Source organism: Hippocampus zosterae, chromosome 7 (genome assembly GCF_025434085.1).
Source record: "Hippocampus zosterae strain Florida chromosome 7, ASM2543408v3, whole genome shotgun sequence".
NCBI classification, from domain to species: Eukaryota; Metazoa; Chordata; class Actinopteri; order Syngnathiformes; family Syngnathidae; genus Hippocampus; species Hippocampus zosterae.
The window spans coordinates 20,227,166-20,452,836 of NC_067457.1; the positions used below are offsets into that span (position 1 = coordinate 20,227,166).

The following is a 225,671-nucleotide window of genomic DNA, read 5'->3' on the forward strand; positions in this document are numbered from 1 at the left end:
TAAATCAGGCTCTATTGTATTGTATTGCTTTTTTTGCCCAGATTACAAATCTGCCCTTGTTTTTTTCTGTACCAGATCAGGTTTTGATAATCACAGTAATACTATAATTATTAAGAATAATATGAAATTAGGGTTAGGTTCAGCAACAGGTGGATTTTTCCCAGAAACGTCACAATTATAAATTACAACAGATGGTTTAAAAAAAAGCCGTATCGTGGAAGCTTTTATAGTTCAAATTTAAAAATAAAAATGAAAATCTCAAAAACGTGATCACCCCTTCACGAGTGGCCCCGTTCCACACACGCCTCTCTTCCTAATTTAAAGCCACTAAGATTATAGTCACCGCCCTCCCATCGCTCTCACACCAACTTGACTAGCACCACTCCAGCCGGGAGGCGAGTCAGCTCACGGGCGTCATGGGAAATGTAGTCCCGCTCGCCCAATGGCATTGGAGGAGGTAAGGCTTGAGCAAAATACAACTCCCATCTGAACCCTCGCACGCCAAACCCCGTCAACCAATCTGAATAAGTGGGAGGAGCGCGTCCGCCCACAAAGCCACAGCTATCTGAGCGTATCTCCCCCTTTCCAGCCCCAAAAATGAAAGTGTGAACGAATAAAAGCGGAATACGAGTGTAATACAAATATTGGCTGCTTATCGGTGGGCTCGCGGACGGAGAGGACGTGCCAGATGCAGCGGCGGCAAGCGGGCACGGCACAACAGGGGTGTTGTCCTGATGCTTAAATGGAAGTGGGTGGGCCTCTTCGCTGACACACTGCGAACGCCGTTGTGGAGACTATCGTGATAAGCGCTAATTTGCGCGTTTACGGACGCTCTATCCGCCTCAAGAGACGTGCGACGCGTGTGCGAAGGGCGCAGCTGACTTGCGGGGGACGGCTGGAGATTTCTCCGTTATTTTTGTGAACCGGGAAGGGGTGGGGGCCGTTCGGCTGTGTCTACGATTGGCACCGCCCTTCCTGGACGGTGGGTGGTTTCGTGAAAACGGGCAGATCCGCCACGGCCCAGAGCCCAACATATAGGCCGTCCTCCGCCTCCGCTCCCGGCCGGCCGGCCTTCTATCGTGAACTACACCCTCTTCCTCTTGGCATATTCATGCGTTATGAGTGGTAGGTATTCTCCTCCTCCTCCTTGCCGTCTCCTCCCTCCCCAACCCCCGGTTCACCCTCCCTTGTCTGACAGATAGGAAGCCTATGATGTTACTGATGTGGTTACTGGGAATGATCAATAGCACCGTTGTTGCGCTGATTCGCTATGTGCTGCTATTTCACTAAGGCCACATGAATTTGTATAGGCACACATGATGATGATATTGTGACTTTTGCTATTCTAACTTTTGAATCGTGTCCTCTCCCCAGACTCCAAGAAGGAATCATCTGGAACTGACGGCGGGAAAGCATCAAAAAAGGGGAAACATTCTGGATCACAGGTAGTCAAAAGGAACTTGATTATTTTTGCTTTGCCCTTAGGCCAAGAAAATGCGCGCACTCCCTCTCTCGCTCCAGCCCGCCAGTAAGCCAGACACCTCTGGGGGCGTTCCCCTCGTCAATTCCACTTCCTGCTTGTGTGCAGCCCAGCTGAGAGCCAGCCCCAAAAGCCTCATGAGTAGCTTTGCATGGCTGTCACACTTCGGCCATTGTACTTATAGAAGTGTCACTTTGAATTAGCCTCAGAATGCTTTAATTCTGCTTATGGATTCCAATGGCTGTGGTATGAGATTTCGATTTCTTTGTATGAGATTTCGATTTCTGGGAGGAATTTTCAAATGCACTTATTGTTCGTGTATGTATTGCTGCAGTGTCAAAATCAACCTGCTATGTTGCGCCTGCGACCTACTTCCTGTGAGGAGAGCGAGAGAAGGCGGCATTTTCTTGCAGTGTTCTCAGAAAAAGAGAAAATGTGGTTCTCACACGCCCACTCACTCGCTTCCTGTAATACTGCCCACTTCTACTGACGGCTCGTTTTCTGTCAGCTTTGTGTTTCTCTTTTCAACACCATCTTTTCCCTACCCATGGCTTGCCTTTTCTTTTTCCTTCTTGTGTCAAGCTGTGTATTTGCCTGCAGAATAAGTCAAGCCCATCCCTCCCCGTTGGCTTTTTTGACTTGGAGGTGGTGCTTGTTTGTCTATGCATACGAGTTCCGAGTAGTCCTTTCTTTTTACTCACCCACTTTTGTCCGTCATAGGATTCCTCTCAGCCCTCTCCGTTGGCTCTGCTGGCGGCCACCTGCAGTAAAATCGGGGGGCAGGGAGGAGCGGAGGGGACCCAGGTCCAGAGAGGACCCCAGCAGATCCAGCTCCAGGCTGGTCAGATTCAACTGCAAGCAGGTCAGCTTCAGGGTCAAATTGTAGTGGACACATCTGGGGGCCAGGCCCTAGTTCCCCAGCAGCTGGAACTGGTCCCAGCTCAGTTCACGGGGAACGGGTGGCAGATCATTACAGCCCCAGTTACCATGGCCAAGGAGAACACCAACCAGGCGGTAGCTGCAACAGTGGCCACTACCGTTCCCAACGACAGCTCACCTGGACGCAAGGTCAGAGATGAATTTGTGTTAATATGGTGAACCCCTGCATATTCTTGGCTCAGCATTTGCAAATTCCCTTGCTAGTGGATTCTTTAAAAGAGGTTTGCAACCTATTCTCGGTTATTAGTGCCAATATATGTGGATTCTGAATAGCGGGGGCTCACTTAATTGATAATGCCACCCATGCATTTTTTTTTCATCGTCCTCACTGCATCTTTCCCATTGTGAAGGTGAAAGCCATAGCTGGGACCAATAGTGTGACCACCAATCAGCAGCAGCAGTTCCAGATAATCCAGGTTCAGAACCTGCCCAATGCTGGAGGTGGGGTGCAGTACCAGGTCATCCCTCACCTGCAGACTACAGATGGACAGCAGATCCATATCAGCCCAACTCAGCAGGCTTCCATCGGGGCTCTGCCAGAGCAAGTTCAGCTCATCCAGAGTCCGAGTCCAAGCCAGGCTCAGGCCATTCTCCAGACAGCCAACCAGCAGGCTATCCTGTCAAGTACAGCCAATCAGACGGTCCCCCTGCAAATCCGTCCCGCTCAGTCTTTTCCCCTGCAGCTGCAGACCCTTCAGGGATCTCAGACTCCTGTCATGACCACAGTACCCATCAACCTTGGTGGCATGACTTTGGCTTTGCCCGTGATCAATAATGTTGGAGGAGGCGGGGCCGTGCAGCTTATCCAATCGGCAGATGGCACTTTTTCTGTTGCCAGTGGCAACCAGCTGATGGCAACCGCAGCGGTCGCCGGGGCAGCACCAACATCGGTTAACGAAGGTGATGGCGTGTCGGATGGAACACAAGTGGTCTCTGCTGGCATTGAGGCTGCAGCGACTGAAAACCAAGCACAAAGCACTGAGGTCGACTCTCAAAGTCAGAATCAGGCCAATGGGGTCCAAAGCCAAACGGACACATCGGGAACCATTCAGCAGGTGATCGTGGGTCAAGTGGGACATCAGTTGGTCCAGCAGATCCAGCTGCAGCCCCAAGCACCAAGTCAAAATCAAGGCCAGCAGCAACAGCACATTCAGACTCTGCAACTGGCCCCCGGTCAAACCCTGCAGCCCATTCAGGCCTTCCAGAATCCAGCCCAAGTTCTTATTCGTACACCTACGCTGTCCCCTTCTGGGCAGATCTCTTGGCAGACACTACAGCTCCCTGGTGGCGTCTCCCTGCAAGGCAGCCTGGGAGCTGCAATGCCACAGCAGCTTACGCTTGCCCCGGTGGCTGGTGGGACAACAGTGGGGAGTGGAGGGTTGGTCTCCCTGGGCGGAACTCCCCTGACACTGAGTGCAGCTCAGATCAACCCCGGATCTGGCGTACAGACGGTCAGCATTGCTGGGCTCACCGGTGCCGGGCTCCAGGTGCAGGGTGTGCCCCTCACTATTACAGGTTTACAGGGTAAGAATTAAAAATTCATCCAATCTTGGATGCCTGTCCTGAACTTTACTTTCTATCTCCAACTAAGAATGGAACAAACACGTTTTGAATGCTTTTGTGTGCCATTTCTCACCATAAGGTCAACCACAAGGACAGGATGGAGTCAAAGTTCAGTCGTCCCCTGTGACGGTCACGGTAGGGAATGTGGCATCCAGCTCGTCAATGAGTCCAGATCAGTTAGGATCTGTGCAGAGTTCCTCAGACCAGGAGGGACCGCCCAGCAAGAGGCTCCGTCGAGTCGCCTGCTCCTGCCCAAACTGCAGAGACGGAGAAGCAAGGTAGGAAAAACTGCTGTTGGATGGATCATCTGGTGTGCTTTAACTAACACATTTGAATCTGATATTACAATTTAAAAGTTCACATTTAGCACTCGTAGTGCGGTGTTTCCCAACCCTAATTTACTCGAGACAAATCTCACGGTAGAGTGTGAATTTATTTTGCCCTCAAATAACTCTACAGTCAATGTAGAATGAACCGCTTGGCAATAAAAGTGAGTACCCCCTAAAGTGAAAATATCCCAATTGTGACAATTGGAGCAAAGTGTAATTGAATGAAAACTCAGATGGTAATTCGCATCCAACGGTCAAAGTAACACTTGATCCAGCTGAAGTTATGCAATCTTAACTTCAAAGTGCTGCAGTATAAAGACTCCTGCCCTCTGGCGCAGAAACAGCGGTGACCCCACAAAGAAGAAGCAGCACATCTGCCACATGGAAGGCTGCGGAAAGGTGTACGGCAAGACTTCCCACCTGAGGGCCCACCTGCGGTGGCACACGGGGGAGAGGCCGTTTGTCTGCAATTGGATCTTCTGCGGCAAGAGGTTCACCAGGAGTGACGAGCTGCAGAGACATCGGCGAACGCACACAGGTGCTACAGTCACACACACGCATATTTGATCATAAAGCCGGTGCTGAAAATGAACCATGATGTTTCAAGAGCAAAATTTGGACATGCAAACATTTCACATACTTGGAACGTATCAGAGCTAGCCCATATTTGTTCATAATCTGCAAGCCGTAGTTTGGAGGTCTGCAACATAACTGGCAAAAAAATATTGTGCTTGTATAGAAACAGTGCATCAACAATACTAACAGGCAAATATTTTTAGCCCCTGCAAATAATTATGATTGCTCTAGGAGGAGCTGACACTCCAATACAGTCAATCCGCATGGACACCAGATTCAACTTGAACATTATAGTCTTCTAACGTTTTTTTGTTCTTTTAAAGGATTAATTAATTATTGAAACCAGGCAATTTCTTTTCTGAAAAATAGACAATTTTTTAATTCATACGGCATTTATGGTGGTTATGTTTAATGGGCATTCCAAAAAAGCTTGAGAACGCCTGGTCAATGCTTTTGCTGTAGTTGGGATTCACAGTCACGGTTGTTTCAAAATCAATTTAACAAATACAAGTAAAAAGGACCTTGAAAAAAAATCTATTACACTGCAATTGCAATATTGAAAACAAAAAATTTTCAGAATACTTCAGCTCAACATCCGGGATAGAATGTGCATCGTGCCAGTACGAAACCCAGCAACCGGACTCCGAAAAGCTATTTAACCTTTTTAAAGAATGACTTTTAAGATAGTCGTGTTTTTGACCTCCAACAGGAGAGAAGCGCTTTGAGTGTCCCGAATGCTCCAAGCGCTTTATGCGGAGCGACCACCTCTCCAAGCACATCAAAACCCACCAGAACAAAAAGGGCGGGGCCGCCGTGGCCATCATCACCACCGACAACATGGAGGACGCACCCCCCGAGGGCCTCCAGGCTTCCCCTCAAATCGTCAGCGTGGCGACCCTCTCCCGTGACTCCGAGCCTGAAACGCCCACCACCTCCAATCACCTGGAGGAGGAGGAAGAGGAAGAAGAGGAGGAGTTTGAATAGGCGGTTGCTGTTAATCACAGGGATTGCTGGTGTGGCTGCTTTTCTTTTACAGATGCTTCTTGAAAAAAAAAAAAAATCGAGATCAGCATCATTTGACACAGTCAAAAGCCAACAAAACAATTATAAAATACAGTGATGAAAGATAAACTATCATGGGGTGCGAGGGGAAGCGTTGTGTTGAGATTAAGAAACACATTCAATAATGATTTTTTTTTTCCTAAATCATGCGAACATCCATCTCTATGCACAAAGTTGTGTACCTGTTTCTTACCTGTCAGACAGGGCTTGAGGGTCAATCAAGGTATGGGGACTGTCGCAGAACCGAAGCAGTCTTGTGACAGACCGTGTGCGTGTGTGCAAGTCAACCTATGATTATGGTTTGTGTGTCTGTGTGTGTGTGTGTGTCATGTTAGAGGATCTACCTACTGTAATTTGAGTTTTGTCCTCCCATCTGATTCAGGTGTGGATTCCTTTATGAACTGTTAGAAAACAAAAAGGAGATTTCCTTCACCAAGAAAGGAACAGAAAAAAAGCACATATGGAAAGATATATATATATATAATGCATTCCTATTGCAGCAGTGGCCATGGCAAAAAACAAAAAAGGTTTCTATAAAAGAAAACAATCTAGCTTTCTACAACTATGTTTGTGAGATGAAAGCAATACTTAAATGACAATCTAGGGGAACATGTTTACATTGTCAGGGAGGAGGGTTTGGCGGAAACAAGAGCACACACACGAGAGAGGTTGTTTGGCTCATTCCTGACGTTTTATCACTATTGTGCATTTGAGTTCCAGCAGCTGAGAGGGACAACGAGGATGCTTTTGGGTTTCTGTGCTATTCTGATTGCCACCCTGCCCCCTGCTCTGTGACCTGCTCCCTCCTTAACACAAGCTGAGGGAAGGTCAGGGCGAGCAAAGTGGTCAGGTGGTGACGAGATGAGCACGAAGTAGGAAGTGGAGGGGGGGGGGCGGTTGTTCGGGCTGTTTATGTGGTGATGAGATGTTTCTGGTGGTGTTGCTCAGTGTTAGTCCAGTGCGTACAGTCTTACATAAAAAAGGTATATTTTATAGAGTTTGCTTTGAAATACAGCCCCTCCCATGAAACACACAGCAGCCCACTGTGTAAAGCTAATTTATTATCCTTGATTTGTAATATTTGCCTTCCTGCTGGACTTATATTTGTTTGTGAGTGTTGATTCTAACATTGTGTACGGCACGGTTGAGGGTTTTTTTTTGTATTTTTTTTGCTCTAGTATGACTTCTGTTTCTTCCTTGCACCGTGTGTTTTTCTTCTTTTTGGGGAGGAAATGAAAAAGCAAAAAAAAAAAAAAGTTTCAAACAAAAAAAGTTGATGCCAAACCATTTTCAATCTTTTTTTGGGAGGGGGGGGGGGGTAATATTTTGTGTGACAACCAACTTTTTTTGTCACTTTTTTTTGGGGTGGGGGATATTTTCTAGCAACATCTCATTTGTAAATCTTTTTCTAAACTGTGTTCTTCGGCGTGTCATTTGATATTGATTTTTTTTGCCAGGTTAGCCTCTAAGGCTCCGGTTTGTGGAGATTTCTAAAACTGGTTTGTACAAATGTGTTATGTCAGTTAAAAAGAGTGGAGGAAAATAACCACAAATCTAACGTCATGCAGAAAATATGATTTGCCTGCATAACACGTGATAATAAAGTGATTTTAAACAGCCTTACCTTTCTGAGTGCCAACCAATCGGTTTTTGCTTTGCTTGAACTTTCCTGGTGTGTCGCAATCTTCGATCTAAAGCACCCAATTCACATTAGAAATATCTCACGACACACCAACAAACAAAAGCATCGCCAAAAGGATGAATACGGGAATTATGATCTCTTTGCAATTTACCACAGAACCATGGTTCAGCATCAGTCTACTGCATTACAAGTACACACAAAAATGCAAACAAAAGACAGTCTTTATTAGAACCAGATATCGTAAACCGACAAGAATCCTAAAGTGGTGTTACCTTGACATACAAGTGACCCGACTCACCGGTTTTTCGAGATACAAGCCTTAGGTGGGATGACTTTATGATTGGACTTGTGAGCACAAACTTGAAGAAGGACTGCGAACAACCACATGACAACTTTGCCTTAGGAAGACTGGCTATTGAAATCATTGGTGTTGCACTGTTACAACACTCAAGCAACAGATGTCTGAACATAGTGCAGCAAAACATGTACACTGACAATAATACTTTCAACTTTTATTCCTTATCTAGTCTGAAAACCAACTAGTACGAGCAGCTAACCGAGTACTTTTGATTGTTTCTTGTCTAATTTTATGTCAGTGTTAAGTCATCGTACTGTCCAGAATACACAGACCAGAAGCCAGATTCTGATTTAATCAGGATGCAAACTTTTTTCTTTACAGTATTTTGAATTATTATTGATGTTATAAAGTAGTTGTAAAGTGCTATTTTTTTCTGTTTTTTAGGTGTTTTATGGGAAATTATGATTTGAGTACCGGTAGTTTGGTCACACAAGAAATTAAAGTTGAGGCACAATTGCACACAGTGGTTATAAAAAAAAAAAGTTTTAAAAGTTGTATGTTTTGTAAAAACACAAAGGAAAACAAACAAAAATGCAAGGTAAAAAAACTAAATAAAAAAGTACAGTACAAATGCTATAGGGTTTGTTGCACAGTAGGATAACAACGCAACTCTACAGTAGGTTGATAAAAGCGCCTGCCTAAAAACAGAAACATTTATCAAAGAGTTCTACAGTACTGTGCAGTGTGTCATCTGTATGAGGAGGAGCCTCCGTGGACTTTACTGGAGCTCTTTCTGAATTCTGCCAAGGAGACAAAACAAGGCAAAACTTCAAACTTACTTGGCAAGCGAACTTATGCAACACATATTCCATCAGCAAATGCCACGCTGAGTGCACGGCCGCAAATGTGCCAATATCAACACGATGCTGATTGCGTACCTCTCCAGATACTCGTGGACGTTGTCGTGGCCATTGTAGCGGGCCAGCCCAACCAAAATGCCAGTAGCGCAGCGCCCCTCTTTCCTCCGACACAGGCTGCAGTTACACATTCCTCTGCAGATGGGACAGGACCATGTCTGCAGAAAAGACAAGAACTCATTTAGGACGTCATTGACTGGCTTCTATTTGAATAGAAGCCTTGATAATATGATGCAAAGTTGCAATGTCTCCTTTCAGTTCGGTTACTGCACCTGAAATTAGCTCCCCATTCATTTGCCTTCTCTGAACATTACATTTAAAATTTAACATGACATTTTTTGACATCTGAGAAAGGTGTCTCTGGTTAATTCCTCTCTGTTTTAAATACTAAATTAGTAAACAAAGCATTCTAAAATGGTTAAATGATTCGCGTGCAGTTCATTTTTTTTTGTCGTGTCAAGAGGCAAAAACAGATGTTATTTTATACATTCAATATTTTTTTTTTGGATGAAATACATGATTTGTCGACAATAAAGAATGAAATTGGATCATTTCTCTCATTTTGTGAGGCAAATAGTTGCTTCTGACCGGGTCGAGCAAGACGGTGCGCACATCCTCGCCATAGCGGTTCTTGAGGCACGGCCCACAAAACTGGCCTTTGCCCGCAGAACAGAACCCGCTGCGGCACACGGTCTTTGTGTCGAGGGTTTTCTGTCGGCACTGGTGGCATGAGCTTCCCTGGGGGGGGGGACAACACACACATTACACAAACAGAAACATACAGTACACAAAAGAGGTGGTGGAAAAAAAACGTCTCATGAAAGTGTTTCTACTAGGTTACTTCACCCCGCTGAACAAACGACACCAGCTGAGCAGCACCTGCAGAAAAGCCATCAAAGTGTTGATAACTCACATTGTCCTTGTCCCAGATCTTGTCTTTGCTGCGGGACGCAATGTTCTCCAAGTCATCTTCGGTGATGTCATCCACCGACTTGAACTCGTACTGACTGCGTCGATGGCTCCTCCGCTTCTTCGCTGGCCTATTGCCAGCACTTTCCCCATCCACCTGTCAATCATGAGACCAGGTCAAACTTTGAGAGGCTTTACACAAGGTTAAAACTGCTGATTGCTGTTTGTATGTGGGGGCTTTGAGCAGAAGTTGTTGGAAAGTGTAATTGCTGTTACATATATGCCAAGTTACGTTAGTCTGTCCTGTTCACATGAAGAGGGCAGATTCATGAAATTGTAATGTTTGACCATGGACGTACGCAATGTTTCATTTTTTTGTTTTACACAACAGGTTGATGGTACAGTTCAACTGGGGTGAAAAAACAGCTTGAAGCAAGCACACATGACCTCTTTTTACACCTGTGCAATTGAGACTTTCTTTTCATTTCCTCAAAGTGATTGCGTACGACAGCCTCTACTTGACAGTGAAAGTGACAACAGGCTCTAAGGAATACTTTAAAAATTATGATTAATATGTTTAAATATTTAAACCATGTAGGACGGATAAGAAACAAAAAAATACTGGTCTCTACAATTAAGATTTTTACCTATTGTGGCTGGGTCCAGAATGAGTGGGGCTCTGTGTATTAGCGGAGAATATTTATTCATCAGTTTAACCAAAATAAAACAACGTCATTTGAATGATATAATGTTGTTGAAATTTAAAGACTGACGCAGGATGGAACAAGAAGGTGGGCACTGGTTTTCACATTGGACCCCCCGCTTTGTGGAGTAGATGCGATGTTAGGCATTTGTACCTCTACGAGTCTCCTGAGGTCTATCGCCTTTGGGCCACTGCGGGGCAACGGCTCACACACTTGGTCCACGGCAAAGTTCTCAGGAGGGCGAGCTTTACGAGATGGGTTCCTCCTTTCAGACCCGCTGCATTGCTCCAATTTCCGTTTGCGCGGGGTTGCTTTCATCGGAGAGCGTTTCTTTTTCTGCGATGGTGTGAACAAAACGAGGGCTCGTATAAGAAAGCAGAGATGTGGCGCGGTTTGTTGAAGCATCGCAAATGGAAACGGAGTGTTTGGCTGAGAGCCAGTGCTCACTTGAGGGCTGTCGGGCAAAGTTAGGTCTGCCATAGTGGTGAGATCAGCAAACAGCTTGGCCAGCTGGAAGACAACAGTCAAGAAGAATAATGAAGAACGGTCAACGTTTATATTATGATGGTCCATATTGTTTGACATTGTGTTAACGCTCCCTATTATTATAACCACCATGGCTTTGTTCTCCTGAATGTTTTTGTCCCGCTTGCTGAGGCTTCGGCACACAGCCTCATCTTCTCCCGTCGCTTTCTCTGTCTTCGCTTGTCTTAGTTTATCCTCCTGCTTCTTCATCCTCTGCCTCACCCTCTGTGCCACGGTTTCTTTAACCGGCTTTACGATGCTTTTTGCGTGTGGCTCCTTTTTGGGGTTGGGTGACTGTTTGACTGGAAATCTGAAGAGAAATTGATATGAGACCAACATGAATGTCAAAGAAGATTATGAGGCTCAAATCCTTGACAGAGTTTTTAAGAAAGAGCGAAGAAGTGCATTACATATGCTGTATGCATACCGCATTTGCGTTGAGATCAGATATGTCAACTACAGTACATGCTCAACACTGCGATTACTATAAGTACACATACCGGAGAGCTACTAGGAGACTTCCTCTCCTAGGCGCTGGCGTCTCCTCACCGTCAGAGTAGAAGCCTGTGTCCGTATCACTGCCATCCTCTGGCTCCGAAATCTGCCAAGAGTTCAAATGTGGACAAACCAAAAACATGAAACTCCTGATTTTGTACAATTTGGATTGGACCAAAAATAATCAGGAAAAAATTGTCTATCAAAAAAAGCGATGTACAGAAAACTCAAACAAGTTATGACGCTTTTTTCCCAACAGATATCATCCTGTGAAAGATATTCTTACCTTACGGAAGTTTGATTTCATTTGGCAAGCGAAGGAGAATTACCCTGAAGACTCAACTCTAACCAGTAAACTTCAACCATTACATTATTTGCAGTGTACCTTCATAGAACTGAGTTCAGCCAACATCAAAAACTTAACTTGCTGGTGTTTTGGTTTGACTTTGTGCATCAAGAATTTAAACATTAGCGCCCGCCATAATTGAGTTTTGGCCGATTCTTGGACGTTACGAGTCATACCTTCGTCTTGAATTGCATTTTAAAAGGTCTTCTGTCCACTCTTGCATCGTCCTCATCGAAGCCTTCAAAGTCCTCCTCGCTGTCCGACTGACTGAACAGACGAGCCAGCTCGGCAGTAATAAACTTGGATTTGAAACGCAGCGCCTTCGGGATGAAATGCAGTGTGCCGTGATCAATGAAAGCGAAGGCAAAGTAAGCTTCTCACCCATTTCTCAGTTAACACAAAGCTGGAGCTTTACTTGAATGGTTTTAGTGAGTACTGTCCACATGTTTTTTGCAACATAATATGAAGAAGATGTAACATGAGGTTTTTGTCACGAATCTTTTGACGATGTATTAATTTGTGTTGGGCATAGGACACCACAACAACAATTGCTATTCAATTGTGTTCTTTAATAGTCTCGTCAAGCAACTGCTCAACGGTTAACAACAGACAATAATTTGTTGGTTTTTTGTAACCGAAGAATAGACAAGACGTAGTTAATTCGACTCACAAAGACTTGTTTCTGACGGGAAAGAGTGAGCAACACCAACAAAAATTCTTAAAATGAATTTACCTTTGATTTGAGGGCCATTTCGTCGTCGTTTAACTGAAAATCTCCAATAAAACTAAACAAAATACAATTTCTTCGGAGGAGAGCGGGTAGGCGAAATGGATTTAAACATTAACATAGGTTAATACATTGACTGTAAAACAAAGGTCGTTATCGCCAGTTGCAACTTTAGATTTTATGCATCAGTAATCCTTCATTTGTCGCTATCCACATGTAATAATTGCTTCGAAACATTATATTTATAATTACATGGATTATTTGAATTCCCTGGGAATATTTTACTGGATTAAAAGAAACCTTCCGTCTTCAGCACCCCTTTTTTCCGCATCAAATGGTGCAGTCTGATGTTTCGCGCGAAAGTTGGGTGAGGGCGTGGCTTACTGCCGGAAGAACTGAGGCGCTTTATATATATATTTTACTTGCATACAACAAATTTGGAGCTCTGAAATTTCTTACGATTTGGTCCCCATTACACTGTCAAAAGTCCCCAAATCAATATTGTACTGGCATAAATTTCCCCAGTGTGGGACAAATAAAGAATATCTTGATATTTCTTCATTTCACGCCGCAGAATACTGTATTAGAGCAAAGTCATGAGCAATCAGTGGCGGTGCTTGCTTGAATAGCACTGTGTGCAAAACACCCCTTGCAACTGTTGCTCACGATATTATTTAGGATCACTTCTTAGGTGATTATATCGGCTATTGTACATGTATTATTCAATATTTTTCACATATTAGCATACGAGTAATGTATGTTCATTATATCTATATACTCAGTCCTTTTAAACAGGTTTCAAAATGAAAAGTTCTACATGGATTGCTTTGACGTGGCATCCATAAACTTGACTGAATAAAAGTGGTGTTGTCCCCTCAGTCCTCAGTATCTAGTGAAACACTTTTTTTTAAAAAATACGAGTTTAACTTGTTTCATCACTTCTCACTCGAGACAAAATAATACGTGGGAGAACTACACGGGTAGTAATTCCATTTGCCCCCAACCATGGCAAGTGACAACTTAATGCTCGCCACCTTTAGCATTGTCTGGCTGGCCGTTATTCAACAAAGCGTATCCTCTTTGTGGACATCGCTGATTCCGCTCCATGTGTATTTCTGAGCAATGTCGAAATTCGGCATGAGGACTTTGACATCGCTATCTTCCTCCACACTGTGGATGTACCCCACTTGGGTGGGCCTTTGTCTAACATACCGGTGAGCTCTGCGTCCGCCCAGGTCATGAATGTGGTTATGTACTTGGAGCAGTGGCCATTGAAGCTCAACCAGAAGAGAGGACAGGCTCCACGTTGCAGCTTCACCCTGGGCTACTTGAAGGAAGCGTGGCACCATGTGCCCAACATAAAGAGGAAGAGGAGCATGCAGTACGCCCTCATGGCAGGAGAAGGGTTTCAATTTGATCACGGACAGGTAAAAACCGTTGTAAGGGAAAAGAGAAGTTGTAATTTCACCTGCACTTTGTTGGCATGCTGTCATTAGTCAAAGGCTCCACCCACAAATTCACACGAGACCTGCTGATTTCACATAAAACCTATAATTTATTCATTTCAGTTCAAATGTCCACATAGTAAAACATCTCTATAGAAAAGACATGTGGCTTCAGAACATCGAGTGGACATGAATGTATTGCTTTGTGGTTCACTTTTTTTTCTTTGCCCTACCATTTGAAAACAAATAAATAAGAACAGTAAGTACATTGGCGTCAATTTACACATATTACAAAGCCTTCGACATGCGCCTCCCTTGCATTGCGGGTTTTTTTTCTTGTATCATGCAAATAGGTGTCAAAAAATGGTGCTTTAAGGAAAACATTCCAGTCATGATTGTAACAACCAAATAAACGGTCACGTAGAGGAAGCTTCCAGGAGTGGACCATCATCTCTACAATAGCTCCACTGGCGCCCTCAAGTGGCGACAATACGGTTACAGCATTGTCACTCTCATGCCTCAGAATAAAATGGGGATAAATCTATTTATTGCTTTCCATAGCCTTAATATTCATCTTGGGTCCGTGTACTAGTGCACTCTTTGCCCCCTATAGGAGAGCAACTGTGACATATTTGTAGGACATGTTAAAAATGAGGCAAAACCTCTCCTACTTTAAAGAGTAGCGTGCAAATGTCAACAATTGCACAGATTTGGTCAGTGGTAACGTGCCACTAGGATGCCAAATTTGTCACATTAGGAGGTGAAGAGTGCCCTAGTACGTGGCCCTTCTGAACTGAACCTTCGAGCATTAAATTTGGCCACATTAGCAATTCATAAATAAACTGCATATTATAAGAAATAACTAAAAGCACACATCAAATGGAGTCTGTTTGTCTTTGTAAAAACATAGAGCCATGACTACCTCGCAAACTTATTTCGAGCTTTACGGGCTTGAAAAATTTAACATGGGTTTGGTTAATTCTCAAGAGAGCCACATCACTCCTTATAAGAGGGTGTGCACACTTCTGCAACCGCCATTACCTCAGTCGTCAATGATAAAGAACGCTTAGCATTTAATGAGGGGTGTGTTGGCTTTAAGTCATTTGTAATAGCAGTCTCAAAAATTCAGTCTTTACAAAGATTAACTTGTTCAAGTTTGATCGACAGTCAGATAAGTTTTAATTCAAGCACGGGCGTAGAACTGCAGTCATGTTTCAAATTGTAGTTTGGTCCCGCAAAAATGAACACCTATGTATTAAATGTGCAACCAACGTCTTTTGACACCATTAGTTAGTGCCAATCATTATCGTCGGTAGAAGCAGTAAATTTTGGGATACAGTTCTTATACTGGATCGCCTTTGATTGTCAATGTGTCAGGCGTCCACTTTTTAATGTTACACTGATGTTGAAGAACAAAACAGTCCCCTGTGACATAACAGTGTAAAAAAAAAAATCCTGTCGCACAATCTGAACTGAGCACACCAATTTGACACATGGTAATCTGTGCCTCGGAGATAATACAGAAACTTTATTTGGTCAGGTTGTTTCCATAGTGACCCCCCGTCCCCCTCCACCGACAGAGTGGGAGGCCTTTAAATTAGTTTTTGGAACGGTGAGACAAATCAAACTTACTTCAGAAGTGTTCAGATCAAGGGAATACAATGATTGAATTCAGAGTAAAATTGTGAGAGAAGTGAGAGAAGAACACATGCGTGGGGGGGGGGGGGGCAGGGACAAGTAAAAGCTAGAATCTCCCAATCAATCGCACACTCAGGGGAGAACTTGTGACTTAAAAGAGTCAGTCAGTGTGCTTCAACGTCTTTCTGTACACTGTCAAAGTGGCACGCGCTGTGTTAATAGATTAACATGTTTCAGTGGCGTTAGTGTTCATACATGGAGCATGTTCGCTAAATGCTTCAACACTGACTTGTCTGTTGAGGTACATAGTCAACCGCACGAGGAACGACAAAAATAAACATCGACGTGATACATCTAGCAGCTTTGACAAAAATCCTGAACATCTCTTTCATCTTGTGTTAAGATATCGTTAAATATGAGGGCGACATCTTGATGTAGTAAATTAAGGTTGCAAACACGTGAAACTCTTGAATAGGCTTTTTTTTTTTTTTTGGGCTACTGAAATGACGAGGCCATCAAGTCGCCGTTGACCAACAGTACACTGAGGCAACAGCACAAAACAAACGTAACATTCCACCTGCAGGACAGGCTCATAAATAACCAAAAGCGCATCACAAAAAATATATAATAATAATAATAAAGTCCAATATATACTGTACAACATAAATTACATCCTTCTCTACTCAAATCAGAGTTGAGCTCTAAGTCTTTATGATGGTTTAGTCCAAACAATTGGCACCTCGTGGTCAACTGGTTTTTCATTGCGGCGTGCGTGGGAGTGTGTGTGACCTGTGTCGTACAGCGTCCTTTCAGTGCTTGGGTTACCGCATCGGTGCCGTGCTACTTCTCAGTGTCCGCCAAGAGGACGTGCGTGCGCACTAAGCCCGCGGCTCGAGTTTGTGGGACAGCTCGAAGAGCGTCTGTTGATTGTCAATGATGTGTAGGTAGTGAACGCTTGCCCGCAACTCTGCGCTGTCGACGCCGATCACCTCATTGCCTGCCACGCAAATAAGAAGACAACCATTAAAGATGCTTTGGCACCAATTTGGAGCCACCGTGGGGGGTTTTAAGCTGGTAAAACACAATTAGAGTACACGAGTCGTGAAAACAAGCAAATTTCGCTGGCTTTACAAAGGCCCAGTTAGCTTAATGCTAAAACGAATGTAAAATGCAGTCGGCATGCTGACGGTTAGCGGCAATAGATGCCTCAACGACACAGACAGATAATATAGCGTAGCAATACCCACAGGCATATATTCTTTATCCTCCAGGGAACACGACTAACATGACAGCAAATTGCCGGGTAGTAGTACATTAGAAGAAAAAAATGTCGTCTTCATTCATGTCTGCATGACTACGTTGTACAAGACTGCCTCCCAGTGGTCAAGGCAGACACATCAGAAGGAGCAGCACACTGAATCGGATGCAGCATTACAATTTGAAGCACAAAGTGTTAAATGCTTTCCTCTATAATGATGTTATCACTCTATTTTTATTGAGTACAACCCGACAGGCTGGAATAAAATGTTTTGAAACGCTGATGTCAGTTTTGGGGCTGTGCCGCATGCGCAAAGCAAGACTGAAAAAAAACATGCCTAGATGAATTTGGTCTGAAATAACATGCGAGTCACTTTAATAATTAACCAAAAAAAAACATTGATAGAAACATTTTAAAATCTTGTGAAAAGTGCAAAAGCAAAGGACCAACGCCATATTTCGTCTCCTCACCTGTTTGGTCACTTTGGCAGTGTCGAATCATTCGAACCGTGTCTGCGATCATATGCTGGTGGTGTTAGACAAGGAAAAAAGAGGAAGTTCAACAATCGTGTATCCTGAAACTTAGTATATTTCATTAGGACAAAAGAGGAGCGCTCAACATTGGTTAAAGCGTCATCTACTGTTCTCAAAACTATTACCTGCTAGGTACACATTACAACATCTGAAATGAAAATAGTAGATTTTTTTTTTCACTAGTAGCACCACCAGGGGTTTATCAATGTATCTTGTGAAGATGGGAGAGAACGTGGTCAATTTATGATCATGTAAGTACAAAATGCAAAGGCAACTTGAAGATTACAGGCAGACTTCCACTCACCAGCTTCTCAAAATTCACGAGGTTGTCATGAAACGTCTTGTTGCCCTCATGGATAAAGGTGATATCTGCAGGAGGAGATGAAAAGGGAATTTAGGTTTTATTTCGGATATGCACGCAACTAATAAGTGTGCGTGATTGCCTTTCAAGAGAAGGGGCATGAAGGGGATCTTTGGAGGTTTCATTCTTTTAAAAGCTTCTCGGTAGGCTTTGTGGTTAAGAGACGGATCCTGCAAGAGGAAGGAGAGTGTGAAGACGACGTTAAAAAGCAAAATGGAAGGAAAAGTCTGATCCAAAATGAAGAGCAGCATGTGCCTTTTGTCCTCACCGTGATCAGCTCCAACTCTGCGAAAAGCTTCTTGAATTTTCCAGGACATTTCTTAAAAAAAAAAAAAAAAAAAAACCCACACAAATAAAGAGTGTAATCGCACGAAAGTTACCAGTACCCAAATAAACGCTCACCTCCCAGGTTTGGTTCAGTCGACTCACGGCCGCTGTGTTGAGGCCCATGATGATGGCAAAGGCGGAGTTTAAATTCCTTTGAGCTTTGCAGCTGGCACAAGGCACAAAAACAAAAGAAATCAATACAAAAACATGTCATCACATTTCAAAACCAATTGTCGTTCATCAGCGTGCGTGTCCCTACTGAGCGGCGATCTTGATGAACTTCTTGAGCAGCTGCACTCTCTTGTTGAGCGACGTGCACATGAGAACTTCGGACATAACCCACTGCTGGACCTCGTTGCAGCGCTGCAGCAGGACGGAGAGCGCCGCCGTGTGGCTCCCGCCGGGAATGCGCCTGAGGGTGTAGTAGACCAGCTCTTGCTGTGCGAGCAGACGTCAGCTTAGTTAGCAAAAATGCAGTGGTTGAAAATTACAGCACGGAAGTAACATTTTCACCGATGTATATACGAGTGTGGTTGACTGACAGTCGTTGCATGACTTAAGAGTTTCCGACAAGCCACCTGCGGTTTCGTACCTCATGGATGGATTTGAAGAGGCTCCAGTCCAGGTGTGTGAGCGCCGCGGCGACGTCCCACGTGTTGATCCCCAAAAGGCGAACCGGCCTCCTGCTGAGCTCGGCGCCGTCCGTCAAAGGAGGCTGCAGACAGCAAAGGAATATTCCTCACCAATAATTTTCACTCTCGGCTAATCTCCCCTTTGCTGCGTCTGCATCAAATTACGGAACGCGAACAATTCATCGACGTACCATGATCTCAGCCAGATCTCTGCGGCAGACGACAAGCCTGCCCTGCGGTGTCAGGGACTCGGAATACACACAGTCGCTGGGCTGCAACATCCTGCGCTCTGCAGACGGAAACACAATCGAAAGTGAAAGGCCAGGATAAAAACAAGCGCATCAGAGGTGAAACAAACGCGTGTATTTTGTATACGGTTGCGTGCGAGTGTTTGTTTACCTCCAGTGTGGGAGACCACAGCAAGCACCATGTCGTCTTCTGACCTGTCCATCTTCAGTCTCACGATTCTTAGCAGCTCGTGGGCCTCCAGCGAGCGATGCGTGTGGACGCTCAGGTAGGAGTCGGCGCTTACGTAAACGCAGCAAATAACTGGGAGATGAGCGGAGCACGACAAAGAGGCGTGAGCTTACATCTGCTGCAAGTCCCAAATTGAACCGCCGAAATCCAGACAGCGGTGCATTTCGAAATGTCACTCTGCAAAACTGAAAAGTCCGCAAGAGCGAGTGACTCTTACCTTCTCTCGTCTCACATTGCGGAGCGTGAAGTTGTAAACAGTTTTCCTTCAAACTCAACTGCTGGTGCGTTGGTTTGCTCTGGCAGAGAACACAGCAATCATGTTCTGTAGCTCGGACTCAAAGTTGCGACGGCGGAGCAGGAAATTAAAAAAAAAAAGGATTGACCTTATTGAATGGCGGCACGGTATTCCTGTTACCTTTTGCGTTGGCGGATGGTCATCCACTGTGCTGCAATGAAAACCCCGCGAGCAGTGAGGAAAGCGCGACGACGCACAACAAAAACACGCTCGTCACAAACATCCTTCAGTCCAAGCGAGCGCATACGATCGCACTTACTGTCTGCGACGCAGAAGTTTCTGGAACTCTTTGAGGTCTTTCTCGAGCGTCGGGAACTCGTAGAGATCTTCCAGGACACACCTGTACAGAGTCTAACAGAGCAACGACTGTTAAATAACTGCCGGATTTAGATTTAGAAGAAGAATGACAACAAAGCATACCATACAACTAAATAACATTGTCACTGGAAGTCTCGTATGCCCAAATATGGTCATTTTGTTTTTTGGTCTGTCCCCCATGTTGTCTGTATTTTAATGCATTATTAAAAAATTTAAGGTGATTTAAAAAAAAATTTTTTAAAGCTTGAGGAGAAAACCACTTAACTCACTCACTCCCAAAGACGGTTTTAAACGTCTTTTCAGACTTGGTACTGAATGAGTTTTAACCGTCTTGAAATTTCAACTGTTTCATAAGTCCTGTAAAACTCCGCCTCTTTCCTCGCTCTGTGGGAGCCGCGTGGCATTATGTTGCCTCGAGATTGCAAGTTTTCAAGGTTTCCAGTCAAGATTGCTGGTGCAGAAGGGAAGTGGTTCGCTGGGAAGCTAAAAAGCTTGCGGATTCATTCAATGATTATTTTTTTTAAACACATGGGTGAACATTAAATATCAGTCGTGTTTAAGTGTACATGGAGCAGCATCGTTAGGGAGTACAAACTCTCACTAGATGCGACTCGGGCATGCAAACGCCTGCATGTCATTGTCATTAAGCCACCAACTCTTCTCCTAGTTGAAGTCTTATTGCTCTGTTGCTAGGCAACAATCGTCCTGGTTGCACACTGTACGAGATTATACCCATGCCAACCCTCATGGCTTTGGTTTCCGTAGCAACCCAGTGCCGAAGCTGTCAGGTTACACAGGGACAAAAAAAAAAAACTATTTTGGCTAGAGTATGCCCTCGCTTTAACAGAGCGTGTGGCTATTCGCAGACGGGATGATCGTCCATACGCGGGCGTCTTTCAGATTCTCTGGCATGCGCTGCGTGTGCACATTTCTGCGCAGCCGAATGAAATACGAAACCCGCATCATTTTTTACAGAAGCTTTGGCGTTTAATCCTCCTGCCTGCGCCACTTTGTTGCCCTGCGTCGCATGCGGATGACAACCTAATTTCAGAAGAACAATGTAGGTGAAGATAAATGAAACTGACGTTCAATGTGATATTGAAGAAAAAAAAAAAGAAGAGCACTGGGGGGGCTGGAGTGGCGGGCACAGAGTGATACGCAAGAGCACGTACCTTCATGAAACCCCGAACATGCTCCTCCTCCTTGAGGAAGTCCTTGTAGAGTCGGCTCCAGTGGGAGACCAATTGCAGTACCTTGCGCTTCCTGAAGAGGGTATCCTTGCCCTCCTCCTGGCCCCTGCCGCGCACGCTGCTATAGGTGAGAGCGGTCAAGGAATACGGCAAACGACGCGTGACGAGACTTTTCGGAACCTGGAAGGATGCGTCCGATTTTGTGCGCCTTTGTCATGAAGGATATTGTCCCAGCAGAGCTTGACATAGGTCAGAGGTGGACATGAACACCAGGTAGGTTAACAGGAAGTCGTCCAACAGCATTTCTGTAGCAGGGCAAACGTCTCATCAGCCGCGTGCACATGAATACACTCTTTGAAGGCTTCTCTTTTAGAATGGCACAAACAGAGTAAAAAAAAAAGAGCAATCTTTCGTGACTTACACTCTTTACTATCAGAAATGTATCACGTTATTATCCTCGGTTCTGATCGACTCATTCGTCGATCGTTTTATTTTACTCGACTCACCACCCGAAGGGAAATTATCCCACACGCGCTTGCTAATTTATGGTGACAGACAGACACGCAGATCCGATTCACCAACACGTACAAACAAAAGTCTTACGCGGATGCAGCCAAGGGAAATATGTCAGCGTGAGGACATGATCACATGTCATCCCATTTTAAGAGCTAATTACTTTGGGCTTTCTGGTCTGTGCTGGAAGACTCCAGGTAGAGTTATGCAAGAAAGGCTTGGCGCGAATGCACGCATATGAACCTGGGGGGTGGGGGGGGGTTAAAGATTGCCATGAGGGTATTTTGTGTGAAATCCTTCAAGTGATGGTTGGCTTGAGCAAGCAACACCTTTTGCAGAATAAACGGGACTTGTGTGGCTCCACGTTAACGTTGCCTCTCAAAAAGTAAAGGAATTTTAGGTTCTGTGACATAATGGCATCATAGGTTGGCGAGTGACTCAAAGCGGAATATAAAGAACCCTTGAGAGAGAGAGAAATGTAATGAGGACTTCCTGGCAGCAGTGTACAAAAGCCTGCGTGCGTCAGAATATTCGCCCCGGAAAACGTACGACCTAAATATTGTTCTGTCGGGCTCGGAGTGAAGAAATCCATTATAGACAACAGAGCAAAGGGTCTTTCCATCAATAAGTGATGAGAGATGACTTAGGATTCAAACGCCGAAGTACGATGACGCAGCCACACAAAGTACACGACGAAATGGGCGGTGCGGAAGAGGCGACTGCGTCACAACTCGACGCTGAAGGATTGGAATATCTGGATTTATTTTTGAGGTTTAGAGCTTACCATGGGACTTTGCAGTAAACTTTGGGTCATTGTCCATCTGCACTGTGAAGCACCATCCAATGACTTCTCAAGCAATTTGGCCAAATATGTGCTGATAATATTGCCCCTCCTGAATTCATCCTGCTACTTTTGACAGCAGGCACATCAGCACCGATACAAGGGAGCCAGCTCCAATGTGCGTCATGTGCCAACATTTATGGACCTGACGGAATGGACAAATAAATCAGATATGCAAGTGAAGTTTTCTGGATGAATAAAGATTTTGGTTCAGCAACAGGTGGCGAAATCTGGACTGCACAAGTGAGTCAAGAGGTCAAACTGAAAACAAAAAGAAATAAATCCCTCCCACAAAATTAATGTGCCAGAAAAAAAAAGCAAAGAGATTTTTGAAATGAGTGTACAAATACATTTAGGGACACATAAGGTCATCTCTGACTAAACTTTGCTGTTGATCATTTTTGATGTTACTTCTCGAGCTAGCGAGCTAGCTAAACAAAGTGATTTCTCATCGTCTTCTCCTCGGGCAATTATATTCTCCTTCGACGATCCTCCTGGGACGCTTGCTCACTGTACACTCTCCGGGAAGATAAATATCCATTTCTTTCAACAACATATGTCCTCTACATTTGCCTGCTGGCACACAAAGTCAAAAACATTCACTCATTGACAACAATATTTCTCTCACACACGCGAACTTATCCAGCTGCGACCTTGGGGGACTTTATCTCTCGTGAGAGGCATAGGAAAGAGTGTCTGCGTGCTGAACTAATCACACTAATCCGCGAGTGCACTTTGTTGGTGGAGTGTGTGTGTGTCATTATGTGCATACATGGGGATGGGTTGCTCCCTCCTAAAGCGTGTTTGAGCCTGTTCAAAATTCTGAAGAACAAGGTCGGCTACAAAAGAACAGCGATGCTCAGAACCACTCCAGAGGATCTCCACACAGTTGTTTAAAACAATTCTATACAGCATAGCTAGATTAAAAAAAAAGGGGGGGGTGGCGGGTGGAGAATGGTAAAATTAAGTACAATTGAGAGTAGTTTTCTTCATCATTTTGTAGCTAGTGGACCTTTTAATCGGTACACGCCTCATGCCCATCAATATACTTTGAGAACATCTGCGTCATTTTTTTTTTCAAATATGTTCTACATATTTTTGCACCTCAATCATGCGGAGATGTTATTATTATCAAGGTTGATGGGGAATGAGAACAAACGCCCTCGTCGCTTGGTGTGGGCGACGCTGGAATTGATGAGCCTGTTGAATAATGACGAGGATCGTTGCAGTAGCGATTTAAGCGTGGCGTCGATTTGTCGAGGATAGTGAAGAGCGTGTTCGAAGGTCCCGTGTTGTCATCCAACAGTATTTCCGGCCGGCATTGTGAATATCATAAAAGAGTAGCTCGGGGGTTGTTGCTAAGCGACAGAAATTGAAAAAAAAAGTGTGATCATTGGAGGGTCACAGTACAAGTCCCGCTGCGGGCAAATTGAAATTGGAGAGACACTAGTCCACAATCCTGATGATATGTCATCATGCCCTTGAGCAAGGCACCAACCACGAAACGGCATGTAGATGATTTGACTGATGCGGAAATATCACGGAAGAGAAAGATCAAAGATGATCACTGGGATGACTTTCATACTTCTCCTTGGATGACTACAACATACGCAGTAAAAATGTAACATCCAAATTAGTCGGTTTTGCCACTTTCGACGTGCAGAATCAATTTAAATAAATTGCCAACGGCAGTCACTGAAAACCGCGGGTGACGTCGTCTTTGCACCGCCAGCCCGGTCGCCAAACTTGAAGATGGAACCTTATGAGAACACAAGACTGTGTCGCAATGAACAAATTTGGAGTAAGCTTCTCAGTGATGGCGGCGATGATCAGTGATGTCATTGAAGATGGCATCGCCGCTGCCTTTGTAACAATGCGCTGCGACGACAACGTGCATCGCCCATCAAAACGACCGTCACGCCGAGCGCTCGCCGCATCGACGCGAGTGCAGGAAAGTCAAACGCTGCGACGCTGCGAGCGGCACATCGGCACATCCCCCCCAGGCCCCTCCTCCCCAAAAAAGCGTAGGCCCATCAAGTGAGCGGCATGTCAAAAGATGATAAAAAAGAAATTAATTTCGTCCATCGGGACAAATTTCTGGCGGAAATGTTCCTGAAAGCCGAGAGGTCGGTCAAACCGCACACGACGTTTCAAGTAAACCCGTTAAAGAAAACCCACATCCTTCCGGACACACCCACCACCATGGACCCGTCGATAGTGATGGCAGAAATTAAACAGCCTGCTTTCGCGGATACGAAAGTAGTCAAGTTAAACATGGGCCCGCACGGCACGAAGGAGGATTTGTGGGACCCCGAGGCCGAAGAGGCTCGGCAAAGATTGCTCAACAACAAGCGCATGAGAGAAGGCCTCGATGAACAAATGAAGGAGCGGCAAAAGATAAAAGAGGAAGAGCGACGCATCAAGACGGAAGAGCAAGAGATGATCAAGTGCCTCGGCGAATTATACGAGCAGGAGCTCGAGGAGTCGGCGCAGAGCATGGTAGAGGCCAAGAAGAGATTATATCAAGAGATACAGGAAGATATCGCCGATAGCCGGCTGTTCAGGGAAAAAGAGGCGCACAGAGAAATGATGGAAAGCAAAAGAACCGCGGAAATACAACTCAACTTACTCGAAACGTACTGGAAAAGAAAAATGACCAAGAAAGTTTTTCCCAAGAGCGGCCGAAGTAAGAACCTGTAACCGAAGACAACGCGTCTCCTCGTCTCGTCATCGTATCTGCGCAACGGCAGAGGCGGCGAAGAAGCAGACTGCCCGCTTTGTCTGAAGAAGAACCGGACGGGCCTTCAATCGTGGGCTCCGACTGGCCCGTCGCTGCCAATGGGCGCCTGGAAGCGCAGCATGACTTTTCAACCTGACGTGGCTAACGGGTAGAAGACAATAAAATGGCACACTCGCGTAACGATGGGAAACGAATACCGCTTTGGTGGTTACCGGCATTTCCATACAGTTCTCGCATTGGTGGTGGAGACGCAAGTCCAGAATTTAGTCGTGTGCCATTTATGAATCTTCTCCAAAGCTGTTTTTGTTCACTGCCCGAATAAACGTCTCTCTAAAAGCCCCATTATTATTATTATTATTATTGGCGGCCCGGTAGTCCAGTGGTTAGCACGTCGGCTTCACAGTGCAGAGGTACCGGGTTCGATTCCAGCTCCGGCCTCCCTGTGTGGAGTTTGCATGTTCTCCCCAGGCCTGCGTGGGTTTTCTCCGGGTGCTCCGTTTCCTCCCACATTTCAAAAACATGCGTGGCAGGCGGATTGAACGCTCTAAATTGTCCCTAGTTGTGAGTGTGAGCGTGGATGGTTGTTTGTCTCGGTGTGCCCTGCGATTGGCTGGCAACCGATTCAGGGTGTCCCCCGCCTACTGCCCGAAGACAGCTGAGATAGGCTCCAGCACCCCACGCGACCCTAGTGAGGATCAAGCGGCTCGGAAGATGAATGAATAAATTATTATTATTATTATTTTGCTAGCTTATTTGGCTCCAATTAGCTCAATAAATTCGTCTCGTTCATTTTTTTTCCTGAAAAAGTGAAAAGGATTGCCGGAAAACTTTGGAATCGTCCGATTGGAACTTTGCGTGGTAAGAGCCAGCTCTTATTTTTTTTGCAGCGGCAATGTCTGCAACCCCCCCCCCCCCCCACCCCACACTCCTCCTGAGGGAGTCTTCTCACAACAGCCATCGGAGCATGTCACCTCTTGAATAGTTCTCGCATCTGCAGGCGGTGACATGGCTGAATTACTGCACACAAGCACCTGGATGCGATGTAAATGCTGAATAATATCCACGCGCGCACGCACACACGCGAGGTTTTGTTCTAACATGCTTGACGTCCAAGATTTCAACGCCGTGAATGGCACGCTTGGTATGTACAGCAATGTGTTTTTTAAAAATCGACTAGACAGTCAGCGGCCCTTTCATGTGGGCAACGAGAGCCGCGCCCGCGTTCGGTGACACGCTGCAGACTTGTTTTGAAACGTCCTCTCGGGACTAAAACGGCTCATTTTCTTCGAAAAGCAAACACGCGTGCGTTTCAAACTTACCGCTCTCCGTACTCTCAGGCGCCCCTCTTTGCTCATCGAGACGCAAGTCACTTAGCAGATGCTCCAAGATCTTCAATGGCGTCCCGGACACCACCACATACCTGTAAGACCAAAACGGATAAGAACCCTCCTCGCTCGAGCGCCGGCCGCTTCCGTCGCTCCGTCCCCCGTCCGCGTCGTCGTCAATGTAACGAAAATGGGGCACGTCGAATGCACGGGCGACGGCCTCATGATTGACGGCTTCTTTTTCGTCGTCGTCGCTGTCATCTTCGTCCAAGTCTTCCTCTGCTTTGGCAAGAGTAGCTGGCTTGGTGGTCATCCTCGTGAACGGACACCGAAGGAGTTTGTGTGGTCATCTAAGTAAGAGCTCCAAAACCTCCTTGTGGCTCTTGTCATCTAAAGATTGAGCGCGTACTTTCAAAGCAATTGGGAGGGAACTGTTGCTAAAAACACACACACCCACTTACGAACCTGCGTCTGTTAATAACATGCGCTGGGTTGTGCATTTAGGCGGAGCATAGACAAAAAAAAAAGGGAGTTTAAAAAGACACGGTCATTATATACTTTCTGGAAGAAAGCACGCCTACAAAACTTATATGTCAATGTAAGAGGATACGGGGAGGCGAGGTACACACACACACACACACACACACACACACACACACACACGCACACACACACACGATATGCGGGAGGTGGGACCGACCTTTTGTCTTCCTCTCTGGACCCGCCCCCCGACGACGTGGGCGAGGGCCGTTCGGATGGCGATGTCAGCGACGATGTCACCCTCTGCAACACTAACACGTCGCGTCCTCGCTCCTTCAGACAAACTCGCCCGACCGCCTCCTGACGAAGACGGCGGACGGAACGGAATTTTCAACGAGCCCATAAAAATTAATCAAAAGAGGCCGGGTGAGATTTTGACTGTCGCGATATTAATGAATTCCCTACAGTGGGTAGGGCCTGTGTATGTCCAAGGATATTCCTTAAGTCATCCAAAATAATTGGGGGGGGGAGGGGGGGGGACAATCAAGTTGTGGCGTATACGCTGCGACGCCCACATGAAAGGTTTCTCCGATTCATGATTCGGCGTTCTCGGGACAAACGTCTCTTTGAAACATGAATCTCAACCTGATGTGGGACTGGCAGCCGATGACACCGTTAAGGACGATTAAAAGGGAGTACAATAGTGTGCGGAAAAAGGAGGCATCGTAAACAGGTGGAGCAAGGAGGATCAAAAGAAGACGTCGGGAGCGGGAGATCAAGAAGCATCGTCTTTCCTCCAGCTGCGCGCGGCGCACTGTCAGCCCGAGGGACCGAGAGACAATCGCAACTGCTCCAAAGAACCACACAGACGAGTCAATCTGCTCCTCCACAGCACAGATGCAGCCGGGGTATCGGGTGGTATTGCACGCGCAGTTTACTTGCGTGAACAAAAGCTCGGGTTCTAATTTTTCAGCTGATCGGACTTCCTGGGGGCATGTTTGCAAAATACAGAGCGATTGCTATGGAGTGGTTGTCAAGTCAAGAAAACGTTATTGTCAAATATGCTCCATGTGCAACAAACAGCACGGATGAAATTTCTTTCCACTCAACCAGAGTGCAAACGCACGAGAGAGAAAGAGGAGCCACCGCGGGTGCCCGCGCCGCTATCAACAGAACAGTTAACGTAAAACGACAAAATAATACAATAAGACACAGACAGTCGTGTAATCGTAACCATTTTTCCTGCATAAATTTTGACAGAGTAGTCAAAGCTGAAAACGTGCACAAGTCTGCTACAGGCTATGTTTGAAAGCAAACAAGAAGCTGTAGCGTCCATTGAGGAAAAAAAGATTGTCTCCCATCTCCTGTGCCAATGTAAATCCGCTTCAATTCCAAGCCGCGACTCCCAGTTCCACACACACACACACACACATTGTGCATTGAAAACATAATACACTGTAAAAATTGAATTAAACCCGCGGCACAGCATGCACTTAAAGGAGACACTTGGGCATGACTTTGGTAGTTCAATGGAAGCACCCCTGCATCTCTTCCGGAACATTCCTAACTGTCTGATTTTACAGGCCTAACGTCCATTTTTTCCCCCGGTCAAATGTCATCTATAAAGACACACATACAAACAAACAAAACTTACATCTTCAATTAAACTGACTATGTTTTTATAATGGGGGGGGGGGGAACAGGATTATGTAAGTGGTGAGATTAGAAATACATTAGCAAGAGCTGTGGGAATGTGCTGCTACAATGTAGATAAAGTAGCGAATTGTTGATCTATTCGATTAGACGTACGATTTAGATAGCCAAGAACAACAGGAGCAAGCCCAGAATGGAGAAGTGAACACGCACATAAATACATACGATCAAAAGGAAGTGTGGCAAAGCTTAAACCGGTCATGCGATATGGACTAGAAAACAAGAAAACACACCCAAAATAATTAGAGGGGTGCCAGATAAGAGCACAAAGTCAGGAAATTGTGTAAGGCACAGAAAGTACAAAAAAAAATATATCGAGATCCAAAGTAGGAAGTTGAAAGTCCGCGCGTGTGTGTGTGTGGGGTGATGGCGTGTTATGTAACACAGATTCAAGGAAAGAGAATGGAAAGTGGGAAAGCAAACAAAACAAAAACTTGTCAGGTGGAGAAGACAGCGCTGAAATCCAGATCAAATATTTTAGGAATACATACAAACAAAACAAAAAAACAGGATAAGCACTGATGCGGAAAGAGGCGCATCGGTTCTTACATGTTGGATGCCCAAGTATGTCATTTTTCTCCAATAATAAAACCTGGACAACTAACATGGGGGGGGGGGGGGAACACTAACAATCCAGAGTTCTCAATATTAACACGCAGTTATCTTCAAACATCCACAAAATATTTACAATCAAATAAGCTCTGAATTGACTCAACAGGGTTTTTTTTAACTCATTCACTCCCAAAGACGTTTTTACACGTCTTTTCAGACTTGGTCCAGAATTGGCTGGAGCTGAATGAGTTAATATCTCCTCGAAATTCAAAATGGTTGTGCTTTAGGAACAGGAAATCTGACTTTTTTTTCTCCGACATATTTGTCCTTGGCTAACAGGTGCGTCAGCCTTTTTCCCTTCCATTCCCGCCAGTCCCTTCCTTCAATTCAACCATCTGAACATCCTTCACCCCCCCCCCCCAACCTTCCTCACTCTCTCTCCTTTTGTCATTCCCCGAAACTCATTTTGGCTTTCCTCTCTCTCTTTAGTGGGTTCAAGCCAGGTCTGCCTCCGCATCTGCCTTTTCGAGCGGCCAGTCTCAACCCCCAGAGATTTGGATTTGGGAACAGCGGGCCGGAGACGAAACAGCATGCACCTGCTATGTCGCACGCAGGGTCACGCACGCAGAAAATGACGGGGAAAGGCGGGCTCGGCCCCTCACGGAAAGCCAAAGAGGAAACAGTCTCTGTTCCCGGCCAATTCATGCCAGTATGTGTGCGTGCGTGTCCGCATAGTCATAATCTGTGTTGCGATAGCTAGAAGGCCTACTTCCTGGAAATGATGGATAGGGAAAAATGAAAGCGTTGACTGACGCATCCCCTCCATTAAGTGAAGGACTGGCAACGCACTGTAAGGACCTGCCAATGCATTCTACGCGCATGTTACCTTCCGGGGCGAAATGACGTCCGACTGAATTGGTGTTCGCTGAATAGATGCATGCGATCCACAACACGGACGCATGAATCATATCGCTATGGCAACAGACCGTACTGGTTCGTCGGGGCTTAGCCGTCATGGGGAAACGAAAGTAAAATCAAGTCACTATGACAACCTAGTCAAAGGAAAGTGGTCTTTATCGCCAGCCGAGGTTGGTCTGGCGCGCTGCACCGTCTAAGAACTCTCTCATCGCCGAGATTCTTTTTCATATCCAAGTACGGCCCCCTTTGATGTGCCGCCCTCTTATTTCATGAATATTTCAAAGCATCGCATTCCGCCACCCTTGTGAGTGTGCTACCAAAGTAGATTTGCCTCAACTGAGTCGAGTGCCAACCATCGTGCTGGAATCCATTTTTAGCTTAAGTGCCAGGAGACCCCCCCCCCCCCCAATTACAAATCTTAAAAAAATAAAAATAAATAAAGTGAAACATCAAATTGGGACTAAAATCAAAAGAAAATATTTTCTAGTGTCAGTTGTTGCTTTGCCATAAAAGGAAAAGATGCTGACACAACTCAATGCAACAGCTTGTTTACTGTCCCCTCTAATTGATTGCCCTCACGCTGCCATTTTGGGGGTGTCACTTAAAAAAAACAAGATTGTCACGAACTCACACACTTTTTTTTTGGTTTTGTTTTTTTTTGCACCATGTTTGACTGCTGCATTTAACCCATCCAGGAGGCAGCTTTCCAGAGCCCAGCAAATATTGTGCTATTGTGCCCTTGAGCAAGGCACAATAGCCCTGAGTGCCAATGCCAGTTAAGGGAGTCAAACGTTAGGTCAGCGGCAATATGCGCTCTATGCATTATCGGTTGTTGTCAATATTTGCCTTTCTCCATGAGACAGTTTCCGATTTGATGGCCAGGCAGGGCGTGTCTTATGCGACGTGTGGCAGATCCCGGAAATGCACACGCCGTTACAGAGGGTGCAAGACGACTTCCTTTCGCTTCATTATTTAAAAAAACAAAATTCTTTGCCCTCGGGTAAGCAGAACTCGACAGCGCACGGCTTCATTAACTCCCTGCTCATTATGTGAGCCTGCAGTGAGTCGGCACCAGTGGTGCAGGAATATACGCGACACGTGTAAGCTGCATAATACTGTACAGACTGAAGTGCAAAGCATTAAGTCACGCTCATGTTTTTACTAACGTTGACATGAACCGGTCAAGTGGCGGTTATTTAACGGGCCCTAATCGCATGCGTGCGCGGCCACAAATGAGGTGGCGGAAAGTGAATTGAGTGTCGGAAATACAATTAGGTCGGCCCGGTGGGCCATTGGTTAGCGCGTCTACCCCACAGTGCAGAGGTACCGGGTTCGATTCCACCTCCGGCCTCCAATGTTCACCCCGGGCCTGCCTGGGTTTTCTCCGGGTATTTCGTTTTCCTCCCACATTCCAAAAACATGCATGGCTAAGATTCAAAACGTGACGCAGGCCGGACAAAATGGCCCGAAAAGGGGTCCGAATTCAGAGATTTGTTTTGAAATAAAATGCTTGAAAAGAATTGCGTCGATTCCAGTCACAGTGCACTCTACTCATGACATTCAAGTCACCATCTGGAAACGTCGCTGCTTTGAAACTACAACAATCACGTGCGTCAGCTTCATCAAAAAAGTGCCATTGCTAGCATCCTTCCCGACACGATCTCAATCACCGGCATGTGACGCACGCTGGACTCACCGCCTGGCTCCTGTCCGGTAAGCGGTAGTTGTGATTCTGCAGCAGTCGGCAGCCATCCTTGGCCAGACGTTGGACAGCCTCAAAGCCAAGTCGGCTGGTCAGCTCCTCACGGCCACACACGGTCCCGTTGCCGCCGCCGCCGCCGTTGCCGTTGCCTCCACCACTTCGCAGAACGCACGAGCCGCCCAGCTGCAACACGGGGGGCATGAACACATATCTCAACCCACAGTCCCAAGACATGACGGAGAGAGTTTACTCATAGGATGTACACTCAGCGTATCGGTCCGACGTGATAAGTTGTGCCTGATCCCGAAGTATGCGCTAACTTTCACTAAGCTCATTTGAGGAAAAAAGGGAGGCAAAAAAAAAGTCATCCAGGCATTCTTTATCTCTGGTCTCTAAAGTCTCATTATCCCAAATCTGATTCATTCTACATTATACTCTGTAATTCCCTCTATCTGTTGCATTTCTTTCTTAGTCTCCATGTCAGCAGATCTGGCGGAGAAAGAGCGAATGTGAGTGATTATCAGCCTAAGTGGGCGGGAGTGTGTGTGTGTGTGTGCACACCGGCGTGTGTGTGTGTGTGTGTGTGTTGGTTTGTGCGTCCCTCTGCTCTAATAAGGATTTAGAACGTTTTAACCGTGTTAGCCTTGCTGAACGAAGAGCAAAGTGCATCATTGTAAATATGTTGTTTGAGTTTGAGAGTTTGCGGGGGCGGGGGCTCGAGTATGAAAGGAGATCGAGATTAAAAGTATGAGGGGGGGGTCATGCGCAATGTCGGCAAAAGATGGGAAAAAAATGCCTGTGTTGTGTTTCATTATCACTAGTGGCAGGTAGATTTTTTTTGGGGGGGGGGACACAAGGAGGGGATATTTAATTTCCTCAAGAGTTAAGTGACCACTTCCTGTGTGCTTGACTACCCCATAGTGGCGTATAATCGTGGAGGCATCACTCCCACACTTTCTGTTTACTAGAAAAACACCCTCGACCGGCGCTCATCTGGGGAAGGCCTGATAACACACACACACGCACACACACACACACACACACACACACACACACACATCTGCACATCCATACAAAGCTCAGGAAGTGTTTGTTTGCAGTGTGTGTCACACTTGTTTCTCGATCCCCCCTTTGTGTTGATACAATTTTGAAAGAAGTTACGGACATCCGCTATTTTTGTACCATTTTGTACTTGTGCTGGGGTGTATGATGTTTAGCCGAACAAAAATATGCAGACGGGTTATTTGATGGTCAATCTCGCCCGAGACTTTAATGGAGCTAGGGAAAATGGATTACTGTTTTACCGGGCTGCACTCCGCAATCGGTGAGTGGACGTCCTGCTGGCTCGTCTCCGGCATGTCAGAGTCCTGCTCTGATACTGCAAACAATCAGAGACAGTCGGGTAACATCTTTTTGGTTTTTTTTATTTTGCAAAGGCGTGTTGTCCCAATCGACTCTGGCTGCATGTTTACTCACAAGCTTTGCGCGTCTTTCGGGCAAGAGTAGCAGCCAACTCACTTTGTACCTAATGGAAATGGAGTGTAAAGAAAAAAAATTGCACAGTGCATCATTCAGTACAGTGCACTTTTTTTTTTTTTGGCGCACAGATATAGACGTACTGTTGACGTGAGCCTTTCTAGCGCTTTCATTTGGAGGATCTCGCTGCAGACATCCCGGTTTCCCTCAGAGTCCTCCTCTGACCTTGGAGAGACACAAAAACGGCTCCACTTATTTCCTGGTAGTCTGATCCGAAGACTGAGAGAGCACCAACGAAAGAATAGCTCCCTGTTTGGTATATCTCGAGCAACGCAAAACCGCTTGCGTCACTGATGGGACGATGAGCGCGACTGCCTCTGGCAACACCTCCATGTTTATCATCAAAGAGGCCGCGATATAGCGCATGCACAACCTCATTGTAAATAAAAGAGTACTAGCATAAAAGTCAAGTCAGAAAATGAAGCGAGGAAATCACAAAATAAATTGTCTAGTCCCCCTACAGAATTAATTTTGGCATTTCCTCGTTTGTGAATACAGTACACAACAAAGGAATAAACAAACACTTCTAAGACAGTCCGGTCTCCTACATTTTACTGACATCAGATCGTTCTCTTGGAGCTACGCTCAAGGAAATGCCAAAATTAATTCTGTAGTTTTATTGAAGTCGTCGTTAATTTACGTTTTTCGGAGGCGGTCATGAACGCCTCCGAGTCGAACGGAAGGACTGTAGCTCCATCTTGTGGATAAATTGTAAGTCGCGCTTTATAATCCAGTGTGTTCAATATATGAAAGCAATTACAAAAAAAGGCCATTCATTGAAGGCGTGCCTCATAATCCAGTGCACCTTTTAGTGCGGAAAATACGGTAAATAAAAAAATGGATGGATGGAATTGCCACACATCTCATTCGGATCAAAATGCCATTGGGCAAACGTCGGCGACGTCTGCATTTTGCTTTCATACGTCAAAACATGAGTATTGTGCATTTCGACAGCGCAAACACCGGTGCTGACATTTGCGAGGCCTGGATGAGAACATTGAAACTAATTTGCAATCGTCAGCTCTTCTCACAGATCGTGTTTTCCAAAACAACAACTGATGTTGTGCCCCACACCGGTAAATTTTTTAAAGACAGTCAGGCGGAGGACGTGAAGCGGGAGAGAGGGGATGTGTGCGGTGGACAGGCAGCATGTGCCAGCGGAGCCAAAAATTAAAAAAAAATGCAGCAATCATAGAGAAACCGGAGTCAAAAGCGCCAGACCGTATGAGAATGTCGAATACTTAACCACATCTGCACAATTTATTTGGGCCAATAGTTGGGATAAAAGGAGTCGTTCCGTTACGGTGTATGCACACTTTTTCTAATGTTCTTATATTTGTGAGGCCGGTGTATTGGGGTGCAGGGGGGGGGGGGGGGCACGGGGGCCTCAAAAGAAAAAAAAATAGATTTTTTATATTGATTGTCCCCTTTCGACAATTTACTTTGTGTTGAAGAGCACCTCAATGTCTGCAGATAGTCGATGTTTACTGTACGCTTCTCAGGTTGCCTTAACGGCACATTTTCAGACTAGCACAGATGAAAAAATTGATGGGGGGGGGGGGGGTTAAAATGCCACATATGCGACTTTTGTTCATTTATCCGAGTGACAGATTGAGTTCAGCGCTACCCTCGGCAGGAATCCCACACATTGTAAAAAAAAAAGCACAGCAAAGAACTTTAGCCGACATCCGCTGGATGCGGAGGTGTGTGCACAAGCGCGCTGAGGATTTACACCTCCGGAAAGGGATTTGGATCCGTGCTGGAATTAGAGGAAGATATTGAAGAACGTGTGAGGGGGATATACCGGATGTCGCATGAGCAGTCGTGCACGGGACATCCACCAACTCAAGTTCCCCCCCCCTCAAAGGCGTCAAGACATCTACCGCAAACTGCTCAAATGCGACATTCTTGCCGACTCCAAACGTCATTGATCGAACCTATTAGCTTTGAGTTGAGACTTACGGGCTGTCGGTTCTGTCCGCAGAGCGAAACTGAACATACGGTGCAAGTTGTAGGAGGAGCCTAACAGCCTCTGGCCAGTCCCCTTCGTTGGCACGAAACTCACAGGAGGTGGAGTCGCACTCCTCAAAACTGAACTGGTAGTAAGTGTTGGCGTCCGAGAAGACGACTCGCTGGTCCACTGGCGAGACAAGACGGCGTCTCATTGCGGTGACACGGAAACGACGATGACACGGCAAATATTCTTGACGGGCATGGATCACGTGAGCAGATGACAAAAATGGGAGTTTGGGGATTTACCGGACAGCAGGACGCCGAGTTCCAGCAGCACCTGCCAGACGCGCGCGGCGGTGGTCCGGCAACGCACGTACACGCATTGCTCGCACAGCCACTGCACCAGCTCCACGCCCACATAACTGCGCCTGTCAAATGCATGAGATGTTCATTTTGCGTGCGCACAAAAAAAAAAAAAATAAAATAAAATAAAATAAAAAAGCGCCAGTGATGCATACCGTATGCATTGTATCTATTTTTTATTTTTTTTTGCATACACTGGAAAACTCCGTTATCTTACTGCATGCACAGCTTGACTGTCAGGTCAGGACGGGGAACTACTCTGACTGGTTAATCAGCCGTTACGCTTCATCACACACATTGATCGATCCCTAAGGAGACATACAAACAAAACCACAGAGACAGTCAAGTGTACCGTATGATTCTGGCTAGGTGTATCTTGTCTTTAGCCGGGTATGGTCCGTGGGAAAGGAAACCGTTTCTGACAGCCCGGCCAGCGCAGGGGAAACTCTGGGAGCACGACTGAGACGCGTGCAAAAAGAAAACAAAACAAAAAAACAACAACAACACAAGAGGAATAGAAGAGTTTTTACAATGTCATAAGAAAAGATAAATGCACAAATACACTTGGTTCAAGTTTTATTAATGAGCTCCTTATATTTGCGTAACGACCAATGAAAACATGTTTTATATTTTATGTTTATCTTTGTTAGTGCGGTGGAGTTTGAATTTCTTTAGGAATATCTCGGAGATTTTCCGCCACATCCCAAACACTTTTTTCTTTTCTTTTTCTTTGTGATTGCTCAAAAGTAACTCCGCGAAGAAGCAATGGGGAGATGTGGGGCAAATTTGATGAAGAATCTTTCATCTTGGAGACTTTGGAATTAAAGTTGTTATCATATTCGACCCTCTGGGAAAAGAGGATGTTTATTTTAGCGTATTAAGCTTTTTTTTCTGAGCTGTAAAACAGAATCCCTGATAGTGCTTGACGCAGCCAAGTGACGCCTGGATTCAAGTCAAAGTCAAACAAGCAGACGCCACACGTTAAGTCCGGTGAGGTGCTGCAGCAAGCGAGCCGTCTGTAGGACAAATTAGTTGAGTGCATCCAGATTTGACATATGATGACAGTTTAGCGCTTTGCTTTTGTTGAACCACTTTTTCTTTTCTTTTTTTTTTATCCTTTCAGGTTTCCAATTGGCTTGAGACGGAGAAAAAACAACAACAACAAATTGACAGTAAAAGCACCAGCAGCAGCACTGACGTTTCAAAATGTTGCATTATTTGGGGTGGGGGGTGGGAGGGTCATCAATATTGTGCACCTTTCAAGAGTAAAAAGAAGAGAAATGAGAGCGCCTCTCAAAACACTCCACGAGATCATTGTGCGTTTGCTGCATATTGTGAAAGGGGCCAAAAATGACCCCCCCCCCCCCCCCCCCCCCCCACCATCCGAGATGAAAATCCGCACTGAGCTCATTTGTATTGAGGCTAAACAAAGACACCGTCACCTTGTCGCAAAACGAAAGAGATGACATCATCCGTGTGCCCTCACCTTATTTACTGTCGGGCCTGCACTCGGTCCAGGGATTGTGTCAGGTGATTGCTGTTTAAAAAAAAAACAAACACACACACACACATAGCCATGAGATCATCCGCGCACGTGCACGCACAAACATGCGTGCGCGTAAATACACAAAATAAACACAACCCCAGCCGGCGAAAGACCAGTTTGGCAATCCCGAGCACAATTAGCCACCGCACGTACAATTTAATAGCCGCAACAACCGCCTCTCATTCAATCACATGATTCATGGACTTGACCTTAAGAGGGCGCTCTTGTGCGAGCGCCGAGCAGGACGATTTACCTGATTTCAAGTCAGGGGAAATATGACACTCATTTTCTCTCTCACCACTACGAGGGCATTGTGATCACCGTTCTTAATAGCGAGTACCATGACACCAGGTTGTAAAGCCGTTGCCCCCCGGGCACACCCAAGCAACCTCCTACTTCTCCTACCAGGAAATAGGCTCTTAATCTTTATGGATTAGTATGGCGGCAGCGGAGTTTATTGACACACCCCAAGTGAAAAGCTGGTCATAAAACTGATTAAAATGACTTACGACGTGCAAAACGACTGCGGAACTGGCGGTAAATGAAAGAAAAAGGTTCAAAGAGTGAGTTCTGAGATTTCGTGGAGCATACGCAGTGCTCCTGTAAGATAATTCACCAGTTCTCATGGAAAACTGGACGTAATTTACAAAACCTGGATGTAGACTACACGTCTACTTCAAGAACAGATCGAAATCCAGATGATTCTATTGTGTGCAGCCACTGGACACGATAAAATTGTGTAAATTCAACACAGCATTTTTTTTTGGGGGGGGGGGGGGGGGTTAATTTTTATCAAATGGCATATGTAAAGTATCCCTTTGAGTGACTGACTATATTTTCACGGATCGATCACGCAGTACATACGTGTAGGCATAAAAAAGATGAAGAAAGTAACATCCATCTTTTTTTTTCCAAGTTGCTCAAGTGGTATTTGATTGACAGTTGACAGTTGAACAGGGCAAACGCGGCAAGACGACACGAAATGAGTTTGACATTTTATGTATTGGGTTGTTGGTTTTTTTTTTTTAATGATTCAAATTTGGCAGGGTTCTTAACACCCTTTCGTGTGTCAAATACAGAAGCGGGAGGTAGCAGCCCGCTTCCTCCTTCGCCTTCATTATTATTCTAGTGGTTATAGTCTAAATTGTCATACACTGTAGTTTCCCCGCCGCAGCATCATGTTAAAAAAAAAAAAAAAAAAAAATTGACACTGTGGCAATGGAGTGCTTTAAACAAAACATGGGGGGGGGGGGGATACAGTAGCACACGCTCACTAAAGTCAATGAAGCACACAAGACACGGGGGGGTATGAACGTGACAGATGGAGAGGGAGCGAAACGAGCTGCGCCGCGATCATTGTAATTATGTTCATTAAAAAGAGAAACGTGGCCGAACACGATGGAGGTGGACGGGGGAGGGAGACAAATGCACGAAAATCGCAACAGTGACTTCACATCCGCTTGAGAGAAATTACGATAGGCAATGGATGTTTCACGACACTATTCGAGGAATTACCACAACAAACCAATTGTCACAAAACACAGTCGACCACGAATCGTTTTCGGAGGGGGACACATTTGAATTTTTACGAACCTTTTACGACTGATCGTTTCCATAATGGGTTCAAATTAGGAATTTGAAAGGAAAACTGTTTGAAACGTGACGTAACAATACCATCAAACTACAGCGGTGACCCGACATGACTTTTGTCGCGATACGAGCAGATAAGAAATAAAACTTTAAAAGGTGTGAAATGCCACCCCCAGTTTAAGATTCCCGTCAAACAAAACATCAAACAAAGAAAATATTTTGAATAACCAAAGTCCATTTAGCGTATGCTAGCAAACAGTGCGCAACGCCATAGGTGGGGCTAGCAAAGAGTAGGCTTGTGTGGCGGTAAAAACAAACATTCCAAGACATCTGAAGAATATAATAATTCTCACAGACGCGTTTTCTTTATCCTCTGAAAAACGACTAATATTGTTGCAGGTTTCTGAATGGCTTACAGTTGTGAAACTCTCATTTGTGTCTTCATGACTGCGTGACACAAGAGCCCAAATCGCGCACACAAGAAGGACCCGCATTAGATTATTATTATGATTTCTTTTTTTTTACATTTTATTCTTTGATTAAAAACATTCAAGTCGAATATTACAGACCACAATTTTCCTTATTGAAAATTACAAAATCTTGTTTCGGAGTATAGGCTTGAACAGATTAATGGCATTTCCATTGATTTCAATGGAGAAAGATGATTTGAGATACGGGGTGAGATGGAGTCCGGCAGACAGGCAAGTCACCCCCCCCCCCACCCCCTGCATTGTTCCTTCCTCGTCGCTCGATTTTATCTCTCCACCTCTTTGTCTTCTGTCTGGTGAGTACCAATCGTTCCCAAATTGTTCTTTTCCCCTCACTCGTTCGTCTCTTCTCACAAACTCACCACTCGGTGACTCATTCATCCTGTACTGCGCACTCAGGTCTTTGTGGTGCCGTTTTGATTCCTCCTTCTCCCCCAAAACACACACCTCCATCACGGGAGCGCACATTAGTCGTCAGCCGAGAAGAGAGATGTAGGCTATAAAGCGAGAGCACATGCTGACACGCTTATCTGCGCGATGACTTCAAAGTGTGTCTGGGCAAGCGAAAGAAAACGAGCGCGGCAGCAGAGCGTGAGGTCATTCTGTGCGAGGAATGGATTGCGCTCAGATTAGATTGCAAACAACGCCGCGCCGCGCACACCCACGCGGACATTCGCACCGCTGTTGACTCCTTGACAGATCGGTCACACACAAGGAAAAGCTAAATGGAGACATCAAAGCGCGGCGGAACGAGTGCGCGCTGAGTGAGTTCCATGAGAAAATACGAACCAGCTGTTAAGAGTTGGCGGCTCGGGACAATATGGAGACTGGAAACTAGACTCGATTTCCTCAAACAAAGCCATGACTTGAAGTGACTTGGGACCTTCTTGAAACTTGAAGGTTTAGACTCGATGAAACTTCATTGCAACTGGCACTCATTTTGGACTCAGACTTGAGCCGCTGCTTTTCCTCATCGAGAGGAGCCAGCTGAGGCGGTGCGGGCATCTGGTTAGAATCATCCGGCTTGGAACACCAACCTGGTGAGGTGTTCCAGGCGCATCCTCGAATGAGCCCCCCCAAGGAGGAGTCGGGACACGTTGGGCAGGGAAGGGCTCGGGCTTACCCCAGACAAGCTGGATGAAGCGGCTGGGGAGAGGAGCATTTGGGCTTCCGAGCTTAATGTGCTGCCCCCGCAATGTGACATTGCATAAGCGGATGAAAATGGATGGATGGATCCAATTTGCACACACGTGATTTCCTCCCACCTCCGCAAATGAGCAGTTTCACTTGGTGCGCGGTGTGACTTTCCTTTCATCAAACCTTCATCCGGAGAAGCTTCCTTGCGGGTTAACATGAAAGACATTTCCAAGTCTGAACTTTCCCCGCATGCTTGCGAACGCGCACACTTGGCACCGAGCAGGTGGCTCTGAGAAATGCTCGCATCCATGGCTGACATGTTTAACACCCCGGAGATTTAATGCTTCCCTCACGTCAGTGTATTTCAAGAGCTGTAATCACCCCGAAAGACTTTTTGACGACACGGTACATTTATAACACGCGTGCCAATGTTCTCTTGCGAGCCATTTGCCAGAAGCCCCATGATGATTCAGCGCAAAAGTGTGGCGTGAATAAAATTGCGAATATATAAATAAGAATAAAATAACAACACAATAAATATCATCAGACAATATTCTGCTACAAAATAATGTTGATGAATTTTCAGACTTTTTTTTTTTTGCCACCTCAGTCACAAGTCACACACAGCTGCTGTTAGATTTCTGATTTGGCGGAACAGTCTTCAGATAAATGTTTACTAGGTCCGCCCTGAAAATCCGGTCAGCGAAAATTTTACGGCTTTTTCCCTCACCAAAACAGGATGTTGTGATTACGCCCGCAAAAAAAAAAAACAACAACTGGACAACTAACCGTCAGTCTGTGTCATTCACATTATGAAAACAAATGTGACTTTTAACGTGAATGGAATGTATCTGTGAAGTGGCACGTGCACAAAACAAGACAACACGTTGTGCAGTGTTTACAAATTAAATATGGCCTTTGTGTGTGTAAGTCTCTGTAAAAAAAAATCACATACATGACATGTTGGATTAAAAAAAAAAATAACAAAAACAAATTGGAACTGACCTGCAGGATGAACATACTGAGACAAATTTGGCAAAATGATCCAGCTTAGCGTGCGTTTTTTTTTTAAAAGGTTTTAAAAAGGGATTCGTTTGTTTGCGCCTTGGGTTTCCTCACTTTCAAAATGTGTCCTTTCGGGGCAGCCAATAAAGTTCAGAAACAACTGCAAATCCGTTAGTTGTCAATAATGATGACGACCACTTCAGTACTGTAGACCATTTCTGTACATCACCTCTTAGGTCAACAGAGCCAACAGACCCCTTCGAAATACCGGAATAATCCACCGAAAGATATTTCTGATCCTCAGTGATGATTTCTTCATGTCAATTTATCTCTAACGTGTAGGCTGCGAATGATGGATGGGATGTTTTGGGATGTTTTGGGATGTTTTGGGGTCCCCCCCCCCCACCACACTGAGGCGACGATGAATTCATTGACAGTCTAATTGAATCTACGTTACATGTGCTACACACGAATGACCATTAGCACAAACGTGTGTGTGCAGTATAACCCGAGGGTGGTTGCCTTGACTACCGGAGTGTGAAGGTATGGTGTTTTAGCAGCAATTCGGGTAATTAGGGACGAAGGCGCAAGCACCCACAGTGCCCCTGCAACGTTCACGCGCGGGACAAGTCGTGACGTGTGTACAAAAGCAAGCGCCAGTCTTGTTTTTAAAACGCTCCAGTTTGTTTGGTTTGTTTTTGTTTTGTTAATAACGAGCAGCATCAAACGCGGAAGGAGATCGACTACAAGCGAGATTACTCACGCTTTTCTTCCGCAGGTGCAGCCCGTGTTTAAGTAGTCCCGGCAGGTCCCGGATTTTGTGCTTGAGCTGAGCCTGGTCCCGCGGGCTCCGGTTCCACCTCAAGCCCGAGAGCAGGCCGTCGTCTGCGGGCTCCGAGTCGTCCATGACGGCCGCCCGGACACGAGGCTCGTGTCCTCGACTGGCTCCCTCCTCAACAGGCGCACCGTCGCAGGAGCCAGTTCACCAGTTCACCATTTCCCTTCGCCGCGGCGTTCTCCGGTCCCCCCTTTCTCGGTTCTCCTCCGCGCTGCTTTGATGCCTGTCGCGAGGTAGCGCCGCGCACCTGCAACGGAAAAAAAAGGGTCGCGCGCACCGTTGAGCGACTTCACTTGTTCCGCAGCACGGCGCACCTCATCTTAGCAAGCGGCGTGACTAAGGCGTGCGCGTGATTGTGATTGGGGGCGGGCGCGGGGGGTGGGGGTGTGTGTACATTTTTATATCTCCTTGTTAAGGAATTATTGACAGCTCCCATTCCTCAACACTCCTTCATGTGTTTTCTTTGATGTTCTTTTATGTCACCCTTGAAAAAGATCTTTCATGTTTTAAATAAAGGTTTTGAAAGATAGTTTTTCGGTGTGCACGCCAGGACCGTACTGGAGAGGCAGCTCCTCACTTGGATTTCCAGTGCGGCAGTAATATTAGCAGCGAATCAAGAATATATTCCCATGAGGCGTTATTTCCTATTAGGCAGTCCATGCCATGCTGCAAAATGATTGGCTGCTGCCTCCAAGGGCAGGCTTATCAAATTAAATTGATCTATGTAGATATATGGAGATTAATATTGCCCAACACACTTCAGAATTCATCCTGCTGCTTCTATCTGCATTCACATCATCAATAAATACAACGAACCGGTTCTTTTGGCAGCCGATTAATGGTGTCACCTCCAAGAATGATTTGTGGCTAACGTGCTGTTTTGTGCCAACCTAAACACCGCAAGCCTGCGGCATTCAAAAATCATCCAACTCATATGTAAAAAAAAAAAAAAAGAAAAAAAACACAAACAGATAAAGCATTTTTTTCAGTTGTTATCATTAGTTACATTTGCAGTGCGTCAGTGCGTCTTGGCTTATTTTCATTGTGCCAAGCTACCAAAACAGGTATTGTATATAACTGACAGCAAAAAGACATATTTTCTTTTACGTTTAACCCTTTCTTGGACCCTGTAACCTGATAACATGATAAGTTGTTCATTGGAGTAATCGCTGTGCTCGAAACGTTTTAACTTTTACTGCAGAAAATGAGTCAAAACAGTACTTCTACTTTTGCTCAGCTTTGTGTAATTTAAAAAAAAATGGCAAAAAGAGAAATACTGATTTGACTCACTTTTCCAGACATAAACAAAGCTCGTCTTTGGTGTGTGTGCATGATTGGGGGTTCTGCTATGCATTCCAGTTTAACCTGAAGCAGACGGCAGGTGCGTTGAAACACGACACGACTGTTTGGTGTAATTCAGCCGTCGTGGCTCCACATTTTTTTTTAAAGGTGACGTATTGTGCATTTTTGGGGGTTTTGTTTTATCACCATTAAAAAGGTCAGGGAAGTAGCAGTGAATGTGTGTGTGCCTTCCAGTTCTGATGTTCCGCGTAGAGTTTGCATGCTATCCCAGAGTTTGTACCAGAAGCAGGCCGTTAAGATAGAACTGGTTCTGCATCAACTTACCGCCATAGAGGCTGAAGGACGGCAGAAACAAGAGCGGTGGGGGGGAAGCAGGAGAAAACAAAATGTGAGTCGGGGTCAGAGTCGTGAAGGAGAACAAATGGAATCTATGAATCTAAAGACCCGGATTAAAGTATGCTAGCACGGCGGATGTTTACACTTGCGAGCCTCCCCTGCCTTGATGAAGATGACACTTGCTTTGGGGGCCCGTGCTGCAGAACGGGGTGAAGATACCAAACATTGAATTGAAGATTTCAAACGAGCGTGGCTTGAAAGAGATTTCTGAAGGAAGCTGAACTTGCCCCCCTGCGGATGACATGACAAGCTGTGCAGAGTTCATCTCCAGTGCACTTGTATAACTCAGCTGTCGAATCAACTTTTCTGATCGGTTCTCTTAATCTGGGATAATTAGCCCTCTGTAGAGAGTCAGATTGTGCCAACGGGCCCATTACATTGCCATTATTTAGGTTAGGTTTGTATGATTTGGTGGTCCAAAAAAAAAAACTGCCACTGGTACTTGTGCGTAAAGAGCCCCAGATGCGCACGCAGAAAAAAAAAAAAAACGTGAGAATATGGTATGAGCTGGGCTGTCACTTGCATCGTGCTTTTCTGCCTCGGGTGCTCACAGCCCTTCACACTGTTACCTCATTCACCTACTGGTGACGCAGCACCAGGAGTAACTAGGGGGAGGGCTCCGCATCTTGCTCAAGGGCACTTCAATATGGTTGCGATGGCTAGGGATCGAACTAACAACCTCCACCTCCATACACGTTAAATAGATGATCTAGCATAAAACCTGCAGGTTGCACTGAAGAAGAGGGATTAGGAAGTGGTAGGAAGGGGAAGGAGGGGTCGGAGAACACAAAGCATTTGTGAGAAAAGCTGGGAGCGAGAGTGAAGCCATTTCCAGAGGAGTCGGTCAAGTCTTTCATCCCCAAACTGTCACTGCACACACCTACCCCCACAGATACGGTATGTATGCAGTCCCATCATTTTTTTTCTCCTCCAAGCCAGTGTCCTGCATACAAACACAGCATCTGCACATACACACACACACACACATGGTCAGACGTCTTTTTCATCACACGCATACACACACAACTCAGCGAACGCTCTTCAAACAAATGCACTCCTGATTAAATATTGAAGAGTGCCCGCCTGAATTTAACTGAGCCGAGATACAATTTCGATTATGGATTTCAACATCCGCAGAAGAGGAAGGGGAAAGAGGGAGCTAAAAGCAGCAGGCCAGGGGGGAAAAAAATTGCAGCGGTGCCTTGAGATACAAGTCGAATTCGTTCCTTGACCCCACTCTTGAGAAAAAAAAGGCTTTTCACCCTTTCATGCACCCTGTAACCTGATAACATTATCAGATGTCCAATGTAGTAACCGCTTTCCCTGCAAGGTTTTCCTTTTCCTGTTGAAATGAATTGAAATATCAACAATCTGTTCTAGCCTTGCTCACCAAAATACAATTAGTCATTCTATGGAGCAGATACATAATATATAACTGAGCACTGTTTTGTTGTCTGCCTATATGTTGTCACTCTGCTTTTTCTTTTTGGCATGTTGAACATAGGGTTCATGTGCCGCCACCGTAGCTGTTAATTAACATGAGCATGAAGCGCATTAGACTGGAAGGCTAATCTTTGTGATTGTTTTCAAAATTCAAGATGGAATTTTATGTCATGTTAAATTTGACAGAGTTGCATTAAACAACTTGAAAACTCTTTTTAGATGAATTGGCTTGCCTCTTGCAAAGTCACCGAGCAAATAGCTCACCCGCGACCCCCATGAAGTGAAGCAGCACACAAAGTCTGAGAAAGCTGCTCTCTTTTGTACCCTGCTACAACACTGCCATCTAGCGTACTCAATCGTAAACTGCAGACATCAGTCAAGATGGATGCCGTCAAAATGCGGACAAATGCTGATGGATGCCGGTCAGCAGGACGGGGAGTGCGCGGACGGGTGGGCGGCCACAAGAGGGCGACGTGACCACACGGCGACGTCTTTTTACTCTGTTCTCATCTAACAGATGCACACAGGCACACACACACACACACACACACACACACACGCACACACATGACAAATGTAGTGAATTAAATGTGCAGCACAGCCATTTACAGAACTGACGTTGAAGTGTGTGAACGCACCGTGGAAAAAATATAGACCTGAATTTACGCGGACACTCAAATAAAATGTTAGATTCAGTTTCAGGTTAACTGGACTTCAGCTGCAAATTGACTAATTGGTGAAGCAACACATGCAGCGAGATAGTACAACAATATGGCCAGAAATATATTCTTTATCCTCGCTGAGGAACGACGAATATAATTTTTGACTTTTTGTTGTATTGTACTGCCCCCAAGTGGCCATGGTGGGCACGCCCCAAGGGGCGCAGTAGGGCCTTTAAATGAAGTAAAGAAAGGTGGCAAAAGCCCTTTGATGTATTTTTTTTATTTTAATTTTCGATTGAATTTTGTCATGCTAAATGGGATTTCACCTACTGTATATCTCGCTTTTGCACACACAAGGCACTCAAAGCGATTCACGCTTTTATATAAAACTGTTATAATGTCCTGGATTTTTTAAAAACACTCTACTGTAGCTCTTTGCGATTTCCCAGAATTTTAAAGTGCATTATAAATTCAATAAGGGTACGATAATGCATGGATGAATGATTTAGACTGCTATTTTTCATATAAAACTACAAATGTAAAATATTGAAATCACATGCGTAACTGGCAGATCTCATGGAAGGCCAACGATGGTATTTATGAGTGTAAACTTCATCTCATATCTCATACAATTATTTTCCAGAGAGCACAATGACAACATCATATGAAACCAAAAATCATTCAAATTTCCCTTTTGGTTTTTTTTCACTAATCATGAAAGGCCAAAAATGAGGAACAGCCAATTTAAGACTTTCAGACCGGCAAGGCATGACGAGACAATATCGTGACACAAGATTTCACTCGAAGTAGGAGAAGAATTGGAAAGCATAACAATCGGCTCACCAAGTACCAACGATCTGATTATCATTAAAATACAGGAACATAAGAAGCAAAACACGTACTGTACATGACAATATTAATAACAAAAAAAAAGATATAGGTCAAAGGTCAGCACTGTGACCAACTCATAGCGTTTCCCGGAGATAAGTGCGTATCAAACTGGCCTTAAGTATCCAAAAAGCAGCTGACATTGCCAAAAAGGCAAGCCATTAAAGTACAATTGCTTCCCACGTGAGTCATGAGTAAAATTTGGCCATGATTTCTTTTTAATCAGTGACTAATGTCTCAGGGGAAGTTTGCTTCACCGCTACAAAGCATAATATAGGTTGCGTAAGCAATCATCATAATTACAGTCTTTCATTTCGTTATTTTATATTGCTGTGATTTTATTTACGTATTATCGCATCTTTTAATACCAGAGCAGCGGTTCTCAATATTGAGTATCAACAATAAAATACTTGGCTGTCCAAATACCACGACGATGATCAGCGATCCCTTCAAGGGAAGGAACGATCACTAATCAACAGGATGGGATGGCGTCAAGACCAAACTTTGCATGGGTCAGCACAAAGGTAACTGGACATTGACGACATGAGAAAAAATGCCTTCAAGTCATCAAAGCTGATCCATGAACAATGTTATAGTTGTTGATGTGGTGACTGTCATCCAGTATTTTTGCAAGCATCATCTAAACGAAAAAAGAATCTCTAAGTAATATACTATAGATGCTGATAGAGGCCTGCGTACATCAGTGAAACAAATGAGGCCAAAAATATACTGGGTAGACGTACGACTTAGGGAGGGACCACAACAACAAAAAAACAAAAAAAACGCAATATCAGTCACGCAAGTGGGATAATTGTAGCCGGAAGGTATTAGGAAATCCCTGCAGTCAGTCGAATATATAATGGCGGGGAGATGTGAAGAGAAGACAAGTTCCACGAGATCAGGCGGTCAACACAAGAGGAATCTCAACCGGTCCAGTAACGCAACATGACCTCCGAAACGTGTAAGTCAGCGACTTGCAGTGATGAATGTTTCCTGTTTTTTTTAGTTCCTCTTTTGGCATTCATTCATGCTCTTCTTCCACATAGACGTGCAAATCCTCGCTGTGGGGTTGCTGGCCTTTCTGGTACTACGTGCCTCCGGAGCTCCGCTTACTGAGGCACCCGCCGTCTTTCCATCAACTGACACTTCAAGTGAGGAGGAAACCGAGTCCTCCGAGCTGCTGAGCTCCTCTGATGTTTGGGAGTCGGTTCTGGCTACCGCTAAAGACCACCAGAAATCTGTAAGTGGAACTTCAAAAGCCTCGTCATTGGCTCCTTCTGTCTCTAATACTTTATTTCTCTTGTGAAATTTCAGTTTGAAGATGAATTCCAAAACAATGTTGAGTTTCATTTACTGGAGGACTACAAAATCTCCCATCTTCCAGCAAACTGTCCCTCCTCCAACTTCAGCAAGGTAAGAACCCGAAATGGGGAAAACTCTCTTCCCAAGTAGTCCTGATTCAAAAGATTCAAGGTCTCCAGTACTTGAGTCAAAGTAAAAACACCTCACTACAAAAGTAAAAATGACATTTACTGTTGATTACATACCGTATCATTTTGATAACTTGGCAAAGCGAAAGAAAATCACTTTCCATGTCCCCTGGTGTTTAATTGGTAGCTAGCACGGTGTAGACATGACCTTTCTGCTTTCCAAACGATGCATTCTAATTGCTTGAACTGGCTAACAAGAAATAAATAATAATGCATACATATATTCTCAAGCAAGTAAAAAACAGAAAGTGGTGCCTCTGGTCAAATATCCGTTTTTTCTATTGACGAAGCTAGCATAAATTGTTTGTTAGCATTATTGATAAGCGCGCTTGCCGACGGAAAAACTACGATTGGTTTGAACACACAACGTATAATTCTCTTCCTGTTTCGTGTTTATTTTGACAGTAAACTTTTACTAGGGTTGGCGTTAAACATCTTGAGGCCTTTTTTATGATGAATAGTTCAATATTTTCCAAACCGCTGCTTTCTGTGAAGTGATCTATACCGAATGCGCTGCCGCCTTACAGCGCTGGTATTTCTTGGCCTTCGCAAGTCCTTCACCCCGATAAAAAAAAATCATCCGAATGGAAGCTTCTCACTTTAACTTCCCATCACTGTACATGATTAACTCGCTTACCCTGATTGTATATTTTCTCTCCTCCTAGGAGTCTTGCCTCCACAGGCTGGCCAAAGGTCTGTCCTTTTATACGAGTCTTCTAAAGCAAGTGGAGAAAGAATATCCCGGCAGTAGAATTCTGTCCGAGGCCAAACGCAACACCGAACTCCTCCTCTGGAACATCAAACAAAAGGTTGGTAATACACAGACCGGCAATTTAGCGATATGACTTTAACATGGTAAATTCTCTTAAGTGAGGTCGTGAAATTACACTTAACAGACCTTATTGGCACTCGAGAATTGTGACGGTGGCCATTTGACACGGTCTTGCTGGGGCGAGTTTAAAAATACTGTAGTTCAAGCGTAATTCACCATTAACCAATAACAGATGCACGTTTCAGACAACACTTAGCAGACACATTCCAAAATTTCCGCCGCGGAAGTTTTTTTTCTTTTTTTTTGTTACTGTATTATTTTTGACGTGTTTGTTGCCCTGTCCTGTAGATGAAAAAGCCAGAGGAGGTCACAAGCCTAAGCAGCAGCCAGGAGAAAAGCCTGCTGGAGTCATTGGACAAGGCAGATGCTTTTCAGAGAAAGATGACGGCGCACAGCATCCTGCGGCAGCTCTACGTCTTCATGGTTGATGGCAAGAGGGCGCTAAGTCGGAGAGACAGGCGCAGGGGAAGACCTGCCAAGGTTTAACACATCGAAGTAGTCACATCCGCAACAAAGGCCGTGTCAGGAAAGTTGGGCAAAGCCTGAGTCAAATTAAGGGAACTTGTTGTATCTGCAGTGAGGTGTCGTAATCCACTGACGGAATGATGATGTATTTATACGTTTTTGAATGACGCAGAGGCTGGGTTTTTTTTTTGCTATTTATTCCTTGAAGAAAATATTTATTGCCCAGACAAAAAAACCCTTGTGATGGGTCTGCCTTATTTATTACAAACGGTAATTTAATTTATTTAAAGATATTTATTTTATTGAATTGTTTTGAAACTTGAAGTCATGGTAACTATTTATGCATATTTATTTCAACAGTTTTTTTAATTGAATGTATTTTGTAAACATCAATAAAAAATGTATTTGCCTACCAATGAATGAAGCTTGATTTGAAAGAACACTTTGGCAGGGGTCTTGTTCGACTGCAAAGTATCAAATATAACTTTGGTGGGGGTTGATTAATAATTCTCACTCATTCAGGAAGACCGACAATGCGATTGGGGATCTTTCTGAAGTTTCATCACAGATTACATTGATGTCATGTACATACACAGATCTCAATAAATTAGAATATTGTATCAATTTCAAATTCAAAGCGATAGTTCTCAAAATGATAAAAATGGAAGTCCTGAAATATTCCACTCCATGCGTTGGGAATTGAAAGTTTTCCCTGACAAAAAAAAATCTTTATTACTAGGTCCTTTGTCAGACATTTATTGAGAAAAACATGAAAACGGGGCAAACGCAAGTATAGAATGACATCACAACAAATGAATGGGCAACAGGAGGATGCTAGCTAGTCTAACAGCTATGATGGAGAGACCCTACCACGCCCCGCCAGGCTCGTTTTTTATAAATACTTTTGTTGTCTTGTTTTCCCTGGACAAGACACTCGTTCCTGCCGACTGGTGTCAGGCTACTAAATAGACAGAAATGAAAACCTGGATTCAGCCCCACTAGCCCATTTTTAATATGCTTACATTTTATAATTTAAAGCATTTTTGTGTACATTTCTGAGCAGAATGTGGAAAATAAATGTTCAATACAAGGTGGTTGTTGTGGCTTTCAGGAGGGGGGTGTTGGTGTGGACGCTGTCGCTCCTCAACCCCAAAGTAAGCTGAAAACGAGCACAAAAAAAACCCCAGTGATATACTTTTTCATTGTTGGTTTTGACTAAATATGCCATTATTTTTCTTCAAGGTTCTCTTCCTACGTATTGTTAAATAACCACAAGCATTTATATCTATTCCAAATGTTTAAAAAAATAGATCTTTTATACATGAATGCTTTGGTTTTAGAGATTATGCTTTCGGTAAGATCAAGGCAACGGAACCATGAATTAATATGAAATACAGTCTACTTGTCAAATTCTTTTTTTTTTTTAAATCACAAGACACCTTGACTTGTACTCTTCTAAGCATTCACGTCTTCACAAAAAACAAAATGGTTTTAAACAAAAATCGGATGAATAACAACAACGCAAACAAACCTGTGGCTTGATCAATTTCAACTTTTCGGGTCTTATGAAACAATGATATGCAAAAATGTGCACAGTATACACAAATTATTTTTTTTTAAAAGAAGAATATATATACACATACGGTATATTTAAAAACTGTGTTTTACTACATTGTGATATCGATTTCAATGACATGTTCAGTCTTTACTAAAACTATTACTCTTGGTAAGCCACATAAAGAGTGCAGGCGTATGAGCGTGCCCACACACACGCGACAAAACGCTGACACAAAATTAGATGATGCCATTTGGTCCGAGCGCTTGTCAGCAGTTCACTCGAACTGTGCCGACAATTAAGTGGTATTTTTCTACACCCATGCATTGCAACATCAGTCCCTTTGCCCTTGATACCACTTTATCTGACCACAAAAAAATGACAAAATGACTGACAGTTTTGCAAGAGACCGGGGGAGAGCCTCGAAACGAAACGACAACGATTGGTCTCACTCAGCAAAAGTAGGGCTATGACGGCCAGAGATATGTTCCATAAGTTTAGGCTTGATTTTTACATTCGCATTGGTTTTTCATTGTGGTTCTCCTTTGCCACAAGTGTATTATAATATACAGTATTCATGTGTTACCCCAAGACTGATGGCTCTGGCATTCCTGGATCTGCTCCTCGTTTGAACCCTGTCAGGTGACACAAAACATAACGAACAATATTAAATATAAATACACATGAATTCTAAATGGGGGAAAAAAGTAAGAAATTCGTTTTATTCTGGCATCGAGAGCATCAGTCGGATTCTAAAAGAACGAACGATTCAAGCAGAAAATGTATTTCTCCCCCTCCCATTCAGTGGTTTGAATATAAACCAGTTCGAACATACCGCAGTTGAGCAACCATTCAAAAATTTGCATCTCCGAATTGTAGAAATGTGAGGAAATGCTACGTAGATTGGTGTGAACCAAGTGATGACATCGGCGTCGGTGTTTCCGATGTGACAATTGAAAAAATTTCGACCGGATGAGGCAAACGTTTGAACTTCCCGTTCCGTATGCCAAAATACACGTTTTGTACCCTTACGTGACAGTGACTCGTTTTAATTTGTACTAGTTAGGCGACCATTCTGTTGGTCCAGGTCACCTGAACTCAAAATCGGATTTATGTGGCTCAGAACTACGAGTTTTACACGACTGACCAATACCTTCTCAAGTAAAAGTGCTAATCATTGACTATATTACAGTTCAGTACAATCAAAATCACGTGTATTAAAAGGTAACACGCTAATGCTAACTGGCTAACATGAGACCGGCGTCTTTTATAGTGGCCGGGTGCATTCATACTGACCTAAGTACAGCACGGTTGGAATAAAACCCCATCGAATGGCGAACTGTCCGCATTGAAACAGCTGCTGGAGTCGCTGTTTGGTCTCCTTACTTATTTTTGCCATTTTTGCTTGACACTTTTGCAGCGAGAATGCCACTACGTGTTACCAAGGACACGGAAACGGAAATACGCCGTCATAGAAAGAAGAGGACGTTTAGTTTTATGTCGTCATCTTGTGGCTGGAAGATGCAACTGCGAGTATGTCACCCGTTTTAATGTACTTTACTCCAATGCATTTTCGGTGGGGATCTGTACCTAAGAATTTTTTCTGACGACTTTTTACATAGAATTTAAACAACAAAAAAGTCTGACACGTCCCATGCCGAGTTATACACATTTTTCTTAACGTTTTGTTTTATAATTAGTACACAGTGGGAATCATAGTGATATGCAGTCCACACATTGATGCATTATCAGAGCCCAATTTAATAATACTGTACACCCTGGAATGTCAGCAGCCATTCTCAAACACTTTCCAGTCAGCAAAAACTAATTTGAGTTAAAAAAACAACTACCAGACACTTTATTTCCATAAGCATTGAGCTGCACACCCTCGCACATATAAAAAGACCAATAAAAAACATCAACAGAATGATGTACAGCAAAAGCAGAACCAGTCACAATTTGTAAACTGACAGTGAAACACACCTTTTGTCCATCCAAATGATGTGCATCAAACCGTAAATAGCACACAGACGACGGTTTATACTGGCGAAGGAAGTGGCGTTAGTATTCGTAGGATGATGCGATGCGGATGGGTTGACTTGGGACACAGGAAACAAGATTGGTCAAATTACTACAAAATACTTGTCATAGTGGGCGAGATGAGATATTAAAAACAATCAACAATTTTTCTTACAAATACAACATATATTTGGATTGGTAACCGTGAGAAATACTCATTTACAAATATATAATTAGCTTCTCAAGTGCAAAACGTAATCTCCCTAGCCCTCTCACCCAAGTCAACACATTTGTTTATTAATTATTTAGACGTTTACTCTCTTTCATTTTCTAGGGAAGGGAGGGTGCTAACTTTGTTATTGCTCATCAGAACAACAATACTGATTGTATATGTTAAGAATGGGCTCATGTGACGCATCACTTACGAGTGGTTACCCCCAAACTTGTGATGGAAGAATATGGATTTTTCTAAACAAGCACATCATTTACTGGACTGAAGTGGAAACAAACCCTAACTTTTAGGTTTCAATCCATTTGTCCAGAGAGTGAAGGTAAGGTTTGCATTGTTTTGGGGAAGGAACAATCTTTAAAAAGCAATAAAAACATTGTCTTTTTGAATTGGAAAGTATTTACAACTTCATTCGATCAGCAGCTTTTCCACTTTAAAAAAAAAAAAAAAAAAAAAAAAAAAAAAAAAAGATTTTCAAAACTACGGACAGCACACACACACTCGCCCAACCACACGTACAATATTTATACCCCCATAAACTGGTGGGGAAGGTAAAGGTGACTGTATGGAAAATGCATGCGAAGGCAACACGTGCCCAAATAAAAAATCATTTCTCAAAATACTTTTGCACACGGAAAAAACGCCACAGTAGAGCATCGGAGAGACAAAAACAAAATGTTTGTGGTCCCTTGCCTTTGGCATGGCTTACAGTTCCAGGTTACTGGTGAAGAATCACAGGATCTGATCCAGAGGTTCATCATAGAAAAAAAAACAACAATTTCAAAGGTCCGAGCCGAGGTGCACGCTGATGCTCGGCGAACGCTGCGTGTGGTTCAAATAGCCCGTCCCTTCCTCCTGCAGGCTGCATGAATAATGGCCAGCCTCTGGGGCGTTGTGGGTACTGGAGGGCGGGACGATACCGGCGGCGACCTGCTCAAAAGAACGGGAGAACACGGCGCTGGCGGTGCGCGTCAAGCTGGTGAGAGTTCCCGCTTTGGGCACCGACTGGCTCGAAGTGAGCGTGAGGCGCTTGACGGACGCCTCGGCGCTCTCGCTGGCCGCCCGGCCGGCTGGAAGCGGGCTCGTCTCCTTTTCCTTGCTGCCGCGCCCGCCCAGACGACACATCTTCATGGCCTTGGCGCCGAGGTTTAAAGTGGTGACGCTGTTGCTGATGGTAATGGTGGGCGGGGTGGTGTCGGGCGACATCCCACCTGGCCACAGACCTTCATCCGCTTCCGAGATATCCATCAGCTCATCCGGGGAACCCAGATCCACTGCGTCTGTGGGAGCAAAATCAAGAGACGAGATGAGAATTAACCAACAAGCGATCAGCAAAGAATCATTTGTCATTCAGCCCATGACATTCTGTTCACATCGTCCGCAGAAAAAGTCATGATCACACATTTTCGTGCCATGACAATGTGATTTGGAATTTTTGCTTTGGACCCCCCCCCCCAAAAAATAAATTACAGCAAGTCACGGGCTGCATGGCAAAAGTTTTTTTCTTATTTCTGTCTTCCAGCAGGTGGCGCCTAAAGTCCATCACCACAGCCTTAGAGATGACTTCCTGCAACCTGCTGTCAAGACAATTTTTCAGACTCCCAAACCCAACAAAAGGTTAGTTTAGCCAAACAATGTAGTTTTATTGGCAGGGGAGTGGCATGTTAAGTCCCAAAAGAAGACAGGGAAGGACAGTATTGAGGTCAGAAGTCTAGCAAACATCACAAAGGGAAAGTGAAGACGGCAAGACAGCAACTGCATTGGAAAACCCGTTCAATTAGTCTCCAAATAAATATTTGCACACACAAATCCTTTTGTATCTTAAATCAAACCCTCAGGAAGAGTTGCAGAAAGAACAACACAGAAAAAGCTGGTGAACAGAAATGCAGGCTGGCGTTCTTGTATCCAAATGCTCAGATGAAATCGCATTGATCAGTTTCAAACAGTCATGAAAAGGTTTGAGTCGACACTGGTTGGCTTTAAATTAAGACCTGCAGATCTTTGCCCAGCTAATGTCTAATTAGAAAATAAGTGTCTCGGTGCAACCCAGGACTGCTGTCAAGGAGGCATACAATTTAGTGAAAGAAAGCACCCCAGAATGGAAGTGTTTGCTGTCCATCACACACACACACAGCTCTGATGAGGACCGTTTGTTTTGTCATGAAGTCAAGGAACGTTGGCAGGAAAATGTGAGGAAACCCGAGCCCACAGGGGACAGAGTGAGTCAAAAAGCAGTTGGACTGACTGAAGTAGAGTATACAGTAAGTTAGGGCTGAACATTTTGAAAAGTGCTGCGTTAATGACCAAAAGAATGGAAGCAGCCCCCATCCCAAATTATCACCCTTGACAATTTGAAATCCTGAGATATTTTAATTCAATTAATTGTTCAGCCCTAGTGCCAGTAAGGGGGGGGGGGGAAGAAAGGTGTGGTTAAAAAGGTAAAAAGAGGGAAATCTTCATGCGGCTTTTCGGAGATCGGCCCCCACAGACAGTTACCTAGGTTACCCCAGGAATGGGGCAAGGGGGAGGAGGGGCTTAGTGCTGGCTCCTCCCTATGGAGGCTGACCCAGAACTCTCATTTTCCATCATTCGCCTCACAGACTTCTGCCTCCTGACCTCCTGACCCCGCAGGCTGGATTCGTGACTTCGGGGTTCCGGGCTGACCTCGGAGGTACCTCCCAAAGTTTCGCCATCCGGGTGGGTGCGGCCGTCCGAGCGTGGTCTCAGGGAGTCTCCGTTGGGCATTCGCTCACTGCTCACGCCTGTCACACTGATATCGGGGATGACCACACCCCCCAGCGTGGTCTCACTGTCTACACTCACCTCCTGGGACTCTGCCAGTGCGCCATAGGGGGTAGGGAGGGGGGAATTTTGAACAACACACACATGCACGCAAACAACCACATCATGCACACACATGGAAGAAAAAAGGAAATGTGCACAGTCACACACAACCATGAGAAAACAAGATACAAAAAGTAATTAATGCGGCACCAAAACGGTAAAGACGCACAAAAAAAATGTGGTGATCAGAACACAACCGATGATATAAACATGCCTGAGGAGATCGTCGCAGAATCTATTTGAACCAATGAGCCAAGTTTGATCATAGTTTCAGTTAATCCACTTTTGTTCATATAGCTAAACCTAAAATACTACACAAGCTGTTTGCAGTGAGCCCCCGCTATATTGTAGACTTTTAAGTGATGTTTTGTTTTCATTTTACAGTTACAAGTCTAAGTTTAGAGTTCATTTGTATATTGTGTGTGAAGGGTTCAAACTGATGACAAGGTGTTTGTATCCAGCGATGTGGCATTTGGCAAAATCCTGTCAAAAGCCGAGGGCTTCAAAATAAAAGTCTTTGCAACTGTTCTTGTACTGCCATACTTTTAATTTGGAGGTGTGACTCAACAGAAAATGTCAGGGGGGCCAGCGTGAGCCACAGTCACATAATGACGCTGCTAATGTAGAACCCCGATTAAAATCGGACTTCCTGAAATTGGTTAATTCCACTCCCCCCTCAAAAAGGAGGCGGGGGTATTTTGTTTTATGCGTCAGTTTGACAGCAAACTTCAAATGGGAGTGACAAACAGCTTGAAGCAAGCACACTTGGCCTCTTGTTGATAAAACCGTGGACTTGAGAGTAGTTTCATTAAAGTCCGTTTAGGTACGTAGTGAAATTTTTTTTTAATATGCTTTCGCTGTATCGTGGATTTTCACTTTTAGCGCATTAGGGCCTGGAACGCATCCCCAGTATCAAACAGGGGTTCGCTGTATACAAATTTGGCACAAGTGCAAAGAGCCAAGCTTGACAGCATTGGTCGAAAAATGGTCTACGAACCAAAAGGGCGATGAATGACAACACTTGACAGTGAAATGATGGAGCTCTTAAACCGTTCGCTCTCATTTCTGCGGCGCGGGAGCGCTTCTCGTCTCGGTACGTTTGAGTTCTCCCTATTCCAAATTTCACGTCACCGCGAGGAGGCGCGCAAAGCAGCTCACCGTGTCGTTTCCAGCGGTGGCCGCGTATCGAGAGCGAAGTGACGGCATTCCGCGAGATCCTGGAGGCAGTGGGTGTGATCTCCACCTGGATACTCCGCGCTCCCTCCTTGGTGTTGCTTTTCAGAGCCGCGCCCTGCTGCGTCGACTTGATGGCGTTACCCACCTGATGGTTGAGGACAAAGCGCAACGTCGTCAAGTAGGACTGCGGGGGCAAGAGCGGTGCAGGATTTTCAGGGGCGGGGTGGAGAATTTGCAGCTGCGGTACAGCCTGTGGCCATCCACTGTAATGGTGTTCCTCATTCTCTGGATTTTTATCAAACTTGTCTAATTTAACATCGTGTTCTTGATTTAATTTTTACTCACAGAATTCAGTGCGAGTCAACTGTATCCCGATTGTTTACAAAAAAACAAAACAAAGAGGGAGAAATGTGTAGATAGCCACAACGCAGTAAAAACTAGTGTCAAATGTTGGCGTTTCGTTTTCGACAAAATTTAATGTGAGGAAAAATAATGTGCGCAGAGATGAATAACAAAGAAAATGTGTGTCCCTTGCCAACCATAACTGGAACAAAAGCATGATTGATAACACTGATCAGTCTGCTGAGGAAGCCAACAATGTGACTAAACCAAATAAGGTTGGCACCATAATCCCTTTTTTTCCTTTCTTTCTCCCCCTCTCAGAATTATGCACAAGTTTAAAATCTTAGAGGCCACCAAGTTAAGAGCATTTACAAGTCTTTGCACTATGTCGAAATTCTTGAAATTCACATGGAACAGATTGGAAGCATGTCACAATGAGGCTTTTGTTCAAATTGGGATGTAAGGGGGTGGGGTGGGGGGCATGCACGTGCAGGCCACTTGATTTGGTGTCAATGTCAAGCAATGTGGCGCAATAGCTTGTATTAACACCGAATCATGAATTTAACATGGCCATAAATACTTATTATTTTTATTTTTTATCATTGTGGAGTAATGCCCCTTGACTGGTATAGTAATACTGCAGGCTTATGTTCAATCTGCTTCCCCCCACGAGGATTACAGCTAAACGGAGCAGAGTGCAAAGCATGTAAATAATCTAGTGGGATTACGCACGAGTTCGCAGTCCGAAACACACGGAGCAACACAATACAGTCACAGTGCGCCACGGGCGAAGCCAATTTACCGGCGAGCATGTGCGTGCGTGTGTGTGTCGGCTTCACATGCGTCCGCAAAAGCAGGCGCTATTTTATGACCGCGCTCACCAACAAGGCTTCGGGGAACAATTCGAGCTGGGCCCGATAGAGGACATCGTCCAAGGCTTTGGATCCGAGTTCCGCTTCTCCGTTGCACCTATGCACAATTGATGAAGGAAATGAATCACACGACTTGAAATAAACGGAATCCTATGAATATCGGCTGTGTGTGCAGGCATGTTTGAAGACTCACCACGCATAGTGTATCCCCGTGAGAAGCTGCACCAGGAACTCCGACGTGACCGTCATCCGCGTGCTGATACCTTTATAGCGCCGTATCTGTTGCCGCGGGTAACCACATATACACACTCTGGAAGAGAACCGACAACAAAATATGGAGAAGTTGAATCAATGGAACAGGGAAGTTGCACAAGCACTACCGTGACTATTTGGGCAGAGAAGTAAGAACAGCTGTTGGAGAGAAAAAAAAAGGAGTATAAAAGAATAAATGCATTTAAATTGAATATTATGTGAGTTACAATACTGATATACTGTATATATAGATAGATTTTTTTTTTCTAAAACGCAATACAATTTTGAATCAGGAACACTGCGTGTTTGGACCTGGAGCTGATCTGGCAGAGCGACTGGAGGGAAGTGGAGCTCATGTAGCTGAGAGCAGCGTTGTAGCACAGCAACAGGAAGGTCAGCACCTCAAATCTGGAATGAAAAAGAAAAAAAAACACGCACACAAGAAACTTCATTAAAAAAAAATAAAACTACATGTTTTCAGGAAACTCTCCAGACACTGTGTGTTCAATTAAACTCTCCAGACATTGTGTGTTCAATTAAGGCTGTCTACAAAGCAATTTTAAATGACTTCTAGATTCATGATTTTGAATAATATTCACCCCGTCTTTGTGTTAAAAGATAGTAAGGTGAACAGTTTAAGTTTTTTTTTCCTGATTTTGGGGTGGCCCGCGGCGGTCTCTTACAACACGCGGGACATTAAAAAAAATGGATGGCAGGCAGAAAATGGCCCCCATTCCGTAATTTGGACACCACGGGGGTGATGTAGCTGATGCTATCAAGATGACTTTCACGTCACTTCAAATTACAGTTGGCCAGCCAACACAGATCTTGAGGCCGAGCTGACCGGTCAAAGCGTGACCTCCCGAGTTTGTCCGCCTCGGGGTTCCTCAAACTACATGACAGATCGCCTAAACGGCAACTTGAAAATGAATAAGACTGGACAGCTGATGTTCGCCACCACCGAAACCGAATTACCGCTGGATGTACAATATTTAATAGTCTACGGCTCCATCTGAGGTGTTCAGAAAAACGACGTGCACATCTGGAATGAAAATGACCTTTTCCCACATTGACATCAAACACATTTCAGGATTGCGGTCCAAATTTTAAGTCTTTCAGTTTTGATAAATCCTGTTTGAAAGCACGCCAACAACCACTTAACATAACTACAATTTTTCCGTCACCTGTTTTGTGCAGTAAAGTTTTCCCTCTGTAGGAGTGGCCCGCTGTACAGCACCCTGCTCAAGCCATGATTGGCGAGGGCCCCTTCCGTCAGGGCCATGGAGCCGATGGCCGAGGGCTGAAAAATCAACATGGGACATTTTGAGGTTGAATGTTTCGTGGGGGGAAAAAAAGGTGAATTTCTTACCTCGTGATAGACCGAGGGTTTGGAGAGGGAAGGAACGGTGAAAGATAATACTTTACTCTGCCCATCTTTATCAACTATTTCCTGGTGGGGGAGGAAAGAGAGGAAGACAAAGTACATCCGGAGGTGAGGAAGGAGGAGAAAACAAAAAATCTGGTTTTGTTTGTGTATGCACTATGCCGGTAAGAGCTTAGACTCAAGAAAAACTGACATTGAACGTGTGGGTGTTTGTGTGATGGGCTGGCGCTTCTCTTCTCTTCTGTCTGTGCAGTGTTGTGTGTGAACACCCACGGCAACACACCTCAGGGTTTGTGTGACTCCCACCTCCATCCCCCACTGAGTGCTCGTTAATGTCAGATCGATTATAAGGAGGAGAGCAATGGGTGCCGAGTGACGCATGACCTATTCCGTTATGCAGACAGGAAGAGAACGACACCGGCGCGCACGCAGAACATCATCAGCCCAAATGGATTCAATCGGCATACTGGCTTGTACTCTTGTAGAATTTTTTTTGAACGTGTCGTGTTGACAACAATAACGCAAATGAATCAGCTTTTCGTGTTTCATGAAATGGTGAGACGGGTCGGAATTGAATTCATAGTGAAGCCTTATTCGAATAAACACCCACACAGTCCACTCGCCCTCTTCCCTACCAAGTTGTAAATGCCCAGCAGCAGGGCCTCGATGCAACCCGAGGTGTGCGGGTCCCTGGCTGCGCTGACAGACAGAAGGCTCCACAGGAGCTCTGGAAGGAACTGAAGAGTGAATCGCTGCAGCTGCGGCTCACCGCTCCGGTAAAACTCAAATAACTGGTGACACACCGGCTCCAGCAGCTGAGGATGATCCAAAGCACGACATTATGAAAGCCGAGGCGCCAGTTCAAACCCATGTCTCAAATATGACGTAGCCAGCAGCGTTCGTGCGTAGATATGTTTGAAATGCCCGTACCTCACTGTAATTCTCCCGGATGACTTTGTAGAGCGCGGGCACAAGGGCACCTTTGTCTTTAAGCGATGCAGCATAGGCTGACACGGCGCTGTCAGGCAAGGTCTGAAACGCAGGAAGCAAAGGTGATGAACAGATCAACTCGTTACCTGCGGGGAGGGTTTACATGTGTTCAACGCTCGCGCAACCTGTTGCTTCAGCGTTGGACCACACGGTGTCACAACAAGGCGAGCGGCATCGAAGTAGACTGCGCAACCCTCGTGGAGAGGAGCGAGTTTTCTTGTGTGCGAGTGTGTGAAAGCGCCATCGTAACGGCTATGTTTATTTTTAATCAGAGCACCGATGGCGTTTCACGTTCCATGTTAGCACCAAGGTAGCTAGCTAACTTAGAGTCACATCCATGTTAGCACCACGGTCAAGGTAGCTAGCTAACTTACAGTCAATGTTCCATATTAGCGCTAAGGTAGCTAGCGAACTTAGAGTCACATTCTATGCTAGCGCTATGGTAGCTAGCTAACTTAGAGTCACGTCCCAATGTTAGCGCCAAGGTAGCTAGCTAACTTAGAGTTTGCCTCTTATTTGGAGATTCTTTTTTTTGGGGGGGTGGCTTGTTTAAACCAGTTTTACTTTGAATGCATTTAAAATGTGCAGCATATTCTTTTTGAGAGTTTCACTTTAGCATACCTTATATTCTGACAGCCATTCCTCCACCACTCCTTGGTCCATCGCCAACATGTTCCTGCATCTGAAGAGGCGTCGCCTCTACCTACACAAAAGTACAATTTTATAATTAAAAACAAACAAAAAAACAATCTTATGCAGAAGTATGCAGTCTATTTTGATGACATTCTGAATACTTTGTCAGGAACACTTGAGTTTCATAAAAGTTTTTAAAAAAAAATCAAAATCTCCCAAGCCTGGAAGCTATCAAACTGAGGTTACAAATTAAAAGCGCTGTCGTTTGAGAGGGTCTGACAAATGTAGCTCATGGTAGTGAACTGTTCAACTAAACAGCCATGGATAAATGGGCAGGAGGAATGCGGAGTCCATGTTTGGTGTGTCTCTTTTCACGGAGGCTGCTTAAAAGAGCAAGAGCAGAGGAAGTACGGTAAATCGTCCAGATTCAATTTTTTTTTTATTTGGCCCATAAAACTATGTTAACTCCATTACTTCCCTTGTGAAACAATACATCCTAAAATCTAATAAGACTTCAGCCGAGGGAGAGCAACGGGGACAACAAATAACCCCAACTCGAGATATGCTTATTCGAAATGACATCCAACTTTCGCTCTATGCTCTACTTCCTCTGCTGTAATTTCTCTTTGCAGGGCTAAGAGCTTTATTTGGTATTATTTTGGTGCATGGCTCCTAAAAGGCAGCCAGGTGTCCATTTTTGGACTGCGTCAGTGATGAGAATGACAAGTGTAGGGGAGGGGGGTTGGGGGGGGGAGGGGTTGCAGCGACTCATTAAAAGGAGACGGATAATGAGACAGAACAGCCTGCATTTAGTGAAATTAGTGCATTGTGGCAGCGTGTTCCGTCACATGTAATAAGGGTGTTGAAATCTTGGGCCGAGGTCGTATGTGTGCTTTAAAAGCAAGCGGTGACAGTCTGAGCCTTAAAAAAAAAAAAAAAGGGGGACAGTTTCCCTCCTCAGGGTTTATTTTCCACCATATTGGTTTCTTGGGTGCAATTTGCAGTGAAAGTGAAAGGAGAAAAAAAAATTCAGTTACCTTTCCATTTAAAAAAGAACAACCTACAATGGATCTTGAGAAAATGAGTAGTACCCGTCCTGAAAACTAAATCATAAAAATCAGGCATTGCTTTTGAGTTGTGTTCAACCATGCAACTCAAAGCAAAAATCAGTGGCCGCAAATTTAAACGAGGAAGTATCTGCAATATGCCTCCAAATGTGTGAAAACCACAACAAAGATTGATGGCCAACAAATCCGTGTATACATGCAGGAAAAAAAAAAACGCTTGTCCTGTTGATGTACTACTGACAGCCCCCAAGCAAAAAAAAAAGTATCTCAACCGCCCGGAGATTACACAACGCCGAGTAATTATGTCATCGGGAATGCATTTGTCATCCCGTCATCTTCCAGTTTGTTCGCTTTTCGCGACAGGGATCACGACACAAATCAGCGCGAGCTGGAAACAGACGACTTGATGGAAGGAGCAAAGAATCACACAAGAACTAAATCACTTCAAACAAGTCGTAGCGCAACATGAACAGCTGCAAGTAACATGACCCAGAAGGGATGAGAAAACCTAACGCAAGCCATGAGCGTGAGAGGCACAGGCCGAGCATGAACGGAGCGCAAATCAATCGCAAAGGCAATTGAGAGCGAGATAATTGGATGTACGCTGAGAAGACGGATAAAAGGAATGTACACCACACCCGGGGGATTGGTAACGCAATTGAAAGGGAGACGGATGGGTCAATAAAAGAATTTCATTAGGTTCTCCGCTTTCTGTGGCAAGCAGATTAAGACCTGAAAAAAAAAAACGATCCGATTTTTTTTTTGACAGATCTTGTGAATGTTTCAAGACAAATTATCAGCTTTCCAGGAAGTGAGGAAGAATGTGTCAAGTAATCAGTGTGTGTGTGTGTGTGTGTGTGTAAGAATGTTTATCCAGTGCCTGGCTTGAACAAACCTGTTCCTGTGAGCGAGTTTGCAAGCTGCCCACGCCTCCGTCCTTAACGTCGTACATGCACATTAACACATGGCGTGGCCGCAACAGTATAACCTATATATATACTGCTCTTCGAACTAAACTTCTGTTTAACTAACTAACTAACTAAACTTTGAACTAAAGCTCTGTATTGCAGATTTTCTGCTTAAAAGGATTCATCATTGGTTTCAGAGAAAATGGATGTAAGAAAAATAGAAGCGGTATCAGTTACTTGGTATCGGTGCGTACTCAAGAATTGAGACTCACATTGGTATTGGTCTGGGGCACCCAAAAAAAAAATCCCTAATTGTAGATGAGATTTGTAATAGAGAATTCATTTCTCGTGTTTGAAAAAAAAAAAAACATGGGAAGAGGACCTTGGGAAAAAAAATTTGTATCACAATTAGATTAATATTTTCAAAATCCTTCAGTCCTGCTGAATAAAGAAGAAAGAAAAAGGTAATATTTCGAGCAGGGCCTACCTCATGTCTATTCCCGATACACGCGCATTCTGAAATGTGGGTGAGTGTGTGGTCGAAAGCTTAAAATGAGGAACATGAGAAAAAAAAAAAGAAAAGACGGAAACAATGAAGCGGGCGGTAGGAAGAGTAGCAGAGCTGCCCCAGCTGCTTTTTCCTGTGGTGCAGGCCAGGGTGCTCGATGAAACGATAAACACCGGCAAAAAATAAATAAAATAAAATTTAAAAAATGGTTGAAAGTTTTGAAAGAAATTTGTATTGAAGCTTTTCTTTTCCCTTTCAGGTAGCTTCAATCCTGCCCTGAGAAGACGCAGGAAGTTTAAGAAAAATGTGCAAGCTACTGTAGACTCAAACATGGTTCGGCAGTACTTGACGCTATACTGTGGCAGCTTGACACCAGCGGAATAATCATCTCAGTCAGACAGAAAGGTCTACGTTCCTTTTTGGGAGGGGGTCATTGTGTTCAAAGAAATTTTACATAACAAAAGCAATACATATCAGTACTCTGTATCGATGAGTCCTCAAAAGGGGGAGGAGTCGAACTGGTATCGATCATCATGTTGAGGTTTCACGATGGAAGTGTTCAATATTTGGATGACAGACCTGTTAAAAAGGGCGAGGCAGTAAGATCCCAGTGATGCATTTTTAGCGTGTGGTTTTTGCTGTTATAAGAGATTGATGGAGCACTCTAAAAGACAGGAAACCTCTTGTAGCAGCCTACGCGTTAAAACTGATGATGCATCGTCGCCCAACACGGTCGTCTCCACCCCTTTTCCTTCATTAGTCAGAGCATACGGGGTTAACGTGACGATTTTCTGCTACAGTCAGAAATAGCTTGGAATGCCGCTGCAAGTCTTCCCATTTCAATGGCGCTCTTAAGAGAAAACGAATCACCAGCTTCCACGGTGAATTCAAATGCTGCACGTTACACAACTCTGAGAATTCACAGAAGAGTGGGGCTGCGCAGTCATCACACGCTTCGTGACAAGCAGCGCGATGATTTCCTCGAGCTCCAAAGACCAGCTTGGCTGTCAAAAAATATATATATTAGCAGTCCCGAGAAATAATCGCCCACACTTATAATAAGGTGCTCTGCAGGTGTATGCATTTGTGACAAGACGCATAACTGGAAATACTCCATTTTGACTGACAATTGTATGTATGTCATACACCCGGAGTAGGTTTGGGTAATTAATTGATTTAATCAATTAATGTGATTTTATTCCATGGATTTTTTGGGGGCAGCTTCCACAGCTAAGAACACATTCATAAGTGCACTGCTTGCACTAACAACATGATTGCAAACAGAGAGCTAGTTTATAAAAGCACAGTCAGCACTGCCAGGTTGATGACTTTTCCGACGCCTCGAGCATACTGCGAAACAAGAAAGTTGTTCGGAGTCGATTGAACTGAACAATGCTAACAGCACGGTGCCCTCGTTGCAAAAGTAATGACGATGGGCATGTTGGAAAATTGTGAACCAAAGTATGTGCTTCCAAAGATCACATGAGAAAAGATAAACGGACATCTGGAAATGGTGAGCCATGCAATTTTATAATATACAATTGATGGATGTAAAGCCCATAATTTACTCCTCGTGTATATATATATATATTTATTTTCAAGAAAATATGTGGTAAGAGGACCTTGAAAAATACAATAGTTGCAATCACAATATTATTTTTTTTTAAACGAGAATTTAAGAGTGATCAATGAAACTAACACGTGAAATGTGTTGCTGGGAATACTTATTCTTGTTTTAAAGCATGTTTGGCATATGAGAACAAACTTTGAATCAGTATAATAAATACGTCATTGTCATTTGCATCAGCAAAGAGAGGTGGTATCAATCTATCACCTAAGTCAAGTGTCTAATATTTTATCCATTTCATGCAGCTACATAAAATTAGGATCAATACCCGTCTGTGGTTTAAATCAGGACCAAGCTCACCTCTTACCAGACTGCTTTAGGGAAACATACAAAAAAAAAAGACTATTTCTAAGGAACACTCTCACAATAGTGTCCCACTGAAAGCTGCACCACATGATTCGCATGATGCTTGGACAGCTATGACAACGCTTTACCAAGGCACTGAGAAGTGGTTTGTCTGCAAGGGAACACACCCACACAACAGTCTCAAAATAGAGTCCGGTACAAAGTCTTTCTCTGTGGAAAATGACACCACAGGTCTGCTTATGCTGGAAACATCGCTATACTGGATAGTAATTGCATATGGGGGTTCATATTACTCCACTAGACCAAATTCGCACTTGTGTTACAAAATCGGACTGCTAAAATTCAAATGTTACTCGGTGCCCTTGCCAGCATTCGTTTGCTGCGCGTTTGTGTTAAACCAGCCCAGCAAAGTGACAAAAGATTAATCTCAGCCCGCCACACACTCTTAATCTTGCTGAATGACTTCGAACTGTCATGACGATTGCCGACAGGTATAGCTAGTTAGCTAGCTCAGCTAAGGCGCGACAACAACTAAACCGGGACAAGTTATTATTTACTTACTGTCATGCTAGTTGTGAAGCTCTGGCGAGTGTCGTCCTGAAAGTTCCGACAAGTAGTAAACAAGCATCACTTCCCTCCTGCTAGGTCCCTTCAGTAATGCAGCAGACCCTCTCCTTCATCGTGGTTACTTTCCTCAGTCAAACCATCTTTAAGTGGGAGCTCTCGGACTCAACGAAAAGAAAAGGACGAGTGGGCCAATGAGAGGCGAATAGGAAGTTATGTTGCCCCGCCCTTTGAATTTATAAGCCAATGAAATTCTTACGTTGGTTATTTCCACGATCACTGTAGGTTGTCGCTGTCAGCCGCGCTCTCTCCCTTGACGCGTGATCTGTCAAATGTATTTCAAATAAATTACTTTCAAGAATAGTGCACGTAACAAGTGTAATGTTATAATTTTCATACAGCAAATGCTGCACAGTCACTATGAGAAAAGAATCTATTCGAGCTAAACGCCGTTGTCTGATGCATTTCATTTTTACCATGAATTTTGGAACAATGGGGTATAAATAGAGAATGCATGATCAAATGGAACTTGGTGATTTGTGGGTAGGCTTTCACAGAATTGGGAGATTAAACATTTGTAATCATTTGACCCCGTCCTAAATAATCATAAAAGATCTGCTCCCTCAACATCCGGTACGTTCTCTTCATTTCAGGCCAGGAGTATTAGAGCTTGATTATATTTAACCACGGGGGCGACAAAAATAAACATAACACATTTTCTCTTGACCCAGATTGTCTCTGCGTAATAAACTCATTATGGGTGTCGCCTGCCCCCTCGCGTTGATGAGTAAAAGTACAAAAACATTCAATCACAGCTTTTTCAATAAAGGGTAGAATTTGTTCCGTTTATTACAACATCCCCTTCATATGTTGCAGCCTCCCCCAAAACAACAAAAACACACTGTTGTGTGTTTTTAATGAGGGGAAAATATCATGCTTTATAAAAAACAAACAGTTATGACATAATCAAATAAAATAAACATTTTTTTTCTCACACTTTCTTTTTCAGTGCAAATTGTGCTGCTCATTCTAGTGAGGCAGCCTTGCCCAGCTGGACAAATAGACAAAGATAGTGGCCTGGAGACTTACCTCCCTCTCTAGGCTTCTCAGTACGGCGGTAATATGTGTCGTTCTTCACAGGGGCTAAATCATATGTGCCTGTTAGTATTGTTAAACTGTGTGTAAACATGTGTTGCTTCGACGTTAGTGGGCAAATATCCATTGCTTTAAGGCACAGGTGTCAAATTCCTGTCCTCGTGGGCCACTGTCCTGCATGTTTTAGATCCCTCCCTCCCCCAACAGATCTGATTCAAACGATCACACCTGCATTGATACAATATCTGACTTGTATAAAAGGTGACGGTCAGTGAATTCAGTTAAAAAATGTGAAAGAACTACAGAGGAGCACCTGCTACCCGAGCTGCCTCGGTTAGGACCTCTTCAGCGTGTTGTCTGTATTTCACTGACAACTCCTTAGCCCTCCTGACTTCCTTCATGTTCTTTTCCAGATTCTCATGAAGTCTCCCTTGGTCCTGGTAAGTCGCCGTGACCCTCTTCACCTGTAGGGCAATTTGAACCTGGCTTCGAAGTAGCCAGCCAATCAGCTCTTGAAGGATTGCACCTTTTGATATGGCGGCCTTGGTGTTCTCAGAAGTGCACTTCAGCTCTTCTTGAGCGCACCGCAGAGCGGGAGGAAATAAAGTCTCATTATCTGCTCCGTCTGAATCCACGGGAACCACAGAGAGGGAGAAGTCGTAGCCCTTCATCCTGAGTGAGACCTTGCATTTGTCTCCTTGAAGACCAATGATAGGAAGTTGAACAAAATGAAAAAAAAGGGTCTTATTGAATCTCTTTTGTCATTATTTGACCTTTCCTCAAGCCACTTACTGTGTTCTTCTCTGATCTTGGCCACGCATTCGGATATCGTCAGATGATCGTTGTCTGCGCAGCCGCAACTCTTTTGCAGGTTTCCAATGTGTAGAACCATGTTCTCATAACTTTCTTGCAGCTCATTGAAGGTCTCGGCAACGTCGGAAAACCTTAAATCCAGTTCCGGCACGCACACCCGCTTCATCACCAGTCTGCCGGTCTGCTGCACATCTAACACAAAAAAATTAAAATCACCAAACCGCGCAGGTTGTTTACATATTGCCGTGCCCACCGCAACACCCTTTTCTGTGTTCAGGATGACATACCGCTGTGTGCCGGTCGTGTTACCCTGGCGGATTCGGCTCCATTTAATTCAGGTGGACAAGGTTGCAAGAGAGGCTGCCTCTGATGATGCGAGTCAAGTAAAAATAAAAAACGGGATGAATAAGATAACATAACTGTGAATGGCATTCCGTTCGTTAATTCACAACCGAATTAGTGAATCTAAACCCGGATTTCAACCGTAGCCAGTTATTCATGCAGGGAGGGGTCAGTGCCTTGCTCAAAGGCACGTGGTCAGGAAACACGAAGCCATTTCATCAACAAACGTGCGACATAGGTTACAAAGCCCAAGTCCTTTTCGATACGACTGACTTGTCCAACAAGAGAGAACACAACACTAGTTCCGAAGCAGCCAAATGTGAAACGCTTGTCTGAAAGCTCAAGCGCGCACACTAATATTCTTTTGACAATAATACACTGCTGGTGCATGGAATGGAACACATACCTCGTTGTCGGAGTTTTCATTTGGGAAACAGCAAGCGCAGAGGCGGCGGAGCATTTTCTGTAACTGTCTCCCAAAGAGTTTTCGTGTCAATGATTCCAGACAATAGTCCACATTCCGCATGACGTCAGCGTCATACGACTCCTGAAAATCTTCCTTATCATCTTTTTTTTATTATAGTCCGGTGTGCACACACACGGAAGCACACACTGCAATCAAGTTTAAAAATGCAACTCTGTGCACAAATACACGATACTTGGAGGGTTTGTGCTCAAAAACAAATGACGTGCTCTCAGAGGTTACACAATCTTGCTCCAGACATGTACTTATTTTAACATGATTTGTGTTTTCCGGTGGCTTAGCCAGAAATTTTTCAGTGTGGTGACACCTCGCATTGAAGCTGTGGCCGCACATTTGCATGGGTCGTAAACGCACTGTAACTAAAGTCATCGTTTATCATATTATCCACAGTCGGGGTTGGATGACTTGATGTGCTATTTTAGTCGCTATAGCTTTGCTTTTTTTTTTTTGGATATTTTAATTTCTAGCTCATGCACTGATTTGCTAGCTAACGGCCAAGCAAAGCGATCGATTCTCAACAGACGGCTGACAGCATGATTGTGGATGTTATGACAAACACTGACTTCTCAACTATTTTTTTTTTACACAAAAAGAGAAATTCCTTTAAACTTAGCATTCAGAAAAAACATGTATATTTGTTCTTTAAATATACAGGCTATATGAACCAATCGTGGAAGAATATCAAAAGATACAAAAACACCGTATCCATGTGAAAATGGAAAGTCACTGGCATTAAAAAAAAAAAAAAACTTAATTCCTCTGACCATGGCAACGAGGCAAATCTGCCACTGTCGGTTTTTCTCTCTGTCGTGTTCAGATAACGGCACAAAAGTGCCGTTCACTGTCCAAAAGAGGTACTGTATCTCATCTAATGCAGTTTCAACTTTTGGTTGAGCTCGCCGTTTTGAGATGATGACTTTTCATTATTCTGGTTGATGTTTGATGTTCATCGTGGACTTGACAAAGAATGAGTCAATATATACCATATTAGCTTCCATGATTTTTTAATTGCTTGTCTGCTGTTATGTTGAAATGTTAAAAATGTATAAATGACATTGGCTTATTGTGTATATATACATATTGCAGATTAAAATGACGTGTTTTTTTTAAATGCGCAAGCATTAAAGTCATGAATTACAATACATAGTGCACTTCATAAAATGTATCAGTAAAATATATTTAAAATTTGACAGCAGATATTTGATAATACTCTTCGCCATTGTGCAGCTGAAAGAGATTGCGACGAATGCGATCAAAAGGCACAAGCTGAAACGGAGGATGAATGAATACGAAATGACGACGGAGTTGCTTCTGAGCATTTCTGAAATTTGATGGCACGCGCTCCCGTCCATTTGGTCCCATGCAAGTCTGAATATCATTCTCGTCTTACTCACTGATTTCTAAAACAGCAAAGCGGTTGCTGATCCCGTCCACCTCTCCTCGCCTTCCCCGTCCCCTTCCTCTGCGTTCTCCCGCCGCTCCTCTTCCTCTTCTTCCCCGCGCAGCGCCTCGCCCGGCGCCGCCTCTCACAGAAGAAGGCTGCGGCTTGGAGCCGCAGTTCTTCACGGCGTGCAGCAGGACGCTGTAAACGTCGTAGGAAAACTTGGGCAGCACACAATCTACCGTTTCACCTTTTTTTAGGAGGTTGAGAACGCCGTGCACCATGGTACCGCTGAACAAACTAATAGAAAAGGCACAGAAGAGAGTCAACAAATCACTGAACGGGAAAAAAAAGGGGGTGGGGTAGTTATGTTGATTACTACAGCGGTCCGATGATATAAATGGAGCCTTAATTATCGCTAGACTTGTCAATCACTTTGTGTTCAGGTTGGATTATTGGCTTTTGGGTCAAATGCAAACTCATTATGAACATCGCATGAGCTTTCAAAAGTTTAGAGACGATTCTCCTGTAAAGGTTATGTAGATCGATGGTTCATCCTGAAATGTCACCCCAAAAAGAACCCAAGTTTTTGCTAAAAGTCGGGAAATGCAAACACCCTATGACTTCAATTTTTGTCTTACTGTGAGAAGCGGACTTCATTCATCGGCATCAACAATAACTCATTCAGACACTGCGCACTCCAGAGGCAGGCCTGCCATTGGGCGAAACTGTGAGCCGCTGCGACGTCCATGCCGTTTCTCGCAGACAATCGATTTTGATCCAGCCGATGAATCAAACCACGCTCGGTCCAATTATCCTTTGGGACTGGAATTGCGGACCACAAAAGCGATGAACAGAGAGCGCTAGTTTTTTGCTATTCTAAACGTAGTGATTAAATATACATACATTGGTAAAAAAAAAAAAAAAGATTTGTCATGCAGTGTAACTAACCGGGAATTTGGTGGTACACAACTCCGGTCTGCTGCATCAAAACCAGCTCTCCGTAAACCATTCCCACGATTAAGGCCTGGAGCTGAAGCTGCGAAGGCTTTGGCGCGGCCTCCCGCAGCCAGAAACTTGTCACCGCCACGGGCAAACACATGTTGGTGGGAACATGTGCCAAGGCAGACGGATTGACCCGCAAGACTTCAAAAAGGACATTGCGACGACGCGTTCCGGGCACCTGCATAGTTGAAAGAAGAAGTAACAAGACCTGTCATCGATCTCTATTCCTTCTGAAATTTAATTTGTTAAAGACGTAGTTCACAGTGTTTTTTTTTTAATATAATGATTAAATAAATATGCCAAATTACAGTGAAGGTTAGGAATGGCTACTGTCACTTCACATTGAGTTGTTCTGGTGCCACAATATGATGCCAGTGTGGTATTAGTTTGAATTACTTTGAAATTCCCCGATAAGTTTACTCAGACGGGGAATCAAAGTGTTTCATAGTTACCGCGCTGAGGGTTTCCACATGGAAATGGGATTTTAGCCGCAGTGCCTCCACTTGGTTTCTCTTCAGATTGAGGTGAAGCCGATCCCATTCCTCCACACGTACGGGGGCGGAGGAGACTTGCCGGGTGTCTACGACGGCGGCTGGACCGTGCGCTTGGCCCCATTGCCAACTCCCACCACTCTGGGTAAAACTCTCGGGTAATTTCAAGAGCTGGGAGCTATCAGGAGGCGTCGGCCTCCCTTCCAGCAGTAATATCCCATATATGGCCTGGCGTATAGTTGTGGCGCAACAGTAGCTGCTTGGTTGCCTGCTGTTCTCCACCTGTGGATTGAGGAGCACCCTGCGCAGAACCAAAGCATCAATCACCAGGGGAGCCAGATGTCCTTCTGTTGCAGCCCCCGACAAGCCCTTCGGTAACGTTTGATTATGCCCATCTGGAACCTTGCTTTCAGTGAACCAACAAGTCAGGGGGCTTTGAGGGGTCACATGATACTCCTTCATAAGCTCCTTCAGCTGTGAACTGAGCCCGCCGCCGCCGTTTGCTCCCATGAGCCTCTTCACTTCCGCCAGTGCCTGCACTGAACTTGGGAAAGAGGACAGCCAACGAAGCAGGACGTCAATTCGGGAAAATGGCGATTTAGCGTTCCCCTGGCCGCCGGTTCTTCTGTCGACCAAATGCAGGAGTCTTTCAGCCTCTTTTGGAGTGCCGTAGTCATTACCAGCCAGAACAGCACAGAGAGGCAGTAACTCCGGATTCATTCCTCCATAAAAACGGCAGAGACCCTGAGTGGTGTAGCACCGAACTGGGATGTAGCAGTGAGACGCTTTACCATTAAGGTTGGTCCAGTTGAAAAACTGCAGGGGCAGGTATCCACCTATGAGGAGACGAAATACACAAAAATACTTCAGCAACACAAAATATATTCTGCTGCATGAAAATGTTTTGCACAGCACTGCATCTCTTTAGCTGCTAGTCCTATACCTGGAAGGTCAAAAATAAAAAAATCACTGTCGTTGCTCAGAACTGGGCACCTCCATTGGTGAGCCAGACAGGCAATGTCCCAGTCAGCCTCAGCAAGACTCTGGACCAGGGAGACCTTCCTCTGATTTAGGACCTCAACGAAGACCTGCCGTGTAAGGATGGGGAGAACTGAGCCATTGCGTCCTTGAGACATATTCTCTGCTTCCCTAACTCTGGACTGCAGACGCTGCTGCAGCGTGCCAAACTTCTTATTGCTGGGGTCAATCCCTGAAAAGAGTGAAAAGAAACGATAAGAACTAAATTATAACGGGAATAGCAATAAAGATTTAAGTCAGATTTTAAAATGATAAAAAATTACCTCCATCCAGAACCACATACGGTTCAATATTACAGGCCTGCAGGGCAGAGAGGAACTCAAGGACCAGGGATGCAAAGGCATCATAATCGCCTCCATGCTGTCGGTCCAAGCCGTGTTTCAAGTAGAGATGGAAATACAAACTGCTGCCGTCGATAATCAGTCGGCTGTCTTTGAATTTCACATCAAAAAGGAAATGTCGGTTTCCTTCCACAAAGGTAGTAAGACCATGAACACCCATGGGATCTCAGGCTCTGGAAAGACACGGATTGAAAGTATACAGTGGTTGAAAGTATACAGTAGTCTGGAAGTGCCGTTTTTTTTTTATCAGATTATAACAACAACAATATTTGTGCATTCTGTCTGGCCTTGCTTCCTAAGAGTGTCATAGATTTGACGAATTGAGTTGGGTACCCTGCCCTGGTCACCTGATCATCATTCACTCAAATTAATGCTAATGAAAAATTTTGTTTTCAGTCAATCTGTGAGTTGGAGTTTCAACCAGGGCTCTGGCTTTCTCATTTTTCATTGCAACCGGACTCAGCATTTCTGACAGACTGTCAATTTGGGGGAAACCAAGCTGTCATGTGCAACCTGCGATAAAATGGATAGATTGCAAAAGCAATATGAATGGACAAATCTGTGGCGATTTGGGAAAAGAATGAGGAACGCATTTTGGGCTCATTTAACCATTAGTTTGCACAAGGCATATTAACGAGTACTCTATTTCTTCGTAGACACCGTGTATTTGCAAATATATGAACCAAGTTAGTTCTTTTACAGTTTTTCCGTCCCAACACGGTTTGCAATCGTTGCTCATCTTTAAAGAATGGAGGATTTTGAGCCAATAGACAAACTTTTTTTCCTTTTCTTCCCTAGTAATATTCCGTACCTTTGCCTCCGTGGGTTGAATCTGCCCCAAATTCACGCCTATTTCGAGCAGAATATAAACTCCAGAGCTGCTCATCTAGTCTCCTTTAAAACTTGATTTGTTTTCCGTGCGTTGTATTTTCCTGGCTTGCTTTTGACACCTCTCCCTTTTCTTCGATTTCTTCTTCCTGGTTACGATTTGTGATGCTCGCTGTTGCCCTCTATCGAACAAACAGCAGGATTTTTCTTACGTTGACGTGAGAGGATCTGTCATCTCGCGACAGAACGCGAGATCGCCGAAGCTAGCATGCGCTAGCCAGTTTTGTTCTGTCGTTTCATAATAATCACTGCTTATTATCACTATGTCCGGAGCAACGAATGTTGAATTTCCAGGGACAGGTCAGACCAGCCCCGGGTTCGCCGCCCATCGGAAAAAAGACAGCATTCCGTCCGCTTGGTTCTGGGAGAGTCCTGACATATTAGCTCAGCTGGAGCTAGTGCGCCAGTGGATCGGGAAGTACTACAAAAAGGTAGCTAGCTCGAAGCTAAAATGCTCGTCGCCGCCTTCCTGCGGATTGTAAACAGACATCCCTCAGGGTTTAACGTGTGAATCGGGATTTTCTTACACTAAACAACATTGCTGGTGCAGATCAGCACCGAAATCCAATTTTGCACTTCACCAATTGTTAATCGTACAAATTTTAACAACTGGGAATGAAAAATGTTGGAGAAAATGCCCCGTGATTGTCAGTCACCAAGCACTCCTCATATTCATCAAATCTCTTTTGTGTAGTTTGTGTTGGTGGACGCTCCATCATGTCAGGCACTGGCTGCTGTGACGCTGCAGCTCCTCCAGTTTCAAGAGGATGCGTTCGGCAGACGAGTTGCAAATCCTGCCCGCAACAAACTCCCCGTAAGGCTTTTTTTCCCCACACTTTTGCCAAACAACTTAACCTGATCACTACCAATCCTTAAATCCACATTCGAAATGATAGCACCAAAGATGGCAAGAAAATGATTTAACTGAAACACATTCCATGATTATAATCTCTCACAACCATCTGACATTTTCACTTTCCAGACACAGTGTTTCATGGACTTGCGGCCGGGAGGTGGACTGTGTCACATCCTCGGTTCAGCGTACAAGTTTAAATCTGAGCAAGGCTGGTGAGTCTCAAGTGAGCCCACAAAGCGCCTTTGCTTCCAGTGTGATCATGAATAACCGGACCTCCGTTCTCGGTTTTCACAGGCGAAGGTTTGACTTGCAAAATCCATCAAGGAGTGAAAGGAACGTCGAAATGTTTGATATGATTGAAAGAACACTATTACAGGTAATGACACACTGCAAAATAAATATCCTAAAAGGCAACAATTGTGAATGTCTTTTTTTTGTTTGTTTGGTGCCTGTGTGTCAACAGCAACACTGTTTGTCACATCCGGTCGTTTATCTGGACCCATCGCTGGATCAGGACCTGGCCAGCAGAATTAGTGTTGTCGTTACAAAGCACCAGGTAAAGTTATTGGGCGCAAAGGTGCTATTCGTTCGAACAGTGACACCTCCTTTCTTATGCCAGCACAATGGATTGGATTTATGACCGGTACTTTTGTGGAAGTACTGTACTCTGCTGTGCCAAATGTCTTAGCAAATGAATGCTCAATTTTTATAAACCTTCTCAAAGATGAACGTCTACATTTTGATGACACAATGCTTGCTCTGGACATAATTTTACAATTTCGGCATTTGTCATCATTTGCACTGGCTTTGCTTCTATCCGGATATGCAGGGCACAGTTAGTGTGGACAGAAGCCTGGCCAGTCACCACATATATCCATCGCTCTCATCCACAGACGAAGGTGGGCATAAACATGTGCATGTCATGACTAAATGCTTCACAGTCAGGCCGGAATTTTATTTGAACTATTTGCATTCCAGAGGAATGGATTCGGCCTGTCATGCGAAAACAAAACTATATCCTGGTGCATTGGGGCATGCACCCTGACAGGTATTAGAAAAGTACACGTGTGACCATACGTCAGATTCTCAAACAAAAACATTCCCCATTTTTTTTCTCCCTTCCATCTTTCTAGTTACGACAGTTGGGTGCCCTCGAGTGATGTCAATGGAGATGTTGAGGAGCCTCCTCAGCCAGAGAAACCGTGGAGGGTGAGCACACGTTAGATTTTCCAAGTGTGGGCCCTTATTTATATAGCGAGCAGATTGTCCAAGTTCACATTTACTATCGACGGTGTTATGTTTGATGTGTCCGTGTGATCCAGGTGCATGCTGGTTATGTTCTGGACACGGACGTTTTCAATGAGTGGATGAACGAAGAAGACTATTGCGTGAATGAAGGGAACGTGCCTGTTATTTTTCGACAGCGCATACACATACGAGAAGACCAGGTCTGTTATTAATATTATAAGAATATTTCTTGAGGGAAAAATAATAAGGTGTCTTGACAATTCACCTCATCTGTGTCAGGATGTGAAGTCCACCCCCTTCAAAAAGAGACGACGCTCTCCTTCTCCCTTGTCCTCTGAAGCTAGGAAGAAAGGAAAGAAGGGGTATGCAATATTCAAATTGAATTCAGTGTGGTGCGGTCGTTCTGGACTTGCAATGATTAACGTGTGGATATTTACATGAAGGCGGCGACGTGGACAGCAGGAGGAGGAGCCAGAGGAGGACTTGACCAAAGAAATGGAGGACCCCACTCCTGTTCCAAACATGGAGGAGATCACGTTACCCAAGATTGGTAAACTACATCCGGTATTGCGTCTGTAGGAGGAAGGGGGGGGGGGGGGTTCGACAACTGGACTGTGTTTGCGCTGCACTTACATACCAACTAAGGAGAAAATGCTGATCACTATTTGCTGTTTAATGACTTTCTTGAAATAAATACATTATGGTATTTTGAATGCATTTTTTGGGTGGGGGGGTGTCATATTTCTGTGTATTTGATTTTGTTGTTACTCTGTCCTTTGCAGTCAACTTTAAAAAGGACAGTGAGAATACGCCTGTCAAAGGAGGGATCATGGCCGATCTGGGTAAATGTCCATCCATCCATCCATCCATCCATCCATCCATCCACATGAGCATGCTTTTTGAAACGGCTCTCATTATTTTTGTCAGTTTAATTCTGTCGACATTTTTATGTGATTGCACCACACATTCTCAGCATCTGCTCTATTTCACTCTCAGATGACCAAGAAGACGATTTTCCGGGAAGGGTAATTACCATTGCCATTCATATACATATACAAATATTGGAATTGGATGTTTTCTGAATGTGAACCAGCCGATGTTGTGTTTGCTCGCGTGGATTGTAAACCAGGACGATGAGGAGGGAAGAATGGAGATTCCTCGCCTATTAGAGGGCGAGGAGAACGTCACTGAACAAACCCATCACATCATAATACCGAGTTACACATCTTGGTTCAATAACAACAGGTGACAAAACGTGTCGAAATGCATTCATGCATCCGAACTTGATTTTTTTTTTTTATGGCTGGGGGCGGGGGGTGATTTGGTCACTCGACCGTACTTACGCGTTATTTCTTTTTGTCAGCATCCACTCAATCGAGAAGCGCGCCCTCCCTGAATTCTTCAACGGAAAGAACAAGTCCAAATCACCGGAAGTGTGAGTGGCCCACACGGACTGAACCGTCGAGTCCTGTAAAATAAAATAAAATCAATTTGAACAATCAGTGAGTCAAAGTTGTTCAGAGTATATTCTGTTTTTGTACGTGACAGCTACCTGGCCTACCGTAATTTCATGGTCGACACGTACCGGCTGAACCCCCAGGAATACCTCAGCTCGACATCCTGCCGGCGGAATCTCACCGGGGATGTTTGTTCCATTTTGAGGTATCCACGTGTGCAAACCGTGTTCATTCCAGTTCTACGCGCGAGCTGCCGAAAGGGACGTGGAACTGATGATGGCGGCCATTGTGTACAGGGTGCATGCCTTTTTAGAGCAGTGGGGTTTGATTAACTACCAGGTGGACGCAGAGAGCAGACCACTCCCCATGGGACCCCCGCCCACTCCTCATTTTAATGTCCTGGCAGACACACCCACTGGGCTGGCCCCTTTACAACACAAACCACTGCAGGTGAGCAAAAGTACACGCACGCGCAGTGTATCCGGAAAGTATTCACAACACTTTCTAATATTGCAACCTTCATTTTAAATACATTTTATAAGATTGCGCAACTGAAAGTGGATTTCACGCATGTAATATTACGTTCCTTAGATTAGTTGTGATGGTCTTAAGTTTGCCGTTGCAGGTGACGTCATCCCAGCACATGTTGTGCTTCCCAGAGAAGAGCAGAGAGAAGCCTTTGGATTGCCAGAATTTCGGATTGCGCATGGATGTTTACGCCAAGAAACACCCAAAGGTCTCCGCGCCGGCAGAAAACGCGTCAAAGTGTTGAAATAACTTCCGCGGCTTTTCAATGTATTACCCGTGTTGTGCAATTGCAGTTTTCAACATCTGCCGTCATTCTTTTGCATTTGTCTTAGACAAAGGGCGCTTGTGCGGGACGGGAGTGGACAGAGCAAGAGACGCTTTTGTTGTTAGAGGCAAGTCTTTTTTTTTTTTTTTTTTTTTTTAAATTAATCCGAATATAACGGTACCGTATTTGCGGTTAAACCTGTTTTGGGGGATTTGTCAGGCATTGGAAGTCTACAGGGACGACTGGAATAAAGTGTCCGAGCACGTGGGCTCCAGAACACAGGACGACTGCATCCTCCATTTCCTCCGTCTACCCATAGAGGACCCGTATCTCGAGGATTCGTCCGCCTCCCTCGGCCCGCTGGCGTACCAGCCCGTTCCCTTCAGCCAATCCGAGAACCCCGTGATGAGCACGGTGGCCTTCCTGGCCTCGGTAGTGGATCCGCGGGTGGCGTCAGCCGCCGCTAGGGCTGCGCTAGGTGAGGGGACGCGAGAGAATTCTGTACGTGTAGTTTGAAATTGAAACGCTGTCTAAAGATTTGAGTTTGTGTCCAGAGGAATTTTCACAAGTCCAGGAAGAGTCTTTGAATGGAATGACGTGCAACCAACTCAAAACAACCGGTGAGGCTTTGAAGTACAGTTTAAACACAATCGATATCTCGCGATGTTACATTCTGTATTCTCACCGCTCAGACTCAACGGATGCTTCACAAGTGCAGATGAACAGCAGCTCCCATCAGGTAGATGGCCGGCATAGGCGCGCCGTCCATTCTTCCTGATGTTGAACGTATGCTTGTTTGGTCCTCGCGCAGGTTGCCGTGAATGCCGACGGGCTCCTGATGGAATCCAAAGTTGAAGGAGTCAAAAGAGAGAACACAGAGGAAAGCGACAGAATTCACATCGGTACGATATCAAATCAGGTTTTATAAAAGATGTTGATAAGAGGAACCGTTATCGACGGTACTTGAGAAATTCTCAACACGTTTCCCAGGCGATGAGAACGACGGCACGCAGCATCAGGAGGGAGAAGGGGATGAGGGGAGAGCGGCGATGGAGCTGGATCTTGTCGAGAGCACCGTTACCACGGCAGCAGCGGCCGCTTTGTCCTCTGCTGCGACAAAAGCAAAGGTAAAGCGCATCCTCTCATTTTGAAAGCAATTCACAATATTGACCGTTCAGTCCTCTTAGCAACTAAGACGCCGTTTCAAATATAGTCACCGAAAATGTGTGTCGACTTTTGCATTTTCGTTCCACTTAAGTTGAATTACACTGGCGGAATGAATATTTTGGTGTCAAACTTTGTGCTTCACGCAGCACTTGGCAGCAGTTGAGGAGAGAAAGATCAAGTCTCTGGTGGCTTTGCTGGTGGAGACCCAAATGAAGAAGCTTGAGATCAAACTGAGGCACTTTGAAGAATTGGAGACCATCATGGACCGCGAGAAAGAGGCTGTGAGTGAATGAGGTCTTTTTCTGTTGTTGCGGTGATGCATTTTCTTCACTGGCTTTGTGTCCGTAAGATGTTTGTTTGCTTGTTTTGCAGTTGGAGCAGCAGCGCCAACAGCTTCTTACAGAGAGACAGTCCTTCCATACCGAGCAGCTCAAACAGGCGGAGATGAAGCTTCTCCAGCAGAGGGAGCAACAGGGACAGCCAGGATTCACCATGCAGCAGCATTCTGGTTAGGACTGTGGTCGATTTGGTTCCTAAGTCAGGATGAAAAATCAAACGACTGCTATAAGATAAGTCAACACAGACTCCATTTTGGCCCCTCCCTTCAGGTCAGTCCATGGCCAACCGGATCACCCCTAGTGGAGGACAAATGCAGGCGATGGGACCTCGCCACCCCGGAGCATCCAATGGCATGTGTGAGCATTCGTTACTCGGGGGGCCGCGGTTTGTAACTGCCTTCACCTCCGGCGGTCTTCAACCGCTTCTTTCCTTGCGACAGATCCGTCCTCACAGGCTGATGGCATGACAGCAGCTCAGCCCGGCCTTCTGGCATCGAGTCACAGTTGAGCGGACCGACGCGTGGAGCGTCCGTTAAACGCGACACAAGTCGTGTGTGCTTGGTTCAACAGCATCGATGGTCAAAACCTGTCCGGTAGTCCCATTTGTAGACGGCATGCTGTGTGTGTGAGACAGTGCGTGGATCATCCAGTTGAGCTCAAAGCATTAAAAAGTCTGTGAAATATTTGTGTTTACGAGTTGAGGCATCTTCAGATTTGTCTTGACTCATTAAAGTTGTTTTTTTTTTATATAAGTTACCGGCTTGTCTTCCTGTCTAATTTATAAAAAACAAAAAAAAATGCTGAGAGATCTCCCACTGCATTATCTTGAGGGGACTTGACTCAAACATCAACATTTTGCCATTTCAAACACAGTCTAAGTCTAAAAAGAGCAGTTGCGGTGTCAGTCAAGTCTTATGTTTACGGCATGATTTAAAAGATAGCTTTTGAAGTGGATCTCAAAAATAGACTTGAAAGTTTGTTTTTTTACCTGCAAGATATTGTGGTTGTCTTGGTTTCTGCGTCTTTTCCGACATTACCTGAAAACAAGCAAAACAAAACAAAAGTGAACCAAAATTGTCAGTCAAGGAACAGTTTATTATGGAATGATGTTAAATTACATACTTTTCTAGACGTATGCTGAAGCAGCTACGGCGACAGATGAGGTCGATATCACCAAACGGTCAATGACTAGCTTCTTGCCAATGTTCCTGAAAAAAAAACACACACAATCAATTAGTGGCAGTTGAAAATGAAATGACCTAGAACGTTTATTTACACGCATTCTGTTGTGCTAAGACGATGCCACACCCCAGTGTATGAGGAAGATAAATGAGCAGGTACGTCATAATAATTATGGGAATTGAGTACATATGTGAAAAACAGCCTATGTTTCCTCCGATGGTCCAACATGAACACACACGGGGGAAATTTTGGACATCCCGTCCACCCCTTACTGTTCATCACGGGAACAGGATGAAATAACCAACATAGCCTGGCATCAAATGAGATGCGCGAGAGTTCCTTTCTAGTTCTCAGTTGGATCCATCTGTTCAACCTGCATGATGAAACACACAAAATAACATTCGAGAAAAAAAACAACACTTGGGTTGAAAATGTTGCTAATATAAGATGTGCTTGCGTGTATTTACCACGCATATACACTGCGGTATTTGATTAGCTTTTTTTTCTGGCTGCAAATGTTGTGCGTGCATGTATGTATGGCGGAAGCAATTTCGTTCTGCTCTGTTTGGCAGAGCATCACTGAACATTTTTTCTCTTTCGCATTCGCCACCGCTTTGCAGCTTTGCTTGCACATATCTGCATCCCATCTCCCATATGGCCAGGTTCTTGTCATGGAACAACTCCCCACTCCATTGTTGAGAGTCAAAATTTGAAGTTTCGCCTTGAGTGTGTTTGATAGCAATTGATGGCGAAAAGTGGGTCACTCCACTCAGAAGGTTTTGGATCAATTGCCTCCTAATTAGGGAATTGGATTGCAATTTGTTCATTCGGAAGAGACGGGAAACTTATTTGATTCATAGCCACAGTATCCGTGATAAGTCTGCAAGCTGTTTTCAACACTGTTTATGAGTTAAGAAATTATTCTTGTAGAGTAAAAATTAAATGCAACTATCACTGAGTGGTTGCGATATGTGCGCATGTGCAAAATTGGTGGCTCACCATCACTTCCGTACAACAGAAAACTCAATTGGCTGCTCTGTGGCCTTGAGCTTAACACGTCACTAGTTGTACATTGGCTCCCTCTTGTGGTAGACGTTAAATTTCTGAATTCAATGTTAAACTTTCTTTCAAATCCAGGAGAGACAAATTAGGTAAAGTTCAGTTGTATTTTCAAGTACTATACATTTACTCAAAAAGCTGAGCTTCATTATAGAATTTGAAAATTTTCTTTGTACTTGTACGGCATTGGCAAGAATATAAAATTGTTACCATGAACATTGCCTCCACTTTAATGTTCATTTAAAATGTGAATGTTTATTTTAAAAATATATTTATTCTTGTAAGTGTCGCAATACTGATTGATACCCCCGCCCCCACAAAAATGTCTATTGTTTTTCGATGCAATGATAATGGGGCATCAGTTCTTCTCTAATTCCACTACAACATAAGAAAACCTTTATTTGTCCCACAATGGAGAAATTTGCATTACTATGATGGCATTTCCATTTATTTTAATGCGGAAAGATGATTTGATATTTTCAGATGTGCTGTAAATGCACGACCGTGTTTTCAGAACCAATTAAAATCGTATCTCAAGGCATCACCGTTTAAAAATAAATAAATAAAAATAGCAGCACCCCCTGCTGGGAATCGTTGGGCACTGCATTCCCATTCATTCAGAGTCCCTTCCTTGGTGATTCAAGAGCAGATGCTATTGTCTGGTGCCTTTCGCACAATATAACACTAAGAGGATTAACACGCACAAGCTTTTGCATCTCGCAGACCGCGCTGACTTAGCGAGGCTGACGGACCAACTGTGCGCCGCGCACGCGCTGCCACTTAGACACGCACGGAGGCGGAAGACTCCTCTCATCTCCCGCCGGCTCATTAAACACGCTTTTTTGCAGAGACTCCATCCATCAACGAGCGGCGCGCATTTACAACTACGGCCGGCGTTCACGATTAAGCCGCGTTGCTGGGGCGCCAAAGGTGCGTATGGAATAGTGGACAGGCCACCCCGGCACGCGATGGACCCGCACCAAATCAGTTGAATGACGCCAGTGTATTGCGGTCCACTGTCTGAAGAGGATCAGAGCAGTTGAGCAGCTGAGCGCCCAGAGGAAGAAACCTGCGTGTCTGTCGTCTCACGGCCGGCCGGCATGGCGCGCAGCTACGGTGACAGCCGCTTGTGGACCTGGCAGGTCCTTCTCACCATCTCCGTGGTTCTAATCCCCCTGTCCGTTCACGGTAAGGACCACCGCATGCATACACAAAACCGTGTCGCACCCAGGCAGTTCGTATCTGTGTCTGCATGCGTGCGTGCGTGGATGTTTGGGGCATGCAACTACTCTTGCGTAAATTACATTGCACCTGCAGCATGTCTTGCATAGTGTGAAAAGGGCAAGTTTGGATGGAAAGAAAAAAAAATGATGATGAAAAAGGCGGTAGTTTAGCACAAGTGACAATTCTGCTGGGCTGTCTTAAGTACAATTTGCTCTCAAATGAAATCATGGACACGTTGTTATGCTGTGAGCTGATCTGAGAAAGAAAATGATGGCACGTTAATTTCCTGCGTGAAATGATGTCATCCACATGCAGTCGGGACTCCATCGTGTGCGTCTCAGACAAAAGGTGCACATGCGGCGGCCATTGGGCCAATGACTGCTGCAATTTGCATGCCTGACAGGTCGACACGGAGGCAACCGACCAGTCTCATTTGCATCTCTTGAGACTCAGAGGGGATGCGAGCCAACCATGCGTTCGCTAGTCGTAGTAGGAATCAAGGTGTTAATCGGGGAAGAGAAAGGGGTGTGGGGGGAAAGAAAATTAGCTTGCAGCCGCTGCCCAGCAACAGGCGGCTCGTGCACGTTGAGGGTCGCAAGGGTTCACGAGCACGAGCACCCACCGTTGCATCCCTACCCCCACCCGTTTTTTTTCCTCACTGCACCCTGCAGCAGCATTATGACTTAAAAAAAACACACACATACACACCTCATGTTTGCCGTGTCATATGTTAATACTACAAGTGTCCTTCGGGGAAGTTGACGAGATGTGGCGGCTGAAAATGTAAAACGCTCTTAATTTTCTTTTGATGCAAATCAGGAGCTGCTTATTTTAGAGCTGATGGAAAGGGTGACCATTTTGGTGACCTTAGGTCACACGAGTGTCACGCTCGTTCCAAGGCCGACAGTCTGCTTCACGATTTTTTTTTTTTACACGCGAGCAGACAAAAGCAAGTCATCTTTAATGGTGACGTTTATGACGAGCGGCGTGTGTATCAGGTTGATGACATCACTGATTTCCATCCAACGAGTGTGTCGCATCTTAGCAGGTGTGCTGCAGGAAATAGTCCCATTCCACTTTCCAAAAAGAGTCTCCTGCATTCCTCGCCCTCCCCGCTTGCTTGCACTTGCACCTTTTGCCGCCGCAAAAACTCTCAGCCTCCTGACACACTCACTATGCCCCTTGCTGGCTACGCAATGGCCTCTGGGAGAGTCTAAGAAGACAGCCACCTCCAGTCAGACTCGTTACCTTGGTGACAAGAAAAGGTAAAGACCAAGTGGCGGGTAAAGGCAGAAATTCAGGAAGTGTGTGTGTGTGTGTGTTGGCGTCACTTGCACATTGCATTTTCTCCTCTTGCTCTTGCAAACTGCCCATGTTCCAATATCGCTCTTGTCAATGGCTAAGAATGCCAACCGCTAACAGAATGCGACATTTGAGCCTCAACGTAGGCCACCTCCTAAAAAGAAATAGTTTGAGTCAATTGTAATTGGTTTCGGTGGAACACTCAAGTCTCTCAAAGACTTTCACCCCCCCTCCCCCCACAGGGGTGAAGTTGGCAGCCATCAATTAGAGTGAGGCTGGCTGATTGATTAAAAAAACCAGAACAGCGGCAGCAAACACTGGATGCTCTGTTTCCTACGACTGCACCCTTGCTTCTCTCCTCTTTTCAACCTGCCTCCTTTTTTTTGCATCTCGCCATGGCAACCGCGACGTGCTCGCGCGCGCGTATGCGTCTCTCATGCTTTCTCGGCCACCGCTAAAGGTTTCGTGCCTTCGGGCACGTTCGGATGGTTTTAACGTCAGCGCTTGAATGGTGTGTGTGTGTGTGCCTGACAATGAGCTCCGTTCTCAATGGACGGAGACGGAAAGACCGACAGACAGACAGACGGATGTCCAGCAAAGTGCCCAATTGAGATTGGCTGTTAATGTGCCGGAGATTGTGTAGAAGGGCCAGTTGAAATGTAATCAACTGGGAACATGTTCACCAATTGAACACAAGTTCTCCCCAATTCATTCACCGCCACGGAGGTTTATTTTGCAATAATTTGTAAGAGGGACATTTTTTTATAAACCTGTGGGGGGGGAGGGGGGGGCAAGCGGCCTCTAACCTATGGTTCTAAATCCTAGTCAACGTAATCCTCACCCAGTCTTGGTCACCAGAGTCAGTCATTCGGCGCGTCTAATCCTGCAGCGTCACACTTTGATTACATTGCAGTCTTGAACCCGTGTTTGGCGGCCGCGCGCAGTAAACTCGCTTGACCTTTGACCCATTAAAACGACACGGATTTGTTCACCCGCTTCAACTTCTGCTTTCTTATCATTTTGACCGAGTTTGTCTTCATGAGTTATTTTGATTCATATCCAATTTGTACGCAGGATCCTGACAAGACACTTGGCCTTGAAGCTAATCTCTTGAATATTCATCAGTAGTTGAACACATATTTTTCAGGATAAACTGATACATGGGGGAAAAAAAAAGCCGACTTCAGGCCAAAGGCGGACGGCACCGTCGACTGGTTGCCAGTCACTCACAGAGTCAAGTCAAATCAACAGTATCGATAGAGCACTTTCAAACAGCCATCGCTGCATACAAAGTGCTGTACATGGAGCAATTTAACATGCACAATAAACAGTAAGACAAATCGGTAATAAAGGCGGTAGAAAGCACCAAGCAGTAAAATCAAGAACAAATCCAAGTCATGCTGAGTCGAACGCCAAAGAATACAAGTGAGTTTTGAGGAGGGCTTTAAAGATGGGCAGCGAGGAGGCTTGCCCCAAGAGGGACAGAAAAACCGTGACCTGTATCTAATAGAATCATCCCAATCATCTGTTCATTTTAGGACCCCCGTAACAACATTTTACGAGTCACTGACAGAGTCCGCAATGGTCAGGCTTGGTTTTGCAACCCGTATGAGCAGATGGACAGCCTTTCACTTGTCATTTGCTTTGAATCGACAGGGAGGCATTCGTTGGCCAGGCGTCATCATCACCGTAACCAGTCATCTGTCAACCAGGAAGCCTGGAATATCAGGATGGTGCTAAGTGACGACTCGGCAGAGCGAGACCACCTGATAGAAGCGGGGAAACCCGCGTTTCCGAAACACCACCGCTCCCACAAACGCGTTCATCTCGAGCCGGATCCCGCGCAGGAGGAGCTCACCGCCGGAGGCGCGGGACCGGATCAGCCTGGGAACCCCTTGTCCGATGACATCATCGCGGTGGAGTTCCACAGTCCGGCGCCGGAGACGATCCCGTCTGATATTGATCAGAACGGGGCCAAGCTTCCCAAACCCCAGAAGCAAAAAGGAGACAATCCGACCGCTTGGACGCTCTCTGACTTTTACGACTACCTGTCCCCCGATGACGATCTCTCGGCATCGGCCCCCACCCAAGAGCCCGAGGCCTCGCCTTCGCCCCCGGCCGACATGGAGGATGAGAATCCCCTCTTGGCAGGAGCTCCCGCTCGTCCGGTCACTGTGGAGGCCAAGCCCGCCTCATCTGCTCAGCCCGAGCCAGAGCCCGCCGGCAATAACGGGGACCTGAGTTTAGGTGGCGCCGTGGGGAGCGACGGGTGCCGACTGGGCTTCGTGCGCTCGGGACCCGGGATTTGTGTATCTCAGTGCGACATTGAACCCGATTTCTGCTACAATGAAGGAGTGTGCACAGTGGTGGCAGGAGTAGGCGCTTTCTGCAGGTAATAAACCCAAGCAGACATTTGACATATTCTCAATATCAGGGGGAACGTTCGCTTCTCTATTTTTACATCTTATGAATTCACCTACATGCAAATTTACTTTCCTGGCTGACTTGTTCCTTCTGCACCAAAGCATTATGCCAAAAAAAAAAAGTTAAAAAAAATCTGAAAGTGACATCATGCTACGTGGCTCCCACAGAGTAAGGAAGACTTACAACACTTAACCAGATACTTGAGCGTTTCGAGAGAAATGGTCTGAAGCTATTTTCAAGACTTGAAATTTGTAGCAAAAGCTACATTAATTGTAGTTGGACGTCATGCATCTACGCAGTATCGACACGGACACGCAATGTGTCCGTGAAAATACGGTGGGAACAAGGAACAAAACCACACACGGTCATTCAACTGCCGTCTCGATGGCAAGAGGCGAATTATTGCTCATCTTGTTGTGTCTACTGAGTAATCACACACGTAGCCTGCTTCACCGGGGCTATAGTACAGTCGTCCGACAAGTGTTTTTTTTTTTTTTTAATTCAGTAATTTTTAAAGGAATTTACAAGGCAGGTTTTAATTCTTTTTTATTTTCAAAAAATTATTTGGTTTAGTTTATCATTTATGGGGGGGGGTGGTCTGAATAATAATTGAACTGAATAATATTTTGGATTCCAGAAATGCAGGCTCAGACAAAATGCGATCACAAAAAAAAGTTTATTTGTAGAAAAACGCAAACCTACAAAAGGTACATACAGAAATCGCGTGTCAAAAAGAGCGAGTATAAAGAAGGCACAAATAAAAAGCGCGTGCAAAAGGCAAACTACGAATAACTGCCGAGAATACATAAGAAGACATGACGAGACTCCTAAATACCGGAAATACTTACAAATGAGGAACTCTAAAAACGAGAGCCACAATGAACAGAGAAGTTTAAAAACAAAAAGAAAACCACGATGCCATTGCAAGCAGGGTCAATCATCCGACGAAGAGCATTAGAAGTCGGAGTCTTTAAATACAAGGCAAGATGATACTCTGGAACGGGTGCGCCGGCTGGAGGGCAACGCCCTTCTCACTCCATTTGGAGCTGAAAACAAAACAAACAGACAGATGTCACAATTTTCACTTGTAAACTACAATTCCCAAACAACTGTTTAACTTTGTCGTACGGCCGCACAGTAATACCAGACCACCTGTGCAGTTTTAATTTTATTTCTTTATTTTTTTTTTAAATGCATGTCGCCTTTAATATGCCGCCGAGTGCGTTTGCAACTGCACAATGAGTCTTTTGCACGCACATTCTCATATGCATACGCACATTCACTGATCCTTTGAGCTTATTAAGTGTTTGGCCGCAGGGAGAATCCCCGCTTTGGCAGGCAGACCTCAGGACAGCATCAAACGCTCTCATGCTAAAAATATGGCGGATGTCGCCGCTGCACACTTAAACCAAACGGTGGAACACGGCGGTCCAAGCTACTGCTGCCCAAATCACGATCTGAACATGGCCGGTGTCTTTCCTCACTGCGTTTCGTCTCCGTGCGTCCAGGTGCAATGTGCAGGACTACATCTGGAACAAAGGCACGCGATGCGACTGGGCTATCACAGAGTTCCAGGTCATGAGTGCCGTGGTGGGCGTGGCCTCTGTGGCACTTCTCCTTCTCTTCATGATCGTTGTGTTTTTCGCCAAGAGGCTGCACCGCCTCAAGAGCGAAAACAAGCGGCTGCGCAAACGCAGGTGTGTGTTTGTTAGCCCGAGTCATTCCCACCGCCTCCTTGGGCAATTATGCTGCTAGGCTAACGATAACTATGTACCACTGGACTAGCCACAACATTAGGTACTCGTCCACAGTCACAAATATCGTCTTGACAGAAGTAATTACGGAATGATATCAATATTAACTCATTCACCCCCAAAGACGTTTTTAAACGTCTTTTCAGACTCGGTCTAGAATTGGCTGGTACTGAATGAGTTAACTACTGAAGATGAAGACGGTGATAGTTTCGTCACTTTTGCCTCACGCCGCAGAGGTTCTCGGTTCGAATCCATGCGGATGTTTTTTCCAAATGCTCAATTCCAATTGGATCACATCTCCTGGTTTTTCCCCCTTCAGTAAGTACCGTCCACAGAGCACGGAGCCACAAACCGACGGCCTCTCCATTTCCACCACCGCCGACGGCTCGCAGCCAAACGTAAGGAAACTGTGCGACTCCCCGCCGCCCGCGCCCCAAGCTCACACTCACAACCTGGCGTACTATGACAACATTATCTGTCAGGTATGCGCCACCTTTCCTCGTGTTTACTCTCCACCGCTTTTCTCCTTCCATTTGTCACTATTTGCCACTTTTCTCTCGGTCCTATGCTCTCAGCTACCCCCACCCCCTTATACTTTATCCCATTTGCTTGGCTGGTGTATGTTTTATCTATGCGTGTGCGTGTATGTACACAATCTGGTGTATGAGTTAATGTGTGGAAGTATCTTGATGGCTTTTTACATTCAACGATTCCCTCAGAGGCCATCATCAACCACCTTTACCTGGGAATTTAAACCCAGAAACTCTTATAACCACTGCCAGGTAAGCGCAGCGAAACGTCCACGTTGGTTTGCTATACAGTGTTTCGCTCCCCCCGCCACCCAGCTTCGCTTTGACCTCTCCGGCTATGAACTGCCACATTTTGACACTGTGCAAATCTCCCCGGCCCGCAACAATATCTTGCATCGATCTTGTTGTCGTTGTTGCCAGGGCAACAAGCAACTTTAATATTCTCCTGAATCCTGGTATGATTAATCACTTGCCGCTAGGCTCTCTGCAAACAATTGTTCAGCGCAACTATACCGCAAGGTCCCTTGCCTGGTTTCCCCGAACGCCTTTGCAGCTTCCAAGCTATTTTGCTTTTTGGAAATTCCCCGCTGTGGCTTGTGCATGTGTTGTTCCCTGATTTTTATTTTTATTTTTGCATATTTATCACATACAAAGGTTTGAATTCATCAATTTAACATCACGGGGATCATCAGACGTCAACGTGCATGAATCTTTTGGATGTGATTAACGCGTGAAGGGAGGGGACATTTCGAAAGTAGCATCCGGTGGTGGCCTGCGCGACCAATCGATGGTGGCCCACTTTGCGCCTGCTGTTGACTGTGACCTTCAGCTGCCAATGACATGGCGATCAATGAACGAGCTGACACAGGCAGATGCGCGCGGCCTCTAATTTCCACTCACTGTCGTCACACGAGCACAGCTTAAGAGGTAATAAACGACCTTGGCTGTTAGATTTAAAGAGAAGAACCTTTCTTAAGGCTTATAGAGTGAATGGTAATTGTATGAAGCATATTTGGTCGTGCTGACTGGCGTGAACAAATTCTGGCTTGCTGGCATTTCGGAGCACCGAAGTGAGAAGTTCACGGTTGCTCTAAATGTCAGGTTGAGAGGGTAAAAATCTCGCGGCGGCAAGCTGCACTCGTTTAAATGCCACAGGTCTGATTTGATGCTTTTGTTTTAATGTTAAACTGTGGGGATGAGTAGACAGCTGTTGCGCTCTTTTCAAGATGACGATGACTACCATACTATATTTATGGCAGTATTGTACCAAACGTCCAAAAAAAAACAAAAAAAACATTGCAGTGACAACACAATCACGATGCTCAGTTTTAGAGAGGTACAGTTGCTCCTCTTGTAACTTAAAACCAAATATTTTTAAATTTCCCAATGAACATGAAATAATTTTTTTTTATTAAAACAACCGCCATATAAACCGCTGCAACTATAAAACCGACTGTACCATTGCAAACGAATTGACAAAATGATTTCATAATACACGACTGTATGCGTCAAGGCAGATTTATTTTCTTGGATCTCATTAGATTGTGCAGATGCTACCTAATGCACATTTTAATCGAAACATACAAAGTCTACACACCCCTGTTCAAGTGCCGAATTTTAGTGAGATAAAAGGATGAATTCTTTGGGGCAAAAAAAAAAATCTGTATTGTGACCTCTTGTACAAAAAAAAAAAACTTAAAAATGAAGATCCGACATTAGCATTCATGTCACCGAAATGCATTTACATAAAACCACGAGTCGCTGAAGTACATCACATCAGCGCAACAAGTCCTTCGTCGATCCCTTTTACTGAGAGTTTTGCTAAAAACAAAGTGAAATCCCAACAGGATGACCCCAAGAAGCAGGAGGACCCAAGCAAGTCCCCTCCAGCCAAGGAAGAGGGCGCCATGAACATCCTCAACTCACACTCCCCCAAACATGAGAACAACCGGCCAAACTCTGTGGTCCACGACCACAGCCGCAGCCCCAACAACACCGACGACAACGCCGAGGTAAACGTCCTCCACAACAACTTGGTATAATCGCGAGCCGTATCGATCCGGAGCATTCAAGAGCACACACGGCAGCGACTTTAACATTGTTTACACCCTTTTAAAGAGCACACTGTGTATCCTCGACAGTTTTATCAAGGCCCCGCTGTCAATAAAAGCACATACTGAATTTGAAGGGTACATGTTTACAAGGCTCCAATGTCAACACTGATTACCTAGTGGCCCCGTGTCTCATTTTTTTTTCTCTCCCCTATCCACTTTTAACTAATGACTGACCTTTTCCTCGCTTCCAATGCCCTTTGCCTTGGTCTTTGGCCAATGAATTCGCCCACCGTCTCCCATTCCGCCCTCTCCGCCTCATCGACTGCCTCACCTAAATGTCCCTCTCCGCTCGCATGCATTGGTGTTAATCCAAGTGAAGTGTCTGAAAATAATTGCCAGAGTGACAAAAAAAAGTGGAAATTAAGTGGATCTGTGCTTGCAGCTTTTTCATGTTCGGCATTGCTAATAGTGTAAACGTTACATGACGTTAAGAGTATTTGCTTGAGTCGATACTGGAATCTCGATATATTAAACACACGGTGTCTTGGTTTTCAATGTGATTTCTAATACTTTTATGTACTTGAGGTTCTTTTGTACTTTTTTGGCTATACATGGAGGACGATAGTTATGAATTGTGGGAAATAAATCTTTTTCATTTTATCCAACTTGTCCTTGTGTTTTGCTCTACTTTCCCTGTAGTGTCTCTCTCTTTGTCTGCATGTCTGCTCACCAAGCTAACGGCCGCCCAGCTGCTCCCTCGCTAATAATAACCCAACGCTCCACTGACCCCGCTTTTGTGCTACTGTAGGCTGCTGACACGCGCATACACACAAAGTGACAATTCAGCACCACGGACAGCCCCCTATTTCCTAGAATTCCATAGAAATACATTAGGGACGCTTGCACATTCCAATGGGACCCAATGCAAAAAAAAAAAAAAGGAAATCTGCTTTAATCACGAAATACGATGTTAATCACTTAAACGTGTACAGAAACAAACAGTCGCCATCTTAAATGGAATTTTGGTGAAGCAAAAATCTTTTTTTTTCAACCAACTAATCGATTAATAAAAAAAAATAAACAACAGATCGATTGCTAACTAAGTTTTCCATCACGATAATTGACCCAAATTCTCAAACAAATAAATAACCCGGGATGACTGGGTCCGTTTTGGACACAGTGTTCGCCCAATTTGGCTTCCTTTTAAAACAGCAGTTTTAAGTTTGTATAGCCCTAAATTGTTGAGCATCCCTCCCAATGAATATCCTTGCATTTCTGCATCCCTATTCTACTTGCCATATTTCTACACCAGGATGGAGTCACTATTGGTCTGGAGGTGCTCCTCCCCAAAGATGCCAAGCTACGCCCAGAGAACAGCTCCCCCCTCCAGTACGACGTCTTCCTCTACAAGGTAGCAAACAACGCAGATCCGGTTGCCACCAACTCTCATTGCTCCACCTCCCATCACGCAACCAAATCCCCCAAAATCCCATTGAGCGCATCCAAGGTGCCCAAATCCCCCAAACACTCAAAGGATCATCGTCACAGTCCCCGCAAGCCCCTCTCCGGGCGCCACTCCTCACCGTTCCTGCACCTGTCACCCGGGAGGCAGCCATCACCTTGTCGTCACTCCGCGCCCGGGGGCTACACAGCCCCCGCCCGCCGCCAATCTGCCCATCACTCGCCTGGAGGTCGGCCTTCCAGTTTTTATTACTCCAGTTTGGAAAGAGAGGACGGAGACATTCGTCCATCTCCTTCCTCTCCTCATCTCACTCAGCCTGCCTCTTCACCATCCAGGGCCAAATGCAGCCCGGTCAGCACTCGATCTTTACCGCCAATCTCGTGACTTGCTACGCCTCTTACTCATACACTAAAATGCACGAATAGAAAGCCGTTTGAGCATTTATTCGATACAGTTTATTTCTCTAACAATCGACATGAACATAGTTTTAAAAATATGAGCATACCCGAGATGACTGAGGTCACTTGATAGAGTAGAAATAAAAAGGCAAGAAATACACAGTTCAAACGTTTTTGTTTTGTTTTTTTAAATAAAATGTGTGTGTGTTGAACACCGTCAAGATAGAGCATCGTGTTTGCAACCGCAATATATGACAGTAGCTAATTAGTGTCAAACCAAATTTGTCAAATATTGTCAAAAATAATTGTTAAAAGCACTCTACCTGATCATGTTTGTGACACAAGTACACAATAATTTTTTTTTTCTTCGCGAAACTTACCTAAATCGAACAGAGTTGGCAGCCCAAAAATGGCGGCGTAGCACAAGTTGATCTTAGCAGTCCAAAACAGGATACGATGTCCCCTTCGACCGGAATCCAGAGAAATTCATGCTTCCAAAATTTTCCAAGGTTTGTGTTGGTAATGTATCATTCAGCAGTGGAGGAACACAGTCCCAAATGTTGGCTGTATTTAGAGTGAAAGGGGTTCGATACGAATTTGCGATAATCTGCGTCAAAGGGTTAAATGGAAGCTGCCGTGAGAAAGAAGTGATTTTTTTACATTTATCATTACAAAACTGATGATGCACTGAAAACCCACAAAAGACAGAATATATTACAAAACAAAGGTAATTAAATTTCACAAGAATTCATACAAAGTAACGCAGAGAACTCGATGACTTTGCAAATTATCCATGTGCAGCATGACAGACTTTCGTCAATGGGTGGGGATAAGGATTTTTTTTCCCCCTTACCTTTGAAATTTTCTGTCTTCTGTCAACTGCCACTCTGTCAGCGCATTACAAACGAAGCGGTCCATTAGACTGAAACAAAAAAATGAGCAAAAAAAAATCGCTGTATTGTACAATTTGCAGACAAGCAGCAAATTGTAACTCTGTGTTAAGAGAGCAAACATTTTTCCCTCTAATGAATATTCAAGGGCCTTGTACAAAATAAGGAGAGATTTCCCAGGCCGTAAATTCAGAGAGGAAGGGAGCATACTTGGCGCTCAAAAAAGTTTGTGGGGGGCCGAACGAATCTACGCAAACGTCGTTCCGGTATATTTTAAGTGAAAACGAGCACACACGTATATTGAACTGGCTTTACACTAGCAAGTTGACAAGCAGACTAAGTCAAGACAAACATGACCACAGGAACACGTTTCATTTGGTATATTCGGTAAACGGTCGGGGAGGGGAGGCAGAAAAGCTGTATGCTAACGACGAAATGGCGACTCACAGAATTCGAAACGTGGAAGAAACTCGAAAAAACAACGACACTACTTGAATAGGAAACGCGGGACAGACAATGTGATTCATAGGTAGTGTGAACAAAATCATTCATTTACCTCGTCGATTGGATAATTTCGACGGCAAACTTTATGCCCGACAGCGAAGTGTACGTGATTTTCTCAAGTGGATGGAAGCGAGACTGTCGATTTGAAGGTTGGATTACGTCACGACGCGACGCACAGAAATAACACAAATGCGACATTAAAAAAAAAACAACCCGTAATGGATAAAACATTTCATAAAGCTTCGGGTAGGTAGATAAAATAACGAATTGTTTTGGACTGGGGGATTTTGACCTTGCTCGAAAATGAGCAGCACAGTAGTTCTTGGCTCAAAAAAATGCGACAAGTAGGGCATTTGTGCTTAATTTTTTTTGGTCTCAGTCGTGCTACTAGTGCACCGGGGTCGCTTTATTTGTGTGCTGAATCGTCTTATACTATTGAGGACCAAGAGCATAATAGTACATGAACCTTTAACTGGATATCAACGCTATGGAATGAATGCTCATACGGTTTTCCAGACTAACATGTGTCATGACTCCAATGTAAACAATCATTATCCATTAGGACTCTAACCTTCATTAGACTCATTTGGGGCAAGAAGTGGAACTCGGACAACGATGCATGCACCATCCACCTTGACTCCAGACACACAACACAATTTAGAAGGATTCAGTGCATCCCAAACCCTCCAAGTTGGTTGAAACTCAGGTCAAAACTCACAAAATAACCCGTCCACTCATTTGTGAACAGTCAGTCCTTACCTGGTGCCAATGTCAGCACATTTTTATGAAAGTAGTTTTATCTGTACATCTTTTTTATTACTAGCATTTCATGTTTTGGTACATTACACACGTTTCTGATTTCCCAATAAATGGATGATAATACCACAAGTCGGGGCGGCCCGGTAGTCCAGTGGTTAGCACGTTGGCTTCACAGTGCAGAGGTACCGGGTTCGATTCCAGCTCCGGCCTCCCTGTGTGGAGTTTGCATGTTCTCCCCGGGCCTGCGTGGGTTTTCTCCGGGTGCTCCGGTTTCCTCCCACATTCCAAAAATATGCATGGCAGGCTGATTGAACACTCTAAATTGTCCCTAGGTGTGAGTGTGAGTGCGAATGGTTGTTCGTCTCTGTGTGCCCTGCGATTGGCTGGCAACTGATCCAGGGTGTCCCCCGCCTACTGCCCGAAGACGGCTGGGATAGGCTCCTGCACCCCCCGCGACCCTAGTGAGGATTAAGCGGTTCAGAAAATGGATGGATGGATGGATACCACAAGTCTAGCATTTTATTTAATTGGAATATACCGTATAAAAGAAATCATCTGTAGTACAACAAAAGGATGAGCTCTGCTGCTACCATGTGGACAATTTATGCACTGCAAAAAGATATGGGGTTTTTTTTCTTCCTGCAGAAAAGCACACATTTTTTCATTTCCAATACAACTTGCATTATATCTACACTATATGCACTGCACCTGAATCAATAAATACAATTTAATAACAGAGCGCCATCGAGATATTATTTCAAATTTCCCCAGTGTGAGACAAATAAAGGTTATCTTATTAATATTCATAAAGCTCATTGTTTCTCAGTGTTCACTTGTGGTACGCAGGCGCCCTCTAGCGGTATGTGATTAAATCACTGCCCAAGTACAGCTTTGCTAGATTTAACTTGAAAAAAAAAATTCACTACGTTTGGATTTAATCTTGAATAGCTGTTTGATTTTACACTATTGTTGCAATTTTTTATGTACGTTATATTTGCAGTTTTTAAAAATGAAATTATCAATTAAGTGGCGTTTATATGTACTGTATTATGTTGCTATATTTTTATATCATAGAAATTCAAGAACCACCGATGTATCTTAAATTTTTTCATCCCGGTTGACAAAACAACATCAGGTAAATTCCAATGAGACAACAGAAATGCTCAAACTCCGACACAGCCTTGCCGGCCTCTAGTGTCTGATAAATTATTCATAATATCAGGCTTGAGATTAATTCATTTTTCGTGCTCAAGATGTGAATCTGCCATCTCCAGTCGCAGACACGTCAGTTTCATTGTTCGCTTTGAATTAAACATCTCACAGCTTGGCCATATTGGCGCACGGCTGTGGGGCCTTATTGGCTGATTTACTTGTCGTCGGAGAGCAACCAGCACTCCCAAACGGATCGAGTGAAGGTGAAGTTGTCCTTCCCGCCACTCTCTGTCTTTATAAATAGGTTGGCATCAGTTGAAGTGGACTTTGCGTCGCTCTACGTGATACTCAACTCTTCCTGAAAGCACTCTGACCTGCCCTCTTCTACCTGCTCACTTCGACCTCACGTCTCAACCAGAAATGTAAGAAGGGGGGGGAGCAGAAAAAACATGTATGCATAGAATATTTTTCAAAGCAACTTGATGTAGATCAGCATACTAATAAAATGGATAAAACTTCTGAGACTTGCTCTGTGTGTTTTTGAGACAAGAATGGATGAAATATTTAGAACACGTCGGAACTCATTTCCAAAAATACACAAAAGGGAAAACATTACGTTGCTCTAAAAAAAATAAAGGAATAAAGCCTTGAGGTCACCACTAGCTTTGTTACAATCTATCCTTATGTTTTCTGTGACGCTTGCCATCATTTCGGTTGCAGCTGGCTGGGGAAGTAGGTGGTGTATTGTCGAACGCATACATTATAAACAATCATTTCCATCTTTGGAGAATATACTCTTCACGGAACCGAACAGGCATTTTTATGGAATAAGGGAGCAGGAAAACCAGCCTAAAGTTAAAAACCGGGACACTGACTCTCAGGCAGACATGCTAATTAGGGTGAAATAATTTTGAAAGGTTATCAAATTATAATGTTTTTCTCCTCAGTGTTGCAATCACAATTTTATCTGTTATGTTTTGGGGGGGGGGGCATTTTCACAATATGAAAGTTGACAGTGTACACTGCTGGACATTTACATCGAGCATGATACACTTTGATTGTAGCATTCTAATAATTTTAGGGGGACTGCCCGCAGACTATACTTTTCCCACCCCCGTTATGAAAACTCTGTTTCCCTCAGATAAGGAGGACACCCAACCTAAAAAAATCCTTCCATGCAATCACTGGTTTGCTTTTTTCTTTTGGGCTCATCACCCGAGACGTTCACCCTTGCACGAATCCTCCTCTCTCATCCTTCCCTGAAAACGAATGTGCCGTGACAACCTGTAGGTTGCAGTGTTGCACTACAAGAGGCCCTCAAAAAGTGTCGCTGGCTTGAGACTTGACAGCCTCTGGGCACTTTGAAACTCAACCTCTCATCTGCATTTTCATTGAAATTCACCCTTTTGTGGGCAACGAGATCTTATACCGATTCGGTCAGAGTTATAATTTCGACAGTGCGGGTGCTTTGTATTGTAAGGGGGAAATATGCAATGTATAATTTAATAAAAAGGGCTGTAGATAGCCACCCTCAGATGAATGTATTGGGTGGGGGGGAGTGTAGGGGGGGGTCTCTCTTTCGTCCCTCCCCCCTTTGCATGCCACTGCATCGATTTCTAAATTGGTGTAAATATATGACATCATTCAAATCAGCCACATTCAAAACAAATTTTCCACACTGATTGCAGTTTTCTTAGTATGCTTTCATGCGTGGCAATATTATGAAACATCAAGTCAATCCCTTCTCTCCCTTAGTGCGCTTTCTTTTGTGCGTGTTTTTTCATCTGCGAGCCTGGCCCATCGCCTTTCGTTTGAGATAGGGAAAATGTCACCGTGTGCGCGCGCCCCGGGAGTGTACAAAAGGAACTGTGTTGTGCTGTACAGACACCCCCCCCCCCCTACCTTTAAAGGGTCGCTTCACCCAAATTGCCGACGATCGACATGCTGTCAGATTTCATCACTGTGCGGACCGCAGGCCTTGAAAACTTGTTTCTCTGTTGACGAGATGTGTTCAAAAAAAAAAATAATAATCAATGAGGCTTTCAGCAACACAATATTATCATTGGCGCTGTATTCCTTGGAAATTATAGGTGTGCAATGCATGTCTTCAAAAGTCAATAAATAAAGACCCCCATAATTTATAACACTGGCTGCTGAAGAGGAAACGTCTCCTCGAACAGCTGAACTTTATTTTGGGGTAATCAGAGGCACGTTGAATGCTGGCAGACGTGTGGCAAATCCTATTTAGCATGCGCTTGAATGTGATTGGTTAATCCTGAACGCAGCCACATCCACAGTTATGATAAAATAATCTTGGTTATTTATTTTTACTTTCGTAAAGAAAATCAGGTTCGGTCACATCAATGGTGAAATTTTTTTTTTTAACTGGTTTCTGTGTTTTTTTATCACCCAAACCTGGCATGAAACAGGGGTGTGTAGACTTTTTATAGTCACTTTACATTTCTGTTGCAATAGTGACTCGTACAAACAAAAATCTTGCAATGCTTCAATTGGGGCGGCATACACATGGATAGAAAACGCAAATTATACTACAAAAATATTTGGACATGTACCCTAAAAGCATTATATGTTAATTTAAGACTTTCAATAAGGCTTTCTTATCCACTCATCCAGAAGAACGTTAAGATAGAGACTTCCAAACTCTCCTTATAGTTCATCCTGAAAGTATTTGATGGGTTTGCGGTCCCGAGTGCTTCCACCCCAAATCAATGTCGCGTTCAAACCGCCCCTGTTCTAGCTGCAAGGCCGACCCATTAAATCACCGATGAAGTGACGTGTCCTAATTCTTTTGTCCCGCGCTCAACAGCGAAGCCGCTCGCTGAGTGTGTAAAACGTCGCGCGGGGCAAACGCAGGGTTGACTCGGTGTCCGCCCATCCTTCTGATGCCTTCATTGTTCCCTTTCCTTCTCCTCTCCTTCTTCAGCCTCCTCGCTTGCTTTCAGTATCGATTCACTCGGTACCCCGCGGTTGCATTCTTGCGGTGAAGATTTCCGGCTGAAAGAAACCACTGACATTTCCCTTCCTAATCACAACATGGCTCATTTTAAAACCACCCCCTATAAATTACCGAAAGATTATCTACGCTAGTTGCCTTAATGGATGTTATTCGATATCCGACAACTGGGAGGTGCTTTTCCGGTACGGAGCATCCAAAAACTGAGAAATGAGACACCTTGACTGTAAGTCAAGTGAGGAACGCATGCGTGACCTTGCTTGAACAATCCCCTCAATTAGCCTTCCCACAAAGCGCAAAAGGAGGTGAGGTGAAGGAGTCGAGAGTCAGGAAGAGCATCTCGCTGCATTGCCATGGCGATACCTCATAAGTCCTACCTCTAATTGTGAGGGGGCAAGTGGGATAAGACAAAGTGGGCCATAGTGCTTTCCGTAAGGTCACAAGTGCACACACACAAACACGCACGGATACACAGACTCGAGGAGGGCAGATGTAGGAAAACCCGCTGAGTCTCACCCGCCGGTGCTGCAGGGAAGGAGCCCAAATTTACAAAGGCAGAAGAAGGGGGACGTCACTCGGAGAGGGGCGCGCGCACCCGAGGGACGCAGATGTGCACGCACGGGTGGGGCAGTGCGCAGTAAGACCACCGGGACGAAAGCTTCGAGGCATGCGGTGATATTCTGACACACACATGTCACACTCAAGGCCCCCGGGGGCCAAATTCCTGCCTTTCCCCTCCACACCCATCATCAACTGCTCTGGATGCGAATTGGGAAAAAAGTTATGAGCTCAGCTCCAAGGTATTGTGCATGAAATGTTGCTTGTGCATAGGAACAGGGAGGGAAAAACAAATTCTAAATCGTTCACCCCAATTTGCATGCCCCTGTGGCTCAGGCTATTAAATGAAACTCCTCACCTCACTTCAACATGGCTCCTCGGCACAACAATTTCACCAGATGGCACCAAAGCAATGTTATCGTGTTGACCTGAGCAGCAAAACAAGAAAAAGACGACTTGTTGAGCGGATAACGGACGGCAGGTTCCAAAATAAAAATGGAATCAAGAAGAAAAAAAAAATCCACCCCTCCCAAGAGCTCACGCTAAATCCTAGCTGACTGTTTTACAAGTCAGTGTGAAATTGCATGAGCAATTCTTTCATTTGAATATTCTCTTGCAGCTCAACTGCCACTGCCTTGCGACCGCATGTCTGATTGAGCGAGTTAATGTGCTCGAGAGCCAGCTGTCCCTCAAATAACACACTCAATAATTCATGTTACTTACACAGGGACTAAACCTTGAGAGAGAGTGTGTGTGTGTGTGTGTGAGGCCAATAAGTAGCCGCACAAGTGCAGAGTGGTTTGATTCAGGGACTCTTTGCTTGCTTAGACAATAATTGCGTGCACGCGCGCGTGTGTGTGTCTTTGTGTGAGCTCATTAGTAATGGAAATCAGATCGCTCGTTTGTTGAGCCAGCAGAGGCCGAGGGCCAGCTCCATCACGTTGGGCTCAAAATCTACGTCCAAGCAATTCCACCCCCCAAAGTGTTTGCACTAAGCCAAAAAGTACTTAACAAATTACAAAGCATTCGGGGGGAAGCGACATGTCGACAGACAGGATAACCACTGGGAGGGGATTCGTGGAAAGTTTCATACAAGCGGAGTGAGAGAAATCCAATATTTGAGACAGACGATTTGATTATTATTATCATCATTGTCATTATTTCTGTGAGAATGCTTCCACGTATGTTCTGTTGCACCCTCATTTTTTTTCTTCTTCACTCCCCTTTTTTGGGCCTTGTGAAACTTGCCAAAACCAAAAGAGTACAACTTCATTCAAAACAAATATCAGAAAAGTATTTTTAATTCCCCGTATTCCATATTACCCAGGCCAATATTTCTCTAACGGAATGAAACCAAGCCGTTTTTAAGTTTTCATGTACAGTGCTGCCTTGAGATACAAGTTTGATTGGTTCCATCGTCACATTGAAACACAAAGCACCATTGAAATGAATGGCAATGCCAAGAATATGTTCTGCCCCTCCTCCAAACAACACAAATTTTGCTCATGTGTATTGTTAAAATTTGAAAATAGGACTCCAGTAATATTGGTCTGGGAAAAAAATAACATAATTAAAGAGAATGCTCAGAATTAAACAGCGTGTGCACCTTTTTTCAATGAGTTGCAGTTCCTTCTGATGTGCGCATCTTGGCCATCCTCCAGTATAAGACAGTCATGCAGATACAAACAAAGAAGATTTTCACGAGGGCATCAAGCGACTCAGTCAGCTACAGCGATATCGGTCATCATTCTCAGAAGAGATAATCAAGGGCAAAGAAATCCAGACGAATCAAAATGACGGATTTTACTTCCCTGTCCGAGCAAACTGTTCCGTCAGCTGTCTGTTGTGAATGAACTCAATCCAATTTAAAGCTTGGAAAAACGACCTAATAAATCAAGAACTTCGACTGTCCATTAAGTTGGCAAAAGAAGTGCTGGCCATACCGCTTAGTCAATGAATTAATCAATAACAGGTTGGAATGGCGGACTTTGTCTTGCCTTTATTCTTTCTTCTCCACATTGTGGATGAATGTATGGCTGACAATTTGAACGAGTGCATTTTTTCTGTTCCCGGTGCAGACTAAGGTTGGGATAAAAGAACTTGAGACCTCACCTCTGTTAAACATGGCTCGGATGAAGTCGGATTTTGATGACACCTGCTCTGAAGTGTTGTTCTGGATGAAAGGACAAAAAAAAGACAACAACAATAAAAAAAATTAAAAAAACAGGCAACCACGGTGCAGCCGAACTACACACTGATTATATGCTGTACCTAACAGGATGTTCAAATAACATCATTAGCATTTCAAAGCGGCACTGCTACCTTCTGGAGCCATCAGCTGGGGGACGTTATAAGCTACACCCACCTTACTCTGCATCCAATATATATTTTTAATCTGTTTTTGTATTTTCTATGACGGTGGGTTCTCATTACTGTTACACTAAACACAAATCAAATCAGGATTACACATGTAATGTAAAAATTAAAAACAATGCGCCGCGCCATAGATGGGCTAACGGTTGGCACCGGCGTCACGGTGTTAAAAACCCGACAAGCAATCGTGGAATAACTCATCTTGACGGATATAACAATACTTGGTCTTATATTCTTTATCCTCAGCAAAGAACGACGAATGGTGTGGCAAACTGTCTGGCCAGTCGCGTCGCTGTTATCTGACTCTTACATTGCCCCCTTGTGGCCAAGTCGCGAATTTCTGAGTGAGCAGCACAATGTCCGTTAAATTGGAACTAAATATGTGGCAAAACTGTTTAATTTTTTTTAAAAGGTATAAAACTATTTTCACTATCAAAAAAAAAAAACATCACACCTTTATTTCAAGGCAATGGGTAAAGACCGACTACAAATCAGTACACATTCTTACCTTGTTTTGCGGGGCATACTTTCGTGATTAATACGATCAAATACTGGCCACGAATAGAAAGCAAGTGTCTGGGGTCGTGTTTAAGCATCATTTGGAGAGCACTCTTCTCATTTGAAGGGTCCCCACAGTGCAAGGGAGGAAGTAACAGGGTCGCAGCAGGACGTTTCCTCATTTGAATACTGCGGAACACAAACACACGGGCGCACTTAAGCACCGGCCGCCTCCCGCTGCAACATAAATGTCCTCGTTTATCCTCTTAAGCACAAATGTCAAACCTTTGTCAGCCTCCACCCTTCCCCCGTGGCTCACCTTTGCCCTTTCCGTTTATAACTCCTTTGTGCCACCGACTTCCATGGCTTCGACGCGGGCATATCATTTTCCTGCCGTCTGCGGTTGCTTCACTCGGCTCTGTGAAAGAGAGCAAAACGACCCCCCCCCCCCGAAACCTCCCTCCAACCCCCACCCCGTTAATCTTTGCTGATATTATACTCCTCTCTTTTCTTTCATTCTCTCTGTTTAGGGATTCTCCAGTGACAACACTTGGAGTTGCCATGGTTTTGGAGGAAGGAAACTCAAGAGGTTTAATCGAGTTACACTTTATTGGAGCGTGACAATAACGAGGGGCGTGCGCCTGTGCGTGCGTGTAGTCAGGTGAGCGACAAGGATGCCTCCGTGTGAATGAACATGTCCTCGTCGTAGAGGTCTTCAGCAATGTCGCCTTCTTCCTCCATGAAGAAGGTGGGGAAAGGAGGGCTGTGCAAGGTGGGCAACCGCTTTGGCAGCTTGCTATCCCTCACCTGGAACATATCCCAAAAAACACACACACAGGTTGTTATCATCTTTTTGGGGCAAACTGTGCAGAGTAAATTAAAGGCATATGTGCATCAAAATCACTAAAAAGGCCCAACAAAAATGGACATTTGACTGCATAGAACATGAATTTCCCTCTGCTACGTGCGTGTTCCCACACACAAAATAACTGCAGGAAGCTCTTGCGCAAAGATCCTTTCACTCACCGATGCAAGCAGGCGTGTAACATCATTAAGCCGGGTGGAAGCATCTTGTACGCAATTTGCCTTATCTGTGTGTGTACCCGTTTTAATTTGTCATCTTGAAATGGTATGAAGGGTGTTAATCTGTTTTTTATTTTTTTTAATTTAATGCTTCAAAGGAGGCTAGGTGGGTTAATTGTTTTTTTTTTTTAATAAAGCGAGCTTGATTTTGTATACATATAATTATGGATGTTAAATTTTGGTCACGATAGACAAAATAATTAAGTTACCTAAAATTTAAAAAATGTCACCAATTTTAGCCCCCAGCTCAAAAAACATTTCATGACAAAACTAGCAATTTAACAAAATGACATGATTACATAGAATTCAAAAATAATGAAATTGTTTTGATCCATTTACTTTAAATCAATTGAATAGCCACCGTGCTGCTGCCTGCCTTTGCCACCTGGGGTCAGTCTAAGACAGACAGACATACAGTACGTGGACATCTGTACAGCGGAGATGTCTTACCTCCTCTCAGTTCCTCACGGAGGATAAATAATATATGCGGTTTATTCCTGTCTGAAAAGGTTACATGTGTGTTTCCCCCTTATGTGCGAGCATTGGCATTAAGCCTGCGGACTAAAGGCTATAAGTATGTGGTTGTTTTAGAAACCCATAATTCTTCTCATTTTCCGAATTGCTCGACAATAAACCTCAACACGACGTGGCTCAATTTGTCCAAAACGGTTTTGCTTGAAAGCCAAAGAGAAAAAAAATGATATCATTTCAATTTTAAAACGACATGCCTCAGACACGAGGACCCCAATAGAACAACCAAAGCGTCGATCACAAATGCTATTAAACTGCACATGTACCCTTCGGGATAATATAATCTGAAGGGAGTCCGGGGTGGAGGTGGGCGGGTGCGCGCTTACTTTAGAAGGCTGAACGAGGCGAAAAGCTAAGCGCATTTGTATTCATTATTGCTCGTCTGCAAAACAAATAATAGGCTGCGCACGCACAAGCGTGATGAGCACAGCCGGCCGAGTATAGAGATGGATGGCGTGGATATCACTACAATCATTAAAGCGCATAAATGCTGATGTAGCAACAGTGTCAATGAGGATGGATCACAGTTGCCACACAGGTGAGATGCTCCTTTTAGAGGTGCAAGGTCACCCATCGCTGTCTCCCGCGGTTTGCAAAGTTCACTTTTAAAGACGTGCGTGCGCGCGTCTGTGATTGTTTTTTTTTTTTTTTTTACCTTCAGTAAGCAGTTCCTGTGGCCAGGGACGGAGCCGTTAACGTACAGCACGTTGTGCTTGGTATTGACTCTCCATATCTGGAAGGGAGGTCGGACAAATGAGAAAATGATTGCGCTGACATTGCCATTGCAGACGCTCAAGGTCAAAGCCGCCCTTATTATTATTTTCTTTTTTTTTAAATTTGCGTGTGTTTGTGATCACCTTGAGTCCGTAAGCTGTGACGTAGACGTTGCCCATTCTTCCTGGCATCTTCTTTCCTTTAAAAACTTTGCCTGGATCCTGAGAGCAGATTCATGCCACACATGCTCAAATGAATGGAATGTAAGAGCCCGACTGCTCACTTGAAGGATTCCTCCTTACTCCTCCGGGTCCAGAAGCTCCTGGTCTCCGATGTGTTTTGGTTTGTCCGTGGCTGGCCGGCTGACCTTTGAACCCCCAACGCTTCATCACGCCCTGAAAGCCTTTCCCAATACTACCCACACGCACACACATCCAGGACACACACTGCTGCATTACACTTAATCGTGAAGTCGGACGTTTTCAACAAAAAGTGTCTTGGAAATGTCACTTAACAATGCCCAATCAATTATTTGTTGATTTTGAAAAAAAATGTTGAAGGAAGCGAAAGGTGAATGCTAATTTTAATGAGGAAAAGTAGCCCTGCATCATACTGTACTTTATATATACAGTTATGACACAAAACATTGTGCTTTCTGGTGTGCCCAACTTGGCCACCGGAGGGCAGTATAAGAGAAACAGCCAGATATACTGTTCACTGACACGGCTCAGCTTATCAGTACGGCACTAATGTGCGCTGGTCTTCGCAGAGGACAAAGAATACATGACTGTGGGTCCTGTTATTTTTTTCTCTACACATGTTACCGGACCATTTATGTTCAGTCCATAGCGCACATCGACACTATTTAGTGTTAACATCGAGGCCAAGCCTCGTTGCTAACGTTTGATACTAAACAATATCGATTTGAAAATTGTGCAGAGCGATGTAGTCAGCTCTACTTGTAAGCCGTGTGCGTTATACAGTGTCTGACTTAAAAGCAGTCATGAATGCAAAATAGAACGTATGAAAGAAAAGTGTGCCAGAAGCCAAGGAGGGAAGAGCAGAACTTACGATTTGGCTGTGATGTCCACATATTGGCCTGGCCGGAAATGTGCAGCATACAGCGGAGTGCCTGGCCACACACGCGTGCACACAGAAGCGGAATTACTCGGCTGCCTTTGGGAAAATCATCTTATCATTAAGCTAGTCAGAAATGGGATGTGTGCATACCAGGTTTTATGATAGCATTGTCCGAGACTTTGAAGGTGGTGATTTTCTGTTTCAGAGGCACTCCCGCATTCATGTACATCTCCATTCGCTTTTCAGATCTCTGTCAGTCAAGTAGAGAGAAAGGCACACAAAAAGGGAATGTTAAGATGTGTGAAGAGCGGGGTGGAATAAAGCAATGAAGAAGAACCAGCAGTGAGCCGCAGTCAGATGCTGGCATTTTAAATCTGACAGCGGGCCTGTTAAGACCGTGCGGGAGCCAAGTGTGCGCATGCACGCACACACACACACACGCGCGCGCACACACACTTGGCAACGTGTCTGACATTTGCTCGCGCTCGACTCAGCCCCTCCAGTCACTCCAAACCGCTCTCTACCCTTCTGTTGCCTGGGAATCAGCCTGCCAACTATGTTTCACTCCGACAAACTTGGCCTCCAACTCGGTGTGAACAGAATTCCAAACCAGTTGCTAAGACGACGTCAAACGATAAAGCATCCACAAAGACGCGGCATAGGAGAGACGACACTCGGAAACACGTTGTTTCCTTGGAGGGGCACGGAAGCGGCGAGGTCAATAAACTGCTGTCACTGGAGCACTCGGTGTTGCTCTGATAAGTGGGCCTGAGTCACCTTCGAGTTTATTAACATCGTCAAAGTCAGCATCCAGATGAACGGCGGGTGTCAGCGTTGGTGGGACAAAGCAGCTGTAAAATCTAGTGAGCTTCAATTACTTTTAGACAGCTGGGATGAAACAGATGCACATGTGGGCAGATTGAAATATACACACACACACACACACAGACAGACGGACATGTGGAAGGACACCTACAGACACACACACACACACGCGCGCTGAATGACTATGACATGCTCGCTCTAGAGTTAGCCGGCGTCGAGTCGAAAGCTCCCTCGTGCAAGTAGTAAAGTGCTATCAGGATTTAACAGACACATCCATCCACTCATCCGCACGCACACCAAGGGGGTGACTTTAATTTCCCGACTGTGGAAGCACGGTCATAAAAAAAATAATAAAATACAGGGCAAGTCCCAATAGGAGCTCAATGCTATCATCGAGTTATATTTCCATAATGCACTTTCCTCATGCTCCTCAAAAGTGGCTAGAACTATAATAAGGAACAATGTGCTGCCTAAGTGCATTACGGCCAAGCGATGCTATTATTAAGCCGTCAATCAAGGTTGAGAAGACAGTCATGCGGTGTAGATCACAGGATGAAATGAGCTAGCATCGATTCCTAATGAGCCGTTACTTCTCTGATGGATTTGCTATGGCGACGTGAAATAATCTTTTATTGTGGCGTCGGTTTTAAATCACCGTAATTCAATTTGTAATGGTAAAAAAAAAAAAAAAAGTAGAAAGGAATACATAACACATCAAATGCACAATGTAAAGTTATGAATCAGGGCTAGCTTATGTTGCGTCTACCTCCTGTGGTTTTATTTCGGAAAATGAGCAAGATGGATCATGTCCAGGATGAAAACCTTCGGAATGCATTTTTACGACAACAAGCACGAGTTTCTTACATGGAACGGCGAGACATTTTTTCCTCCTACAATGAGAGCGGCGGTGCGTCCATCATTATCTTCTTTAGACAAGTGCTGTATGACATGGCAGTCCTGGACCTGAATAAGGGGGGGGGGGGGGGGGGGGGAATGATTATTCATTTACAACTAGCGCAATCAGCACACACCAGAGGGGTCGATCCCCCCTGGAAGACTGAGTCTGTAACATTCAGTCAACATCTTATATATTTTGTCTGACTCACACACTCTCAGAATCGTCATCTTTCTGTCTGTCTTAGCCTCTCTCTGAAAACCTCTCTCAAGTCCTCTGGCTCTCTGTGTCGTGCTCTCAATTTGCTTTTCTCTTCAACTCCTTCGACACCATCATCAAACTGTCTCAGCGACTGTCTCCCTTTTATTCATCTTTGTGGTGCCACAATAGGAAGTCATGCCCCTTTTTTTGGCTTTATTTTCTCCAGACACAATGCAATGGAGAGGAATACCCAACATTTAAGCAACCCAGGATATTAAAAACAATCTCATTTCAGCAGGGCAAAAAAAGAGGTTGTAAAGTGTGTGATTCTCGATGCAAATAAAGTATTTTGACAAAAGTATATTGAGACATCTGGAAAATGCATTAAATTGTGGGGGGAAAAATGTGATGCAACTACAAAATATGATTCCGCTTATACCTGCAGCAAAGTGACGACATGTCTTTCTCCAGTTTTTGTCCACAGAGGAGCCATACCCAGCTTCACAGCGACCAGTCCAACTCTTCGACTACCTAATCCGAACCCAGATTAAAAAACTGTGAGAACCAAACACATGACTGGAAACAAAATGTTGTTGTTTTTTTTTTTTTTGAGGACGGCTACCTTCTGTCCATTCATGTCGCTGCCACGGTTCGTCTTTTAACGGGTTGAGCTTGTCTGCAGTCTGTTTTCTGTATTCCTCGGCTATTTCCCTCCTTAAGAACCGTTGGTTCTCTTCTGTGAGGTGCTCATCAACCCATGTTGACGTCTTTAACGTCCTGAGACAAGTTACTGAAGGAACGGAGCTGCAAGAGTAGCCATAGGCAAGTCAGTTGCAGATGGTTGAAAATATGACCTCACTTACTGTTAATGAATACATGCTAGCTTAATTAGCTATTTAATGGGGTCAATATGTTAGAATAAACTCTCTGAAGAAGTTGTGCAGTTATACACTGCTGCAAATCGCAACCATAATAAAACACTGGGCTGATTTCCAGCCAGTTGCAGTCAATCAAAACAAAATGTAAAGGAATATATGGACGTTGCCAAAATGGAATGAGGTGAGTAGGAAGTTGATTTCAACATATAACCGTGCAGTGCCAAGTAAATCACAAACCAATATTTTATTTCTAAATGCCATACATTTTGAACAATACGATACTTCCTCAAGCATTTTTACAATCATGATTATGTATACAATATGCACTCAATATTTTAGTAATTTAAGTAATAACGTCACAAGTGTAACAATCATATTGTTCATGATTTACAAAAAAAAACATGTCATCACTATTTTCCATGCATTTTGAGAAAAAGTAAATGAAAGTGTCTTAGACAAAATACCGCATGATAGTAACGGTGGTCAACAAATAGAAGGTAAAGCAGTTAGCATTAGCCACCTTTCAGTTGCTGCTCGGAGACAAATCAGACGAGTTCCCCGCTGGAGAAGTCGGCAACCCCACGTCGCCATTTCGTTATGTTCCTTGCTCTATATGTAGGGGAAGAAAGAGCGGAAAAAAGAATGTTCTAGGATTTAATAATCAGTAAGCTCGTGCGTTCGGATCGACAGTGTTGCCCAGTTCCAAATGTGACCCCATTTATTTCCGGTGTTTGAGGAAAAAATTCCCCTGAGCACGGGTTCCCACACAAAGGTTCCGCTCAAGGACTGGAAAAAAAGTTATAAAAATGGAATTAAAACAAGAAAAGTATCCTTTTTGCCTTTTAATATAAAAGACAAAAACGATTACTTTCTTTCTTAATAGCTTTTTGTATATTTTATACCCCCCCCCAGTCGTTAATTGTTCCGGTGGAGCTTCCATATATCAGAATTAAGTCAAACTAATTATTATTATTATTATTATTATTATTATTAGTAGTAGTAGTAGTAGTAGTAGTAGTAGTAGTAGTAGTAGTAGTAGTAGTAGTATATTCGATTATGTGTCACTGTACCACTTTTTACAAACAAGAATTTGTGTTTCAGCAGCCAGGTGATCCAGTGGTGAGCATGTTCTCCCCGGGCCTGCGTAGGTTTTCTCCAGGTACTCTGGTTTCCTCCCACATTCCAAAAACATGAGTGGCAAGCTGATTGAACACTCTAAATTGTCCCTAGTGTGAGTGTGAGCGCAGATGGTTGTTCATCTCTGTGTGCCCTGTGATTTACTGGCAACCGATTCAGGGTGCCTCCCGCCCAAAGACAGCTGGGATCGGTTCCGGCATGTCCCGCAACCCTTGTGAGAATATAGCAGTTCAGAAAAATGATGAATGGATGAATTGGTGTTTCATGCTTCAGTTTTGCTTCTCTCCCAAAGTCAACTTGAGAGGCAGGGAATGAATGGATGGATGTAACACATTCACATTAATATTGTGAAAATGATCCGTTCTTGTTTAATTCAAATATGCGCTATTTAGGGGACTAGACTCTGTAGCCTGTGGTTTTGTAAGACAGCGTCACCAATCATATGAGGTTAATTGCATTCCGTGTCATTATTGTCTGAACAGTGAACACACATACAGTATCATAAAAAATGATACGCACGCATAAAAAATGATCATATAACCTCATACAGTAACACCTCAAGGTCATGTATCGCGTGTCTTGGATCTTGAGGTTGTCATTTAAGAAAAATGTTCAGTTTGCTGAACGTATTGACTGACCCAATTGTGGTTGAGACCTTTTTCTTGCTCTGTTTCAAAGAATAAAGACTGTGAAAAAACAGATTATTCCATCCATTTTTCATTCCACATTACAGTACTTTATATAATTTGCTGATGCACTGTAAATGGGCCATTCCACCAAATTGTTGCCATTTGCGTAATAAAATGTGTAAATACATCATCAAATTAACTGTAAGATACATTCTAAACGAGGCGTTCAATCAATAAACTAAAGACAGTAAATAAATAACGTTTCCTGAGATGAGCTATCATGCATTTTGGGATTTCAGTAAATGAATTATCCCCCCATTTTGCGAACCACTCATTCCCCACAAGGGTAAGGGACTCGCGGGGGTGCTGGAGCCTACAATAGCTGTCTTTGTGAAGTATATCATCAGATTTAGAGTTGGGGGTGGGGGAATAAGTTGAGGTTTTAAGAGTTCCAGCAAGCCCAAATGTCTGTGGACCATTGCTGTTTGTGTATCCAAACAAAGACTGTGCAGCTGCACAGTACTGGCAACTTGGGGCTGTCTGTGAGCGACAAAGAGATATGAGTTCTATCCTCAGTGGCTCACTGGAGGTTTGGACATTGTGCGAACAGTCATTACATTCGCCATATTCAATGTGCTAAGAGACACAGTGCCGAAGGAGTTGGGACAATCAAAACCAAAGAAACTGCATTACCCTTCCTGACCTTCATTCACAGTAAACATATTTGGGCACCTCTTTATCGTCGCAGGAAGTGAACCACTAAGAAAATAGATTCTTATTACATTATTTACATTATTTTAAGAAAATAATGTAGCTTCTGTTTGCTAATAGAACGGTTTCCATTTTCCTGGGAATATTTTTGACAAGAAGTCAGCGTGCCCGTGGAATGTGTCACAGTGGCCACAACCCCATCTTAAAAAAAAAAAGAAGTGGGCTTTGGTTCAACTTTGTGATTATGATGGCAATTCTAAATCAATATATTTTAAATGTAAACTTTTGAAATTAGAGGAATGAAATGGTTAACGTCGGTAATGTCTGCAAGTCCCATTGCATTGCTTCCCTCTCTGCAGAGTTCATTAAATTCTCCAGTATGAGACATCTGCGCCCCCAGCTCCTCCTTGCGTGATCAGCTTCATTTTTTTTCCAATTGCCCTCACAGAGGGGATCGATTTTACACTTTAAACACACACACACACGCGCGCTTACCGCTACATGCGCACACAGCAAACTGCACCAAATGAGAAAAAAACAAGGTGCCTTTATTATAATCAACATGCAGTTTACAAGGGAAAAAGAGTTCACAGATCAGTGTCTACAACCCACACCAAGCTACCCCTGCAAAACTCTTTAAAATTTAGGAAGGTTATTAAGAAATTATTACAATTATGCTCCCCACCCCAAAAAAAGAATTCTGTAGAAAAAAAAAACAGCCCATAATATCTCTGAAATGACAGAGATACTTTATTTCATAACCAGCAAGCCTTCTACGAGGGAGTAGCTAGCAGAATTATGTGTGCATTTCTGCAAAACACGACCAGGGAAACTAATATCCAGGGAAATAGTTTGAATACAAAGTGCAATGCTAGTTCTCAGAATACATTCATCACATTTGCGCTATCGACGCGTTTGCTCGTTATCCAAATAGGGTATGTTGTCATTTCTTTGGGTTGGCTGAGATCCGCATGCTGGTTCGGTAAACTCGTATCTAGAAACATCTGGAAGATATACAAGGATGGATTTCCCGGCTAAGGCCATCAAAGCCAAAAACATGCAGTAGTCTATTTCTTTCTCTGAGCTAGACAAAGGTCTATGTATTTACATGAATGTGTGTGGGGGGGGGGGTCTTAAAGGGGGGCGCAGGGGGGGTAAGCAAATGCACACTTGTATTGTAAACATGTATATAGCTCATCCGTCGTCAGGGACTGAAGGTCCTTGTTGACTCATAGTCTGACATACATTTGGGTTTGATGCCTTTAGCGTTGTAGTAATCCACCACCTGGTTCGGGACTTCTGCCAGAACACTTTTTGCCAGGGCAGCTGGGGACGCCTGCCAATAGGTAGACAGACAGACAAGAGAGAGAGAGAGAGAGGAGAAAACGGAATACATTAAAAAGACTTTCGCATCGCTAGCCACGCGTGACTCTCGCAAGCTGGAATTCACTGTTGAGCCTGATGCTGTCATAGGCTGAGAGCAGGGAGACTGACGAGATCAGACAAGCTTGTATGGGGAAGTGGAGAGGGGTGGGAGGTGGGGGCAGGAGGGGAGGGACGAAAAATTCCTACATGTGGTCCTCTGGGTTTTGGTTGGCATCTGAAAGGGTAGCCATTTACAATAAGTGAGCTGAACTTAAGAGTTCTCGGGCATCTGTTTGGACTTCTCCTCCCTCCATTTGAACACTTCAAAAAAAAAAAGAGAAGGACCACCCACGAGAGGTTTCAAGAGAATGTGTGCAGACTGGTGGATTAGACACCGACTCACATTTCAAGCACTTGAACTAACTTGCTGTGCTAATCACTTATTCCACCATGTTGCCTCTTCATGGGGAATCCATTTTCGGCAGTGAGGTGACCAGGAAGCGATCCCGGCGGATTGCCATAGGGCACACATAGACGGACTACACTGTCACTGAATCGGAAAATGAGCATCTCAACATAATTCCCTGAGACAATGCGCCATTAAAAGTCCGCTCATCGCCCTCCACCCCCTTCGCTTCCTCTAATTTCTCCCCCGCCCCCCAAAAAACAGCCACTGGCGCTTTCCGCTCCTTCTTACCTGACACATCCAACTCTGCCTGTCACACACTTGCCCGCTCCTCTTAATCCCCTCTGAAAAGAAACGACAGAGCAGAAAATCACCTCGCCACCTCTGTCACACACTCCCTTGCTCCCTTTTGTCATTAGCTCGCCTCTCCCATTGACCCCCGCCCACCCCGTCACCAAACACGGCAACGACGCCTTCACCCCCACGCTGACTGTTGACTTCCACTACCTGCGCATCCTTTTATCAAGATCTTTGGGTCCCTACCACCTCCCCCCCAGACTTTGATTTGAGTCGCCATCCACCCACGGGCAAGCGCTCAATCCCGGCAGACGGACACTTTCTGTATGGTTGCAACGTAATCGGTTGATTTCTCAACCTGCCAAAGAGCAAACTTAGCGTAACAAATCCAGCCAAACAGGGCCTGTCAAAGCCTGCCTAAATCAATGCCATCTGATTACGCCCGCTCACCACATTCGTCCGTCTCGATCTGCTTGTCGAGAGTAAAGAGGAGGTTGGAGAAACCGAAAGGGGGAGGGTGCTTTCTTCCGCGCCGTCTACTGTACGACTAGATGACGCTCTACCGACTAAATGAAGGTGACATTTGGTATACGATCTGTGAGACGGCTCGCTCGCAATGTAAAAGCCGACGCGCTGCGCTGCCAGACTTGCACCGTGTCACATGTCATCCATCTCGAAGTGCCATAGCCACCCACGTGCTTGAAATCCTTAAAGGGCACGAACTGGACGATGTCCCGGAGGACGGGCTCGCCCTTGGGCGAACGCAGGATGCCGTCGTCGCCGTCCAAAATCTGCATGTCGGTGAAGTCGGCGTTGCCCACGCCGACGATGATGACGGACATGGGGAGGTGGGAGGCGTGCACGATGGCCTCCCGCGTGTCGGCCATGTCGGTGATGACGCCGTCGGTCAGAATGAGGAGGATGAAATATTCCTACGGCGGGACACGGGGAGGGGAGAGATTTTTTGGGGAGGATGTGGAGAGGCGTGTTTGATTTAAAAAAAAAAAGAGAAGAGGAAGGAGTTAGAGCAGGAACGTGCGACCTCCCTTTGCTTTATGAAGGGTAATAAAATACAAATGAAACAACAATTAGTTTTTTTCTGAATTCAGCAATGATTTTACACTCAAAAGAGCGAAATTTGAGTTCTTCAAATAAACGAGACAATAAAGGATAAAAGGTCTGAAGTATGCAGCACATGAAAATGAAAATAAATCATATTAAAAATGATTCCCCCAGCCCCCACCCCCTTCCACTCTCACCATGGCCTCTTTGGTGTGCATCTCCTCTGAGGCGGATGAGGCTACTTTCTGGATGATGGGGGCGATATTGGTGGGCCCGTAGAGTTGAATCTTGGGAAGGCAATTTTGGTAGGCCTCAACCACACCTTGGATTCCTGCAACGTGCACACGTGGAAACACATTACACTGACATCAACAAGACCGCGGTCCTTGGAAAACCATTTGCTGAAACAATCACGTTCTTCTCGGGTTGTTTTGCGACACAACAAGGTGCAGGGATGCTGTTTTTTTTTTTTATTGTGACATAATAACCACAAACCCAAGATGGCACGTCCAAGCTCACAGCAAGAAAGCCGCAATGTGCAGGGAAGAGTACAGAAGCCCATTTCACACATCTAGATGAGTGTTATTATTCTCTTTGTATTGTAGCCTGAAATAATCGCGCCGCCCAGTGACAAATCTCCCGATTGGATGTGCGTGCGTGCGCGAGACAGGAGGAGAAAAATTTGGCACCGGAGAACTATTTCCATCCTGTGATGCGGGGATGTGAATGAGTCAAGAAACAAACAAACCAAAAAAAAAAAAAAAAAAGACATTCAGCGATGTGTGTTTGAACAGCTCACCGGCGCATTCGGGATTATCTTCGTCAAAGTTGACGGCAAAATCATGCGACACCTTCACGTGGGGGCAGAGAAAACAGGGCCTTAGTGCGACGCCGGATGCATTTTGCCTTTCATCTGCAACAAAACCTCGCGACGCACACATTCACAGACACACACGCACTCCACCTACCTTGAAGTCAGGCGGTATTAAAGCTCCAAAACCAAAGGCCGGGAACATTTTATCGCTGGAGAGAGCCACGATTCATCGAAGAGACCAAGAAAGAGAAAATAAGATGAAAGGAGTAGGAATTAATGACTTTACGTGTATGCGTGTGTGTGTGTGTGTGTGTGTGTGTGCTCCAAATGAGGTGAACGCTGATGGTTGGAGTGTTCGCTGTACCTGTCATAGTCTTGGCAGATCTCCCCCACGGCCACTAAAGCTTTGAGATACTCGTTGGGTTGGTAGGGGTGGATGTAATGGAGGGAGCAGCTGTTTCGAGGATCCCCATTGGATGCTGTGAAGTCTATTGCCACCTGGGACACGCGCGCGCACACACACACACACACACACACACACACACACACACACACACACACACACACACACACACATGCCCACGCCACATATGAAGCACTCCCACCAACACGACCACTTTCCACTTGGTGAAGGCAACTCACTGTGAACTGGATTTGACAGCCACCCATGATGTAATCCAAGAAGGAATACATTTTGATGATCTGTCATGGGGAAAGATGTTTTAGTGGGGGAAAAAAAGTCATAATCAATCAACCCTGGAATCGTTGAATTCAATTCACAATGGCGGACAACATTTGAGCACTTGAATATTTGCAAAGGCGCCAGTGGGGGAGGTTGACTTTACCTTGCAGTGGTTAAGAAAGACAACCCCAGAGTTTCTGTAATTCTTCTTTTTCATCTGATATTTAGGGTTGATGCACTCCCACTGAATCGGGAGAAAACACTCAGATAAGAAAGTGCAAATCACGTGGTAATGGCACGTCAAGGAGAGCGTTTGAAAGTTGGGTTTTTTTTTTCATCCATCCATTTTCCAATCCACTTATCCGGTCGCTGGAGCCTATCCCAGCCGTCTTCGGGCAGTAGGCGGGGGACACCCTGAACCGGTTGCGAGCCAATGGCAGGGCACACAGAGACAAACAACCATTCACGCTCATCCTCACACCTCGGGACAATTTTGAGCGTTCAATCAGCCTGCCATACATGTTTTTGGAACGTGAGAGGAAACCGGAGTACCCGGAGAAAACCCACACAGGCCCGGCGGGGAGGACATGCAAACTCCACACAAGATCCAACCCACGACCTCTGCACTGTGAGGTCCACGCGCTAACCACTGGACCACCCAAAAATAAATCGCACAAGCTCCGCTTTTTTTTTCTCCCGGAGAGCCTGTGATAGCGTTTTGAATGCGGTCTGTGTTGCATCGTTGTGAACTCAACAACGATGTATGAAACTCTGAACTGCCATGGCCATCGTTAGAGAAGACCTTTGACAGTTTGGAATTCCTCGTTCTAATTTTATGGCGTTCTGCTTCTTTGCCTCGAATGATATTTTGGAGCTTTAGAAGAATTTGGTCTTTATCTATTCCACAGTACGTTTGTATAACATGATAAATATTTGGTCCAAAATCAATTCGGCGCAATCATCTTTGGTCAGATGAATGGAGAGATATCGCAAATGATGGACAAAAAAAAAAGAAGAAAAAGCACAAGGTTGAAGTACAACTGCATGAAAGGAGATCATTATCGCGACGGTGGTTCCTTCCAGAAACACGTCCGTCACCACCCTTGATCCCCGCGCTGATAAATTAAGACTCAAACAAAGAGAAAATCCTTGAACAACTTCTGCGTCCCCGAATTGATTTGAGACCGGTTTCAAAGGCTTTTATTTCTTTCGTTCTTCATTAAACTCGTGAACATTGTGTCCTTGGCTCTACGAGGGAACGAGCGGCACGCGGGGTTGCTGCCAGAGCAAAGTTCATCCACCTGAACTGGTGATGATATGCGGTTGTGTCAGTGCCCATGGCATTGTGGGTAACTTTTTTTTTTTAATTGCAGTGCTCCTCTCTGCAATACAGAGTACATGTATTATTTTGGGCACAACGCGGTGGCACGCTCAACTCATATTGGCGAACGTGATTCACGTCGCCGCCCCGCTTTGATTACATCTCACCTCACGACTATTTGAACAATCAGCATAATTTGATGGAAAAATGGCAGCGGGGGGCGATTGTGCGCGTCTTTTATCCCGCAAATGATTGCAGAGTGTGAAGCCGCTTCTCGACACTGGCTTTGACGAAGGCGTTTATTTTCTCACCTGCTTGCCCTCCTGTTCTGCCCTCATCTCCTTAAACGTGGTCTGAAACTCCCCAATGAAATCATGCTTTCCATTCGAGTCCCAGTCCCAAACGGTGCACTGAAAAAGACAGAGCCCCCCAGTTAGAGCGCAGCTGCAGCATCACCTGAGCAAATACACACGCGCACACACACACGGGAAATGCCATGTTGAATGATTGATAACGAGGTGTTAGTAGGGGGGCAATGGCGCGGTGAAATATTAATCTGAGGATGCTGAGAGGGATGTGGCCTAAGAGACGCTGTGTTTTGCCCGCGTGCGCCTTAATGCAAGCTCCCAGAGGAGCCGCCGGCGAACAAGACAAATGGCCGCAATCCTCGAGAAAAGGCGAGAGTCAGCAGGCCGCGGCGCGCGGAACGAAAATACGCCGTCCTTTCATTTTAACGCGGCTGACGGCTTACTCGTTTTGCTAGCTCCCGGGTTTCATTTTAGCGGTAACATTATCACGTGACTGAGAAGCGCTACTTGACGTGCATCAAGAGTGACATATTGTTGGCGGATGTAACAGAGGATCCGGTAGTTTTTCAAAATAAAACATCAGGCCCAGCACCAAATGAACCACGTGGGGGGCACTGATGTAGAATTCTAGAAAAACCAAAATAACGGTGATGGATTCATGTATTGGTCAGTATGGAGCGTTGTTTGACAAGAGTCGGCGGGAAGAGAGAAAATTTGCACCCTGCCATGTCTCAGTATAGCGCTGACGCTTCAAACGGGTAGCCGGGGAAACCAGCGCCGAGGGCTCGTACGTGTGCGCGTTAGCCCTTTTCCTCCTGCTGTCAGGATCCACGCAGAGTTAAGACGCCGCTGAATATTTGATGATCAAGCCGATGTTTATTCATGGCCAGGATCGCGTTCCGAGTCGATGCGCGGGGCTCCGCTCTCCCGCTCATTTACACAAATCTGTTCTGGCAAGCAAAGGTGAAAGTTTACCAATTTGAGCTCTTTCGCATCTTCTCCCGTTCTTGAAATAACACCGCGGCACCATGAAAATTGGGAACATGACCTGAAGTCAAACCACGGTTTGGCGGTGACCTATTTACATAAAACATGGCATTTAACGATATATAAAAAATAGATGGGATTTTCAGGGGGGGGGGGGGGGGGATCAATGGCGTGCTATTACACGGCCGAGGCGCACCTGACAAATTCAATGACAGAAAGTAATCTCGATTTTCGACTCATTGAAACCAGGTCTAAGTTGTGGCGCAGGTGGCAAATTGAGAATGTGATGGATTTGTTGATCCTTCACTGCCTATTCTTAATTACGCTTAGTCAACGTAATTCATTTTTACTATTACTTGCGTCATAATATCCGAAAGCACTCTTGAAGGCCTTGTGGAAGCAGATTAAAGTTGTGAAAATTGCGGAGAGCAGTATTTGTCCGTTTGTTTCCAAGTTAGCAGGCTATTTTATGATTTCATCAAGGATGCTGTAAGATACGCAGATGGAACTCATTTGCATTCGGTGCCCAGAAGGAAATGATTCCATCTTGACAGGAAATAGCCCTTCTAATTAAAATGCTTTATTTTGTGCAAAAATTGTGAAAACAGAAGAAATAAAATGATGTCTATATTTTTTTTAAGACCCGCTATAAATAATAACGATCGCGGACTCACCTTTAGCTCCCTTTCCTGGTCTCCGCTGCAGAGTGTGTTCAAGGAAACTTTGAAGGATTTCCAAACGGGGCTCAAGTTGTTCATGACCGTCTGAACAAATACCAGAGAGGGGATGGAGGGTTGGGGGCGTGGGGGGGGGGGCACAAACAAACAAGACTCTTAACGCTCACCAGAGATGAAGTCATTAACTCCCTCCCTCTGCGCGCATGTAATTACCTCTGTCCTGTGTACGAGGGACTCGCTCCCATCATCATTGATTCGAAAAATCTCCAGGAATGGATCTGACTTGCTGAAGAAATCCTTCAGAGGGAAAACAAATCCATAAGGCGGCAGCATAAATCATTCACCCTCTAAAAAGAATCATTATTTCTCCCTTCTTTCTTCACAATCTCTCTCTCTCGCTCTCTCTCTCGCTAAATTGTCCACCTCTCCCATGGTTACTTCCACAGTTCCCCCTGAGGCACAACCTGTTTGGATTAGTCATTCATGACTGTGCCCCGCGTGCATGCACGGCAAGCCTGAAAATGAACACAGTTATCACCGTGCCTGAGATAGGAGGGGGTTACTTAAGGTGACCGAATATCTCAGCACAGCCTCCTTTTGGTTGCACAAACCTTGTCGTCCAGCTTACGAGCACTGAAGGAGAGCTCGACGTAGTCGTCGTTGCCAGACAGCTCCTCCGCCGTCACCTTTGGAAGTCGAGTTGTCGAGAGGGCAGGAAGAGAGCGGGGCGAGAACGAGAAAAAAGGCGATGGAAATGAGACATCGGTCACGCTGAATGTGCAACGCCATCGCATGAATTGTCCGGTTTCCCGGAAGCGAGGTGTGATTGTGAGTAAGTGTGTTCGGCTGATTTGGAACGCTGTCACACCATGATAGAAGACTTTCCGGCAGTATTTCCCTGTTTGAGGAGCGCTTTGGTGAGTTTCCTTTGAGAGACAATCTGAAAACGAGACGTGCAAAAAGAGAATATTATTAAGAGCGGACGAGAGCCCCCCTCCCAAAAAAAAAGTGCTTCCCTCCCACTGCCCTTATTGGTCGGCTTGGTTCGGATGCGCATGGTGCAAAACGGCACAATAGAGTACAGTGGTACCTTGAGACGTTACACATTCTTCAACCGAAAATTTTTGCTTCGAGTTGTGAACCTAAATTTGAAATACGAACGCTGCCAGTGCAAATAGCAACGCGTGATGGAGCCTCCGGCTTGAGAGTCGCAAATTTCAAGTAGCGCCAAAAGGGCATTTTGTCCGAAGGCCGGCACATGGCAATAACAACGTCGTCATTGCGTCTCTTGCTTCCACAGCTAATCTGAAAGTCCTGCAGAATAGTAGTCGTAGTTGGGAGACAACAGCTTTTCCAAGCAGATCAGTACTTCTGGTGCATTTAGGCTGCGGCAACATAAAACAACGTGCGAGTCTCATGAAACAAAGCTCTTGACAAGACTTGTGTTGCAAACGCCGTTGGCTTAATTCAATTTCAGGAAACCTCTGCCTAACGCTTTAAAGAATCCTTTTTTCATGTGTCAGTAAAAAAAAAAAAAAAACAGCTTTCTGCTGACCAGGTCAACAGCAAACACACATTTTATAGTTTTGTTGTCTTTCTTGGTGGCCAAAAATGGAATTAAAAGCTGCTTAGCTGGCATTTCCTGAGGATCCGCTTAGGTCATTAGTCTTTTTAATGAGCGCGAGGCCTATTTTTTTCCCCGCTAACTGCCTGTGTTTAATGAGTGCACCTCCACAATAAAGCATATATTTAAATATTGATTGCATGGTCATTAGGGGGGAGGGGACCACCATGATATAAATTGTGGCAGTATGAAAACAGACTAGGTCACCGGAGAAGCGCCAGTTCACTTCCCACCTAAGGCATCCTTGAGCAAAGTCCAAAATCCTTTTATATTCTCTCTTTTTAACCCATTGGATAAGTAACAGGAAGTCAGTTCGCAAATTCGGAAAGCAGCGCATATACCTGAGCAAAATCCATTTTAGGCAGCCCGGTGCTGCAAGTCAGTGCTCATTTACACACACATTCACATTTATCCCATATTGTTAGTAACAGTAGCTGACTTCAGGCAAAAAAAAAAAAAAAAACACATCCCATTGGGATTCCATGCACCGCAGGGCTTTACCTCCCTATCGCCGCAATAACAGGACACAATTGATGATACACGGTTGAAAGCTCAAAGAGCTGAATTCCGAATCAAGTCTTCCCGTTTTTACTTGCGCACGCTGCATTGCTGCAAGTAGGAGCCTGACAGATGCACATGAGGCACATACAGTATGTAATACAGTCGTGATTTTTATATATATATATATATATATATAATCACACCCAGACTAGATTTTTTGGTGTATGAAAGGAAATTTCATTTTTCAAGGTTTTTTTTTTTTTCTGTACCACTGCATGCATAAGGTGTCCTCTAAAAACCGACAGTGGCCCTGGAAGCTTATTTTGGATCACCGGTGAAACTTACAATGTCTAACTATCTTATTTTTTAACGACAGTGGCCCGAACCGAAATCCCACACTCCCCCCTTGCTGAATCAAAGCTGATCTTTGTGGCCAATCCTGAATTCTGCCATCGAGTCTATCTGGAGTCAAATTCATTTCATCAGTCCAAAAAAACTATGAGGAAAAAAATCAGTCTTTGGGTATTTTTGGGCGTCTAGTCTTAACTTGGGCATGTATAGAGTGTGTTGATGTCCGTCGGCCTTCATTACACAAATACACATTAACCAATTACACGCAAATCTAGTAAGCATTCAGCTTAATCCCTCACGTCGTACTCGTAAACATGCCGCACAGAACACGTCGCGGTTACATCCAACCTGTCCCAAGGTGCACTCCATGGCCCCGAGGAAGTCAGCATCACGGAGGCCATTGTTGCCCGAGCTGATGTCGAGAAGTTCGAAACGCAGCCTTTGCACCTCTTCAAAGTAGTAATCCACCAGAAAGATCTTGGAGAAGACTGGGCCGCTACTGCTGCGGATCACTTCCGTCCGGTCCACCTTTCAAAACGTGCGCAAAAACACAAGTTTCAGAAATATTGCGTAAAAGCTTTCGGCATTCCCTGCAATGAATGATGACTGTGATATGCATCTAGTTCCATATAAGTCATCCGATTCACATTATTCCAACTTAAGCATATTCCCCTCCCCCCAAAAAAATTCACACCTTGCGGGCTATTATTTTTCTCATTCCAAAAATTCAGTTTTCCCCAAAGACAAACAACTATTCATCTGCAAAATTCACACGGAAGAGCCATTTAAATCTTCAACGAAGCAAACATGCCTGTTTTCATTCAGGCCCTAGAACTCAGAATTGTGAGGCCTTTTATTTATTGCGACATAATTGTCACCTTGCATCTTATCCTATAGTATTCCAAGTAACACTGGAAAGGTGAGAATGTACTATATATTCATAAATTTATAATTTCACTGATATTCGGCCACTTGGAGGCAGCAAACACAATACTGGCTGATGTGAAAAGTTTTTCCTGTTTGGTTGTTTGTTTTTTTCCGTAGCAGTTTTGTGATTCATTTTCTGTTGCGTCGCTTTGAGAATTGATGAGGGTGAGCCATTCTCCTTTCGTGTCTCTTTTTAGATTTAAGCCTCTTGGTGCAATGCAGATAACAAAAATGACAACTGTCAATCTGAATTCTGTTTCTGAGCCACGATGTCAAGTCTACATGAATGCCTCCCGTAAATCTAAGAATTGGACTCAAAGAATACAAATTGGAGATTGTAATTGTTCCGTTTTTATTGTGGTGGATTTTTATTTTTTTTATTTTTGGTGGGTGGTCTTCATAACTATACAAAAGGCAGGATGTCATTAAGCACAGTGCTGGTGTGCATCGATTATGAATCAGCCGACTTCTCAGCACCGCGGCCGCTACAAATACAATTAAACAGCACTACATTGTGCAGACTTATCAACTAGCTGTTTGACGACGCAGAGAGTATAATTGTTCTTACGTTCTCCTCCCCCCACCAACACCTCAAGGAAGAAAGGAACAGAAACATAAATCAGTCCGGTGGGGGCCGGTGGGCTTTTGTCAATGCGCTCTTCTTAAAACGCACGCACCGACACAATTGGCACAACGTGAAGGTCATCCGAGCAGGCGCCACGCTCGAGTATGAGTGCGCCTCAGCGTCCCCGTTTTTGGGCTGCCAGATTATGTAAATGGACGGCGTACAGAGTGCACTTGCTGTCTTTAGCCCTTTCATGCACCACCCGATAACAAGATAAGCTGTCCTGTCCATTGTAGTAACCGCTGTGCCTGTAAGGGTTAAAGAGAGGGATGTGGGCTAAGAATGTCTTTCCCCGGGATCCGTTTTGCCCTGACAAAACTCCCCTCCTCCACCGCTCCTCTCCAGCTTCACTCCTTGAAAAGTGAACGCAACCCATCTGCTTCACGTGTTCAGTACCCCGTGGAAATTACACACCCAGCCCATCGTTCCCCTCCGTCCGTCAACAGGCTCTACCTCAAACCACTGGCCGTGTGACTGCATCTTCAGAACCACGCAAGGGTCAGGTTTGGAGAGGGCGTCTCGGTCCGAGATTCCCCGACAGGCCACTCTGAGCTCCACTTTGGTGAGGCACGGAGAGCTGATGAAGCCCAGCGTGGCCTCTGCAGACTCGTAGATATTGCTCATCGTGAATTGCACAGTCACCCACTGAGAGGAGAAAGGGAGAAAGAAGAACAGATGCGTCGGTGTAATTTTAGAACGAGACAGACGGACAGACAGACAGACCACACCTGAGACCTTGTTACACAACTTGAGTCCGATGACATTGGGGAGGGGGAAAATCGCTAATTGGGTCAGATTCTGACATTTCACTGAGGGGCGTACTCACAGCACTCCAAAATGACACCTATACATACATTGAATATTGAACAAGGTGGCAAAGCAAAACTCGGTGTCAAAAAAGTTTTCAAAGCACAGCTGTCGGAAAGATGTTGAAATAACATTTTTTCGAGCGTTGCGAGAACACGTCAAAATGACGTGTGAATTAGAGACACTAATGGCTGGATAAATGAGGTGCCTTTCAACGAGAACAGATTATTACTCACCTACGCCTTGTGTTTCAGATGAAACAGCGTTCTGTCATTCTATTCTGGTGCCGCACTGCTTTTAAAAACGTGGTGTGTGCAACGTTAGAGATATGGGAACAAATATCAATGAAAAAGCATTGGTACATGTTAATTACCGGTAACTTTCGAGCACATTTGGATTTAATTTTTAATGCTTAATGATCAAGCGGTGCATAAAATGACATTGCTTTACAATCGTATTCAGTCTACTAAAATCTCTGTCTGGGTTATGACGAACACTTAGGCCCACTACACGACTGCAATTTAATTGTAGTCGTGACGGTGCAACCTGGCAAAATGTGAATTTTTTTTTGTTAGTTCATACTTAGTGTAAAAAGTTTGGAAACCACTTTGGTACAATATTTAGAAGGGTTTCCATCCTTCCGTTGAGATTTGAATGGGGCCCATTATTAAAAAGAAAGAAATAAAACTCCCTCTTAAAAGGCACTTGCGGCATCATCAATAAACGCCCCCTGCCTTACGCTAATGAATGTTAATGTGCTACCATTTGTCAACCCAAATCAATCTGACATCTGTTTAAACTCAATCAGGAATTTATTGCACACTCCATCGCATGAATAAAAGAGACAAAAATGCACAGATGCATTCTGCGAGCCCATCATGTACAAACCTCGGCTAGCCTCCAGCCCGTTAATCTCGGCCCAGAGGATAACCGCAAGTCTGCAGATGTGCTAGATGCTACAAAGTGAATATTTATGTCGTGGTCTAGTAGTATCCTCCCTTAGGGATTGAAGCTCCTGGAATTGGGTCTGACTCTGACCTGGATCTCGCTACCCCCGTCCTCCATTATTCATGTTTCTTGTGCGGGTGTGTGTATTATTTTTAGCGAAGTAGAGCCGAACGGTCTCGCTGACGTGCGGACACGGACAGAAGCACAGGACAGGTGTGTGACATACAACTGCCGTGTGTCCAGGTGGAGCATTCTGTTTGACATTTTCGACACACACACACACACGTTTTACTTTTTGTTTTTTTGCGATGACTAAGGCTACAGAAAATAAAGGCAAAGAGATGATGATAACCATAGAACAAGAACTGTAATTTAATGCATCAAATGAAAAGGTCTGTCTACTTGGGTCACTCTGAGTAATTCAATCAATTAACAATCAATTATATAGATACATTCAGTCAAGCAATACCGAATGACAAAACATCCACAATTATGTTTCTTATGTAACTTGTTGACAGGCACATTATAAAATTCCACAAGGTGGCAGTGTCGCTAACCCTCCTCCTTTCCATCAATCAGCATCTGGCGGGCAATTTTGTGAGTGTATGCCGCTTTACTGCATGTCGGGGTTCCAGGCTTCCCCAAAATGGTGGCATTTTGGCACCTCAAATTTGAAACAGCGCAAGTGAGTTTTTCATCTATTTGTGCCTGTGCGAAGTAAGTTGGGTGACTTTTTTTTGTTTCTTTTTTTTTTTACTTTTTAAATTGTTGTTGTTGACAAACTTCTGCTCCGCACTTCAGCTCATTTATCAGTACGATCATGAAAACGAGTGGACATCGATGTCGAGTGTCCGGCTCTAAATGTTCTACCCGTGCTCTAAAGTGAAGGATGGATTTGATTAGAGGAAAAAAAAACTCGCCTTAAATCGGTTTGAAGTGAGGAAAAAAAACATGCAATTTTCCATCCTGCCAAAAAGAAAAGTACAAACCCATTCAGTGAGGAATCCCGACGCGGACTCACTCAATTTGCCTTTGTCGGCCATATAAAATGGTATCGCAGGTTGGCTTAAAATTGACACTCAAGTTGAAAAAAAAAACCTGCTCTGAAATTGGCGTGCACTTGAAATAGAAATCAGGATTGATGTGTCATGTGTATCTCTTCAAGGCTCCATTAGTTGTTCGATCCATACTGTGACAATCAGTCAGTGCTCTACCTTGACTGTGTCTGGGGGGACGCCCATTCACCTTTGCTGGTGCATGCGCGCCTGTGACAGATGTGACATTAATAATTCAGCCACAAGAAGAATCAAGTCCACTGCTATTGCCCTTATTGATTACCGGACAAGGTGCATCGTGGCATCGCTTTTCCACACGGGCTCTACGAAAGCGGCAGCGTGTCAAGCAACTCTAGGCAGGTTAACAGTCATGACACAAGAAACAGAATCATCTTCAGGTGACTGACAAGACACCCCAAATTGATTTCCAGGATGGGTATCAGGACACAGCGGTTGGAGATCAGAGAAGGATTGAGTGTCTGATTGGATTTCGATCGGCCGCTTTTAATATGCGTGATCAAAGGCCTGCTGAACACGGAGGAATTCTTATCTAACTACACATGAAGGCAAAAATGTACACACGCTGCAAATGTTTTTGCAAAGCATGCGCCACACTTTTCACGTGCGTTGTCAGAGAGGCACAGCAGCAGCTTTCATCCGTAAAACTCACCCCACTGAGACTTGTCGAGAAGGTCCGGGTAAGCCAAAGAACTTCCCCGTTGTTGACGTGACAATCACGGGCACCTACCTCGCCGTCTCCGGACCCATCTCTCTCCTCCACTCGCACTCTTGGAGGATTTCAGTCACCCACAACACCGCAGAGCTGAGGATGGATGGCGCTGACAAACCAAGTATGAGAGCCGCATTCAAATTCCCAACGGGCAAGCGCGGCCAGGACTCCTTTCCCTGGGTTGACTCTGGATAAAAAAAAATGGGAGGAGGGGTAAGGTGGGGGTGGGCGGTGCGCCACTTACCGGAGTTTGTAATCCGCTGACTTCAACGGGGGGCCGCGGGGAGCGCGCAGCATCCAGGGACCACGCTGCACTCGCGGTGCGGTCTACCAGCGTCATCTAGCGGCCGCAAGGGTGGTAGCGTTGCTTTTTTTTCCGGTTCTCCAATTTGATTGGCTCGGATGCGCTTCAGCGGTTTTATAATAAACGATGACCGCACACCTGAGACCAGTTGGTGGTCCATCGAAAAAGACCCCGCAGCAGCAAGATGAGTTTTCTGGGGGATGAAATCAATCAATAAGAACGGCACTCTCCAATAAGGCGGCTAAAGTTTCATGATAACTCAGTTTGCTATTTGTTTTAAATCATTTGGTATTCTGATTTAAGATATGAAAACCTTTATTTGTCTCACAATGGAGAAATTCCCAATTTCTATCATTAAACTGTTTGTTTTATGTTTCAAGACCCCCCCCCCCCCCCCCATACACACACGCACAAATACTAAATCATGATACACACTGTGCCTTTTCTGGTGGAGTAACCACTTTATGGGTTGATTTCACAGAACCTAATTCATCAACAAATGCGATAGAATTATAAACGTTGCTAATTATTCAGCAGTGACGGGAAATTAATGTTTGCTTGCTCTGACTTGCTCTGAGAGGATGGCAGAATGCTTATTATTGAAAAATTGAAACAGTTCAATTTCGAGGATATCACACCTAGTGTGAAGGCCCTCTGCAGATTACGTTGACATGGCAACATGGAGTCTGACATCTGATTGGCACCCCCATAAATAAAAAAAATGACGTGTATATACTTATTGCTGGCAGCAGTGCAACCAAGAACATTGCTTACAACTTCAGAGAATGGACAGTGAATAAATTCATACAATTTCATGGAAACCATCTGTGGCATTTAGGTTGTAAATGCAGGTCAGTGCTTCTGAGTGTCTAGGCCAGCAGAGGACATGTAAGCCCTGTCGGCTCTCCACTCCCCCACTGTTATAATAAATCCGGGTCAACAGATCTAACCATTTGCACTAAATGTAAAGAGGCTTTTGGGACACCCTGTATTAGAAGGTGCATTTTAATACAGGCACTACAAGTTTGCCAAATGTTGTGATGAGTGGGTGGACATTTTATTTGCCTTAATATCATCATGTCGCCTAAACATCATACACGGTTTTGAAGAAGCTTATGACGTGTGTGTGGCTCTGCATCGTCAAACGATTTGGGTTTTAAGCTTTATATGAGGCCACATGGACACCAGCCCACATGACAGATGATCCAAAAAAAAGCATCACGAACAAGCACATACATTTGGAGCACTTCTGTCTCGAATGAGACAGTCACCCCGAGGGTGAGGTCATAGCGTATTTTGGAGTGAGTAAGCCCCCCATCTTTGTGCGGTGCGACCACGCCCCGGCCCCTACCGTGCAGTCAGTGCACCAGGCTAAGGCTAAGCTAACGGTACATCCGGGTACTCTGCTCCATTGACAACCCTGCGAAGATGGCGACTACTGGGAGGAGTGCATCATTATCCTCCACCTTAACTGGATCCAAGACCACGCTGGAGAACCCGGAGGAGGATGACGGGCAGAACTTGTGGTGCGTGTGATCTTTCTTTGCAACGCAGATCATCGATAGCGGCGGTGCCTCCGGGCGCGAAAGCCCAATTGTTCCGGCGAGGAGCCTGGTTTTGACAGTTAACCGCCTGCTAACGAGGCTAGCTAGCATCAGTACCAGAAGGAGGCTGGTGACAGAGCAACGCGTTAACCGTACTTAGCCTGTCGTTCAATGTAATGCATGAATCGTCGTGGCGTAATCGGCTTCTTGTGTCTACAGGTCGACTATCCTGAGCGAAGTGTCAACCCATTCAAGATCTAAATTACCATCTGGGAAAAATGTCCTGGTTATGGGTGGGTACAGTAGATGTGCAGTCGAATATCTGGAACGCACAAAGATACTGATGAATGTTTCATCGAGAATCAGCGTTAGGTTTCATTGAGGTCTGCACACAGAGGCAGGGGCATTTTCCCCGAGAGTGGGCTTGTATTTCGCAGGACACTGCAAGTCATTGTAGCATCCTAAGTGGCTACGAGATGGGATGCTGAGCAGAAGATGCGAATCTTGAAAATGAACACAAACGCAGGGCTAATCCGCTGCCTTGGATAATCAGAGAGTTTATTGACGTGCATCGTGGCAGACAGGGTCGTCAAGTTGAGTCTCAATCAAAACATCAGTGCTGAATGGGGTCCCTCTGTCGGCACGAGTGGACATAGCACAATGGAGGAATTGACGCAGCCGTGTCAACACAACAACAATCAAATTGGCTTTAAAACCAAGACAATAAAGCCGTATGGCTGGGAAGTGTTTGCGCCTACTAAAGAGTGATATTTGATGTCTTTGTAAAAATGTTACGCTATTGTTACAAAACCTAAATGCAAGAAAAAAAATCTAGATGCACTTTCTACTGCCGATTTTACTTTCCACGGACCCTGTATATGCATTATTTGAAAACACAAAATACATAACCGACTGTGTGTGATATGCCGAAACAAACCTGTGCACTTGTGTGTTTAGGGGAAGTTGGCTCGGGGAAAACCACCTTGGTTGCCAAGTTACAAGGGGTTGAAGAGTATATGAAAGGGCGAGGTCTCGAATACCTCTACATCAGTGTCCATGACGACGACATTGATGGTATCTCACCCTTTTTTGCAATTTAATTTTAACATTTCAAGATATATTGTTGTGCTTGGAATCTTTTAACACTCCCGATTTTGGTTCTTTGTGTTTAGACCACACGAGGTGTAACGCGTGGGTCTTAGACGGAGACTTGTACCACAAAGGTCTACAGGGAGTGGCTGTACCGGTAGACGCGATCGGCAACACGTTATTGCTGATAACGGTTGACATGTCGCGGCCGTGGAACGCGCTGGACTCGCTCCAGAAGTGGGCCGCGGGCGCGAGGGAACACGTCGACAAACTACGGGTGCCTCCAGAAACGCTGCGGGAGCTCGAGCAAAGACGTGAGTCAACAGAAAATACGTCTTTTGTCTTACCAGTGCTTGTGTGGGGTTTTTCTTTTCCCTTTCTTTTTTTTTTCAATTGTCCATTGGATGGCAACCAGTCCCGGGTGTACGTTGCTTCTCACCCAAAGCCGGAGGCTCCTGCTCACCTGCGACCCCAATGGGGACAAGCAGTCTAGAAATCAGATAAATGGAAAGTAATTGTTAAGTAATCTGGCAGGCTGTCATCACGCACAATAGGAGCCAGTGTTTTAACGTGTGAGCACGGAAATGCAAAAGACATCATCGATCTTAATCTTCCAACTGTGTGAATGTTTTCCGTGTAGTTGTAAAACAGTTTCAGGAATACACGGAGCCTGGGGGTGGGGAGGATGGGACCTCACAGAGGAGGTCCGATGAGGAGGAGAGCGTCTTGCTGCCCTTAGGAGACAACACCCTCACGCACAACCTGGGCATACCCATGATAGTGGTCTGCACTAAGGTACATACTTCCCACTAAGTGTCTGGAAAAGTAGTTCATTTAGCTAGCTGAGAGTTACACACAGCGTGGACCCGCATACGATGATGCATTGAAAAAGATTCTTGGGTTTCTACCCTGTGTAACGCTGTGCCCGCCTTCTTGACGCCGACCGGTCCGTCCTCGCAGTGTGATGCCATCAGCACTTTGGAGAAGGAGCACGACTACAGAGACGAACACCTGGACTTTATCCAGTCCCACATCAGACAGTTCTGTCTACAGTGTATCCTTCGTGGAATCGATGCCGTGCATTTTTCCGCTCGGCAGTCGGTTGCAGTTTAACGGGGTGGTCGAGTGCACGGTGTGACTGAACGTGAAGTTGATTCAAATATAAAGTAGGATTGCCAGAAAACGGTTGCAAAATTTGCCTGTTTTACAACCGTGTTGAATGTAGAGATAATTAGTAAAATTGCTTGCGCCGTGTCTTTAATTTCAGTACCAGCCAATTCTAGACCAAGTCTGAAAAGACGTCTAAAAACGTCTTTGGGAGTGAATGTGGAATTGTAATATTGCCATCAGCGACCTTGACAGAGGTGACAGATGGAGCTTCTCTTATCTACACATCCGTGAAGGAGATGAAGAACCTCGACGTGCTGTATAAATATCTGGTCCACAGACTTTACGGCTTTCCATTCCACTGCCCCGCACAAGTGGTGGAAAGAGATGCGGTCTTCATGTAAGTGTGTGTGCCGTTATGCAATCCATACACACGCTCGTCAATTTGCTCGTGGTCATACCGCTTTCATGCTTGACGTACTGTACGTGCGATGGGTTTCATTATATTCAAGCAATCGCTTCATTTTATTTTTTATTTTTTAAACCTCCCTCTCTCATGTCAGTCCCTCAGGTTGGGACAATGAAAAGAAGATTGCAATACTTCACGAGAACTTCCAGACCATAAAGACAGATGACAGGTTTGAGGATGTGATCGTTAAACCACCAGTCAGAAAGGTAGTGACATCAATTAAATAAAATTCCATCAGCAAAAATAAAAGATTAAAAGAAAATAAATCATTGGGTGCCAAATCCCACAGGTGCTTGAAATGCTTGAAAATGTTCTTCTATTTTCATTGAAAGAACCACTTTGAAACTGTTTTAGATTGTCCATGAAAAGGAGATTCAGGCTGAAGATGACCAAGTGTTTCTGGTAAAATTGCAGGTACGGAAACATTTCAATTGTATATGTGCAATTTGTTTTTTGGTTGTACGCTAACATTAACTATATTTATCTTCTACTCTTTTCCGTAGTCTCTGCTCTCCAAACAGCCTGCTGTTACTGTCGGGCGACCGGTGGTAAGAGTATTTATATTTTATTTTATTTTTTCCTCCCCCACTTTCTGGATCCGACGCAGAAAAAATCCCATGACGTTGAGCAAAACGTCTTACATTCTTAGGACACGACAAACAGAGCACCCACTGGTTCACCGCGGACAAGCAATCGTTCTGCAGCCGCCAACGTGGCCAACGCCATGCCGCAGTCAGGTAGACAAATACGTCACCAGCGTGAGGCAGTTGGTTGAGTTTTTATTTATTTATTTTTACTTGGGCTAATTCCCGTTTACTGCAGGTCAAACCAGTGAGGGGGTCTTAGCCAACTTCTTTAATAGTCTACTGACAAAGAAAGCAGGCACAGGAGGAGCCGGAACGGCAGGAGGTGGCAACAACACTCCAGGGACGGTACGCAAATCAGGTGAGTGCCTGCACACGCCGGCGGTTTGTGGTTTCTGTGACCTTTTGGCTTTTCATAAAAAGTCATCATAGAAAGTGAGCATCCGGTCCTCCCACAATCCTCAGTCATTACTCATCCCTGCCTATTTTTTGGTTTGACTTTTCACTCCTCTCTTCCAACCCCAAAGAGTTAGCAACATCATCACACTTCTGTTCTCCTTGTATCTGTTGCACGGTAGAATCGGAAAAATGTCTTTTTTGTAACCTCATTCCTCATCTTTGCTGTCCAATCTCACTTTGAACAAAACTCACCACGTACGCATGTGTGTGGCCCAGTCATCAGAGGATGTTGGCCCCGATAAGGTGTGTGCGAGCAGGACGTTCTCCAATTATTGTTGCTCGTGCATATACATATATGTTCTATTTTCTCATAATTCCATCTCCTTGCTGAACCTTTTATCAGCATCCAAGCATGAAGGATCCAACCACAGCTACGCCCCTTTTGAGCAGTAACGCCGCCGGTATTTGCATAAACTGAGAATTTAAGCACATTATATAAAAAGAGGCTAGCTCTGAATTGTAAGCAGCCTCTTTTATTGTTTTAAGGCATGTGGCGTTGCATTGGTCGTATAATTTACTCGTGCCACACACATGACACATGATTCCAATTATGGCTGACCAACGGACACTTGACCAATGAGCATAATTTTTTAATGTCTCACAGGATTTGCAGCATATTATAGTTACGTATTGCATCCAGCCCTAATTTCAACATGTGTACATGTCCCCTGCAGCTCTTTGACTTGATATGTTTTGTTAATTGTTCCACTGGCTGATAATGTGATCCCGCATGCTTCTAAGAATGAAAAGAAAAGGTTAGCCTTTTCCACAGCAAACCTAACCCCCAGCGTCTCGCTGATATATGCCTTGCAGGCTCAAAATTGGGCCTGAGTGATGTACAGGCGGAGCTAGACCGCATATCCAACCGAGAGACGGACTTGCCCAATGCCAGCGAGACCCCCGCCCCTGACGCCCAAGAGACATGAAGATCATCACACTTCAGTCAATCTACTTCTCTCAGCCACCCTCCGCCTCTTTTGACCTCCCTGCCTCCCTCCTCCTGCTCTGATCCACGGATATACAGGGGATAATAAGAGGGAAGTAGGGAAAAGGAAAAGGTGGACACCGAGTTTTTTCAACCCATTGTCTTTCACCCCCCATACGAAGACTTGCCTCTCTCCAAATCCTCTTCTAAAAACTACCCCCACCCTTTCAACCCCAAACTACCCTTCTTACCTGGCTGTTACACGGGAGGGAGAATGTGTCACTGTAAATGCAAGAATGGTTACATGAGTAAGCGGACCAACTTGGGGGGATGTAGTGCTGGAATGATTTTTGAAAATATTCATTGCGGGACAGAGAGTGAAGGTGTTGTTCCATCCATTAATTGTGATGGTTCAATTTCTGTGTGTGTGTGTGTTTTTAAATGGTAGAAACTGCTGAAAGACATGTTTAAGAAACTGCACTTAGATAATAGGGTTTTGGGCCAGTTACACAAGTAAAGGATGTGAGAGAACAAAAATTAATGCCTGAAACAAGACTTTTTTTTTTTAAAGAAGGGACAAGTGTGTGTGTGTGTGTGTGAGTGTGTGAGTGAGAGAGAGAGAGAAAATGAAGGACGTAAGTGCAACCTATTCATATGTTGGAGTTCTATTTACAAACCAAAAAGGGAAAAAAAATGACTATGCTCACTACACTCATTGAAATACACTAAACCCCACACTCAACATGGACAAAAAAACTAAACAAAATGATACTTCAGTTTAGCATGGCGCACACTTTGACATCTGACCAACCTCCCTTCGTGATACACAGAAACTGCAAAAGGCGAGTGAGATTTACTTGTACAGAATGACGCACTTGTGATTCCAGAGGCAGGGTGGTGGTTGGCCAGAGGATGTCAAACCATGGTAGGGTCACATCAAGAATGTACAGCCATCGTCTTGCTGATTGGTCCCGTTATTTCAGAGCTCCGTGTTGGCGTTTGTATAATCTGATCTGTTAAGCAGTCAAATAAAGGTATTTATTCGGAGTCATTCAATGGGTGTCTTAAAACAATGCAATACAAAACATCATTATATAACACTTTCATTAAACAGATTAATGCTTTGCAGCTTTTCAGTTGCATCCAAGGAAGAAAATTGAGTGGAATTATTTTCAGTTGCATGCTGCAATTTCTGTTACTGACATAAAGATGTGTCCGAAAAGCATGTTCTGAATATGATTCACTTGCTATTTAAGTTTAAACTAAATTATAACGGTATATGAGGCTGCATCCTTATGGCCCCGAGACAAAATGTTTCATACCAACACATCTGTAATCATTGTTTTGAGGGAGTGACACCTAAATTTAAAAATAAAGGTCAAGTTGCACCACCACAAAAGACACGTTTCTTCGAATCTGAAAACTGGATAATCTTCTTGTCATACAACCGACAACCCAGTTCATACACTGTCCTGTAAATGACATGACCTTCTTAATTAAGTCACCAATGAGTCACATTCCATTCAAATGAGTATACCCCACCCTCTTCAACCGCCCCAGCAAACATGTCTGTCTTTTGTCACAGACTCCGCCTTTGAAATTATAAAAAAAAATAAGAAATAGGGGCGGCCCGGTAGTCCAGTGGTTAGCACGTCGGCTTCACAGTGCAGAGGTACCGGGTTCGATTCCAGCTCCGGCCTCCCTGTGTGGAGTTTGCATATTCTCCCCGGGCCTGCGTGGGTTTTCTCCGGGTGCTCCGGTTTCCTCCCACATTCCAAAAACATGCGTGGCAGGCTGATTGAACACTCTAAATTGTCCCTAGGTGTGAGTGTGAGTGTGAATGGTTGTTCGTCTCTGTGTGCCCTGCAATTGGCTGGCAACCGATTCAGGGTGTCCCCCGCCTACTGCCCGGAGACAGCTGGGATAGGCTCCAGCACCCCCCGCGACCCTAGTGAGGATCAAGCGGTTAGGAAGATGAATGAATGAATGAATAAGAAATAGTGACAGGCATCACCTAATTGGATAAATGTATTTCAGTCAACTTTCAAGGCGCACTATTTCCCCGACTGCGGCAGAATACTTGCATTTTCCTCTCTCGCCATCTTGTTGCTCGACAGTGCAAGCGGAAGCAATATCTTCGGCGGAGGGAGAGCGGGTGTGGTTCGGATTTAGCAGCCCTTAAATTTTTTTCACAGAAGCTAAAAGAGATTTCCCCACCTAACGGGAACAACGGTGGTGCCATTGGATTCTGGTATGGATATCTATCTTCGTATATTTGGCGTCGAAAGTATTTACACCGTGTCACTTTGCCGTTTCTGGGAGAAAATCATCTTTGGCGAGGGAGGGGGCTCCGGTGAGGTTTTCTGATTTTTGGCTGGCAGCACGGCAGGTTTAGTATGGTGGCGCCCGGATCTATATTTCAGACGTCCAGGCTAGCTAAGCTACGAAAACTGGCAACAACCCCTTTTTGAGAATCACGCTTGGAATAGTAGACTCGGGTTACAGTAGGGACACCCCCGATTAGTTTTGAAATAAGCGATCGCTTCTGATATTTGACGCAGACGTTTCCAGTTGTGTTTGTTTACGTTTGCTAGTGATCCGATTAGCAGTTAGCACATTCGAGGTAAGCAGTGGGAGCTAACGAGGATTACCGTAACGCCATTAATGGCAATCCAAAAATGTTCGCACGTTTAGACGCCCGGTGGCTGAACTTCGTTGTTGGGTTTGGTTTCGGTAGTCTGTTATGTGTGGAGTTGACCCCCACCACGAGAGGAGGAGTCATGGAAGCAAAAAGCGGGGCGGAGGAGGGTAGTTTCTCATCGGAAACCCAGGCAGGCTGCGAGATCGGAACTTGGCCGTGGTACGGGGGAGGGGGAGAAATATGCCTTTGAAGTACTTTGCCACTCAATGGTGAATTGCGCTAGTTCGGGCCTGGAAATACCCACCGGTTTTCTCTCTCGGCCGGGGGTGGAGACTCGGCATTCCCCCCCTCTCAGCTACTTTCGCGAGCAAAACAGACGTTTGAAGTGAGGGAAACCTGGCCCAGGTAAATTGGTGCAAAGGGCAGTGGCTTTCCATCCGAGAAACGCCGCCATCGCCTGTAACCGAGTAGGACACCGTGTTTAAGGAATGTTGTTTTTTATTTCCTCCGTCTGACTGGTCTTTTTTCTTTTTTTTCACAGACCTAACTGCTGTGCAGGCCGAGGGCAGGCGAGAACAATGGCTACCCAGTGTAAGTTTTGAAAAACATTCCTTAAGCTTTTTGGGGGTGAACCTATGCCACCCTATTTACTTGCTGATAACAAACGCCCACTTTTCTTGAACATGAAAAAAAACACTTGAATATAATACTACTGGTGGAACAACTCGTCATTGCTGACAGTTTGACATCCAACTCAATATCTTGCCACACAATTGACTTCAATGTAACCTGGAACAAGGCATTTTACATTCACTGTGGAGGTCTGACTCAATTTAGGCCAGCATGTTTTAATGTTTGAGATTGTATGTATATTGTCATCAATGGTGGGAGGCAACAGTGCAAATACTTTCTTACTCTCCCAGATATTTCAGGTGTCAGACTTGGATATTCATTTAATTTCTACAGGAATGAGTTGACATGTCGCGTGCCACAGACGATCTTCCGCCTTGTGCGCGCAGTCTGACAGACCGACAGTGTTGGAGCGTACACTAAAATGTTGGCCGCATCTGCGAGGATATTGGGTGCACTGTTGCGCTTTAAAGATGTCAAACTTGTTTTCATTATGTGAAAGATCTTAGTTACGGTTGCCCTCAGGGACCTTGGGGAAACCACAAAAATGTATTATCGCTTAGGGTGTAACATATGTTAGAAGTCATGGTTCGGGATGTACTTTAAAGTTGGTACAGTCGGGAAGAAAAATGCAGGTACAGTAAAACCTCTGTTTTACTGTTCGACCGTCTCTGTTCTCGACCAAAAATTCTGAATTTTTTATGCCTCGGATGACTACCGAATTTCGGTTCTCGAACAAACTGAGCGCACTTGAATGCATCACTTGACTCCTCTCGCCTTCCTTACACGAACGAGGAAGTGACGCTTCCTCGGGTAGACGATATTTTCCTTTTCAGAAAGTGCAAATTAAATTGTCCTCTTTTTAGGAAACATGCAGACAAGCGCAAGTTGTTGTTCAAGTTGCTGTTGATGACGGCAAACATTTTCCCCTCTTTAGCTGATTTGATGGAGTTGGACATGGCGATGGGAGACAGTAAGGCTGCAGTGAGCCAGTGGCAGCAGCAGTCTTACCTGGACTCAGGCATCCAGTCTGGAGTCACCACCACAGCACCGTCTTTGAGTGGCAAAGGAAACCCTGACGTCGAAGACGATGATCCGACTTTGTACGACTGGGAGTTCAACCAGCCCTTCACTCCTGAGACGACGGGTACCTATGACCACGCAACATTTAACGTCATCCCAGTTGGTAGCCGCCATTAACTTTTATGTTTTTTTTCTCCTTACCGTAGACATTGAAGGCTACGCCATGACCCGTGCCCAGCGGGTGCGTGCGGCCATGTTCCCTGAAACCTTGGAGGAAGGCATCCAGATTCCGCCGACACAGCTTGATGCCACTCATCCCACTGCAGTGCAGCGCCTGGCCGAGCCCTCTCAGATGCTGAAGCATGCGGTGGTCAATCTCATCAACTACCAAGATGATGCGGAGCTGGCCACTCGGGCCATCCCCGAGCTTACCAAGCTGCTGAATGATGAGGACCAAGTAAGTAGAGGCGACTTGGCTATGCAGCAACGACAAGAACCCGCCTGTATCACTTACCCTTGCTTTTCTTCCAGGTTGTGGTGAACAAGGCAGCTGTAATGGTGCATCAGTTGTCAAAGAAGGAGGCCTCTCGCCACGCGCTGATGCGCTCACCGCAGATGGTTTCAGCGGTTGTTCGAGCAATGCAGAATACCGGCGATGTGGAAACTGCTCGCTGCTCTGCCGGGACCTTGCACAACCTTTCCCACCACCGCGAGGGGCTCCTTGCCATCTTCAAGTCTGGAGGGATCCCTGCCCTGGTCAAGATGCTGGGGTCAGTAACAAACGGTGGTGTGACACAGATGCATTTTGCACCAGGAACTTCTTTCCTGAGGATAAAGGATAAAGGGCTTCATGGTACAGACAAACTATTATAATCCACACCACCATGTGTGTATTTCATAAGAGCAATCATTTGTCCTTTTCTTAAGAGGTGACCCTCTGCTACAGTTAATTGGTCATATGCTCAAAACTAGGCACTAGTCATCTAAATGGAAATGCAGGCTCTATGTGAGCCTTTCATTTAAAATCACATAATTCAACAGTTGGCCGCTAAAATTCCTCCCTAGTTCAAAGCAGGTTGTCACAACACTGATCATTTGTCTAAAATTGGACATACGAGTCTTGTGTGCAGCATTTGTAATGGCTTGAATTGTCTTTTAGCTCACCGGTGGACAGTGTGTTGTTCTACGCCATCACCACGCTCCACAACCTCCTGTTGCACCAGGAAGGAGCCAAGATGGCTGTCCGCCTGGCTGGAGGACTACAAAAGATGGTGGCTCTGTTGTCCAACACCAACGTCAAGTTCCTCGCCATCACGACGGATTGCCTTCAGATACTTGCTTATGGCAACCAGGAAAGCAAGGTCAATACAATATTTTTTTTATCCGTATTGATTAGTTTGTGTGTTTAAATGCTGACTTAATATCATGCGCAAAGTACTTTCAAGTTTTGATAAGTTGCAAAAGTAGTACTTCCATGTACATTTGTCTTTGTAGTTGATTATTCTGGCCAGTGGTGGTCCCCAAGCCCTGGTCAACATCATGAGGACCTTCACTTATGAGAAACTCTTGTGGACCACAAGCCGAGTGCTCAAGGTCCTCTCTGTTTGCTCCAGCAACAAACCTGCAATAGTCGAAGCCGGTAAGTTCGTCTCAGGGGTAGAAAAATGCAAAAGGATTCAAATACAGAGGCAAATGTCATCCGGTTTTATCGGCTTTTCTAGTTCTGGCTTGTCTGGTTTGTTGTTATAGCCTAAATGGTAGAATGAATGTGTGACGATTGGTTTGATTTTCTGTGTGTAGGAGGCATGCAGGCTTTGGGACTCCATCTGACTGACCCCAGCCAACGTTTGGTTCAGAACTGCCTCTGGACTCTGAGGAACCTTTCAGATGCTGCCACAAAGCAGGTACAATACACTTCGTCTTCCAAAAGACAGTTTTTCCCCCCCTTCATGCTTCCATGACTGGCAATAGCAAATGAGTAACACGAATGACAAAATGTGACTCAACCTCTTGTAGGAGGGAATGGAGGGTCTGCTGGGGACGCTGGTCCAGCTGCTGGGAAGTGATGACATCAACATCGTGACATGCGCTGCTGGCATCCTCTCCAACTTGACCTGCAACAACTACAGTAACAAACTCATGGTTTGCCAGGTACAATCCACCCCCACCCCCAACTTATAAACGGTGTTTCCCAACCTTTGAGACAAATTCCATATTTTACATTCGCAAAGTGTCCTATGATCTATGCTACCAAATTTTGACCCGTATCAGGTGGGAGGTATTGAGGCCCTTGTGAGGACAGTCCTCAGGGCGGGAGACAGAGAGGACATCACAGAGCCAGCTGTCTGCGCCCTGCGCCACCTCACCTCCCGACACCAGGATGCGGAGATGGCGCAGAACGCCGTTCGCCTTCATTACGGCCTGCCTGTGGTTGTCAAACTACTGCACCCCCCATCTCACTGGCCACTCATTAAGGTCTTCTACCTTTTGACTCCACAGCCGGCTTTCAAGTTCTCCCCCAGTTTTAATTCCGATTAAAGTGTTTTTTTTTTTTCTCTCCCTCTCTCTTCTTCTCCTCCCCCTCCTCAAACCAGGCAACAGTTGGTTTGATCCGCAACCTGGCCCTTTGCCCGGCTAACCACAGCGCTCTTCGAGAGCAGGGAGCCATTCCGCGTCTGGTCCAGTTACTTGTCAGAGCTCACCAGGACACACAGAGGCGCACCAGTATGGGAGGCACCCAGCAGCAGTTTGTGGTGTGGAACCAAGGCCACTGAAACAATTATTTCGTACTTGCTTGGGCTGGGCAATATAACCTTAAAATGCGATACAAAAAGCAAATAACAGATCATGATTGTGTTCTGTATTGCATTGTAACAAGGTTTGACTGTAAATGGGCACAATTTCTTTGGTAGTGGTCAATGAAGTCGCCAGTTTTTGAAGAATGCATCATAAATTAATTGGAAACGTAGCTAAATAAAGCAACCAACTTGTTCAATTGGGAACGCTCACTGCTTGTGCAAACTTGCTGTGCACATCAGCACGGATTGGGGTTTGAACAATTCAAGTGTGACCAAAAAAGGATTGCAACAAAAAAAAACATTTTCTGACCATTTTAAATGGATTAATCGCCACGCCCATATGCACACGTGTTCAGACTCTTTCCAAGGTTTGCTAAGAATTTCGCCCTCATACAGGAAGGTGTGCGAATGGAAGAAATAGTGGAAGGCTGCACAGGAGCGCTGCACATCCTGGCACGAGATGTCCACAACAGAATTGTCATCAGAGGACTCAACACCATTCCACTCTTTGTCCAGGTGAATTCAAAAATCGGAATACAGCAAAAGTGCTTGGCATCGGAATAGCCGGTTGGAATGGGTTGCGCACGAACTAGCGCTGACTGTTGTGCACCTGTCCAGTTGCTGTATTCTCCAGTGGAGAACATCCAGCGCGTGGCTGCCGGCGTGCTGTGCGAGCTGGCTCAGGACAAGGAGGCCGCGGAGGCCATTGAAGCCGAGGGAGCCACCGCGCCGCTCACGGAGCTGCTGCACTCTCGCAACGAAGGCGTCGGTCAGTGGATTTGCTCCCGTGGCGACGAACGACCTTCTCGTGGGTCCAACTGTCACTTAACGCCTCATCATCCTTCTCCCCTATAGCCACCTACGCAGCAGCTGTACTGTTCCGCATGTCCGAAGACAAGCCCCAAGACTACAAGAAACGTCTCTCGGTGGAGCTGACCAGCTCTTTGTTCAGAACTGAGCCCCTGGCCTGGAATGAGGTGCTTACAACAGCTGATCAGAATGGTCGTGTTGTGGTTATATAAATATTGACTCCCAGCAAGGGCAATTATTGTTCTAATGCACAGTTGTTGAAGCAAAGTATGACTCAAGTACGCTGGTTCATTCATGGTTATTTTTTCTTCCACCCAGACTGGAGATCTTGGATTGGATATGGGGGCACAAGGAGATCCTTTGGCTTACAGGCAGGACGGTGAGCACTCTTTCACAGTACTTCTGTATTGAGTCAAAATATTAGTTACGAGAGAGCTTCAGATACGACACTACTCAAGTGAAGTTGGGGGGGGGGGGGGGACCACATTTACAGAAACCAGACTTGATAAAAGTTTCGGAATACATTGCATTTCCAGACTAGAAATGAAACTTCCTCCTGTCTCTCTTTTTGCAGACGGCGCATACCGGACATACCCTGCAGGCTACGGTCAAGACACCCTGCTGGACCCCATGATGGAGGGGGCAGACTACCACGCAGACACTCTGCCCGACCTGGGCCACCACACCGATCCCCTACCAGACCTCGGTCACAGCCAGGACCTGATGGACAGCAACCAGCTGGCCTGGTTTGACACTGACCTGTAGGATTGGTGAGAGCAACTTCTTTCGCCCAACACACAATTGTCCTGTTTAAAGCCAATTTTATCTTAAAATACTATTTTAAGTGGCTAACTTATTGAAACATTGTTCTATGCTTTTTTTTTCAGTTGTGTTCCAGTAGAGCCTGCATTGTGATTGGGCGTAACCTGTCTTGTCTGAAGCAGCGTTTTGAATGGCTGTGTAAAGTTGTGAAGGTATTGGAAGGAACAAGGTTTAGTGGAAAGTGCCTGACACCAGAAAACAAAGATGATGGCTGCCATGGGAATGTTTTAAGCAAGTTGAAAACTGGGTTGGGTGGGGGGAGAGGCTTTAAAGTATCTGGGAGGAATGCGACATCACAAGATGGAGGTCTCGGCACAGGTTACCTGTTTGGTTGAGTGCACATGAATTGAATCTTAAAGTTGGAAACGCATCTTTTAGGCTTGCCTGTATTATCCTTTTTCAGTTCTACTTTTTGTATTCTATTTTTTTATTTCTTTTTGTATTACTCATTCTGTCATGGTACTGACCCAGCTTGCCTTCACACTAGCCATCTTAATTTTCTCTCCAGTGCTAATCACTTTTTTAAACAGACATATATTACATGTAGTGTTAAGTTATAGTGATATACTTTTTTTGGGGGGGTTATGGCCGAATGTGTAGAACACTAATAATCAGTTGTACTCTGACTTAAAAATGTAACATTGTGTAGTTTTTTTTTAAAATAATGAAATGGAAGATGATACATTCTTAATAAATGCTTCTGTAAGCATAAACTGTCAGTATCACATGTTCAAAAGAGGTGAAACGTGGGTCAAACTGCGAGATTTGTTGGGGATCAATCTAGAGAAAAGTGTTTTATATACATTCACTGGTAGGTTACTATTTAGTATGCCATCATTGGGTGTGACTTGGAAAAAGCAGTTGGCGCTATCAAAAGGTAACCAGGTTGACAAACCAGTTAAGAGTCCTGCTGTGTTTCTTTTGGAGACGAGGTTGTGACACAGCTGAACAATAAAGTCAATTTATTTCATTTAGTGTCTGTCCTTTCTTTCATTCTTATTTGAAGTAGGCTACCGATACTTGCGAGTTTGAGCTTTGTAAACTGGACAGTATTGTTACCAACTGCACCTGTGCCATTTTTAAATGGTCTGGAGGAAGAGCGGCAGATAATTTAGATGTACTATACACACACCGTGCAATACACTGAATACGTTAAAGGCTCGGGGATGTTTCTCATTCAGTCAGTAGGTGGGGGTAAGTGGCTGTCAAATTCCGAACATCTAAAATGGGGGGGGGGGGGGGGGGGTGCTCCAATGGAATTATTCATATTTAACATCAGATGCACACACTATTTGTAGACCGAATGGCTCGAGAGGCACCTTTTAAATAGTGGTTTACTGTTACATAACGGCATATGTTATAGTGCTCTGATTTTAGGCAGAGGATACATGAAAAATAAAAATATTTGACAATGAGTGAAATTAGTTGGTTTGAAGTCTACTTGGTCCCGGTGTGCTGCCCCCTGGTGAGCAGGTTGCAAACCTGCACTTCACAACACTAAAATTCATGCCTCAAGTTTTGCTCCTTTGACTGCAACGCCTTCGGCGCTCATGCAAGCTTGGTATCGCGAATTGGATTTGCGTTGAAACGATTTTGCTCGACTCTGCACTTCTATGATGGCATGATGCCAATCACGCCATTATCAACAGCCATGTTTGCGAGTCATGCCCAAGCCTCTCTGCATTGCGCTCATCCGTCTCAGGATGACCTCTTCTGAACCCATCCAGCCTGTAAACCTAGTACAGATGACAGCATGGCAATGACGCCCAGTAGCTGATGTCACCATCTCCATGCTTCCTCCCTTGAATGAAACAATGCCTTCTGGCACCACAATGGCCACTTTCTTTTCATCTTTATGAATAAAGACTCCATGTCTTTAACTGCTTGGAGATTTCGCCACTGGTGTTTTAGATCTCTGCTCCAAAGGTCAGTGATTCCATGAGCGCTTAGCAGAGAGGGCTCACAGGGCTCAAGTACATTTATATAGGGCACAGTTACAGCCCACCACGTGAATTTTTGTGGCCTACTGAAGCCAATAAAGCGTGACTACTTCCTATTTCTTGCTAAACGGCTTTGTCGTTTTCATTTAGGCATAAAATCAGTACGAAAACTTTTTTACAGCTATTACAAAACATTTTCACAATACCTGAACGTAAATTGGCTCAGATTCCTGAAAATACAATTGACCCTCCCCACCTCCAAAACCGTCTGTAGCTAGCGACAAGATGAAAGCAAAACACTAATTTCGTATTTAAAAAAAAAAAAACCCTCCACAACTTACTTCACCATAGTAACTCGGCACCAAGATGCCACGAAAACGCACTGAAAGGAAATGACATGAATGTATTCCAGCACTGCCCCGCCCACAAAATAATGTTTATAAAAAAACAAGACATAGATAGTACAAACAAAACTAAGGAACTATTTCATTTCACCTCCTTTGGGTGTGTGTGACATAGCCACCAGGAGCAGTATAATACACTCATGAGACAAGAGTTTTACAAATCCTGTCAGTGATATCAATCATTTGGAGAGGATAAAGAATATATGCATCAGAGTGTTTTGTCAGCACACGAGTTGATGCACTCACACTGCCAAATAGACACTATTAGAAAGCCTCTCTATTTATTCTGTCTATTCCACTAATAATTATTTTTTAAAAAGACACCAAAGCATCCCATGAGTTCTCATCCTGTAGGAACAAGAAGGAATTCTTTTCTCCCTCCCCAGCGTCAGATATTCAGCTGCCTGCCCGCGTGGGGTGTCTCGGTGGAGATCCACATTCCTGCCGGGATTCTAAGATATCTGCCGTGTGTCTGTCCCACAGCTCTCTTGCATTGGTACCATTGTTTCTCCCCACCCTGACCCCACCGAAGCTCCTCCTCCTCCACCTTTCCGCCCCGAGAACAAATCCGAGTCTCTGTTGTGTGCCCGCGGACACGAGCAGTATGTGGTCAACCCACTCTGGGCATTCCTGCACCCTGCCTCTGTCAGGGCCAGTGGGACAGAGACAAGGACGACTGTGTACTGTGGGATAGGAGTGAACAAACATGGCTGACCCCATTTGCACTGGAACTCTATTTGAAGTGAATCTCTGCGGGGTGCTAACATCTGATGTTTATTTCTGAAAGTGATTTAATTACACCAAGTGCTGCTAAAAGACAGTTTCTTACAGTTCAGGGCGGAATGATTTTTTTCTCCCCTCCTCATCAATAGTTAATATTTGCATTTTTTCCGCCCCCAAGGTCTTTTTGCCATGGATTTTTTTTTTAAACAAGCACAAGCAAATAAACACACAAAGTACTGAACTCATCCCCACGATGTAAATAAAAAATAAAAATATATACCCTGCTTTAGATGCGCAAGTGTAATATTTGCCTGACACGGCATTTGTGCGTCTTAACTCAAAAATATGTTTTCCAACTTAGCAAATGAAGGCATACTCCAAAACAAAAAGTCATCTGTTCTGAAATATTAATATTCCGATGCTGCTTGGGTGTAATTCCGGGCCGACTGACCCCCACAACAGACCGGGCTTTGTCTGCTAGCTGCTGCAGCGCAAAAACTTGCAATCCAATGGCACCAAAACAAACAGCTTGAGATTTAGATAAAAACTACCTAAGCTGCTCTAAAAACTAATATAAACACACACACACGATATGCATGTCATCGATGCGCTTTTTACAACCCCTTGGTTGCCCCCACCTGCATCGCAGTTCTGAGGTTGTACGCCTGTCAAACAAAGTCAGCTGAGGTTGGCTGCAGCTCACCCGTGACCCTACTTGATTCTCTCCTCTTTCATCTCAAACCGCTTCAAACAACAAAGCGTGTGACGGAAAAGTGGTTAGGACTGCACGACTGTCCGTGTTTTATGTTATGTGTTGTGTTTATTATTTTACTTTATGTTAACTGTTTTGTAAAGCGCTTTGTTACAGCTGCCGCTGTTGTGAAAGCGCTATAGAAATCAGCATGTATTGTATTGTATTGTACTTGATACAATAGATATCGAAAATTGATGAATGTCTGTGTTGCGTGAGCCTTTAATTTAATTTAATTAAGACCACTGAGAGCCATTGGATCTGGATTGTTGACCCCGAAGAGAGCCGAAGGCAGATGGCAAAAGGAACAATGGCCCGACCCATTACGAAGGGCGGCAGCGACTGACACAGCCACTGTTGCTCCAAAGAATGCTTGGAAGCGTGCCAGAGATGGACCTCACCCTCCCCAATGTCCACTATCCCATGGTGCAACTGGCCTGCTTGGGCGACACCTTCAAGAGCATCAGAGGGGAAGCAAACAAACAAGCAGTGCCACCATCGTCTTTGGAGCTTAGAAGGCTACCGAGAGGTTGGAAGAGGAAGAACCCCACCCCGGGCGAGCGCAACTTGCATGGCTACGGCGAGCACCTCAGGGCTTGGCAAGAAGAAGAACCCGGGACTCATGGATTCTTTTAGCAAGATCTTTGGAGGGGACAAAAAGAAAAGGAGCAAGGTGGGCAGCAATGCAATTAAAAGGGGTGGTCTTTTTTTCTCCCCCCCAATTACCATTTCAACGATGGTTTGCACGCAGGTCAACTTTACTGCTTTCAAAAAAAAAAGTATATATATACATATTTAACATTTTATACTGACGCATCATTTCAAACTTTAAGAAGTTCTAATTGATTTAAATTACTCACTCAATGCACGCCACGTGTTGCACTTTCAGCAGCCACAATCTACATAATCATAAGAATTGTTCTTGTGGTTGGAATTGCCTCATGCTGGGAGATGTTTCAAATATTTTGTCCTCTGCTGCTTAAAGAAAAAAAATAAAATGATGCAACAGTTTCACAAAGCCACACACACCAAAAAAGGGGCCAAATTCTGATACACTTTGTGCATGAGATCTCATTAAATTAGCTCAATATGCATTTTACTGCATTGCCAAATGTAGTTTTCGCCCATATTGTCATGTTATGTTATGTTATGTTTGGAATGCCATCTGATCTGAATAAACATGATTGCTAATGATCACATTTTAATTGTTGTCCCTCGTAGGGGTCATTCAGAGGTCACCTGGCCGCATCACCCCAACAGGCCTCTGCCCGCCGCAGGACCAATGAAAATGCTGTGGTCCAGTTCTTCCGCAACATTGTATGTTTCATATTTAAGGGCTAAAATACACGCACTCAAAATATATATATAAAACGGAGTGCAATTCTCATGGTGTCAACTGTGTTAGCCTGTGATATTTCTTTTTTAACTTCTAAGAAAAATGACGTGGCTGCTGCAGCCAGTGCAGTTGGTCACAGCCTAAACATAATTTGCCAATAATGCATGTATTTGGTTATTTATGCTATTTCAGAGTCTGAGCTTATACTGTAAAATAACCTTTAACGCGCAAACAAGGCTACCCTGTGGAATACCATATTGAACATTTTAGATGTCTCCATATGAAATCAGGGCAATTCAAAACATCTATGCTGCTCTGACTGAGAATCGTATTGGATTAATGCAAAAGTGTAGTTTAGTCTCCTCCAAATATTTTATTGCTGAAGTGGCAATCAGTTACTCTGTTCTTTCTGGTCTTTTATTCTCCTCAGATTTCCTCGCCTCGTCCGAAATCCAAGGTAAGTGAAGTATTTGTGGTGTTTAATTGATCAACACTGATTTCTAGCATTTTGTTAGCTTTACCTTTCCAGGACACCAAATGGGGACATGCAGTGAAAGGAACTCCATCATGCTTTGTTTTGAAACTAATCCTAGTGAATGGGAGCCTCATTACCGTCATCGCAAAGTGCCATCTCCCCTCATAATACGGTTTTCTTTTTGCAGTGGAGGGAAGTCTTTGGCTTGGTATGTCAACATAAAGTCACTTTTTTGAAATTAACTTTTTTTTGTGTGCATGTGTGTGAGTGCAATGTTGATTTTTTTTTTAATGCATGTTTGGTTTGCACACAACGTTGCTAACATCAAAGCACTTTTGGCCACGCAACTGCTTTCCTCACTCAGCCGACAGATTTTTTTTTAAACTTGATCAGATCTCGGACAGAAGTAAAATTAAAGTATTGCGGTATAAACTTGAACTTAAGCATTGTTTGCTGTGTTTTAGATTCTACACAGACCCGCAAAAAAAACACAAAATGAGCTTAGAATTCTATTGGATGGAATATTGGTCTGGCTGGTTAGTGAGTCTGTTTTCATGATTTTGAGTGTTCCCCATAGTTCAGATTTAAAAAAAAAAAATCTAATTTCCTAGCACACAGTCCATTTTTTTTACTCAGACAAGTGAAAACATACAAAATTTTGTCTTAATCATGGTTCTGTTCCAATTGCAATTTCAGTTTCCCCCGTTTGCTTCCATCACAGAGCGATACTCAGCTTCTTCGTGACTTTGATAAAACGCTCGACTCTTAACGAACCACAACCGGTAAAACATTTTCTTGTAGGGTTGACAAGAATTGTCATCGTTATAATTTCACAACTCTCTCCCTTTCTCACGTCAAGAGGACCCGACATTCCATCTGCATCCTATTTGTATCTTCTCACGTGTCAGATGCCGTCTTGTACTTGTGATGTGACACTGACCGACTCTTCCCCCCCCACCCCCCCCCCCTCGCACCCTTCCTTCGCTTTGGTCCCGTCACACAAAAGACACCCTCCACTTGTCATTCAGTCTCTTTCTCCTTGTAGGTTGCTGTTACTGCAATTCACTGCTCACTTTTAGGAACATTTGAGATCCGGGCACTCAGTGGAATAATTCTTTTTTTTTTTTTGTCATGAAATATTGATCAATCATATCAACGCGTCTATTTTAGTTTGGTGTCACCATCACTCTATCTTGCGGTTTTACTTCCCGACAGCGAATTCCTGAAGGTTCACTTGGGATTCTTCACTCCACCTTAGACAACAGATTCATGTCGACAATTTCAGCATACTGTTGCTGATCGACTTATTCCCCCCCCCCCCCCCCGACCCCCACCCCACTATGGATTTAAACCAAAGTGATTTAAAAAAAAAATATTCGTGTATCGGAAGTAGGTGAAAGATGGTTTTCGGTGACCTTATGCGGAATGTTTTCTAGGCTTCGTCAACACGTGCAGAGAGCACAAAGTCACCAGTCAGACGACGCAGGGAGCAAAGCACACTGTCCAGACTCTTCAACCTGGTGAGCAACATTATATCCCCCCCCCCACTCCTGACAATCCCCCTTCTACACGCAATAGTGATCTCTTTAAAAGTGAACCACCTCATGAAAGCTTTCCAATCTGTGTTGACATCAGTGACGCTCTCAACCGAAACCAGTGAGTAGCAGATCGCTAAATATGAACCCTCATTTAGCCTGGCGAGTCACACTATCATGTCATCATCATCATCATCTTTTTTTTTTACACACTCATCAATTTAACGCATAACGGCACTTTTTTTTTTCTCCATTTGGATGAATCCCACTAAATGTGAACAATTTTGACAATCACATCTAAATTTCATGGGTCTCCGCAACTGTTTGACTGGAATTTTAAAGTCCCTGTCAAGTGAAAGTGACACACCACAGAGAAGCATGTGAACAAGGCCGTCAAATTTGAATGATTATGTCCCTAGTTGTGAGTGTGAGTGCGAATGGTTGTTCGTCTCTGTGTGCCCTGCGATTGGCTGGCAACTGATCCAGGGTGTCCCCCGCCTACTGCCCGGAGACGGCTGGGATAGGCTCCAGCACCCCCCGCGAGCCTAGTGAGGATTAAGCGGTTCAGAAAATGGATGGATGGATGGATAAAATTGTTCAAATTCAGAGGGCATATCCATTAAATGCATCAAACCATGCCCCACTGCAAAAAAAAAAAAGGATCGTATTTTGCAGCATCTTTCTCCTGGCTACTACCAATTCTCTTCACATGAGGATAATCTCTGAATTGACTTTACAGGGTCTTTAAATCACACCTCGTGGGTTCTTAGCAACCAATCGTCGCCGATAGAAAGTTTGTTTTATGCCTTTGTCGTCCCTAGGGAGAGACCAAGTCCCGCCCACCCCCCAAACGCTGGAGCACCATCTTCTGAGCTCTTCTCTATGCCCCAAAGCAGGAAGTCAAAGCAGATGGTGCGGCATGAGGGGGAGCAACATAAATTGCGGCAGACTCACAACCATTGTGTGTTAACACCCTAATACTGGATTTCTGTACCCACTCTCCACAGATGGAGACGGTTTCGTCCAAGTGCTTATTTAGCTTCTCTTTAAAAAGTCTGGTTACGCTTTGAATAGCGTATATATATATACGGTATATATATATTTATATTACTGTAAAAAAATCTCCCTGTTGATTATCATAGTCAGATGGTGCTAATGTTTGTACATGTTTTTCTATATCTGTCTGGTATTGTCCGTTTTGTTTTTGTTTTTTGGGGGGATACGATTGATCCTTTGTGTGTCTCACAGCATTCTATTAAAAAAAAACAAGCACATACACACACACACACGCTCAAAGGGTGAGCTTGTTAAAATATTCTTAAAACATAAGCAAAATTGTAACTGCTACACCCCAATGATTAATCATCTACAGGACAGTCAGAAAACTAATCGATCTGGTGAACATGCCCTTTTTCATTGCACTGTTGCCCACTAATCAAAGCCCCACAAATGAGTTGGTGGTATGCATGCTATTTATTACATTTGAAGACGTAACGTTTTGTGTGGTTTGCGGGGGGGAAAAATAGAAAGGTTTGTTGATCCGATGGTCCGTTTGCAAGTGGCTCAAAGGTTTTAGGGGGTGTAAAAAAATGTTTATGGTTTTAGAAAGGATGTGTCATTTTTAAAATGTAGTCTTCCTTGTGAATATTGTTGTCACTTCGAGATGTGTGCTTATTTTAATGAGTCAATGCCAAAGGGTGTTTTGGTGTTTTTATTAAAAATTAACACTTGTTGATTTTGTCATATTTGTGAACGTTTAAACATGCAGCCTAATAGAAACAAATACTTTAGTTTACTCCTTGCTATGTTCATTAAACTGCACTATTATATTAAAAGTTCTTAAGTCTGACAATTCGTCTGTCATTTTTTTACATTGTTTTTAACATTACATTTAAATGTGATGAAAGTGCTGCAGGCTGGTAATAAACTATGTCAATGTCTGCTAGCTTCATGCTTACACATAATGGGAAACACCATAGACAGGCTAATGAACAGCATCATCATTGCAGCTTTGTAACCCTTTAAACAATAGATATTTAAACACAAATGGTTCAGTAACATGAAAACAAATAACACTCATGAAAGATTCTTTGTCTTCCGCAAAGAATGAATGTTACTGCAGCTTAATGCCCTGGGAACGGATCCAACTACAATATTACAGTACACTGCTCCCAGATGGCTAAAGCACACACCAGAAGAAGCAAAATAATGTCCATTGAGTTTTAAAAAAATTACATTCTGTGCAATTTGTTCAATTCAATCATGACTTGTTTTTATAAAGAATAATAGTGTTACGGTATTTTTTTCATGAAAACATTGAGAGAAAAAAACATCCGTGAAAATGATTTTCATATACGGTACTTATAATTTTAGTATCCCAAGAGAATTTTTATTTCACTCTTTAGTCATTCCGTTAAAACATTGACGACAGGTACTTCAGTTTTGCAATGGTTCAAAAAGTCCAACTTCAATGGCGTGTCATGACTAACCTGCACTGGTCCAAAAGTTTCCATCCAAACTTAACTGCAGGAATGAGTGAGGGTCGCCGGTGGAAGATGACAAAACTGGCCAGAAATAATTCGTGTTACTTTCAAATATTACATAGAGTAATAACAGACCTTTAAACAACAATAGATGTCTAAAATCTGATTTGGTGAAAGTCGAATTTCAAATATCTCACACAGAACCACCCAGCGTTTGCGATATTGAAACAGAGCTTGTTGCTTGTCAGCAAACCATAACAAATTTTATATTTACGATTAGCTGAGCATTGTACATTACTGGATGTAATACATTTATCAATAAAACTCAAAAATGTGTTTGAAGTCTAATGCAGTGTCACACCGTTATCCCCGCTTGATAAACTTTCATATTTACCTCAAATTGCTTTTTACGTTCGACGGCGAGTTAGCCGGCTAGCCATTAGCCGGTGGTCCTTCGGTTCGGTTCGTAAGGTTCGCAGCGCATTCGATATGAGTTATTTTATAACTAACTAGCTTTAATAAAATATCTGGCTAGAACCTCACTGCCGCCGACTCGGTTGAAACAAAGAGAAGCCGTGCGTCCGCACGAATTCGAGTGTGGCAAGTTGTCAATGGTTCGTTAATTTGATGCAGGTGCGATCTTCGCGCGATGTATTCGTTTTTTGAAAATCCATAAATTGAAATTAACACAATCGAAAAGGATTTTTTACGAGACTTTGTGTCCATGTGTAAGGAGTACAAAGCAGAAGTACACAATTTTGCGTAAAAATGTGAGGAATAGAAGTACAAAATAGGCTTTAAAATAACGATCCCACGAAATGATAAATACCTCAAATTTCTGCATAGGTATTTTTACATCGTTACTTCACACCGCTGCGTTAAGCTGACAATTTTAATGCAAAGGCACATTAAAGGATAATAGACACTGAACAGGGGAGGATACTTTCAAGTTAATGAGCCTTCTTTAACACACAATGGCCACAACATTGTTCACAATTTAATGACAGTCCAAAACATAAACTCAAAAACTGTCTGATTGCCTTACTTGGCAATGAAAGGTCAGGTACAAGACAACCAGATTTTTTTCGATAGTGCTCTTTTAGTAGTGTATTTGATACCACTATCCATACTGGAAGATGTACCTCATTAGTATCCAGTGAGTGAACATTAAAAAAGGACTGTTTCAGTCGCATAAATAAAGGTGAGCAATAACCATTTTCATTAAGTAGTATTTTAAAAAAACTATGTTTTTCCTTCACATTGTGCAAAACAGTATATATATCTCCTTTCGCCTCTCAGATTTTCTTTAAACGTTGGAGTACTTGTACACACACACACACACAATTTTTTTTTTTTTTGCTAATTAAAGATTCATGCCCCCGTGACCCTTGTGGGTATAAGTGGATGGATGATATCAAGCCTCATAGCATTGAAGATACATTTTGCATGTAACTCAAGACAAAAAAATATCTATATCTTGATATAGATATTGACCATAGGTCTGGTCAATGATATTGACCATAGGTCTGGTCAATCATAAATTGCAGTACAAGTGCAGTTTCAAAGTTATGGAAGGTCCCTTTCCCTTCCAACCACATCTCAAAATGAAGTGAAAATCTTTGCGTCGAAGGGAAAATCCTTAGTTTAGATTTTACATGGAGTGACACTTCTAGATTCGAGACTCGCGTGGATGGTTTCAAACTACTTTTGTTTCCTCAAAGCTCTCTCCCGCCTCCTCTTTGTATGCATGGCCACCAGTGTCTAATTGTTGAGTTCTTAGTTCTTCCACAATCCCGGACACACTTCCCAGCAAACCGCTCATCCCATCCTCCATGTCCCCGTTGAAATCCACTTCCTCCACTTTCACTTGTCCTCCCATGGAGAGAAAGGCGTCCCCGCCGTCAAACGAGTAACCGTAGCCATCGTCCATGTCGGCCCGAGCCGAGCCCGCGTTGTTATCGGAGGAAGCGATCCTTTCGCATCTGGCTTGGTGCCTCAGGAAGCTGTCTCTCCAGATCACCTTCTTCCCGCACACGCCGCACTCGTAAGGCCGCAGCCCCCCGTGGGTCTTCAGGTGCTTGGTGAGATGATGTTTCATCTTGAAGGACTTGTTGCAAACGGGGCAGCCGAAAGGCCGCAGGTTGAGATGCTGCATCTTCACGTGGCGGTCGCGCATGCTCTTCAGCGTGAAGGCTTTGCCGCAGTGACAGAAATGGACTTTGCCCGAGTAGGGGGCGCTGGCCATGGCCACCGAGGATGACGACGACGACGGCGTTGGGGGTGACGAGGGTGGCGGCGGCAGACTGGCGGAAGAGGGCGGCAAATGGCGACTGGAGGACAGGGTTAAGGAGGAGCCGCTCTGCACCATACTGGTGGAGGGCCAGCTCCCCTCCGAGGCAGCTATGGTGAAATCGGGCGACGCGGGCACCAGGGGTCTCTGGGAAACCTGACCCGTCCCATCTTCAATCTCGTCATATGTCTCAGAGTGAAATTTGCCCTCTGTGAGACATGGCAAGCCCTCCTCGGCTTTAGCGACCACCTCCCCGTCTTGTGGTCTGGACTCTTGTTGAGACCAGGGACCTGCTTGCCACTGCACTCGGGCTAAAACGGCACAGGGTTCTCCCAAAGGGCTTTCGGCTTTATGACAAGGCGGCACGCTGGACAATATCTGCGATTTAGCTCGTACCGCCACCAAACTCAACTTCGTCGGGGCTCGTCTCGACTCTTCGCTCTCGACTAACATAGGCTGCAAGTCTCCTAGAGAAATGAAGAACCACGGGTTAGAAATTCTTTAAATGACCATGCTGTGAATATAGAATTCATTTATATTACGCTAATAGATTTAATATAAAATCTTTTCGCCGAACTTACCTATTTTTAGGATACATGAGGAAACTCGGTGCAAATAATAAAAAAATAAAAAAACAGGCAAACTCCACACAGAGATGTTCCTACAGAGAATCGAATCCAGATATCCTGACTGTGAGACGTGCTAACCACGAACACCACCTCATGCCAACTCTATAAAATGATTTTTAAAAAACTTTATGGACAATAGGAGAAAAAAAATATTGCACTTGGTATTTTCGTGAGCACACATTTGTATATGTGCTTAAAATTAGCGTTCATAGTAGCTTTTTTTTAAAGGAGTCAATTTTGGTGCCAATTTTGTTTTGTTCGTTTTGTTATTACAACAGATAATGACATTCAACCCCCCCCCCCACTCCCCAAAAAATAAAACGATTTTTTCCTCTGTTGTCAAGTTCAATAATATTGGAATGGAGTGACAGTTTGTCTTTTAACACTTTTTCTTTCAGTCTGATTGACAAGTTAAGCTACTGCCTGCGAGACAAAACATGCTTTACGCTAGCATCATAAATTGTCTTTATTTTTTTTTAAGTGTTGCGTGTTTAATCTTACCACAATGACCCGTTGGTGCAAATCCTTCTTTCTTCTCCACTGCCTCTTCTCCAATTCCTTCATCTGCCTCCAGCTCTCGTTTCTCATTCTTCTTCCTCTGCGGTGTGTCGCCGCCCTCACCGCCGGTGTTCCTTTCGCTCTGCCTGTCGACACTCTGCAGAGCTGCTCGAGGCTGACACCTGAGCTTCTGTTTCAATATCTCTGCGCTTGGGCAACCGTGGCCGAAATGGCTACTTTTGCCGTCGCAAGTCTCTTCGCAGCAGGTGTAATCGCTCTCGGCGTATGGGAGGGCATCCAGTTGGGAGTCGGCCAAGTGCTGCCCCGAGGAGGGCCGCGAGCTCCCCCATCTCGAAAATTGCTGCGGGCGCCTCCACGTCGCTAAAGGAGGCAAGGCGTCGGGTTTATGAGCCTCTTTCCTTCTCCCGTCTCTCTCGAGATACAAACAGTCGGTGCTGCTCGGCGACTGCTGTCTGGATGCGCCGCCGGCGTAAACTGCCGAAGCGTCCGGCGGGGTTACTTCTGCCGAGGGCCGGGGTCTTTTTAGGATCTCTGTGCATTTGTCTACGATGTGCCACATCTGGAGGAAACTGGCCACGGTGACGTAGTTGACGATGTCATCGTGAACGATACTCAGCTGGCCTGTGTACGCAGAACTTAGCACGCTCTCAAACGCTACTGGGTCCATGACTGACGGGAGGGAAACTGTTGTCACATTCTTCAGTAACACCTTAGGACAAACAAAAGACAGTATAGGATTCATGACCAACAATAACACAAGAAAGCACAGTTCTAAGTTTTCTCTCTTTCTAAAGCACCCTAAGACGCCACAAGATGACACTAAAGCACCGCCTAATAGAAAAATAGTACTTTGGTGAAGTTTGAACACGTCTCTCCCACTTTGACAAAACCATGACAATTAAAGCTAAAACACCCGTTTGTTGTGAGAGAATATTCTACAATTCAAACACTCTTATTTGAAAATGAAATAAATGAAACTGTATTAACACACAAATGCAGAATGCGAGTCCCACCTGGTCATGGAAGTAAGGCGAGGACGCAGCAAGCACACATCGGTGGGCCTTGAACACTTTTCCTTGCACGTGGATCGACAGGTCACACAGCCGTCCCTCCTCTCGCTGGTGATTCAGGTTGTCCAGGACAGCAGCACGCACAGATGGGAAACATACTTGCACAGTCAAAGCTGCCGGAACAGTCGTGGCGCTGGAGCTCGGATCCATCGTCACTTATGATACTGTTGGGAGAGGCATGAGGTCAGATGTGAATCCGATGTGTTCTAGATACTCAGTGGTGATCAAAGTTTATAATCACTTTAAATGTACGCAACAGGTTCCTGTGTTTAAAATTGCATTTATAGCTGGTTGATACTGTGCACTCGTATTTTGTATTGTTCGTGATTAATCGTTCAAAAAAGTAAAAAATAAAATAAAAAACAAACTCCCTTGTCAGGACCAACTATTGCGTCCAGAACCTTCCAATTGTCACCCATAAATACATTTTGTATTGAAATGAGGGCCAAATTGGAAAAACACACTCTTGTGTGTGTTCAAACGAACAAAACGCAACAAACAAACAATATCCTCGCTGAATGTGTGCACACTTGAATACCAGATGTGAACACTTAACAGCCACTAGCACATTGAGCTAACTGACAGCTTTACATAAAGCACCCGCAGCACAGTCGACACTGTTTGTTATCAATAAACGATATCAATGTCTAAGCACATATCTATTTGCTGTTTAGCAGCGCGACCCATGGCGTGTTGCTTCGTCTAAATTCCCTAATTAGCATCAATGCTAGTGTGTGGCTATGACGCTAGTTAGCTCGCAGTTATTTCCACTTACCTGTTCGAAATCTTTGCGCAACGCTTTTTTTATGACAAAAACGTCGCGTCTTCTGGCATCCTCGGTAGATTTATCATTCCCGAGTATAGTGTGTAAAATGTATTTTTTAAGTTGTTACACAAAAATAGTGTGACGAAGAAAGCGAAGCGGGTCCTTGTTGTTTACGACGCTGATGCACTGATGCTCATTGGCTGGCTAAAGAAGAGCACTACATTCTCCAACGTCATGAAGAAACGATTTCATTCCCTTTTCTTCCATGAGAATCAACCTAAAAGGCGTTTAATATGCTCACACTTTGGTTATTTTAAATGTTGGTGATAAAAGTAACACTTTACATATGTGACATTGGAGATGGAGCCATTGGGTCACACTCGTAAGTTTTTAAAGGGACATTGCATCGCAATTGAAAATTGCAGCTTTGCTTATATTGAAGGCCTGTGTATCGTTTTCGATCACGTGATATTTTTTGGGTCACGAATAAATACTAAATAAGGTGTTTTAAATTCACGTTGGGTCTCTTATGATGCTGAAGGAAATACAATTCATGCAAACATAAAATAGTAGGCATATCAAATTTTTGTTTCGTTTATTTTTTTTCACATGTTGTTGTTGTTAATAATAAATTTTAAAAAAAATCAGGCCAACATATGACATGAGATGGAGCCATTGGGTTACCTGCTCCAGCAAGAGGATTATTAAAGGGCCAGTAGACCTTAAAAGCGCTGCGCTGTTTTACTAACGACCATTATTTCTTGCGTAGTAGGCGTTTGAAATTAAGCGAGGCGATTGAAACGAATGAGTGGAGGGCATACGAGCAACTGCTGTCATTGGCGTGCGTCGGTCTTTTTTTTTTTACCGCAGTACGTCTGCAGCATCATCTGAGAGGCAGAGTCGCTGCTGTGGCGCAGCATAAGGCACCGTCATCGCATCAAGGACGCATCTGTTGGGGCTTTTTTGTTTTCTCTGCTGGATGATGGATTCGGTTGCGCGCCTCCAAGATGATCTACAGCGCGACCGGGAATACTTTCTTAGGTGCAAAGGCTGATTAGATAGCTGAAATTCCACGTTTTCCATCGTCGGAGAGGACGTCACCCCCCACCCCCCTCCCTACTCCCTGGAGGAGACTTTTAAATTGACGTTAGTAGGCGATCGGATTTAAATCAATGTCTTAATATATTTGTTTGTTTCGTACAAAGCAGCCGGCATATGTTGTAAAGTGATAATACTGTATTTCCATATTTCCATTTGCCTGTACGTAATGCATAGACAGTTGGTTGCATGTACACGTTCATACGAATACTTTCATGTTTGTCGTTTGACAACACTCGAGATGATTGCGTCTATTTCCACACCGCTGTAATGATGGTCAGTGGTAACAACCTCAGGGATAAAGGTAATAGAATCTCAAGGTGAAATACCGGACACGGGACACTGTGAGTCATCGCGCGAATTGTAATGATACACGTGCTTCTTTTTGCACATAAAAGCAAACGTGTCAACTTCAGCGCAGCTTATGTTGTCTGCAGCAATAATTTGTCGCATTAAATATTATAATCAGCATGAAAGAGTCGACCTTAGCCAAAGAAGTACAACAGCGTATCATCTGTGTATATTCGCTTTAAAAAACGGCCTGCGGGTGGATATATTTATCACATTACAATGCACGTGTAGCTGCTAGAGTGCACTTTATTGACGTTGCTTTTTTTTTTTTGTTAAAAACGAGCAATATTCTTCAAATAGAAAGCAGTATTAATCTTCTCAATAACTGTTGAACCGAAACCTACAAGTAACTAGATAGATATATCTTGAGATCCGTCTTTCCAATAAAAAGCTACACACAGTCTGTGGCATGACTCCTATACACGTCCTGCTCCTTTTCCTCTCCGGCACATTATTTGGTGAGTTCCTCCCTGGCGTCATTTTTGTTGTTGTCAAGTTTTACAAGATTGCAAAGGAGATGAAATTGCTGTCTATTCTGGTAATATGCAAACAAGTGCACCAGTGCAACGGAGCATGTGCGGAGCCCGACTCGGACACAGAGGCGGTGGTGGGCCGAGGCTTTAAACTGGGCTGCATCTCCTGCAAGAGAAGGAGTGAGGTCAAAGCCAGCGCCACTGTTGAATGGTACTTCAAGGCCAAAGGAGAGGTGGACTTTGTGCAGGTGAGACAACGCCTGTTATTGTTGAAATGTACTGTACAGTATTTATTCAGAGAGCCCTGCAGTATTTGTGTTTTGCGCGTGCATGATAGTACCGTATTTTCCACACTAAAAGGCGCACTGGATTATGAGGCGCATCTTCAATGAATGGCCTATTTTGTCATTTTTCATATGAGCCCACGGTGGTAAAGAAAGTGATTAGAAATGCCATGTTACCGTGTCATCAGATCTACACCTTCGGTGAGATGGGCCCCACGATTGAAAACGAACACTTCATGGACCGTCTGGATTGGAACGGGAGCAAGCGGAGCAACGACATCCAAGATGCGTCCATCTATATTCTCAACGTCACCTTTAATGACTCGGGAACATACCGTTGCTTCTTCAACCGCATCCTGACCTATGAAAACTACGAATTCACCACCGTTGTCAGCAAAGTGGTCTACCTCACAGTGGTGGATAAAGGTAGGCACGCAACCGTCCATTTGTGATCCAAGCATTGGGGGGGAAATAAAAAATAAAAAAAATTGAAGATGCAGGAATGTTGTGCTGTGCACATATCACAATGAAAATTCCTTTTTCTCCCCCCCTCATATGCGTGACGTCATCTGTCTCACCACCCCGTGCGCAGCCACCAGAGGTACAGCCTCCATCGTGTCCGAAGTCATGATGTACGTGTCCATCATCGGCCTGCAGGTGTGGCTCCTCATCGAGATGATCTACTGCTACAGGAAAATAGCGGCGGCCGGGGAGGAAGCGCTAAGAGAAGCCGCGTACGTAGATCAACTTAAGAGCCGTATTCATGTTGCGCAGCAAAAGTTATATTTCCCATTCCCTTCCAGGAATGCTGAATATTTAGCGATAGCTTCCGAAAGTAAAGACAACTGTGCAGGGGCGCAGGTTGGAGAATAGCCAAGGTATGTCCAAAAACGCTTAAGAAATCTAACGAGACATTTTCTTTCAACATGCACACCCAAAGTTTCAAACCTTCATGCTTCACCTACATTTTAAGTGAGATAATGTCCTGATTTGTAATTGTATTGAATGTACATTTTCATTTTAATTCCATTGAAATGTTAATTAATTTTGACATGTATTTTCAAATTTAATGGTCTCATGCAAACTCATAATCCACACTTGTTAAAATCAAATTTGAATCATTAAAAAAATGCATTCACATGTACTGGAAAATGCAAAATAAAAATAGGTTTTTTTTTGCAAGATTTGTAAAAAAAATGCTTTGGGGAATTGTGCCTTGTCATCTAATCACATTGCGTTTTCATTTTTAGGCTTCCATTTTGGAGTCCAATACACACCGCCAACTGCATGACAACTTGCGGAAAAAAGACGTCTTCATCTCAAGTCTTCTTTTTGATCTTTTCCTTTCCTTGATCTTGACCTAAAAAATGAAGCACAGAGAGACCTTGGTACCAGCACTGTTGAAATACTGTAGTTTGCGACGCACACAAGCAAAGCAGCACTTGGATGAGAAACCCATTATGCATGAATGAGCCATTGTTTCGAGTCATACAAAAAGTACTATGGAGACCTCATACAGTATGTATTTAGATAAGAGACGCAACACAGCGGAAGCCCGAAGGACTCTGTGGTTGAATAAAAATAATCTTGATTTGAACAGACAAAAGTGTGACAAACTCCAGGCATTTTCGCAAGAAAAGGGGTCTGCATTCTCTGTCGTTGGATGGTCTGACCCCGAAACAGTAACTTAAAAGGTACAAAATGGAGGCCTCGAAACTCTGAGGAAAATGAGGGAAGCACCTTTTGGAGTTGGAAAGATGGCTCCCAAAAAACAACATAAGCACAGGACACTTTCAAATAGTTTAAGACATCTGATCCAACATATCAGCAGCACTGTGGGTTCGGGCTTCACTAAGCAACTCGGCGGACACGTCTTCATTCAAGAACAAACCGGACTATTGCATTCATACAACTATCATCCTATGGTTCACCCTTGATGGCCGTACCACATTTAAGGCTACTCTATACCCCCTCCATTCTCCCCCAAGAGCTTCTTGGCAACGTACTGGGCCTCCTCCACAAGTCTACAACGGAACAAAGTTGCTTGAAGTGCTCTCTGTGAAACCAACCTGTATTTTCACATCATATCGAACTCATTGAGAATCATCACAAAGCAATGTTTGAGCTGGCATAATTCTGTCAACTGCTTAGAGTTAGCATGAGTCAAACCTTTATCAACCAGAGACTAATAAAGATTAGTGACACTCACCAAACGCGAGCAGAATCTTCTCTTGCCCAGGTAAGTTTTTAAAATATATATATGTGTTCCTATATTTAAGAATTATCTAGATATTGAGGTGGTAACATAGTGATTGACAGGAAGCAACGATTGAGGCAACCCCGCCCAAAATGACATTTTTCTTAAAGAGACAGTACTGTACATCAATCTCTGTCGCATCTTCTCTGTAAATTGGGTGTTTCTTTCTTCAACGTTGAATGGACTGTGCGCAAAATAAACGATGACATGTTTTTAATCTATTTAAACAAAATACAATCCATGAGTTGTAGAATACACAGTGGGAAGTGCCTAGGCCGTTTTTACCGCACTGCATCAGCAGCATCCTGTGAACTGAGAGGCTGAAGTGCCGCTGTGGCGCAGCAAAAAAACAGTACACGGAGCACAGGACGCACCTCTCATGATATTCCTCGCAATATACGGATTTGATTGCGCTCTTGCAGGTTAATCTGCGATGCGAGCGCGAACCAAGGGATTCTTTGTTGCGCAAGGAGTCATTCGAAAGCTGAAATTTCCACGTTTTCGAGAAGCCGCCGCCGTCGTAGGGGAGAGGACCGCATTTTCTCTCGAAGGAGGCCTCTAAATTGACGACAGTAGGCGATAAGATTAAAATGAAATATTTTGAGATTATTATTTTGGGGGTCGTGTAGTGCTGATGCCTGTAGTTGAAGCGATTTGATTATTAATTCATATATTCCTATCATACGTGTTTGCATGGACGTTGAATTTACTCAGTTGGCGGCATGTTACAAAAGCCGATTCATATAATGTCTGTTATTCGATACCATTAGGGATAAGTGCATGTATTCCCAGGCAGGTGGAACGATGTATCTGTGGATCCCGTCTTAAAAACCTCAGGGAACACATAATCGAATCTGAATGGGAACACTGCGCGTCCTCACATGAATTATTTTTTCTAAATATATATATTTAAAAATAAAAACAGAAGGAACCCATCGATCGAACCTTTACATTTAAGCACTTTGAAAATCATCTGCTAGCAGCAATAATTTCCGGTGTCGAATGCTATTATCCACTCGAAACTGTTGATTTGAGCCAAAGAAGTCAAACAGTTCTGTTGGGATTTTTCAAGCACATTCTGTGGCCATACAGAGGCTTGTTTTGCACATTACAAAAGCAAATTAGGGTTAGGTTTCAGCGTGTAAAAGCACGTTTCTAACTTTTGAACCCCCCTCCGCCACACACACACACACACACTCCCATTCCAATACAAAGCTCCTGTCTGTGACATGACGGCAATTCACATTTTGCTCCTTTTCCTCTCCTGCACATGGTTTGGTAAGTTACTCTTCTGGCTTTATGTTTTAGTGTCAGGCCTTAAAACAACCACAACGTAGACTTAATGGCTGTGTATCGTATTGATGCAAACAGTGCGACAGTGTGATGGGGCGTGTGCGGAGGTAGACTCGGACACAGAGGCGGTGGTGGGCCGAGGCTTCAAACTGGGCTGCATCTCCTGCAAGATGAGGAGTGAAGTCAAAGCTACTGCCACTGTTGAATGGTACTTCAAGGCCAGAGGAGAAGTTGAATTTGTGCAGGTGATGAGATCTCATCTGAGATTCAGTGACCGTAGTTGATTCCGAGCAGTCCGCATTTTAGAATTTGTCAATTGTGACGTTTTGTATGTTTTCTCCAGACATGTCAAAATGTTGGATTTACATCAAATGTCCTCATATGAGCCCACAGTGGTCAAGAAAGTGATTCAAAATGCCATGTCGCCGTGTCATCAGATTTACACCTATGGTGAGATGGGCCCCATGATCGAAAACGAACACTTCATGGACCGTCTGGATTGGAACGGGAGCAAGCGGAGCAACGACATCCAAGACGCGTCCATCTATATTCTCAACGTCACCTTCAATGACTCGGGCACATACCGTTGCTTCTTCAACCGCGTCCTGACCTACAGCAACTACGAGAACACCACCGTGATCAGCAAAGTGGTGCACCTGAACGTGCTGGCCAAAGGTATGATCCAATCGATTGCGCAAAGATGTGTCCAAAAATATCAAGTGAACAATGAGACAAAATACGAATGGGGAAAAGGGCTCACCGGTTTGCGCGTCAGGCTCACGGTCGCAACGCTTAACAGGATACTTGACTCGTTCAAGAGCCTTGTGAGGTTACTTCTGGCGTTTGCATGACGTCATCTGTCTTGCGTCCCTCCCTGTGCGCGCAGCCACCAGAGGTACGGCCTCCATCGTGTCCGAAGTCATGATGTACGTGTCCATCATCGGCCTGCAGGTGTGGCTCCTCATCGAGATGATCTACTGCTACAGGAAAATAGCGGCGGCCGGGGAGGAAGCGCTAAGAGAAGCCGCGTAAGTTTAGTTGACAAATTGCAACGTACTCAAACGCGGATGGCGGCAAAATACCCTGTAACCGGATTGCATGGAGTATCCGGTGCCCGCGAAAGGGTGAAATTGCTTGTTTGAGGGTTTAGAAAACCAGCGAATGCAACATCGCCTGAAATGGTCAGTTTAGTCATATCCAGCTTAATAACCATGTTCCCTTTGTTTTTTTTTCTCCCAGGAATGCTGAATATTTAGCAATCGCCTCGGAAAGTAAAGACAACTGTGCAGATGTGCAGGTTGGGGAATAGCCAAGGTTTGTTCAGACGAATTCGAAGCCGGGGGGGAATTGTTTCATGGGATCTACTAATCGACTATTTATCGATTTCCAGGCTTCACTTTTGGACCAAACTCATCTTTCCCGAACACCCCGCCACAGTCCACTAACTGCATGAAACCAAACTTGGGGAGGGGAACAGACTGCATCCTCATCTCCATCCCATTATGCATTAATTAGCCACGTCCTTGAAAGCATAACTCACGGTAAAGTATTATGTTGACATTCTGGATATTTGTATGACATGCGCAACACTGCCTGTGGTGAGACTGTTGAGGTCGATTGTACAAGAAGGCTTTTTACTAACTCGTCACCTCTGAATGTCTGATTTAAAAAATAATTATAATAATGTTATGTTATTTAAAGATTTTTTTTGGATAGATTGTCTTTCCAATCGAATTGCTGGTACGTTCAATGATGCCTTCAATGTACGAATAAAAAAATAAATAAAGGACAAAAGTCATGGTTTGGTGGTCTTCTGCAGATGGCGAATAGAAAGTTGCGGCTTTTTTCTGACTGACATCTGGTTCTATAGAAATGAAAACAACGGGGGCGTGTGTTGAGGTTTGCCTCGACGACGTATTATTTTTAAATAGTTGAAGCAACCGCGATGTTGCAAAAGCATGCTTAGGAGCACGCGAATCGTTTCACGGTGGGTGGGGACCAGGAAAAAGGAAAAGAGATGAAAAGGGAAGTGGATGGTGAAAACGCTCTGCAGATTTTTCATCTTATAATTTTAACACACAGTCCGTTTCAGGGTAGCGGGGAAGATTGAGCTGGTATTTCCTCTCCAGGGCGGGCGGCACGAAACGGCCTCCGAGGAAGTGATGGCGTCCCTTGAAAAGGGTAGCCGAGTTTTTGGGAGCCGTCAGGGAGATGAGCGTGTCGGGCTGCAATCCGTCGACACTCCCCTGCTCCACGTCCCAACCTTCAAAGTAACAACAGGGCGACATGATCACAACTGCCGTTGACATTTCGCCAAACACTCCTATGAAGTTTTCGACAAATCAAATCAAAAGAGCCGCATTATATTTCTGTTCAGTCTAGATACCGTCGTCGTAATATTCCGGAGGGAAAGAATACGGACGAACCTGAAGGGATGTCAATGCTGGCAATGGGGACAGTGGTCTTCTTCAGGACGTCGATGATCGAACCAAAAGGCTCTCGCACAGCCCCCTTAAAGCTGAAGCCGAAGATGGCATCGATCACCAGGTTGAAGGCCTCGTCAATCACTGGGGCCTAACAAAACAGCCATCCATCCATTATCTGAACTGTTTTATCCTCACGAGGGTCGCGGGACGAGCTGGAGCTGACCCCAGCTGACCCCCGGGGCAGTGTGCGGTGCATACCCTGAACTGCTTGCCGCCCAATCGCAAGGCACATATAGACAAATAACCATTCACGCCATGCCGTCACCTAACCAAAACTTTTTTTTTAACTCATATCTTAACAGAGTAAAATTCGACTAAAGTTGTGACAAACCTCGGGCATCTCTGTAAGAAAGGGGATCTCCATTTTTTGGCACTGGGTGGTCAGACCGTGAAATAGTGGCTTGTTCGGCTTCTTCGGGTACAAGATGGAGGGCTCGTAACCCTGCGACAGAGAAGTCACAAAGGAAACTTCCTTTTTTGCTCGCGAATATGGCTGACTTAAAAAAAAAACACACACAAAAACATGGGACACTCACAAATAGTTTAAGATGTCTGGCGCAGACCAGGCCGTCTCCTCCGTTGTTACCTGGTCCACATATAACCAGCACTGTGGGTTTGGGCTTGACCAAGCAACTCAGTGGATACGCCTTCATTGGAAAACATGAGACTCTTATATTCACATTATCATCATTGTGGAATGAAAAGGACATCCGGGTTCACCCTTGTAATGGCTGTTGCACAACTGAGGCCTGCGAGCTCCATCAGCTGGTCCACACTGAAACCGTACTCAGTGAAGAGCTCCTCATCAATGCGCTGGGCTTCCTCTTGTCTGCAGTACACATACAGGTCAATTTTTTTTTAAACTGAGAACGTTGCTTGAAATTTTCTCGCTAAAACACACCCAAGGTATTTGATACTGTGGGCCATGGCGGAAGCTGGTCTGCTACTGTAACAGTCGTTCTGATGGTTGTGAGCCGACGGTGACAGTGGGCATTTCCCCGTTTGAGCAAAGACTGCTGCGGCCCGTGAAGTCACCAGGAAGCCGATTCCAAATAGAGCGCGCACACTCAACATTCAGATGGTCCTACAAAAGGAAAAAGCAGATGTGAGCCATCCTCATCATGCAGTTTGTTGCCATGGCTGACTCTCATCTCAAATCACACCGGTCGGCACCAAACTCCTATTTTCCAGAAACAAATTGCAAACATCTTTGAATGCGTTAAAACTAAGTAGCAAACGTCAATGGCAAGTACAGTAATGGAGTATAATACGTTGTCACTGAGACAACACTAGCTTCATACATAACACAACGTGATTTATTTTTCTTCTCAGTAGGGTGCATTTATGAAAATGTACTGTATAATTTACAGTGAACGTGTAATTTTACTCTTCAATTCGTTAGGTGCTTTTTCAGGCAATTGAATCAGTACAATACTTCTACTTTAACCATTAAAAAAATACAAAACAAGTACATCTGCATAATAACAGCATGCGAGTACTATTGCCACCTCGGGCAAATATCGATTAACTGTTGACTTGAGACAGCGTCTGACGATTTTATATATTCAAGACGGTGCGAACTTTCGGGAATTAGGTCTGACTTAACAGGAATTCAACTTTAACGACAACCAGAGATTAATGGATATCAGTGACACTCACCAAATACCGCGGCGATTTTCCGTTTAGCATGCAAGATTTTAGTTAATGAGCATGCAATAACACAACTTACAAAAAAAAAATCAACACGTAGAGAGTCAGCAACCCGAAGAAATGACCTACTTCCGGGTTTGAGGAGCGGAAGTGAAACATGCCCTATATTTCAAAATAAAGGTATAGAACCAGGAAGTTGCTCTGATTTCAATATAAAAGTCAAGTTGTTGAGAGCTGAAAGAAATCTTGATATACTGTACTCCAACCCCCACCCATATTCCAAAACACATGTTACGTCAAGTTAATGCTCAATTGTCCTGAGGCGTGAGTGTGATTGTTTGTCTTTATGTGTCCTGCAAACGGCTGGGGGTATCTCACCTCAGCTGGGTTTGACTCCAGCTTACTTGTGTCACCAATAAGAACAAGCACTAAAGAAGAATAACTTTATTGATACCAAAAAATGTTCACAAAAAGGGGAGCACATTATATTCACTTCAATGCTGTGAAAAAAGATACATGTATACGCATCATCGTGTTATAAAAGTAGTGTGTCATTGTAATTTTAAAAAAAAGTCTTAACAGTGATGTTAAGGTGTCAAAGTTCTATTTGGATTGGAGTGGATACAACTTTATTGTCAAATGTGCTGTATGTGTTCTATCCAAACCTATTCCATAAGCATGCCTATGTACATTTGCGTAAATACTTTTGCAGACTACATGTAGAAAATGATATAAAAGTACCTCAAATATAGAAAATAAATTGGAATGTAAATGAAAACGAAATGAAAAGATCCAGGGGCTCACATTATTGGACAGCTCTCAATTCGGGTTCCACTCTGAGGGTGCGGGGGGAAAAAAGGTTTAGTAGCAGCAGCAGCCATTTTTCCATCATTGTCACTTTTTTTGTGTGCCACTATCGGTTTTGTTGTACTGGTCTCACCTTGCGTGGTGTGGTACTACTGAACACGTAGGAATGGGGCAACAACCCCTCCGAGATGCCGCCGGTGCGGAAGGAGCGGGAAGCCGAAGACACGGGGCTGCAGCCGTTGGATTTGTCCGAGGGGAAGCCGCAGGAGCCGCACAGAACTGTACGACTACGCAGATTGTATTCGCTGTCCCCACAGGTGCTGTGAGCCACCTGCTGCGGAAACAACAGACTCTGTGGACTCTTTTCAAAAATTGACCTATACAATTTATTTATTTTTTTGTTTCCTGAAGAGTGCCCAACTCCAGTTATAAGAGTTTTGATTTATATTTGCTTTATTGACAATGAAGTAAGTGCTCTTGATGTGCACACGAGTGATTTTTTTTAAATACATCATGTAACTTCGGTCATGATTGCCTCACAAAATTGCCATTTCAATTTTTTTGTTGTACAGACATCTCGATGACATTACCATGTCATCATCATCCTCTTCCAAATGTGTGCGAGTCACTTTCCTCATCGCCATTTCCTGTAAGAAAAGGTCAGGTCAACAGATAAATGTTGATGTTTGTCAAAAGCTTTGTCGTTTCAAATATGTCTCACCTCTCCATTAGTGTTGATCAAGGTGGTCTGGAACTGGTCTCCGGTGCCCCAGTTGGACTGTGTCTTCCAGACCAGGTCAGAGGGTGGATTGTGGCTTCCCCCAGCACCAGCCGCCCAGATCTGGTTATCACGTAAAAAGCCATGTAAGCACATCGTCGTGCATTTATTATTATTTGTTTTAGATCTGTGCCGGAAGTGGTCATCGCTTACCGTGACTCTCTGGCCAGCCTTCAAGATGAACTTTGAGGGAAACTTGAATGCAATTGGTGCAGAAGATCCGACCTGTCGCTTCACCTGCCAGTTCCCTAAATTCTGATCCTAAAGTTGAAATGTCGGAGCGAGTCCAGAAACACGATTAGGAAGCGATGGCATGAAATGAAAACGAAGCCTTTCATGCACGCTGTAACCAGAGATAACATGAGTGGTGACCTCATCTGCTTTATTGCTGAGTCGGACATATTTGCCATCCTGGTCCACCTCATCCACGGTGACGCGCCCACTGGCAGAGGCCTGCTGGGTAATGCGGGTACGTGCCACGGCACCTCCGGCGAAGCTCGAAGCCTCGCTGTCCGTGTCGTTGGCACGCCTCCTCTTGGTGGCCGAGTTCTGAGCACCGCAGCTGAAGGAACGGCAATGAGCCGACGCGGTCGAGGAGCGACTCGCTGCCATCCTTGTCGGGGGCGGGCTCGGAGAGAGACGCAGCCTGCGGACAAACGCGAAGGCATCGGCGACAATTAGAGTCAATGTTGGGAGTTACGTTTGTAACCTGAACACGGACCTCTCCTCCTCGCCCTCGAGCAACTTGCGGTAGGCGCTGATCTCCATATCGAGAGCCAGCTTGACATCCATCAGCTCCTGATATTCGTCCAGCTGCTGTTGCATCCGCTGTCTGATCTCAGCCATTTCTCGGTCTTTCTCCCCCAGCAGGCGACGCATGGTGTCCCGCTCTCTCGACAGAGTCTCCTCCAGGTCCTTCACCTTTGCGTCACGAGCTGCAAGCTACATTCAACGCACAGTCGGGTGGACCCTCGTGAACTCATTTACTCCCAAAGACGTTTTTAAACGTCTTTTCAGACTTGGTCCAGAATTGGCTGGTACTGAATGAGTTAAGGATTTTGCAGCAAAGGCAGCTTACAGTCTGCTAATACTGTGACAGAGGAAGTATGTGTAATTCAATTTGAAGCTCATTGGGAAAGACAAACAAACAAACAACAACATCAAGTGAACAATAAAGACAATTTCATGGAAGAAACATCAGCGTTTAGGTTGCAAATGTAGGCCAGTGCTTCTGAGCGTGTCCCCGACGGCCACCGCGAAACTCAAACTCGACTCGGTGTTTGATGATTCACGATGATTGGCCGCCTCGCGTCCCGCGTTTACAATTCGCGTGTTGCAGTCGTTTATTGAAAGTTCACCTGCTTCTGCAGCTGGCTTAACTGAGCCGACACGGACTCCAGACGGACCCGCGTCTGCTGGAGCTCCTCGTGCGCCGCGCCCACCAGATGGCTGCTCCGGTCGGCTGATTGACGTGCGCCTTCCAGCTTAACACACACAAAAAAAAAAACACAGATGAGATGGGAGAAGGTGCACAACATTTTGCGATCGTTTCGAGCAAGCACATTGTTTACCTTGGAGTTGTAGGTCTTCTCCACATCCTCCTTGTAGAGTTTAATTTGAAGTTCCTGCTGGCTTCGCATCTCCATCAAAGCATCAGCCAATTTGCTTTCAAAGTCTTGTTGGTGGCCGTTGTCCAACTCCACCATGCGGGACTCGTGGCGCCGCTTGACCTCGCGCAGCTCCTGCGTGGGAAAGCGGTACATGAAAATGACACTCTCGCGCTTGCAGCTTTTTTTTTTCCCCCATAAAACATGATGATAATAACGGGGCCTGACCTCAGAATGAAGGTTCTTTTGGAACTCCAGCTCTTCCTTGAGGGTCTGAAGGCGATTCTCTCCATCCACCCTCCTAAGCATCTCATCCTGCAGCTGCTTTCTGGCATCCGCCAGGCTGGTGTCAAGCTAATTAGAACACGAGCGCAACACAATCGTTTGCCGGTCAATGTGATGTCATTCACCGGCGTACGAGGGCTGGAAACTGAGCAGGGCGGGGGTTCGATTTACCTTAGCAACCTGCGTCTTCAGGTCCCTGTTTTCTGTCTCGAGCGTGCGCTTTTCTCCTAACGCGGTCGTCAAAGACGCATCCTTGGAGTTCAGCAAGGCCTCCAAGTCTTTGAGCCGCTGCAGCGCTCCTGACAGATCCGATTCTTTTTTCGTGTTCCTGAAACGACAGATCACACGAACTCACCGCGAGGCAGTATGGAAAAATGGAAGAGAGAATAACAGGAAACCCAAGACTTGAAGTCGTAATTTCCTCGACGCAGTCAAATGTGCTATTTTGAGTAAGGATTTTCTCTGAAGGGGGGGGCAGGGGGGGGGGGCGGGGAGATACTTTTATGTTTCCACTCTAGCACACAACTTTTTGAGCGACACTGTTTCCAGTCTTCTCCATCTCGCCACAAACCACAGCTTTTGGTGTTTGGTTGCCACATTGCCACGGCAACAGCCCGTCTCTGCCAAACACACTGGAGTCATCAGGCCAATATTTATGGAAGAGTACGAGTAAAGGAGCCCTCGAACTACTGCCACGTATCGCGAGTGTGTCAGAGGAGGAGGGGGAGGAGGGAAGAACTTAGTCATTGATGTGTGTGACTATGGGATGTCAAAATGGAGGCCCGATGTCGAGCCGTAATTCGTCAAGAAGACACTATGTCGTGGGGTGTGGCTCCAGCAATAAAGCAAGTCTCATGGCAGCAAATTTTTCATACGCCTCAGTTATTAATAGTCCGTGTTGTTGCCATCCCAGTCACATTTATGCATCGACAGAATGAAACGAGAGGGAGCTCGATACGACGGGGCACTCTACCTTGCTTTCAGCTCCTTGTATTCCTCTCGCAGCTTGCCCAGCTCCAGCTGTAGGCGTGCACGCTCCTTGGCCACCGAGTCCAAAGTCTTACGGGCATCCGCCAGTTCCGTCTCGTAGGCGGCCTTCAGACCCGTCAGCTCGCGCGAGACCTCCGTCTCGGACTCGGTGATGCGCAGACGCAGGCCGGCGTTCTCGACTTCCAGGGAACGGACCTTGTCGATGTAAACGGCCAGACGATCGTTGAGGTTGCTGAGATCTTGTTTCTCCTGAAGACGCGTGATGCGGTTGGGGGAGAGCGGGGAGTTTGCGCCCCGAGGGGTGTTTTTTGGTGTGGCCATCTCTTGAGCTTGCTTCTGCGGATTGGGTAAAGACCCAGTACATGCATAAAGGTTCGGGGAAGTACACCATGGACACATCAAAGAAACTTCATATAAGTGGTTCAAAGTCAAACACAGGCTGCTTTATAAATACACACACACACACACAAAATGAGAAAAAAACATACCCTTTGGAATCGTAGAATATTTACTCTGGAGGGTCCCTTTGAGATCACCAGCACGCACCGTTCAGACCGTCGCCAAGTGTATACTGTACAAATTTATCCGAGTGCCCAAAGGAAAGAATGAGATGGGAGGGGTGAAGAGGAGACCGGCCCTAAAAAGTTTGGCAGCCACTCGGGGGTGGTTTGTTCCTCTCCATCTCTCTCTTTCTGGTCTGTGGTCTGAACAAATGAGTCACCCTCTGCAGCTATTTCTTGTGATTGAAGTCAATTCATTTTTTTTTGATAATTGTATGTTAACAAATCCCCCCAACTTCCGTGTATTCTTCCATTTCAGGAACGATGCATTTCAATGAGAATATCTGGCACCAGACGGCTGAGGTTTTTCAGGTTCGAGGCGCAAATCACTCGACGTTCTTTTCAGTTTTCAATCAATCATTCAATGACATTAATGACATGTTTTCGTCATTCATTTCCAAACCAATCTTCCAAAAATGCATTTGCACTGCCACGGAGTGGGGAACGAAAGCCCAGCTACCTGCGAGGAAGTCAGGCAATTGGATCACTGCACTTTCAATGACTCTACTAAGCGCCATTCATAATTTAAGAGTGGATCTTTGGAGGGCTTGGCCACCAAGTGTGAAATTAAACAGCCGAGTAAATCTTTTGTTTTCCCGCCTGGTTCTCTCAAATGTGTCTGTGAGGGAGCGTTTCGGAATTACGTAACAGTTTCTCCGCCCAGGACTAGACAGCAACTTTGGGTGAAGACCTTCCACTTTGAAGCTATGGCTTGACTAAATGGTCTGAAACACCCCGACAAAGGTAAACCACATGTAGAATATGGGACTAGGGTTCACCCACCATGCAAATGTGCATTCACTTTATTTTAAATGGTTGCATTGATGAACAAATCTTGAATAATATTGCCGGAACAATCAAGACTGTAAATTTCCCCAGTGTGGGACGAATAAAGGATATCTTATCTTATCTTAAGATTTGACTTAGGTCAAACATGCTTGGAAAAAAATTCTGTGAGTGGTCTTTAAATCACTGAATGGTTTGGGCCCCGAATACATTCAAGAAAAGCTAATTGAATATAAACCCACTAGGGTTCTAGGAACTAGGGACTCGGGTAAGTTCGTGGGAACCCAGGTTGCAAAGCAAATATGGTGAAGCAGCGTCGAGCTGTTATGGTGCATGCAAGTGGGATAAATTGCCAAAGCAGACCTTTGATGATGGTCTTTTAAGCATTAAAATTGATTTCACTGCGAGTCTTTTTAGAATGCTCATTTGTTTCCCCTCTCTCTACTTTGATTTTTAACATAGCTTCTTTTGATCCTTTTTAGCAAGTTACTTTTGTTTTCAGCTTTGCCTTTGAAGGTCTTTAATCGTTTCAAAATGCATTGGGTTCAAATGTGACGTCATCCAAGTGCTGAGGCTGTCATGTGGTCTGAGGAAAAACCCGTATTGGATCACAGTGATCACATGGACAAACTCTTTTGAAATACTGGTACCCTGATGTAAAAAAATGTGATCTCCCACTTAGAGAGGTTCTGTCAAAAAGTTGACATTGATCAAATGCGGTAGGCATTGTGTGATACAACCTTAAAGCTAAAACCAATCAACATGCGTTACCCTGCAGACAAAAGAAAACATGCAACTGGAAGTTTAGGAATCACATTTTGGACAGGAAAGCGTTTATCATCTCTCATGCACACACACAACAAAAAACATTAAAGCTATATGTTCAAAAGAGTCCACTCCTTATTTTACCGTGCACATAAGGCAACTTTGCAGCACTAATCAGCGGCTCAGCGTCAGGGAAAAAAACGGGAATCGTATTAAAAACACACGCGGGCATACATCGGGTTTTAAAAAAATTGATAACGGTCGAAAAGTGGCCCATCTAAAAGTCCCACCGCGACGAACACGTCGGCTCCGTGTCGACTCCCAAACAAGCGCCCCATTCGGAGGTTCGTGCGCACGCACACACACTGACAAGCAGCAGCCGAGACGAAGGGGAAGCCTCCATTTTAGCTCCCGTGGCCGCTCGACGCCTCACGTGTCCTGGCCTGTCTGCCTCACATGACCCTTGTGTTTGTCCCCGTGATCACAAGCCTCCATCTCGGCGGATCCGCGCTGTTGCCGTCGCTCGTCCCCACCCCGATCGAGCCTTCATGGATATGCTGGAGCAGAGTGTGGACAGCTCGGCGAGGTGAGGCTCGGCCCGGCGGCCGTTTCTGTCGTTCGACTCGCGAGGCTCCATCGGAGCAAGGCCGCCATAGTTTAGACGCTCTTTGCCAACGCTCTTCTTTATATCTTTTAAGCTATTTTGACACGCTTACTTTTCATCGCTTTGCATCGGAATTGTTTGGCGACTATTTGTTGCTTCGGCAATGTTGCATTTATACATCTAAGCGAGCATCTTATTTCTTTTTGATTGTTTCGTGTTTAGCTAATGTGTAACGTCACGGTTACGCTACTGCAAGACTACATAACCAAAGTAACAATTTAAGCATAGTTTTTATGTTTCTATTTTTGGCAGCCCGGTGTTAAAACTTTACAGGGTGCACGTCTTGTGGGATTATAAGTACTTTATTGGGCCAGAATTAGCATAGTTTTGGAGTTATTAAAGTCATTTCAAGAAGACGTACCTACTCGAACTGCAGCCAAAGACTGCAACGTTTGGGTTTAATTACCCACAAACGGTAATACTTTTCTACATTTTAAGTTGCAGCTGTTTGATTTTACTTACTTTTAATGCGTTACTGCAGTACAGTACTGTACTTCATTTTTGCCTTGACATGTAGTTTGCTCATGTGACCACGCGGTAGCGCCGCTCACCCGCAGCCAGCCTTGGGCAACTTTTTTTGTAGCTTGTGATGCTAGTTTCGAGCTGTCTGTTTCTTTCGATAAAATCGTATTTATTTTCTCATTCTTTCTCTCCTGTTTTTCTAGTCACGACAAACAGGAGTCCGACGATATTGAGCACTTGCAGGAAGGTATGAGCTTTATTTCCAGCTACTCATGAGAATATGTTTTGACAATACAGTAGTTGTTATGATTATTTGATCCTAAACCGTTTGAAGACATTTAGTTAGGTGTATCTCATAAGCTCACTCATTAAAATTTTGTATTTGCATATGAACTGTCAGTCTCTCTACGTGATGCACAAATATAAAATTATTCTAGACAATCTAAATTGTGCACACTTAATTGTCCATAAGTTTGAATGTGATTCAATTATGACAAAACATATATTATATATTACGAAACATTGCACACTTGTCCCTTAAATAACATTTTTTGAGGGAACAAGTTTACAAAACTGACTTTTAAAATCCAACTGCATGTTTTTTTAAACCGGTCTGGCAAGACATTTCACTTAAATTGTAGCCTGTAAGACAAAAATTTTAGTTATAGGTGACGCAACGCAGCCTGTACACTAGTGGCATGTAATAGGAGTACATAGAGATAGAAGAGAAAGAAGAACCGAGTATGGAAGTTCGAATACAGATGCCATGTTACTGCTGTGTTTACATTGAAGTATTTCCACATGGGTGACATGGCACCAACTGCACCAATCCAAAGTTATGCAAGGCTGGTAAAGTGTCAGCATCATGTTATCAGATCTTTTTAATACGAGGACATGCGTACAAATACTGGGAACTATCTAAAACGTCATTAAAAAAAAGACCATCCATCTAATTTACAGCCCACATATCAAGGGGTAAAGACTATAGCCATAGCAACATCTGGTACACTCCTCCTCATCTCAACTTTTTGTTGTGACATGGCAAGCATATGTGACATAAATGACATGTGTTACTTTAACTGTCTCATATGTGCCCAATGTTGACTGGCATTTGCAGGAGAAGTAGAGGATCAGTCCACTGGGACTATTTCTGCTGTCCCACAGGCTGCGTTTCCTGACCACAATGTTCAGTACCAGTTCCGCACAGACAACAGTGATGGGCAGGTAAAGACGATAGCGGTTGATAGTTCAGTTGGGTTACGTTTTCTTTCTATTATGGGTTTAACATTGTCTATTTGTTTCTTCTTTCTCTCTCTCTCTCCTCCCCCCCTTTCCACTCTCTCTCTCTCTAGGTAACCTATCGTGTAGTTCAGGTGACAGACGACAATATTGACACATCCTCTGACGCCACCGGGGCCGTTAGCGTCGTCTCGACCGCAGCGTTTGCAGGAGCGCCTCAGGTGTGTGAATGACAACACAAACAAATGTTACTGTGAATTCACTGAATTTTTGTATGTTTTACAATGATACTAACAACTGAGGTCTCTTAAAAGAGAGCCCTATACTTCCCACTAAATTATGACGATTGGTACGTGCCACTAAAGTGGAAAAAAAAACATGAGCCACAGGTGACGTACAGTTGTTTGAAGGAGACTCACACTCAAAACAAGCAAATACAAAACAAGAATGACTGAAAATTTACGAATATGGCTTCAAATTGGGATTCATCCCTTTATTCTTTCCCATCCAGGCCGTAATCCAGAACCCCTTCAGTAACGGAGGAAGTCCCGTCGGGGAGACGGTGGGAGGAGAGACGCGTTTCGCCTACTTCCCCGCTGCCGCTGTCAGTGACGGGACAGGCACGGCCGTGTCGGTGCAAACCACCTCGGAACCCACAATCACACAGGGGGCAGGTGAGTTTGCATTGTTACACTTAACATGGCCTTCCAACTTTGAGTCGAGGAAAATGGACATGGGCAAAGGCAGACAATCATTTGCCGAGTGCTGTCATTTGAAAATCCACACAAATTAACTTTCTTTTTTTTTGCATCTAGGTCAGTTCTACGTAATGATGACCCCTCCTGATGTGCTGCAGTCGGCAACACAACGGACCATCGCACCGCGCACACACACTTACCCAGCGTGAGTACACAATGCCTCCTTACACTTGTTTTGTTTTTGTTTTTTGTTTTTAATCGCCCAACTCCCACGTCTATGCACAGCCGCTCTCAGTCCTACATTTAAAAATGATTTCCATCAAACTCCTCTGGAGTCAAAAAAAATGGGGGGGTTCTTTTTCATTTTTTTCAAAGAGGGGGCTCTTTAAAAAAGAAAAACTAAATTCCCAAAATGGTTTGTTGAAAATCACGCTGAAAAACAGTAACAGGAGAACAATATCCATCCTTCTGATCAAACATCTGAAAACCGCACTGTGTCCTACTTACCTGCCATCCCCAGAGACGTTGGTGAAAGCGAGATGTTGCAGCATGGCAGCACAAACTGGTGAGGAGAACTTTCACATTCGAACCAATGCCGCAACCCCCCCACTGTCACTCCCGTCGTTTACACATCAACGCAAAATGTGCTGTATGGTGTGATGTGTTTCTTTGTCCCTGAAGTGCATAGTGTCGATTTCATTTTCGGTTAACACCCTGCAATTTTATTTCAAATCCTGCTTTGTCAGTCATCCTTTTTAAATGCCCCCCCTCCCAAAAAAAAAAATCCCCTTGGCATGAATGCAAATAGCATATTTTCAAAATTGGCTGATATATTGAACTATCTCCTTGAAATGTGGGCTGTGATATGGAGGGCGACCAAAATGTAGTAATCTTGATGGACCGATGGGGGCGAGGGAGAAAAAAAAAAAAAGAAAAAGCTTTCAACTACAACAAGCATCACTGATCATAGAAAAAGTGTCTTGTTAACTTGGATTACCAGTTACTCGTATAATTAAGAGTAGTTCATTTTTCTTGGGATAAAATTGGAGCCACAACAAAACTGTGTGTGTGTCACTTCCAGGAAGGTGGATGGTCCACGAGCGCCGAGGGATGAAAGAAGAAGAGCACAACACAATGAGGGTATATAGCGCTGTTTCATTAAGACGATAATTCTGATGTTCGAGCATTTCGGGAAATAATTGGTTTGAACTCCATTTTATCTTTCAGTGGAGAGAAGAAGAAGAGACAAGATTAACAACTGGATTGTCACGCTTTCAAAAATCATCCCTGACTGCAACATAGACAATAGGACTGGTGCTGTAAGTATTGTGCAAAAACTCTTACCACAAATATATATATTTTTTAAAAATGCAACATCAGTCAGACCCTGGTGTTAAGTTTTCAACAGCGCACTGCACATGGTTTACCATTTTGATTTTAGTTTCCAGCTGATTAATCAGATGTTGTTATGATTATGACTAATCTATCCCCCCACCCCCTCCAGAGTAAAGGAGGCATCCTATCCAAAGCTTGCGATTATATCCGAGAACTGCGTCAGAATAACCAGCGGTTGCAAGAGACCTACAAAGAAGTGGAGCGAATTGAGCTGGACAATGAAATGCTTCGACAACAGGTATTATTTATTTCCTTGCACACCGGCAAAGTCACACATTTCATTGAAAGTGTTATGATGCTGTGTAGTTTTTGTGCTGCTGCTACTCCTTACAAACAATTAAACAAAAGGCCAACAAAATATACACACATAAGCAAAATTACTGGGACCCTTTTGTCTGGTTTTAGAAGCTTGACTGTTCACATGCTTGTCTATAATTTTCTTTCTAATCTCCTGAGGCAACGCGCTACTTGGCTTCCTCTGGTTCATGTTTAGTGTGGTACACGCCATATTGCTGAACAGCAGAGTGATATTAATTATAAGACAGACCTTAAGTGAACATGTCCCTCATTTCTGTGACGACTGTGAGGTTTTCTTTGATTAAAGAGGGGAATCAATAATCTTGTCCATGTGTGTACCTCTCGCATTCGCAACTGGCCGAAGTAAAAATCGTATCTGGTGTTGGCATGATATTCAGAATTGTCCTCTCTTTGCCTCTTTATTTCTCTCCACGTTTCCAGCTGGAGGAACTCAAGAGCGACAACGCGTTGCTTCGAGCACAGCTACAACAGCATGGCATAGAACTCAACGGAGAGTCAACACCCCAGTGATGAGGGGATCGGACATCGACAGAGTCGCAAACAAACACGGTTGTGTATTCCCGCTCAACCTGAACAATACCAGGAAAGGAATAACCACTGGTGACTACTTCCATCTGGATCCCATTGAACATAAAGTGGGCCAGTGGCCTACTGATGGACCACTGACAGACGTCTCCCTCCATATGCTGCTGGTCAATGGCTGACATCTACTGAGCAGCTCAATGAACCCCTCACCTCTGCTTCAAGGAGAACGACCTCGGCGCACCACCACACTTGCACACAGCTTTATGAATTGAATTGAATACAACTTTTTATTTGACTGTAATTTATAATCCTGCCAGTCTTCTCAACTTCTCAGCCTTCTGTTAATTCTGTTTTTTAAGCTATGAAATGAAATAGGAAGTACCACTTAAGTACCACTCACTTTTTTTGTTCTTTTAATTTATAAACCTTGTCCAAAGTCATCAGCACATTTAATTATTCTTTTCAGCCAGTCAATCAGTCATACAGTTGTAATGGTGTTGTTTTTATTTTAGCGCAAGACCTAAACAAGGAGTAAACCTAGCTCAGGTAATTGGGGTAGTGCACTGGCATCTGGTTTCCAGATTTTACATATAGATTTTATTTTTGGATATTTTTTTTTTGTCTGCAAGTGCAATGGACAGATATTTAAGACACTTGCATTGTGTGAATCGGTTTTATTTGGCATCACATGTAGTAGGTTAGTACAGTTTTCTTTCTGTGTCATTGAGGTTAATGAATGTGGGGGTTCGTTTGGAGACCCACCTGTTTGGCCTCACGGGCATTTTTATCTGTGTTGCTTCCCTACTAATCAAATACGCAGCAATGCTTGGGACCTTAGCGGCAAATCGAAGGCAATAAATTATGAGCATGAATGAACTGATAATATCTGAGGTGTGACGTGAGTGATCGTGGCCATTTTTTCCCCTCAATAGCATGGAACAGTAACTACGATCACGGCAAGTTGTACAATCAAAGAGCAGATTGCATTTAAGAATGTCGTTTATCGCAAACCAAACCGAACAATCAAAAGTTTTGATGCTACAGTTTAATATGTTGTATTTGTTTTTACATTTTTTGTTTGACATGACATCAAATGCCCCAAACCAAATTCTGTGACGTACTGTTTTCAGAGGGTACGCGTCACTTTTGTTTCCGTCTGGGATTGCGTTGCCTTGTTGCCTAGTAATCAACCGAGTCGTCGTTGTGGAAACCATTGCAGCAACAACCAGCACGCTCTAACTCGCTGGCCGTGATGGAACGAAGGTGAGTAAATTTAAAAACGAAAGAAAATTCAACCCGTTTAAATGACAGAGACGTTCGGGAAAAAATGTCAGATAAACGCTCCAATTTAACAAATGGTGTGTTGCGTGTTTTTTTGCAAACGGACAATGTTAAGCATGAGCAAAATCTACGGCTGCACAGTCAACGCAAGTTGTGTTACGAACTCGACTAAAGAAAATATTACTCTATTTGGAACTTTATGTAGGGCCTTTGAATAGTGCGATGTTAGTTTGCGGTTAAGATCCGCAGATTCGTCGTGCGGAAAAAAAACGGTGACGATAAAATATTTACGACTCCGAGTCTTCGAGTTAATTTAGATTCTATTGTTACAGCAAATTGATGTTCTAGGAAGACTTGGCGTCATCAACCTGTAGCATGCAGGGGAAATCACGTTGGGGTTTTTTTGCACACTGTAACGTACGATGAAGTCACCTTTGTGGAAAGTGCAGCAGCTTGGGCACGTAAATGCATTCTAACTAAATGTCACAAAACTGCACTAAATGAATGATCAAGTCTTTTTTATTTTATCTTTTTTATTCATCGATTTGCTTCGTGTGAAATCTTTGCTTGTTTAGTTGAACACAAACCTATTCCGTGACATGAACGGCAACAGGTGGATGCACCTGTAAACCGTCATATGATTTTAGTACGAAGGATTGTGACTGGAAAAAAACAAAAAACAAAGCATTCATGTAATAACAGCCGGATGGTGAAAATATATTAAATATTCAGCACGAGTTCCTCTAGTCTTGGTATGTGAAGTCAGGCGTATTGTTACCTCAGCATCTCTGGTGAATGAACGTCACCAGAACCTAAAAGATTTTAAAAATATCTTGTTTTTGCATCTTGGCAACACGATGTCCAAATGGTGAGCGCGTCTCCCGAATGTCTGAGGTTCGAATTTCAACTCCAACCTTCCTGTGTGTGTGTGTTTGTTTATTGCCTGGTACCTCCCTTGCCGGCATCCCAGATGACTAACTCTTTGCATATTATTGACTCAGTACAAACACCAAGCATCCGGAGAAGCCCATCGTACACTACGGTGTTCCAGAGTGGTGCAACAACAACGAGCAGCTCTCTGCCACCGCAGAGCTCGAGCGATATCTTTCCAATGTAATCCGCCAAGAGAGCAGGACACTCCGCAATGACACCAACTGTAAGGTGGGTCCTTGTTGCCGTCGCTTTCAAATAAACACGCCGTGCGCGTTGTTTTTCACTTCTTGTCCTATACTGTTACCCCACAGACAAACTGGGATGAAAGCGATACCTCCCGTATGTTGAGGGATCGGGTGTGGGAGGTTTCAAGATGTAAGGATCTGCTCGTATCCTGCGCAAAGAAAGTTGATGATGAGATTGAAGCACTGACGTTGGTAATTGCCAGAAGATTAACAAATGTGATTTGTGACATCACATCAGCATCAACTTCTTTAGAGGCCCCAGTGAGGTTTGAACTCACGACTCTTGGTTTACAAGACCAGTGCTCTAACCACTGAGCTATGGTGCCCACCTGAAGTGTTGTACAGTATTTATAACAGTCAAATTTGCGTGTTAATTTCACATTTTATGGGTAGGCTGCCACTCCTCAGGCCCAACTACAGTATGTGTATTCAAGGCATTGAAAAGTCACTTTTCCATATGCCCTCTTTAAATGCAACACGGCGATGACCTCAGCTTGATTGTGTGTTGTGAAAGTCGAAAACCCGGACCGAGGAGACCTTGGCTGCCACGGCAATTCCCCACGAGGTCAGCATGGAGAGCCTGACCCTGAGGGAGGGACGGCAAGGATTTGAGCTGATCAACGACCCCGTGGAAAAGGAATTAAAGAAAGAGGTGCATGTCATCGAAAGAGCGCAGCAAACCCTGCAGCAACTCATCGACCAGGCGTTTGAACAGCTCTGGTAGGATGAGCGTCCCCGACTTGGGAAGTTTTGGTCAACGTAAGGGCCACTGATGCGACATCGTGATTTTCACTTTCCAGTATCTTGCAGAAAATTCGACAGCAGCTGACCGCTGACCTCCAGAACAAGGTGGAAACTCTGGATATTGACAATACCTGTCTCGAGCTTACCATAACGTCATCCCAGATTTCCCTGAAACCAGATCCTACTCGGATACCTGCAGGGTAAATCATCTATGTAAACATTTATCTATCTTTTATTTTTTGCATTCGTAAAAAAATACTCCCCTATCATTAACTGTAGTTCGTGTACGCCACACGAGTGGATCCAGTTCACCAAGTTGAATTTGGCTCGGGCCCGTGAAGCAATGGAGATGTCCGAGCAGATGAGGGAGCACATGAGTCTCACCCGAGTCAGCGTACGTGTGATGAAACCACAGCCCGTCTGCTCAACGCGTGCAACATTTGAGTCTAACGTTTACTTATTTTTTTCCGCCCTCAATTCAATTCCTTCAGCTGCAAAACGATTTGAAGAACCAGCAGAGAGCCACAGAGTTTGCGCTGCGTAAGCGCAATCACGAAGAGCAACAGGCTTGCCGCGAGCTCGAGTGGCAACTGAAAAACGTGAGCAGACGACGATCGACACGCGACGCCACACTCCTGAGAGATCGTTTTCGAAAAACGTTGCATGCCTTGTCTTCGTGCAGACTGAGGGAGAGATAGCAGACATGGAGAATGACATATTCAAGTTGGACGCGGATCTGAAGGCAAAGACGGCCCCGCTGAAACTGGCTCACACCAGGCTGGAGAACAGAACCTGCCGGCCTGGCATGGACCTCTGCAGAGATGAGGTGGACGTCCAGCGCATCTCAATAAACAAAAATTTGTTTGTCTGACGTGCATGTTTTCCTTCCCGTTTTCCAGGCGCAGCGTTGCCTAGTTGACGAAGTCAATCAGCTGCAGGCCACAATTGGCATTCTGAAGGAGAAGCTGTCTGAAGCTCAGTGAGTTCTATTTGGAGTTGGATGACACGGCGCTCAGGCTGCCTTAAGTTGAGCATTCGCGATCCTAACGCGGCAGCACAAAGAGGCCGAAACGCGATTTTATGGACGACATCTTCGAATTCACTTTAATCGTGAATTTCGGGTCCGTGCTTCCGTTTGTGCTCAGGTACTCGTTGCAGAGACTGAAGCTTCATCAGAACCAAATGAAGCAAGATCACGCCAGGAAGCGTGGCGCTTTGGCCCTGGAGGAACGCTGCATCAACATCCGCCACCGCCTCATCCCCATATTATACAGCGATGGCACCCCTGTGCCGCTGCTGCTACTTACGAACTCGAGTGGGAGGAGCACCAGGCATCTTGAAGCCTGACCAGGCTTTTCTTCATTTACAAATCAAGTCTATTCTGAATAGAAATATAATTTTTTTACAGTAATTATGGAACAGACACCATGTAAAACTCACAGAAATTCACTTCTGTTGAGCGGCTCACATCTTATCTAGGCCTGCTATCAAGACTGCCCCCCCCAGCCCCCCTTCCCATTTGAGTGTGTCCACACAAAGCTCACGTTTGTGTTAAGGTCATTTATTTCATATGCTGCTAGATTTTATGACTTTGTTTGGGCCACGTCATAATGTTTGACCATCTGACGCTGTTTACGGCGCGGAGAGAATAATGTGAATCCTGACTCCCACGTATATATGCAGAAGGTTAGCATGGATCGTTGCCAAAGCTTTTCATTTGGTTACCCCTCACATAACTACTCATAAATAAAGAAATTATGAATACAGACTTGTGATGCAGCCATTCCAACATATCTGTCACACCGCAACAAATTTGACCAAATAAATAAATTCGGAAAAATAAATAAATACACGAGAAACATGTTTTGTTGTGACTCCCAATTTATGCCGTTCACATTTATGCCAGTGCTGCAACCTCAAAAGTGAGGGTCAAAAATAGAGGGGGACCCGAACCACTTACCTGTTGAATGCCAACATGAAATCCTTTCATTCCATTGCAAGGTATCATCAAGGTGGATGGGAAGTCTGTTTTCGGGTTTCCCACTGTGGAGAAGAAAAAAATTGCTACCAAGATGCCAGAAAAGATAAGGTCACTTATGAAAATAAGCATTTGAATAATATCATTTGTATCTGTATTAGGAATAGTCCATTGCATGAGTAGCAAGGAAGGAGATTGTTTAGTTAATTATTTCAATTTCTTTTGAGAAGTTGAATTCAGACGAAAACAACTTTAATGGCTTTGTCGAAAACTTTACTCATCTGCTTTTATGAGATGTTTGGAGCGGGCCTTTTGGAAAGTAAGTACAAGACATAATGAACACCCAGAAGGATTTTCTTGAGAAAAAAAAACACTTCTTGTTATCTGCCAGTGGGCTCCGATAAAATGCATCCACAACAAATCAGCACATTTTCTGCTCCATTTACTTCAGCGCAAGCTTTTTGCTTGGCACGCCCACGCCTCTGTCACACTCTTTTACACAAACACACCCATTTACTCTTGACCGTAAAAGCATGAAATGCTCCTTCAGGTTCCAAACAACTTTGTATCTCAATGCCTGGCTTCAGCATAAGTCATAAAAGTACACACATAAAAGAACTTTAAATGAAAAAAAATAGTTTGTACATTTTGACACAGGTTGTTAACAACCATGCCATATTTGAAAAAAAAAAGTACTCAAGGTTTGAAAAATAAAGCCTTTGTCTCCACTCCCAAATGTGGTGGGCGTGTCTACTGAATGCGTATGTACCCCATTAGGTCGTCGTGGGGCTTTTCATGCCACTGTCAGGCGCTAGCTGCCAGCTAGCTTGCGAACTAACAGGGCGGTGGCTTAGTAATAACAACTAGCTCGCAATTGCGGTGCACCACTCAAGCGAACAAAGACAATCAAGCTCTTATATAGCGTGAAAGTGAGACTTTTCCACGGTCTCCGTGAATTTCGGCTTGTACAAACAACATATTTGTACTTCACTACTTGCCACCACTGCTCGTTTATGACTACGCCTGCGTGGCCCTCCAGATCATTAAAATCGCCGCGGCCTTCTAGAGATGACCGTACGCAACCCTCAAATTATTCTGAATCATTTCACTTCAAGGTCCAGATGTTTTTCCCTCCGCTGAGAGAGGGCTTTTATCGCAGCCTGTTGCCTGCTAAATGTCCCATACTTCTGCATGAGCGCGTGCATTTTCTGATCGGTATCTCACGCCCATGATGTGGCGTACGACAACATGCCTCGCCGCCTTCGGCGCCGGTACCTCAGCGAGGACGGTCGCTCTGTGAACAACAGCCTCCCTTTCCCAAATGAGGGCTCAGTTTTTTTTTTTTGAGACGACGAATGCAACTCCCGTATAGCTAACAGATGGCATGTTTTTGCGGGATTTCCTGCTTCGTCTCAGCGGTGTCGTCCCAACCGTCGCTACGATGCACGTGGCCGTCAAGGACTGCTTTGCTCTCTTTGTCTACTCCTTCACATTCGTGCTGGGCCTTCCCGCCAACTTGCTTGTTCTGTCCGTGTACGTCCGCAAAACCCGCAAGCGCGGCGCCACGCCCAACGTGGTCTACGCCCTCAACCTCTGCGTGGCCAACCTGGTTCTGGTGGCCTGGTTGCCCGTCAAGGCTTTGGAGACCTTGCTTCAAGATTGGCGGCTCCCGGCTTCCGTGTGCCCAGTTTATAGCTTCTTCCTTTTCTCGTCGCTCTACGGAAGCTGCCTGTTCATCACGGCCGTGACGATGGGACGCTATCTCAGTATCGCCTTCCCTCTCGTCTACAAGCGCTACCGCCGGGCTCGTATCTCGTGCTTCATTAGCGCGGTCTTGTGGGCTTTGGTACTGCTTCACCTTGGCGTCGGCCTCGTGGCCGAAGGCGGCGCCAACTTCGTCTCCGTCAAGGACGAGGCTTTGGCGTGCTACGACTATTTCGACGCCTCCCAACTGGCCGTGCTGCTGCCCCTCCGTCTAGAGATGGCCGTGGTCCTCTTCCTCCTGCCTCTGACGGCGTCGTCCTTCTGCACGCTGCGGTGCGTCACCCTGGTTTGGCGCTCCAACTTACGGCCCGCGGGGAAAAAGCGAGTCCTCGCTGTGGCGCTGTCCACGCTGGCTGTCTTCGTGGTGTGCTACGCTCCTTACAACGCGTCGCACGTGGTGGGGTTTGTGTCGGGGGAAAACGTCGAATGGAGAACGTACGCCATGCTGACAAGCTCCTGTAATGTTTTCCTGGAGCCCATCGTCATGCTGATGCTGTTGCCGGCCGCATCGAAGGGGGTGGTGGGAAGAATTTGTGCCGGGCGAAGCAGATTCAGTCGTACCGAGGGATTTCGACAACACTGCACCGCTCCAAATACTGTGGCTAATGTCAGGTCGCCAGCTACAATAACCGAGGGGAGCCAAGCTGGGGCGGACGTGGGGTGACTCTCTTTATTGGTTTTATTATTAAGACACAACTATGTGAGAAACGGCATCGACGTGCCAACGGACATTTGAACACAAACTGTGCACTAACACATGTCAACAGACAATTGAGCAATACTCACAAGTACTGCATATTCTTTATTATCTACAGAAACTCGATTGCTGCGGCCTGTTGAGTGATTTGCAAATGTGAAACTCTTCTTTGTGTGCGCATGGTTGTGTTTTACTGCCCTCTTTTGGCCGAGTGACGCACTTGATTTGTTTGATTAGGTTCTTACTGTATGTTTTTATAAAGTACAATAAATACTACAGAATGTTATTTTCCTGATTAAAAACATGACAGAAAAGCAAAATTGGTTATGCCTACAATTTGTAAATTGTTTCAATGAAACGTGACATCTATGACCACTTGGTGATGACGTGGTCGTCCCCTGGTGGCCACTAAAAGCACCAACACCCATCATCCAATTTTAATAATGTGTATATTTATATAAATACAATATAAAATAATTTTTTTAAATCATAAAATATTTATAGTTTATAATCCACTCAGCCATTTTAATAAGCTTATATTTATATTTTATAATTTTTGTTCTATTATGTACAGTATATATACTGCAATATATTATATATACACTTTTGTTCTTCTGCTTCTCCCTTGCATAATTCTGCTGCTGTAAATTGGGAATTTCTCCATTGTGAGACAAATAAAGGTTTTCTAATCTTAATGACACATCTTCCTTCCCCCGCTCTCTCTTCCCAAGACCTTTGACACTTGGGAGTGATTACGACAAATTTCTACGGAACATGAGCTTACGAGGGGGGAGTTGCGGGGTGATGATGTTTGGAGAGCGCGGATAACAAATATTGTGTCCGAAAGCTTATTAAATTTCCGCCAGTGGAGGTGAGATATAAGATATGGAGTGTGATATACTTCCAATGATGTGTGAGAGCGACAAAGCCAGTTGCCAGCGTGTTGGAACATCAGTCACACAGTGATGGAGAGACTGAAGCGTCATGTTTGACAGTGGTCAGGTAGGCATATTTCTACTTGTTATATCTCCTGCCCCGTATGTAGTACATGCTATTATTTAAAATCTCTTCTGCCATCCTTGGATTTGTGTAATTATTGATTGTCACTCTTATTAGTCACCAAAGCAAGTGTTGCCAGTGATCCTGTCTGGAAAAAGTCTACCTTGAATATAACAATTGTCAGTTCACATTAACACGATCTAAATATCATGATTGAGATAAAACAAGGGGAGTTCATATTTTTCACCAGATGTTATTATACAACATCAACAAAATTTTTCTCAGCATTGTTCTATTCTATTTTATTCTATTACGTATAATGGTTGCCTTGAGATATGAGTGACTGGAGTTTTTCAAGATACAAGCAATTGTTCGGCCGATTTATTATTTTTTTTAAGAACAAAACTTTGGAAAAAAATAAAATACAAAATTTAATATTTGTGCGCTGCCTGGTGGCAGTGAACTCTCCTCACATTACAATACGCAGCATTTCTCGTTTTCACATATTCTTTATCCTCTGCAAAGAACAACAAATGGTGCCATAATGATGAGCTCCGGGGAGCTGAGAAAAAGTATATTTGATTATTTGTGATTCGATGGAGTGAGGACCTGAAATGAAGAGTAACTTTAGGTATTCATATCAATAATGACCACATTGTTGTGCTCTCCAGTGTGTGTCAGAGAGCGGCATAATCCCCCTTCTGCTATTTGTCTACATCTTCACCTTCCTGATGGGGGTCCCTGCCAACATCCTGGCATTCTGGACTTTCTGCCGCAAGGTGCGCACCCGGGCAGCGCCCATCGACGTCCTCCTTCTCAACCTCACCATCTCCGACCTCATTTTCTTGGCTTTCCTGCCCTTCAAAATGAAGGAGGCCACGGACAACATGGCCTGGGTGCTGCCCTTCCCGCTTTGTCCGCTTAGCGGCTTCGTCTTCTACGTCACCATCTACAACAGCACCCTGCTGCTCACCGCCGTGGGTGTGGAGCGCTACTTGGGCGTGGCCTACCCGCTCAGGTACGCCCTGTGCCGCAGGCCTCGCTACGCCGTGGTGGCCTGTGTGCTCTTCTGGGTGGTGACCTCCCTGAATCTCAGCATTGTTTACATCATGCCTTACGCTCAGTGGGAAAATGACACAGCCAAGCCTCCGTCTACCTGCTACTTGAAATTCAACGACGCCGAGCTCGATATCCTAGTGCGGGTCCGCCTGGAGCTCTTCCTTGTTCTCTTCTGCATCCCCTTCATCATCTGCTGCTTTTGCTACGTCAACTTCATCCTCATCCTGTCGCGTCTGCCCAACATCAGCAGGCGGCGGAGGCTGCGGGCCATCGGACTGGCCCTCGGCACCCTGGTGGTGTTTGCCGTTTGCTTCGGGCCTTACAATGCCTCCCACGTGGTGGGCTACGCGCGGCAGGAGAGCGAGGAGTGGAGGAACGTGGCGTTGCTTTCGAGCACACTCAATGCCTGCCTTGATCCTTTCATCTTCTATTTTTCTTCAGCCGCTGTTAGGAGCATGCTAAAACACTGCTTTAAGAATGTTGCGGCGAAGCTACACATCCTGCGGTGTGGGTGACTTCCTGCTCAAACCGCAGCGGACAATAGCATCAGCCGAGGATGTTCTTACGATGTCCTTGCGTTATGTAGACCACTCACCAATTGTGTTATAGTTCACGCAAACTAATCTGAAGACATTTTTATGAATGAAATAAAAATGAATAGGAGATTGAGTATATAAAAATAAATGAAACTACAGTTCACGTTTCGAAAAGTAATGAAAATTAATAATTAAGGGGAAAATGTCCTTCATTTTTGCCTTTGTCAATTAATTTCATACATAAGCTTTTTTTTTAACAAGTCTATTTTGGTATTACTGTTGTTTGGTATTACTTTATTTCATAATATTTATTGTTTTATGGTTGATTTATTTATATTATCCAGCAAGGATACTGCTGCTTGCTTGAGCGCTTAATCAAGCAGTGTTTTGTCAGGCTCAAAGCAATTAAAAACAAAATAGGGTTGTTTGAAACAGGAAGCAGATACTGTCATGTTTAGTGTCGCTAATCTAAATTCAATTCCTAAGTACAGGCCGCGTGGTGCGGTGTGCACATACAAACATTAATCATCAGCGTCATGAAGTTATAAAGTGATGTGAAAGAACATACATGATTGATAACTGCCATTTCCTGGCTTTAATGAGGAAACATCATCTTCCTTTGTTTTGGACTGGATCCAAATAAAATCGCTTTATGGCAGTACACTTGGTACTGGAACAGTGTGTGACTTGAAAATGTATATTTGTGTGCCATTGTGAAGACAGGTGGAGAGTTGACATGTGTACATTGGTTTATTACATAGTAATCGATTCGCTTTTGTGGAAGGCAAAATGCACAGATTCTGGAGGTGGATTGCTGCCGACTCAGCAGTTGATGCATTGCGACTTTCACTATTTAGTGTGAAATCACTCAAATTCATTCTAACACAAGGCACTTAGCCCAAGCGTCGCTACTGACGTTTGATTATCAGGAGCTAACATTAATAGAATTCACTTCTGCCACTAATGTGGGGATTTTCTGTTACAAAATATTCACAATTCAGATCTGGTAGTGAATGACAAACATCTACGTATATATACGTGATACATAAGGGTAATTTTGTTTGCAAATAAATTGTTGTCATGGATTAACTGTTCCAAAATGAAGACTGGCACTTGCTGTCGACTGAAAATGACAACACAGCGCAAAAGAGTACAGGTAACGACCTTCACACATGAAGATAGATAGATAGATAGATAGATAGATAGATAGATAGATAGATAGATAGATAGATAGATAGATAGATAGATAGATAGATAGATAGATAGATAGATAGATAGATAGATAGATAGATAGATAGATAGATAGATAGATAGATAGATAGATAGATAGATAGATAGATAGATAGATAGATAGATAGACGGACATAGACAGACAAACGGACATAGACGGACAAACGGACATAGAGATAGAGAGCTAGCTAGCTAGAATATAGAGAGAAATAGATATAGATATATGTCCGTCCGTGCCTATACATAATATATGACAAAATATATACCCCCGTGCCGTCATGGCTCACCTCTTTGCTGGATTTGGTCGTGTGATGTTGGCAAAATAAGGCCTCGGTGATGTGATGTCATTTTCAGTCGCCAGGATGTCACAATCGGACAAAATGGCCGTCCCTAAATTGCATACACCTGTACCCAAATGAGGGTTTTTTTCTGCTTCACTCATGTGCCACAAACGCAATATTCATCAGAATACAGTGTTTAGATAAATTGTATCACTTAGAAATTATTGCAAAGAAAATATTTAACTTTTTCCTTTTCATGTATTTATTTATTTATTTATTTATTTCACGCGGAGGTCGACGTAAACAGGACTTTACTTCCGGTATGCCAGTCCGATTGAGCATAATTTAAAAAAAAAAGTCCGATTGAGCATGCATTTCATTTGCAAAATTCAAAACTGAAGGGAAAACCCACCAAGTGCAAGCATGAATTTAAGACGGTTACAACAGAGGCCTGCAAGCCTAAGTAGTTCTGAAAATTTGATTGAGGAGTGTTAAAGTGTTCCTTAGAAAGTGACAGGCATACATAGAAACTATTGTCATCTTTGGTTTAAAATGCGCTCAAATTGAGTCAAAGTACATCTTGTAATTTAAAATCAATTGTGATGGAGTTTCGAGCCAAAGAGAATTGAGTAGAACTGTAGATAAAGTTCTGATAATGAAGTGCGTGTTCATCAGAAACTGTTTACTTATGCAATATTAAATTACGGTAATATATTAACAGTATGTGTATTTTAATAACATTTAAACCGCTCAAATATGCCAGTGTGTCATATATCGTACTTGATTAGTACCACACCAGAAGGCAGCGATAATGATTCATAAAGCTTTTCCTTTAATTTACAGGATGCCAGTGCAATTGTCAACACGTTTGAAGAAATAAACAAGGAAATGGCCATTCGTTGAGCACATTTAATTGCATTTAGCAAGTTATCGCCATCAAAACAATACACTTTTGCTTTTAATAAGAAATGTATTACAAAAATTAAATATCAAAACTAAATAAACGTCTTTAATGAGGACCAGACAAGTGTTAAAACAGCAGTTTCGACTAGCGTAAAGATTAGCAAAAACAGCAAAATGGGAACATCGTCAATTTTTAGGTGTGATGTGCAGCCAACAACTGGTATCATATTCAAATTTTCTGTGAGACAGACTTATAACTGTAAACATCTCAATCACGAAATAAAAAAAATGGATCAAGAGAAAATGTGGATTCAGAGATACTTGACAGGGACTTTATTATTGCTTTCCAAACAATGTGCACAACAATCAGGCAGTAAACTGATGGAGATATAGAATAACATCTAATAAACACACGACATGAGGTTTGTGTTTAACTAACTTTTGTGTAAATTGTGATTGACATTGCCCATCCCCTGATCACTTCCCCGTCACGTCATTTGGTCCTGTCAGCTCCAAAACAGATCAATTCTGCATATATACTGTATATATTTTTTTGTTCTTGGCATATGGAAGAGGCACACAATCACAAAGTACAAAAACACCTTACAGTATTGTCATAATTTAGTAAATGAAGACGATAATTCTTTGAATTTCTGCTTTTTTTTTCTCTTCAGCACCATCACAAAAAGGCACAGAGGACAAACCGAACCTTCGACCAGAGTATTAAGCTGTTTCACTACAGATGACACTTCGCAGGTCTCTTACAGGAATATGCTAAAATATAAATATGCCTCAATCTTTCGACTTGTGAGAGGACAAATGCGGATGTCCAGTTAAGCCCAAACTCTTGGAAGAGTTCAAGGCTTTTTATTTTTGACTGTTCTTCAAGTAAACTCAATGAGCGGTCACATGTCACCAGGGCAGTCCATTGAGGTGAAATGGGCAACTATTGACTGGACTAAGGATGCATTAAATGCAGGCAAATGACCCTTAAGTGCTGTGAATATATATGTTTCAAGTCCCTCTGTATTAATATATAGTCTAAAATAGGCATTTGCAAGAAAATTCTACATAATTCTTGAACAAGCAGCAACTAAAATGGAGTTCCGGTGACAGTGGTGGTTCTGCTGTGAGGGTAAGAGAACATTTCAAACCAACATGCTTATCACAAACCTTCTTTCCACGCAAACATTGCACTCTCTAATCCCATCAGGCACTTCAGTAGCATCCCTTTACACGCCATATACTCTTTGCATCCAGCTACACGATACCCAAACAAATCTCCTGAAGACAAAACAAATTGCTCATCACGGAACCTTATTGCACTGAAGGACACCCCGAGGTAAGCCCGACAGACATTTTTGCCCTATTTCTGTAAATAACTGTTGATAGGATTTATTTTTGTTAAAGGAAATAAAAATACATGTCTCAGAAAAAGGTTGGGACATTCATCTTTGTGGTGAAATGACACGCTGAACCAAAAGCGCATAAAGATCCCAAACTTTTTGTGAGCACTCCACGTCACACAACAGCTGATCTAGAAGATAAATAACAGTCTAAGCTTATGCACTTCACAGTAAGGCATCATGGGATGGCTGTAAGTCATCTTTCAATAACTCATCCAACTGACTGGCTGACTCATCTCCACATTAAGGCTGCTTGCCATGTAAAACACACGAAAAATATGTAAAACCGTCAACAAGACAAACCAGAACTTTGCTCGTCCTAAAAGGGGTCTCAAATGAACATAATGAGGCGCTTTGGGTTTCCCAATCATCCTCACCGTACGAACGCATACCGAGCTCCTGTAAAAATCTGAGCAGTGACACTGAATGAGCTTTTAAAAAAAGGAGAATCTTCAACCCCTGAAACACAGCGGAGGGGAGGCAAGTGCCACACAAACGGTCGGCTGGCTTCCACTTGTGCACAGGCAGCTTTTATCACGCCGTGTTCAGGCGAAGTACATGGTCCTCAGCGTGTCGTGGTGGATCTGAACGGCCTTGGCCAGCGCCAGAGGATCCCTGCCGTTACTCTGCCCTGAGATGTGGCTGCCCTCCGCACTGCCACCGGCAATGGAGTCCACAAAGGAAAAAAAAAAAAAGATTGGAATCCATTGTCATTGAATTGAAATTGGATGGAGAAGCCAGAAGCAATGTTGATATGGTATCATTGCCCCCTTCAAATTACATAATTTCCCATCATTTGATAACTATCATTCGATGGATAACTTCTGATCAAAATTCCAGGGAAATTCATTTGTAAGCTTTCGCAGGGGCCACAAAGTGACACGAAGGGCCACTTCCGTCGCGTTAAAATAGAACTAATATTTTCTTGGAAATGAAGAAATGAATCTTTACCTGTCTTGTTCTTTGTCCACCAGGTGGTAGCGTGCGCGGAAGGCCACCAGGTGGGCGTAATAGGCGGGCGCCGGGATGGAGACGGAGCGTGTGCAGCGGACGTACGTGTGGCACAGCTGGTAAGTGAGGAGCTGGAACTCGTCAGCAGTGAAACAGTTGTCATCCCACAGCACGTGGTAGTGGGACGGCCTGCTTGTGCCCTGAGCGTGACGTAACCAAAAGAGCCAAGTTTAGTTTTTCCTATTCAAGCTTTTCGTTCTAGCTGAAATCCTTTCGCGCCTTGCCCTGAAATTTTCTGAATTTCAGTCACACGTGTGAGCACATTTTCAGGAGTGAACGTGCCGTGACCTTGAATTACAGCCGTGAGGGCCCCTCATTAGTAAAAAGCACCTCAACTGATAGAAGGAGTCTGAAATCACAGATGATGCTGCGTATCCCCATTGTCGAAATACAATCCTGAATATTAACTACGGGCGGGTGTTTCTCTTTTGAGCGTCGCCTTAACAAGCCCACCTGGATTCCAGCGTGACTGCAGAGGTAAAAGTCAAACTCGTGAGGGTGGGTGATGTCCGTGTCCACTGTCGTGCCTGCGGGAATGTTTCCGCTTCTTCCGACCTGCCGGGGAATCAGAAATCAACCACAACCCATCATCGGTTTCTCCAATCTGACCCGGTTTAGTTATAAAGACCCTCACCCGCTCATTGCGATCTGCACAGAAGAGGCGTGTGTGATGTCGTTTTTGGACAACAATGTAGGTAATTCCTGGCTGGTATTCCTTCTCCAGACTGATGCACGCCTCTCTGATCGCGAGGAGCTCATAATATAGCACCTACACAGAAAATGTTTCGTAACGTGCGGTGTCAATGAGCGATGGCCAATGTGAAAAGTACTGCTACATATCACAGATGTCGTTTACCTGTCTGAACTGGCCCTCGGACACCCCGTCCCTGTAAAAGATAATTCTCGTCGGCTTGTAGCGGGTCGATTTGTAGAACTGGATCAAGAGCTCTCGCACCATGGAGGCCAAATCTTGTATGACCTCCTGTCTGGGCCTCTGGACTCGCACGGTAGCACAGTACCTGCTGGGATGCGCGTCCATGCTACCGACAACCTGTGGAGGAAATGCAATGAATCCTGCTCACGTTTTTAAACGGATGCAAAAAGCGGAACACGAAGAAATGTCCTTTGTTGAAATTATCGTCGCACCGCTGCGATTGAAGGCTTCTTCCCATCTCCTGCTGGAGGATGAGTGACATCCGCTCCGAGGAAGATGATTGGCTGCTGGAAGACGGAGGGTCTGGTAGGAAGAGACGACACAATATTAGCTTCTTAAACAAATTGGCAGATGCACAATGTTCACATGCACACGAAGAAAAATATTCATCCATAAAGTGCTTGTAAACACCTCCGATATGCTTATTAAAACAATGTTGGCGGGATTTTTATGGTCATGTGAACGTGCCAAAAGATCTAATAAACAACGTCATGCATCTTTACACCGGACGCGTTGGCTTTACCGTTGGTGAGGAACCAGGATGTTGTTGATGCCTCCGAGTTTGACGTTGATCTTGAGGCAGAGGTTGGACAGTGTCTGTGGCGAGGTCTTGACTACGTTCTTGACCTGGACACACTGAGTGGCCATGCCAAGCAGGGTGTCTCCAACCCGCTTCACCTCAGCTGTGGATGACAAATGGGATTTTGGTCAAAGCGTTTTATTTTGATTATGGCATCCGTGAAAGTCATTTTCTTATTCGAGATGTGACAGTAAGCGTAGAAATGGTCATCTTTATACCGTAGACGGGCGTTTTCCCAGGGAGGATTACGATGATTAACTGCAGTCCCAGATATGTGTTCTTCAAGTGTCGAAACATGGGCTCCACACTGTCAGCGCCTTGGGCATATTTACAGAAACAGGGCTGACCTTGAATTGGCATGCCAGCATCTTTCGAGATTTTCCGCAGCTGATCAGTAAAGCTCCTAAAGGTTAAAAAAAAAAAAAAAAAAAGAAAAAAGAAAAAAGAACAGAGTCACTCCACAATTATTTTAGGTTAATGGTGGGCAAGTGAGAAGGGATACAGGAATAAAGCATTTAAGTGGCACATAATATTACAAGTCTGTCTCAGGTGCGAGCTAACTCACTTTAGAATCTCCTCACGACATTGCCTCTGAGTGGCAAAACAGGCAATGGCCCATATCTTGATCTCCACTCCGGTGTGGAACTGCTTCCCCCTCATGTCCCACACCCCGTGACTGGGTGTGGCCACTGTGCGGTTCTGCAATGACAGCGCAGGGTTGATCTGCTGCGGAGGCGAGCGCACGGACGCGTACAGTCGAGCAAGACTCGGTCGGAGAGAAAGCGGGAATTACAGGCTCAAGGGCTCAACAACACAACAGAGGGATGATGACGTTTGCAGGAGGCGAAAGTCAAATTATGGATACATATCTTTTTAAGCAGGTAAAGCTCAGAATTAAACTGCTCGTTCAAAATAGCAGCCATTCTCAAAAGAATAGAAGATTTTTTTTTGTTAAATGTGAGTACCGTATTTTCCACACTAAAAGGCACACTGGATTATGAGGCACACCTTCAATGAATGGCCTATTTTGTAATTTTTTTTCATACTTTGGGTGCACCGTGTTATAAGACGCAATCTACAATACATCCACTAGATGGAGCTACTGTCAAGGAAACGCCAATAGAAGGATCAGATGTCAGTCAATCCTTTTTTAATAAAGCAGCGACACAGTTCACTTAACCAACAGTAAGTTATAACATTGACTCGTTAACTCTGTTGCCCTGCTCTATTTTCGGGTTCAACTGCGTAACCGATCGCCTTAAGTTTGAACTCTGCGTTGTCAGCACGTCTCGAGCAAGGAGCCATTTTGGGGTCGAAATATTACCGTAATGACCGGATTTTAAGGCACGCTGTGAGCGTTTAAGAAAATGGAAGGCTTTATGTGCGCCTTTTAGTGCGGAAAATATGCTCGTCCGGATTGTTAGTGTACATGGTGTACTGAAAGAAACACATGCAAATGATGTGTGGTAAGTACCATATAGGGTTCGGAGCTCACCCTGCCGCCATATTGCAGCATGGGGGCCGGCAGGACGCGGCCGGTCACCTGGGCCATCTCATCACGTATGTGGAACTGGAACTCTTGGACAAATGGGTCAGCATCATAATTCGCGCTGCGCACCTGGGAGGAGAGAAAAGACAACTGAGGGGAAAGTCGACAAAATCACAAGAGGGTTTTATTGATTCCAGTGAGGATATTTACCAGCCGGCTGATCTCCTCCTGTCTGTCTGGGGCAGAACGGGCAGTTGCTTTTATCATGGTCGATGTTTGGTTGTCTGTCAGCTTTTTAATGCAGCGCTGACCGGCAACAACATTGCATACCTAAAATCAAGCATCATTTCGTCATTTCTAATATGTGGAGGATGCATTTTGTAAGATTTGTATTCTTTTATTATCAATCACTCCAGGGCTAGAAACACTTCGACTCTCATCTTGTTGTTTTCAAATGCAGCCTTTCTGCAAATAGCCCAAAATGGCCCTACGAGCCACTTCTCCGCCAGTTATATATATTGTATATATAGTATTTGAGGGAGTATGCGTTGGTTAGTTACCTCGAGGGGCAGGTAGGTGTGTTTCTGTTCTTGGCCCACTTGCAGACAAGGCAGGTGGGGATACTTGAGATGCAGGCTGTATTTTTCTCTGAAGTATTGTGCCACTGTGCGTTCAACTGTCTGACCATTCTCCAGTTGCAAAGGAAAACTGAGCATTTCAAGGACACAGTGACTCGTTAGGTACATCGGGTTTAGTCTTCCAACGATTTAGAGCATGCTGAGAAATGGAAATCGTACGTTTGGAGGCTTGCAGGACGCCGTGTTACATTGCAAACTCGATACTTTCTACGCATAGTTCCACAGTGCGTTACTTCTACTTTCAGACCTGGAAGTAGAGAGTAGAGAAATTAAAAAAAAAAACTCAAATGAAAATAAGAGGCTGGTGTTACTGGAATGGTTTCGCACCTTTGATTTCTTTGGTGAACTTGACCCTGTGGGAATCGGTGAGTGGGCGTGGCTGCTCATCAATGTTATGAATGTCCAGGACCTCACACATGAACTGGATGACCGGCTGGGCTTTATAAAAAGCTGTGGCTGACACTGAAATAAAGGACAAGGACATTATTAGTTTGACTGTTCTGTGAACGCAGATGGGAGTTTTTATTTGAAGAAATGTCACACAGATGCTGCTCTATAGTGGGTTACGCTTTGAAGGCCAAACCGGTAAACAGTCAAATTTCAAAACAAAGCACCTACACCACGGTAATTGAAAACATGATCAGTGGACTTGGCAATAACATTTAGCATTAGCATTGAGCACACGCCGAGTTGTCTATAAATTGCTTTGTTTAAATGTGTTAAGTTTAGGGGGTAGAATACGTTTTTTTGGGGGGGGGTGACAACATTCTGATATTGTGCCTTCTCACCATCAATATTGAGCATCATTTTCCACATCGCTGGCCGTACAGACTGATGGAAGCCGAACCAAACCTCTCTTCCTCCACCAAGCGGGTGGTCGTAACCCTCTGGGGAGGAGAAAAAGGATCGTCCGACTGGGGTGTACCTGATCGCCATAAAGAGAGTCATTGTTAGAAATGAAACGGGCACGAATGTGGAAAAAAAGACGTCAGCACGAGAGAAACCTAAGCATCACATTTAGCTCGGAATGTGGAATAATAATTGATTTGACCGCGAAGGCTTTGTGACTTTTCTGTGCACGGTTCCCCGGGCAGGAGATCTTACTTCATGGAAGGCAGGTGACGGAGAACGACATCAACGGCGTGAACTGGATTGGTGCTGATGGGTTTCTCGAGGTCCAGTGGCTCGGCGACGCCGCGTCCCATGAGAACCTCGTGCAGTAGATGCCAGCTGACCAACGACACAAACCTCACGGTGACCTTAAACGGGCGGTCCTTGCCACCTTCGCCCGGGAGGGTGACGTCCAAATCAACCTGAGAAAGAGGTATTTTTATGGTATGGTTTTAAGAACATTTCCGGCTGAATTATAGTATGTTACTTTTGACATCCTGTCTGGAGCCTGCTTGTGCGATGGCCATCTTTTTTTTGTCTTTTTTTTTTTTTAAGAATGTGTTTACAATTTTCTAATGCCACTCATCAAGAGGCAAGAGTCAGTCGAGGGACAACGCTTTCCCTCTGCACTTGCCGATGTCTCAGTCTGAACCGCAACATGAATATGAATGAGTACTCTTACCCCACCGGCAGCAACAGGAAGTGGGTTTGCTGTGTAGAGGCTTCTCTTCCCATCATAAACTGGAAGATGGTCACCAAAGATGGTCACCTTGAAATGCTTAACCATGGAGTCCACCACCTCCCTGTGGAGAGCAAACACAATTATGGATCAATTCACGTTTGGAGAGAGAAAAGGTTGATCTTGAAAATGGCTCTCCTGTTACCTGTTGACCCGGCGAGGACATTTGTCAGGTTTGATATCGACCTCGTAGAGATAAACATCGATCTTGGGTATATCAACCTGGAAACAGTTGGCGAGAAGCTTGATGGGCTTCCCAACGGTGCCATAGCCGGGTCGCTGTGGCAATGAAAAAAGGGCTTGGGCGCTAGCGGCTCCTGCAACGCAAAACACAGACAGGAGAGGTAGGGGGGAAGAAAATTATTCTTGTAGTCACACTCGCATCACGATGGACTCCGTGCGGCTACTTTCCAACCACACCAAGAGTGACTTTTTTTTTTTTTACGCCTATAGCGATCACACATTTTACGTTTGCCAATGTATTACTTAACATTGCTTTCGATCTCCCGTGCGATGAAAGAAAAAACAAAACAAAAACAGAGCTAAGCCGATCTAGGTCAGTGTCAGTCCAGAGCTGTTGCGAACATCAATAACACACAAAGCTTGGATTCATAAAATGATGCCCTTTGGCAATAACCTAAACTGACATGCTCAGTCGTTGTCTAATGAAGGCAGGAAATAGCCAACTGACCATTCGTCAATAATCTGGGTTGCTATGGCAGTCGCTGAAAAGGAACACACACACGCAGCTGTCAAAGTGAAGTCAGGCTCTCAGGCCCACCTGACGGGTTCACAAAACCTGCCTTCGGCAGCCAAACAGTGTTGAAAAACTGGTTTCGGCTCTCTCTTTCTCTCACTTATGTACTCTCACAGGTTAAATGAATGCTTGAAGCTTTCTGGCTATTGCTGGATGAAGGTTGAGAGTCAAGCATTGGCACAGCTATTGAGGAAAATATCACTTATCAGCAGTTGTAATTTATGAAAAGCACTTGTCTGCAGACCGAGTTTTTTTTAGCTATGACATACGTTGTCATTGTGTCATCGTTTTTGGCATGTAGCAAAGCTAAAACATCCATATGAATATGAATTAATATGAAAGACAGTTTCCCCAATTCAATTAGAGTTGTCAACTTGCTTTCTTTTTTCGCAAAATTCGACCAACCAAGTGTGACGCAAATAAAACTCAGTATGTCACAAATCAGATTACGACAATAACGCAAAACAAATATGGTATGTGACTTTTTCACTTTGATAAATCCATTATATATAAACAGGGGCACTGCACTTCTTAAGCGAAACAATTATTTCGACAGCACATAAAAAATGTAAAATATAGAAATATACGAAAAGACTATGAAAATAAGCAGTTTTTTTATTACTGCCTTAATCTACATTGCAATGCCAGTTTGAATTTGATTACCGGTAATCATTCGGCTCTCCTGTGTATTTACATGTACTTTGTTGTGCTTTCCGTTTCATTTTGCTTAAGACACGACTCACCCACCTTTATCCTGAAAAGTACACTTATTTCACAAGGCAATACTAGAAAAAAACAAAGTTGAAAAGCTGGGGGTGGGGGGGGGGGGTATTGCCACTGCGAAATCAGACATACTTAGTTCCAAAAGAAGCAAATGTTTAACACCTTAGCAAAGAAAATCCATAAACTGTTTTAGGAGTGGCATCCAACTGTTTTCTAAAACCTCGCGGGGGTAAATGGAGTTAACATTTTGAAAAACAAGCGCAACACTGGTCAGATCCGAACAATTTTCATGGTGTCAGTGCTTTTCGACCTAGAGGTGGCCGTCAGAACATATGACATGCAGGAAAATACCTGCAATTAATTCTAAAAGTTATGATCGGCGACTACGCAAGACAACCCACCTGTAGTTCCGCTTTCCATTCATGAGTTCTCTCCCCGGATGACTCGGCACCCAGACACCAACCCTCCCTGCTCAAAGAACGTCTTCCACGGAAGGTCCAAACGCTGCCTCCCGGTTGCCCCAGCTGATGTGGAACCGGGCCGCTGGGGAGGAGGGTTCACTTGGCGGGTAGTTCTCTCCGCTGCTTGTCCCCAAAGTAAACCCAGAGACATCCAAACCGCCCCCGCTTACCTCATTTGCGTTTCTTCCGGCTCAGACTGAAAGGGGAGAAATGACATGAGTTTGTGTTTGCGTCGTTCACAAGCGGAGTTGGCTCGATATGGCTGACTGGATTGTTAGCCGCTAACACTCAGCGAACTGCGGTAACATTAGTTAGCGTTAGCCAGCGTCATTAACGAGAGGACTGACAACACGGCAAACGAGACTTAAATTAATAATTACCCGATTTTCTATCCACCTGTGACTTTGCAGGACAGGCGTTTTTATGTGTTAGACGATTTCGAGGTTTTCCCTAGTTCGAAATCTGCCTCGACAGCAGTGTCAGTCACTCCGGTGTGTGAAATGTATATGCGGCACAGTTGTCTACTCTGCTGTCAAGTTAGAAAAAAAGTGGCAAACTATAACATACTTTCAACATAGTCCTTCAAAATAAGATAACATAATGTCAGACTCTGACTGTTTTATGCCATTCCTGAGTAACAGTTTGGGATGCAAAAAAAGACATTGTATGTTTGATTCGTTTCCTCAATATAATTCACACTAATATCAGATTTCAAAATTATCAAAGAAGATATTCAGCCTCAATTACAAAATAAAATACTGTATTTCCGACTTTTCAATGTCGTGTATAGGCTTAACTTGACACACAAATTGGGCTCCCGTTGCCGCCTTAGGAACTCGTCAGGAAATACGATCTGAAGGAAAAACGTCACTTCCCCACAACTTTTGTGTTTAGAATTTTGAATTATATCGTCCCTAATTTTATATCTACCTTATTCGCACCCTCGGTGAGCATCGATTCACTCAGTACGGGCTTTTTAACAACTTGACGACGACAAGACTGATCTGCATTGACATGCTCACGCCACACCACAGGTGTCTCTACCTGTCAAAACGACACCAGTAAACACAATTGTAGAAGAATAAATCCCGGAAATGTAACAGCTGAAACTTTGCATCACAGCTTCTACTCTTGCATTCGTTGTTTTGTTTTGTTTGGGCCGTCGTGTGAACCGCTTTCCTGCATTCTGAGGCAACACAGGCACAGATTACCTGTGAGTCTTCATACTTTTGCAAATCCAGAATGGAAAAGTTGATCAATTGTTTCAAGAAAAGGCCAGATGCTGTTGCCAGGTTGATCTGCTTCCCCTGGGCAGGTGGAGGGTCCATACATTATGCACGCTGGGGGAACGTTCTTAACAGCTCTATAGAAGGTAACCACATAAATCAACACTGTCAGTGTCCTATATAAATAATTGCTTTATTGTTCAGTTATAATTCCCTGTGTGATTTTGCAAGCGTCATGCAGTACACTCAACCAGTTAAGGATGTACCCCACCGACTGCCCAAAGACAGCTGGGATAGGCTGCAGCACACCCGCGTCCCACATGACCCTCGTTTGTGATAACTCTGCCAAGATGATCTTGTCATTCATTACTTTCAGTTTTTGCTGTCAAACTTCCTGGACGGGAGAGTCGGGCCAAAGAGACTTTCTTTGAGAACATGCAGCAGATTGTGGATGAGGTTCTTCATTTGTTATTGCCAGTGTTCAAAGAGAAGCCATTTTCGCTCTTTGGTCACAGGTATGACAACAAATCAACTTAGGTGTTCCTTCTTGCATTATTTTTAGAGAAAAATATCTAATTATGTCGTTCACCCTTCTGATTCGTCTTAGTTTTGGTGCTTATACAAGCTATGCTGTTGCAGATGCTCTGAAGCAACTTCACAACATTGAGCCAGTTCACATTTTCCTGTCTGGTGCATCTGCACCTTATGTAAGATCCAGTCAGATCCATTTTTTTTCAATAATATACTTTTATTTTTATTTTTCGGAACTACTTCTGCAAATATTTTGTACTGTCAAGTGTAAATTAAGTTCCCTCTTGAGGAATTAAAATGAGTATACAGTACGGGACAAAATATTGATTGGATTAAATTCGTAAAGAAATTATGTAGTTATTTAAGTCATGTTGTTCCGGATTGTGGTATCGTGGTATCTTCATAGTCTGAGACTCGCATCCAAGTCCCAAAGAGAAGTGACTTATCAGATGACGACTTTCTCAAGTGGCTGATTTCGATTGGAGGAACTCCGCCTGAGCTTCTGGCCAACCCAGAAGTTCTGCAACTGTTCCTTCCTGCGCTGAAGGCTGACCTCCGTGTTGTCGAAAACTATAAGTGGGTTTATAACTCTTGTTCACCGAAAAATAGCCCTTATCAAAAACTACAATACTGTACTGACTCTATTTTACTTGATTCGAGACAGGTGTGACAAGCCACCAAGTCCATTCCTCTCTTGCCCAGTCTCATGCTTGGATGGGAAGGAGGATATTCCTCACGATTTACAAGGTCAGTTCTCTGATGATCTAACCGAGGACTGAAACGGTTTGCGTGGGTTTTAAGAATATTTTTCTTTATACCACCTATTTTTTAAAAGCTTATATTGCTTCAAAATGCTTATTCGGATAGACATTTCATGGATTTAAACAATCTTCTTCTTCTTCTTTCCTGTATTTGCTGTTGCCCGTTTAATGCATCGATTTGCATCGTGTCTCTACAGCATGGAAAGACATCACAACAGGAGAATTCAACATCAGGATGCTTGATGGGTCTCATTTCTACCTCAAGGATCCTGGAAATGAAAGAATAATATTAGACTATGTGACAAAACATCTCGAAACATCCGGAATGGACTACTTGTGAAGAAATATGTCTCGCTGGTCTGTATATGTAATACACAACAACTGTTGTCCAAATATTGATACAACTGTTCATGAAAGAACACACTGCCCAATGATCAGAAAAATAACTTGGAATTTTTGAACAAAAGATATTTGGTGATTTGTGCCGCTTAGTAATGCACCATAAGTTGTAGTTTCAAAATAATCACATCCACCAAAACGAGTTGTTTGTTTGTTATCCAACAAAATTGTGGGGAGTGGCCAGAAAAGGTACAGGAAAGTATTCGCCGCAGTGACTGGTGAGCAAAAAATTAAAAACAAATAAAGTTCATGTCAAGCCCGACTGATTTCGGTCAAGCAGAAGCCGGTGATGATGCTGGTGGCAGTGGCGGCGTTAATATTGGCAAGAGCTCTTCATCGCTACTGTCTGGCGGTACTAGTCCGGGCTCGGCGATTGGGGACCACTGCTTGAGACGGAAAATGCTCTTTAGGTTTTAAAGTTCGTTTGCTGACGTTTTGGTGTCCTGACGTCACATACCGAGAGCCGCCAGGTCCTTTGCATTGTCCTCATGCCGGAAGTCTGAAAATTTATGTTGGAATTGGGGTTCAAACTCACGTTTCAGCCAATGAGCCAGGGCTAGTTTAACGTTGTTTATTTCATAGTCAAATGCAGTTTAGTATGGTTATAGAATCGCCCGAGATAAGTAATTTCAGAATTGTAAAAGCGGTTGTTGGTTCTTAATTTTGACCCGCAGAGACGTTTACTAGTAATTGGTGCCCTCTGTCTCCCCTTAGTGGTGAAAACTTGGAACTGGTAATAGTAATAATATTTTTAATTTTCAAAACATGAAACACTAGTCAAGCTAACAAAGACAATGAAGTTCTTACAGAGAGCACAAACCCCACCACGTGCGACGCGTTGTAAGGAGGACTTGCCTTTTCCCGCGGGCCGTAAGTTGGAGCACCAAACCGAGTTGACGTCTCCCTTTCGACAACACTGCACCACTCCAAATACTGTGGCTAATGTCAGGTCGCAAGCTACAATAACCGAGGGGAGCCAAGCTGGGGCGGACGTGGGGTGACTTTCATTTATTGGTTTTATTTTATTATTAAGACGCAACGGCGTGAGAAACGGTATCGACGCCCCAACGGACATTTGAACACAAACTGTACATGAACGCATGTCGACAGAGAAAAACTCACAGGTGTATTCTTTGTCCTCTGCAGAAAACAAATCTATTGCTGCAGCTTATTGAGTGATTTACAGTTGTGAAGAAAAAAATATGTTAATGTCAAGCCATGCTGATCTCAGTCAGGTAGAAGGTGGTTAGGATGTTGGTGGTGGTGGCGGCGGCGGCGGTGATGTCGGTGGGAGCTCATCATCGCTACTGTTGTCTGCATCTGGTGCACCAGCCTGCATGTCTGTGAAGGGCGAGAGGCGGCGCACGCTGCCGGGTGTACACGGCAATCTTTCCCGAGCTCGCTCCGACGGGGCCGCTGTGTTGCCATCGGCCTCCGTCGGCGACAACCAGGGTGGGGTTAGTGTTGATGCTGCAGACTCCATTTCCAACATGAAGACCGGCTTCTCATTTTCAGCTAAATGTAAAAAAAAATGATTGGAGATGGCAAAAACACTGTATTGTAGTAGTAGTACTAATTGTGATTTAAAACGACCGATCAGATGGATGTATTTCACCTTCCGCTTTCCGGAGGACCTTCATGGGGAGTGAATCATCTGATGCCTCGTAGCTGGAGGTGCTGTCCTCCTCGACGATATCGGGCTCTAGAAAATCAGTGTGTTATGAGTGTCCCTAATGAAGTGTATTCATCACTTGAGTTGCCTTATCTTCTTACCTTCGTTACCGTAACGGTAAAGTTTCCCACTTGACATCTGCAAGAGCAAGAGTTCAGTGATTAAATACATTTTTTTTTTGCCCTCCTGATATTCGATTACAAACATCATTTTAACTGTTTCGGAAAAGGCATTTTGTGTCAAAGCAAAAGGAAATGGATGGTCAAACTTGACCTTATGGTCATGGAGTTTTTTGGGGTACTTTGCGACTGTCTTTGGAGCAATGCCCATCTTTGCCGACTTAAAAGACTCCAAACGATTTCTCATAGTTCTCTGGAAGATCTCCTCTGCTTCTTTTTTGTCCTTGTTGACGTCAATGTAGCTCCTGCTATATCTATGCCGGTGCTAGGACACGGAAAAACGCACGGGATGGAAGAATTAATCAGACTGCGATCGAAATTCTGTGTATCAATTTTGCAAACGACAGATGGTCCTACCTGCTTTCTGCCTTTGTACAAGTGTTGTTGCAGCAGGTGGTGACTGATGTCTTCTGTTTGCTTCGCGCCCTTGAGGGACTGCTCGTGCATTTCCAAGCTCACCGAAGGCCAAGCTTCTCTTCTACTTCATGTCAAAGTATCACCGTGTCAAACGCAACTGTATTATCTTTGATGAGATCCATTTTTTTCCCCCAGAATTGTATCAGCCGCAATACAGTATTGCGGCTGAAGGGTTTGACTCACCCCAACGTGGACACCGCACCGCGATCGTCTCCCATGTTAGCCATGATGTCGGGCATCACCTTCGAAGATTTTTGCGCAAACTTTTTCTCAATTTCAATAACTCCCGACTGATTGCGAATCAGTCCCAAAGAGCCGTTGCGTTCACCCTGCAAGCAAATTAAGGAAACACTTGAAACATCAGGAAATCTTTTTGTTTTGTTTTGCCACTTTAACCCTTTCATGCAACCTGATAACATGATAAACTGGCCACTGCAGTAACCACTGTCCCTGAACGATATAATTGCATATATCTTTGGTCTAATAGCCTAAAAGTGATTTTCAACTTATTGTCAAAATATCACACAAGAAAAAAACATTACAGATCTGTTTGCTAAAAATTTTGTTTTTATGTCAGTGTAGATTTTCAGGCAATCCACAAAGATTGAATCGAGGTACTGCAAGTTGAATTTCTTTTTTCTTATTTTCCAAAAATGTGATATAAAAATCACTTACTCTAAAAACAAATTTGCTCCGTAAAAAAGAATCACACCTAGAAGCTACGACTAGCCAGAGTTTCCCGCAAATAATGGCAGAAATCTGCAAATAGGTGAATTTCTCAACGTCTGTGTTGTTATGCAGCGCCCACCTCGGTGACGTAGCTGATGGCATCCTTGAGGTTGAGCCGGTGGAACACTTTGAAGACGTAATCACGATTCTTCCTCGCCGATGGCTTCATCAAAATTGGCGCCACCCACTTCTCTTCAAAATGATTCCACCTGCACGGCAAAAGTCAAGGTTACGGCTCATTCCGAACACATCAGGTTTCGATGACGACTAATTCGAATTTCACCTACTTGTCCATCATGTAGTTGTGACCAAATTGTCCAGCTATATCTTCAATTGCAACGAGCATGTGATCGAAGACCTAAATAAGACAAGACAGGATGGTGCAGGTTCACTTTTGTAACACAGACTGCTTAATGCAAAACTTTTTTTTTTAACTTCACCTTATTCTGCACTGTTTCTATGAGCGTGTGCTCCGTCTCTGAAGCCCTCTTTACTTTCAGCCAAGTGACAAGAGGTTTCAGTGCCAGTCCCTGCAGCCAGTAAATCGAAAATACTGAGCCACATCAGATCATCTCAGATCCTCTCAACACATCAAAACCTACCTGAAGGATGACAGTGAAATAAACGACAATCAGAGTGGTGGAGACCATTAAATTCTTCTCCTTGATTTTGTTTTCATCCAGCATCATTGCCAGGCCGTAGGCCACCGCCCCTCGCAGGCCACCGTAGCTCATGATAATCTGATCGATGACCTCCAGTTGCATCAGCCGGAATTTGTTCATGATCCAGGTGAGGAAAAAGACTCCTTTTGGTACACAGCAAAACACAAACCCACCGCATATCTTGTGGAAAAACGTCATCACACGGTCTCCATTTTACCAGCTCAAAACTCACCGATGAAGCGATAGACAAAGATGAAGATGAGTGTGATCAGGACAAAGCCCGTGTTCCACACCCATAACGTCTTATCGATAGCCGAAATTCCAAGGAAAACAAAAATGGTGGTTTCGGATCCGTTGGCGAGAACCTTCATGGCATATCGGACTGTGGTGACGGACCTTTCGTCCATGTTTGCGTTGATGTACTTTTTGCAGGACACGCCACAAAAGACGGTCCTAAGGTGATAAAAAAACAGATGAGAGAAGCAAATCAATGCTTGGGTTCAATTCGTCCCCTAGAGCTCCCCGAACGTCAAATACCCGAACCATCCTGGGGTTGTTTTGGAAACATATCTACTCGAATGAAGCAATAGTCCCGATACACTAGATCAGTGTTTTTCAAACTTGTTTGAGCCAAGGTACACTTCTTGTATTGAAAAAATCTCGCGGCACACCATGAGCCGAAAATGTGGAGAAAAAAAATAGCTTATTTTGACAATTAACGTGTTACATTGTTACTATAACCTTTTTTTAACATTGAAGAATTGCGTTATAAAAGCTTGAATTGGAATCAAATGAGCACAAAGGAAAAAAGTGTTTTATAATCCTGCATATTTGTTTCACCGTCGTCCTGCATTCATGCGTCACAAATTCAAGGTCACGGTCAAGGTCTTGTTAAGGCTTGTCTCTAGTCTAAACACAAGACAATTGGCTAGCTGTTGCTGCTCCCTGGCGGTGTGAAAGGGTACTACATGATTACTTTGCCGGGCGATTGACCGCACAGGCATAAATAACAATTTGATATTTTCTCGCGGCACACCGGCACAGGGTTTGAAAAACACTGCACTAGATAAATGGATTGATAACAGACATGGCATACCGAAACAAACCGTACAAATAAAATTTGGAAAAAAGTTTTATGTCTTTAAATAGCACTTACGCAAGAATGGCAGAAAGCGAGAGCATCTCAGCGGTGAGGTAGGAGAGGTACCCCACCACAAAGATGAAACCTGGCTCAATGATCTGGATGCTTCTGGTGTATCGGGTCAGGAGAGAGAGCAGCAAACCAAACACGAGACCGAGGAGGGAGCCACCAACTGCCACCAAAAAAAAGGAAACTGGACACAACAATTGCGGGGGGGGGGATACATGTCCCTGGAATCAATCAATCAATCACCATGCTCCTTCAGACAGGGACATTTTCACTCCTTACCTACTGAACTGAATATATCCCAAAAATCAATGTAGGGTTTGTACTGGGGAATAAATGCCTCGATCGTATTGAAGAGCATCTACAATCAACAGCACAGCACACGATTGTTCATGGAAGTGAAATTCGATGCGATGTCTTCAGAAAAGTGACGCTCGTCAACGCATCTTGCTGTTTCTTTGAATTTGTGAGCAAAGGTGAACATATTTCTCGACTTTGTATTCACGAAGGGAGCATACTCACCACAGTCACACCATCATTGAGGAGTGACTCTCCGAAAACCAGAATGAAAAGGACCTCATTGACGTGGACCTCTTCAAACACGGAAAAAACAGCCACCGGGTCCACGGCGGCAATCACGCAGCTGAATAAAAGATAATGTAGCAAGTCCATGTCCAATTCACCTGCAAGGAACAAAAGGCGTAAGAGATACATGTTTGGATGTGAAATTAAATTTCATGAAGTCATTTGTTAAGGTGAATTGGAAACCAATTGATTGGCCCTGCAATGTTTCGTTTCCGAATGGGAACCGACCAGCGTCCTCTTACCCATGGCTCCTCCCTTCTGACAGCCCCACAGGGTGAACCCCAAACTGACAGTATTCCACAATGTCCCGATGACGGCGTAGACCAGAATGGTTCCAATGTTTCGGAAGAACAGTTTGTTTGGCATGAAATAGCCGGCGTCCAGGATGATTTGTGGAAGCAGGTAGAAGAAGAATACGGTCGGGGTCAGTTTGAAAAGGTGCACTGTGTTTGAAGCCCAGATGATGAGACCCATGATGAAGCCAAAGCAAATGAGCAGGGCGCTCTCTGGGATTATGTAGGTCACATTATGATTGGCCTCGATCACTGTGGAGAAACGCAGTTTGAGATTTTAAAGCATTGTGTTTTGTTTTGTCCTACCCCCCCTGCAGAGTTCAAACAAAATCATCATCTGGAGTAGTTCACAATCAAAAACAAAACACTACAACTAATTAGCCGCCAGTCATGGGAACACCACTGCAGGGTCACATTGACCTGTTTGTTTAGGGTTCAGGATCTTTGCTGAAACAGTGTTGGAATATCCACCTCAGGGCCCCAAAAAAATTCCATTCCATTTTCCAAGCAAACAGGTGCAGGGAGACGGGAGCTGAGATGATGGGAAATTAGCAATATTTCTCCCTGATTTGGTTTTAAATTACGATCCAAAATAATAATCAAAATGATCAATTTAGTGTTATACCGTGGTCACACTCTGTTTCGAGTAAATCATGCTTAAAACCCAGCAGTCGTGGCGCACGCCTCGTTGGCGCACACCAGAATGTTGACAGTAATAATGTGAGCATAGTAATGCTAGCGCTGCCATTTTTGAAAATGGCTTTCATCATATTTCTTGGCTGGTTGAAATAAGATTAAAAAATCCTTTATTAGTCTCGCAATGGAGAAATTCCCAATTCACGGCAGCAAAGTTATGAAAGGAAGAAGTAGAAGAACAAAATATAGGAGCTGCTGGAAAGGCAGCCACTCTCGCGGCGCCATCTTGAAGTCAAAATAACAAAATAACACAACACAACACGTAAAACACAGATAGTCATACAATCTTAATCACTTTTCCTGCATACACTTTGTTGTTTGAAGCAGTTATAGATGAGAGAGGATCAAAGTGTCCTTTCACCAGTGGATCAGAGACATCATGTTGAAAAATGTACACACGTCTGCTACAAGCTAAGTTTTAATCGTATTAAATGAATACGATTTCATGGAACAAATATTTGAATTTCCTTTGTATGTCACCACAGAAGTATCACAGATCAATTTGTTTTCAAACAAATGCCGATATTCCAGATATATCTTACTTACCTAGTTTTGACAAAAATGCCAACAGTACCCCAATTGCAACGACATAAGGCCCCTCCACGTGATCCCACCTGAAGGACACAATGGCTATCCCGCTGCCATTACCACTTGCTTGGCTTCTGGAATCGTGATGCTTTGCTGTCTCATCCCTATTCCCGACCGGGGACCCAAGGACCACAAAAATAAGCAGCACTGAGCAGAGGAGCCAAATGTAGACAAATCCACAAGGCTGCATTTGATCAATTCAATGCTTGGAGGCAAGAAAAAAGAAAGACACTCTTGCCCTTGAGCCCCAGATGTATGGCGTCAGACAGTAAGTTAAAACTTTCTTTGGCATCTGACAAGTTCTTTCTTATTACTCTTCTTGCTTCTACTTCCTCTCGTTTTCATCTTTAATCCGCTAACTGAGTGTGTGTCCCTTGTAGTCGGGCTATGGAATAACTGCCCCCGAGTGGAATCACGTAGTCCTTTGGACGCAACATGCTCTTTAGTCTTTGAAGTTCGTGCGATGACGTTTTGGTGTCCTTACGTCACGGACCGAGAGCCTCCCAGTAATTTGCGTTGAACGTGCCGCACGGAAGTCTGAAAATATATCTTGGAATTGGGGTTCAAACTCACGGTTCAGCGAATGGGCCAGAGCTAGTTTATCGTTGTTTATTTCATAGTCAAATGTGGTTTAGTATGGTGATAGAATCGCCCGAGATGAGTAATTTCAGAATTGTAATAGCGGTTGTTAGTCATTAATTTTGTCCCGCGGAGAAGTTTACTGGTAATTTGTGCCCTCTGGCTCCCCGTAGTGGTGAAAACTTTTAACTGGTAATAATAACAATTTTATTTTCAAAACATGATTGTTTAATAAGAACCGGATTGTACTTTTAGGGGTACAACGGCCCTTACCAGAAAAAAATATACAAAACAAATATCTCATAAACAGCTTACACTATGTGGTTGTTATTAGTGTACACTTGACCAGTTATTCCCACACTTTTATGAGCCACTTTTACATTTGAAAAAAAAGTATAATAGAAGTATAATTAGACATTTTTTTGTTTGTTTGTCAAACAATTAGCCCCATGTGATTGTTCCTCGTGTAAAAACTTACATTTGAAAAACTAAATACATCCCTTAATCATGAAGTCAGCTAGTTGTTTAGCTCTTCGTGTTTTATCTCATGGGCTGGTGTGTTATAATACAATCTAGATTCGGAAAAACAAACAAACAATTAATGTTACATTGAAGCCTTCCCATCACTTGACTTGAATGGATTATCTTCATAAATAAAAAGCTGTATATATTACATATCGTCAAAAATGTCTTTACAATTTGGCCAAGATGCCCTATTTCATTTTTCACCTGATACTATGTATGCATTAACATGCTCAGTAGATAATGTGCATGCATGCTTCTCGCACACGTCTTGAAGATGGAGTTACTTGGGTCCAAGTGTCAAGAGTACAAAGGTTATAATGGGGTTGAGTTTAACCAGTCTCACAGAAAAACACATTCCCTTGACAATATTTCTAGTGGAGCCAGTGCAAAGGCTGAGGTAATATTCGGTGTCTTTTGGCAGTTAAAGGTAATGATGAGGGAGGCTACATGTGACCCCCGTGTCTGTCAGAAGGTGGCGGCGGCGGTGGCGGTGGCGTCAACGGTGGTGGAAACTCATCTTCGTCCCTCTCTTGTGTGGTGGGTGCATCTGCTCGCATGAAGGAGTCTGTGGAACGAGTACTGATACGTAGCGGGGCGAGGCGCCGCAGGTTGCTGGGTGTCCACGGCAGCCTCACTTGGGCCCTCTGCGAGGGGGCCACCATGCCGCTATCGAGCTCAGCCTCGGCTAACCACGGTGGGATCTGCATGGGCGCCATATAGTCCAACTCTGGCATGAAGGCAGGATTCTCAATACCAGCTGGAAATTGAAAAAAAAATGTTTTAGTTTTCTTTCCCCCCCAAGGGTGGAAAACGAAAAAACAATTGAGCTGATGGAATCATTTTACCTCCCACTCTGTAGGTGACCCTCATGGCGAGTGAGTCTCCTGATGCTTCATAGCCAGATGCGCTGTCTCCCTCTGAGAACTCAAAATCTAGAACAAAAGATGTTGTAAATGTCACATGGAACTACGTATGATTTTCATTATTTTTATTTTAGTCGCTGTGTGGAGCTCTGATACGAACCTTCATCGCCAGAATGATAGCTTTTGCTTTTATCTGTTGATTTTCTGGATGGCATCTGCAATACAGAAGAAGTTCTTGACATACAGCCGGTGATGGGCCAGGCCAGCAAGGCCTTTTGCTTGTCTAAATTGTCTTAATTTGTTTGCCAACAGCCTATTATTCTCTTTCTTGTCTTCACTACTTTGCATTACTATTGCTATAATAATACAGTACTATAAAATTGTGACAGCGGTGGATTAAGTTGCATAAGTCCCCACCCACTAAAGTCCCAGGTACCAAATGTACAGCCCGCCACTCTATACAGCCAATAATAAATACATGCCCAGAAATGAATGACACAACCCTGTTTGACCTTTGGTTGCTGATCTTTCTTTTGGTGCTTGGTTATGGTCTTCGGCGGAGCGACACCCATCTTTGCTGACTTAAACGACTCCAAACGACTTCTCATGGTCCTCTGGAAGATCTCCTGCACCTCATTTTCATCTTTGTTGACCTCAAAATGACTCCGGCTGTACCTGTGCCGGTGCTAGGGTTGTTTTTTTTTTTTTTAGGATGAACATGAGTCACTCAGTGCACAGTTCATTCTCCAGATGAAAATTTGATCGGCGCCGACAGAAGTCGCTACCTGTTTCCTGCCTTTGTACAAGTGCTGCTGCAATAGATGGTGGCTGTTGATGTCCTCTGCTTCCCTCACACCTTTGATGGTCTGTTCATGCATTTCCAAGCTCACTGATGGTACTGGGTCTCGTCTGTTAAGGTAAAAGCATCACAGTTGTGTCCTATTACGTTCAGGCGTCAAAATATTTTGGGTTCCTATAGCAGGAAACCTGGACTTTATAATTCATATTCCCATATATATAATAAAGTTTGGCTCACCCCATGGGTGACACCGGATGACGATCGTCCGCCATGTCAGCCATGATGTCTGGCATCACCTCTGAGAATTTTTCCCCATACTTCTTCTTGAAGTCAACAAATGCCGATTCATTACGGATGAACTCCAGAGAGCCCCTGCGTTCGCCCTGCACAAACGGCATAGTTATTCTTTTTAATGTTTGCTCTTCAAAAATAAAATGAAAATGGTCTTCAAAATGGTCGCTTACCTCAGCCACGTAACTCATAGCATCCTTAAGGTTCAGCTTATGGAAAACATTAAAGACATAGTCACGATTCTTCCTTGCGGATGGCTTCATGAAAATTCCAGACATCCATTTCTCCTCAAAATGACTCCACCTTCACCAAAAGCAAAAAAAAAAAAACACAAAAATATGAATTCAAACAGTTCATATTTTAAATCTGAATCAAAGTGTTGTCATACTTGTCTCTCATGTAGTTGTGTCCAATTTGCCCGGATATATCTTCGATGGCGACAAGCATGTGATCAAAGACCTGAAAACAAATACTGTAAGTCTTCAAAGTTCATGCCGACAGCTGCTAAAAATGAACCCTGACTGAAATTCACCTTGTTCTGCACTTTTTCGATAAGCGTGATGTCGCACACCGCAGCTCTCTTGACTTTGAGCCAAGTGACAAGAGGTTTCATAGTTACTCCCTGCAACCCAAAGATAGAACATCAGGGTTGTCAAATGGAGGACAAAAAAAAACATGGCCGAACTTTGGCAGAAGTCTTTTCGAGACATAAAGCGATTACCTGAAGGATGACAGTGAAATAAACAACAATCAGAGTGGTGGAGACCATTAAATTCTTCTCCTTAATCTTGCTGTCATCCAGCATCACTGCCAGGCCGTAGGCCACCGCCCCTCGCAGGCCACCGTAGCTCATGATAATCTGATCGATGACCTCCAAGGGCACCAGACGGAATTTGTTCATGATCCATGTGAGGAAAAAGACTCCTGTTGAACAGCATATCGCAAGTCTTCAGCTATCACAATCACATTTAGGAAACTTCACCTCGAGCACAACTAAAATCTTACCGATGACGCGATACACAAAGATGAAGAGGAGTGTGAGGAGAATAAAGCCTGTGTTCCACACCCATAGTGTCTTATCGACGGCCGAGATTCCAAGGAAAACAAAAATGATGGTTTCGGACCCGTTGGCGAGCACCTTCATGGCATATCTGACTGTAGTGACGGACTTTTCGTCCATGTTTGCGTTGATGTACTTTTGGCAGCTAACGCCACAGAAGACGATTCTGTAGTGAGAAAGTGCAACAGATTTACAAAGAGACTGGGACGAGGTAGGAACTTCACAAAATAACGGAGTGGTCTTTCAATAGCACTTACGCAAGAATGGCAGAAAGAGAGAGCATCTCAGCAGTAAGGTAGGAGAGGTACCCCAACACGAAGATGAAGCCTGCCTCAATGATCTGAATGTTTTTAGTGCATCTGGTTAGAAGAGAGAGCAGCAAACCAAACACCATGCCAAGGAGGGAGCCGCCGAATGCCACCACAAAGAATGAAACTGGAGACAAAGGGAGAATGTTTTATATCAAATATTGTTAAATATTATTCTTACGTGTCATATGATGACGACTACTTACTTATTCCTTTGATGATCTCCACAGCGTCAATTTGGGATCCTCCCAGGGAGACAAATGAATCAAACACATTGAAGAGCACCTAAAGATAGAGAGGGAGGATTTTTAGTTTTTGGCTGCTGGAAGAAATCATGTGGTTACTTGGTGTGTTATAAAACACAGGACAACAGCACACATTATCTGGCCAACAAGAACAAGGGCATGAGCATTGAACCTTGTGGCACACCACAAATTTCATGAGTTGTGTAATCAGTCATTTAGTGGTACAAACTTTGATCTGCCAGACAAGAGTACGCATTGTCAATGATGCAAACGTTCAAATATATTGTTGACAGTTATGAGTGGAGATTATGTCTGAGTTACTTTATGATTTGTCAAATTGTACTGTGGCAGGTGCGTAAACCACATTGGAATGGTTCATTGATTTCATGCTAGGATGTGTGCCAGGATACCACAAAGAGAAATGGACAGAATTGTACTTTCCACAACAATTTGGAACATTGTCCTGTTCAGAAACCTTTCATGGCAGTCGTACTAAAATAGAGCGTACGAACCACTGTCACGCCATCGTTGAGCAGCGACTCTCCAAACACCAGGATGAAGAGGACCTCATTGACATGGACCTGTTCAAACACAGCGAGGACGGCCACCGGGTCCACGGCGGCAATCAGACTGCCAAAAAGCAGGTATTGCAGCAGCCCGATGTCCAGATCGCCTGCAAAAGGTCAGAGGACAGATTGTCACTTTGCAGCGACAAAACAATGTTTTTAAATTTCAGTTGGACTTTAATCAGCGCTTGTGCTAAGTTTCGAGTTATTCATTAGACTAACGCCGGAACTTTGATCTGCATATGCAGATACTTTTTACCCTGTGTTGGATCCAAATTTTAACCCAAGGTTTCCCTTCTTACCCATGGCTCCTCCCATGTGGCAGCCCCACAGCGAGAGTCCCACGCTAGCAGCGTTCCAGCAGGTCCCAATAATAGCATAGACAAGGATGGTCCCCATGTTACTGAAGAACAGCTTATTTGGCATGAAGTAGCCCGCATCCAGGATGATTTGAGGCAGCAGGTAAAAGAAGAAGACGGTCGGGGTCAACTTGAAGGTCTGCACCTTGTCCGCACCCCAGATCATCCCACCGAGGATGAACCCAAAGCAAATGAGCAGGGCGCTCTCCGGGATGATATTCGTCACATGATGGTTGGCCTCAATTACTGTTGAAACAAAAAGAAAAGGGAGTCTGTGGAATTATTTACAATCTCGATTCAAATCAACTTTTTAAAAATGTCACACTCTTTTGCCCGCCAGATCGGCGTTCAGACGCAAACAAAATAACAAAATCCTAAAACTTAAACTTGAATGCGGTTGCAAAATTTGCAAATCATCAACTGTTGAACTTTTTGCCTGGGGCATATCATTAACCATGGTGGCTGTGTATATAAATGCCCAGAAATATCTTTGCATAACTAAATAGACGTTTGGTTAAGGATCCTTGACTTTATGGCTTAATAATCAAGCCCAGTGAACCTGTGAAAAAGGCACATTTCACAATGTTGATTTATGTCAGTGGGGATGATTTGTGTTGTGGGGTTGCATTCGTTAGGATTAGAAAGCTTTTTTTCGGGGGAGGGGGGGGATTTCATTTCATAGCCGATTGCCAATCTTAGCAAATTTCATTCATGTTGGACTCAGCATGATTGGTAAATCAAGAATAATCAGGAGAGAAAATAATGTAACGAAGTGAGATGAAAATAGCCCTCCTTTATTGCTTCTGACAAAGGAATATTCTTGCAGCGTCTATCCATCCGTCCATTTTTCGATCTGCTTTATCCTCACAAGGGTCACGGAGGGTGCTGGATCCTATCCCAGCCGGCTTCAGGCGGTAGGCGGGAGGACACCCTGAACCGGTTACCAGCCAATCACAGGGGACACAGAGACGAACAACCAACCGGGCTCACATTCACAACTCGGGACAGTTGAGAGTGTTCAATCAGCCTGCCATGCATGTTTTTTGGAATGTGGGAGGAAACCGGAGTACCCGGAGAAAATCCACACAAGCACGGAGAGAACGTGCAAACTCCACACTGGAAGGCCAGATCGACCCGAGATCGAACCCACGACCTCTGCACTTTGAGGTCAAAGTTCTAATCACTGGACCAACGGGCCGCCTGCAGCGTCTATAATAATTAAAAATGAAGGCTGCATCTTCCCCTGTTCTTTTTCCATCAATGTTTCTATGAACAACCGTTTTTTTGTTTGTTTTTTAATGACATACCCAGTTTTGACAAAAAAGCAACCAAGACCCATAACGCGATCAGATAAGGGGTCTCCACATGATGCCACTTAAAAGACACGACGGGTATTCCGGTGATGCTGGAATCGTGGCCGTGTTCACTTGCGTCGGGTCCGGAATTTTCAAGGTCGCCGTTCTCCACCGCAACCCCGGGGATGAAACAAATCAACACTATTGACCCGAGAAGCCAAATGAGTGCATGTCCACGTGGTTCCATTTGGGACAAGAAAATACCAAAAGTCTCTCAAAAGATGACAAAGTCCCGTGATGTGAGGGAGGTTCACTGAAAGAGGAGTCAGACAGTCCGTCACAGTCCGTTATTTTCTCTTTTTTTCTTGATGATCTCGATACATGACCTTCTTCCTCCTGTAGTCCGGCGACAGAGCGAGCCGAACGCCGGACTCAGCTTTTTTATACGTTCAGTATCTCCTCTCTGACCAAATTGAGCCTTGAATTAAACGGAGCGTAACGGAAATCCACAAAAGGTGTCCAGTTATTCAGTCACATTTTGAAACACCCACCACCTCGTTTTTTGGTCTCAGATGTGTGACACGCTCAAATGCGTCAACGTTGACCGTGACACTTTCAGAGTGGAGGATTAAGTAAAGCGTTACAGACAATTTGATTGATGTTCAATGAATAGCTCCGGATGCGTTTGCCGACATATCCAACGGCTTAGTCCTGCAGGTTTGTTGCCGAGTAATGATTGACACCGCTGTTGCATAATCTTTAGTTAAAACCTTCCCTTTTACGTAACATGCCCAAAAACGAAGGATAAGTGCTATTTGGAAAAACAACTTGGAACCCAAAAAGTAAATAAATAAAACCCTGAACATGATAGTGAACACGAGCATTGTGATTTGCCTCCACGATTCTCACAATTTAATTTTTTTTTTCACCATTTAGTGCTAAACAGGTGACATAAGAGAACACGTGGGACTTTTCGATCACATTGAAAGACAAGCTTTAAGGAAATGTTTTATATGTTGTTCATTTGAATTGTTTTTAACCCTTTCAGGGACATGTCATCACGTTCTAGGGTGCATGAAAGGCTTCATTCGGTGATGATTTTGTGGACCCCAAATGGAACTCGTGCCACATTTTGAAAATCACCGGGATGCAAGGTATGTACGGGACAGTAGGCACACATTAAAAAAAAAAAACCTCTATATAAGAAGTTTATCTGCTGAAAGTGGGGAACTGCTTTGTTCTTTTACGACACGTTGGGAAAGAAGCGCTGATGTCGCCGTGGATGTGCACATCTGACAAAATATAGATTAGTCAACACTGCATCATCCGACCTTTGCATGTTCCTTTCCATATAATGTACGAGTTCATTGTCTATTCACAAAGTGCTGATTAGGGCATTTTGACTGGAGGTTTTATTTGGCCGATTGGTCCTTCCTGTTTGAGCAGGACAAGGCACAAAAGCTTCATTGGGAAGCATTGATAGTTTGACACGCGAGCTCTCCTGCAGGTGTGTCACTCTAATTACGTGTTAAATGACATCATATCGTTTTGTACTGTATCAACTAATATTCAATTATTTAAGAAGTTTATTCAGTCAGTTTTGATTCAATACTGTTCACTCTTGTTTGTGGCTGCAATGTAGACTTGTGCCGCCTCACAGATTGAAGTGTAGGAGACTGGACTCTCTCAGAATTGTTTGTTAATTATTCCTTTGTTTGCAACGTTTTGAGGGTAATACGAGCTACCGGTACGGGTCACCATGTTACATTTAGTGAAGGTGAAGTGAGCCGGGAATCACAGTTCAGCTTGTCATGAATCACACACTGTGCACTCGAGGTGGGTTGTAAAAGCAATTGCTGATCGAGATAACAGTTTTTCAGTCTTAGAAAACCCAAATAAGCAAAACAAAATAGGCAGTTGGCAGCTATGGAGAGCCGAAGGAGTCAGTTGTAATTTTTGGCGGAAGTGATGATGCGACCTATCTGCATTAGAACAAAAGCAATCAATAGGCTAGTGGGTAAGTAGTTCAGCATGCTTGATGGCTGCTCAAAACAAACAAAGGAAATAATCAATGACGAAGGTGATGCGCTGCCTTATCACAGACTACCTGGAAAAGAGTGTCATTGTGCTTTCTTTCAGATAAATTCTCTTTTAATTGGAATTAACACTTTCAGGGACAGCGGATACTACAGTGGACAGCTTATCGTGTTATCAGATTTCGGGGTGCCTGAAAGGGTGAAACAAGTCATTAAGAATACACTCAACCACACGACCAAAAAATAAAATTTAAAAATCCAGAAGCAAACGTGTTTGCCTTTTTAATCACCCCAACGTGACTCGACTGTAATGTGACGTACCAAAAGAAAGAAAGCATTGTAAATCCCTGAGCAGGAAACTAGATCTGGGAAAAATCGGCGTCATTGTCCGCCTTTCAACCCGTGAGGATGAGTGAGTTAAAGTCAACAGTGAGGGTGTGTGCGCATTTGTTGATGTTTGGGCCGACCGTTCATCAGGAATACTTAAATCTAAACGGTAGATAAGGCGGCCAAACCACACCCCCATTCCACGCATACTCATGTAACTGGAATAAAATGGGGAGGGGGCGGGGGTCACGTTGTTCTAAACCGTATGACAAACGGAAGTACCATCCATCCGTGATAAGCACCTAAAAACATCACAACACAGTATGTTGCAACGTGTGACAACTGCCTGCCGGTCATACACAGAATAACATTGTCTTCATCGACCCCGCACAAATCCTTCATCATATTCCGCAAGGAAGATGGCATTCCCTTATTTATGTGTCATGAAGCGTACACAAACATAGGCGCACACGCAATCATTGACAGTGTCCACAGTGCCTCCCATGTTGTGGTGCATACACCAAAATAAGGACTCTGATCATTTGATGCCAAAAAGTCTTATACCATAATATTTTACCAGATTGCTATTCTAGTTTGCAATGAGGCACTCGATGTTTCGAATATGCTGGTTACCTGAGAAGAGGGTTAAAACACGACAACCCACAGTAGGATTCAATAAAACCCCGATATCAAAGTCTTCTTTCAATCAATGTTTTTTTTTTTCAAAATAAAAGCCGATTTTATTTTGACTCAACACAAAGATGTCATGGTGGACTACAGAAATCGGACGACCAGTATATTTATTGTTAGAAAACAGAAATTCTGGGTGTTTGAACAATATTAGATTTTTTAAAGTTCATTAATTTGATAATCGATTAGTTGCTGATTAATCGATTAATCGTTCCACCTCAAGTTGATTTTATGCCACTCTCCTTCAGTTTATTTTACACTTTGTCCGATTGTCATCCGTGGAAGTTTAACCCTTTCGAGGACAGCGGTTGTGTCAGTGGACAGCTTATCATGTTTTCAGGTTACAGGGTGCATGAAAGGGTTAATTAAAAGAAGTAACAAGAATGATTTGTCAAAGTAAGGATTGGAAATTACAGATTTTTTTTCTTTTACGGAAAAAAAGCGGAGTAAAAGTAAAAGGAGACAAAACAATGCTCAAGTAAAGTCAACATACCTGAACATTTGACCTAAGTATTATAATGTAATATAATAATAATAATAATACATTTTATTTGTGGGCGCCTTTCTAGGAACTCAAGGACACCTTACAACAAGCAATATAATATAAGCATTTGTTACATTATTACTTCTCACCACTAAAATGTTCTCATTGCTGCGTTACCTTCATTTCACCTTATTTTATCACACAGAGGTCATTCACACTGACTCACTGAGTTTGCAGATCCAGGAGACCAGAATCCACAGAGCCACCAAGTACGGGACAGAGACATGACTCCACTTCCAGGAGACAATGGGCAAAGTGGTGATGGGCCCACCACCGTGACCCCCACCTTCACCGTGACTGTCTCCCGTCACATCATGACCAGAATCTGTCACATCGCCCGTCTCTGTGTGCGGACTTGAGGAGGACGTCCCGTGATCACTGCTCGTTTCAGTCTCATGTCCGTTGTGTTCAGAGCGGGCCGCACCAGGCAGGCTGCGTCCTTGGGAAACCATCAACATCACGCAAAGTAAAAGTCTTGTCCGCTGCATGGTTGCCATGCCGTTTTTATTGTTTCGAACTCAAAACAAAGTTTCAAAAGTGAAGCACAGGGTTGGTTCTTTGTATTGTCTCTGGTGTCTCCTGCTTGACGTTCAGCCGTCTTTCACTTTGCTCTCATGCATACGTCCACATCTTTATCTGGCATGAGCACGGTGGCCGTCCCCTGTGGCTCAGCAGTCAGTCAAGGATCCTGTTTTTTTTTTTTTTACAGCAGGTGAGGCTCAGCCCAACCTGATGCTTGTCTGTCTCCTCCCACTTTCTTCCTGGCTCAGCTAGTTCGTCCACTTGGTTCGACAGAAGATTCTGTGCCTTCATCGCTTCTTTATTGCCATAGACGCTTTATATGCTTCTTTCACTTCATGTTATAGTTGTTAAGTTACTATATAACTTAAGCACTATTTTAAACCGGACTTTGAAGTCGTCTCCATGTATGAATTCCCTTCTTTGTTTGGGATTTGCTGAATGTCTATTTTTGTGACAAACTCATAGCTTGATTTGTTGAAAAAACAAACAAACAAAAAAATGTTGTAGCTTCCAAGTTTGGGAAATAAAATGCAGTTTGTTGGAGGAATCTAAAAATGCTCCACTCGGCCACTTTTTATAGTGTGTCATTTGGCTTCCTATTTTATATGCGATACGTTTTGCTTGACTCTGAGTGTCGAAGTGTTAAACAGATTCCGGACCGAATCATAAAAAAATAAAAATAAAAATACTTGCTGCTGAACACACCGAGATGGAAATACTGTACCATGAAATAAAAGCTAAACTTTTGTCTCATATTCATCTCTTGATCGGGAACCCAAATGAATTGACCTTGCCATTCCAATTGTGTTCATCTCCAATAAAAATAAATATGGGGCGATATACAATTTAAAGCGAAATGATGCCATTTGGTTCGATTCAATTTGCCTCCTTGTAAGCAAAACCAATTTTTTGGTTCAAATCAGTTTTTGTTAGACCATTAGCTTGAGGTTGCAAGGTTGTCACAGTTGAGGAAAAGGAGAACAGAAATCCAATATTGCACAACCCAATATTCCCAAAATTACAAATCAAACAGATAAATTCCCCACCGGGAAGGGTGTTTCGAGTCAAAATTGCAATCTTTGTTTCCTGGTGATATGCACGTGCAACAATTTGCTTAAGTGATAAGTACAACTTGATGAAATCCTGTCATATAAATTTTACAGCCACTCAGAGTCTCCGACTGCTACTCTTTTCCTGCTTGACCTTTTTTTTTCATTTATAACTTCTGGGAAGGGTGATGAATTCAAGAAAAAAAATGTGGTGGATGAACTGCATGTGCATTTACATGCCAGCGCATGGTGGAGGAATATCATTCAGATAGCCAACTTACATCAAACTGAAGTCAAAGACATCCGGCCATGCAGAGAGCGGCACACTCAGTTCCATGCCGGTGTTCTCTTTCATCATCATACTGGCTGGGCAACGGGACGCTGTTAGCCCGCTGTTAGACAGTTTATGAGTCAACTCGATTGCAGCGATTGTTGACCTGCAGAGAAAAATGTGGGTCTGGGGTCAGAGGTCATCAGCCGATTGTTTTAACCTTTGAGGTTAAGTCAGAGCGAGTAACACGTTGGACAGAATAATAACATGATAAGATGTCCACTGTCGTGACCGCTGTCCCTCAAAGGGTTAAAGCCATAATATATGTATATATATATAGATTTTTTTTTCATCTTTACTTGACCTGTATGTTAAAACACGAACAAGGATTTTTTGGGGGGTCGCTGGAGCCACTCTAGCAAACAAGCCACTATCAGAAAAATATACTGTTAGGACATCATTACATGAGTACAGAGTCACGAAGAAATGTCAATCGACCACAAATCCGCAAATGATAGAAAGAGTGGTCAGGCAATTTTCTCTGCTTACACGTGTTGCATTAATCGAAAGCGATTTACGTTCTTCCGACTCAGATCTTCCATACTGCTCGGACATTGGTAATTGCCGTTCTTCCTTCTCCTTTTGCGCATTCACGATCCTTTCTGCAGAGAGACAGTTCAAACACGTACGGTGACGTTGTACGAAATGTCATTTGCATACACATGCTGTGGTTGAACTGCTGGTTTTATTCGGGAGTGTGTTACATGTTACACGCGCTAACCTAGATTCAAATAAACTATTAAATCTACTCCAACATGGACAATTGATCCAAAAAGTTACTCGAGTACCTGTAACCAAGTTAACGTTGCTTGGCAAACCAACCACAAATCATCGTGAGTCAAATTTGACAGGAAAAAGACTGAATCACATTGGCCAACAAAACAGCAGCCGCTCTTTGATATACTGTTGCTGGAATTCGAGGAACATACTGTAGATGGAATGTCCCAACTTCCTGAAGAACTACTTCCTGTATCTGTAATTGATTTACCGTTGGCCCAAGAAAGTGCCATTACTATTTTTTTATGGAGAAAACAATCCTGGACAACCATTTCCCCCCTCTGGGACTAATCAGGATAACTGTACTTATTGTTAATCTTTAAACATAATGTGTTGAAGGACAGTATTTGCGTGGAACTTGGTCGAATAAATGAAAAGGAATTTCCTCCAAACCTTCATGTATGGGATGAGGAAAGGGCTCATTTATTTTGTTGACAGTGTCAAATTCCGGAGTAGTGT

At 44.3% G+C, this 225,671-nt stretch overlaps 27 protein-coding genes, 1 long non-coding RNA gene and 1 other non-coding gene across 53 annotated transcripts; 14 read left to right on the top strand and 15 right to left on the bottom strand.

The window, feature by feature from the left end:
* Positions 1–529: 529 nt before the first annotated feature.
* Positions 530–7,572, top strand: sp4 (sp4 transcription factor). Of its 4 annotated transcripts, none has more exons than XM_052069528.1 (7): positions 530–1,125; positions 1,375–1,445; positions 2,201–2,548; positions 2,770–3,943; positions 4,062–4,260; positions 4,650–4,849; positions 5,597–7,572. In XM_052069528.1, exons 1-7 carry the CDS (start codon positions 1,119–1,121, stop codon positions 5,869–5,871), a joined length of 2,274 nt encoding a protein of 757 aa, XP_051925488.1. In that variant the 5' UTR covers positions 530–1,118; the 3' UTR covers positions 5,872–7,572. The 4 variants fall into 4 exon arrangements, with proteins under 4 accessions (XP_051925488.1, XP_051925489.1, XP_051925491.1 ...); XM_052069529.1 differs by having other exon boundaries at positions 4,656–4,849; XM_052069532.1 differs by lacking the exons at positions 530–1,125; positions 1,375–1,445 and adding exons at positions 1,575–1,726; positions 1,815–2,125.
* cdca7b (cell division cycle associated 7b) lies at positions 7,267–12,861 on the bottom strand. The gene is made up of 10 exons (XM_052069533.1): positions 12,519–12,861; positions 11,962–12,105; positions 11,445–11,545; positions 11,035–11,254; positions 10,867–10,929; positions 10,573–10,755; positions 9,720–9,872; positions 9,395–9,544; positions 8,828–8,964; positions 7,267–8,689 (listed from the first exon to the last, which is right to left on the bottom strand). The coding sequence occupies exons 1-10, from the start codon at positions 12,534–12,536 to the stop codon at positions 8,668–8,670; spliced, it is 1,191 nt and encodes a 396-aa protein (XP_051925493.1). The 5' UTR covers positions 12,537–12,861; the 3' UTR covers positions 7,267–8,667.
* Positions 12,862–14,047: 1,186 nt separating this feature from the next.
* rapgef5a (Rap guanine nucleotide exchange factor (GEF) 5a) lies at positions 14,048–42,571 on the bottom strand. Of its 3 annotated transcripts, XM_052072695.1 has the most exons (26): positions 42,152–42,571; positions 37,109–37,159; positions 35,975–36,081; positions 35,566–35,687; positions 35,269–35,446; positions 33,390–33,471; positions 33,247–33,295; positions 33,075–33,148; positions 31,765–31,953; positions 27,106–27,245; positions 26,400–26,500; positions 21,213–21,291; positions 20,969–21,113; positions 19,738–19,829; positions 19,599–19,629; positions 19,401–19,479; positions 19,106–19,255; positions 18,898–18,995; positions 18,667–18,789; positions 18,334–18,512; positions 18,150–18,240; positions 18,016–18,066; positions 17,830–17,917; positions 17,691–17,755; positions 17,324–17,378; positions 14,048–16,592 (listed from the first exon to the last, which is right to left on the bottom strand). In XM_052072695.1, the coding sequence occupies exons 1-26, from the start codon at positions 42,293–42,295 to the stop codon at positions 16,474–16,476; spliced, it is 2,682 nt and encodes an 893-aa protein (XP_051928655.1). In that variant the 5' UTR covers positions 42,296–42,571; the 3' UTR covers positions 14,048–16,473. The 3 variants fall into 3 exon arrangements, with proteins under 3 accessions (XP_051928655.1, XP_051928656.1, XP_051928657.1); XM_052072696.1 differs by lacking the exons at positions 31,765–31,953; positions 33,075–33,148; positions 33,247–33,295; ... (4 more) ...; positions 37,109–37,159; positions 42,152–42,571 and having other exon boundaries at positions 26,400–26,766; XM_052072697.1 differs by lacking the exons at positions 31,765–31,953; positions 33,075–33,148; positions 33,247–33,295; ... (4 more) ...; positions 37,109–37,159; positions 42,152–42,571 and having other exon boundaries at positions 26,400–26,755; positions 27,106–27,243.
* A 5,238-nt stretch (positions 42,572–47,809) lies between these two features.
* Positions 47,810–49,983, top strand: LOC127603591 (interleukin-6-like). 2 transcript variants are annotated; one of them, XM_052069954.1, is made up of 5 exons: positions 47,810–47,878; positions 47,964–48,157; positions 48,232–48,330; positions 49,073–49,216; positions 49,528–49,983. In XM_052069954.1, exons 1-5 carry the CDS (start codon positions 47,863–47,865, stop codon positions 49,723–49,725), a joined length of 651 nt encoding a protein of 216 aa, XP_051925914.1. In that variant the 5' UTR covers positions 47,810–47,862; the 3' UTR covers positions 49,726–49,983. The 2 variants fall into 2 exon arrangements, with proteins under 2 accessions (XP_051925914.1, XP_051925913.1); XM_052069953.1 differs by lacking the exon at positions 47,810–47,878 and having other exon boundaries at positions 47,945–48,157.
* A 461-nt stretch (positions 49,984–50,444) lies between these two features.
* tomm7 (translocase of outer mitochondrial membrane 7 homolog (yeast)) lies at positions 50,445–52,733 on the bottom strand. The gene is made up of 3 exons (XM_052069955.1): positions 52,556–52,733; positions 51,846–51,894; positions 50,445–50,863 (listed from the first exon to the last, which is right to left on the bottom strand). Exons 1-3 carry the CDS (start codon positions 52,656–52,658, stop codon positions 50,848–50,850), a joined length of 168 nt encoding a protein of 55 aa, XP_051925915.1. The 5' UTR covers positions 52,659–52,733; the 3' UTR covers positions 50,445–50,847.
* A 267-nt stretch (positions 52,734–53,000) lies between these two features.
* Positions 53,001–67,156, bottom strand: hycc1 (hyccin PI4KA lipid kinase complex subunit 1). 2 transcript variants are annotated; one of them, XM_052071923.1, is made up of 12 exons: positions 66,978–67,155; positions 61,989–62,070; positions 61,308–61,409; positions 61,013–61,192; positions 60,363–60,443; positions 60,178–60,293; positions 59,306–59,401; positions 58,935–59,051; positions 58,751–58,838; positions 57,510–57,672; positions 56,004–56,341; positions 54,655–54,787 (listed from the first exon to the last, which is right to left on the bottom strand). In XM_052071923.1, the coding sequence occupies exons 2-11, from the start codon at positions 62,037–62,039 to the stop codon at positions 56,043–56,045; spliced, it is 1,293 nt and encodes a 430-aa protein (XP_051927883.1). In that variant the 5' UTR covers positions 62,040–62,070; positions 66,978–67,155; the 3' UTR covers positions 54,655–54,787; positions 56,004–56,042. The 2 variants fall into 2 exon arrangements, with proteins under 2 accessions (XP_051927882.1, XP_051927883.1); XM_052071922.1 differs by lacking the exon at positions 56,004–56,341 and having other exon boundaries at positions 53,001–54,787; positions 66,978–67,156.
* A 731-nt stretch (positions 67,157–67,887) lies between these two features.
* Positions 67,888–74,989, bottom strand: aste1b (asteroid homolog 1b). 2 transcript variants are annotated; one of them, XM_052071918.1, is made up of 10 exons: positions 74,782–74,989; positions 73,893–74,143; positions 73,535–73,801; positions 72,553–73,427; positions 72,047–72,278; positions 71,737–71,920; positions 71,109–71,395; positions 69,176–69,254; positions 68,868–69,080; positions 67,888–68,772 (listed from the first exon to the last, which is right to left on the bottom strand). In XM_052071918.1, exons 2-8 carry the CDS (start codon positions 74,128–74,130, stop codon positions 69,223–69,225), a joined length of 2,115 nt encoding a protein of 704 aa, XP_051927878.1. In that variant the 5' UTR covers positions 74,131–74,143; positions 74,782–74,989; the 3' UTR covers positions 67,888–68,772; positions 68,868–69,080; positions 69,176–69,222. The 2 variants fall into 2 exon arrangements, with proteins under 2 accessions (XP_051927878.1, XP_051927879.1); XM_052071919.1 differs by lacking the exons at positions 67,888–68,772; positions 68,868–69,080; positions 69,176–69,254; positions 71,109–71,395 and adding an exon at positions 71,406–71,652.
* A 24-nt stretch (positions 74,990–75,013) lies between these two features.
* Positions 75,014–81,473, top strand: smarcc1b (SWI/SNF related, matrix associated, actin dependent regulator of chromatin, subfamily c, member 1b). Of its 3 annotated transcripts, none has more exons than XM_052071911.1 (28): positions 75,014–75,289; positions 75,553–75,672; positions 75,841–75,926; positions 76,009–76,090; positions 76,178–76,270; positions 76,544–76,613; positions 76,693–76,762; positions 76,848–76,923; positions 77,037–77,162; positions 77,242–77,324; positions 77,406–77,512; positions 77,745–77,804; positions 77,959–77,987; positions 78,056–78,207; positions 78,326–78,397; positions 78,511–78,624; positions 78,716–78,869; positions 79,045–79,155; positions 79,280–79,339; positions 79,432–79,690; positions 79,767–79,832; positions 79,905–79,951; positions 80,024–80,114; positions 80,203–80,339; positions 80,526–80,660; positions 80,752–80,887; positions 80,988–81,074; positions 81,158–81,473. In XM_052071911.1, exons 1-28 carry the CDS (start codon positions 75,122–75,124, stop codon positions 81,223–81,225), a joined length of 2,859 nt encoding a protein of 952 aa, XP_051927871.1. In that variant the 5' UTR covers positions 75,014–75,121; the 3' UTR covers positions 81,226–81,473. The 3 variants fall into 3 exon arrangements, with proteins under 3 accessions (XP_051927871.1, XP_051927872.1, XP_051927873.1); XM_052071912.1 differs by having other exon boundaries at positions 80,988–81,068; XM_052071913.1 differs by having other exon boundaries at positions 75,015–75,289; positions 78,092–78,207.
* LOC127604699 (uncharacterized) lies at positions 77,158–78,665 on the bottom strand. The gene is made up of 4 exons (XR_007963389.1): positions 78,524–78,665; positions 78,306–78,430; positions 77,400–77,473; positions 77,158–77,302 (listed from the first exon to the last, which is right to left on the bottom strand). It is a non-coding gene; the product is annotated as an uncharacterized LOC127604699 (long non-coding RNA).
* A 2,083-nt stretch (positions 81,474–83,556) lies between the features above and the next one.
* Positions 83,557–94,092, top strand: LOC127604986 (chondroitin sulfate proteoglycan 5-like). The gene is made up of 7 exons (XM_052072443.1): positions 83,557–84,146; positions 87,141–87,876; positions 89,417–89,605; positions 89,982–90,144; positions 90,382–90,444; positions 92,040–92,204; positions 93,559–94,092. Exons 1-7 carry the CDS (start codon positions 84,059–84,061, stop codon positions 94,090–94,092), a joined length of 1,938 nt encoding a protein of 645 aa, XP_051928403.1. The 5' UTR covers positions 83,557–84,058.
* Positions 94,093–104,404: 10,312 nt separating this feature from the next.
* On the bottom strand, positions 104,405–110,765 carry mrpl3 (mitochondrial ribosomal protein L3). The gene is made up of 10 exons (XM_052071925.1): positions 110,542–110,765; positions 109,766–109,947; positions 109,583–109,674; positions 108,912–109,010; positions 107,373–107,472; positions 107,214–107,274; positions 106,445–106,556; positions 106,286–106,363; positions 106,084–106,161; positions 104,405–104,621 (listed from the first exon to the last, which is right to left on the bottom strand). Exons 1-10 carry the CDS (start codon positions 110,610–110,612, stop codon positions 104,472–104,474), a joined length of 1,023 nt encoding a protein of 340 aa, XP_051927885.1. The 5' UTR covers positions 110,613–110,765; the 3' UTR covers positions 104,405–104,471.
* Positions 110,766–113,025: 2,260 nt separating this feature from the next.
* On the bottom strand, positions 113,026–131,532 carry cpne4b (copine IVb). 2 transcript variants are annotated; one of them, XM_052071921.1, is made up of 17 exons: positions 131,270–131,532; positions 127,926–128,482; positions 124,899–125,090; positions 123,242–123,421; positions 121,286–121,357; positions 121,029–121,103; positions 120,631–120,714; positions 120,415–120,504; positions 118,757–118,855; positions 117,288–117,368; positions 117,085–117,144; positions 116,807–116,940; positions 116,597–116,651; positions 116,428–116,479; positions 115,826–115,959; positions 115,262–115,498; positions 113,026–113,834 (listed from the first exon to the last, which is right to left on the bottom strand). In XM_052071921.1, exons 3-17 carry the CDS (start codon positions 125,067–125,069, stop codon positions 113,703–113,705), a joined length of 1,656 nt encoding a protein of 551 aa, XP_051927881.1. In that variant the 5' UTR covers positions 125,070–125,090; positions 127,926–128,482; positions 131,270–131,532; the 3' UTR covers positions 113,026–113,702. The 2 variants fall into 2 exon arrangements, with proteins under 2 accessions (XP_051927881.1, XP_051927880.1); XM_052071920.1 differs by lacking the exons at positions 127,926–128,482; positions 131,270–131,532 and adding an exon at positions 125,174–127,919.
* On the top strand, positions 129,647–135,517 carry dync1li1 (dynein, cytoplasmic 1, light intermediate chain 1). The gene is made up of 13 exons (XM_052071924.1): positions 129,647–129,815; positions 130,053–130,126; positions 130,791–130,907; positions 131,006–131,236; positions 131,563–131,717; positions 131,883–131,976; positions 132,294–132,429; positions 132,593–132,704; positions 132,853–132,912; positions 133,002–133,046; positions 133,148–133,235; positions 133,321–133,443; positions 134,355–135,517. The coding sequence occupies exons 1-13, from the start codon at positions 129,718–129,720 to the stop codon at positions 134,465–134,467; spliced, it is 1,446 nt and encodes a 481-aa protein (XP_051927884.1). The 5' UTR covers positions 129,647–129,717; the 3' UTR covers positions 134,468–135,517.
* Positions 135,518–136,450: 933 nt separating this feature from the next.
* Positions 136,451–144,160, top strand: LOC127604693 (catenin beta-1-like). 3 transcript variants are annotated; one of them, XM_052071914.1, is made up of 17 exons: positions 136,451–136,717; positions 137,649–137,698; positions 138,675–138,884; positions 138,967–139,217; positions 139,292–139,530; positions 139,920–140,121; positions 140,255–140,399; positions 140,561–140,664; positions 140,777–140,911; positions 141,032–141,235; positions 141,355–141,513; positions 141,955–142,074; positions 142,177–142,327; positions 142,414–142,535; positions 142,687–142,747; positions 142,943–143,138; positions 143,256–144,160. In XM_052071914.1, the coding sequence occupies exons 2-16, from the start codon at positions 137,686–137,688 to the stop codon at positions 143,131–143,133; spliced, it is 2,307 nt and encodes a 768-aa protein (XP_051927874.1). In that variant the 5' UTR covers positions 136,451–136,717; positions 137,649–137,685; the 3' UTR covers positions 143,134–143,138; positions 143,256–144,160. The 3 variants fall into 3 exon arrangements, with proteins under 3 accessions (XP_051927874.1, XP_051927877.1, XP_051927876.1); XM_052071917.1 differs by lacking the exon at positions 136,451–136,717 and adding an exon at positions 136,850–137,089; XM_052071916.1 differs by lacking the exon at positions 136,451–136,717 and adding an exon at positions 137,346–137,512.
* A 3,295-nt stretch (positions 144,161–147,455) lies between these two features.
* On the top strand, positions 147,456–151,623 carry LOC127604813 (myelin basic protein-like). 4 transcript variants are annotated; one of them, XM_052072127.1, is made up of 7 exons: positions 147,456–147,681; positions 148,230–148,325; positions 148,775–148,801; positions 149,007–149,027; positions 150,256–150,339; positions 150,455–150,475; positions 151,176–151,623. In XM_052072127.1, exons 1-6 carry the CDS (start codon positions 147,580–147,582, stop codon positions 150,455–150,457), a joined length of 333 nt encoding a protein of 110 aa, XP_051928087.1. In that variant the 5' UTR covers positions 147,456–147,579; the 3' UTR covers positions 150,458–150,475; positions 151,176–151,623. The 4 variants fall into 4 exon arrangements, with proteins under 4 accessions (XP_051928087.1, XP_051928085.1, XP_051928088.1 ...); XM_052072125.1 differs by lacking the exon at positions 150,455–150,475 and having other exon boundaries at positions 147,457–147,681; XM_052072128.1 differs by lacking the exon at positions 149,007–149,027 and having other exon boundaries at positions 147,459–147,681.
* Positions 151,624–151,980: 357 nt separating this feature from the next.
* zbtb22a (zinc finger and BTB domain containing 22a) lies at positions 151,981–158,254 on the bottom strand. Of its 2 annotated transcripts, none has more exons than XM_052072107.1 (4): positions 158,107–158,254; positions 157,289–157,496; positions 156,258–156,984; positions 151,981–155,594 (listed from the first exon to the last, which is right to left on the bottom strand). In XM_052072107.1, the coding sequence occupies exons 2-4, from the start codon at positions 157,493–157,495 to the stop codon at positions 154,534–154,536; spliced, it is 1,995 nt and encodes a 664-aa protein (XP_051928067.1). In that variant the 5' UTR covers position 157,496; positions 158,107–158,254; the 3' UTR covers positions 151,981–154,533. The 2 variants fall into 2 exon arrangements, with proteins under 2 accessions (XP_051928067.1, XP_051928068.1); XM_052072108.1 differs by having other exon boundaries at positions 157,289–157,509; positions 158,121–158,241.
* Positions 158,255–158,776: 522 nt separating this feature from the next.
* On the top strand, positions 158,777–162,530 carry LOC127604811 (sodium channel subunit beta-1-like). The gene is made up of 6 exons (XM_052072123.1): positions 158,777–160,018; positions 160,115–160,281; positions 160,506–160,743; positions 160,910–161,051; positions 161,121–161,195; positions 161,568–162,530. Exons 1-5 carry the CDS (start codon positions 159,970–159,972, stop codon positions 161,188–161,190), a joined length of 666 nt encoding a protein of 221 aa, XP_051928083.1. The 5' UTR covers positions 158,777–159,969; the 3' UTR covers positions 161,191–161,195; positions 161,568–162,530.
* A 363-nt stretch (positions 162,531–162,893) lies between these two features.
* On the top strand, positions 162,894–165,665 carry LOC127604812 (sodium channel subunit beta-1-like). Its single transcript, XM_052072124.1, has 6 exons — positions 162,894–163,852; positions 163,946–164,112; positions 164,305–164,542; positions 164,754–164,895; positions 165,107–165,181; positions 165,258–165,665. Exons 1-5 carry the CDS (start codon positions 163,804–163,806, stop codon positions 165,174–165,176), a joined length of 666 nt encoding a protein of 221 aa, XP_051928084.1. The 5' UTR covers positions 162,894–163,803; the 3' UTR covers positions 165,177–165,181; positions 165,258–165,665.
* Positions 165,666–165,761: 96 nt separating this feature from the next.
* naxe (NAD(P)HX epimerase) lies at positions 165,762–168,167 on the bottom strand. 2 transcript variants are annotated; one of them, XM_052072118.1, is made up of 7 exons: positions 168,013–168,167; positions 167,255–167,437; positions 167,074–167,182; positions 166,890–167,000; positions 166,685–166,795; positions 166,294–166,441; positions 165,762–166,130 (listed from the first exon to the last, which is right to left on the bottom strand). In XM_052072118.1, the coding sequence occupies exons 2-7, from the start codon at positions 167,425–167,427 to the stop codon at positions 165,931–165,933; spliced, it is 852 nt and encodes a 283-aa protein (XP_051928078.1). In that variant the 5' UTR covers positions 167,428–167,437; positions 168,013–168,167; the 3' UTR covers positions 165,762–165,930. The 2 variants fall into 2 exon arrangements, with proteins under 2 accessions (XP_051928078.1, XP_051928079.1); XM_052072119.1 differs by having other exon boundaries at positions 168,083–168,165.
* A 265-nt stretch (positions 168,168–168,432) lies between these two features.
* On the bottom strand, positions 168,433–175,625 carry LOC127604805 (lamin-A-like). 3 transcript variants are annotated; one of them, XM_052072109.1, is made up of 14 exons: positions 175,607–175,625; positions 172,959–173,041; positions 172,454–172,806; positions 171,652–171,808; positions 171,424–171,549; positions 171,160–171,330; positions 170,947–171,072; positions 170,310–170,530; positions 169,961–170,234; positions 169,742–169,849; positions 169,532–169,651; positions 169,401–169,457; positions 168,944–169,144; positions 168,433–168,839 (listed from the first exon to the last, which is right to left on the bottom strand). In XM_052072109.1, the coding sequence occupies exons 3-14, from the start codon at positions 172,789–172,791 to the stop codon at positions 168,804–168,806; spliced, it is 1,935 nt and encodes a 644-aa protein (XP_051928069.1). In that variant the 5' UTR covers positions 172,792–172,806; positions 172,959–173,041; positions 175,607–175,625; the 3' UTR covers positions 168,433–168,803. The 3 variants fall into 3 exon arrangements, with proteins under 3 accessions (XP_051928069.1, XP_051928070.1, XP_051928071.1); XM_052072110.1 differs by having other exon boundaries at positions 172,454–172,803; positions 175,607–175,623; XM_052072111.1 differs by lacking the exon at positions 175,607–175,625 and having other exon boundaries at positions 168,944–169,141; positions 172,959–173,890.
* On the top strand, positions 174,743–180,765 carry usf2 (upstream transcription factor 2, c-fos interacting). 2 transcript variants are annotated; one of them, XM_052072116.1, is made up of 11 exons: positions 174,744–175,167; positions 175,911–175,954; positions 176,825–176,931; positions 177,060–177,167; positions 177,458–177,620; positions 177,762–177,849; positions 178,165–178,209; positions 178,726–178,784; positions 178,872–178,963; positions 179,149–179,277; positions 179,778–180,765. In XM_052072116.1, exons 1-11 carry the CDS (start codon positions 175,130–175,132, stop codon positions 179,865–179,867), a joined length of 963 nt encoding a protein of 320 aa, XP_051928076.1. In that variant the 5' UTR covers positions 174,744–175,129; the 3' UTR covers positions 179,868–180,765. The 2 variants fall into 2 exon arrangements, with proteins under 2 accessions (XP_051928077.1, XP_051928076.1); XM_052072117.1 differs by lacking the exon at positions 178,165–178,209 and having other exon boundaries at positions 174,743–175,167.
* A 139-nt stretch (positions 180,766–180,904) lies between these two features.
* tekt2 (tektin 2 (testicular)) lies at positions 180,905–184,851 on the top strand. The gene is made up of 10 exons (XM_052072114.1): positions 180,905–181,145; positions 182,165–182,324; positions 182,408–182,533; positions 182,856–183,061; positions 183,142–183,285; positions 183,365–183,479; positions 183,577–183,684; positions 183,768–183,911; positions 183,985–184,064; positions 184,231–184,851. The coding sequence occupies exons 1-10, from the start codon at positions 181,135–181,137 to the stop codon at positions 184,430–184,432; spliced, it is 1,296 nt and encodes a 431-aa protein (XP_051928074.1). The 5' UTR covers positions 180,905–181,134; the 3' UTR covers positions 184,433–184,851.
* Positions 182,595–182,667, bottom strand: trnat-ugu (transfer RNA threonine (anticodon UGU)). The gene has a single exon. It is a non-coding gene; the product is annotated as a tRNA-Thr (tRNA).
* Positions 184,852–186,346: 1,495 nt separating the features above from the next.
* Positions 186,347–187,491, top strand: si:dkey-211g8.9 (free fatty acid receptor 3). Its single transcript, XM_052072115.1, has one exon. The coding sequence runs from the start codon at positions 186,448–186,450 to the stop codon at positions 187,489–187,491; it is 1,044 nt and encodes a 347-aa protein (XP_051928075.1). The 5' UTR covers positions 186,347–186,447.
* Positions 187,492–188,508: 1,017 nt separating this feature from the next.
* Positions 188,509–190,246, top strand: LOC127604987 (free fatty acid receptor 3-like). Its single transcript, XM_052072445.1, has 2 exons — positions 188,509–188,526; positions 189,195–190,246. The coding sequence occupies exons 1-2, from the start codon at positions 188,509–188,511 to the stop codon at positions 190,095–190,097; spliced, it is 921 nt and encodes a 306-aa protein (XP_051928405.1). The 3' UTR covers positions 190,098–190,246.
* A 2,596-nt stretch (positions 190,247–192,842) lies between these two features.
* On the bottom strand, positions 192,843–202,710 carry ago3b (argonaute RISC catalytic component 3b). Of its 2 annotated transcripts, none has more exons than XM_052072105.1 (20): positions 202,542–202,710; positions 202,102–202,357; positions 200,366–200,537; positions 200,164–200,284; positions 199,695–199,903; positions 199,379–199,515; positions 198,918–199,052; positions 198,750–198,837; positions 198,513–198,660; positions 198,163–198,282; positions 197,959–198,081; positions 197,029–197,162; positions 196,682–196,866; positions 196,407–196,566; positions 196,096–196,186; positions 195,806–196,000; positions 195,584–195,718; positions 195,403–195,504; positions 194,890–195,089; positions 192,843–194,592 (listed from the first exon to the last, which is right to left on the bottom strand). In XM_052072105.1, the coding sequence occupies exons 2-20, from the start codon at positions 202,118–202,120 to the stop codon at positions 194,484–194,486; spliced, it is 2,583 nt and encodes an 860-aa protein (XP_051928065.1). In that variant the 5' UTR covers positions 202,121–202,357; positions 202,542–202,710; the 3' UTR covers positions 192,843–194,483. The 2 variants fall into 2 exon arrangements, with proteins under 2 accessions (XP_051928065.1, XP_051928064.1); XM_052072104.1 differs by having other exon boundaries at positions 197,938–198,081.
* A 239-nt stretch (positions 202,711–202,949) lies between these two features.
* olah (oleoyl-ACP hydrolase) lies at positions 202,950–206,940 on the top strand. 2 transcript variants are annotated; one of them, XM_052072122.1, is made up of 7 exons: positions 202,950–203,107; positions 203,403–203,533; positions 203,764–203,902; positions 203,995–204,094; positions 204,325–204,494; positions 204,583–204,665; positions 204,877–206,940. In XM_052072122.1, exons 2-7 carry the CDS (start codon positions 203,404–203,406, stop codon positions 205,017–205,019), a joined length of 765 nt encoding a protein of 254 aa, XP_051928082.1. In that variant the 5' UTR covers positions 202,950–203,107; position 203,403; the 3' UTR covers positions 205,020–206,940. The 2 variants fall into 2 exon arrangements, with proteins under 2 accessions (XP_051928082.1, XP_051928080.1); XM_052072120.1 differs by having other exon boundaries at positions 202,972–203,533.
* On the bottom strand, positions 206,325–212,513 carry LOC127604803 (sodium/hydrogen exchanger 3-like). The gene is made up of 16 exons (XM_052072106.1): positions 212,005–212,513; positions 210,712–211,014; positions 210,407–210,567; positions 210,167–210,245; positions 209,894–210,071; positions 208,970–209,190; positions 208,678–208,880; positions 208,516–208,605; positions 208,363–208,433; positions 208,155–208,284; positions 207,530–207,675; positions 207,287–207,410; positions 207,024–207,194; positions 206,852–206,888; positions 206,694–206,780; positions 206,325–206,593 (listed from the first exon to the last, which is right to left on the bottom strand). Exons 1-16 carry the CDS (start codon positions 212,234–212,236, stop codon positions 206,325–206,327), a joined length of 2,502 nt encoding a protein of 833 aa, XP_051928066.1. The 5' UTR covers positions 212,237–212,513.
* A 499-nt stretch (positions 212,514–213,012) lies between these two features.
* On the bottom strand, positions 213,013–223,231 carry LOC127604801 (sodium/hydrogen exchanger 3-like). 2 transcript variants are annotated; one of them, XM_052072101.1, is made up of 16 exons: positions 222,700–223,231; positions 217,585–217,887; positions 217,229–217,389; positions 216,678–216,756; positions 216,421–216,598; positions 216,109–216,329; positions 215,825–216,027; positions 215,636–215,725; positions 215,492–215,562; positions 215,277–215,406; positions 215,050–215,195; positions 214,799–214,922; positions 214,526–214,699; positions 214,174–214,228; positions 213,996–214,082; positions 213,013–213,907 (listed from the first exon to the last, which is right to left on the bottom strand). In XM_052072101.1, the coding sequence occupies exons 1-16, from the start codon at positions 223,028–223,030 to the stop codon at positions 213,594–213,596; spliced, it is 2,667 nt and encodes an 888-aa protein (XP_051928061.1). In that variant the 5' UTR covers positions 223,031–223,231; the 3' UTR covers positions 213,013–213,593. The 2 variants fall into 2 exon arrangements, with proteins under 2 accessions (XP_051928061.1, XP_051928062.1); XM_052072102.1 differs by lacking the exon at positions 222,700–223,231 and adding an exon at positions 218,949–219,397.
* Positions 223,232–225,671: the final 2,440 nt, after the last annotated feature.

Coding starts and splice junctions, on each gene's coding strand:
- olah (XM_052072122.1), top strand. CDS start 203,404: ATGGAAAAGTTGATCAATTGTTTCAAGAAAAGGCCAGATGCTGTTGCC. Junction 204,095..204,324: donor CTGGTGCATCTGCACCTTAT/GTAAGATCCAGT, acceptor GTATCTTCATAG/TCTGAGACTCGCATCCAAGT. Junction 204,495..204,582: donor CGTGTTGTCGAAAACTATAA/GTGGGTTTATAA, acceptor GATTCGAGACAG/GTGTGACAAGCCACCAAGTC.
- mrpl3 (XM_052071925.1), bottom strand. CDS start 110,612: ATGGCGACGTGGGGTTGCCGACTTCTCCAGCGGGGAACTCGTCTGATT. Junction 109,948..110,541: donor CTCCGAGCAGCAACTGAAAG/GTGGCTAATGCT, acceptor CTACTCTTGCAG/CTCCGTTCCTTCAGTAACTT. Junction 107,275..107,372: donor CAATGCTATCATAAAACCTG/GTATGCACACAT, acceptor GTGTGTGGCCAG/GCACTCCGCTGTATGCTGCA.
- LOC127604986 (XM_052072443.1), top strand. CDS start 84,059: ATGGCGCGCAGCTACGGTGACAGCCGCTTGTGGACCTGGCAGGTCCTT. Junction 89,606..89,981: donor AAGCGGCTGCGCAAACGCAG/GTGTGTGTTTGT, acceptor TTCCCCCTTCAG/TAAGTACCGTCCACAGAGCA. Junction 90,445..92,039: donor ACTCTTATAACCACTGCCAG/GTAAGCGCAGCG, acceptor AAATCCCAACAG/GATGACCCCAAGAAGCAGGA.
- cdca7b (XM_052069533.1), bottom strand. Junction 11,255..11,444: donor AGTCTCCTAGTAGCTCTCCG/GTATGTGTACTT, acceptor ATTTCTCTTCAG/ATTTCCAGTCAAACAGTCAC. Junction 8,690..8,827: donor GTCCACGAGTATCTGGAGAG/GTACGCAATCAG, acceptor TCTCCTTGGCAG/AATTCAGAAAGAGCTCCAGT.
- tekt2 (XM_052072114.1), top strand. Junction 182,534..182,855: donor AGATTGAAGCACTGACGTTG/GTAATTGCCAGA, acceptor GTGTTGTGAAAG/TCGAAAACCCGGACCGAGGA. Junction 183,912..183,984: donor TGGACCTCTGCAGAGATGAG/GTGGACGTCCAG, acceptor CCCGTTTTCCAG/GCGCAGCGTTGCCTAGTTGA.
- LOC127604803 (XM_052072106.1), bottom strand. CDS start 212,236: ATGCAGCCTTGTGGATTTGTCTACATTTGGCTCCTCTGCTCAGTGCTG. Junction 210,072..210,166: donor GGATATATTCAGTTCAGTAG/GTAAGGAGTGAA, acceptor TGTTGTGTCCAG/TTTCCTTTTTTTTGGTGGCA. Junction 206,781..206,851: donor TTACCGTTACGGTAACGAAG/GTAAGAAGATAA, acceptor CTGATTTTCTAG/AGCCCGATATCGTCGAGGAG.
- smarcc1b (XM_052071911.1), top strand. CDS start 75,122: ATGTCCGGAGCAACGAATGTTGAATTTCCAGGGACAGGTCAGACCAGC. Junction 78,208..78,325: donor TCTTGGTTCAATAACAACAG/GTGACAAAACGT, acceptor TCTTTTTGTCAG/CATCCACTCAATCGAGAAGC. Junction 80,340..80,525: donor CTGCTGCGACAAAAGCAAAG/GTAAAGCGCATC, acceptor TGCTTCACGCAG/CACTTGGCAGCAGTTGAGGA.
- naxe (XM_052072118.1), bottom strand. CDS start 167,427: ATGTTGAGTGTGCGCGCTCTATTTGGAATCGGCTTCCTGGTGACTTCA. Junction 167,001..167,073: donor GTGCAACAGCCATTACAAGG/GTGAACCCGGAT, acceptor TTTCCAATGAAG/GCGTATCCACTGAGTTGCTT. Junction 166,131..166,293: donor CAGCATTGACATCCCTTCAG/GTTCGTCCGTAT, acceptor GTTACTTTGAAG/GTTGGGACGTGGAGCAGGGG.
- usf2 (XM_052072116.1), top strand. CDS start 175,130: ATGGATATGCTGGAGCAGAGTGTGGACAGCTCGGCGAG. Junction 177,168..177,457: donor CGTTTGCAGGAGCGCCTCAG/GTGTGTGAATGA, acceptor TTTCCCATCCAG/GCCGTAATCCAGAACCCCTT. Junction 178,785..178,871: donor AAGAGCACAACACAATGAGG/GTATATAGCGCT, acceptor TTTATCTTTCAG/TGGAGAGAAGAAGAAGAGAC.
- LOC127604693 (XM_052071914.1), top strand. Junction 140,122..140,254: donor ATGGCAACCAGGAAAGCAAG/GTCAATACAATA, acceptor TTGTCTTTGTAG/TTGATTATTCTGGCCAGTGG. Junction 140,400..140,560: donor ACCTGCAATAGTCGAAGCCG/GTAAGTTCGTCT, acceptor TTCTGTGTGTAG/GAGGCATGCAGGCTTTGGGA.
- aste1b (XM_052071918.1), bottom strand. CDS start 74,130: ATGGGTGTTCATGGTCTTACTACCTTTGTGGAAGGAAACCGACATTTC. Junction 73,428..73,534: donor TTTTATTTTTGACCTTCCAG/GTATAGGACTAG, acceptor GTCTCCTCATAG/GTGGATACCTGCCCCTGCAG. Junction 71,921..72,046: donor TGTGTACCACCAAATTCCCG/GTTAGTTACACT, acceptor CCGCAATTCCAG/TCCCAAAGGATAATTGGACC.
- sp4 (XM_052069528.1), top strand. Junction 1,446..2,200: donor GGAAACATTCTGGATCACAG/GTAGTCAAAAGG, acceptor TGTCCGTCATAG/GATTCCTCTCAGCCCTCTCC. Junction 2,549..2,769: donor ACAGCTCACCTGGACGCAAG/GTCAGAGATGAA, acceptor CCCATTGTGAAG/GTGAAAGCCATAGCTGGGAC.
- ago3b (XM_052072104.1), bottom strand. Junction 195,505..195,583: donor GTGCAGATCGCAATGAGCGG/GTGAGGGTCTTT, acceptor ATTCCCCGGCAG/GTCGGAAGAAGCGGAAACAT. Junction 194,593..194,889: donor GTGGACAAAGAACAAGACAG/GTAAAGATTCAT, acceptor TGCCGGTGGCAG/TGCGGAGGGCAGCCACATCT.
- rapgef5a (XM_052072695.1), bottom strand. CDS start 42,295: ATGGACGACTCGGAGCCCGCAGACGACGGCCTGCTCTCGGGCTTGAGG. Junction 19,630..19,737: donor AAACTTCTGCGTCGCAGACA/GTAAGTGCGATC, acceptor TTTTCATTGCAG/CACAGTGGATGACCATCCGC. Junction 17,918..18,015: donor CAGAGTTGGAGCTGATCACG/GTGAGGACAAAA, acceptor TTCCTCTTGCAG/GATCCGTCTCTTAACCACAA.
- si:dkey-211g8.9 (XM_052072115.1), top strand. CDS start 186,448: ATGTTTTTGCGGGATTTCCTGCTTCGTCTCAGCGGTGTCGTCCCAACC.
- LOC127604805 (XM_052072109.1), bottom strand. CDS start 172,791: ATGGCCACACCAAAAAACACCCCTCGGGGCGCAAACTCCCCGCTCTCC. Junction 171,809..172,453: donor TACAAGGAGCTGAAAGCAAG/GTAGAGTGCCCC, acceptor CTGTCGTTTCAG/GAACACGAAAAAAGAATCGG. Junction 169,458..169,531: donor TGATCAACACTAATGGAGAG/GTGAGACATATT, acceptor CTTTTCTTACAG/GAAATGGCGATGAGGAAAGT.
- zbtb22a (XM_052072107.1), bottom strand. CDS start 157,495: ATGGATCCGAGCTCCAGCGCCACGACTGTTCCGGCAGCTTTGACTGTG. Junction 156,985..157,288: donor CGCCTTACTTCCATGACCAG/GTGGGACTCGCA, acceptor GTTTGTCCTAAG/GTGTTACTGAAGAATGTGAC. Junction 155,595..156,257: donor TGCACCAACGGGTCATTGTG/GTAAGATTAAAC, acceptor TCATTTCTCTAG/GAGACTTGCAGCCTATGTTA.
- hycc1 (XM_052071922.1), bottom strand. CDS start 62,039: ATGTTGGCGATGGACCAAGGAGTGGTGGAGGAATGGCTGTCAGAATAT. Junction 60,444..61,012: donor TGCTGGGCATTTACAACTTG/GTAGGGAAGAGG, acceptor CTCCCCCACCAG/GAAATAGTTGATAAAGATGG. Junction 54,788..57,509: donor CCACCGCTGGAAACGACACG/GTGAGCTGCTTT, acceptor TTGCTCCCACAG/ACGCAGTGGATCTGGGTTCC.
- dync1li1 (XM_052071924.1), top strand. CDS start 129,718: ATGGCGACTACTGGGAGGAGTGCATCATTATCCTCCACCTTAACTGGA. Junction 129,816..130,052: donor GATGACGGGCAGAACTTGTG/GTGCGTGTGATC, acceptor TTGTGTCTACAG/GTCGACTATCCTGAGCGAAG. Junction 132,705..132,852: donor TTAAACCACCAGTCAGAAAG/GTAGTGACATCA, acceptor AAACTGTTTTAG/ATTGTCCATGAAAAGGAGAT.
- LOC127604811 (XM_052072123.1), top strand. CDS start 159,970: ATGACTCCTATACACGTCCTGCTCCTTTTCCTCTCCGGCACATTATTT. Junction 160,019..160,114: donor CCTCTCCGGCACATTATTTG/GTGAGTTCCTCC, acceptor TATGCAAACAAG/TGCACCAGTGCAACGGAGCA. Junction 160,744..160,909: donor CCTCACAGTGGTGGATAAAG/GTAGGCACGCAA, acceptor CCCCGTGCGCAG/CCACCAGAGGTACAGCCTCC.
- LOC127603591 (XM_052069953.1), top strand. CDS start 47,945: ATGCTCTTCTTCCACATAGACGTGCAAATCCTCGCTGTGGGGTTGCTG. Junction 48,158..48,231: donor CTAAAGACCACCAGAAATCT/GTAAGTGGAACT, acceptor GTGAAATTTCAG/TTTGAAGATGAATTCCAAAA. Junction 49,217..49,527: donor TCTGGAACATCAAACAAAAG/GTTGGTAATACA, acceptor CCTGTCCTGTAG/ATGAAAAAGCCAGAGGAGGT.
- cpne4b (XM_052071920.1), bottom strand. CDS start 125,209: ATGTCATCGGACTCAAGTTGTGTAACAAGGTCTCAG. Junction 121,104..121,285: donor CCGGAAAGTCTTCTATCATG/GTGTGACAGCGT, acceptor CGACTTCCAAAG/GTGACGGCGGAGGAGCTGTC. Junction 116,652..116,806: donor ATCTGCCAAGACTATGACAG/GTACAGCGAACA, acceptor GGCTCTCTCCAG/CGATAAAATGTTCCCGGCCT.
- LOC127604801 (XM_052072101.1), bottom strand. CDS start 223,030: ATGGCAACCATGCAGCGGACAAGACTTTTACTTTGCGTGATGTTGATG. Junction 216,757..217,228: donor TCAACGATGGCGTGACAGTG/GTTCGTACGCTC, acceptor CTCTATCTTTAG/GTGCTCTTCAATGTGTTTGA. Junction 214,923..215,049: donor CATCCGGTGTCACCCATGGG/GTGAGCCAAACT, acceptor TTACCTTAACAG/ACGAGACCCAGTACCATCAG.
- LOC127604812 (XM_052072124.1), top strand. CDS start 163,804: ATGACGGCAATTCACATTTTGCTCCTTTTCCTCTCCTGCACATGGTTT. Junction 164,113..164,304: donor GAGAAGTTGAATTTGTGCAG/GTGATGAGATCT, acceptor CCGTGTCATCAG/ATTTACACCTATGGTGAGAT. Junction 164,543..164,753: donor CCTGAACGTGCTGGCCAAAG/GTATGATCCAAT, acceptor CTGTGCGCGCAG/CCACCAGAGGTACGGCCTCC.
- LOC127604813 (XM_052072125.1), top strand. CDS start 147,580: ATGGCTACGGCGAGCACCTCAGGGCTTGGCAAGAAGAAGAACCCGGGA. Junction 147,682..148,229: donor ACAAAAAGAAAAGGAGCAAG/GTGGGCAGCAAT, acceptor TGTCCCTCGTAG/GGGTCATTCAGAGGTCACCT. Junction 148,802..149,006: donor CGCCTCGTCCGAAATCCAAG/GTAAGTGAAGTA, acceptor TTCTTTTTGCAG/TGGAGGGAAGTCTTTGGCTT.
- tomm7 (XM_052069955.1), bottom strand. CDS start 52,658: ATGGCAAAAATAAGTAAGGAGACCAAACAGCGACTCCAGCAGCTGTTT. Junction 51,895..52,555: donor TCCAACCGTGCTGTACTTAG/GTCAGTATGAAT, acceptor GTCACCTGACAG/GGTTCAAACGAGGAGCAGAT.